At 50.4% G+C, this 235,403-nt stretch overlaps 16 protein-coding genes across 27 annotated transcripts; 7 read left to right on the top strand and 9 right to left on the bottom strand.

The window, feature by feature from the left end:
• The first annotated feature begins 9,051 nt into the window (after window positions 1-9,051).
• SYVN1 (synoviolin 1) lies at window positions 9,052-37,570 on the top strand. 2 transcript variants are annotated; one of them, XM_006136580.5, is made up of 17 exons: window positions 9,069-9,195; window positions 9,767-9,908; window positions 17,812-17,960; window positions 20,294-20,386; window positions 21,074-21,226; window positions 22,205-22,253; window positions 24,417-24,520; window positions 25,140-25,266; window positions 26,909-27,008; window positions 27,105-27,170; window positions 27,808-27,924; window positions 28,417-28,583; window positions 29,336-29,494; window positions 30,170-30,289; window positions 30,547-30,733; window positions 32,606-32,760; window positions 33,198-37,570. In XM_006136580.5, the coding sequence occupies exons 2-17, from the start codon at window positions 9,851-9,853 to the stop codon at window positions 33,350-33,352; spliced, it is 1,959 nt and encodes a 652-aa protein (XP_006136642.3). In that variant the 5' UTR covers window positions 9,069-9,195; window positions 9,767-9,850; the 3' UTR covers window positions 33,353-37,570. The 2 variants fall into 2 exon arrangements, with proteins under 2 accessions (XP_014435796.3, XP_006136642.3); XM_014580310.4 differs by lacking the exon at window positions 9,767-9,908 and having other exon boundaries at window positions 9,052-9,195.
• A 1,228-nt stretch (window positions 37,571-38,798) lies between these two features.
• LOC102457330 (pre-mRNA-processing factor 39-like) lies at window positions 38,799-73,106 on the top strand. The gene is made up of 14 exons (XM_006136579.5): window positions 38,799-38,966; window positions 48,052-48,371; window positions 51,538-51,663; window positions 52,961-53,079; window positions 53,444-53,611; window positions 55,762-55,951; window positions 56,853-56,960; window positions 57,761-57,925; window positions 58,923-59,049; window positions 60,423-60,691; window positions 63,051-63,235; window positions 65,238-65,312; window positions 67,178-67,331; window positions 72,524-73,106. Exons 1-14 carry the CDS (start codon window positions 38,855-38,857, stop codon window positions 72,584-72,586), a joined length of 2,181 nt encoding a protein of 726 aa, XP_006136641.3. The 5' UTR covers window positions 38,799-38,854; the 3' UTR covers window positions 72,587-73,106.
• A 246-nt stretch (window positions 73,107-73,352) lies between these two features.
• On the bottom strand, window positions 73,353-77,306 carry MRPL49 (mitochondrial ribosomal protein L49). The gene is made up of 4 exons (XM_075939143.1): window positions 77,174-77,306; window positions 76,826-76,991; window positions 74,518-74,642; window positions 73,353-73,520 (listed from the first exon to the last, which is right to left on the bottom strand). Exons 1-4 carry the CDS (start codon window positions 77,267-77,269, stop codon window positions 73,374-73,376), a joined length of 534 nt encoding a protein of 177 aa, XP_075795258.1. The 5' UTR covers window positions 77,270-77,306; the 3' UTR covers window positions 73,353-73,373.
• Window positions 77,307-77,325: 19 nt separating this feature from the next.
• On the top strand, window positions 77,326-81,718 carry FAU (FAU ubiquitin like and ribosomal protein S30 fusion). The gene is made up of 5 exons (XM_006136577.5): window positions 77,326-77,460; window positions 78,587-78,674; window positions 79,717-79,861; window positions 80,513-80,568; window positions 81,556-81,718. Exons 2-5 carry the CDS (start codon window positions 78,600-78,602, stop codon window positions 81,679-81,681), a joined length of 402 nt encoding a protein of 133 aa, XP_006136639.3. The 5' UTR covers window positions 77,326-77,460; window positions 78,587-78,599; the 3' UTR covers window positions 81,682-81,718.
• Window positions 81,719-83,532: 1,814 nt separating this feature from the next.
• ZNHIT2 (zinc finger HIT-type containing 2) lies at window positions 83,533-85,119 on the top strand. The gene has a single exon (XM_006136576.5). It carries the CDS (start codon window positions 83,653-83,655, stop codon window positions 84,892-84,894), a length of 1,242 nt encoding a protein of 413 aa, XP_006136638.2. The 5' UTR covers window positions 83,533-83,652; the 3' UTR covers window positions 84,895-85,119.
• Window positions 85,120-92,166: 7,047 nt separating this feature from the next.
• Window positions 92,167-106,752, bottom strand: TM7SF2 (transmembrane 7 superfamily member 2). The gene is made up of 11 exons (XM_075939142.2): window positions 106,457-106,752; window positions 103,367-103,541; window positions 102,906-103,102; window positions 102,549-102,603; window positions 102,008-102,202; window positions 100,419-100,522; window positions 99,707-99,826; window positions 97,757-97,925; window positions 97,234-97,314; window positions 96,958-97,080; window positions 92,167-96,270 (listed from the first exon to the last, which is right to left on the bottom strand). The coding sequence occupies exons 2-11, from the start codon at window positions 103,422-103,424 to the stop codon at window positions 96,110-96,112; spliced, it is 1,263 nt and encodes a 420-aa protein (XP_075795257.1). The 5' UTR covers window positions 103,425-103,541; window positions 106,457-106,752; the 3' UTR covers window positions 92,167-96,109.
• A 1,711-nt stretch (window positions 106,753-108,463) lies between these two features.
• On the bottom strand, window positions 108,464-114,426 carry LOC102463208 (toll-like receptor 5). Its single transcript, XM_014580301.4, has 2 exons — window positions 114,276-114,426; window positions 108,464-111,895 (listed from the first exon to the last, which is right to left on the bottom strand). The coding sequence occupies exon 2, from the start codon at window positions 111,885-111,887 to the stop codon at window positions 109,923-109,925; it is 1,965 nt and encodes a 654-aa protein (XP_014435787.3). The 5' UTR covers window positions 111,888-111,895; window positions 114,276-114,426; the 3' UTR covers window positions 108,464-109,922.
• Window positions 114,427-122,171: 7,745 nt separating this feature from the next.
• On the bottom strand, window positions 122,172-131,649 carry VPS51 (VPS51 subunit of GARP complex). Its single transcript, XM_075939145.2, has 10 exons — window positions 131,347-131,649; window positions 130,442-130,571; window positions 130,183-130,329; window positions 129,347-129,566; window positions 128,179-128,923; window positions 124,841-125,056; window positions 123,810-124,028; window positions 123,604-123,725; window positions 123,166-123,253; window positions 122,172-122,698 (listed from the first exon to the last, which is right to left on the bottom strand). The coding sequence occupies exons 1-10, from the start codon at window positions 131,560-131,562 to the stop codon at window positions 122,438-122,440; spliced, it is 2,364 nt and encodes a 787-aa protein (XP_075795260.2). The 5' UTR covers window positions 131,563-131,649; the 3' UTR covers window positions 122,172-122,437.
• Window positions 131,650-133,438: 1,789 nt separating this feature from the next.
• Window positions 133,439-134,909, top strand: CATSPERH (catsper channel auxiliary subunit eta). Its single transcript, XM_089781153.1, has 3 exons — window positions 133,439-133,740; window positions 134,152-134,251; window positions 134,669-134,909. Exons 1-3 carry the CDS (start codon window positions 133,507-133,509, stop codon window positions 134,743-134,745), a joined length of 411 nt encoding a protein of 136 aa, XP_089637279.1. The 5' UTR covers window positions 133,439-133,506; the 3' UTR covers window positions 134,746-134,909.
• ZFPL1 (zinc finger protein like 1) lies at window positions 134,860-142,536 on the bottom strand. 3 transcript variants are annotated; one of them, XM_006136569.4, is made up of 8 exons: window positions 142,394-142,536; window positions 142,017-142,127; window positions 140,347-140,458; window positions 139,689-139,882; window positions 139,329-139,404; window positions 138,582-138,767; window positions 137,981-138,113; window positions 134,860-137,754 (listed from the first exon to the last, which is right to left on the bottom strand). In XM_006136569.4, the coding sequence occupies exons 2-8, from the start codon at window positions 142,116-142,118 to the stop codon at window positions 137,565-137,567; spliced, it is 993 nt and encodes a 330-aa protein (XP_006136631.2). In that variant the 5' UTR covers window positions 142,119-142,127; window positions 142,394-142,536; the 3' UTR covers window positions 134,860-137,564. The 3 variants fall into 3 exon arrangements, with proteins under 3 accessions (XP_006136631.2, XP_006136632.2, XP_006136633.2); XM_006136570.4 differs by having other exon boundaries at window positions 137,981-138,110; window positions 142,394-142,534; XM_006136571.4 differs by having other exon boundaries at window positions 138,582-138,758; window positions 142,394-142,533.
• On the top strand, window positions 142,504-157,189 carry CDCA5 (cell division cycle associated 5). Of its 2 annotated transcripts, XM_075939146.2 has the most exons (6): window positions 142,511-142,704; window positions 143,963-144,072; window positions 147,537-147,599; window positions 154,805-154,843; window positions 155,295-155,828; window positions 156,012-157,189. In XM_075939146.2, the coding sequence occupies exons 1-6, from the start codon at window positions 142,635-142,637 to the stop codon at window positions 156,090-156,092; spliced, it is 897 nt and encodes a 298-aa protein (XP_075795261.2). In that variant the 5' UTR covers window positions 142,511-142,634; the 3' UTR covers window positions 156,093-157,189. The 2 variants fall into 2 exon arrangements, with proteins under 2 accessions (XP_089637278.1, XP_075795261.2); XM_089781152.1 differs by lacking the exon at window positions 147,537-147,599 and having other exon boundaries at window positions 142,504-142,704.
• A 15,635-nt stretch (window positions 157,190-172,824) lies between these two features.
• Window positions 172,825-187,811, top strand: NAALADL1 (N-acetylated alpha-linked acidic dipeptidase like 1). Its single transcript, XM_089781151.1, has 19 exons — window positions 172,825-173,085; window positions 173,487-173,659; window positions 174,520-174,632; window positions 175,411-175,533; window positions 176,752-176,941; window positions 177,513-177,606; window positions 179,791-179,895; window positions 180,633-180,718; window positions 181,049-181,168; window positions 181,377-181,462; window positions 181,743-181,806; window positions 182,438-182,505; window positions 182,584-182,675; window positions 182,960-183,050; window positions 185,452-185,533; window positions 185,621-185,797; window positions 186,329-186,419; window positions 186,859-186,951; window positions 187,388-187,811. The coding sequence occupies exons 1-19, from the start codon at window positions 172,862-172,864 to the stop codon at window positions 187,554-187,556; spliced, it is 2,241 nt and encodes a 746-aa protein (XP_089637277.1). The 5' UTR covers window positions 172,825-172,861; the 3' UTR covers window positions 187,557-187,811.
• A 7,646-nt stretch (window positions 187,812-195,457) lies between these two features.
• Window positions 195,458-209,634, bottom strand: LOC102454192 (prospero homeobox protein 1-like). Of its 2 annotated transcripts, none has more exons than XM_089781148.1 (5): window positions 203,289-209,634; window positions 200,503-201,513; window positions 198,690-198,798; window positions 198,103-198,297; window positions 195,458-197,826 (listed from the first exon to the last, which is right to left on the bottom strand). In XM_089781148.1, exons 1-5 carry the CDS (start codon window positions 203,372-203,374, stop codon window positions 197,641-197,643), a joined length of 1,587 nt encoding a protein of 528 aa, XP_089637274.1. In that variant the 5' UTR covers window positions 203,375-209,634; the 3' UTR covers window positions 195,458-197,640. The 2 variants fall into 2 exon arrangements, with proteins under 2 accessions (XP_089637274.1, XP_089637275.1); XM_089781149.1 differs by having other exon boundaries at window positions 203,271-203,353.
• A 154-nt stretch (window positions 209,635-209,788) lies between these two features.
• Window positions 209,789-212,882, bottom strand: SAC3D1 (SAC3 domain containing 1). 4 transcript variants are annotated; one of them, XM_006136602.5, is made up of 3 exons: window positions 212,755-212,882; window positions 211,650-212,216; window positions 209,789-210,919 (listed from the first exon to the last, which is right to left on the bottom strand). In XM_006136602.5, the coding sequence occupies exons 2-3, from the start codon at window positions 212,203-212,205 to the stop codon at window positions 210,456-210,458; spliced, it is 1,020 nt and encodes a 339-aa protein (XP_006136664.3). In that variant the 5' UTR covers window positions 212,206-212,216; window positions 212,755-212,882; the 3' UTR covers window positions 209,789-210,455. The 4 variants fall into 4 exon arrangements, with proteins under 4 accessions (XP_006136664.3, XP_014435812.3, XP_089637276.1 ...); XM_014580326.4 differs by having other exon boundaries at window positions 212,719-212,825; XM_089781150.1 differs by lacking the exon at window positions 212,755-212,882 and adding an exon at window positions 212,571-212,634.
• A 1,484-nt stretch (window positions 212,883-214,366) lies between these two features.
• On the bottom strand, window positions 214,367-226,346 carry SNX15 (sorting nexin 15). 4 transcript variants are annotated; one of them, XM_075939156.2, is made up of 8 exons: window positions 226,159-226,346; window positions 225,540-225,575; window positions 224,939-225,059; window positions 224,011-224,126; window positions 223,197-223,476; window positions 220,329-220,472; window positions 219,761-219,932; window positions 214,367-217,313 (listed from the first exon to the last, which is right to left on the bottom strand). In XM_075939156.2, the coding sequence occupies exons 1-8, from the start codon at window positions 226,255-226,257 to the stop codon at window positions 217,304-217,306; spliced, it is 978 nt and encodes a 325-aa protein (XP_075795271.2). In that variant the 5' UTR covers window positions 226,258-226,346; the 3' UTR covers window positions 214,367-217,303. The 4 variants fall into 4 exon arrangements, with proteins under 4 accessions (XP_075795271.2, XP_075795270.2, XP_075795272.2 ...); XM_075939155.2 differs by having other exon boundaries at window positions 219,761-220,039; window positions 226,159-226,343; XM_075939157.2 differs by lacking the exon at window positions 226,159-226,346 and adding an exon at window positions 225,946-226,063 and having other exon boundaries at window positions 219,761-220,039.
• A 2,132-nt stretch (window positions 226,347-228,478) lies between these two features.
• Window positions 228,479-232,295, bottom strand: ARL2 (ARF like GTPase 2). Its single transcript, XM_006136561.5, has 5 exons — window positions 232,113-232,295; window positions 231,390-231,500; window positions 230,148-230,310; window positions 229,621-229,701; window positions 228,479-229,075 (listed from the first exon to the last, which is right to left on the bottom strand). Exons 1-5 carry the CDS (start codon window positions 232,238-232,240, stop codon window positions 228,941-228,943), a joined length of 618 nt encoding a protein of 205 aa, XP_006136623.1. The 5' UTR covers window positions 232,241-232,295; the 3' UTR covers window positions 228,479-228,940.
• Between the last annotated feature and the right edge of the window lie 3,108 nt (window positions 232,296-235,403).

Below are 235,403 nucleotides of genomic sequence, written 5' to 3'. Positions count from 1 at the left end.
TGCATTGGATGCCCATGAAAGCTTTGGTCTTTGCCCACAAAAACTGATGCAGTGTTTGCTCCTCAGCTCTTGCTTCCCTAGACCCTGCTCCTCTTGCCCAGCCCCGGCTTCTGGCCAAATGTCCATGCCCAGGGTAGTGCCTGTTTCACCCCCCTCCCTGCAGGGTTTCACACACACTCCTCTGCTAGCAAATGGAAGCTGTCTTTGGGTCTGGAGCTGCAATTCTACATCCCAACCACTGCTCTGCACCATGTTCACCATGGGCAGGCAGATTAATAGCCTCCCCCTCTGTTCCAAGGCAGGATGGCCTCTCTCCCTGCTCCCTTAGGGTATGTCTACACTACAGAGTTAGTTCGAACTAACGTCTGTTAGTTCGAACTAACTTTAATAGGCGCTACACTAGCGCTCCGCTAGTTCGAATTTAATTCGAACTAGCGGAGCGCTTAGTTCGAACTAGGTAAACCTCATTTTACGAGGATTAAGCCTAGTTCGAACTAGCTAGTTCGAATTAAGGGCTGTATAGACCCTTAATTCGAACTAGTGGGAGGCTAAGGCTTCCCAGGTTTCCCTGGTGGCCAATCTGGCCAACACCAGGGAAACTCTATGCCCCCCTCCCGGCCCGGGACCCCTTAAAGGGGCACGGGCTGGCTATAGTGCCCGTGCCAGGTGCAAGTCTGCCAGCACCCAGCCAGCAGACCCTGCACCTGGCACGGATCGAGCCAGACACCCGATGCCCCCCAGCCCTCCCCCTCTTCCCGGGACCAGGCTGGTGGCTCCCGGGAGCTTGTCCGGGACCGCAAGAGGTGGGCACCCACCTGGCTAGTGCGGACATCGTGGACCTCATCCACGATCTCCGCACTAGGCACAGGAAGGTGGCCGTCTAGGGCAGGAGAGCTGCCAGCCTGGCCACCCAGGAGCAGGAGTGCATGAAAATCAAGGTGGTCCACTGAGACCCCCGACCCTGAGCCCTGAGCTTACAATGGCCGTCCTGAGTCAGACCAAAGGTCCATCTAGCCCAGTAGCCTGTCTGCCGACAGCAGCCAACCCTAGGGACTCTGGAGGGGATGGACCGGAGACAGTGACCAAGCCATTTGTCTCGTGCCATCCCTCTCCAGCCTTCCACAAACTTTGGGCAGGGACACCACTCCTACCCCCTGGCTAATACCACTCCATGGACCCAACCTCCATCACTTGATCTCACTTCCCTTTAAACTCTATTCTAGTTGTAGCCTTCACAGCCTCCTGCAGCAAGGAGTTCCACAGGTTGACTCTTTGCTTTGTGAAGAACAACTTTCTGTTACTAGTTTGAAGCCTGCTACCCATTCCTTTCCTTTGGTGTCCTCTAGTCCTTCTTTATGGGAACTAATGAAGAACTTTTCTGTATGCACCCTCTCCACCCAACTCCTGCTTTTAGAGACCTCTATCCTGTCCCCCCTCTGTCTCCTCTTTTCTAAGCTGAGAAGTCCCAGTCTCTTTAGCCTCTCTTCATATGGGACCTGTTCCCAACCCCTGATCATTTTAGTTGCCCTCCCCTCTCCCAGCCTCTCTCTTCCCCTCTCCCACCTCCTTTTCCCAGTCTCCCCCAGTTTTGTTCAATAAAGACAGATTCCATTTTTGAACACAATTGTCCTTTATTTTGTACATCAAGAAGAGGGGCTAGGGAAGGGTAAGTGGAAGGAGGTGAGGGAGGAATGGGGCATGAGCCCCCGATGGGGAGGACTGGGCAGGCTCTGTGGGCTTCTGGGGGTGGAAGCTCTCCTGCAGCCCCCCAATTGCCCCCTCTCCCCAGATGGCAGCCTGCGGCAAGTGCAGCCGGGCTGATGGCCGAGTGGTGTGATGTGCCCAGTGTGGGCACTCCGGGCACTCCAAGCCAGGACTGGTTTTCAAGCGGGGCACCCCTGAGAACTGTCTGTCCGGGGTGGGGGTCGGGACCCTTTAAGCACAGCCCTCGGCTAGCCTGAGACAGCATCTCCACGCTCTAAGTCCTCCTCTGATGCCCTGCCGGCACTGCTTCCGGCCATCCTTAAGCCCTGTTCAGGGTCCACTTAATGTGGACATGCTAGTTCGAATTAGCAAAACGCTAATTCGAACTAGTTTTTAGTTCTAGACGCGTTAGTTCGAATTAGCTTAGTTCGAATTAACTAATTCGAACTAAGTTAGTTCGAATTAGCACTGTAGTGTAGACATACCCCCAGGTAGTTGGAGCTGCTGAACTGGACTGGGTTGCAAAGCATGAGGACAGCCTCCAAGGTCAATCCTTTCTTTCTGCTTGCTGGGCTTTGGATCCTGGCCTCTGCCTAGGAACACAGCTCCCATCCCTGGCAGCATGGATGTGCCACAGGCTGCTGTGTGCAAAACTGCCCTGCCTCTCTTTGCTTGGGCCTTGTGCTGTGTGCTTGTCCTGGCCCTTCCTGCCTGGTCCCTGAGCTTTCACAGACTTCCTGCCCTACCCCAGCCTGCTGCTGAAGGTCTCTTTCCTGGCTGAGGACAGGTTGTTCTGAGACCTCGCAGCAGGCCTGATTCCTAGTCACATGCTGCCCCTTGTTCCTTGGTCCCTGCACCTGTTCCCTTCCTGTGAGAAGCTGCCTAACTTAGGCTATGGCTAGTTGAGCTCCAGTTCTTGGAATGGCCCCTGACCCTAGGACAAACTGCAGCTGGAACCCTTGGGGAGCATGGACTGTTTGCTGGGATAGGGTCTGGAGATACAAGGGAAGGGGAACCCTTTGGGCTGGATTGAAATGATTGCCGGGGCAGTGACTGAGGGAAAATAGTCCCTGAGTTCTCTTCCTAGCTGCAGAACAGAATTACGGTCAGAAAGGGTCTAGTCAGAAGTGCCATATAGCGCGGGCCCTGGGATGTCCCTGGGGGGTTCCTTCAACCAGCCTGGAACATGGGACTGTGCAGAGTATGTCTCTTGGACAGACATCCACATGGATTAGAGCCAGCTGGCCGACAGAAAGTCTCTTCTGGAGAAGAAAATCTCTGCTCAGGCTGTAAGTGAAGTTAAAGCAGGGAGACCAGGAGAACCAGGGCAGCAGACCTGCCCTTTCCTATTCCTGGCTTTTGCACCATGAGGGAATCTCTCTGTCTCTGCATGCCTCGGTTTCTCCAGTAACCAAATAGAGCTGATAATGCTTTCCTTTATTATTCCCATTTTACATGGTGGGATACTGAGACCCAGCTAGCACCTGTCAACACTCTGTGTCTGTCTTCCATTTGTGAGCTCCTAACTCTCATGTTGTTCAGAGTCTGTGGTCTCCTAAGCATGTGTTTGTTCTGTGCTTAGCCCCTGTATAACAGTAGGGCAGATTTAAAACATTAAAAAAAAGAACTTTGCACAGAGTCAAATGCAAGGGCCTATGTCAGTGGTCACCAACCCGTCAATCGTGATCGACTGGTCGATTGGGGGGGCTCAACTAGTTGATCGTGAGGCGTTTGGGGGTCCCCCATTTCTCCTAACCCCCAAGAAGAAGCCCAACTGATGCTACCTCCAGCAACAATGGAGGTAGCACAGGCTTCCTGTGAAGTGTGGGGGGGAAGTCCTGCAACTGTGCGCTGTGTCCAGGGTTCAGTAAGTGCATGAGCTGCTCTCCCCTCCCCCAAACAGCTGGTGTTCTCCCTGAAACACCAGGTCCTTGTGCGCCGGGGCTTCCTTCCCCCTGCTGCCTTCTTGAGCAGGGCAGGAGAGGAGGAGGAGTCCCAGGACCGCACACTAGCTCCATCTGCTCAGGAAACGGGCGGCTGCAGGGTGCATGCTGCCTGACAAGTTGGAGCTGGCGCAGTCCTGGGACTCCTACTTCCACCCACCCCTGCACAGGGAAGCAGCAGGGGGAAGGAAGTCACCAACACATGAGGACCTGGCGTTTCAGGAAGTGTGCCGGCTGTTTGAGGAGGGGAGAGCAGCACATGTGCTTCCTGAGACCCAGACCTGGTGCACAGCTGCAGGATCCTCAGGTACTGGCCCAAGCTGTCCCTGTCCCCTCCCCCTGGCCAGACTCCCCCACGAGTACCCAGCCCACACCAGCACCCTGCCCCAGCACCCTCCAGCACCACAGTATCCTGTTCCCTGCTCCAGCACCCTGTCTGCTGCCCCAGAACTCTATCCACTGCCACAGCACCCACCAGCACCCTGCCCCAGCATCTTGTCCCCAGCCTCCACCAGCAAAGTTGGGGCCACATTAGTGAGGCTTGGGTTTTTTTTGGAGGGGTTGTTTTTTTGCATCTCTCTTGTGTGGCCCCGACTGACTTTTCTGTGAGTCAGTGACTTCTGACTCAAAACAGGTTCCCTGCCCCTCTTATAAATAAAGACAATGCTGAAACCTTTTGTGTTTGACGTAATATTTTATTTAAAAATTAAGCCTGGCCAACAAGCCCCCAATTGGGGCCAAGCCCCCATCTAGACACTTCATCATAATGCTGCACGTCCACCCCAGACCTCAAATATGAGCCTATCATACTCTGGTACTCCCTGTCCTGAGCCTCTTACATCCCCAGATGCCTGCACCCCCACGTCCACAGTCTTCTGCCACAACACTCCTGCACCATCCACATGCCACAAATCTGTTTCCTGAGCCCTTCATACTCCCAACCTCCCTGCCCTGAGCCCCTCAAACACCCCAACCCAAACTCCTGCACTCCCACATCCACAAACCTGTGGCTTGCTCAGCACCCCAACCCTCCCGTTGACCCCAACACTTCCCAGCCTGGAGCCCCCACCCTGAGCCAGCATCCTCTTCTCCACCTCCTCCTGCATCCAAATGTCCTCCCAGAGCTTGTTCCTCTCACCCCTTCCCACACCCAAATCCCTCATTCCCACCCCAGAGCCTGCAGGCTCCTGAAGGTGTTTGAGAGGAAGGCTCTACATGTGGTCCCAGAGCCTGAGAGAAGCAGCCACCAGCTTCCCCAGGAGCAGAGTGTGGCTCCTCCACCCCCACGGGAGGGGAAGCAGCTCCCAGCCAGGCCAGGAGGTGGAAAAGCCTAGACTTCTGGCCAAGGAAGCCCATTCCCGGCACAAGTGCTGAGGTGGGAGAGGCATCAACCAGGCCCAGATGGACCTGGTCCAGAGGGGAACTGGACAGGATGCCTCTGGGGCCTCCTGTGCAGAGGGAAACACCTGCCTCAAGAGCCCAGCCTCCATTTCCATCAGGAGGCATGGTCCCTGAAGACCTTCTGGCTTCCCCAGGCCCAGGAGCTGGAGGGTCCCTGTCCCAGCTCCAGCAGCTAGTTCTGCTCCCCCTGGGAGAGCAGCAGTGCCTGGGACTCTGGCAGCAGCTAGGCTGGTACCTCCAGCTGCTTTATTGCAGTTGAGGAGCTGGGTAGGGTTGAGAGAGGAGAGGGGAGGGGAAAGGGCTGTGAACAACCTGGGCCCCGGGGGCCTCTCAGTGTTCTGGGGGGTGGGTCCCCAGCCCCAGTGTTTGGCCAGAGCTTCGCGAACCTCACTGACACCTGCTGTCATCACACAGCTGACCTGCAGCCAGTGGAAATAACGGGATGGGGTGGGAGGGTAGTGGGAGCTGCTGCTACTTCACTTCCTTTTGCTCTGGGGAAGCCAGCATCTCCCAGGGAGTCCCTGATGGGGCGGGAGGGGGGAGGTTCTCTGCTAGGGGCCGTTGAAGTTGTTGAGGGCTGAAGATGCATCTCTGAGAACGGGAGCGTGGGGCCCGATCTGCCCTGGGTCCCTGAGGTGGGAAGTGGGGACATTAACCCTGCTGGCAGCTAGAGTCATCCTGTCTCCTTCCTTCCCCAGCACAGAGTCTCTCAGGGACTTTCAGGAACGGGACAAGTGGGTGGACGAGGACACCGAGGAGGCTATTCTGCAGGATATCCAAGAGCAGCTCCATGACAGAGAAATGGTACGTTCTTCTGCTGGGTGGGAACTGAGATTGTCCAGCCCCTTCCCAGCATCCCATTCCCTGCTGAGAGTCTTGTCCCTGAGGATACCCAGCCATAGGGATCTTTCTCCTCCATTATCTCGCCCCCCCCCAAGATATTTGTCACACACCAGCTAGGGTCTCCACCCCCCACAGGCCTGTCTCAGGCCTGCTGGTGTAGTAGTGTGTGTGTCGGGAGGCGGGGACTTGGACTGTGGGCGGTTCCCCACTACCATCCATGGAGGCCTGAGCCCTGCAGCACGTGTGGGTGGGGCAGGCAGGTCCCTGGCTGAACATGAAGGTGGCTGGCAGCTGTAGGGAGGACAAGTAGTTTGGGAGTCAGGAGAGGAGAGTTGAGTGAGAACAGGTGCCCAGCACTGCTTAGACATTTGAACCACTGGAAAATGGATGTAGTTTGATACTGAATTAGAAAAGCAGCATTTTACACATCCACTTTTGCACTCACTTTGATTCATAGAACCGTAGAATCCTAGGGCTGGAAGAGACCTCAGGAGGTCATCTAGTCCACCCCCCTGCCCAAAGCTAGACCAATCCCAACTAAATCATCCCAGCCAGGGCTTTGTCAAGCTGGGACTTACAAATCTCTACGGACGGAGATTCCACCACCTCCCGAGTTGACCCATTCCAGTACTTCAATACCCTCCTAGTGAAATAGTTTTTCCTAATATCCAACCTAGACCTCCCCCACTGTAACTATAGACCATTGATCCTTGTTCTGCCATCTGTCACTACTGAGAACAGCCTCTCTCCATCCTCGTTGGAACCTCCCTTCAGGAAGTTGAAGGCTGCTATCAAATCCCCCCTCACTCTTCTCTTCTGCAGACTAAACAAACCCAAATCCCTACGTCTCTTTTCATAGCTCATGTGCTCCAACCCCTTAATCATTTTGGTTGCCCTCCGCTGGATCCTCTCCAGTGCATCCACATCCTTTCTGTAGTGGGGGTCCAGAACTGGATGCAATACTCCAGATGTGGCCTCACCAGTGCCGCATAAAGGGAAATAATAACTTCTCTAGAGCTGTTGAAAATTCTCCTCCTAATGCACCCTAATATGCCATTAGCCTTCTTGGCTATAAGGGCACACTGTTGACTCATATCCAGCTTCTCATCCACTGTAATCCCCAGGTCCTTTTCTGCTCAACTGCTACTTAGCCAGTCGGACCCCAACCTGTAACAACGCTTGGGATTCTTCTGTCCCAAGTGCAGGACTCTGCACTTGTCCTTGTTGAACCTCATCAGATCTTTTGGCCCAATCTTCTAATTTGTCTAGGTCACTCTGGACCCCTATCCCTGCCCTCCAACGTATCTACCTCTCCCCCTAGCTTAGTGTCATCCGTAAACTTGCTGAGGGTACAATCCATCCCCTCATCCAGGTCATTAATAAAGATCTTCAGAGCGATAGCCAAATTAGTCTGTACAGGATGAACAAAAAACAACAAATAGTCTGGTAGCACTTTAAAGACTAAAAAAACATGTAGATGGTGTCATGAGCTTTTGTGGGTACTTAAGAAGTGGGCTGTGCCCATGAAAGCTCATGATACCATCTACATGTTTTGTTAATCTTTAAAGTGCTATCAGACTATTGTTGTGTAATAAAGATGTTGAACAAAATCAGCCCTAGAACTGATCCCTGGGGCACTCCACTTGAAACCGACCGCCAACCAGACATTGAGCCATTGATCAATACCTGTTGGGCTCAACAATTTAGCCAGCTTTCTGTCCACCTTACAGTCCATTTATCCAATCCATACTTCCTTAACTTTCTGGCAAGAATATTGTGGGAGACCATATCACTGCTGGTATAAATGCACTCTATAAATTGCACTGGTATAGATGACTGTGCAAGGTGGAGGGCAGTGCAAGAACAAATCCCCATACTAGAAGAGCAGCACCTGTTGAACCATCTTGAGAGGCACTGGTTTGGCAGAGGTATGTGGTAAATATGAAGGATATTGCAGGTCAGAAGAAATTAACTGTATAAGATGAGTTTCCAGGAACTCCCCATATATGCATTACTTTCTTGAGCATTAAATTGAGTCGCAAATAAAATAAGTCTGAAGGTTGTTTGTTCTGCAATAATGTTATGTAGTAATAGTCACATAACTGAATGTAAACTCATTCACACAAAATTTGGTTTACTTAACCACATTTCCATCCCAAAGGATTTTACTCTCAGGAAAGCACATTTCACATACAGAAGTATTCCCTTTCTGATGCAAGTGATCAGTAAGACAGAGTCATATGTGTTACCATAGCGGCAGGGAGATGACAAATGTGGAACAGAGAGGATCCTTATTCACTCTGATCCCTCTCTTAATGCTCTCAGTACTACAGCATATACTGCCTGCATGCAGCATATTTTTTACTTGGATGAAATTTTACAAACTTACCAATGATATCTGAGGGTCTCACAGCATTATATAATGGCTACTCACTACCCTTATTCCTGTTTACATGTGGAAAACGTAAGGCACAAGAAACTCACTTGCCCAAAGTCACATGGCAAGTCAGTGCCAGAGCTAACAATGGAACCCAAGAATCCTAACTTCCAGCCCCACCCTGATCTAAGGCACTCGGCCCCAGACCTCCCTTCCAGCTGGGAAAAGAAGCCACCACTCCTGGCTCCTACACCTGTGCCCTGTCCATTGTGCTGCAATGACACCCTCACCCTGGATCTGAGGGACCTTCTTCTCCCCTCTGGGCAGGGCTGGTGGGAGGTGCCGAGAGGGGAACCTGGGAAATTCTGAGAACATACCCAACTCATTGCACACAGGCGAAGGCCCCGGTCGGCGTTCTAATCTGCCCCACCGACCCTAGCAACAACTGCTCCTTCCTGATTAGCCAGCGCTAGGGATTTTTCTGATTGGAGTACACTCATGACGCTAAGCCAATCAGCAGGAGCCACGGGACCCTCTTCACCCCTCAGCGGTGGAAGGTGGCCGGTACCAAGTGGGCACTGGGACCCGTCCATGCCGTCTCTGAAGCAGGGGGGTGGGCTGTAGGGAGTTGAGAATTGGATTCCTTCCAGCTGCGTCCTCCCAAAGGGGGCTCTGGTTGGGTTCGAATTGAACCGCTCGCTGCTCTAAATAAGGGAAGCTCTAAGACGAGACCACAGAGCGTGACGGGGGGAGGGGTGTAGTTCCCATAGAGGCGAATGAGGGTGGGGTTACTAGGATGGGTGCGGATGGTATATCCCAAACGGAAGTGAGGTGTCTCTTGGTTTCAGGACTTCCGGCGAAGTGTGGGGGGGAGGAACGGCTGGTGTTGGTGGTGGGTGCAGCAGCCCGAGGGGCTCTCGGATCTTGGTGAGTCCGAGCGCTTGGGGTGCATGGGAGCCGGGGAGCGAGGGGCTGTGGGAGGAGCTGACCCTGAGGGACATAGGGAGCGGGGGGTGCTGGAAGGGGAGACCGGACCTGGGTCGGTGGCGTGTGAGAAGGGGGCTCGATACTGGGCCTGAATAAAGTGTTTTTGGGGGGTGATGAGTAGAGTGGGCAGGGTAGCGCCTGTGTAGAGGGAAGTATCTGAGGAGCTGGGAGGGGGCACTGGGGCTTAAGTACTTGTTGGGGGATCTGAGCTGTTCAGGTTGGGAAAAGGGGGACAAAGGTGATGTGAGGCGTAGCAGAGCCCACATGGATGAAAAGTGCCTTTTTATGGCTTCCCCAAAAGTGCCTGAGGTGGGAGGGGTGGTTTTGTGTGTGTTTTGGTGTTATTCGTGGACTGTGGGAGAAGGGACCCTTAAGGAAATTGAGGTCTTCTCTTTCCTTCAGTATTGAAAATGATGAGAGAGCACTTATGAGATAGCTCAGGTAGAAATGAACATCTCTTCCCCTTTCCAATTCATGTAATGTCTTCCCTTTCCTCTATCTCAAATTGCAGTGAAGCTTAAAACCCAACTTGTGGGAGGACATAAGTTAAAGGAGAAGCAAGCATTAAAAATGGGTGCGGTGGGAGAAAGTATGAATGCTGGAGTTGTCCTATCTGCCCGCAAGATTGAAATGTATCCCAAGCACTTTATATAGTAAGTCTTGCTTAGTGGGAGAGGAAGGCTCAGTTCTGCCTTCCAGTATGGAAGGTTGTCAGGATTCCCTGGAACCAGAATTTGAAGCCCAGTGGAGATAACATTGCCACATGGAAGGCTGATAAATAAGATTCTGCAGTATATAAATGAGGTCTTTTTCAGGGTAGAAACTATAGATACCACCTAAGCACTCTTAGTACTTTCTGATGCAAAGGGAACACGTGAGCGTGTCTTGAATAAAAAATTCACCTGTCCAGTCCCTTCTTAACACACTGTCAGTTATGATTTCACTCCTTCATTTCAGAATGAACTGGTTTCAAAGATGCTCAAGGTCTGTCTCTCATATGTGCTCCCCTTTCCATCCTCTTCATCTATCCTGTTTGAGTATTATCCATGAAAAAGTATGCCCTAATACAATTGTTAGTCTTTAAGAAGGCACCACAAGACCTGTTGTTTTTGCAGATACAGACAGAGTAACACAGCTACCCCTCTGGGCCTGTTTAGACTGTAAGCTGTTTGAGGCAAGGTCCCTCAACTATGCTGGGGTAGGCAATAGTTTTTGATGGGGGATCACTCCCAAGATTTTAGTAAGTGATCAAGGGCTGCACTTTTTTATGGAGGGTCAGGGATAGATGCAGAAGGGAGCTCAGAGTAGGAGACTGGGATGCAAGAGAGGATGTGTGGTCTGCTGAGTTTGGGTAAAGGAGGGGGTTGTGACCTGGGGCATGGGATTGGGGTGTAGGGTCTGGCATGGAGTATGAGTGCAGGAAAGGATTCTACCTGGGGGGAGGGATGTAGGATGAAGTTCAGGGTCTGAGGGAGAGTTGTGACTTGGGGTGGGGGAGAGGTGCAGAGAGGGAGGGGCAGGTCACCACTAAACTTTCCATACCTCCCCCTCACTTCAGGTCACAGTTCCCTCCCAAGCACTGCGCACACACCCACGTCACTCACCTAGGTCAGAGTTCTCTCTTACACCCATACCCCCTCTACCTCCCAGGGCAGAGAGGCACATAGAACAGATAGCAGCTTTGGGTGGCCTGGAGCTGAGGCAGGCAGGAATCCTGCCTGAGGGTCCTACTGGTCTGGTGGCTGGATTATAAAGGCTTGGAGTGCTAGATCCAGCCCAAGGGTTGTATCATACCTGCTCTAGGACTATACTGTACAGTGCCCTGTGTAATGAAGCTCCTTTCTTGGCTGGCCCGTAGATACTACTGTAGTAAAAAGGGTTAAGAATATATAGGCAGTGAAGCACTTCCAGAGCCTTTGGTGTGAAATACATTAATGAAATGTAAAATATATTAATGAGCTAGAAAACTCTAGAAATGCTTAAAGTACTACATTATTTTAATGCTAAGTGGACTGACTGAAACTTTTTGTGTGGGACATGGAAATGATATCCTTATGAGCACCTCCAAATGGTAAACCCTGATGTGTGGATACAGGCTGTTAGCATTCCTGTTATTAGCTACTTGCAATGGCTATGGTACGTGTAGCTCCTCTGTTTGAGTAACTTATGTAGCTAGTCACGTGCAGGCTCAGAAACTATCATCTAACATTTTAACCACAACTCTGCTAGCTGTTTTATATAGTTTAAAATACCTTAATCTAAACATGATTATAATTCACAGGTTTAGGGGACAATGAGTTTTATTTAAAATGAAGCAATGAGAAAGATGTGGTCTCAAAAAGTCATCTATAAATAACTTCCTGAAAGAACCAGGACATGGCCAAAGAAGCAATCTGAATGGCTAACTATAATACTACTTGTGATATGGGAAATGTATGACAGTCCTAGTGTCTGGAACTACTTTGTTTTACATGTCAGTGTTTTGCTTTTTACAATGTGATGCTTTAATGTTCTCTCTCAGGAGTGCTGCTAATCAGTCTTCAATATTTAAACATTTGGAAAATACACATGTCTCTCTCTCTGCTCTTGTAGCTGGAGAATTATGAGACCAATGATCATGGGTTCTATGCCTGGCTCTGGAAGAGAGTGCTCTTTAGTTGGTAAAGCAGATAATTCTGGGAGTTATAAGACCTAATTCTGTTCCCTTGCCTGTTACTGGCATATTTTATTATTTGTCATTATGTTAGTGCCTTGAGGCCCCACTCTGCTAGTTGCCTTCAATACACTTGCCCTGAAAAGCACATAGTCTACTTTTAAAAAGGCAGAGGATGGGAGAGAAAAGGAATGATTGTTGTTCCTGTTTTGTGACTTAGGTACAAAATGATAGTGATGTACCCAAGGACACGGAGCAATTCAGTGACAGAACTGGGAACGGTATCTAGATTTGAGTCTCAATCTGGCACTTCATCACTACAGAACCATCCTTCTCCTGCCTTGCTTTGTGCTCATAGGCCATGTGCTCCTCTCCTCTCCCCCCTCAATAAGATGTGAATAATGTCCCTATTTTCATACACCAAGAATCTTGACTGAAAGGTGCTATTCAGCATGGTTTTGTGGATAGAACACTGGGTTGGGGCTCAGGATACTTAAGTTCTATTCCTGGCTCTACCACTGGTCTGCTGGGTACCTGTGGGTAAATCACTTTTATTTTCCTGTAACTCGATTTTCACATCTGGAAAATGGGGATAATGATTAGACCACACTGAGATCTACTGTTGAAAAGTGCAATAGGAGCTAGGTGCTTAATTTATAAATGTATTAATCAAGATATTGAATGTTGTTTTTATGGCATATATCAATGAGCATTTGACCAAAGAAGTTCACATAGTAGCTAAATGCACAGTGTATAGAAGTCATAGATTCCAGGGCCAGAGTGGGCCATTGTGGTCATCTAATCTGGCCTTCTGTGTGACACAGGCCATAGAACTTCCCCAAAATAATTCTTAGAAGGGATCTTTCAGAAAAGATCCTATCCTGATTTAAAAATTTTCAATCTACCATATTTGGTAAATTGTTCCTTGGGCCTAATGTCTTCACTGTTAAAATATATGCCTTATTTTCAGTCTAAATTTATATAGCTTCATATTCCAGCCATTGGATCATGTTTGACCTTTTGTTAGATTGAAGAGCCCATTCTCAAATATTTATTCCCATATAGGTAATTACAAACTCTTAATCTTCTCTTTGTAAAGTTAAATAAAGTGAGCTCTTTAAGCCTATTATATAAGGTATGTTTTCAGATCCTTGAACCATTCACATGGCTCTATGCTTAAACCTCTCCAATTTTATCAAAATTCTTGCTGAACTGTAGACACCAGAACTGGACACAGTGTTCCAGCAGTGGTCATACCAGTGCCAAATTCAGAGGCAAAATAATCTTTCTACTCTTATTCAAGAATCTGCTGTTTATGCTTCCAAGAATTATTAGCCTTGTTGGCCTCAGTGTCATAGGGCAAGCACCAATCCCTGTAGGACTGCACTAAAAATATACCCTAGTGATGGTGATTCTCCCTTTACAGTCACCTTTTGAGACCTATCAGTTAAGCAGATTTTAAAATACTTAATGTGCATTCTGTTAATTTTATTCTATTTTTAATGAAAATGTAGTCCAGTATCAAATCAAACACTTTACAGAAGTCTAAGCATATTTGTCAATCATTCTTAAAAATCTCATCAGTAAATGATACCATGTTAGCATGACAATGTCTATTTTCCATAAACCGATGTTGAGTGACATTAATTATATTTCCCTTTTAGAATTCTTTATTAACCAACTCCCGTTAATATTCCATTCCATTACCTTGCCTGGCATCTGTCAGACTGGCAGGCCTGTGTTTGTCTAGGTCATCCTTTTTACTCTTTTTAAATATTAGCACAACATTAACTTTCTTCCTCTCTTGTGTAACTTCCCCAGTGTTCCAAACTTACTGAAAATCAACATTAACTTTTTTAGCAGCTTTTTTAAAACTTGTGGATGCAAGTATCTGTGTTTTCATATAATCATAGGACTTGAAGGGACCTCAAGAGGTCTAGTCCAGTCCCCTTCACTCATGGCAGGACCAAGCACCATGTAGACCGGTGGTACACAACCTGTAGGTTGGTCGCAGATGTCTTCCCAGGGGGTTGTGGCACTTAGAGCCGGCCAGGTGGCAGCCATGCAGCGCAGTGTTTAGATCCTGCCAGCTGGGGGCTGGGTGCGGCTGCGCACAGCACTTAGATCTGGTTGGCCGGTGGCTGGTCCCAGCACTTTGCAGCCCCTGCAGAGCGGGGGTCGCAGATCAAAAAACTTTGCACACCACTGATATAGACCATCCCTGACAGGTTTTTGTCTAACCTGCTCTTAAAAATCTCCAATGATGGAGATCCCACAACCTCCCTAGGTAATTTATTCCAGTGCTTAATCATCCTGACAGCTAAGAAGTTTTTCCTGATGACCACACTAACTCTCCCTTGCTCCAGTTTAAGTCCATTACTGCTTGTCCTATTCTCAGAAGTTAAGAATTTTTCTTCCTCCTTCCTTGTACCAACCTTTTACCTACTCGAAAACAGTTACCATGTCCCCTCTCAGTCTTTTCTTTTCCAGATTAAACAAACCCAGTTTTTTTTCAATCTCATAGGCTAAGTTCCTGGTAAGCTGTTGGTCCATGAGGCTGTGCAGCTTCCCGTTAAGCCCTGCACAGGGCCTTGGGGCTGCATTAGGGAGAGATGCTTCTCCTTGAGCCCCAAAGTTGATGTGGCCAGCAGGAGGGGAGGTGCCCCTTGCTGGCCTTGGCAGGGAGTTGTTGCAGCTGAGGAGTAGATTCTCTTGCATACCTCCAGCTTCCTCATGGCTAAGGCAGCTCTGTGCTGGGGCCAAATACAGCAGAACCTTTTAGGCAGGGGGACCATAAGACTCCCTGCACTGCCTCTACCCTGTCAGTGAAAGCAGCAGGTGCAGTGTGCCATGGAATCTCATGCTCCACCTCTAGGATACCTGCTGGTCACATTCGGGGTGCAACCTGCCTTAGAACCGCTGTCCATGAGCTGCCCAGGTAAGCCCAAGTCCCTGTCCCACCATGAGACCTCCTCAACCTGGAGCCACCTCCTTTACCTCAAAGCCCTCATCCCAGACTCACCTTGAAGCCCACACCCCCAGCTCAGTGTCTGTACTCCCTCTTGCACCCCAATCCTCAGCCTTGAGCCACTCCCCAAACCTGGAGCCCTCCTCCTGTCCCACAAATCTCTCATCTCCACATCTCTCATCTCCACCAGGGAACCTGCATCCCCAGCTGATACCTTTATATCCTAATCTTCAATCCCAGCCCTGATCCCCTCAACCCCAGCCCCCACTCTGGAGCCTACACCCACAGTTGAAGCCCTCACAGTCCAGCCTTCTGACCCAGGCCTGAGCCCCCTTCCACACTTAGAACTCCTCGGCCCCACTCCCACCACCTGAATTTTGCTATGTGCACCAATTTAAAGGTGATGTGTTGCACTTCACCTCCACATTGGTGCACTTAAAATTAATTTTGCTTGGGGCAGGAAAAACTAGAGGGATTTCTGTTCATTGGTCATGTTTTCCAGACCTTTCATAATTTTTGTTGCTCTTCTCTATACTTTCTCTGATTTATCCACATCTTTCCTGCAGTGTGTGGTGCTCAGAACTGGACACAGTACTCCTATTGAGGCCTAATCAGAGCAGAGCAGAATTACTTCTTGCATCTTGCTTATGACACTCCTACTAATACATCCCATAACAATGTTTGCTTTTTTTTGCAACAAGTGTCACACTGTTGACTCATTTTCTTGTGGTTCACTATAATTCCCAGATTCCTTCCACAGTACTCCTTCCTATGCAGTCATTTCCCATTTTGTATGTGTGAAATAGATAGTTCCTTGCTAAGTGGAGTACTTTGCATATGTATCTATTGAATTTCATGCTATTTAGTTCACACCCTTTCTCCAGTTTATCCAGAGCATTCTGAATTTTAATCCTGTCCTCCAAAGCACTTGCAACCCCTCCCAGCTTGGTACTGTTTTCAAACTTTGTAAGTGTGCTTCCTGTGCCATTGTTTAAATCACTGATAAAGATATTGAACAGAATTGGGCCCCAAACTGATTTCTGCAGGACCCCATTTGTTATGCCCTTCCAGCATGATTGAACCAGTGATAACTACTCTCTGTGAACAATTTTCCAATCATTTTTGCACTCATCTAGGTTGCATTTCCCTAGTTTGTTTATGAGCGGGTCATGGAAGACGGTATCAAAAGCTTTACTAAAGTCAGGATATACCTTCCCACCCCTCCCCTCCCCCCATCCACAAGACTCATTACCCTGTAAAAGAAAGGTATTGGGTTGGTTTGACATGATTTGTTCTTGACAAATCCATGCTGACTGTTACTTATCTTATTCTCTTCCAGATGTTTGCAGATGGATTCTTAAATTATTTGCTCCATTATCTTTCTGGGTACAGAAATAAAACTGGTCTGTAATTCAGTGGGCTCTCCTTATTTCCCTTTTTATGGATGGGCAATATATTTGTCCTTTTCCAGTCTTCTAGAATCTCACCCATATTTCAGGACTTCTCTGTATTTTTCCCAAATGCAGAACAAAAATAGCTATTGACTCCTCTGCCTTTTCTGCATTCTTGATAATTCTACCATTTACAACTAGTAATAAACCAAACAGTTGTTTTTGTTCTTAATGTATTTTTAAATACTCATTTTGTCTTTAATTCTGCTAGTCATAGATTTCTTCTTGTGTCCCTTTGATTCCCTTATTCATTTTCTATTTTTCCTGGATTCTGACTTGTATTCAATAGTTAACTTTGTCTTTCTTCCATTTATTATAGTTTATCTTTTGATAGCTGGAATGTGCTACTTCACTTCCCCTCTAAATGAGGTCAGTCTGGCCTATAAAATGTAATGGAGAATCCTTGAAGGAGCAGGGTAAAAACTGTCTAGCTTGGAGAAAGCTCAAGTTTTCATTAATTTTTCTGCTCAGAGCCTGGACAGTGCAGGAAAACTGTTTTCATGGTTAGGTTTATAGGCAATACAATGGCAGTATTCACTTTCTTGACTGAACTATATGGATTGCATAATCACCACTGAATAAATTGAATTTTTGATGCTAGCGAAAGGCTGAACTTGGATTATGGCCTCTCTGAAGTTTTGATCTGTTTTCAGCAGGCATTTGTTTTAATATATCAGTTGGCCTTCCTGATTGTCTAGGTTCAGCCTCCTGCATAACAGAGGCCAGACAATGTCACCTAGGGATTCCTGGATCAAGTTAATCAATTCTGTTTTGAGTTAGATCATGTCAGATATTTCAGCATTCATTATACACCTCCAGGGTTGGAGGAAAATACTTCCTCTCCTGCATATGCCTCTGGTATAATGTTGGTATTAAAAACTAATCTTAGTTGTGGGCATTAAAATACCCGTGATTTCACAAAGATGTGATGCTATAGAACCTATGATGTCATGGCCAAATTCCAGCTTGGAGATTTGCTTTCTTCTTAGCTAAAATTCTCCTCAAAGTTCCATCTTGATGGATGTGTTTTTTGCTCCCAGTTATAAATTGTTTATCGGTGCTGCTGTGTAGCTGTTTAAGAGCTTCTCTCTCCTACCCTGAAGGTGGCTGCATCAAATGATTCTTTTGTTTGTAATGTGCTTTGGTATCCTTAGATAACTATTTACATCCAGGTTAAAGGAAATTCGCTATGTGATCACCTAGGGTGTGCTAGGCATTTTACAGACGAATATTAGAAGACAGGTTCTATTGCCTGGTGGGAACTTACATAATGGTTGGCCAATCTAAAGGAGATAGAGAGGGGGAATGTATTGAAAACTTTAAGCCAAGAAGCAGCAAACCAAATACAACAATGATCCACAGATCCCTTACTATGCACATTTGGTGTCTCCCCCCCTCCCCCCCCCCGAGATGATCTAAAGGCAGCTGTGGATTTATTTCATACCTACATACCCATATGCTCATGTCTGTCTTCTCTCACGCAGGTCGTTGGGCTGGGGAGATGTTCCGATCAGCAATCATGATGGCTGCCAGCCTGGCTCTGACATCAGCAGTAGTGGCTCATGCCTATTACTTGAAGCATCAGTTCTACCCAACAGTGGTATACCTGACCAAATCCAGCCCCAGCATGGCAGTGAGTATACAATTCATGGGCTGTACAGGTTGCTCTGATAATGGCTCAGGCTGTCAAATACTGGTATTTAACTTGCTCTGCTACAGTGGCCATCCACAGCCCTGTGGAACTGGCTTGTCTCCAGGGGATTGGTAATGAGAGCTAGTCTTTGAACTCCCAATTTGGTAGTGACTGAAAATCATTCCTGTTTTGTGCTGATCAGAATATGGGGGCCTTGTCCGCTTTGAGAATCAAAGCTGCAATTAACTCAACAAAGTTGGCACAAATTTTCCCCCTTACTGTCAGTATCAGCAGAGAGAATGTAAATTAAGTTTGCCATGGAATTGAAGCTTTCATCTTACAGTTGAGATGTGGTATAAAAACAGAAGGAGGATTAATGCAAACTCCTGTCAATGCAGTCCTTCTAATCAGTGCTGTACAGGCTGTCCTTACTTATGTTCCAAAACACTTGGACTTATAGCGAAACAACTTAAAGCAGGGAATTTTTTTTCCCTGTGGCTGACTTCCATTTGCACAAATTGGAAGGTTTTTTTGCACAACTTAAGAACAGGGAATGGAAGGACTTACAACACATCAGTTCCTACAAGCGTCAGTGACTTTAGTGTGGAACAGATGTATATCAGAGTGACTTATAGTGGGGATGCCCTGTATTCCAGTCCCTGAAAATAATTTGTCATGGAGTGCCTCAGCATTTACATAGGGGCTGTGTCTACACTGGGCCACTTATTCCGGAAAATCAGCTGCTTTTCTGGAATAAGCTGTGAGCTGTCTACACTGGCCCTTGAATTTCCGGAAAAGCAACGACGCTCTACTGTACAAAATCAGCCGCTATTCCGGAAAAACTATTCTGCTCCCGCTCGGGCATAAGTCCTTATTCCGGAACACTGTTCTGGAAAAGGGCCAGTGTAGACAGCCCAGTAGTCTTTTCTGGAAAAAAGCCCCGATCGCGAAAATGGCGATTGGGGCTCTTTTCCGGAAAAGCGCGTCTACATTGGCCACAGACGCTTTTCCGGAAAAAGGGCTTTTCCGGAAAAGCAGCCTGCCAATGTAGACGCTCCTTTTCTGGAAAAACTGAAAACGGAATAGTATTCCGTTTTAAGCATTTCCGGAAATTCATGCCAGTGTAGACACAGCCAGGGAGAGAGGGACATCAGTGTTTTCAAAAGAGCTGAAATCAGGGTTATTTGTTGCAGAGCAGAGCCAAGTCCTGCACAGTCTTTGGCTCTGTCATTTGCTTGGATTGATTAACTCTTAAATTGGAGGCTTAGCAGTTGAGGTCCCCAGTGAATCTTGCTAGCCAGTGAAGATATTGGCTTCCATGTTCATTGTGCTTTCATTTAATTGAGTACATGTAGTGTCATTGAAAGATGATGGATTGACAGCTCTGGAGTCTCTCACTCTGCTTATCGCAAGCATAGGTAAAGCATTGCCAGCAGCAGGGTAAGTATTCCATACTGATCCTCCACTAATAGGCTTTAGCTCTGGCCTGAAGAGAATTCTGTCTCCATGGTCTGTTGTGTATTTAACCACTGAGGATGCTAATAAATGCAAACTGTGATGGTGACTGTATCCATCTGTTAAGGAATGGACAGAATCCTGTCCTTCTCCTCCCATAGTTTACTTCAGGGATCACTGGACAGCATTCAGATGAGTCGTTTCTCTTTATCAATATAATTCAGTGGCTCTTTTTTCAGTTCACTTCTGCTTTCTATTCCCCCAGGGTATATTGACCAAAACAAACACTTTCACGCTACAGCAGTTGCTGAGCAAGTAGTACTCGGAACAAGCTACTGCTTTAGTGTGGGAAGTATTAATAAGCATGTGTGCATGCAACTGATTCCACAGCTGGCTTGCAAAATTCTAGCTAAATTTGGAAAGTCTCATTAATCTGTTTTCAGTTGGGCTTTTTTAACTTCGACAGTAATGTGCAGGTGCACGTGGGGGTAGAAATCTGTTCATCTCACCAGCACCACGCAGTAACCAAAACACTTTCACAATAAAAATTCCAGACCCAGCGGTACACAGATTTCACGCATCCTGAAGCACATAAGGATGTTCTGAAAGCGTTAACTGAAAACTAGTTGGTATGTTGCTTTGGGGATGGGAAATAAGATGAGAGTGTTATGTGCCTTGAAAGTGGACAGAGGAAGTCATAGCTGGTTAAAGTAGATCCCTGGGGTATTGTAAATCTTAGATTTTAAGCATTGGAAGATCTGATCTAGGTCAGGAGTGCTGCAGGATTGTTCTCGCCAGCCTTTTCTTGTGATCCGGTTTGGTTCATTAGCTCCGATGTGTTTCTTTTGGTTCAATCTCTCCCTTTTCCTTCCCTGCAGGTTCTCTACATTCAGGCTTTCGTTTTGGTTTTCCTCCTGGGCAAATTCATGGGCAAAGTGTTTTTTGGCCAGCTCCGAGCAGCAGAAATGGAGGTGAGTGAGATCTCTGGCAGTTGTAGCAAACTACTTGCAGCAGAGTCTTACATTGGTGATGAAGTTACGTAGTAGTAGAGGGCTGCTCCGAGAGCTGCATTGATTGTAAATTAATGGGGTTTTGGCACTGAGCATAAAATTATGCATCTGTCTTTGGTACTTGCGTGACCTCCATTTTGGGTGTCTGAGCATTTTGGTCTCAAATGTATTTATCCTCCCAACTTTGGTCTGAGGCAAGGCACTGCTGTTACCTCATTATAAATCTATGGTACAGTGGCTGAGTAACTTGCCCAAAGTCACTGTGGTGAAGCAGGGACTTGAACCCCATTTTTCAAAACCACAGGACTATCCTTCTTTTCACATACCTAACTTGTCTTGTTGTTGAAGCAGATGAAGGACCTGGGTTCTGTTCCTTGCTCTCCCCCCACTGATGCATCATGTGGCAATGGATACAAAGCTCTTGTTCGTGTATAATAGAGTTAATACGTAGTTCACAGTGACATTGTGAAGTTTGACTATCCAAGAGCTTAGAGGTCCTCAGAGGAAAGGTGGTAGAGTGTAAAAGAAAATGATTTCCCTTAGAAATCAGAGTATATAAGTTCCTTCAAATCCTCCCATCCCATCCTTCAGCACTGATTGCTAAGACAAGTAATATGTGGGGCTGCTAACACTTTGTCTCTGACTCAGCACCTACTTGAGAGATCATGGTATGCAGTCACGGAAACTTGTTTGGCCTTCACTGTCTTCAGAGATGACTTCAGTCCCCGTTTTGTGGCCCTTTTCACCCTCCTTCTCTTCCTCAAGTGCTTCCACTGGCTCGCTGAGGATCGGGTGGACTTTGTAAGTGTGATATATTACTGAACAAGATGCCAGATTGGGGTTGACTGTTGTCTATCTGGGGAGTCATTCAATAATCTTGGTAATGAACAGGAACCTATCTAAGGCAGTGTTTCTCAATCTTTTTTTATAAAGTACCCCCTTAAAAGAAAAAAAAAAGGTACCCCTAGTACCTACAGTTTTCAGACACACCCATTTTTTTCTATCATTGCAACGTATTTGTTTAAACAACTTAATCGTAGCCGGGTGGGCAATTAAATTTTTGAGTGTAAAAAGTACAAAAATAATAAAGCACTGTAAAACTTAAAACAAAAATTCAGTTTTCTCCAAATTTCAGTTGTTGACGTATCCCCACCTTCTCTCGAGTACCCCTAAGTGTACTCGTACCACTGGTTGAGAAACGCCGATCTAAGGTACTTCTGTGGCCTTCAGAGGGATGGAAATGCTTGTCACTGTGCCTGGATTGTCACACTGCATGATGTGTCCTGTGTGTAGAAAGCATGGGAAACAGACTCTTTTGTGTCCTCTGCTAGTCCTACATTCATTTTTTCTCATTAGTGCTTCTGTAAGCACTGGATGGTTGTACTCTTCTCATGTTTTATAAGATTCCTGAGATAGGGACCATTTTTTGTTCTGTTTGTACAGTGCCTAGTACAAGGGAGGGCCAGTTCATGACTGTGGAGCCTAAGTCCTAAAGTAACACAGATAGTAAAAACACTGACTCCATAGGAGCTAAAAGGGCTCAGTACTTCAGAGTGCTCATCTCTTTGGAGGATCAGCACAACACTGCGATGCCAGCAGAAAAGGAACCAGCAAGACACAGTGATACTTGTGGTGTAGATACTAAAATGGATAGAAAATAAGATTGTTCCTAAGTCAGTAACTCTGCAATTCCTGGGTATTTCATGCAGTGAGAGTGCAGAGAATGGAGTTTAGAAAAACTAGGCGGAGAACCCTAAAAGTTCATTCATTTCTTTCCAGATGGAGAGGAGTCCAAACATCTCCTGGCTCTTTCATTTCCGCATTGCCTGTAAGTTCCATTATTTTATCCCCTTTCCCTGTCTTTAGCCTGCAATACAGTGCAATTGCCATACTTTCTCAGATATGAGGCCCATCTAGGATAGTGTCCTACCTCTGAGAGAGCCCAACACCAGGTGTTTCAGAGGTATGAAAGAATCTACTTGCAAGGGAAGTCTTTAGCCATGTAGGGAGCAGGATTGGTTCACTATGTTAACATATGTGGCTTGTGGTGTGAGAGTAATTGCTTGAAATTCTCTTCTGGTCATATGTGGAATCTCATTTTCCCTGCCTAGTTTCTGGTTCTTGAGATCCTGTTTTGATAGGATCGAATAGGGTTCTCTTGTCCGAGATTCATGGATTTCGAAGGCACGCTTTGTCCCCATTTTCCCAAAACAGCTATACAATTCATCCTCGGCAATCTGTGTTGGGAGTTTAGGACTCAAATAGCAAGAGATGCAGCTGGTCAGGACTGAGAGTATTGGCAGATTTATCTGCTAGAGAGATTCCAAAGCAGGGTTGGTAAGGTTGGGGAGTGCAGCTGCAGGTCAGGATTGAGTAGCATTGGTAGAGTTGTGCATGTGGGTGGAGCTTAGTGCTGGAATAGCAAAAGAACTGCACCTCAGGATCCAGGGGCATCAGCAGAGTGCTGTAGACTCAGGGAGAACACAGGATTGGAATAGCAGACAGCTGTGGGTCATTGAGGGACTTTGACACAGTTGTGAGTTAGGAGCTCAGAAGTAGTATAAAAGGGAGCACAGAAAGTCAGCATTTAGAGGCAGTGACTGAACTGTGTGTTGGGAGAAAGTCCAGGACTAGACTAGCTGGGAGGGCTTTGGATTAGAACTGAAAGCTCAGAGAATGCAGGACTGGAGTAGCAGGGGATGCAGAAGTTCAGGGTTGTGGACACTGGCAGCAGTAAGGGAAGATCCAGTACGGGAATGTGGGGGCTGCAAGATGGGATTGAGGGGCACTGGCTGAGGTGTGCCTGTGGGAACAGGTCAGCTGTGGGTGAGAAGCTTGTTGTCCTCTAACTGTACTGGTAGGACAGGCTCCAGGCAAGACAGAGGTGGTTGACAAAAGGAAGGTGACAGCAGGGGGCTTGGGGAAGTGGGAGATAGTGGGCATTGGGGTGACAAGCTTGGCAAGGCAGACTTGTGTAATAATGAAAATGACTAAGTGTTACCCACGTAGAGAGAAGGGTTTGGAGAAATCATTAAAGTAACAAAGTTTAATGCAGGCATGACTTAGCTTGATTATGTGACACAAATCTCCTGGGGGGGGGGGGAAGTTTCTGTACTCTGAATGTTTCTTCTCCAGGACTTGACAAGCAACAACAGCTGGCCAGGAAAGATAATTTCAGATAATAATTTGCATGTGAAGGCTAAATACGCTAATGTAAAACCCCTTCTCATTTGTGTAGCTGAGTGTGAGACTATTCAGAGTTACAAACTTTTTGACAAAGATATTAATGTCTTCCAGAAAGCTGTTTATGGCTTAGATTGCTTTGTTCACCTTTAGGTTGGAGCAGAACAGCTGTTTAACAGCTCACAGCAACTTAGTTGAGGACAGGACATCAGGGAGACTCCTGTAGCTAGTTGAAACTTCAGGAAGGAAGAATGAACCTATGCAACACACTGGGGTTAACAATGGGAAGCTGAGGTTTTCAGAAGACTCTAAGGGACCCATTGACATTTGTTTGTGCTATGTGCTGGAGTCAGCTCTTGGCTGAGACTGTCATAATATAAATATCAGTGTCTGACACATCTGAATGGCTTTCAACCCATGCAGTTAAATGTTCTGTGTATGGGAAACAGCAGTTCTGTAACTTGTACATGGCACTTGCTTAGTGCTTCCCAACCCTCTGTGAGAAGGGTGTTGGTACTGTTTTACAGATGAGGAAACTGAGACATGAAATGAGTTGCCCAATGTCACATGGTGAATCCGCGGAAAAGTTAAGAGCATAATCCAGGAATACTGGCTCTCAAACCTATACTCTGGCTACTAGATCACACTTCATTTCCAGGGATGGGACTAGATTGTGGGAGGCCTAGCTCCTAGTCTTATGCTTAAGTCATCCATTTATTTAGTTCTGTCAAGCCTGCTTCATGTGGGCCTTAAATCACAGTTCAGTAATTTAATTTCTGTGTCTAACCTCCCTTCTTTCTGTGTCCAGCTCTGATGCTCTTGTTGGGCGTCCTGGATTTCCTATTTGTCAGCCATGCCTATCACAGCATCCTCACCCGGGGAGCCTCTGTCCAGCTGGTCTTTGGGTTTGAGGTATGGAATGGTTCTGCCTCTGTGGGAGGAATGGAGGGAGAAAGGAATATTTGCCTTGCTGACTGCAAATCAAAGCACTGTGATGCATTGTAAGACACTGGGGCTGACTAAGCAGCCAGCGCATCAGAGTTCTCTCGGTAACTTCTGGATTTTGGTCTCTCATCTTCGTGGTTGAGTTTTATTTCTTCAAAAATGGTAGATGCAAACAAAATGGTAATTTCTAAGTCCTTTTCCCTGCCCTGAGATTTCTGATGGAGACCATCTGCTCCATGCAGGTCTGGCTCCCCAAGCCCTCTGCCTTTAAGTTAAGGTGAGTCTTTACTGCCTTCTACGTAGGCTTTCCTTCAGCCTGCTTCCTGTAGGATTGCACTCCCAGGCTATTTGCCAGGGAGCTAAGGAGAGCCTCCCTACCTTCTTCTCTCCCTGAACTCAGACTGTCTTTTGGTGTCTCTGAGCTAGGAATGCATAGATACAGTTTCGTACTGTGTGACTTGGTCCCTTCACCTGGAGAGGTGGGCTGAGCTTGGCACAGGGTACAGATGAGTTCCAATGCCTTTAAAAGGTTAACTTGTCCTGTGACGTGTCTTTCTTTTTTTTTTTTTCTTTCCTGCCACCTCAGTATGCCATCCTCATGACTATGGTGCTCACCATCTTCATAAAGTACATTCTACATTCAGTCGACCTGCAGAGTGAGAATCCATGGGACAACAAAGCTGTCTACATGCTGTACACTGAGCTCTTCACAGGTACATGTCTTCTCCACAGCTCTGGAAAATAGCTGGCCCCTTCCATAGCCCATTGGGGGCTTGTATGTTCTCCCATATCAACATCTAACAGCCTGTGGAGCCTGAATTGTGGTGCTATATGGGGCCTTCCTGGAAGCATGGTTGGGAGAGCTGGTTTGTATATGACCTCACCACTTCATCGATCCGTTGAAGGGAAGAAAGTGTGATTGAGTGTGAAAGTAGGAACTGTGTGAAAGTAGGAGCTGTGTAAGAGAAGCCTGTGGAGATCCAAAATGATTTAATGTATAGTTAACACTGAGAACAAGTCTACATTACAAAATTAAATTGACCTAAGTTACGTTGACGTGCAGCCACCACAGTGATTGATTCGGTTTTACGCATTCACACTATGCTTATTGTGTTGGTGGTGCATGTCCTTACACAGATTGAATGGGTATTGTGGGGGGGCACTGTAGGACTGTTTCTGAAAGGCAGCAACAGTCACTTGTAAGCAACATAGTGTTTACATTGGCACTAAAGTGATTTAATTAAGTTGACTTAAGTGTAATACCTTCCTTGGCGATTGTGTTATTAAGTTTGTTGAGTGAGCTGGTGGAAGCTACAGTTTAGACTAGACACTTATGGGGTTAGGTCAGGGCTGGGCAAGATGTGGCCCCAGGGTCGGATCCAGCCCACCTAACACTTCGATCTGGCCCCCAGACTGCATCTGGCCATTTCTATTTACATCCTGCTGCCCGTGCCACCAAATGTCCACGCGGTGGATCAGGCAGCAGGATCCTATTTAAATGGCTCCCGACTCATGGTCACAATGCTACCCTGGCAGGGTCTGGAGCTACAAGCCTTTTAAATAGCTGCAGCAACTTTAAGCAGTTCTCCAGCAACGCAGTAGCGGCAAGGAGGGGAACCATGAGCCCTTACTGTGTTTCTAACTCAAAGCCTCCAGCCCCAGACAACTCTGGGGGATGGCTAGTCCCCAGTCCTGCCCCTTCTGCCCAGACTCTGCCCCTTCTGGGGGTGTGGAGCTGGCCCATGACCATGTTGCAAAATTTATTAAGTGGCCCCCCTGCAAAAATTATTATAACCATTATTGGTTATTATTATAACCATCCCGGGTTAGGTTGACATAAGCTGCCTTATGCCGATCTAACTCTGTAGTGTAGACTAGGCCTAAAATGCTGATGGTTTGGCTCACTAAGAGTAGAATAAAAAAGCAGGTTGGGTGGATTTCTGGAGGCTGCAGTGGGTTAGTTTATGCAGGCGTTGTGGTCTGGTGGGTAGAGCAAGGAGGATGGGGAGTCAAGATCCCTGGGTTTTATCCTTAGCTTCGGGAGGGGAGTGTGGTCCAGTGGCTAGAGCAGGGAAGAACTGGGAGCCAAAACTCCAAGTTCTGTTTTTAGCTCTGGAGGGAGTGTGATTGAGCTACTAGAGCCTCCTGGGTCTCCTCTTAGCTGGATCACTGACTCACTGTGTGACATGGGAGAGCAAGTTACTTCTCTTCTGTGCCCCTTTCCCCACTTGTAAAATCAAGTCTTGTCCCTTCCTCCCAGGTTGGCTATGGGAGTTCACTTGTATTTAAGGGCAATGATATCCTCCTAGCAGAGGCACATGAGAGAGCGCACTAATCTTTCTCCTTCCTCCTCAGGCTTCATTAAAGTGCTGCTGTACATGGCGTTCATGACCATCATGATCAAAGTACACACGTTCCCTCTGTTTGCCATCAGACCCATGTATCTGGCCATGAGGTAAGATATCTCTGGGGTATCAAGCGAGCGCATGCTGAGTGTCTGATACTATTTGTGTGTGTCAGTGTCACTCCAGCAACTTGTGTGTCATTTCAGGCAGTTCAAGAGAGCTGTGACTGATGCCATCATGTCACGCCGTGCCATTCGCAATATGAACACTCTGTAAGTATCCAGCTGAGACTTCTTGAGGCTGCAGGGGCATTGTACAAATTGAGATTGGGGTGGGGAGGAGCCCACTGGGCCATGTACTACACAGACACAGAGGGAGATGGCACTTGTCCCAAAGAGTTTACATTTGAAAGAGGCAAGGGGGGGGGAGCAGGAAATGGACACAGAGAATAGAAGGAACGTGCTCAAGGTCAATGGCAGAGCTGGGGATACAATCCAGATTTCCTGACTCGCAGTTCAGTCCTCCGTCAACAAGGCTACACAACCATGTTTGCACTGAATCTCCCTGGACCTTTTAAGTTTCATGAATAGAGGGGAAATCTGTATTAGAGCAGTCTGTCTTAGGATACTCAGTTCAGTTCATAGCTTGTTAGAGGCCCAGTAGATCCCAGCTAATCCAGCATAACCCCTCAATCCTGTCCCATCCAGTTTGGAATGCCATGGGCAACGTTGGCTTCCCTTGGGAGTAGGTGGACTGTTTCATATAGCTCTCCCTGCTATCCAGCCTAAATTTCCCTTTGCTTAATTATCTTCTGTTATAGCCCCCTGCTCCTTTGTTGGCATCTCTGCCCTTGTAGATCTTCACAGAATATATAAGTTACTGCCTCCTAAAACTCTGCTGCCTCCCCAGATACCCCGATGCCACTCCAGAAGAGCTTCAGGCCATGGATAATGTGTGTATTATCTGTCGGGAAGAGATGGTGACAGGTGCTAAACGCCTGCCGTGCAACCACATATTCCACACCAGGTGAGGAAAGACTTACTGCCCACACAGCAGCTTCCAGATTTCTTTCTATGAAGTATGGAGTTAGCTGCTGAAGGCATGAAAATACAAACCCCATGCTTGTGTAACTGAGAAGCTAGGGCATGGTAATTTCCTCCTTGCTCTGGTGCACATGGAACTAGGGAAGAACCAAACGACTAAAAAGGATTTGTAAAGGAATTCAGTCCTCTCGGCTATAGATCACTGGTTCCAATCCATCTTTTCTCAACTGGGATGTCTGGTCATTGCTGTCTAAAGACCTGGGAGTTGATGGCTCCAAATTAGATTCCTAGCGAACAGGTCCATGTAACAAACATCCTGTGAACTGAACTCTTTGGCTATCTTTGTCAAGATGTCATGGATTGAATGAGCTACACAGGCTGACCCCTCTTTTCCAGCTAATTGTTGGTGGGTGTCTCCAGCTAATTATTACCTGTTTAACAAGCCAATATTAACCAGCCTTTTCCCCCTCCACAGCTGCCTGCGTTCGTGGTTCCAGCGGCAACAAACCTGCCCCACTTGCCGCATGGATGTCCTCCGTGCTTCCCTTCCCACTCAGTCCCAGACGCCGCCCGAGCAGCAAGAGCAGGCACAGCAGCAGCCCCAGCCACACCAAACTCCCCTGATTCCCCAGCCACCTAACTGTAAGTACAGCTTCTCTGGACACCAAGCCAGCAGGGCTGAGCTGTTTCTCAGTAGTCCTGTCTGGTGCCATTCATCCCTGATGGGGATCACTACACCCAGCACAGACACTTAGCCACCTCTGGGATGAGGTGCAGCAGCTGGTGATCCTGGCACTGCTTGCCCTGCACTGAAAAATGGAAATTTATTACCATGTTGTACTAATACTTAATGTGCTTTGTTGGGGTCAAATTCTGCCTTTAGTTGTATGGCACAACCTCATTACAATGAGTTGGGCCATAAGGGACATAACCCAAGAAATTTGTAGAGCCCTCCACATCCACATCTGTATCAGCAAAAATGAGCTGTGGATGCCCATGGATATAAAGCGGATATCTGTACATCTGCAGGGCTCTAGACATTTGGCCCTTGAGCTGCTGTGGCATTAGAAAATAAGAGTTATGTGTAATTGAAAGAAATTGTGTAATCCTTGAAGCAACAGAACTCCTGGCTTCTGTCCCTGCTTCTGGAGGGGGAATATGAGCCAGTGGTTGGAGCTGGGTGTGGGGGTGCTGAGGAAAAAGACTCAACTCTGCCACTCTCTTTGTGTGACTGCCACTCTACCTAAATGTGCCTCTGTAAAACGGGTAGTACACTGACCTACTTCCCTTGAGGCTTTGTTCATGTCACAAGTGGCTGGAAGGTGCTGGAGAAATGTAGTGGCTATCTAATATCTTTTCTCCATGGATGACCCCCTTCTCTCCTTGCTCCACAGTCCCCCAAGGAATCCTGCCCCCATTTCCTCCTGGGATGTTTCCTCTCTGGCCTCCCATAGGCCCATTTCCTCCAGTGCCTGGTGTCCAGCCACCCAACAATGCTGACAATCCTTCTGCTGCTTCCAGTGCACCTTCCACTTCGGGCAGTCAGACAACAGGTGAGAGTCCAGTCTCACCTTATCCTTCATTCCATCACTGGGGCAGACCTCCCTCTCGATGCTCCGCCTGATTTGCTTCTGGTCCTTCATGGCCCAATTGCTTCTAGACCTGTAAGTTGAGACTGTTCAAACCACTGGAGTAACTGGCTTCCTTGCTGGCAATGACTTGCAAGCAAGCCACAGAGGTGCCACAAGATGAAAACAGTTTTGACATTTGATCTGTGGTTGGTGCCCTAAGGGGAAAAGATCCTATATGCCATTCCTTGACCTTTTGAGCCAGCCAATCTTTCCAATCTGGGGCAGGATTGGACTTTTGCCCCTGAGTTTGGAAAGGCCCTGTCTCCAATTCTCTGACCCAGCCAGTCCCCTTAGATGAGGGACTGGATCTGAGCTAGTACTTCAGAGAAAGAAAAGATCAGTATTTCATTCCCTGCTCCTCTGAGATAGCTAATCTCCATCCCTGGAATGCCTAGAGATGAAATGTCCATATTCCCTTACTTTCTTGATGTTATTTTAGAGTGTGGGATTAACTAACCCTGACCCTACAAGGGTATGTATGTTTGAAAACATACTGAAACCTCATTGGCTATGTCTAAATCAGATAGATGGGCATAAATGTACCATGACTGTTTAACCAAGCTATTGTCTCTTCTTTGTCCACTTCACTCATTGCAGCAAATACCTCGAGACCTGGTGGTGATTCAGCCTCTGGAGCGGATACTGCCCCTGTAGGAACAGTGCCTGGCTTTCCCTTCCCTCCCCCATGGATGGGAATGCCATTGCCACCTTTATTTGGTAAGCTAGGGTGGCTTCTTCCATCTAGGGCTGGATGGAGGAAGGAAGTTTCCCTACTGGGAGCATGGGGAGGGAAAAGAAAATATCCAAACTTTGTCTCTAAAAGCCACATAAGCCACTATGCTCCTGACAAGTTGCTAATGTTGTCTTCAGTAAATTGATAGATTTTACCAGAAATGAAAACCTTGCCTATTGGAGGGGTAACCAAGAAGCTTGCCTTGAGTCCTTTCTGACAGATCTGTTTTTCTTCTGAAAAGGTTTCCCTCCTATGCCTGTGCCACCTGCTGGATTTGCTGGGTTGACAGATGAAGAGCTGCGTGCCATGGAAGGCCATGAGCGGCAGCACCTTGAAGCCAGGCTCCAGTGTCTGCAGAACATTCACACACTCCTAGATGCAGCCATGTTGCAGATAAACCAGTATCTCACCATTTTGGCGACTATTGGGTAACTATCCAGCATTGGGGTAGGGTGTGGGATCTTATACTCTGTTGGATACATGGTGCAACCACTGACTTGACTATAATCCATCCAGCTCTGTGTTGTAGCCATATAACATAGTAAAAGCACATTGCAATGCCATGTGATTTCCAGCTGTTGGTTCCCTGTCCTCACAGTGGTAAAAATGGGTGGTCTTCATTGGTGGTAACAGGTGTCCAAAACTTGTACCACTAATGTGTGCAGCCTACAAGATAAAGTGCTGGACTTGAACTCGGGAGATCGTATTCTATTCCCAACTCTGCCACTGGCCTTGAGTTTCTCCATCTTTAAGATGAGAATAATTACAGTGACCATCTTTGAAATTTGCTAATGAAAAGTGCCATGTACAATCTAGAGATTATGTTCTAATGTAAACCCATGATGTAGGTCAGTATGGTGTAAATGTGGGGTGTGGAGCAGAAAGGTGGGTGGCTGTTGCCACAGATAAACTCCTGCTCTGAGAAGCTCAGTTCCTGGCAATATCTCCTTTTCATAGCACTGAGTAGATATTTTAAGATTGGCATGCTTGTATGGTAAATTAGCAGTGAGGTGTGGAAACACCCATATTTCTATCCTTGGGCCAGGAGTAAGCCTGCATTGCAAAATTAGGAAGATAGTTGCACTTGAATTAAGGCCAAGGTTCTGCCACCATCCCTGTGAAAGGAAACGTGAGCTAAGAAAACAGAGTTTGGAAGCCAGAAGTGGGAACTTGTGGCTAAAGCATTGTAATGGGATAAACAGGCTGACCTGCAGACATCCTGTGTGAGTTGGAGCACCGATCTCTCTTTGCCTTAGCTTTTCTGTGTATAAAGGGAAGGACAGCAATTCTTTGTGTGTCTCGTTCACTTAGATTGTAAGTGTTTTGGGGCAGGAGCACTCTTTAAGACACAAGATTCAAGTAGGACTTAATATTGAAAGTTATGACAACAAATTTTGGAAGGGATATTGAACTTCCTATTCATTGCTTAAGCTAATTTTAACTACAGGAGGTCAATGTGGGATCTGTCAAGAAAGAAACCCTTATAAGGGATCTGTCGAAAAAGGCTTTCTTTCTTGACAGATCCCCCTCTAGACTGACACTTTTTGCCAACAGTGCTGAGTTAGCAAAATGCGGTGGGCATTTTTATGCAAATTAGGCACGGGATATTTAAATCTCTGCCTCATTTGCTATGTCGACCTGCCTAATCTGCATCCCTCTGTCGGCAGAGGGATGCAGTCTAGACATACCCTGTGAGAGGTGCAGATTACCCGATATCTGCCTACTGTCAGGTTCTTACACCTGTTTCTGAAGCACTTAGTCCTGACTATTGTTAGAGACAAGATTCTGGACTAGATAGACCGGGGTGGGTAATAAGTGGCCTGTGGGCTGGACACAGTTCACCAGGTTTTGCTGCTGGCGGGCCACTGGATGCTTTATTTACTTGAGTGTCCACAGGTACAGGCACTTGTAGCTCCCATTGGTTATGGTTCGCTGTTCCCAGCCAATGGGAGCTGCAGGAAGTGGTGCATGTTAGGCCACCTCTTCCTGTAGCTCCACTGACCGGGAACAGTAAAGCATGGCCAACAGAAGTTGTAAGGGCCATATCTCTGGATGCTCAGGTAAATAAACGGCTTGCCATCTACAAACCCTGGCAAATTGCATCTGGCCTGTGGGCTGCTTATTGTTCACCCCTGAGATAGACCAATGGTCTGACCCAGTCTGACAATTCTCTTGTAAAGTGCAGCTGTGACCCTTACCGCCTGTGGAGCCTTGAGGTGATAGCATACTACAAAGAATTAATCGTGGTCCTTTTATAGCTCTTCACATTGTAACACTCTTGTGGTTCCCTATCTGGACAGATCACCCCGTCCTACACAGCTGCCAACTACCCTAAACACTTCGACCTCCTCTCAAGAGACACCCACCAGTGAATCCACCACTTTCAATTCACCCAGCAGTACCTCTTCCCCGGGGACATCTGCAACAATGGAACCAGACTCGACAGGTCAAACAGGTAGACAGAAGTCCTCCTTGTAGGACCTTGTAGTGTGAAGCCTTACACTGTTGCTGTTTAGCTACAGGGTCTAGGAACAAGACCTAATCCATTCCCTAGGGAATCTTACAGATTGGCATGCTTGGCCAAAAGTTGTTGCAACAGGCATTAGCAGCTAATGGCAGGGGCCTACACCATGTTCATCCTAGGTGCAAGACGTTTACTATCTGTGCAGGATACAACTGCCTACAGGAGAGGCAGCATCTGTTATGCTGGTGTGTGTCCCAGCTGGGGGTTTGCTGCTGAACGAGACATGCCACGTGGCTGACGCTTTAAGTGCTAATAGGCACATTTGGCTTCCCTGAAGTAGTGGTTCTAAATCTCTTTGAAGCATGTGGAAGCAAAGGAATCTGGTGGATGTCAACCTGAACTGATTTCTTCTCTGCTTGCTGTCTCAGATCTATCTGGATTGGTGGGTGCAGAGGGATACACAGCGCCAGCTGGACATGAGGAAGAAGAGGAGCAGCAGCCTTTACCAGAGGAGCCTGACACAGCAGAGCTTCGCAGGCGCCGGCTTCAGAAACTGGAATCTTCTTCTCCCCCTTCCCATTGACACCCCTCCCACCCCTCTTTCCTAGGTACCTTGTCTTGCCTGGGTTACTGTTTGACACTGACTCTTCCTTTTGAAAAGCAGCGTGTGTGGTGGTGGTTGGGGATGCAACAAGAGAACAGAGTGATGGCAGTCTCGTTTAGGACACTGTAAACTGCATCAAGTGCTGACTTGACATGAGAGTGCTAAGGCCGCTATGCTGGGGCTTAGAATTGACTCTTTAATCTGCCATGGTTTCTCATTTAAAAACAAAAAAAACCCACCACCTAGTCTGCAACTGTCCTCTCTCTGGGCAGATTCAGTCATACCCACCTGTGCACTATCTGTTCTAATCCCAGAGCCTACTCAGCAGCATTCCCTGGAAAGCAGGGTCCTACAAAATATGATGCACAGGGCTGAGGTGATCAGACTCCCAGGGACTTCTGTGGTGTATCACTTCACAACAGTGGGTATATCTGTTGTTTAGGAAGTTGGCCTTTCTCGTCCCATCTACCTAACAGGAGTTGAATGGCGACTTCTCAAAGTAGTTTTCTCCTGCTTTAATCCAGTTCTTTCTACCTCTGACATTCATGTGACTGCTGGACTCCATCCTCAAGCAGTGTCTTCTGGGCTCACCTTAACAATGTTAATGTCTAACTGGGGTAAGTCCAAAAGAAACATGCTCCCATCAGGAAAGGGGAAAGGAGGTGTATTTCCTTAAACTACCCATGGGAGGACACCTGTTAGTGAACATAGTCTCGGCTTTTATACATAGGAACAATGTATGTAGGCGACTCAGCTCAAGGTGAGGAGTTTGTGAACCACGTTCATCCTCTGACAATACTCAGCCAGAACTTGGAAGCCTAAGGACTGCAGGATCCAGACCCTAGGTATTGCTGGTAGACATTACTAGTTTGGATAAGTTTGTGTTGGGGTAAAGTTACAAGTTCAACCATTGCTTCTGCTTTACATATTTTTTTTGAATTTATTTTTGTTGAGTGGGGAGCACTGAATGGCGCAGGCTTGAGGCCTATGGGATGCTGTGAGATAGTTGTTAGATTATTTTACAGTTGATTTTAACTTTTTCATCTCTAGTGTGGGTAGAAATCAACATTCAGAATCATCTGAGGAGGCCAATAGGAGTTCTTGCAATTTAGAATATATCTTAGTGCAAGTGGCTTCAGTATTGATCACAAACTGTGATGCTCAAAGAGTTTTATCCAAATGGCACTGGGATGATTGTAACCATGCAATTGAAACTCCCCCTAGGTTACACTGCTTAGATACTCATCCCAGAAAGAACATTATCTGCTGAATGTAGAATGGAGTCTGCTAGACCTCTGAAACTAGAGTATTGATTTGCTTGAGTGTAGCAATGAATCTGTGCTGATGGCATAGATAGCAAAGAACTTAGAAGATATAGTTAATATTCCTCCTTTCTCTGTGCCTCATCACTAGAGAAGCACTTGTCATGTTTCCAACACTGAAGGATGGAGAAGCTGCAGTAACCATGGCTACTCAATCACCCTCCTGGCCTTTGATATCTCTAATGTTACAGCTTTCACACACTTTGCTCATCATAGTGACACTTTAATTTCTAAGGAGCTGAGAGATGAAATGCCTCTTCACTGCCAGTCTTACTTGGAAGAGAATGGGCCAGCCTCTTCCTTTGTGATTCTGCTTAAATCCATGCTTTTATGCAAGAGATGAAAGTGACTTATTGACCAGGTTCATATTATTCTATCTGTATACAGGCTATGATCCCATAGCCATTTTCTGTGAATTGTTCCCATGGATCTTGTATTTCTCCTGGCACCATGGTCAGGTTCTTTAAGAGCTGCTTTCAAGATACAAAACAGTCACCTCTGCTTTTTTTCCCCCCCAATAGTAGTGCCCTAACAACTTCAGAAGGGCTTTTTAAGGGTTTACTGAGCTCATGTTGATTGACAGTATTAGTGGTGGAACTCCTAAAGGAAAATACCTTTGCTTTGGAAAAACAAGTAAAAATGTCCCATTAGCAGTGAGATCCTGCTCATCCAGTCTGTTTTACGACCCAGACTCCGTCTTAAAGGATGTTAGGCTAATTAGTATAAAAACATATGCCTTTATGGGTTTGTGACTTGTAACACCTTGACATATGTTAGATTTTAGCAATGTCTCCACATTCCATCCAGCCTAGTTCTCTCCCCAGATACTTGCTTACACGCCAACACACCTTAAAAGACTTAACACCAAACTCTAAACTTTCTGGATTGACATAAGCAAACAGAGTTGTCATTGGTTATGGACATTGAGTTTGTTCAGTCTGCTAGCAAGTAGTTGGAAGAGACATTTTGGCTACCGTGGCCACTGTGATAGGCTACTTCTGTCCCTTTTTGAGTGAGCCTATATAATTTAAAAAAACAGGAACAGCAGTTTAAGACACAGATGGGGACATTCACATCCTCAAATATTGTTTCAAAAATGTAATTTGAGAAGACTAATCTGGCTTGAATAATTGTTTGACACATCTCCTGTGTGTAAGTCATGACAAGGAGAACACTTCTGTGACTTAGGAGCATCAATCCTGTTAACTTTCAGTGGGACTGGTGGTCCTAAAGTGATTTGAAAATCCCTCCAGTATAGTTATGTGAACTCACATCCTAATGCATATATTATACAGTATACAAACCCCTGTATCTAAAAGGATATCAGTTTAATGGGGAAGTAAACCATAGGCTGGATTTAGATAGGAGAGAGGTAATGATGGATAAGGTAAGCATTTTTGGTTTAGGGAAGATGCTCTTCAACAAGCAGTAGATGTTGTTACAGAACCAGCATTGAATGAGTCATAAAATTCCTCCCCTCCCCCAAGAAACCCCCAAAATTGTGTGTGTGGTAACCCTAAACCTTTTGTTTGCTATTCAGTCTTTTTTGATTCAGCAATTGGTATAACCCTTCAGTGCTTCTCTTAAAGTGGCTTCTAATCATACCTATCTCAGGGAAACAATCCAGAGGCAGCACTTAAGGGTTGGAAATTAGTTTAATATTTGAGTTCCTTCTGGAGAAGGGCAAAAGTAGTTAAAGATTTATATTTTTAAAACGTAGTGTTTTTGAGGCATATCAGAATTACAGTACTGGCTTGGACTGGAGTCCGAGTCACTGAAAACTAGAACTGAGCATTAAGGATAGGAATGGGTGACTGTGACAAAGGATGGTGATATCTTGCAGACAGCTAGAATCCTGGTGCTCTGGTAGGGAGAGAATGTCAAAAGGCAACCAGGCTGTGCATCACTTTGAAACAAGACAATGGGCTAAATGTGCATTTGGTGTAATAACTATGCATTCTTTATATCCAAATCTTAAGAAAGAAAATCTTAGTTTTAAGGAAAACGTCCTCCCCTCCAAAAATAGCTTCTGTATAATACATACAGAAATGCAGAGTCATCTGTGAGTGTGGATTGAAAACTTCCTTTTCTCTGGTCATGGAACATTGAGGTAATGAGAGACTGCTTTTTTTTCTTAGAGGGCTGCATACTTGGAACATGTGCATTTTCTTTGCTGAGCAGTCTCTCTTCATTCTGTAAAGGGACAATAAGATCAGTCCTCTCAGAATTTGACATGTGTTCCTCATATATCCTCTTTGATTCCAAGCTTAATATATGCTGAGGGTCTCCTCCTTTCTTTTCCTCCCATGCTCCCAAAATAACTTGTTTGGCTCCTTATTAGAAATAACAATGGTAATATCAGGAACTCTGCAATAACAAGCCAGCCTGCATAAATAACTTTATTTCAGTATTGGATGTGCAGAAGAGGCAAAAGCTTGATCTCATTCTTCCAGGGGTTGTGATTAGTTTTTTTTAAAAAAATACTGTATGCCATATGTCCGGTTGAAAAATTAAATTGAGTTTAAAAATGGGAATAGTTTAGGGAAGTGTCCATATTTTGTTTGCAATTTCAAGAAAATGACAATTTAGGAGAGGATGTGCTAAAGTGTGCCACACATTCCATGATATTTGAATTAAGAGTTTATTTGTATACTAAATGAAGAGAGATACAAATGAGAGAGAGCATAAGGAAATGTTCATGGCCTGTGTTCATCCGAATGGCTTCCTTTTAACTTCTCTTTCATTGTTTTTGTGTTGCAGAGATGTATGTTGGAGGTGAAGAGGGTTTGGATAATTATTTAATTTGTAAATATTGTGTACATTTTTAATAGCTTAAATTGTATATACAGCAAAATAAAACTTACTTTAAAAATGGTGTTGTAGTGCTTTGATAGTTTTTGGAGGGAAAATGTTAGGCAGCCTTGCCTACACATGGTGCTCTAGCTCTTCCTATAGTAAGTAAGCACTCCTACTATTTGCTTCCTATTAGCAACTAAAGATGATTTAATGCTGATAGCAGGCATGAAAATGGCAGGTTGCTGGATTTTCCTACATGGTTCTGCCTTTACTTAGGGGAAACGAGGGAGGAGGCCAATACCAAGCTATAACAGTGTATAGGTCTGGAAAATAAGTTACCACCAGGTATGTCCTAGAGCAGGGCTACTTAACTGTGGAAGCCCCAGGGCCCACAATGATACTCACAGCACATGCCAAGGGCTGGTATTTAAGTGTTGTTGCATATATATGCAAATAGCTTTTCACACTGATGGGCATGAATACAAAGATTAAGGCAAGACTACACACAGGCCCCATTTAAGTCAGTTCTGCTGATATTAATAAAATGTAATTTTTAACTGATTTCCACCCATGACAGCACTTGTAATGAGCAATGACAGTCCAGGAATTTAACTACTAAAATGCATATCAACAGAAGACCATTATCGTGACTACTACTTTGTTTTTGCTCCCACCCAGAGGCCATGTTGAGCCCTGCGTAAACCCAAACCGCACTGCAAACAAGCAGCCTACATATTGAGTAATCCTGTCCTAGAGTAACATAAGGCTTAATGTTGCAAATACAAAGTGTAACACTGATCAATATAAATATGCCAAGCTCCTCCCTTTGTTTCTAATTCACAAACACATCGGAGGCAGATGAAGGAATCTCTTGGACTCTCCCTAACCTGTTTTTCACCAAGTCTCCTATCCTCCTTCAGACTACCCAGTAGCGAGGGAAACCACAGGCCTCCTGCTTATCCACTCTAGACCTCCTTTATCCTGGCCTCTATGGTTCCCCTTTTGGGTTTTTTTGCTATAGTGGGTGCTATGGGACTCTGACCCTCGATCTTTCTCCCCTCCCTCCTCTATACAGAGACTCCAGGCTCTGCTAATCTGAAAAGCCTCTTGTCGCTCTAGCTTCTCTTCTACCAACTCTCTATGGTTCCGCCGCATAGCACAGAGCCCTAGAAGTGTCAGCCGCCAGCTCTATGCCCAGTGGGAGTCCAGAATGGGTCATGGGGCCGCTCTAGCCTCTTTCCCGCCACACACTCTGGCTTCCTGTACTACGCCAACCTCATCCGGGTCCTTCTGACCAACGTAGGCGCATGCGCACTGCTGGTTCAGTCCGTGGCGCCGTCAATCGTACTAGCTTCGGGAGAAGATGGCGGCTGAAGGGTTGGAAGCGCCGGGGAGCCCACGCTGTGGCGAAGCCGGCACCGAGAAAGCCCCCGGTGGGGGAAGCGAGGGTGGGGAGACCGGCCTGGACGTGGGCGGTGAGAGCGGGAAAGGGGGGCTGGACGGGTCAGTCGGGCCGGGAGAAGCCCGCGCCAGGCTGCTCCGGAAGGTGGTGAGGGGGAGGGTTCCCGTACATGGCGGTGCCGCGCTGGGAGGAATGACCCGGCTGCGGGTCCTCGCGGCGCGCTGGGAGCCCTGGACGAGAGATGGTCCCCGAGGGTGGGGGCCGGGAAGAGGGAGCCCTTCGGGCAGAGCGAGAGTCCTCTGCGGGTGGCGGAATCGGAAGGCGAGGAGTCCGGCTGGGGGCGGTTCCCCTTGGGCCGGCGGTGGAGGGGCGTCTGTGGGGACGTGCTTCTGGAGGAGAGATTCTTCGGGGATTCCCCTGGGAAGGTACTTACGGCTGAGGACCTTGGGAGAGAGGGGCCTGCCGGAGCTGTGAAATGGCGCCCCGCTATGGCGGGGCCCGTGGTGTTGCTGGTGGAGGGGATAAGGTGAGGGGTGAGGTATTTCCTGGGCTGCGAAGGGCACACCAAAATGGATCCCTGTATCGGAATGATCCCTGATGTGTATGGTCTTCTCTGAGGAGTGGAAGGTTTGGTAGTCAGGCTCTGGACACTTACCCAAGAACATAAGAACAACCTTACTGGGTCAGACCAATGGTCCATCCAGCCTAGTATCCTGTCTGCTGACAGTGGCCAACACCTGATGCCCCAGAGTGAAGGGACACAATAGGTAATTCTCAAGTGATCCCTCCCGTCACCCACCTCCAGAGAAACAGAGGCTAAGGACACTATTCCTACTCATCCTGGCTAATAGCCCTTGATGAACCTAACCTCCGTGAATCTATCTGGCTCTTATTTGAACCCTGTTAAAGTCTGAGCCTTCACCATATCCTCTGGCAAGGAATTCCACAGATTGTGTGCTGAGTGAAGAAAAACTTCTTTCTGTTTGTTTTAAACCTACTGCCTATTAATTTAATTTGGTGACCTTAGTTCTTATATTTTGGGAACTTTTCCTTAGTCACTTTTTCCACACCAGTCATGTGGACTGAAAAGTCCAAGTCTTTTTAATCTTTCTTCATATGGGACCTGTTCCAAACCCCTAATCATTTTTGTTGTCCTTTTCTGAACCTTTACCAATGCCAATGTATATTTTTTAAGATGAGGTGACCACATCTGTACACAATATTCAAGATGTGGTCATACTATGGTATTATATAGAGAGGCAATAAGATATTTTCTATCTTATTCTCTAGCCCTTTTTTAACTCCTAACATTCTATTTGCTTTTTTGATTATTGCTGCACACTTAGTGGATGTTTTCAGAGAACTATCCACAATGACTCCAAGATCTCTCTCTTGAGTTGTTGTAGCTACGTTAGTCCCCATTATATTGTACATATAGTTGGGATAATTTTTTCCAATGTGCATTACTTTACATTTATCAACATTACATTTCATTTGCTGTTTTGTTGCCCAGTCACTTAGTTTGTTGAGATCTTTTTGAAGGTCTTCACAGTCTGCTTTGGTCTTAACTATCTCGAGCAGATTCCTCACTGTTTACCCCTTTCTCTAGATCATTTATAAATAACTTGAATAGGATGGGTCCCAGGACAGACCTTTGGGGGACCCCACTAGTTACCTCTCTCTGCTCGGAAAACTTACCGTTTATTCTACCCTTTGTTTCCTGTCTTTTAACCAGTTATCAGTCTGTGAAAGGAACTTCCCTCTTATCCCATGACAACTTACTTTACTTAAGAGCCTTTGGTGAGGGACCTTGTCAAAGGCTTTCTGGAAATCCAAGTATACGATATCCACTGGATCCCCCTTGTCCACATATTTGTTGAGCCCCTTAAAAAACTCTAGCAAATTAGTAATGCATGATTTCCCTTTACAGAAACCATGTTGACTTTCCCCCAACAAATTATATTTATCCATGGGTCTGACAATTTTATTCTTTACTGTGGTTTCAACTAATTTGCCTGGTACTGACGTTTGACTTACCGGTCTGTAATTGCCAGGATCACCTCTAGAGCCCTTTTTAAATATTGTTGTCACATTAGCTATCTTCTAATCATTAGGTACGGAAGCTGATTTAAAGGATAGGTTACACACCACAGTTAATAGTTCAGCAATTTCTCATTTCAGTTCTTTTAGAACTCTTGGGTGAATGCCATCTGGTCTCGATGACTTGTTACTGTTAAGTTTATCAATTTGTTCCACAGCCTTCTCTAATGACACCTAAATTTGGAACAATTTCTCAGATTTGTCACCTAAAAAGAATCTCCCCAATATCCTCAGCAGTGAAATTAAACAAAAAATTCATTTGGCTTATCCGCAATTACTTTATTATCTTTGAGTGCTCCTTTAGCATCTCAACCATCCAAGGGCCCCACTGGTTGTTTCTGATGTACAGGCAGTCCCTGGGTTACATACAAGATAGAGACTGTAGGTTTATACTTAAGTCGAATTTGTACTTAACTCGGAACTGGCGTCCAGATTCAGCCGCTGCTGAAACTGACCAGCGGCTGACTACAGGAAACCCGAGGCAGAGTTTCTCTGCCCCAGGCTTCCTGGAATCAGCTGCTGATCAGTTTCAACAGCAGCTGAATCTGGACACCTGAGACAGAGCAGCTGGGGCACTGCCAGGTAGGTCTCCGCAGTGCCGGTCTCCTCAGCGCCGCACCTCAGCGCTGCAGGGACCAACCCGGCAGCACCCCAGGTGCTCTACCCCAGGCGTCCCCAAGTCAGCTGCTGCTGAAACTGATCAGCAGCTGATTCCAGGAAGCCCAGGGCAGAGAAACTCTGCCTCGGGCTTTCTGTAGTCAGCCGCTGGTCAGTTTCAGCAGTGGCTGACTTGGGAACGCCTGGGGCAGAGCATCTAGGGCGCTGCTGGGTTGGTCCAGTAGTGCCGAGGAGCGGCGGTACTGGACCAACCCAGCAGCACCCCAGCTGCTCTGCCCCAGGCGTCCTAATTCAGCCGCTGCTGAAACTGATCAGCAGCGGCTGAATCAGGACTCCTGGGGCAGAGCAGCTGAGGTGCTGCCGGGTTGGTCCAGTAGCGCCAAGGAGTGGCGCTGCGGGACCAACCAGCAGAGCCCCAGCTGCTCTACCACAGGCGTCCACGAGAAAAGCCTGGTCTGCTGGGGCGGGAGGAGGCGCACTAGCTGCACGCCCCCCGCCCCCCCCCCCCAGCAGACCATGGAGACGCTGGCAGTGGGACCGAGACGCGCCGCTGTGCCGCCGCCCGGGTCCTCCACGGCTTTGCTCCGCGTCTCCCTGGTCGGCCCCCCCCTCCCCCCCGCCCCAGCAGACCAGGGAGACACGGAGCAGCTTTTCTCGCCCCAGAGGACGCGGGCAGCGGGATCTTGGCGCGTCTGGGTGGTCCCGCCACCCGGGTCCTCCGGGGCGAGAAAAGCCCCGTTCGTAAGTATGGATCCGACATAAGTCGGATCCGCGTAACTCGGGGACTGCCTGTACTTCCTGCTTCTGATGTACAGGCAGTCCCCGAGTTATGCGGATCCCACTTTTGTCGGATCCTCACTTACGAACGGGGCTTTCTCGCCCCGGAGCTCTCAGGCAGCGGGACCACCCAGAGCGCAGCGGTCCCGCCACCTCGACCTCCGGGGCGAGAAAAGCTGCTCCGGGTGCCCCTGGTCTGCTGGAGACGGTCCCCAGCAGACCAGAGGCACCGGGAGCAAAGCGGCAGCGGCGGCCGAGTCCCGCGCCTCTGAGGCTTTGCAGCCTCAGAGGCGCGGCACCCTCAGAGGCGCGGGACTCCGCCGCCGCTGCCGCTTTGCTCCCGGTGCCTCTGGTCTGCTGGGGATTGTCTCCAGCAGACCAAGGACACCTGGAGCAAAGCCGGGGAGGCGAGAGGTCCCGCGCCTCTGAGGCTTTGCTCTGGCAAAGCCAGGGAGGCGTGGGACTCCACCGCCGCTGCGGCTTTGCTCCCCGTGTCCCTGGTCTGCTGGGGGGGGGGGCGCAGCAGTGCCCTCCCCCCCCCCAGCAGACCAGGGAGACGTGGAGCAAAGCCCCGGGTCTGCGGTAGAGCAGGTGGGGCACTGCTGGTTGGTCCCGCAGCACCGCTCCTTGGTGCTACTGGACCAACCCGGCAGCACCCCAGCTGCTCTGCCCCAGGAGTCCTGATTCAGCCGCTGGGGCTTCCTGGAATCAGCCGCTGATCAGTTTCAGCAGCAGCTGACTTGGGGATGCCTGGGGTTCTTAAGTTGAATCTGTATGTAAGTCAGAACTGGCGTCCAGATTCAGCCGCTGTTGAAACTGATCAGTTTCAGCAGCGGCTGAATCTGGAGGCCAGTTCCAACTTACATACAGATTCAACTTAAGAACAAACCTACAGTCCCTATCTTGTATGTAACCCGGGGACTGCCTGTACTTAAAAAACATTTTGCTATTACTTTTTGAGTTTTTGGCTAGCTGCTCTTCAAACTCCTTTTTGGCTTTTCTTATTATATTTTTACACTTAATTTAGCAAAGTTTATGCTCCTTTCTATTTTCTTCACTAGGATTTGACTTCCACTTTTTAAAATATTTTTTTTTTATTGGTCACTGCTTCTTTTACTTGGTTGTTAAGCTACGGTGGCACTCTTTTGATTATCTTACTGTGTTTTTTTTAAATTTGGGGTATACATTTAAGTTGGGCCTCTATTATGGTGTCTTTGAAAAGTTTCCATGCAGCTTGCAGAGATTTTACTTTTGTCACTGTACCTTTTAATTTGTTTAACTATCTTCCTCATTTTTGTGTAGTTCCCCTTTCTGAAATTAAATGCTATAGTGTTGGACTGCTGAGGTATTTTTCCCACCACTGGAATGTTAAATATTGTTACATTATGGTCACTATTTCTAAGCGGTCTAGTTATATTTACCTCTTGAACCAGATCCTGTGCTCCACTTAGCACTAAATCAAGAATAGCCTCTCCCCTTGTGGGTTCCAGAACCAGCTGCTCCAAGAAGCAATCATTTAAGGGATCAAGAAATGCTATCTCTGCATCCTGTCCTGAGGTGACATGTACCTAGTCAATATGGGTATAGTTGAAATGCCCCACTATTATTCAGTTTTTTATTTTGATAGCCCCTCTAATCTCCCTTAGCATTTCATAGTCTCTATCACTGTCCTGATAGGTGGTTGGTAATATATCCCTAATGATTCTTTGGAACATTTAGGGTCATTTAAGATTTTTACTTCATTTTATTCTATATGATTTTTCTTTCACATATACTGCCGCTCCCCTACCAGCACAATCTGTTCTGTCCTTCCGATATATTTTGTACCCTGGTATGACTGTGTCCCATTGATTGTCCTCATTCCACCAAGTTTCCGTGATGCCTATTATATCAATATCCTCTTTTAAATATACCTCTCTGTCAGCTGAATTAGTCTGAATGGTCAACTTGCTTTGGGATAAATCTGTCCACAGGCTGTTTACACAGCAGGAAAACGAGTTTTTCATTTTGGGGTTGCACAGAAATAGTGGACCTGTGTGTGACTTTGTCGAAGGCCAGTGGAACTGATCAGTTCATCTTTTTTGCTTGATACTGTATTATGAAATAGCAGTGAGTAGTGGTTAGATACTCCTGGGTTCTAGCTGGCTGGGGTTTGGGGTGGGATCTAGAGGAGAGAGCAGAGGAGGAGCCAGGATCCCTGAATTCTGTTCTCTGCTCGGGTATGGGGAGTAATGGTCTAAGCTGCATCATAGGTAGGTGCCCTTTGTTGGTATAGTGTACTGGGATAGCTGTACTGGGAATATGCTCTTTGAGTCTTACTCTCCAAAGTTTTCAAGTTAGCATTTTTCACTGGAACTAATTTTGCAACAAAATGTAAGAAAAACTAATAGGAAATATTAGGCTCCTAGGAATTGCCAAGCTGTTACAGATCAGTGACTACCGTATTTTCTGGCGTATAGGGCGACTGGGCGTATAAGACGACCCCCTATCTTTTTAATTAAAAGATAGGGTTTCATCTTATACCCCAGCGCCCCTCTGCCTCCTTTGCTCCCAGTGTCCCTGGTCTGCTGGAGATGGTTCCCAGCAGACCAGAGGCACCGGGAGCAAAGCCGCCAAGAGCGCCTGGGCTGCCCCCCCCTCCCCCGCCGGAGCCCCTCCGCGGCTTTGAAAGCCTCGGGGGAAGCCGGCGGCGGGGCATCCCAGGCGCGCATGGGCTGCCCCCCCGCCGGAGCCCCTCCGCGGCTTTGAAAGCCTCGGGGGAAGCCGGCGGCGGGGCATCCCAGGCGCGCATGGGCTGCCCCCCCGCCGGAGCCCCTCCGCGGCTTTGAAAGCCGCCGCGGAGGGGCTCCGGCGGGGGGGCAGCCCATGCGCGCCTGGGATGCCCCGCCGCCGGCTTCCCCTGAGGCTTTCAAAGCCGCGGAGGGGCTCCGGCGGCGGGGCATCCGGCGTACAAGACGACCCCCGATTTTTGGGGGATGTTTTTTAACATCAGAGGTCGTCTTGTACGCCAGAATATACGGTAGTCCAGTATTATGTCTCTGGTACTGAGCACTGTCAGCTGCTTCAGAGGAAGATGCAAGAAATTTTATAGAAGGCAATTGAAGAATACAACAAAGTAGTTTGGTTTACATCTTTAGCTTGTTATTCAAAATCTTACTCAACCATCCTCCCCTTCTGTATAATACTATAGATATGCATTCCTAGAGTAGGGATATTCTGCTGGTGGGACTCTTGAAACCTGAGTTTAGTTCCCGGTGCAGTAACAGACATTCATGATCTAGAATAAGTCGCTTAGTGGAACCGGTTAGTAAAATGGAGATAATTACTTCTTTACTTCTAATGGGTGTTGTGAAAGATGAAAAGCCCTCATTAATGATTATGAAATGCTTAGATACTATTGAGATGAAGATAATATCAGTACAGAGAGCTCGTGTTTCCACCTCATAATCTTACTAAGGATGTTAAATATAGGTTAATTGAATACTTTATTAACCTAATGAATTTTTATCAGTTAGTCAACTGCACAGCCACCTCAACTTACGACCATTCACACTTATGACCAAAGCAGTCGTAAATGCAGGCTCCAAGTTACGAACGCGATCCGCGCTTACGAACAGCGCGGTCTCAGTGTAACTCAATGGGTTCTGAGATACGACCATTCCGAGTTACAGCCAAGCGTTTGGTCCGTAACACGTTCGTAATTCAGGGACCGGCTGTATTCTGTAGTCCCTGGGGACGAGACAGCAACCTGTGCGCTCCATCCCCGCTCCTGAGGAGCCCCCTGCCACGCCGCGCTGCTGCCTCTCTGTCAGAGGCAGCAGTATGGGGTGCCAGGTGGGAGTTGGTCCACAAGGGGAGCCAGTTTAAAAACCAGCTCCCCTTGCAGACTGGCTGCCTGTCACCCCACGCTGCTGTACAGCACAGGGTGGCAGCAGACCCTTGTCCAGGGAGAGGGGCAGGGCTGAGCTCCCAGACCCTGCGCGAGCCGGAACTGAGCCGGGCCACCTGCCTGCCTGGGTCATAATACACTTTAAATGCAGAGCCACAGCAGGGTAGGTCCTGGATCTAGTACGAGCCAGGACTGAGTCGGACTGCTGGCCAGCCTGCTAAAAAATTGGTGGGTGGAGGAGAAGAGAAATGGGTGTAGTCTATAGCATTAACCTATAAGCTTTTGCTAATCGGTTAATCAACTACACTATTACATCTCTAAATCATACCCACCCATACTTAGTGTTATGTTCTGGGGGACAGATATTTCTTTTTTAACCATATTATTTCCACCTGTATTGGTACAAATAAGAAAGTGAAGTAATTTCCAACACCAAAGAAACATTACATTTCTTCCTAAGTTACTTAAGCTATATTTTGTATCTTAATTTTTGTTCCAAAATATTGCCTGGAAATAAGGTGCGTGTTAATTGCAGAACGACTGTTCTTTCTGTAATCTGTGTTTTGAAGTTAATGATGAAAATATGCCAGGTCGCTTTGGACTCTACCTGCTTATCTCCTTCTTCCTAAATACAGGATTGCTTTCTGAAATATATTCTCAAGGGCTTTGACCATCCAGTTTTCAGTGGCTCAAGCAGATGCTTTTATAGTCTGATATTTATCTTTATTAGGATGTTTCAAGATATTCGGGTATATAGCCTGAAGTTTTTGCTCTGTTCAGTTCTGTCCTGATGCTTGTATTTAATAGGGAAGTATGCGAGTAGTTGAGTCAGCTTCTTGAGTACTCGCACCCCCCCTTCCGCCTCTGTATTGGGAGGGGAGTGGAGGAGCTGGCTTAAAAGTCAGTTCCCCCTAGCACCATCTCTGATAGAGGACCGATCAGATATCATGGCGATGGACATGGTATAGATTAAGGATGTTAAAATGCAGTTAATTGACTAGTCAGCTAGTCAATGGAATTTCCGTCGACTAGTCGATAGGCACTTTCACATTTCTGCTGGGGCTCTTGTACATTTCAAAGGAGGAATGGGGAACTCCGTGTACAGCCTGGGGCCAGCAGGAAGTCCTGCTAACTCCAGGCTACATGCGAGTGCCTTCTTTGAAATGCACAAGAGTCCCCAGCGGGGGCTCTTGTGCATTTCAAAGCCATGGAGCCCGGGGTCAGCGAGGGACTCCAGGGGTCAGCTGAGGAAATGCTGCGGGAGCCCGGGATTAGCTGGGGAGTCCCCAGCTGACCCTGGGCTCCAGGCAGTTGCCCCTTTGAATAACATAGATGCATGGTTTAAAGGGACAGCCTCCACACAGCTGATCCGCGGAAATGTCCCCAGCTGACCCCGGGTTCCTAGCAGCATGCAGCGTAGCATGGAGCCCAGGGTAAGCAGGGGACTCTTAAGTGGGGGCTCTTGTACATTTCAAAGGAGGAAATGCTTATCGGATAGTCGACTAGTTTTTAACTTCGTTAGTATAGATATCTGAACTGAAGCTAGACTGAGGAGGCTTGTGTTGTCTTTCATTTTATTTGCTTCATGATCAAAGCACCTTGACTGCTGTTTTTTACCCGCTATGTTGACACATACTGGATATTGAATGTATATCAAGCAATGTTGACACAACTTTGATAATATTTAACTGTTGCACATGCATAAAAGATGGTAATATCTGGCAGCAAGGCAGAGAAACCCAAGATAGACCTCTCACCTTCTCACTGATCTTAGGTCCCAGCCAAGACTTGCTCCCGAAAGCACCAAATGACTCTACCGATAAGCAGGAAGACACCAAAGCAGTGCAAGGGTGCAATGGAGTTAATGCTGAAGCCAGCGTGATGGTGTCAGGACTCAAAGACCCTGACGCTAGTGAAGGGAACTGTCAATATCCAGCCCCCAAGGAGGGACATGCAGCAGTGGCTACCCCTGTGTCAACAGAAGAACCTTCCCCCTCCTACCCTCTGGAGTTTGAGAAGTTCTGGAAGGCAGCTCAGGAGAATCCTCATGATTTCACGGCATGGACAGAATTGCTGCAGTATGTAGAACAAGAGGTAAGGGAGTGAACTTTCTTGGTGCATGGAGTTATGAAAAAGGCAATGAGGAAATTAACAGTAGTACAGGTGCCACCAGCTTCTGAAGTTAATATTTCTACAAAGTAATAGCAGCTCCTTTAATTTAGAACACAGAAATAAGTTGTCTAATGGTTAGAACTGGATCCTGTACTGAGAGGACTTTTGGGTTCTGTTCAGATCATAGCTGTGGGAGAAGATAGGGATGTAAAGGGTTAACTGGTTACCTGGTAAGCAAGTGCCTTACCAGCATGCTGGGGTAACTGATTATCCAGCGGGGGGCTGGTCTCAGCCAGAGTAGCCCCTGACCTGGCCAGAGCAGCCCATGGTGTGGTGGGCCCAACAGCGGTGCTCTGGCCAGGCCAACTGCACGGTGACTGGAACAGCCCATGCCATGGTGGGCCGGTCTGGAGCAGACCTCCACAGTGGGATCTCAGTTAGCCAGATAAGCATTCTGTTTAACCAGTTAACTTTTTAACTGGGATTTTACATCCCTAGGAGAACAGTAGGGTCCAGTGATTAAAGCAATGTGGAGAAGAGGAGTAAGGATTCTTGTATTCTATTCCTGGCTGTCAGAGGGAATTGAATAGTTAGAGTGGCAGATAAGGGACAGGACTCCTAGGTTCTGTTCCCAACTAGGGATGTAAAATCCTGTTTAATTGGTTAACTGATTAAGAGGGAAGGGGCACCTACCATTAGGGATGTGAATGACTAGTCAAGTAGTCGACTAGTCGTCCTCCCCTCCCCCGTTGTCTCTATCAGAAAGAGGCAGCAAGGGTTGGAAGGAGGGGGGGGTGTCGAAGCGGCACCGCTGTGTTTAGCCGAGGGCTAGCTGGGGAGTCCCCAGGCTGCATGTGGCATTTCAAAGTGGCAGCACCACGTGGAGCCCAGGATCAGCTGAGGACTCCCCCCGCTGACCCTGGGCTCTGTGTGGTGCTGCCGCTTTGAAATGCTGCATGGAGCCTGATGCTGGGCTCTCCTCGGCATTTCAAAGCAGCAGCACTGCACAGAGCCCGGGGTCAGTGGGGGAGCCCCCAGCTGATCCTGGGCTCCATGGGGCGCTGCCACTTTGAAATGCTGTGGTGAGCACAGGGCTGGTGGGGAACTGCCCTGCTGGCTTTGTGCTCCTCGCAGCACTTTCACTTTTGCAGTGTAGCAACAGCTCTGGGGTTGTTTCTTCACTTCGAAGGCTGAGACGCCCTTATCAACTAATGGAATAGTCATTGCAAATTGCATTGACTATTCAATTAGTCAATAAAAATTTAACATCCCTACATTCCCCCACCCCTTCCCCTGCAGACTGGGGCTGCTCCATAATGGCCCCCAGTTAACCATTAACATCCCTATTCCCAACTCTGCCACAGACTTTTGTAGTGTTCACCTGTCTGTCTGTTTCCTCATTTGTAAGATGAGTCACTTTTGTGCAGCACCTTTTGCTTCAAACTAATTACAAACCATCTTAAAGTCTGCTTCATTCAGTCTTGCCACAAACAAATGCAACCTCTTTGAATTCTCTAGTGTTAACTTGCTTTGTCAAGGGCTAGATTTGTTCTAGCCCATTTGATTAATTTTGATGGGATAATTCTTAAATAGGTATCAGTACTAATTAGAGGTTTAATGTACCTCTCCTGCATCCTCAGATGAAAGATAAATTGCCATGTGAAAGGGAACTCAGATAATATGGAATAGCCTAAGACTTTCTTAAAATTGATGGTGTTTCCCTTTAAGAATGTGGTAGAAGTGACTCCCCCAACTTCTTATATTGTAAAATCCAAATTAGGTTTTGTCAAATGCTGAGTAAGAGCAATATGTTCTTGTTCGAAAACTTTCAGTTGAAACTGGTTTTAATGGAACATTGTGTTTTTGGTTAAAATAAACTTTTTGAGAAAAGTGTCTGCTGTCTGTGTGTAAATGTTTGGTGTGTGTGTGTGGGTTTTTTTTTTGTCTTTTGTCAAAAATAAACACCCCCTCTAGTTTGTAGTTGGACAATATTTTCTGAGATACACAAGGTTAATGCAGCTACCATGGTGCACAGTGTCCCCTCACAAATAGGGATGTAAAATTGTAACTGTTTAAATGGTTAACTGAAAAGCATGAACTTGTTGGTTTCTGTTACAGTTATGTGCTGGCTCCCTGGGAGTTGGCTTCACTGCATAATGCAGAGCCTGCAGTGTAGGGATATAAGCGACTAGTCAACTATCCAATAAGCAAAAGCTTATTGGATAGTCGACACATTAGTCGACTAGTCACTTACCCCCCTTACTGTCTCTATCACAGAGGCAGCAAGGGGGGGGGAAAGGAAGGAGTGCTGGGGGGAGCTGGCTTAAAAGCCAGTTCCTTCCTGCTCAGTGGGATGGGGTAGGGGTGCAGTGGCGGTGCTTCCTTTTTGAAATGTACAAGTTTTTGCATTTCAAAGATTGAAACATTGGGTGGAGCCAGGACCAGTGGGGAATCCCCTCCTGACCTCTGGCTCCATGCAGCACTTCCGCTTTGAAATGTACAAGAGCCCCAGGCAGGGCTCTTATGTGTTTCACTTACAATGCCGCATGGAGCCTGTGGTTAATGGGGGACTCCCTGCTGGCCTCGGACTCCACATGGCATTTCAATATTTGAAATGCACAAGAGTCCCCAGTGGGACTTTTGTACATTTCAAAGTCGGAACATGGACTAATCGAATAGTTGATGGAAATCCCATCGACTATTTGATTAATTAATTAATCCCTACTGCAGTGAATCCTCCCTGGGAGTGGGACCAGCAGCACCTGCCAGCCCCACTCCTGGGGAGTCTGCTTCCCTGCAGGCTCTGCAGTATAAACTCTGTGCGTGCGTGCGTATATGCATATATATTTATATATTCTTCTATATAAGCTTTATAGTGCAGTGCCCGAATGACTTCTTACATCCTTACTCACAAAGAGGGAGAGACTGCAATGCATCATGGGAGTTATCTGACTAAGGAAACCCATCCTATGAAAGAGAATTTCAGAACTGAAACACAAATGATACTGTGTGTGTATGTACCCTGCTTCTCCTACAAGCTCTAACTGTAAGGTTGCTTTGGGGCTGGCAGGGTTTGGTTTCCAGCTCTCCCAGTTCCAGGGCACTTCACACGTTCTTATTCCCCTTCTGCTGTCTTCTCTCTGTGCAGAATCACATCTTTGCAGCACGAAAAGCCTTTGATGCGTTTTTTGCTCACTACCCCTATTGCTACGGCTACTGGAAGAAGTATGCAGACATGGAGAGGCGTTTTGACTTCAGCAAGGAGACAGAGGAGGTAGGAGGAAGAATTACTTGGGATTTTTGCACCATGCTACTGCAGCCCTTCCAAGTTTGAATATTCCAGTGGCTAATTCCTTGTTGTATGGACCAAATGTAATAGGGCCAAAAATTCTTCACAAAGCTAGTGCAAAAGATCCTCCTTATCTGTCACAGATATCTTGGTAACTATTTAGCAGGAATGCATTGCTTCATCAGATAAGCAGTTATTGTTGAGAGTTCATGGAGGGTTAGGGAGGTCCCTGAGGCTTGGCAAAGGGCAAATACTCTCTTGAAAAAGGGATAAAAAGAAGACCTGTGGAATTATAGACCATTCAGCCTAACTTTGATACCCTGAAAGATATTGGAACAAATTAAACAATTAATTTATAAGCACCTAGAAAATAACAAGCTGTTAAGTAATAGCCAGCATGGATTTGTCAAGGACAGTTAAATCAAACTACTGTATATTCCAGTGTACAAGACGACCTCTGATGTTAAAAAACATCCCCCAAAAATCGGGGGTTGTCTTGTACGCCGGGTATACATCCCAGGCGCGCCTGGGATGCCCCTGCCACCGGAGCCCCTCCGCGGCTTTGTGGGGAGAAACCCACAATTCTCACTCTCTCCAGTCCAGTTCCTTAGGTGCAGAGCCCTGCAATTTACTGTGATTGACTCAGTAGCTCTGACTTTAGTTACATGCAATTCTCAGGGGTAATGACAGAATTATCTAGTCATCAGCCAGTTTTGTAAAGCAAAGTACCAATTATTCACAACAAGAATTGAGAAAAAAATATAAACAATAAACAGCTTATGTGCACATCTTGTTTACTACATGGTCACCTCTCTTCCATGTGAAGGCCTCGGCAAGACTAAAATATTTTGGGTCTTACTCTGTTTATAAGCCTCTCGTGCCTGTCAGTTACTGAATAATTTGACTGTATCTCAGGTCAGGGTTGTTATTTTATGAAGTTTCAAGTCCTTTGTCTGCTAAGACCTCTGATGCATGTCAGATTAGTCTGTGTGCTTTTTTCCTCATGAGGTTGAATCATCAAAGTTAGTTGCATTGTTTCAGTATTAGAAATATGCATTAGTTACCCTACTTCCTTTAGTTCCTTCAGGAAGCATACTGTATCTTATCATTTTTAGCTAGGAATATAAAAGCTAATGGTCACATATAGATGCATACAACATTTTTAAAGTCAATCTAATAGTCTTTGAATATACTACAGCATTTTTCATGTGGATGAGATGGGCGAGAGCATTATGAAGCTTCTTTTTTGATGCTGTCATTGTTGGAACCCTTTGCTCCACAGGTGTTCGAGCGAGGGCTGCAGTCCATCCCCCTCAGCATGGACCTCTGGATCCATTACATCTCTTACCTGAAGGCTACCTTAAATATGAACCTTCCTGAGTCCATACAGAAGATCCACAGGTACATAGCCAGAGTATTAAAAACACAGGACAACACTGTGCAAGGCATTAGGGGAGCCTGTAATACTGATACGAATCATTAGTGAAATACTAGAAGATTCAGGGATGTGGCTTTCTCTGGGGTGGCTGTTTGTATTGCACTGGTGGCAAGAACTTAACCATAATGCTGTGCTCTGTGCAGATTTATAGGGGGAGAGAGTCTTTGTCCTAAAAATGCAATAGAGTCTAAATAGGCAAGACAAAAGGTGGAGAGGAAAAAGAGGAGAAGCAACTTGCCTATGAAATCAGAATAAAACTCAGGTCTCCTGAGTGCCAGTCCAGTGCTCCACCCATTAGATCATGCTGCCGTTCTTTCTCCTTTACAGTGTGTTTGAGTCAGCCGTAGCTGCTGCAGGAATGGACTTCCGCTCAGACAAATTGTGGGAGATGTACGTGGAGTGGGAAAGAGAACAAGGTGATCTGAAATGCATCACTACTATTTATGACCGAGTGCTCGCCACACCAACCCAGATGTACAGCCACCACTGGGAAAAGTAAGTCTTATTCAGAATGAAACAAATCCCTGGATCTCAGCACTAACTGCCATAGTTTGGCAGTAATTGGTTCCCTCCCTTTGCAGAGAGACTATGTGTTGATTGGGGTAAGCCGTGTAGACTGTCCCTCTTTCTTTTTCCCTAGAAGAGGTGTGTTTGCAAGGTATCATAGGAATAATCTGTCTGGACATAGAAATTAGGTTTAATAAAGGAATGATAACAGCACCATTCTACCTCACTTGGGGGTGGGGGAGGGGAGTGAAAAGGGGATTGTGAGGCACTCAGATGCTGCACAAATGGGAACATCTCTTTACAAAAAATTTCAACTAGCAATTTGGCGTCTTGGGAAGGGGCTGTCTCGGAATATCTGAGATGATTTACATGTTGAAATTCTCTGCTCTGTTATATAAGGAGCTCAGGATAGATGATCTCATGGTCTGTTCTGGTCTTAAACATTGTGAGTTACCTGACTGGACCAGGCCCAAAGTCCATCTAGTTCGGTATCCTGTCTGTAACAGTTGCCCATCCCAGCTGTTTCAAAAGAAGGCATAAAAGCTCTGGATTAGCAGACATGGATTAATATGGTTCCTACATTTAGGTTCCTCCTGATCTCTAATGTTGGAGACTGGCTTTACCTGTGAAGCTTGAGGTTTAATATATCTTCCACAGTATTTATTGTCATTAATTATTCCAACTCTGGATTTTTTTATAGCCATGTAAGAATCCATTTACCCCGTGAGATTCCCGGAGATGTATGGGGCAGTAAGAATAGGACCTCTGTACCCTTCCAAGCATGCCTTAAGAGGCGACTAAGGAGGGTTGGGCATGGAGCTAGCAACCCCATCCTGTAAAAATATGCTACAAAAACATCAACAATTTCAATTTGAATAGCAAGCCAGCCTTCCTTGACTAAAAGAGGCCCTCAAAGAGGGGTTATGATGCGGGGCAGCTAAACCTGAAAGGATAGAAAAATTTGCACTCTTGCTGTCACCAGAGGCATGGGAACCTGCAGGGCCAAGAAGTATCCTTGCAACATTCAGGACCATAAACAGTAAGATCATTGGCCTGAAGTGGTCTGACAGGGTTAAAACATTAGCTTATGGGAAAGAGCAGAGCAATGCCCAGTAGAGCAACAGATTTTGAGAAGAAGATGGCGATGGATTGGCCATACACTGAGGAAGCCACCAGATAGCATTACCAGACAATCCCTATCCTGGAACCCACAGGGGAAAAGGGGAAGAGGAAGGCCAAAGACTAGTTGGAGAAGAGACCTGGATGTGAATGTGAGGAAAACTGGCAAAAGCTGGAGAGAATTAGAAAAGGTGACACATGACAGAGAAGCTTGGAAAGAAATTGTTGATGGCCTATGTTCCCATAGGAGCTAAGAGCAACGAAGAAGAAGTATCCATTTATTCTTTTAATCTGGAAGAGTTTTTAACCTATTCCATAGATTAGATAACCACACTTTCTATGGCTCATTGTGGAACTTAATACTGAGGTTAAATTCACACACAAAATACACAAAAATATATCTTTTGCAACTTGTAAACCATCACAGTTATGCTGGGACAGCCCCCTACACATCGCTTTCCCAAATAGCCAAGTTCCTAGCTGAAATTTTTTGTAAAACAGATATTCCTATTTGTGCAGCATCTGAGTACTTCTCAATCTTTTAATGGCTCCATGATCCCCTTTCTACTCTCCTTTCCCCAAGTGAATGGGAGAATGGTGCTATTATCCCATCTTACAGATGGGGAGCTAAGTGACTTGTCTAGGTTCACAGAATGAGTTTGAAGGAACATAAATTAAATCAGTTTCTCCCCAGTCTCAGGTTGGTCCAGTAGTTAGGATACTATCCTTCTTCTCAACCCACTTGCTGCCATTTTCACAGTTAAACTGTGGAAATCTCTTTGACGGGGCATTGAAGGCAGACATCTTAGTTAGTCTGAGGAAATGATTAAATACTTTAATTTTCCATCTTTAAGTTCCAGAGGGTAGCTGTGTTAGTCTGTTTGCATACAGCAGTTCCTCTGCTTTTGGCTCTTCAGAGCAGTTTGAGTGGCCAGACCTAGAGGTCCTCACTGTGACTTGAGTGGGCTTTGGTGGAGTATATCTGTCGTCATCTATTTTTCCTTCCTCCCATCTTTCAGGTTCAAGGAGCATGTGATGAGCAACTCCCCTAAAGACATCCTGTCTGCAGAGGAGCTGCTCTGGTTGCAATCCAAGATCACCACAGGAACTGTACAGAAGCGTGTGGAGACAGAGGTGGAAGAGGTGCCACCCGGGGAAGACTTGCCTCCAGGGGTGGAAGTCAAGCCAGAAAAAGGAGCTGATGCCCAGGTACCCTGACAGTTGCAGACTGTGACAGTTATACTGAGTTGGCATCTACTGTCGGGGTGGTGGTTGTTGTTGTTTGTGTTACAGTAACACAGAGAGGCCCTGACTAGTGATGGGAATGAGCTCTATTCTGCAGGGTGCTGGGCAAACACTTAGTGAGACAGTCCCTGCTCTGAAGAAGTTAGAATCTAAATAGACAAAAGATGGAAGGTAAAAATGGAAGCGCAGACAGGAAAAGGGACTTTCCCAGGATAAGCGGTGAATGACAGCCAGGAGTAGTAGTCCGGTCTCTCCTGGTTCGCAGTCCAGGGTATGCTTCACTCTCAAATAGACATGAGAGATTGCTGCAGACTTGACTCCTCTTCTCCCACCAAGAACTCACTCTGTACTGCGTCTTGCAGACTCCAATGCAATATGAGATTTCCTCAGTTTTTGCATGTGAAGGCCTACACAGTACTCAAGGTTTCCACTTTGGAGCATTTTCCCAACCTGGAGAACTGCAGGAATTGGTGGTAGTGACCTCATTATGGATCACTTATTACTGTAAGCCATGATACCTCAACATGATAGAAAGGATTAAGATGTGAAACCTAGAATCTTGTTATTGAAGATACCCTGGCAGTTCTTGTCAAAGACAGCCTGTGACCCTCCTTTTTTGGCCACATTACGACGTACTCCAGCTACGTGCTGGCTCCTTGAAATTCTCCTCTTTTAATTTCATTTGAATTAAGAAGCCTGCTTTACCAACTGTTTTAAAGCTTTAGATAGCATGGCTGTGCTCCACATCAGAGGCAGCCATTATATAGTGATCCTTTCACACATGGTTTCTTAAGATCTAAATGAGATGGAAGGTACTATAAAGACGTAGGTTATTACCATCTCTTTTCTCTGGTTCCTCTTCCAGGGAGACCTGGACCAGGACAAGATCCGGGAGCTCGTTATCTCCATCCGACAGCAAGTGTATACCCAGAACGAGACAGAAGTCAGCAAGCGCTGGAACTTTGAGGAAGGGGTAGGTAGCCATGGACTCAGCTGTAGGAAAGACTCCATGGCATGGACGAGGTGCTTAGCAGCATCCACTATCTGAGTTGATACCTCAGTCCCTATGTGCAGAAGCCTTAGGTTCTGTTTGGTGAAGGGAAAAACATGGAAGGTTTTGGCAGGAGTTCGCAGAAGTCTTTGTGTAGTTTCACACAGCCATCTCTAATGGAATGATCTAAAGCCAGAGGGGATGGCTCAGTGCTCTCAGTATTATGTTAGTCCTACCTAGACTTCCCATGGTGGAATCATTACTTCATCCTTCTGATGTAGTTAAGCTGAGCATGGTGTTGTAGTGGGGGGCTGGCAGACGTAGGGCATAACCTGAGCTCCTGTCTTTACATGAACTCAAGATTTCATAGTGCTTTTTGTAAGAGAGATAACTGGCCACATTTTGCTTCCTTTGCTGCTGTGTATTGTGGGTTTCCTCTCATCTCACCTCCAGACATGGCTGCATTTGCTGCCTGGATAGCATTTCACAAACTATATCAGGATAGGTGAGGGGATGTACTATTATGGTGCCCCTTCAACAGCTCCTCCCAGGGCTGAACGCTGCTTTGAATGTCTGCTAATATCTTGTGACATCGAAGAATCCTAGTCAGGGCTGCATTGTACAAGGCACTGTAAAGCTAAATACAGTTTCTGCCCCTGAGAACATTTTCGCTATGTTAACTCTCCCATGCCATCCTGTGACAGAGCTTGCTTTCTCTGCAGCCCTCTCTTACCTGTCTTGAGAACCTCTGTTTATTCCTCCCCACCCAAAACATTTTGCAGATCAAGAGGCCATACTTTCATGTCAAGCCCCTGGAACGAGCACAGTTGAAGAACTGGCGCGACTACCTTGACTTTGAGATCACCAGTGGCTCCCATGAGCGCACCATTGTGCTTTTTGAGCGCTGTGTCATTGCCTGTGCCCTTTACGAGGAGTTCTGGATCAAAGTGAGCACCTTCCTTCTTTCTCCTCCTCCCTAGGGGTTGCCCCGCATGTCTGAATCTTGCTGACTTCACGCTGAAGATGGGCAGTGCTGTGCTCCCCTCTTTCTCACACACCACTCCAGCTCTGCTTCTAAGGCAGTTAAGGGGATGCTATAAAAATCTCCTCATAGCTGTGTGTTGTCTTAGCCCTGGAAGATGTTTACCATATTTTCATATGTCTGAAGACAGACAGGAAATAAGCCAATCCAAAACCTCGCTGCAGTCCCAAATGTTCAAGGATTTGTGTCTATATTCTGCAGCTAAGAGCAAATTTTAACTTGAATACTTCCGGCTGCTTTTTTTTTTTTTTTTAATGGCTGTGGGTAAAGGGGGAAGCATCTGCCAAATCCTTAGGGCACACGGGCCTACTGGGGTTTACAGACCTGGAACAGAATTGTTGGATGGCGTCTCTTGCTGTTTCACAGGTTTGAAGTAAATTGCATTTACCCTCTAGCACTAGGCAGGGTCTAGCAATTCTGCTCCGCTTTAGCATTGGGCAGAGTCCCCTAGCTCTTGGACTAAGCCAGCAGCGTCTTGTGGGGTGGGGGTATAAATGCTCCCTGGGAATCAGAGTTAATTCTGCACCAGGGCCTGTCATCCCTTCCCACCCTGGCTGTTGCCCACATTTACTTGTGCAGTCAGCACGAGTTCAGGTGGTGCTCTCTTACGGATTTCCAAACGTTTCATTTATTTTTTTTTATTCTGCATGTATATTGTGGAGCAAAATTCTAACACCCTTCTTTTAAATTCCGTTGCTGCTTTTTATCTGCCCGTGTTTCCTACCTGCCTAAGAGGGTGCAGGAAATTCTGAAGAGAGGTGTGTTAAGCCCCTTAACGTGAGTGCACCATAACCTTCTCAATACAAGCTGATGTAGCAGACTTTCATACATTCTATGCCACAGAAAGTGGGCAACCTTAACGCATTCTTGTTTTTTTTGTATCCCCACTCCTTCTAATCTAGTACACGAAATACCTTGAGAACCACACTGTGACTGGGGCCAGGAGTGTCTTCCAACGAGCTTGTGGCTACCATCTCCCCAGGAAGCCTAACATCCACCTCCTGTGGGCTGCATTTGAAGAGAAGCAAGGTTAGAGGAAACTTACCCTATCTGCACCCCTCTGCTGATTTGCTGACCTCAGAAACCCTTGGTTAGCTGGAAGTTGACTTTATTAAGCAGTTCAATAGTGGGAGAAGTGGAAGAGTTTCTCATTGACATGTCACTAAGCCCACCCAACCCACTGTTTTGGAGTGTTCGCAACAGCCTGTTCAGTGAATCTTATTGAAAGGTTGAGGCCAGATCTTAAGGGACAGACATGACTGATTTAATTCTGGACTCTAAAATTAGCTCTTCAGGTGCTAGTCTCTCCCAGAATGCTTAGTGGGCAAAAGAATCTGGAAATACTGGGTTAAGATTTTAAAATCAGCTAGTGAGTTTTAGTGCCCAGCTTGACACCTGATGTTTTCTTAGGGGTTGAATGCTTAGTAGTTTGAAAATCCAGGCTCCTTTAAGATATCTCAAGTTGAACAAAATCACTAACCATTTCTCTTGGCTCTGGCCCACTTGCTTATAAACTCACATATAAGTTGGGAAACCGCACTGGGGTGTGTCTTAAAACCCCCAGTAGAGAAGAGCTGCAAAAATTATTTGAGAGTTGGAAAAAAAATTTTGGAGAGGCTTAAGGAGCTCAATCTCTTTAGCTTACAAAAAAAAATCAAGAAGTGACTTGATTATGGTGTACCTTCATGGAGGAGGGGGGAAATATTAGATACTTGAGGGACAGATAGTTAAAGAAAGGCAGAACAAGAACTGATGGCTGGAAGTTAAAGCCAGACCAATTCCCATTAAAACAAGGCATGTTTTAAACAGAATGACCTCCCAAGCAAAGTGGTGGATTCTCTCTCTCGAGGTCTTCAAATGAAGACTGGATGTCTTCCTGGAAGATATTTCCATCAATTACATGGGGGGAAATGGCTGATTTACTAGTTTATATTACACAGGAGATCAGACTAGACAATCTAATGGTCTCTTCTAGCCTTCATCTGTGAACTGCTGCTTAGTAAGGGACACAGAAACTAAGGAGCTTCTGCCCTCAACCGTTTCCTTTAGCTGCATCCATGTGTTTAAAATGTGTTCTTGTCAGATTTATATTGATTTCAATTGCAAATATTGGCCTCTACCATGTTTAAATTGCAAACCCAAGACCATGATGTGTATCCGTGATGGTGCGCTATCCCCTTCAGTCTTTACAGGCTTAAAGCGGAGGTTAGATGATTTGGAAAATGCCGCTAAATCCTTTAAGCCCCCTAGTGTGGTAAGTTTTGCCTTTGAAACGAGTGAGACTCTCGTACACCATAGATTTAAAGCAAAATAAATATAGCCTCTAAATTCACCGAGCACCACATGTGCTTGCCATGCTACCTGTCTTCACTGCCATTGTCACCCCTCCCACATCTGTGCAGGAGATCTGGAGGAGGCACGTCGCATCTTGAAGTCTTTTGAGGAGTCCATCCCTGGGCTAGCCATGGTTCGGCTGCGGAGAGTAAGCTTGGAGCGGCGACATGGCAACCTGGAGGCAGCTGAAGCTCTGCTGCAGGAAGCCATACGGGACAATGAGGGGATGCCCCTGGCCTCATTTTATGCCATTAAGCTGGCCCGACAGGTGCTGAAAGTTCAGAAGAATCTAATAAAGGCTCGGAAGATTCTCATGGAAGCATTAGAGAAAGATCCGGTGAGATTTTGGGAAGGGGAGGGTGATGCTCCCAAGAAGACTGCAGAAGGGTATCTTGGTGAGACAGTGTCTTTATCCATATAGCCCTGGTATCCGCAGATACCATTATTGTAGATATGGATGCTGATAGCTATTTTATATCTAGAACTCTGAAAATTTGAGGATATCCACGTTATATACACAGCTATCCTCAGGGCTCGACAAATAATGCAATCTACTCACCCGTGGCGAGTAGATTGAAACTCAGAAGAGCTGGGTTCAAGCGATCTGCGCATGCGCAGATCGCTGGACAGCGCAACTGGCGAGCAGGGCTTGCCGTGGTTCGGTGAGCCCTGGATATCCTCATTCATGGATGCAAATATCTGTGGCTCATTTTTGCAGATATGGATGAGGATACAATTGTATTTGTGCAGGGCTCTATCTAGGAGGGAGCAGATGCTGTGGAAGACTGTACAGCATAATTGCATATTTTTATTAGTATATTGATTGCCTCTAGGCTCCTGCTAAGATTGATGGGGTTCTAGGTACTGCACACAGACTTTGACCAAAATGGGAAGAGGGCATCCTTTTATGGTGCTGGTCACCACACAGGCACCAAGTGAGACTTCCCTGCTGCCCCAGAGAGCTCACAGTAGTCAAGGTTTGTGAGGGGTGTAAGATTGTCTAATGTGGCTCATGGGTGTGAGTGCCAACCTCACAGAGGACACCCCAAACCGGTGGTGTTTTCTATAATTAGATTTCACTAACCTAGTAACAAATGTGAACTCATGGATCATTATAACAGTCTTATCATGGAGACATAGACAGTGCCCTTAGACTTTCCAGTCTTTATTGCCACTAGACAAACTGGACTTAGTGATTAACAGTCACTTATACCCAAAATCTTGCCACATTCAGATTGCTTCCAGTCCAAAGAGACCACTCACTTAACTACAGATCAGTTAGTACCTTAGATCTTACACCAAAGAGAATGCCTGAAACCAGTCGTTTAATTAAACTATGTAAAGATTTATTAACTAGGCAAAAGAAATAAAAGTTATTTACAGGTTAAAGCAAGCAAACATACACACACACATGAGTTACAGTAACACTCCAGTTGTCCGGCAGCCAGTGGTCCGGCACTCCTGCTAGTCTGGTACCACCTGGAACCCGGACGTGCTCCAGGCAGCCGGACAATTGGAGTTGCTCTGCCCTGGCCTTCCCCGAGTCAGCCGCTGGTCAGTTTCAGCAGCGGCTGACTTGGGGACGCCCGGGGCAGAGCGCTGCTGGGTTGGTCCCGTAGCGCCGCCCCTCGGATTCAATTTAGAATCTAATCTCTCAGAGTTCAAACAGACAGAAAGATGGAAAATTTTCCTGAGACTGTTTTTTTTCCTTCATTCAGCTTCCAAGTCCACAGGACAAGCTTCCTTGCTTATAGCATTTACCAGTTGTGATAGGGCAATTAACCAGTCTGTTGTTTGGTGATTTTCTTTGATGGCATCTGATTTCGAAAGTCCTTCTGGATGGGTGGGAGGCATATGCTCCAGTGTATAATTTCAGAGAAAATGTTTTCAAAATTATAAAGCAAAATGTACATATTTTCTTATGCATGGAAAACAGGCATTGCAAGTGAGATTAATGTATGCAGCAATTTACAAGCATTTCATAGAGTCTGAACACTAAGAATGATACCTATTTTCAGCAAAACAAATATACAGGTGAACTGGTCTAGTCTCCAGGTACAAGTTTATTCACTGTTAGATTATGTCTGCCTCCTGGGCACAAGCTGGTATTTGTGAAAGGCACTGAGAAAGTAAAACTACACTTCAGCCTGATGTTTTGGAGTGGCCCAGTCAATCAACTTTTAATATGAAAGCAGTCAGGTGAAGATTTATGGGAGTGTGGGGTATGGTAAGTAAGGATCAAAGGGCAACAACCACTCATTGGCTGTTTTGGCTTCTTTTGGAATCAAAGTCTTAGTTGAATTCCAGGTTGGACCAGTCCATTCTGCCTCTCACTCACACTTGCAACTGTGTGTGATTATTTTGCTTCTTGTACTAAATCATGGTGCATTATTTTGCTGTGGGTCAGCAGCTATTATGCTCCACTCCAGAGATAGCTACGTTTTGGTAGGGCAGGAGGGATTCCCATAGATAAATGAAGAAGCAATTCACAACAAGAGCAGCTGGGGAATTTTTTGAGTGCTGGAGAGACCACCCCATAATTCCTAGAGCTGAAGGTTATGCATCCTTGGTCCTAAGATATATATTGTCAGCAGGGAGATTTCAGCAAAACTTCTCTGGTGCCTTCTTAACATATCTTTTTACTCCTGGGCCAAGCACCACATCTCTGATATTTAATTCTCCCCCATGTCATGTAGGAAAATGCAAAGCTCTACACCAATCTCCTGGAGATAGAGTTCAGCGCTGATGTCAGGCAAAATGAAGGCAACACCATGAACTGCTTTGAGAGAGCCCTGAACAGTGGCCTCCCTGAGGAGACCAAGATTGTCTTCTCACAGCGGAGAGTGGAGTTCCTTGAGGACTTTGGTTCTAGCATACACAGGTAAGAGAATACCCTATTAGTGTGGGGCTGTTTCTGAGACCCTCACCTCTTGGGTACAAAAAGGCAGATAATAATATCTGACCCGTCTACAGTGCTTGTATTCAGCAGATCCTGAAGTTGGCTGGTACCATTATCCCCCATTTTACAGACGGGGGAAATTGAGGCATAGGAGTTGCCCAGGATCACCCAAAAGGCCAGTGGTAGAGCTAGTAATAGAGCCAAGGCCTCCTGCATCCCATTCCAGGGAGTACTGGGATGCCACACTGCCCCTTGTGCCAGTACCCAGAGAGCAGAGTGTTCTTACAGTTCTCCTTCACTCTGAAAGATACCTGATTGATGGTTCTAGATTCGAGAATTAAGCTTTCTGCTCTTACAGAATCCTCTAGCTCTGGAACTGACTTTGGGTTAAACTGTAATTAATGGAGTAATGCCAGTAATGGAGTAATGCCAGCCCCCTGCCCTTGAATTACCTCTAGGGACAGTAGTTGAGACTTGAGGGCTTAATCTTCCATCTTTCAAGTCTGCCAATAAGGGAGCCAGTCTAAAGTCAGAAGAGACTTGGGCTAGAAAAGTTGAGCCATAGAGATCCTCTTGAGACTGTCACCTGATGGGCTGATCATACCACTGAGCCTGCCTACCTGACCTTTGGGGCACTCCACCACCATGTCTGGCTGAGCCAGAACCTTTGGTCTCCCCCAGCGATGGCACAGAGTTGGGTCATGGCCCACAGCAGAGCAACAAGGACACAGAGTTCCACTCAGCTCTGGGAATGCTCAGTCAAAGGGATTTGACACAGCACCAATGGAACCAGAACCCCAAATTTATCCATCTTTGCATAAAAGTTTTATACAAAGCAAGCTCATAAGTTCACTCCCTTTATCAATGAAAGAGCAAGATGCACAGTTGTTGCCCCCCCATAACAATTATTTACACCTGAGTATATTAATAAACAAAAGTGGTTTTATTAAATATAAAAAGCAGCATTTAAATGATTTCAAGTAACAGCAGACAGATCAAATTAAGTTACTAAGAAAAACAAAACAAAATATGCCAGCTAAGCTTACTACTATAAGAAATTTGTTTCAATTTCTTACCCTAACAGTAGTTCTAAAAAATTTTTCTTGCAAGTTAGGCAGCATCCTAACTTGAGCCTGATCCTTCCTCCTATTCAGTCCTAGATGTTTCCAGCAGTCATCTGGGTGCTAAGCAGAGTGTGTCTTGATGTATGGCAACTGCCTCTATTGTTTGGTTTCCTGCCTATACATAGATTTTACCCAAGGTGGAAAGCATTTGGGTTCAGTTTCAACCCTTTCACACTCCCCATGGAAAAGTACACATCAAATGGGTTCCAGCATCAGGTGACCTGGCCATGTGTCTTGGAAGGACCAATCATAGTTCAGGTGTACAGAAAAGCAAGATCATTCAGACATCATTCACAGGAGCACTGGACCATTAAGTTCCTTGAATACTAGTAATGGCCTTCATTAGCCCATCTAGATATATAAATAGATGTATACTTCATATTTCTAACTTCAAGCACAGGAATGATACATTCACACACACAGGATATGATATATACATTCAGCGGATTACAAGCTTTTCAATGACAGGTTTTGCATAAAACATATTTGAGTTAAGACCTATTCATATTCAAAAACTTATTTCTCTAAAAATATGTGTGCACAATATTACAGGACCACTAGTCTGACCAGCATCTCAACACGCTAGTGGTGAGAATGAGGTCAACAGGAGTAAAATACCCATCTTGTTGCAGGGTAAAGAGTTGGCTCAAATGGTTGGATTTCAGCATGCTACTTCTATTCGCACCCCTGGTAGGAAGCACCAAGAGCTAGTGGAAGCTCGGGGCAAAACAAAGCACTTTCAAAGTTAGAGGTGCAAAAGCTTGCTCTTGTCACCAGTGCAAATGGTAAAATGACTGATATACATGCAGCAAGTTCTCCTGTTCTTGACCATCTGTATTCTTGACCATCTGTATTCCCAGCTTGCTGACAGCGTATGATGAACATCAGAAGTTCCTTAAGCACCAGATGACTAGGAAAAGAGCCCCTGAGAATGGGTAAGGCACAGATGTTACTAATTTTTAAACAGCCTCACATACAGTTGAATAGAGAAGACAGTCAAAATATTATATATGAATTAGATCAGGATGGCCAAACTTACTGATCCTCTGAGCTGCTCATGACAGTCTTCAGAAGTTCAAGAGCCAGGGCGTGCCTGCTGGAGCTTTCTCACAGGAGGTGCCTACCAGGGCTCCAGCCCCACTTCTATTGAAGCACCAAGCCCTGGCAGGCACACCCCACAGGAATGAACCCTGCCCTCCTAGGCAGAAACCGGAGACAACATATGGGGGAGCATGTGGGATCCCTCACAGATTTTTGCCACGATTTGCTGACCCTGCTTGTTACATGGTGTCACCAGGCCCCTCCCAGCATGGAAGCTGATGGAGCCCTCAGGCTGGAAGGTGTGGCTCAAGAGGCCGGGCAGTGCAAACATCTGGGAGCTGCAAGGAATGCTGCTGGTTTTACTTTTGCCTCTCCTTATGGAGCTAAAGCAGCAGCCCCTCCCTGCAGCTCCCATCTGTTTGCTTCCGCCTCTCCATGTGGAGCTAACACCTGGGAGCTGCAAAGAGAGGTCACTGAGCGTAAGGAAGGAATGCCTCGGGTGTGCAATTCAAGCTGTTTGGGGGATAAATCTTTAAATTGTGCCTCCAACTCTCAGCAGGCACCGGTTATCTATAGTGAAAGTCCTTAGCACCACCACCTTGTCGCCCCACAATCCTGCCCCATGCCTAGTAGTTGAAAAATGGGAGAGAGAAGTAGGGGCAATGAACCTCATGCAACTCATGAACTACAGTTTGGCTATCCCTGAACTACTTGATCTCAAGGACTAGAGAAATAGAAATGGGATGAAACTGAATAGCACAAAGTGCAAGTTTGTGCACTTAGAAACTAATAACTTCATCTTTAAATCATGTGCTCGTCAGTTGGAAATGAGGACGAAAAGATGTCAGTGTGTAAGTCAGTTAAGGTATAAGGTTTACTGAGATCCATCAATGTGATGTAGTCATGTAAAGGGCAAATGCAGTCATTTCAGGTGAGAGATTTCCAGTTGAGATAAGGAAGTAATAATGTCATTGGGAAAGGTACTTGTAAGAGCTCATCTGCAGTGCTGTGTGCGAGCCTGGTCATTTGTGTTCAAGAAAGATGAATCCAAAGTGGCATGTTTGCAAGAAGGGCTCCTAGGATGATAGGAGAATGGACAGCCAGTCTGAGTGAAGACTGAAAGAAATGGGTTTGTCTGATCTGGCAAAATGAAGGTTGAGAAGGGATCTGATAGTTCTTTGAGTACACTGGAAGATAAACCTCAAGGAGGGAGAAGAGCTGTCAAACTAAAGAACAATGATGGCACACAAACAAATGGAGATAAATTGGCCAAGAATACAGCTAGACTGAAAATGAGAAGGGTATGAACAATCAGAGGATTGGTATTCTGAAACAGTCTGCCAGTAGAAGTGAATAACCAACAAGTTTGAAGATGGACTTGGATCCCAAGTTTGTAAATAGGATTGTAACATGAGGTTGCCTGTGATAGCATGGATTGGACTCAACACAGGGGATTTCTTCTGATCTGTTTTGTTTTATGGTGCACCAGAGTATGTGCTCAGACAGATCTTGGACTGCTTTCTATCCATATCTGATCTTGAACGTCACCCTACTTGATTAGGACTCTTGCTTGTCAACTGTTGTACACAGACTAAGCAGCATCTTTGATGTTTGACATTTTTAATAAAATAATGCACACGCCAGAGCCCAGACAAAGAGGTGCTGTGTGCCATACTGGATTTCCCCTCTCTGATTCCAGACTCCTCTAGGCCCTGTGCTGTGAACAGAGTTATTGATTGCATTTTAAACTTTTTTCCAGCTGCTCTGATGAACCAGAAGACAAAAAGCTGAGAGCTGAGGATTCTCATGGGATGCTCAATCCTGGGATTACTGCTGCAGGCATGGCACCAGCGATGGGCGGAGACATGAGCACCAATCCAGCAGCCGCTTATAACTACAACACCTGGTATCAGGTCAGCAGTGTTGCACTAATGCAGTTTTCTGAGCCCTGAATGCTAATGCATCTGGTAGGATTGAAATATGTGACATGTTCCCATGTTCTTTCCCTGTTTATAGCAGGATAGCAGCTCTGCTATAATTCAGATTGCAAGTTGATTACTGATTAAGAAGATTGCTATAAAATCAGTATAGTGACTCAGCATAGTGTGATTACTAGCTGTGTCTTACAGGGACGTGGGAATAGTTAGTGGATCAAATTTGGATGTTGAGCAGTGGAAAAGTAGGTTGTGTTACATTGGTGCTGAGAGATTTTTTTTTTCTTTAAAGAGGAAATTAAATGCTTGAAAATGTCAACATTGCCTTAGTGGTGTCTTATGCTCTTTCAGAATTTAGAGAGTAGCTAAGTTTAAACCACAGAACACCAGGAAATTAAGAGTGAAGGTATATTCCCCATTCTTCCCCAAAAAGCAACCTTAACACTGCCTTTTTTAAGCAGTACCCTGCCTACTATGCCAATAATGTCCATACTAAAACTACCACCTTGCAGATGCTACAGAGCACATGAGCACTGTAGGACCCAGTCTAAGTACCTTCTTTTTGCTAAGACAATCCTTGCATTTAGGTCAGGTGTGATGAACAAGGGCTATTTACACTCAAACATAATGTATTTTACACAGACCATCCCAGACCTGCTAAATGTTACCTCCCCTTCACCCTTACCCTGGGAACTCCTTCTAAGTTATTGCCTTCACTTATCCCTCACAAAGCCTTAGACCACAGACTACCAACAAAATCCCTTTGGGTTCTACCATGTGGGCAGGGGACTGGACTCGACCTCTCGAGGTCCCTTCCAGTTCTAGTGTCCTATGATTCTAAGAAGATACCTTTTGTGTACCTCTGTTGACCAAACCTGTAGAACTTGGCAGTTAAAAGAGAAATACTTACTCCTTTAAAGTACATGTGCACCTCCCTTCATATCACAGTAACAGGTCTTCATGATGCTCCTATCAATCCCTTCACCATTCATTCTACCACTGAACATAAGTGGTGTGCATGCAGATTAATACTGGAATTTGGAACTCTGGAAAACAATGGCATTCTCTCTTAGAATTTCCTTGTATCTGCTTATTGTAGATTCATAGCTTTTAAGGCAAGCAATGAAAATTGGATCTTCTAGTCTGATCACCTGTATAGCACAAACCAGAGAATGTCACCCAGTTGCCTCTATATTGAGCCCAATAACTTGTGATTGACTGAAGTATCCAGTCTGGATTTGAAGTCCTCAAGAGATGGAAAATCCACCATTTCTGTTTATAATTTTATTCTTTACAACCACCTTTCCTGATCTATTTCTAGTAGCTATTGCCAGCTGTGGGCAGTAAGTAGGCAGAGTTAAGTTTGCATTGAAGGGGTAATAGTATATGTCTTAGTTCCATATTTTCTGGTTTTAAAAGATTTTTGGTTCATCACTGCACATTCTAGAAGAGCATAAGGTAGGGCTGGGGAGCCTTAACTGTGTGTTAACAAAGTTCTAGGGTCTTTAATAAAGAAGAGTGTGATCTCTGGTGATGGGATCAAAGGGCTGGGCTTTAGGATTCCTGGGTTTTGTTCCTAGCTTAGAGAGTTTTTTCAGATGTTTAGGAGAGGGGTGAGAGTTAGTTGTCTGCATTTTATTCCCAATTTTGGATGGGGAATGAGTTCTTATTGCAAAAATAGAGCATCAGGACTCTTAGGGTATGTCTACATTGTATTCCTCTTTCGAGAGAGGAATGCAAATACAGGTGAATGAAATTGCAAATTAAGCATGGATTTGAATTTCCCGTGCTTCATTTGTATAATGGCGTCTGGGCACTTTTTCAAAATACCCTATTTCAAAAGAACAAACGCCGTCTAGATGGAGTTATTTTTAAAAAAACAACAACCCTTCTTTCGAAATAACCCTTACTCCTTAAAAAATGAGGTTTAAGGGTTATTTTGAAAGAAGGTTTTTTTCTACCCCCCAACCCAATGCCTCATCCCTCCCCCAGAGCCAGGCACATACCCCTTCTAACCCAGTGACTCCCCCAGAGCCAGGCACTCCCAGTCCCCCCCCTCCTACCCCAGCCGAATGCCTGGGTCCTGGAGCTGCCACCACACATTTCTTCCTCTGGTACTGGGGCAGCATGAGCACAGCGGCTGGCTGTGAGCATGTGCTGAAGCACAGAGCGGCCCAGCCGGCTATAATCTGCAGTCAGCCACATGCTCCAAACGGCCAGCAGGCCGCACTTTATTTTTTTATAAAATGTAGTGGCAGGCTGCAAAAAATTTTGATAGGGCTGTATGCAGCCTGCCAGAGGCCTATTTGACATGCCTGGTCTAGAGGAATTGCTCCATAATTTCAAATTATTAACCATCATAAAATGTAAACCTCCTTGCTCGAGACCCAATAATTGATTGGTGTTAGGAAGGACGTTCCACTAAGAGTAGGTTATCCCAGGATAATTTGTACAGCAGGTAGGAATGGCCATACTGGGTCAACCAATAGGTCTCTTCAGCCCAGTATCCTGTCTTCTGACAGTGGCCAATGCCAGGTGCCCCAGAAGAAATGGACTGAACAGGTAAACATCAAGTGATCCATCCCATCCAACATTATCCATCCTTTGCCCTGACAAGAGACTAGGGACATCATCCTTGCCTTCCTGGCTAATAGCCACTGATGGACCTATCCTACATGAATGTATCTACTACTTTTTTTGAACCCTGTTAAAGTCTTGGCCTTTGCAACGTTCTTTGGCAAGGAGTTCCACAGGTTCACTGTGCATCATGTGAAGAAATATTTCCTTTTGTTTAAACCTGTTGTCTGTTAATTTCATTTGGTGGCCTCTAGCTCTCATTTACTTCTCATTACACATTTCCCCCTCTTTGCTTTCTTCAGACCAGTCATGATTTTATAGACTTCTGTCATATTACTTTCCCCTCCCGGGCCTTAGTCTTCTCTTTTCCAAGTTGAAAAGTTCCAGTTCTGTTATTCTCTCCTCATATGTTAGCCATTCCACACCCCTGATCTCTTTTTTGAGATGAGGCAACTGCATCTGCGCACAGTATTTAAGATGTGGACATGGATTTATAAAGCGGCAGTAAGATATTTTCAGTCTTATTATGTATTCCTTTCTTCCCAACATTCTGTTTGTTTTGACTGCTGCTGAACTTTGAGTGGATGTTTTCAGAGAATTATCCACGGTGACTCCAAGATCTTTCTCAAATGGTAATAGCTAATTCAGATACCCAGGTTTTGTATGTATAGTTTGGATTATGTTTTCCAATATTCATTGCTTTGCATTTATCAGCATTGAATTTCATCTGCCATTTTGTTGCCCAGTCACCCAGTTTTGTGCGATTTTGAAGCTCTCCACAGTATGCTGTGGACTTAATTATCTTGAGCAGTTGAGTTTCATTTGCAAATTTTGCCACCTTACTGATTACCCCTTTCTTCAGACCATTTATATGTTCAATTGATGCCAATATAGAACCCTGAAGGACACCACTAGTTTAGTTACCTCTGTCCATTCTGAAAACTGATATTTATTCCTACTCTTTGTTTCCTATCTTTTAATCAGTTACCAATCCATGAGAGTGGACCTTCCCTCTTATCCTGTGACAACTTAACTTTACTTTAGGGTATTTGGTGAGGGATCTCGTCAAAGGCTTTCTGGAAATTGAATATACTATATCTACTGGATCCCCCTTGCCCAGATGTTATTGGCCCCCTTACAGAATTCTAGTAGATTGGTGTGGTGTGACTTCCCCTCACAAATACCATGTTGACTCTTCCGCAAACTGTGTTCATCTATGTATCTGACAATTATGTTTTTTAAAGATAGGCTTACCAGCCTGTAAGTGCAAGGATCACCTTAGGGATGTAAGAGAGCTTAAGCTTATAGGGTAGTTGTCCACTACTTGGATTCTCTCCCCCACCCCTGCTGCTGACTCTATATCAGAGACAGCAAGGGGCAGAAGCACGGTCTCCGCTTCCCTCCCCTGCACTGCCTCTATTAGAGGCAGTCTGAGGGAGGCTTCTCTAGCAGCAGCCCCTGTCCGCAGGGTGTCCCAGCTTCCCGCTGGGACCCTTTGTTGACAGAAGCTGCTACTGGCTGGGCTGGCAGCCCCACTCAGTCCCTGCTTGTGTTGGGTTGGGGACTAAACCCTGTTGTGGCTCTGCAGTTTAAAATTCAATAAGACCTGGGGGGCTGGCTGCCCAACTCCTACTGCCCTTTAAATTGTAGAGCTGCAGCGGGATTTGGACCCAGCGCGAGCCATGACTTAGGCTTCCCCTATTGAGTAGTCAATAAAAATTCTAACAACTATTCAATTACTAAAATAAACCTCAATTTAACATGCCTAGATCACCTCTGGAGCCCTTTTTAAAAATCAGCATCATATTAGTCATTTGGTACAGAGGATGATGTAAAAGGATAGGTTACAAATCATAGTAATTCTGTAATTACCCATTTGAATTCTTTTAGAACTCTTGGATGAGTGCCATCTGGTTTTGGTGACTTGATAACTGTTTAACAATTTGTTCCAAAGCCACCTCTAATGACACCTTGACCTGAGACATTTCCAGAGTTCTGTCACCTAAAAAGAACGTCTCTTTTGGGACTCTTCCTCATGTCCTTAGCTGTGAAGACTGACGTAGAACATTCATTTAGTTTATCAACAATGTTCTGATCATCCTTTAGTGCTGGTGTTTTTTGGTTGGGTTTTTTTTTTTTTTTTGGTTGTTTGGTTTTTTTGCTATTTGACTAGTTCAGATTCTTTTTTGGCCATCTTAATTATGTTTCTTTCATTGCTTCTGTTACTTAGCTTGTTAACCACAGTGACTTTTTGGGTTCTCTTTATTTGGGGTTATACATTTAAAATTGGCAGGAGGGTAGCTACTGTCCACGATCAGACAGGATATGGGACTAGGAAGTGAATCACTGATCTGATCCACTATAGCAAACTTCACTTTCCTAGCCTAGTCCATTGTTACTGTGAGCTGTTTAACAATGGTTATATTGCATTCTAGAAGTGGATGAAATGCTTCCTTTATGTATAGTATTTTAGATCCTTTGGGTTAAGGGTGCTATAGAAATTTAGTTATGGTGGCTTCACTGTCAAAGGGGAAGAAGTTAGTATTGTGCTTTGCCACACTGTAATTATGTCCTCTGTTCTGTTTCAAATGCAGAACTACGGCGTCTACGGGTATCAAAATCCATGGAACTACAACCAGTATTACCCACACAGCTGAAAGTGACAAAGTGTGAGAGATGCAATCAGTTCAAAAGATCAAGGAGCAGCCACTTTACATTTGCTTCCAAGAAAAGACATGAAAGGAAAGTGGCTATTGACTCTCTGTAAGAGAGAGAAACTGAACTGTCTTATTAAAGTCCCATTTCTCCCCTCATTGTGGTGCCCTAACTCCTTCCTTAACCCACATTATGAACTGGGTTAGATCATGTCTGATCTTCATCTCCAATGGTGGCTACTGCCTCTTTGCACTGAATTGATCTCTTTTAGTGGGGAAAGTCTAAGAATCATTTCCTGTCTGTGGTGAATTCAAACTAGCCTCACTGCAGACCAACAGGGATCCAAAAGCTGAAGTCACTTGGCAACAGCAACCCATGAATGATTCCTTACTTGGTGCTCATAGAGCAGAAGTTTTTTTTAAATTAACTTTATTGCAACAATCACCCAGGGAAGGGTCATTTTGTAAACTTTTCCTGTACATTTCATGTGGTGTAAATAAACATACAATTAATCAGACCGTATTCTTCTGTGGAGCAAAAGATGGAGTTTTGTTCATGTGGGTGTCGTAGTACAGTTCTCTCTCGGCAAACAATATTGTGCTAATATGATAACATGAGTTTTCCTGTTTTTGATGGGGTATAATATAGAGGTTACTGGAAACTTGTGCCCCTGTGGTTCCTTGCAGCTGGTTCATCTGGATCTAGATTAGTTATAAGCAAGAACACATCATCCTTAGCAGGGGACAGATAGTATTAATCAGCACAAAGAAAACAGAACTGTTTGTTTATTTAAAACCCCTTGTTCAACAGCCACTCTTTCAGTTCATTGTCAAAATAGCCTTTAATACGGATGCTAGCAGTGACTTCATTGACTTGAATAGGTGGTGGTTTCCCAGCAAGCTGAGTGAGGAACTCCTTAACTTCCTTCTCCAGGGCCTGAAGTTAAAGAAACAGAACAAAAATCATGTCTCTATTTAACTAAATCAAATTGACAACCCAAAATTTGGTTTAGTCCTCAAATACTAGGCCAGGCTCTCAGCTGTTAGGATCATGTTTGACTTGGTTTAAAGCTGGGCATGCATCAGGCATAACACCAAATAGTCCAGACATGTTAACTGTGTTGTAGGAGCTGTACGAACAGCAGTCACTAGTTTTGCTAGTCTGGTATTCTGCTTCCTGTTGTGGTAGATAATTCTTTTACAAATATAACTCAATTTTCTGCACCCATGCATGGGAGGAGGAAACTCCTCAGGAAAAAGAACTTTACTTTTTGTTCTGGACTTGAATAGCATCCCTATTAGCTTTTTTCTAAACTAATGGCTGTTATGGGGAATATGTAATTGTCTCTCCAGCTGCTCAGCTCTGAAGGCAGCACTGCCATCACCAGCAGCGCAGCAGTAAGAGTAGCATTACTGCATTCCCCCTCCCCCTTTTTGGGTCAAGACTCAAATTACCATGAAATTTCAGATTTAAATAGTTGAAATTATGAAATGTACTCTTAAAATCCTATGATTGTGAAATTGTCCAAAATGGACCAAATTTGGTAGATCCCTCACTATAATTCTTTGATTTGCTGTAAGACTTTTGCAGAATACAGCCACTCCCCGAGTTACAACCACCTCTACTTATGACCATCCGCACTTACGACCAAAGCAGTCGTAAATGTGGATCCGTGTTACAAACGGCGATCCGTGCTTATGAACAGCGTGGTTGCCATGTAACTCTATAGGATCCGAGTTACGAACACTTCGAGTTACGGACCAAGTGTTGGTCCATAACTCAGGGAGCGGTTGTACATTCAATACATTTTCTCCTATTAAATTTGCATTCCATTTTGAGGGGTAAGGAGAATCATTGAATGTACACTTTTAGAAGCTGTGTAATTGTGGATCTGCTGTTCGTCCCTAGTGGAATGAGTTGGAATAGCACATACCCAGATATCACCTTCAATTTTCCTGATGACAGTCATCCGCCTGTTGCCACTAGTAATGTCCTTATAGACTGGAACGTTGTGCATCCGGGAACGTCTTACAAAGTAAGGAAGGGCAGGTGGAGTATCTAATCAAAAAAATTGATTTCAACTCTAGGCTAGAACAATGTCTGGTCTGTATGCTCCACTAGTGAGCTGCAATCAGAATAGTGACTCTGATGAAGCTCAAGTCATTTCAGTTTGCAACTCTACTCTCCCTACCACAACCTTTCACTAACATCTAAAAATTCAACTGGGTTGTTCCTGGCTAAGGCAGTCACTGGTAAATATGCAATCGGAATTTAGCAGCCTTATGCATAAAGGCAGAACAGACACCTGTTCATGCCAGTAACTTTACTAGGGAAAAACCCCCAAAAAACAAATTGTCACTTTTCTGATACCAACTACTAACAAGGTTTGTATTTCTCAAGTTTTAGAAACATAGGATAAAGTATTCCAACAGCCAGCCTATGTTGATGGAAGGACTACTACAAGCATTAGTCTCTTTCTGTACCATACTCAAAATCACAAATCTTTCAGGTTACAGGAAACGAGGCCAGCATTAGGGGCCGTCAGGAGAGACTGCTATTGTTTGACTGCCTTCTGGTCCTAGAAAAATGTACCTTTCTATACCTAAAAAATGTAGGTTTCAGAGACAAAAGGGCACCTGTTATTGCATAAAAACTTCCTCATACCAAAATATCTCTGTAGCAGGGATGGGCAATTACAAATAATGGGTGGGCCACATGATTGGCCCTCCTTCACGTCAGTGGGCTGCAGTAACCCATTGCCCTCTGGATATTCACCCCTCGTGCTCTCCCACATGCCTTCCAAACTGAGGCTCCAGAGTCACACACTGCTCCCTCCCTTCCCAGCAGTTTCAGAATGTGTGAATTGCCTGATTTGCACTCAGTGCCCACCTTGCTCCATCACAGCTCTAGGAGGGACAGAGCATGAACCAGGCAATTCATGCATTCCAAAAGTGCTGGAAGGGAGGAGCAGGTTAAGTGAGGGGCTCTGGTGCCTCAGTGTGGGTGGGTGGGGGAGGGGAAAGGTGGGCCTGCAAAGCACAGGATGCCCACTACTGGTTTATATATATCATGACTAAAACCCACCACTTTAAAAATCACATGAAAAAAAACACAATCTAATGGAAAATAACAGTGGTTGACACGCGTTCCCCTTCACTTAAGAGCAGTGGCTGTTCTGAGATACTTACATTCAGACTAAAGATGGGTTCCTTGCAACAAAGGAGTGGGTAAGAGAACCTCTGAAGGCTGGATCAGCTGGTGGATACAGATTACCACTGCCCTGCTGCTTCCCCCATCCCCAGGACAATCAAGACCTGGGGATGGGAGTGTGTGAAGTCTCCTTTCCCCACCCCCCCAAGGGTGCACAGCACCAGAGGGAATCACCTGCTGTTCTCTCTAGCCTCTGCTCCCAGGCCCTGATAAAGTCTCCTCCCACCCAAGGGGCATGGCATCACAGTGAACAGAAGCAGTTCTCTCTAGCCAGCACATGCCCCAGGCAGGGCGGGGGCAGAGGCTGAGGGAATTCACATGCTCCCAGGCTCTGATTGGCCTGGAGAGTGCTCGAAGTCTCCTTCAGTTGCAGTGCCTAGAGGGAACTGCCAGCTGTTTTAAAACTGCTGGCACTTCTCTCTAGCTGCTTGGGGTAAGTGGGGGGAGAGACTTCATGTGTTTCCCCCACCCCCAGGCTAATCAGGATCTGTGGGCAGAGAACTCTTCCTGCCCTGTCCCACCCCTTCCAGGGGAGCCCAGGTCCCCTTTAGAAATCTATGAAGTGGCTCCCTTTTAAAAATTATTGCCCACCCTTGTCACAACATTACAATCTCTGGCTCTCGGTCAATGCTGTGTAGTATTCCAGCTCTGGCATGCTAAATCAGCACAAAATAGTTGCTACCAGTAGGCTGAGTGGAATTTGTTTTGATAGATAATGTTTTAATTTAAATTTCCAGTTGTGCAAAATCGTGGACTAAGTATTTTATTGATTTAAATTTCCCACAATTGTGAAAACTTAAAACATGTTGAAATTCAAAGTTAAACTGTTAACATACAAACTTGTCACATTTAAAATATACAAACTAAATAGTACACCAAATTAAGTTATTAAGCAGTGTTTTTAGGTTGACTAGCTGTGTCAGTTATCAATGAAAATATTTCAGGTTTGTGTGCATGTCGTGAAATGGACTGTTAGTGATGAACTCCTCCCAAGCCTAGCTCCAGGACAGATGCCCTATCTATACGGTTACCTGATGGAGGTCTCCAGCCAGACGGGGTGGGGTACTGGTCGTGTTTGGGGGGAGCAGGAATTCTGGTGGGTGGAATGAGTCTCTCCACAAATTTATATTCTTCAGTGGATTCGACAATCCCGGGGTAGTGAGGATCGCGGGTCTCAGGTTCGTCCCGGGACTGGCTCTGAAACGCACGGGGTGGGGGAGGGAATAACGGTCAGGCCGTCCTGCCTGCAGAAGCCACGCGCAGCCCGGCCCATGGCGGGCGCCTTCTCACGGCTCTAGCCGCGCAGCGCTGTGGGGGGCGGGTCCAAGCTGCAGGCGCCAAGGACGAATCAGCCACCCGCGCGTCCCTCTCCTCGGTACCTGCCGGGCTGTCAGCTGCAGCAGCCGCCGAGCCCCCGCGCCCCACAGGCATCTCGGCCGCCTCCTCAGCCCCGCCAGGGACATGGCCGCTGCCATCTTGCTGCCGCCTGCGGCTGGAAGGTGGGAAGGGCTGTGACGTAAAAATCTGGCGCCTCCGCGGGCGACAGCCGTCGCGTGTGACGTGACGCAGTACGCAGTGCGCGCGCCCCCGCCGTACGTATATGAACGTGCGCGCGACTCGGCTAAATTCTTTTCGGCTCCATCTTGTGAAGCGGCGGCGTCTCGTGGTGAGCGAGGTGCCGGTGTCCCTCCCGCCTGAACCGGGTCTGGAGTGGGGGATGTAGAGGGGCGGGGCACGAAGCGCTTCACCCGTCCCCTGCGAGCTCAGCCGGCGAGCGGCCTGGGCGCGGGGCTGGCAGCTGTAGGGCGGGGTTAGTGAAGGGGGAGCGGAGATGCAGCCTAAGTCCCTACGGCCGGCGCCTGGCTGGGCTGACAGGCCCGCTGGGGCCGACTCCCGTCAGGGACCGTGACCCGCCAGGAGATCCCGGGCTGGTCAGCTCGGCTGGGCACGTTTAACCGCTTCTCCCCAGTGACCCCTCCTGGTTCTGTCCCCGGGTGGAGTCAGCGGGTTTTAGGGCAGGGGCGGGCTGGGAGGCAGAACCTCTGGGTTCTGTTTCAGTGGCTACGGGGGGCTGCGTGTTGCACAGCCCTTCCGACTAATCCCGGCCCAGGCGGTAGCAGCTCTGTCTGTTGCCAGGATGGTAGCGAAGTCCATCTGGGAAGGAGCATCTTTGTGCCTTAGCTGGTCTGCTACCTGTGAAACCTGGGCCATCGTTGGGAAGGTGCAGAGACTGACTTTGGTTAGACAGTGCTTGGTCTAGGCAGTGGAAGCAGAGTTCAGGGGTCTTTTGAAATATCTGCCTTTGCTGGGATTTGGGTATCCTGATTGCATTGTAGGTAATGATTTACTGCTGCAGGCTCAGTCATTTAACTCATGTTTCAATATGGAATTCACATCTAGAGAAGGGAGCTGGCAGTCCAGTCTTCTCAATTCCATCACTTGCTCTTGTGTTGAAGCAAGTGACAGGACTTCAGGGTTTGTCACTGGCTCAGGAAGGGTGGGAGTAGAGTCTAATGGACTACAGCAGAGATGCTGATAGTCAAAATTCCTAACTTTTATTCCTAAGTATTTCACTGACTCAGTGTCTGCTTGTTTTCTGTTTGGATTTTATCTTTAGTGCTCCCAGTAGGTTATTGGGTAGCTGCTGAGAGCTGACAGGAAAGCTGCTTGTGTCTCTCAGGCTGTATAATGCAACGAAGGCACAGAATGCAAGACTTAATATCTTTAGGCTGCTGTGGAAATTGTCTGATTTTGAGTAACTTGCCCTAACCCTGGTTGTACTGTCCATTCAGCGTGACTGGAACCATGCAGCTGTTCATCTGTGCTCAGAACCTGCACACCCTTGAGGTGTCTGGACAGGAAACAGTATCTCACCTTAAGGTAAGGAAGGATTCCCTAGCCACATTCTGTCTTATGCCACGCTTAACTGTTCTGTCAGGCTTTTCAGTGCATCCTTTCGACAGAATGATCCTGTCCAGAGGTGATGGCAGAATTGCTGCTGACTTCTGATCACAAATACTGGCAGAGAACGTATTGGGCACCATATGTCCCTTTCCTCTGCTTCTTCTGTGTTGAAAGTAGCCCTGTGAGAATTAGGGTCATGGCTGCCCAAAGATGGACCACATCAGGCTTTGATCTTGACATTATAAGCTAAGCATGTGCTTTCTAGACCGGAACTTGGATGGAAAACCAAGATGTTCTGGAGTTGAATAATTAAGGAGCACTCTGAGTCTGTACCGATTGGCCTAGCATGGTGTTGGAAAATGCAGTGCTGAAGGAAGTAGGGTGGGATAGAGCTCTGGTGGGATTGTTTTCCCCTCTTGAATTAGTACTGGTGTCAACCAGTACTCCCTAGTGTCTAGTCCTTCAGAAAAAATATTAAACATTCCTGATTGCTTGATATCTCTGGCACTTTCAGTGATCCCAAATTATAATTGGGATAATTGCATTTGGCCTTTTAGTTTGAATGAAGGGCTGTTAGTTCATCCCATAATTTAGTGGTACTATTCCCCAGTGCCACTCTAAACAACTCTATCCAGCTTTTCTATAGCTCGTATGCCTTAGTGCAGGGATTCCTCTCCCCTCCATGGCATTTGCCTCGTTCATGTCCTCAGACACTTTTGGAATGCATTCTCTTTCGTTGCAAAGCCAGATGTGACAGCTCTAACTCTCCTCGTAAATCAGTCCATCTCACTTCTGTTCAATAGTATTGGGATCTGAGCTCGATTCTACCACTCAACCTTTTTAGGATTGTGCTGCCCAGAGAGAAAGTCTTTGATCGGGAATGGTGTGCCCCCTTGGGTCACATCCCTCTGCCTTGTGCCATGGAGGGGAATCTGATACCCACTGACTTGTGGAAGGTGTTTGATTAGCTTTGCTCTCCCAGCCTCCCTAGCTGATTGTATCTTGTGTCTCTTATCAGGCTCACATTGAGTCCCTGGAAGGCATTGCACCGGAAGATCAGGTGGTTCTCTTGGGTGGAACTCCTTTGGAGGATGAAGCTATCATTGGGCAATGTGGCATCAGCGAACTTGCCACTCTGGAGGTGGCTGCTCGCATGTTGGGTGGTAAGTATTAAAAGGCCCTGGTGTACTGAAGTAAAATTCCATGAGGCCCCTGGACAGGTGGAAGAGGCATGCAAAGAATTCCCATCCCATTCTCCTAATTAGCTGTATTTCAGGAGTGGATAGTCAAGCTGTTAACTGCCAGCTACAGCAGGGTCACGCTAGAGTAAGACCACTGTGGCTCTGAATGGTGCCTGGGAAAAGCCAGAGGACATGGAGGATGTCTGTGTAAAACAAGCTTGTTGGGTCTCAGCCCAGTGCACGAGGATCCAATAGCAGAGAGCACTCTGAGGCCCCAGAGTGAATGGAACACTTCAAAGAACAAACTTCTCTCCAGCCTAGGACTGAGCCCATTTGGCTTAGCTTGACCATGGGAACCTTGCCAGCCCTTTGGATGGCCATGTAGACTTCCCTCAAAAATCAAAACAAAACACAACCCACAGCGCACACGGGGGGGAGGAACAACAACCCCACAGCACAGTCTCAGCCTGAGACTGAAAGTACACTGCAGTTCTGTAGCCACGACTAGTGACTAAAACACAGGCCCTGGAATGACAAAGTTGGGATTAATCTGGTCAACTGTCCCATATACACTCTACATAATGCCCAATATCCTGTGTTGCTGAGTGCAGCTCTCTTGACTTCTCTTGCCAGGTAAGGTCCATGGCTCCCTGGCTCGTGCTGGGAAGGTGAGAGGCCAGACTCCCAAGGTAAGTGATTCTTTTGGTTCACAGATATAAAGGGGTGAGAGAGGGAGACAGGGATGACATTCACCCACTGCAGACTTTGAGAGTTTTTTGCACTTTACCTGTAAATGTTTTGAGAGCACCAGAGGTTCCCAAACTAAGGCCCACAGGCCATGGCAAACCTACAAATACATTTTGATTGTCCCACTGAATGCAGTGGCATTACAATTACAGGGTACACATGGCCCATAATCTGATGGGTTGTAAGAGTCTGTTTACATTGAGCATCTGCAGTTCATCATTCCCAGCCAATGGGAGCCATAGGAAGCAATGTGGGCTGCAGGGACGAGCTGACTGCTGCTCCCGTTGGCCAGGAATGGCAAAACAAGGCCATTGGAAGCTGCAGGTGGCCATCCCTGCAGATACTTAAGGACATAGTTCAAGTTCAAAACCTCTACTCACCAGATGTTCCCACGAGGAACTTAATATGTACACATGTCTACAGAAAAGCACACTCCAGGACTACTTAGAAGCCTGTTAGAAGGACTCTTCTTCATCTTTCCCTTTTTCTTATCTTCCCTCTCCATTTCCCTTTCCTACCACCTCTTGCTTTTCCCTGAGCTGCTTCCTAAGATAAAATGACTACCCACACTTACCGACTTTCGTCTGCTGTCTTGTCTGTTAACTTTAAGCTCTTCAGGGTAGGAATAGTCTTACACTGTTTATGGGGATTGCCTTTGTGTAAAAAAAATTGTATCAGGGTAGTCATGTTAGTTTCAGCAAAAATGAGGAATCCTGTGAGATCTTTGAAGTGCAACAGGACTAATTTGTACAAAATATGCATTTTCTACAATGGGCCTGCTCCAGGCCCCCATAAGAGCAATGATGTGGCCCTGACAGCTAAAAGTTTTGGGACCCCATGCTGGTGGTTAGCATGAGGGGAGGCCAGGAGTCGAGTCTAGATGAGTGCTGCCTCTTGGCATGGCGCTAACCATGGGCTCTCCCTCAAAGGTTGCCAAGCAAGAGAAGAAGAAGAAGAAGACTGGCCGTGCCAAGAGACGCATGCAGTACAACCGGCGCTTTGTCAATATTGTGCCAGGCTTTGGCAAGAAGAAGGGCCCCAATGCTAACTCCTAAATCATGCACCTCACCCAATAAATCAGATGTCACTTGAGCTCACTGCCTTGTGCCTGCTTTCATTTTCAGGCCCTGAAATCAGACTCTTCTCTTTTTCCTACCCTTGCATGTGAGCTGTTCAAGATGCCCTTGAGTCCCAGCCACCCCTGCTTGCCTGTGCTTCTGATTTCTTTGGGGCACTTCAAGGAAGGGATCCAGCTGTGAGTGACCCGAGGGAGGGGTTAGGAGGAGCTAGGACAAGGGAGGTGACCTACAGGTTGTCTTACGTGCTGCCTTAACTCAAATGTTTACATAGTGCTGCATGTTCACCGGAGCCTCAGTGCATTCAATGTCCTGCATACAACCAACATTATGGGCTCTCTGAACAGGAAGGGGAATGAGCACTGGATTTGACTGCTCAATGAGCTGAATTCTGAAATCACTTTTCTCTTTAAAACAGTGCAGATTCTGGAGAGACTTTATCCTGGGCACCAAAATGAGTTCTTTCTGGAAGCTGTAGCTACACTGAGCAGGAAACTGTTAATCGGTATAAACAAATAGGGTCATCAGTAGGGGAAAAAACAGATACATCTAGTGACTGATCTGAGCACTGACAATCTGGGTAACTTGGTCCTTCCTAAATTGAGTAGGGAATTTTTGGGGGTTAGGGGCTGCTCTAGAAAAATCAGCCATGGGAGAAGCAGAAATTCCTGTGCACCCCTCTCCCCCAACCAAAAAACCAAAGCCTCACTGACTTGGCCCCTGACTGAAGAGAAACATTCCCCTTGCACACCAGAGCTGGGGGGGCCCTAGGTGAGAACATTTTGGGGAAGGGGGGGCTAGAGTGCCCCAGGGAAAAGCCCTGAGCCTCTGGGGGCCAGATCCAGCCCCCAGGCCTCAGGTTCCCCAGGCCTCTGCTAAACAGTAAGAGCTAGGACCATTTGGTATGCCACTTCCTCTAACAACTTAAACAAGGTGTAAGGTGTTGCTTGTGCCAAGATAATGGGTTGTGTGTGGAATTTGCTTGTTGCTAATAAGGGAAAGGGAAGAGTCTGGCAGGAGGGGGTTATACTGGAGAAAGACTACAGGAAGGCAACAAGGGGCCAGAGAAGGGGATATGGACAGCTATAGCATTGTGCTAGTGGGGTGGAGAAAGCTACAGCTATCTGATACATTTCAGAGTGTTTATGCCTCTGTTTCCTAACTGTGGGACATGCACCTCTTCCCCAGCTGTGCTTACTGGAGCCACAGCACCCATGAATAGGCTCTTCTCACCTGACTCCTAGCTGCTATGCTAATGGAAGGCTGGGGCAATCCTCTCTTCTGGGCAGCCTGTATACTGACCCCCTCATTCCTATCCCTGAGCAATTATTTAAATTAAGAAAAACAAAACTTATTTTGAGTTAAAAGGCCAGAGCAATGAAGTGCTGGGAGCTCCTTGGACAGGACAGCAATGTGTTTACACTCCCTGCCTTTTCAGGAATGGAGGGCTCTGTTTGTTATTACTGCAGCTTTGAGGATGTAATGCTGGATCTGTAGTGTTGAGAGAAGCAAGTCGCTTCTAAGACTAAAGGAAGAGGGTGTTTCATAGGGCTCTGTGTTGCAAGATTCCAAAGCAGTGCTGCTGGGGTTGTGTCTGGGGTGGCACAGGCTCGCTTTTTGGCAGTGGTGACTTTCCTTAAAACTGGGGTAGTGGACAGGAGGGGAAAGTGGTCACAGGGATGCAGGTTTTGCGGGGGGAGGGGCACGCAGACCGTGGAACAGCCTGACTACGCGTGGAACAGCCGAAAGGACGGGGGGAGGGGCGTTCCGAAGCTGAGGCTGAACACGCGAGAGCAGGGGCCGTGCTCCGAGCGTTTCCGAGCAAGGGCGGAATCTCGCGAAGTTCTACGAGCGCTTCCGACCGGGAGACGGAAAGGCCCGAGCCGCGGCGGTGGCGAACGCGCTCGAGCGAGTCCGAAGTGCAGGCGGAAAGACCCGAGCGCTGCCAAGATGGAGGCGGCCGGGCCCTGCGGCCTGTGCCTGAGGGAGCGGGCCCCCTACACCTGCCCCCGCTGTAACGCGCGGTTCTGTTCTGTGCCTTGTTACCGGGGCCACGGGGCCTGCGCCGAGGCCTTCCACCGCCAGCAGCTGCTGCTCCGGCTCCAGGGCCAGCGGGGGGACCCGGACTCCCGAGCCCGCCTGAAAGAGGCCCTGCTCCGGCTGCGGGAGCTGCGCGAGCTCGAGGACGCGGAGCCCCAGCTAGGCCGCAGCCCGGAGGCCCACGATGACGGTCTGTGGGAGCGGCTGAGCCCGGCCCAGAAGGCCGCCTTTCAGCGCCTGCTGAGCAGTGGGGAGATTGGCGCCTTCCTGCCCCCGTGGAGGCCCTGGTGGCGTGGAGGGGGCCGCGGGCTGGTCCAGGAGCTGGGGGCCGCCGAGGATACCCAGCCCCCTGCGGGCAGTCAGCAGCCGGAGGAGCAGACCCAAGGCTCCGCACCCATGCACCAGCCCCGGGTGCCAGGAGGTACTTGCCCCCCCACAGGCACCCAGCAGCCAGAGGAGAGCCCAGGCAAGGCAATCACCCAGCAGCCAGAAGTGCCAAGCCCTGTGCCTGCTGTGCCTGCATCCATTCCACCACTGAGCTCCCTGACCCGCAGCCCAGCTTCACCCCTGGTGTGCTTCCAGCTGCCTAACGTCCTTTATGCCTATGTCTTTGCCCTCACACTCTACAATGGGGACTTGAGTGAAGCTGAACTTCTGCCTGAGTTCTCTGACACAGTCCTGGATGTCTCCGGGGCACTAGGTGCCAGGCAGGTCTTCCATTCTACAGCAGAGGCACTGCAGGCTGCTTTCCAGGCAGTGACAGCCAGCCATTACCCCGAGTGCCCCCTGGGGAATGCAGGTGCTATCATGGCAGTGGCCCTGATTCTGATGGGGGAGAATCAAGCAAAGCAGAAAGGCTACAGCCTGGCAGCCCTCTCCCATCTTGCCATGCTGCTGGGCAAGGCCAAGAAACTGGTGCCAACAGAGGAGCGGCCTCGGGTGTATGGTGCCAAGAAGAAATGTGAATTTCTGCTCTCTTGGGTCAATGAGAACCAGGAATCTTTGACTGTCCTGGCTCTAGAGGTGCAAAGAGAATATAAAACACATTTGGAAGCAGTCAAAGAGATGGATGTAGTTACCAAAGAACTGGAGAAGATGTGGGGTGGGAAACTGCCTCCTGCAAAAAAGCCATTGATTGAGGAGTTGGACTGATGGCTGGAACTCAGTCATTCCTAATACCATCCATACTTAAAACGTTAGGGCATTGGAGTGACGACAGGCCCGTTTAGAGACTGGATTTTTTTAAAGATAGTCTTCATTCACCAAGATAATCTTGGTGAATAGTTATTTTGAATAAATCCACCTCACTAAGTCTTGGCATAAATGTTGATCTGGTTTCAAAGGGGTTGAACTGTAGTAATAAAAACCGCAAAGTAATTGGATGTGTGCATTTTTGTCTTCCATTGGGTGGGATCCTTGGTGTGTTCCATCCACTTGGCTGTTACTTTGATGGTTTCAGAGTTGGTGTGTTCCACTGGTGCTGCGGATGTCTCTAGCTGGTCATAAAGTCCCATGCTGGGTGTTCTATATCCCACCAAGTACAGACTTTTGCAGGAATCAGTTTTAAAAAAAAAAAGGCAGCTAAGCACACCTCAAGAGCTAGAGTTGCTGCAAGTCACAAAGCTAGCATTTCAAGAACAAACTTACTCTGGATCCTTACATCAGTGCTGATACCTGTTATAAATTACTTTCACAATAACAGACCATGAAAAGTCCTTTCTTTCCTGTGCATTAATATGGAAGTATTTCCCCCAAGTGCTACTCTGCATCATTAGCCTGGAGTTTCAGACAGAAATAACTAAAAGACAGCTCCTTTTGAGAGAGATGCTGAACCTGTTCACAGCTCAGGAGTGAGCAAGAGACAGTGGCAGGAGAGAATGAATGAATAACAAGTGTTTTTAAAATCTGGTATTTAAATGTATCTAGTCTTATCTAGCTAATGTTTCTCTAAGCTATTGTAACTGATCACTGTTGTAGGAATGTAAGAATTGCTGGCCTGCATGAGACATGTGGTCCATATTTTTCTGTATTCTACCTCTGATAGTCGTCTGCCACAGATGCTAGAAGGAGGTAGGCAGATGTAGAATAATCTGCCCCTGCTGCTCCGTAGGAGTAAGATTGGCTTTAAAACCTGAATAGCAAGGTTTAATGTTCCTTCTATAATGTTGTGAGTTATGACACCTGGATATTATTGATAGCCATATAAATAGTTCATTCTTTTTTTTTATAGTACTGAATTCTTCATCTCAGTGACTTCCTGTGGCAGTGAGTTCCACAGTGTGTTGTTTGGAAAAGGTCTGTTCTGTTTTCTTTGTGACACAGAATGTACAGCATGGGGATTTGGTTAAAGGCTTGCCAGGATAGTTGTTGGCAAATAGGCCGATATCCAAACTATCATAGGGTATCACAGGTGAATTTCATGTGTCTCAGGGAGGAGGGTGTCATCCCCTAAATGTTTGGAAAACTATTGATGCCCCTAAGTCCCATTGGAGAAGTGTGATTAGTTAGAGTTCTAACACCTTAGTCTTACCCTATAGGGCCCGTGGTGGGTGACAGGCTTCATATAAGGATACTTTAAGGTTCTGGTGTGAGCGCGCTTGAATTTGTAATCTTACAGGACATGCTGTACAACTTATCTGTTCTTTTGCTTGGGCTGAGAGCTAGATATTGAGTGGGGGTTCTGATTTAAGGAGTTGTGGGGAGTTCATAAGGTTATTGTGGGGGGGGGGGCGGAATTGTGGTACTGCTACCCTTCTGCCTTGAGAGCGGAGCAACTGGAGACTGCTGGCTGGAAACCCAGCTTTGAAGGCAGAACCACTGCCAACAGCAATGGTGCAGAAGTAAGGATGGCATGGTGTGTTATTGTCACCCTTATTTCTGTGTTGCTGCTTGCAGAGCAGGACCCTTAGCAGCCACCACTCTCTAACACTCAGCTCTGAAGGCAGCAGTGCAGGGGCATGGTATAATATTACCATCCTTACGTCAGTGCTGCTGTTGGTGAAGCACTGCCTTCAAAGTTGGGCATCCGACCACCAGTTGCCACACTTCATGCGTCATCACTCTCTGGCCACCCAGCTCTGAAGGCAGCACAGATGTAAGGGTGGCCTCCCTAAAATAATTTTGTAAACCCCCTGCAACTCCATTTTGAGTCAGGAACCCCAATTTGAGAAATGCTGGTCTCATGAAAGCTGTATATATACAGCAGGGCTGGGCAACCTTTTTTAGGTCAGGGGCTACTGCCCCACACAAAAATCAGTCAGGGGCTGTGCACAAGTGAGAAGCCCCTGATTGAGAAGCAGAAAGACGTGCCTCACATTCTCCTTGCACACCAGAGCTTAGGGTGCCCCAGGCTAGTAGATTTTGTGTGCTCCAGCCCTGCAGGTGGGTGGCAAGGGGCCTGGAGCACCAGTGCGGGCTCTCCAATGCAGGGGTGGCAGAATCCTTAAGCCTCGGGGTCTCAATCCAAGCGGCCTGAGGTCCTGCACCCCGGTATACAGCAAAGCACACAAAAGACCAGATTTTATAGTGGGAGGCCAGATTTCATAACCCATGACATGTTTTTCACGGCTGTGAATTTGATAGGCCCTTACTTATAATGATATCCAGTGGTCTGCAACCCACCTCAAATTTCTTTGCCCAGCCAAAGAAGAGTTAAGGTGTAAGTTTAGAACTAGCATTCACCTGTCTTGGCTGGAAGGTGGCCTTATGAGTTGAGAACTCTATTTGGTTTGGGCACTAGCCAATGACTTAGGAGACCTGGGTTAAAATCCCTGCTCTGCTGCAGATTTCCCCTATGGCCCTGGGCAAGTCACTTAGCCTTTCTGTGCCTCAGTTTCCTCATGAGCATGGTAGGGATTATAGCACAGCCCTACCACATATTAACACTGTGAAGATAAATACATTACATGTTGTAAGGGCCACAAATAGCACTATGTTTGGGACTGTATCAGTATCCATGGGCACATGTACATTGCTTTGAAAGATCTGTGGCATGGCTGTTGCTGGCACAGGTCACCTGACTTGGGTTGGGGCTCTGAAGCTATAAAATTGCAGCATAGACATTCAAGCTGGGGTTAGAGCCTGGACTCTGAAACCCTTCCTGGGATCTGAGGGCCCAGGCTCTAACCCAAAAGTCTACACTGCAACTTTACTGCCCTGCAGCATATGCCCCATGAATCTGAGTCAGCTAACCAGGGTAGATCCATGGTGGGCAACCAGCAGTCCACGGGCTGCATGTGGCCCATTGAGGTTCAGTGTGCGACCTGCAAGATATTTTGTTTTTCACTGCCCATGCACAAGGTTGCCAGATTTTGTTTCCCAACAGACTGTCTTTGTCATTACAATCTTTCAGCCCACTGAGATGAAGGAAGGTCCCTCATGTGGCCCACTCACTAGCCTAGGTTGCCCATCACTGGTGTAGATTTACTTCAAGATAGAAGCATAAAGTGGGAAATGAGTCACTGAAGATCATCCCAGGGCAGAGCTGGGACTAGAACCCCACTCTGCTGAGTCCCAGTGCTCTATCCTCTATGCCACATGGCATAAACACTTCTGGGCTATGGGCCATTCAAGGAGTCAGAATAACCGGTTCCATGCACATACCATTCTGTATTAGTCTGCAGGGTTTTCCTGACTTCTGCTGGCTTGCAACCTTTCTGAAGCACTTTGCAAAGTTTGAGACTCCGCTGTAGATGTGCCCTTTTATGTTGGTACACAATTGAGCTGTGTGGGCCTCTCATGGACCTAAGTCCTGAAGGGATCATTGTGATCATCCAGTCTGATTTTTCCCCATCCTCCAAAGACACTAGAATTTTCCCCAGATGCTAGATTAAAACTAGGGATGTTAGAATGTAACCAACTGTTTAAGCGATAAGTTGGTGCTTATTGGTTAATGGCATTGGTTACACTCAGCTGGCTCCTGGGGAGAAGGCTTAGTTGCAGCAGGGAAGCTGCCTCCCCAGGAGTGAAACAGGCAGGGGCTAGCATCCTGGTTCCCTGGGAGGCAGCTTCTCTAAGGCAGGGAAGCCTCCTCCCTGGGAGCAGAGCTGGCAGCATGTAACCACTGAGATGTTCAACAGTTCACAAAGATATTTAGTTTTACCTTAAAGACTCCAGGCAGTGGCCAGCCGGCCTGTTGCTCTAGTGTTTACTCACCCTCCTTGCTAGGAAATTGATTTCTTTCAAAATTACATTTATGATTTGTCTAACTTCAACTTCCAGCCTTTGGATCTTGCCATCTCTTCCTCTGCTAGACTGAAAATCCAAATAGCCCCGGGCACAGAAAAGAGTTCCTAGGGCAGTGGTTCTCAAAGTATTAAACAGATCTGACTTTAACTTTCTCATGTTAGTTTTGCAAACTTCATTTTAAATAAAGAAAAATATTAATTTATGTTCAACACAAAAGGGCCCCATGTTTTCTTTATTTATGGCAGAGGTGGGGAACTTTTTTGAGATCCGGGCAACTGACCCACAGAAAAATCAGTTGGGGACCACGTAAGTGAGAAGCGAAAGAAAAAAACCCTCCAAAAGTCCCCAACCCTCATTGGTGTGGCCCCCAACTTCGCTCCACTGGTGCTCCAGCCCTGAGGGGAAGGGAGGATTGAGGTTCAGGACTTCCCATAGGCCAGATTTACTCTTCTGGCATTCCAGAGTTAGTCAGTTTTGTGCCCCCCACCTCCGCGGACTCTGAGGTTGGGACAAAAATGAGGGATTCAGTGTGTGGGACAGGGTTGCTAGCAAGAGGGGTGGAGGTTTAGGATCTGGGCAGGAGGTGAGCTCCAGGAAGGAGTGAGGGTGCGAGATCTGGACGGGAGATAGGGTTCGGGAGCAGGCTTGGGAGTAGGGTGTCTGGTGAGGGGGAACAAAAAACAGGACTATGTAGCACTTTAAAGACTAACAAGTTGGTTTATTAGGTGATGAGCTTTCATGGGCCAGACCCACTTCCTCAGCAGAGTGTGGCCAGGAGGGAAGATACAGGAGCAAGGGAGGGGGCAGGAGTGGACTAGGGATCTAATAGTGTAGTCAGTTAACCAATTCACTGATAATCAAAAGCTTATAGATTAATGCTATAGACTACACACATTTCCCACCCCTCCATCCCCACCCACCAGTAAATTTTTTAGCAGGCTGGGCAGCAGTGCTAGCTAGTGATGGGTCCAGAACCTACCCCCGCTGAGTCTCTGCATTTAAAGTGTATTAGGAGCCGGGTGGGCAGGCAGCTTAGCTCAGTTCTGGTTCATGCTGGGTCTGGGAGCTCAGACCCTCCTCTAAACAAGCTGCTGCCACCCTGCGCTGCTGCCCCTTTATCAGCGGCAGCAGCACAGGGCAACAGGCAGCCGGTTCACGAGGGGAGGTGGTTTTTAAACTGTTTCCCCTCACGACCAGCTCCTACCTGGCACCCTGCACTGCTGCCTCTGATTCAGAGACAGCAGCACTGAGTGGCAGGGCTCCTTGGGAGTGGGGCTCAAACACAGTAGCTGCCGGCCCCATCCCCAGGGACTATAGAATAGTCGACTGCAGTGCTTTTTTTGTTAAAAAAGAAAAAAGTGCCAGTACACCAGAGGAAAAGTTGTTGAAGAGAAAAAAAAAGCCAGGGCGGGCCTAGCATTGCCCTTTTAAGAGACATGGCCCCTTTAAGACACGTGTCCCAGCTGACTGTCACACATTTCTATACAGAGGTGCCCGTATGCTCTGTTCTTTCCAGGTAAGCTCTGACTGGAGGTGCCGGTACCGCGTACCAGGCAGTACTGTCACAAAAAAAACACTGGTTGACTAACCGATAACAATTCATGAGCTTACTTGACTATTCAATTAATTGATATTTAACATCCCTAGAGTGGACTGGGGGTAGAGAGTCTGGCCAGGAGGAAGGGTGCAGAAGTAGGGTGTCTGGCCAAGAGGGAGGGTGCCGGAGCAGGCTGAGAGTAGGGTGTCTGGTCAGAAGCAAGCTGGGGGTGTGGGGTCTTGGCAGAGGGGTAAGTGAGGGGGATTGGGGTGCAGGGTCTGGGCATGGGGGAGGGCGCTTACCTGGGTTTGTGCCCCTGTCATTCCCAAGCACGGCCTCCTGCTGCTCCCATTGGCCAAAACTCCAGTCAACGGGAGCAGCAAGGAAAGCCTGCAGTGTGTCACTGCACTGCTGTTTTCCCAGCGGTGTGGGGATAGGGGGAGAGGAGTGACAGTGCATGGAGCCACTTGCTCTGCCCCTCTCTGTGAGCTGGCTCTGCTGGGGAAGGTTGGAGCTTTCTTTCCCACCACCAACCCCTGTGCCCTCCAAGCAGGAAGTTGGAGCTGGTGCTTCAGCCTCACGGCTGCAAGGCTAGACCACCAGCACAGGCTCCCTGCTGTGGGAGACGGAAGGGGGGCTGAGCTGAAGCCATGGACCACCTGTCAGGTGGCTGCACTTTGAGAGTGTTACCTGTGTGGCTGGTTGTTTCCTGTATTTAAGAGCTGACAGTTTGCTTATCTAGCCCTCAAAAGCATCGCAAACATTTGATTTTGAACTCAGATTGAGACTTGAGTTTAATATATTTTAATAAAATCATCATCACTTCAGTGCACTGTTCAACACTCCAGCTTTCCCCAAAAGGGGAATTTCCCCGATAGTTAAAATTACAGACACAGCAAACAGACACAGCAAACCGAACTGGTATTCCGCTTCCAGCCAAAGCAGACTCCCAGCTGTGACTCGGTCTTTGGGGCTTGTATTCAATCTGGTGTTAGCTCAAGCTCATGTGTAGCTCCTACCCTGACTCCTGCCCAAACAGATCTCTAGCCTGAGTTAAATGGTATTTTGAAATCAAGCTAACTGGCCTGTAAGGGGATGGAGGTTGAAACTGGAGGGCTACTGCCACTCAAGCTAATAATGCTGTAGGGCTACAACAGCTTGAGTGACAGGAGCACATCATTTGCTAATCCCATCACTCTGTACAGCTCCATATTGTTTCATGGTGCAGTTGCTTTCACGCTGCTCTCAGTGTATATCTACACTGCTTTCTGAAGCATGACTGCAGCTTGGGGGGAGAGGAGGTACCTGTACTAGCTTCACTCTTAACTAGCCTGGCTAAAAACAGTAAAGATGCAGCAATATGTGCTGTGCAAGAATCACAGAACTGGAAGGAACCTTGAGAGATCATCAAGTCTAGTCCCCCATCACTCATGGCAGGACCAAGCAGCATCTAGACCAGGGGTCTCCAAACTTTTCAGCCCGAGGGCCGCATTAACTATCAAACAGCAGTTCGGGGGCCGACTACACACTTGAGGTCCAAATAAAAAACAATCAAAACATGGATGTTGTTTTTAATTATTTATTTAATATTATTTTATTCAGTTATTATTTAATAACACATTGATACACTACACATGAACACCTGTATTAGTGTGAATGGTGAAATTGTTTCCTGGATGCCAAAATAGCAGACATTTCTGGCTTTAGATTTGTTGTCCCTAACATCAACAGTGACCTGAGATTATCATCGGACAAGTTTGTTCTCAAATTGTTCTTCACGTATTTCATTCTTGAAAATGTTTGTTCACACAGGTATGTTGTTCCAAAGATTGAAAGGTACCTTGATGCAAAAGTTTTGACATTAGGAAAGTCTTCCTTGGGCAAAAACTGGTAAAAACCCACCAGTCCTATTTTGAACTTGTCCCTAAGGAGGTCATTTGCTTGCAACTCAAGGACTTCCAGCTGCAGTTCATCTGGGCAACTGGCCACATCTGCTTCAAATGGGTTTTGAAACAATCTCACTTCTTCTGCCTTTGAATCCAAAAAGGTCTCCACGGGCCGGATGAGAGGGCCTCGCGGGCCGCATCCGGCCCCCGGGCCGTAGTTTGGAGACCCCTGATCTAGACCATCAACCCTGCACATCTACATTGCTAGTTTTAGCCACACTGGCTAGCTGAAAGGTACTTTGGCTATGCCAGTCTAGGCTGCACATGTCCGATTGCTGGGCAGCCATACTCTCACTTGAATTCAGCTAGAGTAACTCCAGTGTACTCATTTGAGCTAACTGTTGCAGTAAGACAAACCCTTCATCTCATCATAACCTGTGCATCTGTCAGGCTGAACTTTCTGCTGCAGCCTTACACCTCGTTACAGCCGCAGAGGAGACTTCAGATACAGTCCATTCTCAGATAGCCAGGTTGCAGCCAACCATGGTGGTTGTGATATGGTTAGATTCTTTCATTAAAGCGTTACCAAATGAGCAATGAGCTCCTTCGTGGTCCCTCACAGAAGGCAATGCTTTAAGCTTGAGTGAAGCACAGAGAAATGCAGGTCAGACATCTAGTGCTGGTATGAAAACTTTGTGGGTTTTGTTATACATCCAGGTATACCACCTGTGATTAGGATGTTGGCAGGACAGCTTCCAAGATATAGAGTTTGATTTTGTTGACTGTCAAAGGGAAACCTTCCTAGAATACAGGTGATGGTGGCATGTAATCTATGTGTTACAGTAGAACCCAGAAGCTCTAACTGGGATTTGGGCCTCATTGTACTTAGTGCCGTACAAAGGAGATACTGGCGGCTATTCTCTGACTGAGTACTGACCCAAGTGGTCCAGGATGGTTCTAGAAGATTGTGCAGCTTAGTTGACTGTGCTGTCCCCTTGGAGTCCATGGTGATTTCAGTGCCCCAGTCTGGTGTCTAGTGAGGCAGTGTTGCAAGGAGCTAAGTACAGGACACTTTCCCTAGTGCTGATCCCAGTGTCCAGTGAGGTGCTAGGGGGGTGCAATGCTGCAGGAGGTGAGGCAGGGGACTCAGGATGGGGTGTTCCCTGTCATTGCTGTCACCTGGGAGGTGCAGAATCTAAATTGTTGGAGGTGCCACTCTTAAATGAGATATCAAATTGAGCCCATTATTAAATATCCCAGGCCTGTTCCAGGAGTTGGGGGCGAACCTCAGCATCTTGTTCACAATCAAATGTATGCAGTGTTGTCAGATGTACTAGTAACTACATTCTTCTGTCCTAAATAGGCCTAGTTGTTTGAGTTCAATAGGATATTTACATATTGACATACTGTTGTGTGCTGTTAAACAGTTGGGCTGTGTCTACACTGGCCACTTATTCCGGAAAATCAGCCACTTTTCCGGAATAACTTGCCAGCTGTCTACACTGGCCCCTTGAATTTCTGGAAAAGCACTGACGATCTACTGGCAAATTGTTAGTGTTTTTCCGGAAAAACTATGCTGCTCCCGTTCGGGCAGAAGTCCTTTTCCGGAAAACTGTTCCGGAAAAGGGCCAGTGTAGACAGCACCGTAGTGTTTTCCACAAAAAAGCCCCGATCGCGAAAATGACGAGCGGGGCTTTTTTGCGGAAAAGTGCGTCTACATTGGCACGGACGCTTTTCCGGAAAAAGTGCTTTTCCGGAAAAGCATCCCGCCAATGTAGATGCACTTTTTCCGGAAATACTTATAACGGAAAACTGTTCCATTTTAAGCATTTCCGGAAAAGGGTGCTGTAGACGTAGCCCTGCTGTGTTCCACCTCAGAGGCAGTGGCATAAAGTGATTTCTGCATGTGGAGCACTTGAGTAACATACGATTGTATTACTAGTGAGATCCTCCCAGCAATGCTGGTACCAGGTCTCTTTCTGACCCCATATCTGGGTATATCTTACTTAATCAACTCCCTGCCATTGCAGGGACCTTGGTTCACCTTGGTCCCTCCTACTTTGTGTCTATGACACTTAGGGTAAGTCTACACTGCACCATAGCTTGAAATAAGATACGCAATTTGCGTGGCTCAAATTGCGTATCTTATTTTGATCTTATTTCGAAATAGCTTATTTTGTAGTTTGGTGCCAACTTTCGAAATAACCGGCTGTTCCGAAATGCTCCTTACTCCTCGTGGAATGAGGCTTACAGGGATGTTAGAATAGTGAGCCCATTATATTTTGAAATAACGGGCTTGCTGTATCCCAAAATAGCATTGCAGTGTAGATGTAGCCATGATAGCTTAGGCTCCTGTAGGCTGTAGTATCTTGGTCTCATTTCAGTTGTCAGGTTCAGTGTGTTGGTGGCTTGTGATACGCAGGAGTCAGAATAGATGACCTGGTGGTTCCTTCTGGACTTAAATTTGATGACTCTAGGAAAACTCTGGATACTACTTATAGATGAGTCATCTACTGCAGAGGTCCCCAGACTGAGGCACGTGCCTCTAAAGGGGTGTAGGGGAATGTTTAGAGGCACATGGGGGTAGGGAGGGAGTACCACCCAGTTCTGCCCTGGCTGCTGGCCCTGGCTCCCCATGCCTAGGATTCTGGCCACCATCTTCCTGTGCCTGGGGCCCTGGCCACCAGCCAAGGCTCCTGGTCAACACTCTGCTCCTGGCCTGGCTCTCAGCTCTGGCTCCAGCCTCAGCCCTCATACCCTTGTCTACATCCCCCCCTCCTAGAGCCGTGTCCTTGCTCCCAGCCTTAGGTGGGGTGGTAGACAGAGGTAAGGGGGAGTGTGAGGTAAAAAACTTGGGAACCACTGATCTAGTGTGAACTGTGGGGAGCACGGACAACTTCGTGTAGGTCTCTCTAGACTCCAGGATGGGGAGAGAACCATCACCTGCTGATCACACACAGCAGCTTGCAAAGCACTTTGAGTCTGTTCTATTTCTGCACCCACTCTGTGGCACAATGGCTTTCTATTGCAGTACTGGCACAAGGTGGGTTGACTGGCAGCTGCTGAGAGCCTCTTGAAGGTCACAGAGACATAGGAGTTCAGCCTCCGTGAGCCATCCACTTTCTGTGAATTGATGCGGTCCCACAAACAAATCTACAGTTCCAAGTGGGAAACTGCCATGAAGGCAGCATCTTGTCTCCTAGGCACCGCGCCACTTGCCTCGATTTGGTCACAGTTCCTCTTCAGCCTTCACTGGCAAAGCTCGGTGCAGCCCCAAACTGCCTTTGCGCACCAGGGATAAGCAGCCATTAGTGTACAGTAGGGCTGAGGGTGTTTGGGGCACAGCAGATCAAAGCGACTTCAATTGTGGATGTTCAGAAGGTGGAAGTCTCCCCACTTGCCCTGGGGGCTGGATTTATTCCATAACAAAGAAAAAAGCCTCATCACGGGATGATCTTCTCTCCCGCAGGGGCCAGTTGCGAGCAGCATTGTTCAAACCACTTAAAGCTAGACAGTGCATAGCTCCATGGAATAACACACTGGAGGGAAAATTCCTGTATTTCCAGTGGGATGGACTTAATCCTCTTTGGGGACTGGCTCAGCGAGGACGTGTCATAGCACAGATGTGGTAGGGGATGACAGCGTGCTCCAGTGATTAGGACAGAGGCTAGTGTCCCACCAGCCTTTGGGGCAATGTCGGGCAGATGTGAGTTGTCAGGCCTGAGTCTGCATGGAGCATGCAGTGCTGGGCCACATCTCAATAAAGGTAAGGGAAGATCCTGTAGGGAACTCGCCGGCAGTACTCCTGCCAGGCCAGCCCGTACTTCCGCAGGCACTGGTGCTCGTCCCGGGCCTCCCGGTGAATCAGCAGCATGGTGAAGTAGATGACGTAGAAGTAGGGCAGGACATGTGTAAGGCCTGTGGGGAGGGAAAGACATGGTGCATGAGGAAAGGAGTCCAGGAGCCCTCCCTCTAGGGCCTCTAGTGCACTGGTTCTCAACCCACGGGCTGCTGTGGTCTGGTCAACGCACAACTGTGGCCATGTGACATCCTCAGGCCATACAGGGAGGATATATGTTGTATGGCTGCAGCCCCCATACCACACAGAGAGCGGCGTCTGTGGCCCATAATGGTAAGTAGCTTGAGAGTCAGTGTCGTAGTGGATAGTGTCTGAGAGCTGAGCAAGCTTGTCTGTGGTGTAGATTCCTCCCCACTTCCATGCCAATGATATAGTGATGCCAGCACTTTGATGGGGCGACTGGCACCCTCCACCCTGGAACTTCAGGCCAACCAGACCAAGTGTCTTCTACATGGCTGGAGTATGGGGCAGCATATTGGGGCCATCTGCTTAGGACACGACTAGGATGTTGGGCCAGCACAGGCACCTTCTCTGGCTCATGAAAGACACAATGGGTGCCCCACAGTAGACACTATTGCCCTGAAGGCTAGAGAGATGCTCCCCTGCTTTTATTGCAAAGGGCAGTAGGGATATGGCCTGCATGTCCTACAGGCTCAGATTCAATGGGGCCACAATGCTGTGGGCAGAAGGAGACAATCCCCTTGTGAGCCTTTCCCCCAGCCCCCCCATGCAGGATTTATACTCACCACAGGGCAGCGACCAAGCCAGAGCCATGATGAGATCCCCCAAGTAGTTAGGGTGGCGCACAAACCCCCACCAGCCAGACACCAGGAGCCGCCGGCCTGTGGCTGTGGGGATGGTTTTGAGACCTGGGAGGAGAAGGGCATTACCCACACGGCATCCATTCCTCCCACTCTCTTCCATTAGCCAACCCTCCCTTAGCTTTCCCGTCTTCTCCCCTTCTAGGCTCCTTCACTCCAAGTCCCCCTACAACTTCCATCCCAAAGGCAGCTTCAGCTCACCAGCTACTCGGGGATCGTTGGGGTTCCTGCGGAAAGTGTTCTTCTGGGAATTGGCGCTGCGGAAGATGCAGTAGCCCAGACCTGACAAGGAGAGAACCAGAGTGAGGATAGGCTGTGGGAACTCTAGGTAAGGGATACTGGGACTTCTGCCATGGATTGGTAAGGGAACGGACTGCTCTGGAGAAGACAAAGGGATGGATGAGAATGGTGGTGGATGCTAGCCTAGAGCGTGGCATTGAGCAGGATTTTCAATCCTTAGGCTTCAGAGTGTGGCTTGAGGCTGGTCAGGAATGGATTTCACCCCAGTGTACAGCAAGGTGCATTGTAGGCTTGGTGAGGCAGGGAGAGTTTGTGTGCATTGGGGCTGGGGGTAAGATACTGTGTTAGATGAGGTCATGGAGTGAAGTGAGGGGAATATTACACCTATTGGTCATGCCTAAGTGGATCCATTGGTCTGAGGGAGGAGGAGGGGGGATATGGGCCTATTAGTTTGGTACGTGAAAGGGGATCACCCAAGCCTCACCATTCAACAAGAGGATCCCGACAGCCATGGGCAGGCTCAGCTTCTGGGGGTGGTTGACCAGGAAATAGGCCTGGAGGCTGTAGGTGAAGGGCACCCAGGCAAGGTCCCCAAAGGCCAACATGAAGCCAAACCCATCATGCACAATGTCCATGGTGGTGAGGATGGCCTCCTGCAGGACACAGTGAATTCACATCCAGCACGGATAAAAATCAGTAGTAAGAATTAAATTATTTTAAAATCCCTAAATCTCTTCAAAATTAAAATTAAAATTAATCTATGCTAAGGCCTAACCATGCTACAATATATTAAATCATTTAAATTAAAAAAAAAAAACAATATTAAGCAGGATATGTTTGCTGCCAAGTTTAAAGAAAATTAAAACATGGAACTGCTTGACATCACTGGCTAGGCACCAGGAACCAAAGTTTGTTGAATCGCTAAATCTCTTGGCAGCAGTCTCTTCTGCAGGTGCAGAGAGAATATTTTTAGATTCAAAATTTGTATCCACATCTGCATCTGCAAAATTGAGCTGCGGACATTCGCATCCATGTCCACAAGTATGTCCACAAATTTGCAGGGCTCTAAATATTTTCATTTCATCCTATTCAACTAAATCAGTTCAGCAACTGGTTGTTTTGAAGTTAAGAAATCAATTGGGAGCCAAACAGGCAGGAAAGCTAGTTTTTCTCTTCCAATCTATGAAGAAAAACTAGATGTGAGAGGATGAGGTCTATTAGTTCTAAAATCTTGAATGACACGGTGACCAGAAACACAGTTAAATTCACTAACTACAGATACTTTCTTTGTTTGTGTAATCGTTTTTAAAGAGAACATATTTATTTATAAACTTTTTTAATATGTATTAGCAACAAAGCAGTTTTATTATATTAAAAACTCTAACATGTTGTTTATAGGGATTTTTTAATTGAATTTTAATTTCCATCCAAATACAGCTGGACATAAATTGCAAGTAAACATGAATCATCATATTGTGAATAAATACAACATTCACCATCTTCTAACATAATAAAAAGTGTAAAAATTAGAAATCTGAATACATGCACAGGAAGCTGATTAATTGCTCAAATAAATGTATACATAGAGGCTACATCTACATTGGCAAGATTTTGCGCAAATACTTTTAACGCAAGAGTTTTTGCGTTAAAGTATTTGTGCAAGAGAGCGTCTACACTGGCATGTGCTTTTGCACAAGAGATGTACTTTTGCGCAAAAGCATCCGTGCCAGTGTAGACACTCTCTTGCACAAGAGAGCTCCGATGGCCATTTTAGCCATTGGGCTTTCTTGCGCAAGAAATTCATGTTGCCTGTCTACACTGGTCTCTTGCGCAAGAACAGTTGCGCAAGAAGGCTTATTCCTGAGCAGAAGCATCATAGTTCTTGCGCAAGAAGCACTGATTTCACACATTAGAACGTCGGTGTTCTTGCGCAAGAACTCCCCACCAGTGTAGACAGGCAGCATATTTTTGCGCTAAAGCGGGTGCTTTTGCGCAAAATCATGCCAATGTAGACACAGCCATATACTGTGTCCTCCTGGTTTGCAAAAAGAAGTGCTGAATTTGGTATATAGCCAGGGTACACTTGGTTGCAAATTAACATTTTTAATAACTACCAACCAATGAGAATCAACTTTTTGTTAAAAAAAAACCTCTATAAAGTAAAAATGCAAAACTTGATTAATAACAATTATTTAAATTGCTTTGCTTTAAATCAATCCATCCTGAATGCATCTGTGCTTTATATCACCAACTCCCACTCCCTTCTCAGTTGGGTCCTCTCTCTCCCAGCCTCACAGCTTGGACCACTGGACTTTCACTCTCCTCCCAGACATGGGAAGAGAACGCACAAGCCTCCTCTAGAGTTTCCTTTGTATCCCCTAGCCTAGTGCAGGCCCCAAGCCAAGGCTAAGCCAGGGATGTAAGAGCGACTCACCTCATTCCACAGTGCATCCACCACATAGAGCAGCTGGAAGGCATTGACCAAGAGCATGGCCAGCGAGGGGCTGCCTCGCAGCTCAGTTTCTTTCACCAGCATGGCCATGTTCACCAGTGCCTGGCAGGAGGGGAGCAATCAGGCAGAGTTTGGAGAAGATCTGCCTCCTACCCTGCTCCTTTCCTTGCCCCCTACACCCTGTCTGCCCAGAGAAAAAACACCTGATTGCTGAATGGGACCCCAAACATCTCTCTGACATTCTGGAGAAACCAGACTGGTATCCTCCTCTTCCCACTGCCCAGCATTTGACCAAAGGCAAATCTAGCCCCGTGTAAGACCATACTTCCTGGTTTACTCCTACCCCTGCATCAGACCAATGGGCCCATCCATGCTTGGCATCCCACACTCCTGCTGCCCCAGTTCAGACCAATAGGTCTGTCCAGTGTGGTATTCCGCACCCCTCCCCACCATGCTTGATCAGACTAATGGGTCCATCTAGGGCAGGATTTCTGGCTGTGGATAGTATCTGGTACACATGGACATCTGAGTGAGGAAAATTCCTCTGCCAACCCTTCCCACAGGACTAGTGCTCCCCTGCAGCAGGTTCTCCGATTATCCTTTGACTTAGCAAGTGTTACCACACAGGTCACCACAGCCATGGGCCCATGGGGCTTTCTGCAGCAGGGAGCGCACTGAAACCCCACCCACTTACCCAGCCCAGGAGGCCTGGACGCAACTCGCAGAAATACTTCAGGTCGAAGGAGCCGACGCGAGGGTTCAGCTCGTGGCCCATGAAGAAGTCATATATGGGGTTCCCTGTGTGACCAATAGCACGTCAGGCTACTCTTCCTTCCTTTCCCTGCCACCTTGGACCAGACCAATAGGCCCATCCAGCCCAGTATCTCCCCTGCTGCCTCAGATTAGACCAATGGGTCCAACAAGCCTGGTATGCTCCCCTCCCTGCCGCCCTGGATCAATCCATGTGTCCCATCCCGCTGGCCTGGTAGTCCCCCTTCTGTTGTGTTAAATCTGGATGGCTACATCTAGACTGGCATGATTTTCCGCAAATGCTTTTAATGGAAAAGTTTTCCGTTAAAAGCATTTGTGGAACAGAGTGTCTGGATTGGCACGGACGCTTTTCCGCAAAAGCACTTTTTGAAGAAAAGCGTCCGTGCCAATCTAGATGCGCTTTTGCGCAAAAAAGCCCCAATTGCCATTTTTGCGATCAGGGCTTTTTTGTGCAAAACAAATCTGAGCTGTCTACACTGGCCATTTTGCGCAAAAGCTTTGCACAAAAGGACTTTTGCCCTAACAGGAGCAGCATAGTATTTCTGCAAGAAGCACTGATTTCAGACAGTAGGAAGTCAGTGTTCTTGTGGAAATTCAAGCGGCCAGTGTAGACAGCTGGCAAGTTTTTCCGCAAAAGCAGCTGCTTTTGCGGAAAAACTTGCCAGTCTAGACACAGCCGATGTGTCTGGTCTCCAATGGGTGCTGTTGCTGGATGCTTCATTAGAAGGTGGAAGGGTGTGAAGAGAGGAGGGCCTGGTATCACAGGGGTTAAACAAAGCCTTTTAGCCCAGCTAGCCATGCCCTGCTTTACCTGTTGCCGATGCCAGGCCTGGAGGGAAGATAAAAGGAAAGGAGCCTGGCTCAGTTAGGAACTGACCAGCAAGGAGACAGGAGTGTGGTTCTGCTGTCTGCAGGATAGGTACCAAAGCCTGTCAACTTGGCCAGCCACAGGAGCACATAAACTTCCAACCCCACCTCCTAGGACACAGGGGGAAACATGCTAGAACCCTACTAAGGGGAAATCTAGACTCTTGGGGCCACGCCCCAAACTTAAGGACTATACTTATATAGTGGGCTGGAGTTTCCAGGCCAGGGCACCAGCAGCAAGGTCTGCACCCCTTTTCTGCTGGCTAATTTTGGGACCTAACCACTAGGCCATGCTGTTGGCAGGGAGACCTGGCCCCCAAAGTTTAAGCTCCCTATAAGAAAAGTGGTTCCTTCCTGACCCTTATCAGCTGACCAGATACCTCCCTAAACTCCTTGCAGTTTGCACACCACGACTGGCATCACTGTCTGCTTTACCCTGCACTTTCCATTGATACACTAGGTGTGACCTGTGTATCTAAGAGAGTGTCTCTGTGTATCCCTGTGTATGTGTGATGCACAAATGCCAGTGTGAGCATGTCTGTGCGTTCACACATGTACATAGATACATACATCTAAGTATGCGTGTGTGTGTTTGTAGAAGATTATCCCTGTGTCTGCATGCCCCATGGGAGAGGACAGACTCACCTGAGTTCCCACCAGGTGCCAGTGCTGTCTCTGGAGCAAAGAGGGACTTGAAATAGAGGAGGAAGCTGAGGCCAAAGGCCAGCAGCAAGGCCGAGAAAGCCAACTGCAGGAAGTGGTCATAGATGTAGCTGAGGCGGAGTCCGGCTGCCAGTCCAGCCCCCACCACGAGGGCTGTGACGCCCATCGCATGGAAAGCTGCCGTGTGGGAAGAGAGAAAGCAGGATTAGGAGAAAGGAGAAAGCTGATTACATACAGCATCACTTTGTGACTTTTAGTCGAGGATCCTTGTGTCTCAGCCCATTGTGTTGTTCTGGGCAACTGAGGCACAGAGAGGGAAAGGGACTTGCCCAAGGTAACACAGAGAATCTGTGGCAGATCCCAGATCCGAGGAGTCCTGACTCCTTGTTCAGACCCACTATGCAGCACTTTCCCCCAATACTATTACTTGTTACAATGAGGATTCAGTAGGCGATATGCTCGGCCACAAATTCTGGGGCAAGGCACAGTCGATTTCCCCTCCCACACCACACCTGACACCCACCATTGATACGATACTGGAGCCGCCTCTTGTCTCGAAGGACGATCCCTTCTGTGACCTGTGGGAAAACAACACAACCTATTGGCACTGATCTCCCTGCTCTTGACTCCAACCCCTCATGACTCATCCTCCCTGGAACTTCATGCACAGCCATGTAGATTAACTTATTTTGAGCAGGTGTCTGCCTATATGATGCAGCTATCTGGCCATGATCTGGCTCAGCCCATGGCCCATGCAACTTGCATGTGCCCTTGACAGCCCATGGGCAGCCAAGCAGGTACCATTAGGCAGAGGGCACCCAGCAGGGAAGGGGATGTTCTGCCCTCTCCTCTGCCCCAGTGAGGCGAGACCCAGCATTACCTTCCCCATAGGCAGCATGTAGAGGGCAGCCTGCAGCCCGACCCAAGCCAGGAGCAACAGGAAGGTGTGGGGGTTCCAGAGGGTGCTCAGGGGTGGAAGTGGAGGCGGGAAGTTCAGCACACTGGCTTGCTCTGTGCCACATGTCAGCAGGAGATAGAAGACAGTAGCTGGCATGAGAAAGATGAGGATCACGGCTCCTGCAAAGGGAGGAAGGAGGAGTTAGAGGGACAAGGTCCCCAGGGCGATCAGAATTGTGGGTGAGTGATAGGCAGCAGCATCCCTGAGAGATAAGACCATGCAGTGAGTCAGTGGCAGAGCTGGGAACCCAGGATGCTGACTCCCAGCCCCGCCCTGCTCTAACCATGTAGCTGCATGCACAGCCCTGAAGCACAGCTCCAGTTCATCCTGCCTTTCAGGGTACAGGAGCCACTGCCTTCCAACCCCCCTCACCCTGGCCTTACCCAGGGGCCCTCCAAACTCCAGCTCTTTGGTGCGTGGGATCTTATAGCGATCCATCATCCTCCTGATGCCCCAGTCCTCGCTACCCAGGCACAAAGCTCTCCCCACAGGAACAGCAGTGGAGCTTCTCAAACCACAGTCACTTCCTCCTTCAGGAGCGGCTCTTGTGGATCAGACCTATGGGACACAAACAGGTAATTAGCACTCTCAGAGGACAGTGGGAGTCAGCTGAGACAGGTGGGAAGGTTGGAGACACAACCTGCACCGATCTGGGTTGGATGTTTAGCTTACGGCCGTGTCTACACTGCAAAATTATGAGAAGTCCTGTGGCACATTATAGACTTTAAGATGCCACAGGGTTCCTCATTGTTTTTGCTGAAACAGACTAACATGGCCTCTCTGAAACTACAACATTATGTCGACCTAACTTATGCCTGCATGCAACCACAGCAAGGACGACGCCAGGAGGCTTACATTGGCCCAACTGTGCAGCGTAGACCATGCCTACGTTGTCTGGAGTTGTCACATACACGGGGGGTGTGAAGGGTGAGACCTCCTCATGGTCTCCTAAGTAAGTGTGAGGGGGCTCTGTGGCCACCTTCTAGGTGGTCCTCAGCTTGAGTTCAGGCCGCCTCCTCCTCCCTCCCATAGCGGGGAGCCTGCGCTGGTGCTCTAGCCTTGCCCTCCCACCCATGAGGTTGGAGCACCAGTGCTGGCTTCCTGCTGGTGGGGGGAGACAGCCCTGAGCACTGCACAATCTGGCTCGCAGGGAAGAAGCATTGCACCCCCCTCTCCGCTTCCCCCGGCTGAGGAAACAGCAGCATGCAGGTGTACTGCCTGGAGGCTTTCCCTGCTACTGCCATTGGCTGGATTCCAGCCAATGGGAAAAGCAGGAAGCAGTACTTGGGAGTGATGCAGGGTGCAAAGGCAAGTAAGTGCCCCTCACCCCCTTAAAACCAGACTCCCCCAGCCCCTTCACACCTTCCCTCTACTGAGACCCCGCACCATCACCCTGCTCCTGCCCCCTCCCTCCTGGCTAGACACCTACCCCCAGCGTGCTTCTGTCCCCACTGCTCTGGCCAGACACCCTACCCCCAGCCTGCTCCTGCACCCTTCCTCTTGGACACACACTGCACCTTCCCTTGCTCTTGCCTCCTCCCTCTGGCCAGACACCCCAATGCCAGCCTGCTCCTGCAACCCACCTCCCATTCAGACCCCCACCTTCACCCCCTCCTTCACTCCACCTCCAGCCCAGACTTTGCACCCTCACTCCCTCTTGCACCCCACCTCTCACCTTAGATCCTGCACCCACATTCTTCTTTCTGGCAGCCCTGTCACACACACTGAACCCCCCATTTTTGTCCCAACCCCAGAGCCTGGGGAGGTCCACAAAATCCACTAATCCTGGAACCCAAGAAGAGTAAATCTGGCCTATGGGAAGCCTTGAACCTCAGGCCTTCCCTCCCTGTCCCTCCCCCTTCCCCAGTGGGGCTAGAGTGCCAGATGAGCAAAGCATCTCAGTTGGGGGCCACATCAGTGAGGACTGGGGGGTTTTGAAGGAATGTTTTTTGTTTGCTTGCTTGTTTGTTTGCTTCTGACTTGTGTGGTCCTCAATTGATTTTTCTGTGGGTGAGTGGCCACTGACCCAAAAAAATGTTTCCCACCCCTGCCATAAATAAAGAAAAGATGGGAAGCTTTTTACTTTACTTAAAATGAAGTTTGATAAACTAACATGAGAAAGTTAAAGTGCTTAGTCTGTTTAATACCGTAAAATCGCAAATATAATGCGCACTTTTTCCCCGGGTTTTTAGGCTCAAAGCCAGGGTGCACATTATACATAGGAGCAATTTTTTAAAGTTTTAAACTCCCCCTCCCCTTCGCACAAAAACTTTCCCGCTGAAGCACAGTACGAGGGCTGCCACTCCGCCAGGCTCCCGGACAAGGTGAGGAGTCGGCGGTGCCTCCAGGCTGCAGCGCCTTGGCTCGCTGCCTGCCGAGTGCTCCTTCAGGCTGTGCCTGGGGATCCCCGGGGGTCCCTGCGGCAGGCGTGAGCTCGGCGCGGCGCACGGGCAGCTGTCTGCTGCATGCGCGTTTTCCGGGCGAGCCTACAGGTAGGAGCAGCACATCCTTCCCTTCCGGTCTCCTGCTGCCTTTGGGAAGCGGACAAGGCTGGGCTTGGTGCTGGTGGGTAGGCTCCTGGCGTAGCAGGGCAGGCTGTGTTGCCGCCCACAGCCAGAGACCAAGAAATTCTGGACTTCAGAAACAGGTTACCTCCTGTTCTCCTGTACAATGGGGTGCGGATTATACATAGGTGTGCATTATACTCTCGATTTTACAGTAATTTAAATTAATATTTCCTTTCTTACTGGTTAAATTAAACGGTTCTCTCTCGCTGCAGCACTAGCAAAATGGCTCGGGTGTAATTATGTAATCAATGGCGAGTTTCCATTAGCAATTGGTGATCCACAGAAAGGTTTACATGGAGCCTGGTGGTCCACAGGCCAAAAAGTTTGAGAACCACTGGTCTATAGATAAGGGGAAGACGAGGTTACTGGCTCAGAGAAGATCTGGAAACGTTTCCAGCAAGAGTTAGATAATAGCCCTGTCTGCTCTGGAGTTCCTGGGCCACATATTTTGTTGTAAAATATGTTTGTGGAAGGGTCTAGGGCTGGGATGATGGGGGGAGGGGGCTGCACATAAGGCCTGAGAGGGAGGAACCTCTAATGGGACCAGCAGGTGGGGCAGCAGGTCAGGTCTGAGGGCTGGCAGAGCTGGGGTGCAGAGACCAGGAGGCTGCCGGTCAGGGCAGAGGGGCATTGGCTGGCCTGGGGGGGAGGCCAGGAATAGAAGCTGAGGCTGCCGATTGATACTGGGGAGCCCCAGCAGGGCGTGAGGGGGGAGCCCGGGGCTGCAGGGCATCGGTGTCCAACAGGGAAGGCGGGTCCGTGCAGCCCTTGCACTGACAAGAGGGGAAGAATTTCCAGCTCGCCTCTTTCGCACAGCCCCGTCCCGGACCAGGGCGCCTGTCAGCCCCAGCGCCCGCCGCCCCTCACCGCTGCCTCCCTCCCGCTCCCCTTTCAGCGCAGCCCTACCTGAGAGCCCGGCTGCGTCTCTCCAGCCGCGGGGGCGAGCACGGCTCCGGATTCCCCCCGTGCGCACACCCCTCCCCCGGTGACAGCAGCAGCAGCTGTAGGGCCCCCGGTCATCGTAGCTCGTCCCCTCGGTCCAGCCCGTCTCTGCGGCCGCACAGCCAATCCGGGAGCGGGGAGCGTGGCCGAACGAGGGGCGCCGCCGGGGCGTCGGGCCTATGAGCGTGAGGCCGAGCCTCTTCTGAACCGAGGGGGTGGAACAAGCTCCCTCGTCTCTCTCCTCACTGGCCCAGAGCCGTGCTCATGGCAGTGGCTCGTCCCAGGAGCTGCCTGGGATGGGCCATGGGCGGGCCTGGAGTGTGGGAGCGCAGGGTTCACCGTTCCTGCCTTAGCTGGGAGAGGCGCTTGCGAGGGCAAGGAGGCAGCAGAAGGGAGGTGCCGTTCGGGGCTGGTTCTGCACAGGCTCCCTGCAGCTGCCACCGCTTTGGTCCCTGCGGTTTAACTAGTATCTAGGGCAGGGCGACTCAACTTGGGAAGCCACAATGATCCTCACAGCACATACCGTGTGGTTGCAGATACATGCAAATAGCTTATTTCACACAATGCCCCAGTGCTCCCAGCACCTCCTCCCTGGAGCTAGAAACCCCAACACCCTGTGACTGACTGTTCCAGCCGGCCCGACCGGTGCATCTTTCAGTGCTCACCCCGCCTGGGAGAGGCCTCACCGCGGTTGTGGAGCGTGTTCCCAGTGGAGGCTTAAGGGATCATTCGACAATGGCTTTCCCTGTTGATCGATCCACGTCTTGACTGCCACGTTGTGCCGACAATCAGCTGAGCCTGCCATTTTTTTTAATGAAGGGGGGGGATATTTAAATCCCCGCTTCATTGACTATGTCGGTATGTCTAATGTACATGTTTCTGTCAGCAGAGGCATGTAGTCTAGACATACCCTATGTAATTGGGCAACAAAATAGCAAATGAAATTTAATGTTGATAAATGTAAAGTAATGCACATTGGAAAAAAATCCCAGCTATATGTACAATATAATGGGGACTAATTTGGCTACAACTAATCAACAGAAAGATCTTGGAATCATTGTGGATAGTTCTCTGAAAACATCCACTTAGTGTGCAGCAACAGTCAAAAAAGAAAATAGAATGTTAGGAGTCATTAAAAAAGGGATAGAGAATAAGACTGAAAATATCTTATAGCCTCTATATAAAACCATAGTATGACCACATCTTGACTATTGTGTACAGATTTGGTCACCTCATCTTAAAAAAGATATATTGGCATTGGTAAAGGTTCAGAAAAGGACAACAAAAATGATTAGGGATTTGGAATGGGTCCCATATGAAGAGACATTAAAAAGACTTGGACTTTTCAGTTTAGAAAAGAGGAGAATAAGGGGGGATATGATAGAGGTTTATAAAATCATGACTGGTATGGAAAAAGTGAGTAAAGAGAAGTTATTTACTTATTCCCACAATAAAAAAAAATAGGGGTCACCATATGAAATTAATAGGCAGCAGCTTTAAAACAAACAAAAGGAAGTTTTTCTTCACACAGCACACAGTCAACCTGTGGAACTCCTTGTCAGAGGATGTGGTGAAGGCTAGAACTTTAACAGGATTAAAAAAAGAGCTAGATAGATTCATGGAGGTTAGGTCCATCAATGGCTATTAGCCAGGATGGGTAGGAATGGTATCTCTAGCCTCTGTTTCTCTGGAGGTGGGTGACAGGGGAGGGATCACGTGAGGATTACCTGTTGTGTTTCCTCCCTCTGGGGCATATGGTATAGGCCACTATGACAGACAGGATACTGGGCTAGATGGACCTTTGGTCTGATCCAGTATGGCCAATCTTATGTTCAGTCGGTCGACTAACCGATAAGAATTCATGAGGTTACTTGACTATTCAATTAACTGATATTTAACATCCCTACCTTATACTCCCACGTCCTTGCAGCCCCTGGCACATCCCAGTTCTCAATAAATGCTCTTCTAAAATTGCATGAATTAATTTGAAATTTTATTGGCAAAGATAACAACAAAAAAATCAACACAGCTTTTCAGTGAGACCATTTAGGAAACAGCACTCATACAAAAACCCAGCTCCCGGCTGAAAGCCCCAATCACGTCTATAAACACTATCATTAATCTTGTTGTGTATTGTGATGGTTTCTAGAGTCCCAGTCATGGGCCAGGATCCCATTGTGCTAGGTGCTTACACATGCAAAACCAAAAGATGGTCTCTGGCCCAAAGAGCTTGCAATTTCAGGCCACATCTACTCTCAACAGTTTTGACAACAGTATTTTTGCCACCATACAGCTGCAGCTATTCCAATATCAGTAGCACAGTCTTTGCCAGAACCGTACAGTCTCACCATGGAAGGCTGTGTCAGCAAACAGCGCACTGCAATGTGAATAAGTGTAGCAGTGCCCCCTGTGTCTCTATCTGGCATGCTGCCTTGTGGGTCATTTCTGAAGTAGGGGCAGGGGCATTTTGTTCTGCATTTGTAAAGCATGGAGCACCAGAGGACTCTGACTTGGTTCCTACAGTAACACAATATAATAGTAATTACCAGTACCAGCCCTCCCATTGGGTGAACGCTTGCCTAGGTCTAAGTAAGGATAAAAGGTGTGTTTTTAACACATTCAAACCCCAGTATAGACAAAATTATTGTGGGTTTACCTTGGTAAACTAACATGCTAAAATTGCAGCTCACCTGGGCTGCATTATGATTTGAACATGCCAACAGGTTTAAGTAACAGATGTGGGCTCACACGTGTTAAAAATCACACCTTGTTCTCTAGGTAAGGCATGATCCCACTGGAATGTAGCCAGTGACTGAACCTGCATTTGTGCTAAACGGAGCCTGCCTAATGTCCACAGCATACCCATAATGCTCCAGAATTGAGAAAGCATAGCCCCTACTTTGTCAGGAGCTGTACGTTAGTATGGGATTTCAACCTATTCTGCTGGCACTAGAGGAACAGGGCTGATGACTGTGAGTATTTTAATACACCCAAGCTTTAATAAATCTCCAAGTGCCTCTACTGCAAAATGGGCAAAGGAGAATTGCTGTACAGCCGAGGGCAGGACAGAATATCCAGACTCCCAGTGCCCCTGATCTAACCGCTAGATCTCCCTGTCTTCCTGGAGCTGGAAACCAGGGAGCCTGACTCCTAGCTCTCTGCTGAGGCCCCCTCACTCCCAGAACTAGAAATACAACTGAACTCAACTCCCCTCCCCTCCCCCATCCTTCCAACCACTAGACTCTACTCCCAGAGTCAAACCCAGATGCCTTGACTTCTAGTCCAGGCTGTGTTTATGCCTTTGGGAAACTGGTTCACGACTGAAGGGGACTGGGCATCGTTGTCTGTGCCAAGCGCATGGCATATGGTACAGCTTAAAAGCCACACAGGTGGAATCCTGTGCTGGGGAAAGGACGCAGCGCGGGCTATGCTACTTGACACAGCTGCCGTGGATGAAGGAAAGGAGGGGCATTTCTGGGAAGGGAGGGGTGGGCACACGGCAGGTGATCCCTTCCTTCTTACTACTCAGGGTCAGGTTGGTGGAGTGCAGCCAAGCCTCCAGGTCCAGCAAGCTGCAGTGGCAAAGCAGAGAGACCTCCTGGAGATTCAGGAATGCTAGTGCATGGAGCGGCTCAAAAACAGACGGTGACAGAGTCATCAAGTGGTTACCCTGCAGCCCTAACACCTGCAGGGAATGCAGGTCCTGGAACGACCTGTCTGGGAGCAAGGCTATGAGGTTCCCAGAAAGATCCAGAGCCTGGAGAGACACCAGTCCCTGAAATAGACCCTCAGGCAAAGTCTGGAGGTTGTTTCTGCTGAGATTCAAGACCATCAGCCTGTCTAGATGGTGGAAGACATCCACACAGCCCCCTGAATTCCAGACGATATTCAGAGAGTTCTGGGAAAGGTCCACCACCCTGAGCTGGCTTTGCCTGGGTGTGGCTCTGTCCTGGTGCTCAGAGCACGTTGAGAGCAGGTTGTGTGATAGGTTCAGGAACTGCAGGGCAGGGATGCCCCTCAGCTCGTTCCAGATGCCTCTGAGGTCTTGCATGTGGTTGGAAGACAAGTCGAGGAAGGTCAGGTTTGTGGAAAGCTTCCCAATCCCCCAGGCATGCTTGATCCTGTTCTGGCCCAGCAGCAGGCGCTCCAGGGCAGGGAGTCGCCCTGGCGGTATGCGTGAGAGGGCATTGTCCTGCAGATCCAGCATCCTCAGAGTTCTCAGTCCCTCCAGGGCATTGTGCTGGATGGCCCCAATGTGGTTGGACTTGAGGTTGAGGTGCAGCAGTGGGGATTGGCTTAGGCGCTGGAGAACCTCCGTCTTCAGCTCCCCCAGCAGATTGTGAGAGAGATCCAGGGTGCAGAGGTGCTGCAGCCCAGCAAAGGTCTCCCCATGGATCTCGTGGATCTGATTGGATGCCAGGCGCAGCATTCTCAGCTCAGGCAGACCCGAGAAGATCAAAGGGCCCAACTTGGAGAGGAAGCCATGAGACATGTCAAAGGAGAGGACTCTGCTACGGATGAGTCCTGAGAAGGTGGAAGCAGAGAGGCCACGCAGGTTATTGAACCCAAAGCCCCTCCCAATGGCCCCTGAGTGCTGCAACTTCAGATGCCGTATCTGGGCACCCCCCATGGCCTTGAAGAACCGTTCAGCACCACCCACATCCCATGGGTTGGAGGAGACATCCAGGGTTTCCACTGTGATGCTGTGGAAGGGACTGGGGCAGGTGCGGTTGTACCAAGGGTCTCTATAGGACAGCAAGTTTGACGAGAGATCTAGGAGGGACAGGTGTTGTCCCCCAAGGTGGGTCAGATCCTCCCCGCAGATTGCCTTGATCTTGTTCAACCGCAGATGGAGGGATGTCAGCAGCTTCAAGCCCTGGAAAGAGGAATCAGGTCTCAGCCTCTTTATTTGGTTCCCTGTGAGATCCAGCCTTCGGAGGGACACCAAATCCTGGAAATAGCCGCCTTCCAGAACAGCCTCATCAAGGCCATTGACATCCAGCAGGAGCACCTCAAGCTGCCGCAAGCCGGCCAAAGCCATGGGATGGAGGCTCAGCTTCCTGTTGCCCCCAAGGTCCAGAAATGTGACATTGGCCACCTTCTCAAAAGCCTTCTCTCCAATGGAGAGTGTTCCCCCCAGCTGATATCCCAGAGACAGCTTCCTCAGCCTCTCCAACCTGGGGAAGGAGGAGGCTGAGATGTTGGAGAGGAGGTTGAAATTCAGCAGAAGAATCTCGGTGGATGAATCAATTTCTGGCACCGTTTCATGGAGTTGAGCTTGGCAGCTAGAGATCACCAAAGACTGGGCCACGGAAACATGACAGCTCCGAACATCAGCCAGGGCAGGACTAGAGCTCAGCAACCAGAGCGCCAGGAGCCAAAGGAACCGGCGCATGGTGGCACCTGCCAAAGAGTGAGAACAGTGTTACTCCACCATCCCCCCTTTTGTAATGGGACACTTGTATTGTGCCTGCTGGTGGTGCTAGATGCAGGTGCAATTCACCCATTCTGGGTAGTACACTAGCTCCCTCTCATCATGGCTGGTTGATGAGGTTGCTACTGGTATAATAAAACTCTCTGGCTGTGTCTAGACTGGCCAGTTTTTCTGGAAAATCAGCCGCTTCTCCGGAAAAACTTGCCAGCTGTCTACACTGGCCGCTTGAATTTCCGCAAAAGCACTGACTTCCTACTGTAAGAAATCAGTGCTTTTTGCGGAAATACTATGCCGCTCCCGTTCAGGCAAAAGTCCCTTTTGCTCAAAACTTTTGCGTAAAAGGGCCAGTGTAGACAGCCCAGATTTGTTTTGCACAAAAGCGCGTCTAGATTGGTCACAGATGCTTTTCCACAAAAAGTGCTCTTGCGGAAAAGCATCTGTGCCAATCTAGACACTTTTTTCCGAAAATGCTTTTAACGGAAAACTTTTCCGTTATAAGCATTTCCGGAAAATCATGCCAATCTAGAAATGTGCCTCTCTCTTGAGGGAGCCTGCTTGAAATCCCAGGTTTGATTCCCACTACTAGTAACAACCCACCCAAAGGACTAGCGGTATACAGAGACAGCAAGAAATCTAAAAGGGGACTGGTCTATGGCTATTGATTTTAGCTGGCAGGTGCGCAGACACCATTGTGATGGTCTGCAAGATAAATCCCATAGACTGAAGGTGTCTGCCTGTAGCTGGGACAACAAGAAGGGTCTCCATACATGACAGCTGGCAAGATCCTTTGTCAAAACATATTGTTTCCCTGACAAAATGGCTTTTGTCTAAATCTGAGTGTTTTGTTGACATTTTTCATGTCATGGAAAAATTTCCACTTGTCTGATAAAAAAAAAAATCTGGAAACTGAAAAATGTTTAACTAAAATAATGTTGGTTTGGGTAAAATGTATTCATCTTTTTGTTTAAAAAATCAGCTTTTAGTCTTCAATATGTTTTTGGGTAATACATTTTGGCTACGTCTAGACTGGCATGATTTTCCGCAAATGCTTTTAACAGAAAGGTTTTCCGTTAAAAGCATTTGCGGAAAAGAGCATCTAGATTGGCACAGATGCTTTTCCGCAAAAGCACTTTTTGAAGAAAAGCATCCGTGCCAATCTAGATGCACTTTTGCGCAAAAAAGCCCCAATCGCCATTTTTGCGATCAGAGCTTTTTTGTGCAAAACAAATCTGAGCTGTCTACACTGGCCATTTTGCGCAAAAGCTTTTGCGCAAAAAGACTTTTGCCCGAATGGGAGCAGCATAGTATTTCCGCAAGAAGCACTGATTTCTTACATGAGATCGTCAGTGTTCTTGAGGAAATTCAAGCGGCCAGTGTAGACAGCTGGCAAGTTTTTCCGCAAAAGCAGCTGATTTTGCGGAAAAACTTCCCAGTCTAGCCACAGCCTTTGTGTTATGAAAGCAATAAAACAATATTTTAATGGAAAACTGAAACAATGCTCCCAACCACTTTTTGGTTCATTTTTTTCCATCAAAGAAACAAGAACTTTCTATAGGAACATTAAAGCAATAAAATAAAGATAATTTGCATTTTCTGAGCAGCTCTGTCTCTAACAGAACCTGAGCTTGTGTCGAACGTGGAGTGAGAGGGCCATCCTAAGGGCAGTGGAGCTAGTAGCTGATGTTGCATGGGCTGGAAGGGATCTCAAGGAAGGTGTTTGTAAAGCACTGGGCACAAGGGGGCCCTGTGCATGACTGGCGCTCTTAAGTACTACTTGGATGCAAATAATGAAGGTGGAAGGGATCTGTCTGGGATCTCGGCATTGAGCAGGTTGAGGGATGCAAGATCTAGGGGTCCCAAGCAAGTGATTTCTTTCTTTCCCATGGTGCTAGATGAGTGAGTATAGAGGGAGCTGAGAGGACACTTGATTTGCAATTTCTGTTGTGTGCTGGAGCTGTAAGGTGCAGGCACAAGTAAAGCCAGAAGGCTCTCCAGGGTAGCTGTGTGTGCGTTTCCCTCCCTCATATACTTGCTGCCTCAGGAATCGGGTACAGGGCACTGCAGCTGGGGGAATGGGGAACCAAGTAGCTTCCCTCTCCAAGGCAGTGACTTCTGGCAGTACCCAACAACTGCCCAGGAGCCTACGAGAAACGAGTGTGAGGGGGCTCAGCTCAGCTGGCAGTAACTTGCTCCTTCCTCTCAGCAGAAGGCCCCAGGAACAGCTCCCTTGGAGCAGCCATACTCACAAGGCACCCCCAGACCCGCACTGCAGGCACCCTGCTGTATCCTTTCGCTGAGCTGCCCCTTCCACCCAGCATGTCCCCCATCCCTGCCGGAGCCTCTACTCACCCTGACCAAGCGAGGATTCGTGCTGGAGGCACCACAGAGCAATCACGTTCACCACCTGTGCCCTTTGCTGTCCACCCGTCTGCTCCGGCTTTATGTAAGCCTGCACCGCGGAAGAGGACAGCTGTCTCCAGATGCTCTGGCCCCCACCTCGGCGGCTGTTTACTCAGTGGGAGTTCAGGAACTTGCAAAATGGGAAGTTGGGGGAAATTCCCCTCTGGCCCCCTTGCTGCAGTTACTGCTTCCTGAGGCCTTTGCTGTGAATGGTCGCTGGTCTTGCTAGCAAGCTGGGGTTAGTGGCCTTACATCTTCTTGAGGCAACAAACCACAGCCATGCTCTCAGCCTGCCTGTTCTAACTGCTAGACATCACTCCCACCCAGAGCTGGAATAAACCTAGGAGTCCTGACACCCAGTCTCCTACTTATAACAGTACATGTGTGAAAGGCTGATCATTTGGACTGGGACTCTGCTGACCTTAGGATGCTTCAGATCAAAACGTCCTTGTACCATTCTGGTCCCTGGTGACCAGCTTCAACTGAAAAATGAGACTGGAGAATCCCTGAGTTATGGTTGGCTTGGATACCCTGTGGGAATGTGGGCAGATCATGGAACCACTCTGGGCCTCTATGTCCCATCTGTGAAATGGGGGAAATATTTGTGTATCTGCCTTGTTTATTGAAACTATCCTGGCAGGGGCCGACTGTCACTGTGTCTGCAGCAGTCAGCACAACAGGGCCCTGAAATCAGTCAGGGTCTGTGCAGCGCCTGGCACAATGGGGCCCTGATCTCAGCTGGGGCTGTTGGTGCTGCTGCAACGCCAATGATAAATGCTGCTGCAATGTTGAAATAGTGCCTGTGGGCCCCAGCCGGGACCCCACGTTGGCATCGTGTTAGAAGGGAGGAAAAGGAAACAAGGTGGACACCTTGGGCTGTTCTGTGATGGCAAATGACATTTCAGTTGAGCCAGGAGAGAGCCTGGCCAGGAAGAACCAGACTCCCACAATGCTTCCTCCTTGAGCTGGTATTTTCCCAGGTTGTGATTTACCTCTTTGTCAAAGCACGTTCGCTTGCCCAACCCTGGAATGTCCCTGCCTCTGAGCAGCACTGCAGGGCACAAGGGGTTACAACTTCTGCGCACACTCAGCGCCTGGGACATACTGTGCGCAAACTGCACAGTGCACAAGAGTATTACCCAACTGTGGCCCTTTCAACACAGCCTGTGCGAGTGCCAGGTTGTGGGGCACACGCTGTCCTCTGAAGCAAACAGAATCAGTCCAAGTTACGAAACCAGGGGTGTTCTGACTGCAGAGGGGCCTAGGGTCTGAGGAAGTGGGTCTGGCCCACGAAAGCTCCTCATCTAATAAACCATCTTGTTAGTATTTAAAGTGCTACATAGTCCTGCGTTTTGCTAGGGATTGGGATGCAGGAAGAACCACTCAGCCATGAAAGGGCCCTTTTTATGCAACCTCTTGCTGCTGTTTGGGAGGGTAGTAAAGAAAGAGCCAACTGCTAGACTGCTGTGAGCTGGTCACCCCAGCATTAAGTCTGGCCAGGATTTAGATGGGAGACAGGGTAGAGGTTTTGCAAGGGGTGGGTGGCATAGGTTGCAGTGAAAACCTTCTCCTTGCAATCAATACAGATGCCCCCACATGGTGGGAGGGGGTGCTGTGATACAGGGCCTGGGGTGGGGTCTCAGTGTGGGAACCTCTTCTCTCAGAATCAGTGCTGGTGTGGCATTAAGGACTGTTGTGCTGCCTGGAACAGGAGAGGAGGCATGCTCCCCTCAGGAGCAGTGCTGACACTACCGGGATGCAGTGGGGTGGGGTGGCTCCCACTGTCCTGCTGAAGTCATTTGCAGGACACTCAGTGTTGCAGTTCTAACCCCTGGTGCAGATTAAAAACACGTTCCCCAGGCATAGCAGCATTAAACGCACCTTCTCAAATTCCAGTCACCCTGCTAGTCCCAGTTAAATCAGGGCTGGAGGTGTTCCTGTTCTAAACGGTTGCTTTGTACAGTGTTAATGCTAGCCACACTCTACAGCAGCAGCCACCGCATTTCAGCAAGCAGTGAGCAGTCTTTTTGGGAACAGCTGTGTCCCACCCCAGAGGCACCAAGCGTGTGTGTGCACCACAAAGGTGTAAGTGAAGCATGGGTAGATAAATGCATCTAGCTTTAATATCTCGCATGGGTAACAATAGCAAAGAGCGGGTAGTACAGGCAGCAGTATGAATATCCGTAGAAGCCTACCAGGGACCGTGGCTACTTATTTGAGAGGCTAGTCCGTGTTACAGTCCATGATACAACATCTTCACTGCCCTCGTTTCCTGTGCACTCTAGGCTAAAGCTAGCATCAGTATGCCTTCTCCCAGTACAGGCATAGCCTCAGTACTGAGTGAGTGGTTGTTGTGTAAACAGCTGCTGTGCCTCCCCCAAGAAGTAGGTGCTAATGAGGCTTAGGGTATGTCTACATTTAAACTACAATAGCAGCACAGCTGCAGCTGCGCCACTGTAACACTTCAGTGTCTACAGCGCCTGTGCCAACAGGATTCTTCAGTTGGTGTAGTTAATCCTCCTCTCTGAGGCTACGTCTAGACTGGCATGATTTTCCAGAAATGCTTTTAACGGAAAAGTTTTCCGTTAAAAGCATTTTCGGAACACAGCGTCTAGATTGGCACGGACGCTTTTCCGCAAAAGCACTTTTTGCAGAAAAGTGTCCGTGGCCAATGTAGACGCGTTTTTGCGCAAAACAAATCTGGGCTGTCTACACTGGCCCTTTTGCACAAAACTTTTGCGCAAAAGGGACTTTTGCCCAAACGGGAGCAGCATAGTATTTCCGCAAAAAGCACTGATTTCTTACAGTAGGAAGTCAGTGCTTTTGCGGAAATTCAAGTGGCCAGTGTAGACAGCTGGCAAGTTTTTCCAGAAAAGTGGCTGATTTTCCGGAAAAACTGGCCAGTCTAGAGACAGCCTGAGACAGTAGCCCGGTCAATAGAAGAATCCTTCCATCACTGAACTACGCCACAGGCTAGGTCAGCATAACTGCATGTCCCTCCGTGCAGTTATGTAAATATAAGTGCCCAGTGTAGATCAGCCCTCCGTTATCTTTGTGAAAGATTTGACAAACCAATCCCATTTATTGGTATAATCTGCCCTCGGCATTAACCTCTGGCCTGGGTGAAAACACCTTCCTCGCTGCCCAGCCCCACTCTGGAGAATGGGGATGGAGAATCCCACAGAACAGGGCATTTTCACTCATGTGTGGCATCTGTACTGTGGCCAGCACCTCCCTTTCTGCACCTGTTAGAATTAAGAGGGAGACAAAGAATTACTCAGTGAGGAAGGAGAGCAAACAATGAATGATATTGGGAAGGCTGAAGTGGTTAATGCCTGTTTTGCTTCAGTCTTCGCTGGTTCATTGGGACCAGATACTTAATAGGGTTAATACGAAAGAGAGGCAGGAATGCATTCTAGAATAGGAGAAGAACATGTTAAAGAAGTTAGATGTATTCAAGTCAACAGGGGCTATCTAAATGCATGATAAGGTAGTTAAGGAACATGCCAGAGCAATCTGCAAATCAGTAGCTACTATTTTCAGGAATATATGGAGAATGAACAAGGTCTCAGAGGAATGGGAGGAGAACACCTATCTTCAAAAAGGGAGAAATTACCGTAAGGTGGATGCTTAACCAATTGAAACTCTATCCTCCAAGACTTCTTATCAATGATTTGCTGTACTGGGAGTATATATCTAGTGGGGTTCTGCAGGGTCTGTCCTGACTCTAGTGCTATTTAATATTTCCATTCACGACTTGGATGGTGCAGTAAAGACTATGCTTATAAAATATGCAGATGAGACAACGCTGAGGGGAATTGCTAGCACTTTGGAGGACAGGGTTAGAATTCAAAGTGACTTTGGATAAATTGGAGAATTGGTCTGAAATCAACAGGGTGAAAGACAATAAAAACCAAGTGCAAAGCAGTACCTTGGGGAAGAAAAAAAATCAAACACCCAAATTCAAACCCAGGGGCTGTGTCTACACTGGGCCACTTATTCCGGAAAATCAGCCGCTTTTCCGGAATAAGCTGCGAGGTGTCTACACTGGCCCTTGAATTTCCAGAAAAGCAACGATGCTCTACTGTACAAAATCAGCCGCTATTCCAGAAAAACTATTCTGCTCCCACTCGGGCATAAGTCCTTATTCCGGAACACTGTTCTGGAAAAGGGCCAGTGTAGACAGCCCAGTAGTCTTTTCCGGAAAAGTGCGTCTACATTGGCCACAGACGCTTTTCCGGAAAAAGGGCTTTTCTGGAAAAGCAGCCTGCCAATGTAGACGCTCCTTTTCCGGAAAAACTGAAAACAGAATAGTATTCCATTTTAAGCAGTTCCGGAAATTCATGCCAGTGTAGACACAGCCAGGGTATGTCTACACTACGGACGTTAGTTCGAACTAACGGACGTTAGTTCGAACTAACTTTCATAGGCGCTACACTAGCGCTCCGCTAGTTCGAACTTAATTCGAACTAGCGGAGCGCTTAGTTCGAACTAGAAAAACCTCATTTTACGAGGATTAAGCCTAGTTCGAACTAGCTAGTTCGAATTAAGGGGTGTGTAGCCCCTTAATTCGAACTAGTGGGAGGCTAGCCCTCCCCAGGTTTCCCTGGTGGCCACTCAGGCCAACACCAGGGAAACTCTATTGCCCCCCTCCCGGCCCCGGACCCCTTAAAGGGGCACGGGCTGGCTACAGTGCCCGTGCCAGGTGCAAGCCTGCCAGCACCCAGCCAGCAGACCCTGCACCTGGCACGGCTCGAGCCAGCCACCTGATGCCCCCCAGCCCTCCCCCTCTTCCTGGGACCAGGCTGGCAGCTCCCGGGAGATTGCCCGGGACCGCAAGAGGCGGGCACCCGCCTGGGCTAGTGCGGACATCGTGGACCTCGTCCACGATCTCCGCACTAGGCACAGGAAAGTGGCTGTCTAGGGCAGGAGAGCTGCCAGCCTAGCCACCCAGGAGCAGGTGTGCATGAAAATCAAGGGGGTCCACTGAGACCCCCGACCCTGAGCCCTGAGCTTACAATGGCCGTCCTGGGTCAGACCAAAGGTCCGTCTAGCCCAGTAGCCTGTCTGCTGACAGTGGCCAACCCTAGGGACCTTGGAGGGGATGGACCGAAGACAGTGACCAAGCCATTTGTCTAGTGCCATCCCTCTCCAGCCTTCCACAAACCTTGGGCAGGGACACCACTCTTACCCCCTGGCTAATAGCACTCCATGGACCCAACCTCCATCACTTGATCTCACGTCCCTTTAAACTCTGTTCTAGTTCTAGCCTTCACAGCCTCCTGCAGCAAGGAGTTCCACAGGTTGACTCTTTGCTTTGTGAAGAACAACTTTGTTACTAGTTTGAAGCCTGCTACCCATTCCTTTCCTTTGGTGTCCTCTAGTCCTTCTTTATGGGAACTAATGAAGAACTTTTCTGTATGCACCCTCTCCACCCAACTCCTGCTTTTAGAGACCTCTATCCTGTCCCCCTTCCGTCTCCTCTTTTCTAAGCTGAAAAGTCCCAGTCTCTTTAGCTTCTCTTCATATGGGACCTGTTCCCAACCCCTGATCATTGTAGTTGCCCTCCCCTCTCCCACCCTCTCTCTTCCCCTCTCCCACATCCTTTTCCTAGTCTCCCCCAGTTTTGTTCAATAAAGACAGATTCCATTTTTGAACACAATTGTCCTTTATTTTGTACATCAAGAAAAGGGGCTAGGGAAGGGTAAGTGGAAGGAGGTGAGGGAGGAATGGGGCACGAGCCCCCGATGGGGAGGACTGGGCTGGCTCTGCGGGCTTCTGGGGGTGGAAGCTCTCCTACAGCCCCCCAATTGCCCCCTCTCCCCAGATGGCAGCCTGCGGCAAGTGCAGCCGGGCTGATGGCCGAGTGCTGTGATGTGCCCAGTGTGGGCACTCCGGGCACTCCAAGCCAGGACTGGTTTGCAAGCAGGGCACCCCTGAGAACTGTCTGTCCGGGGTGGGGGTCGGGTCCCTTTAAGCGCAGCCCTCGGCTAGCCTGAGACAGCATCTTCACGCTCTAAGTCCTCCTCCGATGCCCTGCCGGCACTGCTTCCGGCCATCCTTAAGCCCGGTTCAGGGTCCACTTAATGTGGACATGCTAGTTTGAATTAGCAAAACGCTAATTCGAACTAGTTTTTAGTTCTAGACGCGTTAGTTCGAATTAGCTTAGTTCGAATTAGCTCTGTAGTGTAGATGTACCCCCAGGGAGTAACTGGCTGGGCAGCAGTACTGCAGAAAAGGAACTGGAGGGCGCCATAGAGGATCTCAAGTTGAATATGATCCAACACTGTGATGCTGTTGCAAAAACAGCAAAGGTCATTCTGGGATGTAGTAACAGGAGTGTGGTATGTTGCATGTCAGACACAGGATCTAATTGTTGGGCTCTACTTGGCATTGCGGAGCCTGAGCAAGCATCCTGTGTTGTTTTGGGCACCAGACTTACATGCAAAAGGTTGCTATAAATATCAGTTGTTCTCCACATCCACACAGAATCGGACAAGAAGTAAATGGATTAGACTGCAGCAAGGGAAACGCACGTTAGTTACCAGAAAAAAAACTTTCTAACGCAAACACTAGGTAAGGACTAGAAGAGGTTACAGAAGGAGCAAGGCAGAATCCCCCTTACTGGAGGTTTTTAGAACACATTAGACAGACACCTAGCAGGGATGGCCAAGCTATACTCGAGCCTGCAAGGATGGACCAGATCAGTGGTCAACAACCAGTTGATTGGGATCTACTGGTAGATCTTGGAGCCTGTGACAGGTGATTCTGTCTGGTTTGACCAAGAGGCTGTCAAGTGCCCCTCCCCCCACTGCTGTGCATCTCCTGCCCTTTGCCTTGGAACTGTCTCCTGCTTGCTGTGCAGGACAGGCGATGGAGAGAAGAGGTGCTGATGTCAAAGTACCTCCCTCCCACTCTGTATCCTGTCTCCACAGAGCAGGGAAGGGGGCACAACAGGACTTGGGATGGAGGGAGTTTGCTGGCTGCATTTGAGAGTGGTGCAGGTCCAGGGCAGGAGTGAGCCTGCCTTAGCCCCACTGCACCACCACCCAGGAGCCACCTGAGATAAGCAGGGCCCAGCTGGAGTCCAAATCCTGAAACCCTACCCCAGTCATGAACCCCTCCTGCACCCCGAGCCCCTGCCCTAGCCCTGAGCACCCCTGCATCCAAACACCCTCACAGAGCCTGCACCTAGAACCCTGCCGGTACCCCAACTGCCTGCCCCGAGCTCAGCTCAGAGCCCCTCTCACACTCCAAACCCTTTAATCCAAGACCAGAGCCTGCACCCAAACTCTCTGCCCCAGCCTGGCAAAAGTGAGGGAGGATGGGGAAGGGAGGGAGGATGGAGTGAGCAGGGGCGGGGCCTCGGAGAAGGGGCACAGAGGAGGCGGGACAAGGGTATTTGGTTTTGAGGTAGATCTTGAATTGCACTTCAATTCAAAGTGATCTTGTACTCAAAAAAGGTTGGAAACCCCTGGACCAGATGATCTCGAGGCCCCTTCCAGCCCTACCCTGCTATGATTCCATAAATCGCACAAAGCGAAACGAGGAGGCAGAGAAGGAACGGGCGAAGAGATGAGTTTTGAGGAATACGAGAGGCCGTTGAAGACGGCAGTTTGAAGAGGCAAAAGCTCTTGCATTTACCTCCGGTAAGGACAGAGGAAAAGGCTAGTGCTGGATGGGAGGGGCCGTTCTGAGAAGGGGGCGGGACATCTTTATCCAGACCTTGCAAGTAACAAGGCACTAGGGAAGCCGTATATAATGGGGGGTGGGGGTGGGGAGTCTTAGAGATTGAGGCCGATGGAGGGGAGCCAACCCCGGAGCTGGCAATGAGCAGCAGAGATGTGATAGACCATGGTATGTTTTATTCAGCACATTCCCCACTCGGCCCAATAAGAGCCAGGCTAGCAGCAATGGGCATGTTCACAGGGCATCCCTCCCTCCTCTGATATGTTCACAGGCCATTCTTTGCCATGCTCCCAGGCACTCCTCCCAGCCAGCTGGTGTGGGAAAGGTCCAGTGGAACAGATGAGTCTTAGGGGTACAAGTGTCCGCTCTCCGGCCAGGAGTAAGCTGGCGTCCGCCTCAAGGCTCGGTGGACTCCCCTGGCATTAGCCCCTCTCGCAGATGACCTCGATGACACTCTGCTCCATGGGCACAGGGTCCAGGCAGCGGTGGGCCGTGCTGCCCACAATTTCATCTAGCAGGAAGTGCACCAGGTTCTCATCGCAGACAAAGCGCCACAGGTAGAGCTGTAGATAGTAGCAGTCCACCTGGATCTGCTGTAGGCCATAGCGCCCGAAAGTCCGCAGCCGCACACACTCCAGGAAGGTCTTCAGGCTGATCTTGATAATGCCGGTCAGGACGGAGACCTATGGGTATAGGGGACAGTGCTTGAATGACCTCCCCTCCCATGCACGTAGAGAACGCGGGGGAAGAATGCTCTCCAGGGCTCCCCACATGGCAGAAATCTCTTGTGGAGGAATGAAGCCAGATCTGGGCTGCATTCCCAGCCAGCAGGCAAGGAAGTCAGTGGCAGCCAGGGAGCAGGGAAGTGAGAGGGAATATGGAGTGGATGTGTGATGGCTCTGGAGGAAGGATTAGGGGAGGTCTGTGGGGAGCTCTGTTCCTCCTCTAATATGTTGGTGGCAGGGTTCCATTGAAGATTAATGGATCCTACGGCCAAAAGAGACCACTGCGATCAGACGGAATGAGTGGTAGGGACTGTGTCCCTGCTCTAATGCCCGGGTGAGAGAGGAACTAGAGGATTGGTTGGCTTTAAATGGGCTCTGATCTGTGGGTGACTCTCCCACCCCCCTGGGGTGGCGGCTCTGCTCACCTTGTTGAACTCCACAGGGCTGAAGATGTCGATGCGCTCAGAGAACAGCTTCTGAATGTTGCTCAGGAGGTTAGTGTCCAGGGGGGCACTGCATGGGGGAAAGCAGAGACAAGGGGTTACACACACAGGCAGCACAGAGAAGAGACTGGATCTGGACAGGCCTCCTCACCTGAGGCTGCGTCTGGAGCCTGGCTCCAAGCCTGCTCCTCTGGCTCAGGCCGCTCACCCTGAGATGTAGCTGGGAAGGCAGGCCCTCCACTTCAGCTCTGCCAGTGCCCCTCAGTTCCCCCCACGGCCCCTTCTATTCCAGCCCTGCCAGTCCCCTCAATCCTAAACCACAGCCCCTTGCTAGTCCAGCCCTGCACTCCCACCTCCTGACCTACTCCACACCCAGGTGCAGCCCTTTCCTCCCCGCCCTGCCAGTCATAGCCCCCTGACCTGGGCGTGTAGCTGGGTGCATAGCGGCTCTGCTGCCGGGAGCTGCTGTACACGGAGAAAGTCCTCTTGCTGGAGTCGCTGCTCTGGGCCTTGCGGATGCCCTCTTCGTACAGTAGCCCCACCTGCCCAGGGGGAGACAAGAAGCCCAGGTGAATGCAGGGTCCCTGGGGTACAGGAAGTCCTGGGTCCCCCTCTCTCCCACTGACCTGCACATCTATGGAGGTGGTGTCCTCCACCACCCTCTTCATGACGGCCCGCACATTGCGCGGCTCAATGGTGTTGACCCAGTCGCGCGTCTCCACGCTTTTGCGCAGCATCTGCGAGATGATCAGCCCCTGCACCTTCACGTAGTGGTTGAGCAGCCTCTGGGCTGTCTCACGGGCCTCCGCACACAGACTAGTAACCGGGGTGATGGGCGTGTGGTCCTAGGGAGGGAGAACAGCGGGTCAGTGGTGCCAGACAGGGCCCTTTCCCCAACACCCACTAGCTCTGCGTGAGGGACACTCAGAAGGGACGGGCTGCCCTGCCCTTCCCCCCATGCCCTGTAGCACCACCAGTTCCATGTGGGTCAGGGTCGCTCCCCATCCCACCTCGCTTCCCTACTGGCTCTGTGTGGGCAGAGGCTTCACCCCCCCACACCCAATTCCTCATCAGCTGCGGGGGACGGGGCAATCAAAATGGCATGGGATGCCCCCATCCTACCCTGCCCAGTGCCGTCCAGCCATCACTTCCCCCCCAGGCTGCCCCAATCCCTAATGCGTTCCAAGTCCCCACTGCCTGTGGGTGAGGATGGAATCTCGCTTGCTGAGGGACAGGTCAGAGCAGCTGGGGCATGCAGCAGAGCTCGCGGGGTGCGTGCCTATTCAGTAGGTCGCCCACTGACGCTCTCGGTCAGCCCATCCACAGATAGCCCATCCCTTCCCCATGGCAGATGATTCCCAGCCCCAGGGAACAATCCCTGAAAATGTGGCTGAGTCACATGTCCCAGCACACTCCTCTTTGGGGCTCACAGCCCTAAGAGGGAGATGGCCTCTCTCACCCTGTCCCGGTCCATCCCACTAGCCCGATGGCAAAGGAGGCCTTGGGGAATGAGGGGCTTTGAACTGAACACAGGGCCCCTGGTGGAGGATACCCAGAGCCAGCCACCAGGAACTCCCCGCCTGCCATACTGCAGGACAGGAGGCTTCTGGGATTGAGGCCAGGATCCTCCTTGCCCCTGGGTCCCAGGGATTGGCACCTGCACTAGGAACTGCTCATCGGTCAGGGTGAGGATGTAGCTGATGGTGGAGGTCTCGTAGTCCAGGCAGAGGCGGGAAAGCAGGAGCAGCAGGGTGGGGGGAGTGGAGCCACCCTTGTCCCCGGTGGTCTCACAGAACTGCCGGGCTGTCTGGCATATGGACTTGATGAAGCCGACGATGAGGCCCTCGCGGACACCCTGGCTGCAGAACTCACCCTGGGGGATGAAGTGGGGGAGGGGACGGTTCAACACTTTCTCTTACTGCTTGATAGAGTGGTTCCACCTGGAACCAGGCAGCAATCCTGACAGCATCTCCCCACTCCACGCCTGCTCCCCCAGAGCACTGCCTGTGGCATACTCCCAGACAACAGGCCTGGCAGGGCTATGAAGGGTAACTCGCAGAACTGTCATAGTGGGGGAGCCATGGGGGACAGTGGGTTGGGAGAAGTTACAGGGCACAGGACTCAAAGGGATCTCCTAGGTTACCGAGTCCACCCCTGCTATCATGAGCAACTAGGCCAATATGACCCAGCCACTAACTCCCTTGGAAAACCAGCTGGGCTGTTTGTCCCCTACTCCTGCTGGGAGGCTGTTCCAGACCCTTTCTTCTCTGGGGGGTAGAAATCGTCTCACTGCCAGCCCCAGCTGATGCCTGAACATTTTATCCCCATCTGCTCTTGTGCCAACATTGTCCTTCAGCTTCACTATCTCTTTGCCTTCCCTGAGGTTTGCCCCTCTGCTGTACACAGTCAAATCCCCTCTTGGCCTTCATCTGACCAGTCTAAACTAGCCCAGCTCTTTTAGTCCCCTCTCCTATGATCAGTTCCCATTTCCCCTCATTAGCCCAGGAACTCTTCTCTGCACGTGAGCCACCCTGAAAATCTACCTGCTACAAGGGGCTTTTCAGTCTAGCAGACGAAGGCACAACAAGATCCAGTGGTTGTAAGTTGAAGTTAGATAAATGTATCCTTGAACTAAAGACATTTCCTAGCAGGGAGGGTGAGTGAACAGTGCAACAGCTCCCCAATGGAGCAGTGGGCTTGCCACTGCCTGGAATTTTTCACTGGTGGGGAACTAAGGCCTGGGGGACAGATGTGGCCCCCCAGCTTCCCTGGATTTGGCCCCTCAAGGCTCAGGACTCCCACCCGGTATCAGGGAGCCTGTGGTGGCGCTCTCAACCCTGCCCCGTTCAGCCCCGCGATGGGGTGGGCATACAACATCTACTAGCCTGGGCCCCCACTAGGCTCCGGAGTGCAAGGGGAATGTGGGAAGGTCTCAGCTGGGGGCTGCATCAAGGAGGGTTTCTGTTGGGGTTTTTTTGCTTCTCCCTTGTGTGTGGCTCCTGACTGATTTTTCTGTGGGTCAGCAGCCCCCGACCCAAAGAAGGTTCCCCAGCCCTGCTTTAAAACAGAACTAGATCTTTCCAAAACACATGCTTTAACCCAGTGACTGAAGACAATTCTACGGCCTGGCTGCATGGGAGAGGACTGGGTGATCACTACAGGGTCCCTTCTGGCTTCAGGCTGCAGGGGACAAAACACACCACTGAATTGGGTGCCAACATAAAGGGTGCATTGCTAGCGGAGTCTCAATTGCATGAAATACTCGCAGGGGGGGTAGGAGTCAGAAAAGCTGAAAGCCAGTTCGGAAGTCAGGGAGGGGCCTGCGGCAGTCAGGAAATCCCTGCAGACTGATACAGAACAATATCTACAAGGCGTGTGCTCCCTAGGGAGGCAGAGAATGCTGGGGGTGAGGGGCACAGCAAGGCCCGGACCAGTCTCCAGAAAGCACCACCTCTCTGCCCCCAGCTCTGCTCCTGTCCTGCCTGCAACTACATCCCCAGCTCCCAACCCTGTGCCTGGCCCTGCCCCAGCCTCAGCACTGTTCTGCTCTTGGCCACAGGCCCAGTTGCCAGCCCCCACAGCAGCCTGACTGTGGCTCCACCCTTGCCCCCAGACCTATCCCCACCTGTGGCCCCAGCCTCAGGCCTCTTATCCCTGTCCATGTTCCCCCTGCACATGGGGGTGGGACACAGATGGGGTAAGGAGGTCACCACAAAGGTGGGGACTATGGTGTTATTCTCACTCCCTGGAAGGTCCATAGCCAAGGATTCGGTGTTTATGGCCATGTGGCTTAGAGGATAGCACACAGAGACTCAGCAGACTGGATTCTGCTCCCACCTCTGCCACTGTCCTGCCGGGGGACCTTTGGCAAATCATTTTCCTCCTTGAGTCAATGTGTATCTTTGGGGCCATATCCAGACCTACCCTGGCATCTGAGTGCCTTACAGTCTTCAACATAGTGATCCTCACAATACCCCATGCAGCAGGCCAGTCCTATAATCCCCCTTATCTAGATGGGGGAAATCGAAGCACAAGGTTACAGAGGAAGTCAGAGCAGAGCAAGAAATTGAACCTGTCTCTGAAGTCACAGGCTAGTGCAGGGGTGGGCTGCCGGCTGGATCCGGCTCGCCAAGCCCTTTAATCCAGCCCATGGCCCACTCCTGTGGCAGGGAACAGGGCTGCTCAAAGCAGCTGGCTGCTGCCTGTGGCTGTCTACGCTATGGGGCGGGGGCAGTCTTCATGCACTGTCCCTGCCCCCCAGCAAAATCTCTGATCTCCTATTGGCTAGAAACTGGTCAATAGGATTGGAGAGATTTTGCTGGGGGCGGGGGCGGGGGCAGGGGCAGCACATGAAGCCTGCCCCCAGCGCAGACAGCCATATGGAATAGAGTGCTGATGACCAGGGGCTGGTTGGGTAAGCGCCTCCCAGCCAGAGCCTTTCTCTAGCACCTCATCCCCTCCCACAACCCAACTCCCTCCCAGAGCCTGCACCCCTCCTACATCCCTACCCCAAGCCAGAATCCTCTCCTGCACCCATACCCTCCCATGCACCCCAATACCTTGCCCCAGGTCACAACTTGTTTCTTCACCTAAACTCCCTCTCAGACACCACAGTTTCTCCTGCACCCCAGTACCCTACCCTGAGAGCTCGTCTCTGTGCCCAACCTCTGTCCCAGACCCCGACCTCCCTCCATGGAAAAATGCAGCCCTTGGCCACTTATCAAAATCTTGGAATGGCCTCCCCCATTAAATATTATTGCCCACCCCTGGACTTGTGCCTGAACCAATGGACCATCCTTTTGGGTTCTTCATCTCTACAAATAGAGCTAATGATAGCAACCTCCATGACACAGAACTTTGAAGCTGTCCTGATGAAAAGGGTGAGAAGAGCTAGGAATTGCTAAGGGGCATCAGAACAGTTGGAGGAGCAACTGAATACACCTGATTCTCAACCTCTAACTTCCAGGGCTCACAGTCCCCTCTTCCTCCCCTCACCTTGAAGTATGGCTTGTTGGAGAAGGTGATGTCCTTTGCTGTGAAGAGATGGACGTAGGCGAGCACTGACTTGATCTGGTTAAGGACGGAGGCCGACATAGTGCCCAGCAGTTCGGCCAGGTTGGGGCTCTCTTTGCCTGCCAGGCGTGGGGCAGCTAGCGACTGGCGCACATCAGTCAGACAGTCCTGATAGAAGTTCTGCAGGGCCAGCAGGTACTGGCGGATGCGCTCCTTGGTAGCCCGCACCACAATTTCTGTGCCCTCAGCTGCCACATTGGAGGCTGGCAGCAGCTTGGCCAGGGCTTGTAGGCGCCGGTGGAAGCGGTCCAGGGCCCGCACCAGCAGTGAGTTGTCCCCGACCCCTTTCTCCAATTGGATGCGCCGCTCCACCAGGGAGAAGTATGTCTCCATGAGGCAGTTGACAAAGGCCACTAGCTTGTCCTGTGCCATGCGGGTGATGTCCTGCACTTTGTCTTCTCGGCTGACAAAGAGCTCCTGATAGGAGGCAATCACCAGGCACATGTTGCTGACAAAGATGTTGCAGCCACGGTCAATGAACTCCAGGATGTCAGTGATAGGAGCACCTCCTGGCTGCCCCAGCTCTGTCTCTAGGGTCTCCAGCTCAGCCTCCAACCGGCAGCGGGCATGAGAAAGGAACTCGTCACACAGCTCCTCTGCTGGTTCATCCAGCTGTAGCAGCAGCTCCACACACTCAGCCAGGTCCTTTGCTCCAGAGCCTCCATCTCTGCCAAGGAGAGAAAAGGGTATTGGAGATGGCAGAGGAGCTGAGATATGGATCTCCACCTCCCCCACTCTCAGTGCATCTACAGTAGGGTTTAAAGGACGGTTATTGGAATTAGCAACAACAGCTAGCTCCTGGACCTGAATCCAGTCCATTTATCACAGCTGGGATGATGATTCTGAAACCTAATCTTAAATCTCAGCCTTACTGATTTCACATTGTCATTAAGTTTCAGAGTTAACAACCTAACTGAAATGAATGGGGGCAGTTGTGTGACTAAGTTAATAGTTAATCTAGTTCACTTTGAATCAGACCATTGCACCCATCTACTCTGGTATCCCTCCCACTCTAGATCAGACCAATGAGACTATCCCACCTCAGTCTTTGTCCACTCCCCCAACACTGAATCAGATCCAAGGTGTATACCTGAATTTCTCCCGCAGCTTCTGTGCCAGGTTGGCCATGATCTTCTGGCAGTCGTCCTGAATGCCCTGGAAGGAGGGCATGTGCTGGTACTGGTGCAGGATAGAACGGGCTTTGCTGTAATAGCGCACTGCCTGTCCATAGGCCTCCAGCTCTACACACTTGGTGAGGCGTGCAGGCAGCTCAAAGAGAAACTGCAGCTTGCGCAGGAGTGTGTGGACCCCTGGGACCCAGAGAGACCCTGTTAGAGGCAGTGCCAGCGTTCCTTAGCACCTCCTCCCTACGCTCTTCTCAGGCGGTTTATAGCCTGGGGCTTTTAATGGACCCACCCACCACCCCGTTTCTAGCCTGATTCTTCTGGTCACTGGGTGGTTTGCTGGGCTGTTCTCTGCTCTTCCCCCTCCATCAGCGGCCATCTTGGCCATAGTTGAGGGAGAGACCATGGAAACACTGCTCTTCTGAGCTGTGGAGAATAGCAACCACTGGCCAAGAACAGGAATGAACAGTGCAGCTTCAGGGCTCTTCCTCTCAGGCTTTTCTCCACACCTCATTTCTAGCCTTGGACATCCCGAGTTCCTGCTGCCTGAGAAGAGACTGGTGACTTGACCCAGCCAATGCAGAGGACAGCACTCTCCCAGAATCCTCTCTACTCTTGAACTTCACGTAAGATTTACTGTGTCAGATACAACCAATGAACTCATCTACCCCGACAGCATCTCCATGCTATCTCTGCTACACTGGATCAAACCAATACACCTAGTCAGCCCGGTATCCCTCCCACCTCAAATCACATCCTTGGACCTTTCTAGCTGGTTCAGAAGATGGCTTGTGGACAGTACCTGAGAGCTTGGTGATCTGCTCATGCTGGTCTTGCAGGGTGCTGCTGATGCGGGCGCTGAACTCTGTGATGACAGCCATGTTGGCAGCCAGGCAATCCATCTCATCCTCCATCTTCTTGAAGTCATTCTTCATCTTGCGGATTGTGTCTGGGGAGTAGAAGAATGAATTCAACAAGGCCCAAAATTCAGTGCTAAGGACACAGGTCTTCCTCATTCCCCACATCTGGAGGATTGGGATCTGAGCAGCCCTGCATGTTACCTGTGGCTGAGATGAACTTGTTGTAGTTCTCATACACCAGGGTTTGCATGTCACTGTCCAGAGAACGGATCTGCTTTACCATGTCAGTCTCACAGTCCATAAGCTGGGCTAGTGAGCACTCCTTCCGCAGCTAGGAAGAGTAACAGTAAATAAAGGGCATGGACAAAGATGCCAGTCCTGCCACTGTTCTTCAAACCCCACCTGCTTCCTTGCTATCCCACCACTGGGCTTTATCCTACAGTTCTACCAATGCCTCTCAATACTGATCTGCAGCCCTATGCAAGCCAGGCCTAGACTATATGCCTTCCCCAGCTCTGCTGGTGCATTTTAAGCCTGATCTTCAGTTCCCTGTTATCCCAGGACTGGGCTTCCTCCCCACCCTGCCAAATTCTGTCAATGCCCCTCAATCCTGACCTGCAGCCACTACAGTCTCATACCTGGGCTCCCCTATTCTCCAGCTCTGCTGGGGCCCTTCAGTCATGACCCACATCCCCCTAATATTGGGGGAGGGAGGTGCATGGGAGGGAGGAGGGTCTCCAAGAGAAGCAGGCCATAGTCCCTAGCAAGGTTGCAATATTGAAAGGGGCTTGACAGGATGGACTTTCTGCAAGAGAGGCCGTAAAGTGGAACCCTTTGGTGGAGCATCCCCGGGTGCAGTCACTGCGGTCACAGGGCTGCGGGGAAGGCAGTGTGTGGAGTGTCCCGCAGGAGTCTGGGTCCCAGCTAGGGGTAGACCAGGCAGTGGAGAGGGGCGAGCCCTGGAAGTCAGCATGGGAGGGCAGGTCCGGCACAGGGGTCAGCGTGGGGGGCTCATAGAGGGATCCTGGGGGAGGGCCTTGATACGCGGGGATCCCGAGGTTCTGTGGGTCCCCGCTGGAGGTGAGCACATCCGGGTCAGCGAGCACCTTAGTGAGGAAGACTTCCGGGTCGAAGTGCGCCCCGTTGATGTCAGTGGGCCCCCCGAAATCCTCTCCTGGGGCCAGGCCGCCCCGAGCCTCCCCCGCCGGGTCCGGCAGCCCGTAGTAGAGCTTCAGCATCCCGTGCGGCCGCCGCTTCCCGCCCGGCGGCTCCGAGCCGCCCTCGGCCGGGCCCGGCAGGGGACCCCCCTGGGCAGCCGACATCTTCCCCCGGCGAGAGCCACAGGCTGGGAAGGGGGGAGCAAAGCCCAGCTCACTTCCGGGATCAGTGACGTCCTGTTGACATTCCCCAACGGCGGTGAGGTCACTTCCGGGATGGGTAGCGACCTGAGCACGCGCCGCTGGTGCAGACCAGCCCCTGTGTCTGCGTCTCTGCGTGAGCCTGGACTGGCCGGAGGCGGGCAGCGCTAACCACAGGCCGGGGCCTTGCAACTGGTGACATCATAGGTTCCGTGTGGTTCCCTGGACCTGTGGCAGTGCCCTGTCATGCTGCGACGTCACCATGTTAATCGTCCAACTCTACGTACATATGAGTGAATCAGCCTCCTGCACAGCTGTGGTTTTATCACATCTCCTGGTCCTTATTTTACCAACACCTTCAAACTGATTTATGATGTCATCCTGTTACTAGAATTTCTCAGTGGTTACATTCGTTTTCCAAATTCAGCACTATCAACATAGGACTGAATAAGGATCTCAACTGCTTAACACTTTACAAAGGCAATTTCCCTTCTCTGAATATACACATCTCCACACCAAATGAATGTGTGAATGACCCACTTCCACTCTCACTTGATTAGATTCATGAACACAAGCAACTTCTTTCTTATTTATACCCACGTTTCTGTAACTTGCACTCCAATACATCTGGAGAAGTGGGCTTTACCCATGAAAGCCTATGCTCTAATAAATCCATTAGTCTCGAAGGCAAAATACAGGCTGTGTGCCGGATCCGGCCCACCAAGCTGCTGGATGTGGCTCTCACGCTGCTCTGCCAGGACTCTCAGGCACAGAGCAGCCAGCCACTTCAGAGCAGCTCCACACTGCTTTAAGCAACTGGCTGCTCCCTGTAGCTCTCTGCTGGGAGTGCTGGGGGAAGACTTCATGGAAACCAACGAAGGGAGCTGAGAGATTTTGCTGATGGCGGGGGCAGCCCGCAAATCCTCCCCTTCGCCCCAGCACCCAGAGAAAAGAGACACAAGGAGCAGTAGTGGGCAGGGAGCCTGCCTCAGGGTCCTTCAGGGCTTCTGACCAGGAGTCATCTAGGTAAGTGTTCCCCTGCCCCAGCCTATCTATGGCACCCCAGCCTCTCCCTCTCCCAGGTCACCACTGCTTTCTGACCAGGTCATCATCCAAACCCTCTGCATCCCTCCTCCCTAAGGTCACAACTCGCTCGGAGATCCTGCACCCCCTTTTACATCCCTCCCCCAGGCCAGAATCTTCTGCACCTCCTCCCAGAACCCTGCCTGCATCCCAAGCCTCTACTCCAGATCTCAACTCCCTTCTTCACCCAAACTCCCGGGTTTCCTTCTGCACTCAATTTCCATCCCAGACTGCCCCATCCCACTTAACATAATCTTGGAGTGACCCCACATCCAAAATTATTGCCCACTCCTGCTCTACGGTGCCACAGGATGATTGTTTTTTCAGTGGTTACAATCTGTTAGTCTAGATCCTAGTTTAATCTGTGGATCCATCCACAAACCTAATCTATTATCTAATCTATCCATCCATCCATCCCTTTACACACCCTTCTATTCTAATGCATCCAATCATCCATGCCCTCTCACACTATTTAATCTGTCCAAACAACCATTCATCCCATTGCTAGCTAATATCCCATATTTGTTCATGTAGCCATCCATAATCTATCATGCATGGGGACAATCTAATTTAACACGGTGGTATCTCAAATTGGGACTAAGCGTTTCTAATGATTCCCCATCCTGTGTTTTCTTTTCCCCTCTCACAGTGTCCCTCCACTCATACTTCTGCAATCTCTCCTCCTAGTCCCTATGGCTTGGCTGCAAACTGTTCTAGAACTCATTTTTTTATGATCTCAGAACCACTCCTAGCCTGCAGTGAGGTCATGCCATCACTACAACCAGCCTCCAGCCTGCCTTCTGGAGCTAGTCACTCCTTCTTGGCATGGTCAGCAGGATAATTACCAAACACTTGGTTCTTACACCTAGCACAGGATGGGGAGGCATGAGTTGGAAGGACCCTTTTGTCACTATTACTTTCCCCAGCAAAATAATCTTCACCATTGCTTCCTTCCTGATGTTGCTAGTGCACATGGGTGTCTTTGGGGGAGACCTGTACCACTTCTTTGTGACCCAGAAATTCAATCTTATGAGCTTTCATGGCACCACCGTACTACTGGTAAGAGGAGTCCCCTTGCTCTTGTGTCTTGCAGCTTGACCTAGAGGTTAAGGCACTAGCCACAGGTACTTTAGACTCCTGCTTTCTACTCCATGTTCTGACCTCAGGCAAATCACTTCATCTCTGAAGTGGAGATAACCCATCCCTAATGGACAGGGACATACAGGTTCTGGCCACTGTCAGACCTGAGGTCCCACTAAGGTTGGCCTTTCCTGTGCCACTAATACATTTGAATACTGAGGTATGACTATAGCATGAGGGGGGCAGTATTAGAACTCCTGGGTTCTATTCCAATCTCTGAACAGGAGCAGGAAGACATTTATGAGGGAAATGGGGTCTAGCAGGTTAGCACTGGGCAGTGACAGAGGAGGGAAGAGTTCTGACCATCTCCTTTTGCACTGGTCTCTGCAGATATCCCATGTGATAAGTTTTTACTGGGCCTTGCTTGGAACATTTTACACCATTGAGGCTCATGACAGAGTTCTCAGGGGGGTTGCCCTGACCTCGTTGGGTAAGTGACTCCAGTTAATGCCTGAACTGATGGGTGTTTTCAGCAAGGGCAACAGGAGAAGCGCCACTTTAAGTGGTGGGGAGAGGAGGGGGGCCTAGAGTCAAGACTACTGTGTTCTATCTTCAGCTTTAGCTGAGGACTGTACTCTAGTGGGAGCACCTTCCACACCCAGCAGACAACCCAACAATTTGCATGGGATATGGCTGCCGTAATTTAGGCTCCCCACCTCAGAATCAGAACCAACTGGGGCACAGCCAGGTGACTCATGTATGTGAGAGCGAATGTGTGGACACTCCGTTGTTTTGGGGGACTCAAGCATTTTCTCCCCCAGCTGTTTAGCTGTCATGTGGGTCCAGCTGCAAAGGGTACTTGTGAACTCCATTCCTTTGACAAGGGCTCTGATTCTATCCCCTTTAGTGATGAACTTCGCCCTCTTTGTGAGCCGCTTCTGCCTGGACTACTTGACTATCGAATACAGGGAAGAGATTCACTGAGACCCAGCCTGACCTTGTCAGCAGCCTTGAAGAGGTGCACACACAGCATTCACCCCTAGCTCTGTTGGAATTAGGAAGCGGGGAGGAAAGGGGGCAGTAACACACTGCTGAGGCTGTAGCCAAAATCAAGTTTAATAACAATACAGGATATTGCTGTAGTGCTAGAGACAGTGTCGTTCATTAGTCACATCATCTTCCTGGGAGGTGGGAGCAAGGAAGTCATGACAGCCAGAATCTTCCCAGATGGCCAACCCTCAGTGGTAGCATTTGGCCACAGGGCTCCTCCCATTCCACAGCAATGGCCCATCACTCAAATCCTACCCCAACAATGATCATAGGGTCATGCTAAGGGGCACAACAGAGGGGGAGAGGTTCTGACATCCCTCTCCCAATAGCCACCCACCTTCCCCCCTCCCCCCGCCGTGGAATCCTAGAGGACTCATGTTCACAGCTCTCCTTTCTACTGGCGGTGGCTTTTGAGGAAGGTGATATTTTTCCTCTATTGCCTTCTAGGTTAAATTCTATACCACCTGCTCTACTCCGGAACTAGCAGATCCAGACAGTCATTGTCAAAGAGGGGCGGGAGCTGGAAAGGTTGCAAAACAGCAGATCTGCACTAAGGCGCAGTCAAAGATCTGGAAGCATGAAAGGAGTGGGATTGGAGGTGACTGGATTGGATTGGTGTGGGGGGCAGGTTTCCTCTCTGGTCACTGAGACTACTTGGTGTATTTCACACCCTGTGGGAAGGATTATTTCCTATCAACCGTTTCAATAAATAGAAGGAAAGAGGCTGTGTTTAAAGCATGAAATCCTTGCCCATCAGAGCTGACAGCCCATAAACCAGGAAGTCTCTTCCTCTTCCACCTCCCTTCTTTAAACTCCAGTACTAACCAGCATGTCCCATCCCCACCCTAAACTCCAGAACAGGGCAATACTTCTCCCCTCACACCCCCCTTCCAGTGGTGGACATCCCACAGCCCTCATGGTGTCAGCTCTGTACAGACCCAGAAGTGACCAGCTTTGGAATTTCACCCACCCACTCCTATAGGATCAGGGGGACACCAACCCCACCCCACTCTTGTTAGTAAAATAATCACACCCAAGAGGCCCAGACTCCTTCCCTTCCCCCTGGTATTATGAGATGGGAAGTGAAGGTTCCCTTTACTAAGATGATGGCAGGAGAAGGGGTTTCAACATCTCATGGCTGTAAATAATGCAGGACATAGAGTGGTGGATCTTAGTTTTCACCCCTCCCATTCTGGTAAAGTTAAGGACCAGGTAGTTACTGGTATGAAAAATCAGAATTGATGAAAGTATGTTACACCTCTCCCATGAGGGGGCAGGGGGGAGGGAGACTAAGGATGTGACAAAGGGCTGGTTCCTGTCATTTGGTTCAATGAGAGTTCTCACCCCCGTTTGCAAAACTAGTTGGGATCCAGCACCCACTTGATTTGAACCCCCAAAGGATGTGTACAAGGGGAGGGGGGGATGATGGGAAATTCTGTACCACTCCCAGCAAAAGAGAAGGGCAGTTTTATGTGGGGTCTATAGAGTGGGATGCCCCATTCCCAAGCAGGAAAGGAGGCTTCTGTTGGAACAGGCTTCCTCCCAAAAGTCTTAGCAGCTGGCTGGATCAAACAGATCCTCTGTCACCCATCTAGTTGAGACCAGTAACATAACTGCACCTTTCTCCCTGGGGCAAAGGGTTTTTCAGGGATAAGGTTGAGGAAAGCACAAGTAGAAGGACTTAAAACCAGAGAGCTCTGCAGTGCTTTGACTACAGGAATGGACCCATCAAACCTGGGATGTTTTTCACAAGGCACCTCTGAGGAAGCAGAGGCTGCCCAGGATTAGAGAATGGAAAAGGGGAACAAAAGGGCCCTGAACCCTTTCAAACACCTGCATTAAGACAATCACGTTCTCACCCGCTGAGACAGATTGGGCTGGTAGGGTCCAAGTTCTGGGCAGTTGAGGGACTTGGGGGATAAGCCAGCTCCTAGGAGAAGGGCATCAAGCCGAGGGTTGAAGGAGCCAGATGCCATTGTCAGGGGAGAAGGGCTGTAATACCAAGTAGTTCACACTTCCAAGAAGGTGCAGGGTATTTGCCCTTCAATGTTGCTAGCACCCAGCTTTCTGCAGACAGGCATGGAAATGCCCCATTTTCCTGAACACTCACCACCAGCAGGAAACTGAGACTTGGGGCAGGGAAGCGACTCGCTTGAGGTTGCACAGCAGGGTCAGCAGTCATTGGGAACAGAACTCAGGATCCTAGCTCCCAATCTCCCTGCTCTGACAAACAGATCACCCATTCACTGTGGGCTGGCAATGGAACCCAAGAGTCCAGGCTTCCATTCTTGTGCTGCCTCTCACTTACCCCAGTCCTTAGCCACACTCGCACCAGCAGCACAAGCCCTCCCCGGTTACTAGTGCTTGAAGCTTTCCTCTTCCCTTGTCCTGAACAGCTCCTGGGGCTGATTCTCAGCTGGAGCAGGAAGCGACTACAGGGCTCATTCCAGCCCACGGTGGGGTCCCCAATCCATAGCTGTACAAGTCTCTCCATCCCTCCCAGTCCTGCTCTGCCCCACCCCACCCCACCTAGAGATTTATTTGAGTCTCATTTTTAAAAGAGGCCAAAGTCACTTCACCCCCCCACCCCCATCAGTTTCATGTTTTGACTCTCAGCTGAGCTGACCCAGCAGTGTCCTGGCTGGGGGCTACCCCTTGTACTCCCCCCAGCACCCCACTTGCAGCTGCCAGTCCCCAGCATCCCTGCCTTGGCAGGCCAATCTCGGAGCCCAGGGAGGCATCACCAGCTCAGTTCATTCCTGGCCCACCCGGATGTGAGGGTTAAACATGGGGTCCAGGTTGGGGTCGTTGTCAGCCGAGGCCCGGCCCAGCTTCGACATGATGATGATCAGGGTAAGAAAGCCAATGCCGCCGATCAGGAGGATGATGACAAACCGTTGCATCAGGGATCGTGGCTGCCGCTTCTTGGATCCAGAGCGACTCCTGCCAGGGGGACTTGTTATTAGCATGAGAATAAGCAGTGCCCAGAGGCCCACAGTGAAAGGCATGTGCATCATTAGCAGTACAGTACCATAGTAGCACCTAGAGACCCCAAACAAGACTGAGGACACATTAGCAGTATTATGATAATACCTACAGATTCCAATTGAGATTGTAGCCCTATCACGGATGTGAAGTGGTTCCTCCCACCCCACCACTGACCACTTACTTCAGAAGCTGTGCAAACCAACTGAGCGCTGGCCGCCGGCGGTACTTGTCCTCATCGCAATCGATCTGGGTACCTGGTGCCCTGCCACCTCCACCTTCTCGAGTGTCATAGACCTTCCGCGGTGTAGAGGCTGCTGGGAGATGGGGCGTGTTAGAGTGTAGCAGAGAGCCAGAGGCACCAGGAATGGAGAATGCAGGCACCCCCAACCCTATTTTGTCCCTCGCTCCTCCAGGCTAGATAACCCATAAACCAGTTCTTCCTCAGCCCTGTTAGCTATGGTGGACCCACAATCTTTTGCCTCAGAGTTATCTTAACCCCTAAATCAGACAGGAGTGAACAAAAAACAGGCATAGATGCTACAACTAAGGGTGCTATTGCACCCTCTGGGCTGAAGTGGTTTCCGTTATATGCAGGGTTTACACTTTGGTTTAATGGCTCTCAGCATGCCCATTGTACAAATTGTTCCAGGACCCGTGGTATCAAGGACATGACACACACAACTGCAAGCCCACTCAGAAGGCAGCCACTGAGTCCTCATTTCTTAGGGGCTGTATCTCACTGAATCCCACCTCCTGCAGGGGAGGACAACTGCGCTGCTCACCTGCATTAATGGTGATGGTCTCATTGCTGACATTCCCCATGTCGATGACTGAGTGCTCCTCCTTCACGGCCCCATTGTTCACACCCTGCTGCTGCGGTGGGGAGGAGAGGCCCGGTGAGGCACTATAGGAATAGGTTGAGAGGGCACTTTGCTGCATGGTCTCCTCTGAGCCAGAGCCTGCAGTTGCTACCAAGAAAAAAGGGAGCAAACTGAATCCAGTGTGGATTGGGGAGCCTAAGATGGGTGGCTTCCATCTACAAATGTGAGACAGCAAACTCACTGGCTCCATGGTTCTCCATGTCAGGGACAAACTATAACTTATGCCCTAGAACTGAAAGGTCTCATATCCCATTCCTTAATCCCTGAAAGCCAGCCAGTCTTCCCCTCCCATCTCTTGAGAAAAGACAATCGACGAAATTGGACCCCTTGGTCTCATCCCAGACAACAGGGAGATGGCGATTCTGAAACAGATGTCTCAGTTGGTCTCAGCCAGTGTGAAAGGAGGGGATATCAGACTAGATGGGCCACTAGCTCTGATCATCTGAAGAAGTGGGTTGTGCCCACGAAAGCTCAGGAAACCATCTATATTTTTTGTTAGTCTTTAAGGTGCTATAGGACCATTCATGTTTTAATTTTTTTTAGATCTGATCTGTGTGGTGAGGGTGGAAGAGGTACATACTGGGCTGTATAGGACATGTTCAAACATCTGTGGAACCATTTTTATACTCATAGCCTGACAGCACTCACCAGAGAAGCTAGACCAGTCAGTGTAATCTGTGGTATCAGGTGACTCTGTTTCTTTGATGTTATCAGCCTCATCAATCTGAACAGAACAAAAGAAAATTGCATCAGCCCTTAGACACCAAAGCAAACTCTTCCCTCATCAACCCAGCCAATCCCAGACTTTGTCTGCTGCTCAAGCTGGAAACTAGACCAAAACTGGTGTCTCTTCTGTGCCATCTCCCAAGAGGACAAAGGCTGAATATCTTGTTCCCCATCTTCTGATGAACAGCTGTATCCATCCAGCTTGGCTGTCCTCCTAGCTCCCATCTTGAAAACTCCAGAGAGCCACAGAACAAGGGGGGAACCTCAAGGGTAATCTCTTACCAGTGGCAGCCCAAGCCCAGCCCGAGCCCAGTTCACAGTCGAAAGTTTCTCTCGCAGTACTGATGCCACTGGACTGACCAGGTTGGCTGGAGGGAAGATAGGACCCTGGCAGCTGGGACACTGGTAGCCAGCTGGGGCTGTGTTCTTTGGGAGCTGGTTTGCCATCTCGTTGAGACATGACCAATGAAACAGATCTGCAAAGGTAAAGAGCATGGAATGTCTTTAAGTGAAGGGTCTAGATCGATTACTCCCCAGATGTCTTCTAGTCAGATTTACTTCACAAACATCCCCCCTTCCATTAGTCTCCAGGGGCAGCACAGTTGCTGGAAGGTGAACTGGAGATCATTCTGCTATAGACACTGTATTCATCCATTCACTTCTCATACTTGTATGGTCTTTACTCCAACACTCAGAGGCCAATTGGCTCTTAAGTAGCACAAGGGGGTGAGGAAATCTGTATTTAGAGATACTCGGTCTGAAAAAGAAGTCACAAAAACAGAGTAAACAGAGTCATGCTGACAATCACTTTTCTGACTCAAGTTTTAAATTTGTTTTAAAAATAACCAGACTTTGGGGGCCCAGTCTGTCACTTGCTAATGAAAAGAAAACCAAGCAAAACTGTTGAAATGCCCCAAACCCATGGCTTAAAGCACCTCACCATAACACACAAGCCGGGCAGTTTCTTTAGCGGACAGGAGGGTGTTGCAAAGACGACAATTGGGGTTGTAATCACTATCCTGAAGCCACTGGAGATAGGACTGAACAATGCACTGGAAAATACAAGAAGTTAGTGAGAGAAAGCCCATGGCTTGGAGGAGGTAGGGGTTGCTATTGGAGAAGCAGCACATAAAAAGACTTACAATTTTTAAGGCCAAAAGGGACCATTACATTTAGTTGAGTTTGAACTCCTACTACAATCCCAGAATCTCCCTCAGTGATTCCTGCATCAAGCCCATAACATGTGTGTGAGCTGAACTATCTATTGAAGAAAGATGTTCACTTATTACTTAAAGACTGCAGAAGACAGAGAATTCATCATATCCCTATGTAGGAAGCATTTGCAGATGGAAACATCCAATGAGGTCCATGCTAACAGGACCAAAATTATATAAGGATCAGACAAACCATGAGGATGGTGTCTACTGCTAGATATTAACAGGATACACCATTCCAGAAGACATGACACAGGATGGGAAAAGCTTGATAACCAAGAACTCAAGTTGATATGTGGCAGGAGAGGACTTTGAGCGCAGAGGACCTTCAATTAGTACCAACCTGGATCAAATACAAGCCACTGTCCAAGAGGGGAAAGCCCCATATCCCATTCCCCACCCTTCTGAGCCAGCCAGTCACCCTCCCTGGGGCCAGATTGGAACTGATGCCCTACAGCAGGGGTGGGGAACCTGCAGCCTGGGGACCAAATTTGGCCCACTACTTAATTTCATTTATCTGGCAGCAAATCTCCATACCACAAGCATTCCCCCTAAGTGCAGGGGAAATCAGGGAAGATGTGTGTGCTGTCCCACCCCCAGCTCTAACGGGAACAGAAGCCAAGAGAAGCTGTAGCAATGGTGCCTGCAGGCATGAGGAGCATGTACCATGCAGAGCTGCCTGAATCCACTGCTTAAGGACTTCTTCTGGGAGCAGCACAGAGCAAGGTCATGCAGGGACTGGAAGCTGCCTCAGGTAAGCAACACCCAGATGGAGCTGACACCAATGTTCCCTCTAATTTTTTCCATCCATGTGCACCCAGGCATATTTTAATATTTACCAATAGAAAAACAAAGCCTAACTGTGGGCATGCTGTCAATCAGCTGGGCAGCATTTTAATTTCTCCTGAGTGGTTGCACAAGTACATAGATTACAGGTAACACTGGACCACACCCTGAACCCCCTCCCGGAACCCAGCTTCTTCCTAGACCCCAGGTCCCCACTGCTCCAGGTCAGAACCCCCTTCCATACCCACAACCCAACTCCCTGCCCTGAGCCCACTCCTGCAATCAAAACTCCTTAACCCCATCCCCACCCCAGAACCTGCGCACCCATCCAGAGCCCTCATCCCTTCCTGTATCTCAATCCTCTGTCTCAACATGGAGTTTCTCCTGCACCCTGAACTCCTCATTTCTGGCTTCACCCAGCACCTGCATGCCAAGAATCATGAGCACCGACTTGTCCGATTGTGGGGGAAAGCTTGAGATTGATTTTTTTCTGTATTCCAGTGGCCCCTGACAGAAAAAGGTTCCTCTCCCCTGCCCTAGAAACTCCCATTCCCTAGCAGTCCTGAGATGCCACAACTCAGCAGCCAGACGGGGGCTGGAATCCAGTTACCTTGGAATGGTTTGCGACGAGGCAGCTCTCACAGACATTCACTCGGTGCTCAAAACAGAAGAGGTTGGTGACTTTCCTTTTGGGGCATTTGCACAGCCCCATGGTGCTTCACTAGTAACACAGCGGGAGAGAAAGGGCACTCAGCAAAATCAAAGCCCAGACCGACCCCACAACCCTCCCAGTGGTAGGGCAGAACCCGGGAGTCCAACACCCCCCTGCTCTGACCACTGGACACCACTTCCCTCTCCGCTCCAGGGAGGAGCCCAGCGATCCCGGCTCCCATCCCCCACTCTGACCAGGGGACAGCAGGCTCCAGGAGTCCTGGCTCCCAGCCCCACTTTGCCCCTCCCCCTCCATAGGGTACCCCCTGGACTCACAGGCTCTACTGGGGCTGAGTGCGCCGCTGCCACGTCTCTTCCGGGTAGGGTGCAGTTTGATGACGTTCCAACCTAACCGACTCCCCGCAACTCGGCGCGTTCCGGGGAGGATCGCGTTCGAAGCCTCGCGAGAAGGGACGAGACGTAGCGGCTGCGTCACTTCCACTGTGGCGGCGGGCGATTCGAACGGGGCTTGGTGGCGGTTTCCCACCCGCTTGGCGCGGAGCGGCCGGGCCCAGGGATGGCGGGCGGGGACCAGAGGCGGACCCGGTCGGCGGGCGCGGCCCCAGCAGGGCGCGGAGCGCGGGGGGGTGAGTGTGGCCCGGGGCTGCCTCTGGGGCGAGGGTCTCCCTGGCGGGGAGCGGCCTGTGTTGCGGAACGGGGTGTCTGGGGGGCGGGGCTCGGGGGCACGCGCGGGCGGGTTCTCTGAGGGGGGGCCTGGGCAGGCGGGGGGCGTGGCCGTTGGGGGCGCTTGCCCGGAGGGGCGTGGTCTCGGGGGCAGCAATGCCCCTTAGGGGGATTGCAGGAGGAGCCGGCTTAGAGCGGATTCCCCTCCCTGAGAGCAGCATGTGGAGGATCATTTGCTGGAGCGCTGTGGGGGGCTGGAGGTGCAGGGTAGGAGGAGGAGGTGTTGCTCCCTGTGGGCCTCTTCCCTGAGGCTGGGCCAGAGTTCTCACTGGAGGAGCAAGGTGTAAGGATGTTAAGAGGCGGGTACTTGAGTAATCGTGTTGTGGATACAATTTGTATCGATTACACCATTAGTCAGTGCGCGAAAGCGCTCAGAAGGAGCCACCCCTGCTGCGGCTCTGCAGTTTAAATGTAGTAGGAGCCAGGTGTGCAGGCAACCTAGCTCCAACTACAATTAAACTGCAGAGCCGCAGTGGGGGTAGCTTCTGAACCTGGCATGAGCCAAGCTTGCTCAGTCCTGGCTCAAGCCAGCATCCCCTGTCCGTGGAGGGTCCCACTGAGGAGCTTGTGTCCTCCCACACCCTGTGTGGGGCACCAGTGGAGGCTGGTCTGGCAGCAGCCTTAGTCCATGGGGGGTTCCAACTCCCCACTGGAGCTCCATGTGGACAAGGGCTGTGCTGGAGCAGCCTCCCTTGGCTCCCACCAGAGGCAGTATTGTGGGAGAGGAGGGGAAGTAGCACCGTGAAAATGGTGCTGGGAGGAATCAGCTTTTAAGCTGGCTTCTCCCAGCTCCTGCTACCCCACCCCTGCTGCCTTTGATATAGAGGCAGCAAGGGGGAGAGGAGAAATGCTAGTAGTTGACTTGACTACCTGACTATGCAATAAGCCTATGCTTATCAGCTAATCAACTACTCTCTTATATCCTCTTATATGCGTAGAAATGTTCTTTTAGTTTGGAGGATTCCTTGGGAGTAGGATGCAGGACTGGAGGGTATTTCACAGTTTCCTAACATTGTATGCCTATAAAAAGGCAAGCACCAGGAGTTAGGAAAGTACTGAGAGGTAGTTAAATGTCCCTATTTTGGTAATTTGTATGAAGAGGCTTCCTCATGCAGTGGGAACAACTAATTTTCAAACATGTTTTCTCTTTGTCACTTTCAGATGCTGTCTCTCTTTGTCCGAGGCGTAGGTCCGAGAGGATTGCAGGGTCTCCTACCAGGCGTGCCTCCCAAAGGAAACCTTTGGTAGAGAAGAAGATAGTGGGGAGCCCAGTGAGTAATAATGTACTCCTGTTAGTCCCGAATGTTCTCAAACCCAGCTGTGGGAGGATTTGGAGTATGCAGTGGAAGCCCTGAAAAGCTAGATTTCCCATTCTGGACAACTCAACAGGCTGTCAGCTTTAAATATTGTCCTGAGTTGTGCCCTCAGTCCAGAAGCATCCCCTGTGCAGAATCCCGTGATGCTCTGATCACTTTTATCTACTCACCCAAGGCACTTTCCAGTTTGTACTGTTTCTTAATTATTTGGATCATAAGCTCTCCAGGGCAAGTGCCTTACTCAAGTGGTTTGTTTTAAGGATGTTAAGGAATGGGTATTTTGCTAATCATGTAGTTGTTAAAGGGATGCTTGCTCTGGGATCACTATGCCTCTGCATTTTAAATGTAGTAAAAGCTGCTGGGCGCTTACTACATTTAAATGCAAAGGAGCAGCAGTCCCAGACCTGAACAAGCCAGGACTGCTTGGTCCCGGCTCACGCTGAGTCCAGTGGTCCCTGTTGGTAGCGGCTTGGCTGGCTGTGGGCAGGGGATGTTCCAGCAGCAGCCCGTGTCTGCGTGGGGGCCCAGTGGCTACTGCTGAAGCAGCCTCCCCTATTCCCTGTCCTTGCTGCCTCTGATAGAGGCAGTGGAGGGGGAAGGCAGAGGGGCAGGTGGCACGGCGGAGACGGTGCTGGGGGGAACCAGCTCTTGTTCTCTCCCCCCTACCCTGTCCTTGTTGCCTCTCATATATCCCTAGTTTGTTGTACAATGGAGAGTACACTCCTTACTATTGCAAGGCAAAGGGTGGGCTGCAAATTTGCTCTTTGCTTTTCAAAGGCGTATCCTTGGTCCTCTAAGGAAAAGCTACAGCTTTCCAAAGGGTATGTCTACAGTGCACGGCAATTTCAGGATACCGGAGGTATCCTGAAATAGCTACCCCATGTGTACACGAGCTGCCCATTATTTTGAAATATTTTTCTAAATAACGGTGCATTATTTTGCCATCCTAGTAAACCTCAAAATAGCGCGTTATTTCAAAATTTGGCACTGTATAGATGCACCAAATTTCAAAATAGTCTTTCGACATAGATTCGAGATAAGATACATAATTTGTGTAGCTCAAATTGTATATCTTATTTCGCATTTAGGGAGTTTTGTAGACGCACCCTAGGAATGGATTGGACAGATGTGCAGACAGTACTGTGCTTGGAAATATGAAAGCTGTCAAGAGTGTAAACTCTTTGCATGTTAAGGGAGCTTTATAAGTAATGCGCCCCGTGGTGGGCTTAGCTGTTGGCACTGTGTACAATAGTTAGGGCTAACTAGAAGTTTTTCCGGTCTGAAATCCACTCAGTGGCCTGCGAGAGTGAATTCAATTTCTTAGTCCAACACCACAAATTACTATGTTGCTTAACTGATTTACTCACTGGGTGTCATCCCTAGCAGAGAATTGAATGGGCTGCAGAGGATAAACCCTTATTTACTAGAGATAATTGGGGAGGGTAGGCATTGCCCCTATTGTACTTGGGCTGTGGATAGGCAGAGCCAAAGATTTTAAGCCCATCACACACCTGCACCCATTCTAGTCAGGTAGGCTTACCTGCATACCATAAACTAGAGAGCCTCAATCATTTTTGACTCAAACCCATTGCTTCTGTTTGAGCTTCACCATGCCTTACTAGGAGTTAGACTTCGAGTATAAATAGTATCATATTTTTTATTTCTAACTTTTCATACAAGAATGATACATGCCCCAAAATAGGATACACAGATCCAGCAGATTGTAACATTGTAAGATTGTAACTGATAGATTGCATGTGGTATTTTATTTAAAGCAACTTCAGGTTATGTATATTTATATTCATAAGCCAAATGTCATGAAGCATGGGGGAGTGGAACTGTCACAATTACTACTCCCTAGCACAGAGTCCAAGTGACTAGGCAGATGACAAGGGTTTTTTGAAGTATTTCATCAGCTTGGCCCTGTGGACTGTGAGAACACTTGCTCTAGATGTGGAAAGAAACCAGGGTCTATGTTGGGATTTTGTGGTACCCAATGATAACCAAATGAATCAGGTGTTTGGCGAAATCAAGTCTCTTCGATGCTTCGTTCAGTTCAACGAATCTTTATTCAATGTGCACAAAGGGAGACCCTGGTACAAAATCAGCCAGAGCCCCTCGAGAGAAGCCCCTCCCCTTGATATTTTGTGACACGTGGCAGTTACATAACAGGAACCTTTGGCGAATCATATCACATTTCCATATATAGACTTGTTTACCACATGTTTGTACGTTTCCACTCCACCTGTTGAGCCTCCCCCTTGGCCTCTTTCTGGAAATTTTTTTATATATATCTAGAGAGATGATGGTCACTGGGCTACTGGCTTTCAGCAGAGAACTCATATACCATCCTTGAGTCTGAACTATTATGCATCTGTCTGATCCAGGAATCCTTGTAAAAAGCCCAAACCCTCTGTCAGTTGGCATCAAGAGATCCCTGAGTCACAGGCTGCTTAGGAGTTTCTGCCATCTGGACCCTCAGGAGAGGCAGAGGAGCAATTTCCACTTTATTTGGCTACATCTAGACTGCAGGCTTCTTTGGGAAGACGCTTTTTCGGAAGAGATCTTCCAGAAAAACTTATTTCGAAAGAGAGCGTCCACACAGAAAAAGCGAAAAGAAAACGCGATCTGCTGTCTCGAAAGATAGTGTCCATATTGGTTGGACGCTGTCTCACATTTAAGTTGTGGTTACTATGAACAGAGTGGCCACTAGGGCATCTGTGCTTTTTCCTGGAGGCCGCCTCTTTCAAGAAAAAACCCTCTTCCCCGTCCACACACGCCTTTTTCTGGAAAAGCTCTTTCAGAAAAAAGGCTTGTTCCTCGTAGAAAGAGGTTTACTACTGTCGGAAAAAACCCCTGCGTTCTTTCGACTTTCTGTCGAAATAATGCAATTGCGGCGTGGACGTAAGTGTAGTTTTTCTGGAAAAACTCTGCAGTGTAGACATACCATCTGTGACCCAGGAATGCTTTTTTTTTTTTTTTTGCCTTTATTGATTCAGTGTTCCTGTGGTTACAAGAAGACTCTCTGCTTTAAGCAAACTATTGTCACTTCCCCAGAAATCAAGGTCACTGTGGGTCCATTTATCAGTAATAAAGTTCATGGGCCTCTAAGCCTTATCATGGTAACTGCATAAGCTAATATGTTACAGGATGCACATGAATAGGTTCCTTGTGTTACTGTTAAATAAAATAAAATGCTAAAGGTAGCTCAGTGTATCATCAAAGATTATTTGTGTTCCAGTGTGATCTTTCTTTCCTTGAGCACATCTGTCTGTTTTGTCTTATGCTTAGATTGGAAGCTTTGTGGAGCAGGGGCCATTTTTAGTTATTTTACATCACCTAGAGCAATGGGGTTCTAGGCTTTACTATAGTACAAGAAATAAATAATAAGTCTTGTTTCATTTATCCTATTTATGCAGCTTCCAGCTCCAGTGGTGAAGCGATCAGTCTTAGTGAAAAAGATCATGCCCCGAAAACAGCAGGTCTGTGAGTCAAATCTTCCTGTAGCTGTCTGTCTGTGTACACACATGAACTGAAATCTGTTTTGATTGTACCGCCCAAGTCCAAACCAGCCCCAGACGACACATCGCTTTTCAGCCTATAGGATATATATACAAATAAAGAATTAAAGTTAGCATAAATTTGATTAAGGACTCTCCCAAATTCACAGCCATGTAAAATGCATCACAAGCCACTATCTTTGTGTGTATGTGTGTCTGTGTGTGCATGTGCACACGTGCGCGCTTTTACCGTATGCCATACAGATTTCACCAGGGCAACCAATGTTTCTCAAACTAGGAGTACTAGCCCCAAAGGACAGTTGCAGAAGCTATTAAGTCAGGTTATTTTAGGGGGTCCATGGTATTGCCTCCCTTATTTCTGTGCTGTCTCCAGAGCTGGAAAGCCAGAAAATGGCAGCTGATGGCTGGAGAGTGGCAGCTGCTCCTTGCCAGGCACCCAGCTCTGAAGGCAGCATCCTTTTAACATACCAACTATGCCATCCTTACTTTTGCACTGCTGCCTTCAGAACTGGGCAGCCAGAGAGCAGCAGCTGCTGACTGAGCATCTAACTCTGCAGGCAGCAGCACAAAAGTAATGGGAATACCATCCCATGCCACCCTTTCTTCTGCACTGCTGGTGGCGGTGGCTCTGCCTTCAGAGCTGGACTCCCGGCCAGCATGTGCACAGAACTTAGGGTAGCAGTACTGCAATCCTCCTTACAATAACCTTGCAACCCACCTACAACTTGTTGGGCGAGGATCCCTACAGTTACAACTCCATAACATTTCAGATTTACAAAAGCAACAAGGAGTCCTGTAGCACCTTATAGACTAACAGATGTATTGGAGCATAAGCTATAATTTGGCTGTTGCATGAATTTGACGAAGTGGGTCTTTGCCCACGAAAGCTTATGCTCCAATACATCTGTTAGTCTATAAGGTGCTATAGGACTCTCTGTCGCTTTTGCAGATGCCGACTAACACGGCTACCCCTCTGATACATTTCAGATTTAAATAGCTGAAATAATGAAATTTATGATTTTTAAAATCCCATGACTGTGAAAATGAGCAAAATGGACCATTAATTTGGTAGGACCCTATTTATATATGTACGTGTTGTAAAGAAGGTCCCAATCAGCAAGTAAAAGAAGGCCATGAGAATTATTAGTATTATGGTTCAAAAAGAGCTGCATTAACAAGATGAAGGAAAACTGCCCAGCTCTCCCCACTCCTTTTCTGCTAGTAAGCAAGGAGTGATAGCGGAAGAGGAGGAGATAAGATTTACAACAGTCTTTCTTCAAGGCCTTTTCTTTCTTATCTGGATTAAGACTCAAAATAAGGGTGAATAGTCTCAATTTGGTTGTTAGTTGAAGCCAATAATTGGCAGTGATTTTGCTTGTTTGATAAAGGGCATAAAAAGTAAACTCTTAAAAAGTTCATTGCTAATATCTTCCTGACCAATATGTAACTAACTAATATGGGTCTAAGCACCTGTGGGTTTAGTTTGTTTGTAAGCATCTTGATCAAAAGCTTATAAATATTTTGTTCCTGTTTGGAAGCAGTAATTTGCTTACTAATTAGACTGTTTAGGCACATTTAGAGCAACTGTATAATTTGGCTGTTGCATTTAATAAAGGAATTTATGGATTAATGTGGTGGTTTTCCATGTCAGTATTAATGATTTCCAATATTATTGATAATTCCACCATAACCCACTGAGAAAGGAAAAGCAAACCTCATTTTGTTTCTGTTTCCAGCTCTGGAATGGAGGGCTGTCTGTTAGAGCAGAGTGGACTGGATGGCAGGACTCAGGCTATTAGTTCTGGCTCTGCAGAAGGTTTTCTGTATCATATGTTATAGGTGAAGCAAAGAGTACTTAAATGAGTTGGGAAGGATTATGCAAGGCTGTTATTAGGACCCAGGAGTCCTGGCTTCCAAATCCTGCTGCTCTAACCCAGTAGTGACTGTTCTTCCAGAGCTGGGATAGAAATACAGGAGTCAGGGCTTGCAGCTGCTTCTCCTTTATGGTAAGTTGGGTGCGATACTGGTAGAAAGACTGTGTCCAGTTTCTGTTTGCAAAGCATAGTTATGAATGGTTCACTGTCAAACTGCAAGAGTGTATAGAGAGGGATCTCTCTTGGGCCCAGTACTACTCAATGCTTTATTAATGACTTGGATAACGGAGTGGAGAGAATACTTAAAATCAGTGCATGACACCAAACTAGGAGGGTCTGTGCTTTGGAGGACTGGATTAGAATTCAGAATGGCCCCTACAAATTGCAGTTCTTTTTACTGAATTTCATTTTGCTGATTGCAGATCAAAATACCACATTTAGCAAGAAAAAAAATCAAATGCACTAGCACAAAATGGGGAATAACTGGTTAGATCAGTGTTTCCCAAATGGTGTTCTGTGGAACCCTGGATTTCCGCGAAGTGAAAATAAGGATTCCGTGAGAAAATTCCGTTACAATAACATTTTATGATTTTAAAAAAAAGTATGTGATTTTTGTTTTTAAATATGTGAAATTAAACTAAATGTTGATCTCATGACTGTTATTAGGGGTTCAGCAAAATTCTTTTGAGTTTAAAAGGGTTCCGTGGCCAAATAAAATTGGGAAACACTGGGTTAGATGATGGTACTATGGAAAAGGTTTGGGGGGGTTTAGTGAACTACAAATTAGATATAGTTCAGCAGTGTAGTGCATTTTCAAAGAGGCTAGTATCATTCTGGGATGTATTAATAGGAGTGTCATATGAAAGAGATGAGAGGCAATTGGTTTATTCTGATTGGAACTGGCGAGGTCCTGAATGTCATGTTCCATCCAATTCTGACCTCTGCACTTTAAAAAAGATGTGGGCAAACTGGAGTGCGTTCAGAGAAGAGGAATAAAAATGGTAAAACCTCACCTATGTGGAAATATGGAAAAAACTGGACATGGTAGTCTTGAGAAAAGAAGCCTGATAGGGACCTGATAGCATTATTCAAATACATTATTCAAATACATTAAATGATGTTATAATGAGGCCAGTGATTAATTGTTCCCCGTGTCCACTGAAAGCAGGACAAGAAGTAATTAGCTTAATGTGCAGTGAGGGAGTTTCAGGTTAGATGATAAGAAAAGCTTTCAAACCTAAGGACAGTTTAGTCTTGGAATAAGTTACCAAGGGAGGTTGTGGATCCCCTATCATTAGACAAACACCTGTCAGGTCCTGCCTCAACACCGGCAGATCACTTCCAGCATACGCAGCTTGCAGTATTTTGTACTGCTACTTGCCTGGAGATGTTATTAATGGCACAGATACTGTGTGAGCACCTGTTTAGACTTACAATATTCCCATTCTGATTGCCACATCCCAGGCTCCTATACTATGGGGAATCCTCAATGAGCCCAAGTCACTGTTAAGAGGTACTGAGATATACTCCCCACTGTTACTTAGCCTCCGTCCATTTCTTCAATAGCGAGTCACTCTCTGGTATCAACACTTTCCTCATGCAATCTTTGGGGGCTCTGAAAAATACTTTTAGTCAGTACTGTTAGAGCATTCTCTGGAACCACCTCACCAGCCTCCCTGTTTAATCTCAATACTGACACAAGTTCAGGTCTCTTCCCAGGGCCTGGAACCACCAGTATCTACACCTCTGGCCACCTCCCAATGGACCACTGCTGGCATGGGGTCCTACTCTTTGGCCTCTTCACCCCATTCTCATCCAAGGTTCTTTACCAAAGTTTTGTCAGCTATAGCAGCCTATCTTTGCCAGATAGGTAGGAAAAGATGATGCCTAGTGACTAGCTCCTGAAAGGCCAATCCTCAAAGTACAAAGAGCAACAAGCAAGACCCTCTCATTTCTCACTGTTTCATTCACTGTTTCTCCATCTCAAAATGGAGATGTTTATCCTAACACCCATACAACATATAGGCTTAATCTGGGACATTCTGGGCCACTCATCCTTCCAGAGCATACTTATCTGAGGGCAGATTCACCCCCATGTCCAACCTTGTTTCAGTAATCTAACAGAGTCCACTAACCCCTGCAAGTGTTCACCTACAACTTCTGGATCATGTGACAGCCTGTATGTTTACCACTCTCATTTCTGATGTGTTCAAGCATGGCTGAGAACCCCCCACAAACACAACCTGTCCAAGCAGGTGTCAGTACCTCAGAAGGGCCTTGATTCTCTGGACTAATAGAAGGACCCACAAAAGAAGTTCTGTTTGTATAGCAACCTTCAGTGAAGAGCATCACCATATGTTGGGGTACAAACCCAAAACTTCACAGTTCAGGGCAAATGGACAGCTCTGGAGGCAATACTCCATCTCAACATATTGGACCACAGAACAGTCAGCTACACTTGCCATCACTTCTTACACTGCTGTGCTGTTATCCTTGATGCATAGTATTACATCAAACAGTATGGAGGAGCAAAATCCCGGTCCTTATGCACCAAAGCCATAAAACGATGGTACTGGTGCCCATCACACTGGATACTGATCTAAGTGCTTTTCTGCAGCCTTCCTCTCGGATTTCTTTTGACCCCAATTCACCTTATCTAGATATCGGGATCAGTCCCATCCCAGTCTCATGGTACTTCACTTCAAAGCATTACTACTCAATGGCTCTCTGATAGAGAACAAATCTGCTCTCCAGCAATTCAGATGGTGCTCCCTAATAGCAGAAAGTGCACAGTTAGAAATACTAATCTGCGAAAGTGGAAATGCTCCAGGTTTGGTCCAGCCATCAAGTTATTCTTCCTGTAAAATGTTCTTTAGCTCACAATCTCAATTACTGCTGAATTTAAAATCACAGGCTTCTTGCTGCGCTCCATCAAAGTTCACTTAGCTGCCATCCCAGCTTGTCATCTTCCCAGAGAAGGCCTCTCAGTCTTTGCTCAATCCGCTGCTGCAAGATTTGCCAAAGGTCTGTTCCACGTCTTCCCTTCGATCAAGGAACTAATCTCACTTTTATTTATTGGTGCTCTGAGGAAACCACACTTTGAACATGTGGGAAGTTGCTGCCTCCTTCATTAGTCCCTCAAAACCTTGTTCCTTTTTGCCATTACTTTGAATGGACAGGAAGATAGTGGAGCACGGAGCCTTGAGAGCAGACCCACCATGCTTATTTTTCTACTGAGATAAGATGACAATGGTCCACATCTTTGCTTATCTCCTCAAGTTTCTTCTGAATTCCACATTAGTCAGAAGATTAACCTACCAGTATTTTACCCCAAGCCTCATACTTCTAGACAAGAAATGAGCTTCCAATACACTGAATGTTAAAAGAGTTCTTGCCTTTTACCTTGACAGAACTAGACCCTTTTCAGGTTTCACTGGGACTCATCTCTGTTGCAAAACAAATGAAGGGACATCCATTCTCCACCTGAAGACTGTCTATGTGGTTTGCAGGTTGCATTCTATCATGCTATGAGTTTTCAGGGGTTCATCCCACTCTCCAAAAGTTATTGCTTGTAGCACCAGAAATCAGTCTATACCTGTAGTCATTTTAAAAAATGCATGCATCTCAGACACCTGCAAAGCAGCCGCCAGGTCTTCGCGGCACACATTTACCAGTACAGACTGAAACGCTCTTAACTGGGATTCTCTGGTCCAGCAACATCCATGGTCTGGCACAGATGTTGCAGGACCAGAGAGTCCCAGTGGAGGGCCAGTGGCAAGGATTCCTGCAGGGCTGTGGGCTGACCACAGTGAGCTGACGGCAGGGCTGCCCTGTGGGGATGGGAGGGCAGCTGAGTGGTGCAGCTGTCTGCCCAGAGGGGTCAGTGGGACCAGCAGGAGGTGGAGAGCCAGCCAGGAGGCTGGTGGCTGGGCCAGGACAGCTTGTGGCAGGGGTCCAAAAATGACCTCCCCTTTTCTGGCAAAATTCCTTATCCGGGACCGGTCAGGTCCTGAGGTGCTGAACCAAGGAAGTCCAACCTGTATTACACTCTCATGCTCCATTCCAGTACTGATGCAGCCTTTGGTGGTGCTATCCTACAAGCCGTACTGAATCCACTTTTTTGGCATCCCTCCTCCATTGTGGAGGGCCTACTTGTGGGTCTGAAGATGTGGAGCGCCAATACAGGCTCTATTGAAGGAGAGGTTATTTACCAAGTACAGTAACTGAGTTCTTCAAGATGTCCCCCTATGGGTGATCCACTTACCTGCTCTCTTTCTCCTCAGCCCTGGAGTATCTTTCTTTTGGGATTTCTGTGGTTGAGAAGGAACTGCATTGGCATCAGGTCTAGCCCTCCCTACATACCTTCATATCTGGGCACAAGGATCTCTGGGATGCTACGATGGAGCTGTGAACGCTGTGGATAAAAATCTGCAGTCAAGAGCATGTATGTCCATGTGGAGCACTCATAGGGCATCTTGAACAATTCAAGTTACTATCCCAGATAAAAAGCTTCAGAGGGGTAGCCGAGTTAGTCTGTAACAGGAAAAACTTAAAAAACATGTGGATGGTATCTGAAGAAGTGGGTTTTGCCCACGACAGCTCATGATACCATTCACGTGTTTTGTTAGTCTTTAAGGTGCTGCTAGACTATCTGTTGTTTAAGTTTATCCCAGATAAGTAATTTCTCTCTTTTTGATAAAGAGCTCAGTCAGCTTAGTTTTTCTCCCACCATGAGGCATCTTCCCCCCAGCCCGCCTGTCCCTAAATCATTTTTTGGCTGATGTTAGTTGCATTAATTTCCTTTTTTGCCTTCCAGTCTGCTGTTGCTTTGTCTGAAGCTAAACAGACCTCCCCCACACAAAAATTATTGTAACCTCTAGGACTTTTGTTTTCATGTTTAATCCTTGATTCCTTATACTGGTGTGGAGTAAATGAAAACCCCACTGAGGGATATGGGATAATTAGATACCTGACATCTTGTGGGGGACAGTTGAGCTACCTTCTCTGTGCATTGCTGAGCACGTTCTCATCCCAGACACCCACTCCTGAGGGATCAGAGTGTTGAGTTCTGAACTGAGACATCTGATGTTTGGGAAAAGATCTGACTTTTATGAGAGTCCTAACAGTTAGCATTGGGGATGGCATCTCTTTCGAAACACACGATAACAATGTCCATGCTCTGTATGTGCATGTCTGGCTCCAATGTTACAGACATGTTTTGTGTCCTTTTGTGACTCTGTGTCCTGCTGCAGCCTTAGCACTAACTGTAATTTATTCATTTGTTCCTCCAAGATGACTGGTACTGCTGTGGCTCCATGGCGCAGCCCCAGGGTGAGTGTCTATGTTCTCCTTTGGGTTTGAGTAGACAGTATATTGAATATGAAGGGAAGGGGATGGTCCCTTGGCAGAACTGGGTTCAAGTTTCTGCTCTGAAAAAATCTGGGTCTTGGTTTCTGTTTCTTAGTTTCTCATCTGTAAAAACGGGGAAGATATTATAGGAGATATGGACTAAGATTCCTGGCTTTTGAGGTGATGGTGTGACCTAAAAGTTGGAACAAGAGGGATTGTAGGTGACAAGTAATTACTAGAGTTGGGTTTGCTCCACACACCTGGGTTAGTCTTTGAACTTGGCTGAGCTGCCTTATATTTCCCATTTCCTTTAGACAGCCCTGAGACTGAAGTGTTGATTGGCCCTGCCAATAAGAAGCAGTTGAACGACTGCATAGTCGATAGGGCAGTCAGAAAGATAAAGCCACTTTTTGAATCTCTTTTTTCCTTGCAGCTATCCCAGAAAGCAGGAAAGGAGAACTTCCCACTGGAGAGCAGCGAGACCAAAGGATATGGAAGCACCGATGCTAATCCAGTCTTGGCATCATCTCTCCCTGCCAACACCTCAGGCCCTGTGGCAGTGGAGAAGCCTGTTCTGTCTACAGTTAGCACCAATGTATGTGACTCCTCTCCTCCCCAGGATGAGAGGGATGTGCTGATGTCGAAGAAAGTGCGCCGGTCCTACAGTCGCCTGGATGCCTCCTTTCATCACAGCTCCCCAAGGCACTATACCTCACCCAGTTCTAACCTGGACATGTCCACACCCACGTTTAGCCATGGCTTGCAGAAGGGTTCGCTCTTTGGCTTTGAGAAGCTCCTCGTGCCTGATGCACTGGCAGACGTGTCTCCAGTGGGTCAGGTTTGCCCTTCCCAGGAGTTGCCCCTGGCGCGCAAGGCACTGGGCTCCAGTAAGGAATGGGACACAGACATTCCTGGCATCTCCTTTCATAAAGAGAAACGGAAGAAAAAGAAGATCCCCCAGATAGATGTGAGTGTTGCCTTTGGGATTGGTGCTTGGACGGGAGGAGAGGGTAGATCTGGTGGGCAAGGACCCCGTGTTCTGTTGGTGGGGGGTGGGGTGGGAAATGGTGCTGCTCTATATCAGCTTGTGCTTGTTACAATTACAGTTTTGTGTTTTTCCCTTTTTTTAACTTCCCTTCCTCTGCTCTAGAAATCTGAATTGGATGAGTGGGCTGCTCAAATGAATGCAGAGTTTGAAGAAGCCGAGCAGTTCGATCTTCTTGTGGAATGAAGCTTCTCCGCAATACTAATCTTTTGTATATAGAGCTGTAGTATTAGGTGTGTAATGGCAGTAGAGTGTTTTCAGTCTAAAAATGAATAAAGTGGCTTTGTCTCTCCTAGCTTTAGAGCACAGCCATACTGGTCATATACCAAAGGGCCTGGTCTCTTATCCACTCAGGGGAAATGTGCAGCTGCCCAGGTGACTAGGAAGGACCCACCCAGGGAAAGATCAGCTCCTGCATAGGCAGCCTCATCATCTATTTCCAGGCACTGCAGCCAATCAGCTCTCTCCATTTCCAGGTCTGGGGCAAACCAGGTGGGCTGCTGAGCAGATTCCTCTCTACCGTGGGAACTCTGCTGAACCTCTCAAGCCAACTGAGTAGCTTGTGCCCCCTCTCATAGTCTAAAGCAAGGAACACCATTTTTACACTTACATTTCATTCTTTGAGTCATGAGTTCTAGGATGACTGACCTGGTCTGGCTGGAGTAAATTTCTACTTTTTGCACATGCCACAATGTATTCCGCACATGAATGGAAAAAGTTAGAGGGGAATATTGCCACATATACAGCCCTCCTCCCCTTTAACTAGTTGCTTAAGCCTGTGATTGCTGGGATCATCTCTGGAACCCTTTTTTAAAAATTAGCATCTTCCAGTCATTTGGTACAGAAACGGATTTTTAAATGATGAGATGCTACTGTCTGTGGTTTGTAACCTAAGTTCCTAATAGTGTAAATACACCACTTTATTACTGTTAATTTGTAAATTAATGTTACATGTAGCAAAACTAGAAGTACTAAAAAATTATGGCATTCCTATAACCCCCACTGGAATGGGTTGAGCTTATGTTGAAAGTCAGTGCTGCTACTTTCCCCTCCGTCTTTCTACCTTGCCCCTCTCCTTCACTCAGGGTGGTGGGAGCAGATGGGAGAGAGAGGAAGGCCCAAACCCCACAGAGCGCCTTGGCTGGGGAAGGATGCCAGCCTGATGGTCTTCTAGGGGCATAGCTGGTCCTGTTCCCAGTCTCTGCACCTCTCTGCCTATGGGGGAAGGACTTGCAAGATTAGTATGAATAATGACACTGGAAATAAAATGTTAATGTTTTTCATATTTGTTTAAACAGTTTCTAAATCCATCCCAATTTCATACAAAAAAATGTAATTAAACCCTGGTAGTTATAAGCAATGTGAAGAATAAGAAAGTGTCATGGTTGCCTTTTAGTGGCTGGTGTTTTGGCCAGCTCTATCTTTTGTAAGGCACGTACCAGGGCTCCCTGCAGCTAGGTCACTTTCCCCACCTGGGCTGTGCTGGTACCCGTTTCTTACACAGGTCAGGCAGGGAAGTTACCTAGATGTGGGAGCCCTTCAGTTGCTCCTTGCTCCCCCCATAAAGATGTGATGCATCCAAGTTAGTTTCCCCATGTGGGTGCAGAAGGACAGGGAATTAGGAGTGCAAGAAGGGGAGCAGGCTTTTGGGGTGGTATTCCCTGTAAGCTGTGCACTTGTGTGGTCATTCAGGAGATCAGCGCAGCACTCACACCTAGATTTTGTGTTTCTACGGGTAGTCCACATTCACCCATGCATTGGTGCATGTAAAAATGTATCCTGCAAAGAGATTGAAAAAGATTAGAGGGAACATTGCTTTGGGGCAGCAGGAGGGTATGAAAGCCAAGGGTCCCAAAATGTAAGTTTGCCCAGAGTGCCATTTTCCCTTAGGCTGCCTATTTCCCAACCCATTACCCAGAAAGCTTGGCTCCTTGACGTTGAGCCAATGAGAGCTATTGTCACAACCACTCTTCAGCCTCCTTGCAGAGGGAATAGGCAAGGTGCTTGAGAGTAGGCACTTAGAGGCCAATTCCAGGTTTGAACAAAGCACCCCCATTGGCTACAGCCATGACCAATAGGAGATTAGCCATGCCCTGTTTTAAGATGCATGTGCTTATGTCCTGAAAGGTCCTGCCAATATTTCCCTCCCTCCCTCTGAGGTGTTTGGTTCAGGGTGGCAGAAACAGTTCAGCAGGGCTGGAGCTGCTCTAATGTGGGCTCTTCCTGCCTTGCCCCCAGGAAGCTATTACACTTGGGCTACGTCTAGACTGGCCCCTTCTCCGGAAGAGGCATGCAAAGCAGGCAAGTCAGAATAGGGAAATCCGCGGGGGATTTAAATAAAGATGGCTGCCACTTTTTTTCGGGCTTGGGGAAAAGCCGGAAAAGAGCGTCTAGACTGGCGCGATCCTCCGGAATAAAGCCCTTTTCCGGAGGATCTCTTATTCCTACTTGCAAGGAAGGAATAAGAGATCCTCCAGAAAAGGGCTTTATTCTGGAGGATCGCGCCAGTCTAGACGCTCTTTTCCGGCTTTTCCCCAAGCCGGAAAAAAAGTGGCGGCCATGTTTATTTAAATCCCGCGGGGGCTATTTAAATCCCCTGCGGATTTCCCTATTCTGACTTGCCTGCTTTGCATGCCTCTTCTGGAGAAGGGGCCAGTCTAGACGTAGCCTTGGGGTGACTTTCAAGAGCCTTGCACACGGCATATCTCAGTGACCAGCTCCCTACCTGAGCATGGGGGAGGCCGCAGGGACCCTGTCTGAGTCACTCCCCACTTCGTGGGCTTTCTAGCACAGGATCATGCAAATCCCCTCAATTAGTCCACCTCTCCCCCCACCTCCTTGCTCTGCTGCTTTTTAACCCTTTGGCTCAGTACAGCCTCATGTGCACAAAGCCTGTGCCACTGACATGCTTTGCACCCACCCCTCTGTGCTGCATTGCCCCATGAAAAGCCCCAGGCAGCACGAGGCCCTGGCGCTATGGAAAGATGGGAGACTGGACCCCTGCCATTGGTAGCAGCACGAGGCCTGTCAATGTTACATGCTCCAGGCACAGGAAGGGAGGCTGAATGCTACATCACTAATGTCGATGAATCTAGGCATCACTGGTGCTTCAGCACAAGGCTCAGGCTGTGACAACGTGAGTTGCAACGCCAGTGCTCCTATGCACCCAGCTGAGATTTCCCCATCCCAGAGCCTACGTCCTGCATGTCCAGAAGCCATGGCTCACCTCTCTGTGCACAAAGCACAACTACCTCTCCTCCCACCCCAAAAAATCCCCCTTCCCCTTTTCGTCAGTCTTTGGCCTCACTCTGGCAGGGGTGAGAGGCTGTTTTTCCCCAGCCCTGGTACTTGTGCAGCTCATCAGTAAATGCTCCCCTCCATTTCCTGCTCCCCTGTAGAACTTTGACTCTGGAACAGCTAATTTTGACTCTACAGAACTTCCAGGGAGGACAAAGGGGGCAGGCAGGATGGACTGTGGGAATGGCAGTCAGCCCTCTGCTGCCCTCTGATACAGTCACTAGTGAGGAGTTTGGGGGGGAGGCTGCTGCTAGCAGTTTTGTCACTGCCCCCTACCTCCAGCCACATTTCCCAACTGCTTGTTTAAGAACTGATTAAATCCATGCTCCATTGATCCCTGCTGGGGATGCCAGTAGGGAGCTGGTTCTAACCTTGCTGTATCTTTGCTGAGGGCAGAGGGATCACATGATATCGATCCAGGAGGGGAGGGGAGGGCTAAATGCTGCTCTCTGGCTATGACAATGGAGGCAGAATCCACGTCTAGTTTGTGCCCAACAAGGTTTGAGGAGGAAGCCAGACTGCGATCAGCCGCTGAGTCCTTGGGCCTTGTTCATCTACAGGTGGGAGTGGGAGCAAGTGAGTCACAGGGAGCAGTGGGGATGAGTCGGGATCCTGGGTATGTGTGCAGCATCCTTATTCCAACACTCATCCCAGGTCAGACTCATGAGCTGGTTTGTTTTGAATGGCTGGGGCTGTAAACTCCCCCCCCCTCCTTCAATAAATCCACCCTTGAGGTGGCTACCAGAGCGAGGGATCCCAGGCAGCCCCAGTTAGCTATGAGCACAGATTGCTGAGCTGCTGGGGCAGTGATGCGGGAGGGAAGCCTAGAGAGGACCTGGCTAACAGCAGAAGGGGACTTAACCCCACCCCCACACGCTGCTGCTCTCCAAACCCTGTGGCTACGTCTACACTGGCATGATTTTCTGAAAAATGCTTTTAACGGAAAAGTTTTCCGTTAAAAGCATTTTCAGACAAACGCGTCTAGATTGGCAGGACACTTTTCCGCAAAAGCACTTTTTGCGGAAAAGTGTCCGTGGCCAATCTAGATGCGCTTTTCCGCAAAAAAGCCCCAAACGCCATTTTCGTGTTTTTTGCGGAAAACACTACTGTGCTGTCTACACTGGCCCTTTTGCGCAAAAGTCTTTCGGAAAAAGACTTTTGCCCGAACGGGAGCAGCATAGTATTTCTGGAAAAGCACTGACAATCTTACATGAGATCATCAGTGCTTTTCTGGAAATTCAAGCGGCCAGTGTAGACAACTGGCAAGTTTTTCCGGAAAATCAGCAGTGGTCTGTGAGCCCTATACACCTGAGTCTTTGACAGCTAGGACAGAGTCCCTTCACAGCAGGCAGCCAGGGAGGCTGATGGGTGCCCCAAGGTGGTGCAGAGAGAGCTCGTTACACCCGAGATGTCGACTGCTGGGACAAAAGTCCCTTCGCAGCGGACAGCCAGGGAGGCTGACGGGTGCCCCAAGAGTCTGCCCCGTGGAGGTGGCATGACTCAACGCTCAGCTCTTACTGCGTTTACCCCTGACAGGCTGTGGTTCTTTTGATTGTGTTTGGTTCTGTTACAGCAACAGGAGGAGTCAGGTTAAAGCTTAAACAGTTACTATTTTATTGTTACAAGGCAAGCTTAGCTGTTAACTGTTACTGCTGTGTTACAGATGACACAGCCACTACAAAGACAAAGACAGAAAATACAATAACAGTCACTTAAAGGTACCATGGAACTCTTTTGGTTCTCTGAGCTCTTATTGAATGTATACAAACAGACACCTAGCAGGTATATTCTCACCCCTGCGATCCTTACTCCGGCGAAGCCAGTGTTTCTCATACGAGACGAAGGTGTCCCTAAAGTCTCAGAGGTCCAAGACTGCCTGACCAGCAGGTATGTGGGTGGATCTTATAAAATCATAGAACTATACAGCTGGAAGAGACCTCAGGAGGTCATCAAGTCCAGCCCCCTGCTCTAGGCAGGACCAATCCCAACTAGATCAACCCAGCCCAGGCTTTGTCAAGCCGAGACTTAAACACCTCTAGGGATGGAGACTCCACTACTTCCCTAGGTAACCCATTCCAGTGCTTCACCACCCTCCTAGTGAAATAGTTTTTCCTAATATCCAACCTGGACCTCTCCCACCATAACTTGAGACCATTGCTCCTTGTTCTGCCATCTGTCACTACTGAGAACAGCCTCTCTCCATCCTCTCCTTGGGAGAGAGAATCCTTGAGAGCGAAATTCTGTCTTCAAAGGCTCCAGGGCCTCCAGAGGTGCTGGAATAACAATGGCCCTGAATGCTAGACAGGAACCAGATAACAGCGGCAATTGGGCCAGTAGGCGATCGGGGCCTCGAGCCGCCCTTGGCTGGTACCAGTATTGACACGTCTACACACCATCTGGGAAGAGGAATCTGCTGCCCCATCAGAAAGAATGTCCGGCCCTAATGATTTAGTTTCCTCCACCTCACAGGTGCAAATTAAGCTTTGGACCCCCTGTGGGAATGGGCGTAACAAAGATGTTCCAACTTAATTGGCATTTTAATGACAAGAGAAGCATCTACGTGACCACAGGGATATAAAGTGGGGCCCTGTGTCCCACTCTAATTGGCCAAAAAGGCTAATGGCATATTAGGTTGCATTAAGAGCAGCATTGCCAGCAGATCCAGAGATGTCATTGTGAATGGCCAGACAGCAATATGATAGTCAAGTATGGTCCTCTTAACACATTACCTGCATCCTGCTTCAAAGGCCTTTTAAGACTACACTTGAAAGAGAATCCTCTGAACTGTCAGTCATGCTTAAATTCGACACTTTACACTCAAGTTTGAATAAAGACTCTAATTATCTTACCCATTACACAGATAGCTTCCCCAATTATCACCTCTAATATCATTAGCTCACAGACATTTGCCTCCCCCCCCATCCGCCTTCTGTTCTGAAATTTTATTTGTCCTTTTCATATGAGTTCATTTTTTAAAATTGTATCCTTTGGTATATATGGTTGTGACAATTTTCTTCCACTATTTGATCTGAGGAAGTGGGACTGGCCCACGAAAGCTTATCACCTAAAAAACCATCTTGTTAGTCTTTAAAGTGCTACATAGTCCTGTTTTTTGTTTCAGCTCTTAACAAGGTGCCTCCTTCATTAAGTGTGCTTGCTTGTAAACCCTGTAACTCCCTCCCTCCCCCATTCAACACAAGCATTAAAGATACTGTTGCTGAGAAATAATGCATTTGTATTCCCTAAATACAAAGAAGCAGGGACAGAGAAGGAGTGCAGGGCGAGAGTGTCAGAGGGGAGAGGGAGGGGCAGAAGAGAGAGTGGTGTATTACAATTCCTCTGTTCAGCAATCACACAGGTGTGAGAATGCCTTTTGTTCTGGGACACATCCCTGGGGGTTGAGTGTTAGGCTGCCCTTGACTCTCCCCAGCACTCCACTCACTTAATTTCACCCTGTCCAAGTGGGTGGATTTCATTTGTGCATTGAACTTGTCATCCCTACTATGTTTTCATCTTCAGCTCTGTGAGCGCCAAACAGCTGGGCTGTGTCTACATCCCTTTCCGGAAAAGGGATGCTAATGAGACACTTCGGAATTGCAAATGCCGCGGGGGATTTAAATATCCCCTGCAGCATTTGCATGAACATGGCTGCCATTTTTTTCCAGCTCGGGGTTTTGTCAGAGAAAAGCGCCAGTCTAGACGGGATCTTGTGGAAAATAAGCTCTTTTCCGCAAGATCCCTTATTCCTCCTTGAAAGTGTAGGAATAAGGGATCTTGTGGAAAAGGGCTTATTTTCTGCAAGATCCTGTCTAGACTGGCGCTTTTCTCCGGCAAAACCCCGAGCTGGAAAAAAGCGGCAGCCATGTTCATGCAAATGCCGCAGGGGATATTTAAATCCCCCGCGGCATTTGCAATTCCGAAGTGTCTCATTAGCATCCCTTTTCCGGAAAGGGGTGCCAATGTAGACACAGCCCTGGAGGAGCTGGACCTGGGGGAGTGTGCAGCAGGCTCGCTGTTGCACCCACTATAATGAAAAGTGAAAGGCAGACTTCATAGGTTGGGGTGGGGAAGCTTTTTTGGGTCGGGCTGCTGACCCACAGAAAAATCAGCTGGGGGCCGCACACAAGTGAGAACAACATCAAAAAACCAAACCTCACTGACATGGCCTCCAGTTGAGAAGGAGAACGACCCTTCCCACATTCCCCTCACACACCAGAGCCTATGGGGGCCCAAGCTAGTAGATTTTGTGTGCTCCCGCCTGGGATCCCAAATGCTGAGGGGAGCTCCAAGCCTCAGGGGCCAGATCCAGGCAAGCCTTAGGTTCTCACCCCTGTTATAGGAGATACATTGTGACATGAATAACTTCATCTCTTCGCATAAAAGTGCCGGGTTGCCAGATTCTGGTTTCCACACTCATAATTTTTTCCTACCAGTATTGCTAACACAATACAAGTGTAAAGCAAGGGCACGTGGTTACACTGTTACATTTTTAAACAACTTTTTACAACCCTAGTCCTGACTTTCAGCCCGGTGCCCTAGCCACTGGCGTTTGAACACAGCAGGAATACAGAGCAGCTTTCCCAATTCCCCAGACCTGAGATGCCAGCCCATGCCCCCGTCCTCACCTAGAGCGGCTGTACTGCTGCAAGGCCATCGGGGGAGCTGTGGGTAGGTAGATGAGGCCAGGGACCATTCCTCCTACCCTCCCTTGTCTGCATCACATGCCCCAGCGCCCATTGTATTGACACTTGCTGCTTCTGCTCCACTAAGCCGCCTGGTCTGGTTAAATAACCATGGCAGGGGTTGGCGTCAGAGCCAGGCAGGGGTTGCCAGTGCTGTGAGCAGCTCTTGGATGGTGCGCCCTGTTCTGAGGATGAACGCCTCAGCCATCCGGAGGAAGTCCTACAAGAAAGCCCAGGGACAGGCAGGGCCCTTCCCTCCAGTGCACTGGGACAAGGCTGATGGGGGCCAGGTCCATGCTGGGAAGCTGCAGGTGATGGAGAAGTTCTTCACCCCGCTGCAGCAGCCCAAGAAGGGGAAGGGCTCAGAACGGGAGCTGAGCCGGTGCCGCCAGCAGTGGATGGAGAGACGGATTGACCACTTCTCGTCCTCCTCCTCCTCAGCTGCCTCTTCCACCACCACAGCCTCCTGGTCCTCAGAAGCCAGCCTGGAGAAGGAGGCCTTCTTGGCAGGCGGCCCCAGGTCCCAGCCCAAACATGCCCAGTCATGTGTGGACATCTCCAGAGAAGCCCGGGCCTTCCACCGGGGTGGGGAGGGGATTGCCAGCTACAAAGCTGAGGAGCCTGTCTCCTTCCCCAGGCTGAAAAAGGGACACAGCCAGAGCGCCGACCGACTGTCCCAGCCACGGTGTCCCCAGGAGGTTCAGTCCCCACCTTCTGCCCATGCGAGCAGGGACAGCTGCCTCTACAAAGCCAGCAGCCTGGAGAGGAGCTTGGTCTTCAATGAGCAGGCCGAGATCTTGGCCCCACGGCTCCAGAGGCAGGCGGAGGCCCCAGCACCCAGCAAGAGCATCCTCAAGAATGGGACTGTTGCCAAGGGTGATGGGCTGCGCAAGGCAAAGTCCATCGAGACCATCCCTGTGCGGACAGGTGGGAGAGACCCCTGGGTCCCACCACCCCCCAGGGCTGAGGAGGAGCTGGAGCTGCAGCCGGAGCTGGGGGCCACCAAGAAGCACCACAGCATGGACCAGATGAAGCTAGTAGAGGAGAAGCTGAAGTTCTCTGCATTCCTCAATGAGATTACCAGGCAGGTCATGAGCCCATCGAGCCTCAGCTCCCTGGGCTGGAAGCCACCAGAGGCCTCTCATGCCAGCAAGAGCTTTGGCACCGACAGCTCTGAGTCCAAGAGCTCTGGTAGCAAAGCCAGCTCACAGGGGTCCCTGGCTGAGAGCCGGGAGGGCCAGCACCAGCAGGAGAGGGGCCCCCATGGCAAGAGGAGGGGAACCCAGAGGGATCACACCAACTCAGCACCCTCCGGGCACACAGACAATGGCAGCAGCTCAGACATAGGCACAGCCCCCCATACCAGGCCAGGCGGCAAGGAGGAGAGGCCTGGGGAGGGCAGGCTGGGCCATGGGGTAGACACTGAGGGCCACGAGCAGCCCCCTGCCACCAGGAAAGTGGAGAAGCAGCAGGCCAGCTCCCTGGATGAGCCCTGGAGCAAGGACCAGCCACTGGAGAGAACACAAAAAGGCGGAACCCACGGCAAGGTAGGTGGCACTAGTCACTTCAGCCCCACCCCAGTCCCTTCCTGACCCTCCACCCATCTGGTGCAGCCAGACCCTGCAGTCCCATAGATTCCCCCTCCCCTGACTTCCTCCAGGTCACCTGGACCCTACAGCCCCACTCCACACTCCACAGCCACCAGCATTTCAGGGTTGTCCAGACAAAGGACCAGATGCAATTCACTCTGCAGCCTGTCATCCAATTCCAGCTTGGGGGCAGGGGCTCTATCTCCTGCTCTGGTGGGGCAAGGGAGGGTCTAGTGGATTAGAGCAAGGGGGCTGAAGCCAGGACTCCTGGGTTCTATTCCCAACACTCTGTATGACCTTGGGATAAGTCCCTGTGTGTTCAAAGGGGCCACATGGACTCCCTCGGGGATCTTGTACTGGGCATTGGTGTTTGCTGAAATTTGTCTCTGTCTCTCCAGGAGCTGGAGCCACAGGCAGCCGAGATGGAGCCAGCAAAGTGAGTATTGAACGTCGCCCCTGCCCCACCCCCGCCCTGCAGCCTCCAGCCTAGAAGCATGTGCCATTTAAGCTGCGTGTAAGAGACACGCTCACTGTCCGGCTCTGCTCAGCGCGAGCCAGGCCTTAGCCGGGGGGTGGGGTGGGGGGGTGTCCAGTCTGGGCCCTGCACTGTAAGGAAGAGGTGGACAAACTGGAGAGAATTTGGAGGGGAGTATCAACAGGATGTGCGCGGCAGAAAGCTGCCCCGAAGGGCATGTTTAGCTGAGGGAAGAGAAGGCTGAGGGGACCTGTGAAGAGTTTCAATATGTGACTGGTTATTACAATGAAGTAGGGATGTTAAATTGCAGGTAATTGACTAATTGAATAGTCTATGCATTTTGCTTTGACCAGCCAATAAGCCGTCTCCGCCTTTGAAGTATAGAAACAGCCCTAGGGCTGTTGCTACACTTTAAAGGTGAACGCGCCACGTGAAGCCCAGGGTCAGCTGGGGACTCCTCGCTGACCCCGGGCTCCATGCAGTGCTGCCGCTTTCAAACGTCACCACAGGAGCCCAGTATCAGGCTCCTTTTAAGCTGGCTCCCCATGAGTACCAGATCCACCTGCTCCCTCGCCCCTGCACTGCTGCCTCTGTTAGAAAGGCAGCAGCGTGGAGGGTGAGGGGGGCAGGCAGGAGCTGGTTTGCATGAGGAGCCAGCTTTCAAGCTGGCTCTCTGCACATGCCAGATCCTGGACCGATCTGCTCCCCCTTGCTGCCTCCTACAGAGGTAGGGAAGGCAGGCAGGAGCCAGGTGCAGGTGCCTCTATTAGAGGCAACAGTGTGTGAGGGTGGAGGGGGTTAGCCACTGAGCAGCCTCTGTCCAGGGCGAGCCTGGGTCCACCACAGACAGAGGCTGCTTCGCAGCAGCAATTCCTGTCCATGGGGGGTCCAAGCGCTGACCCCCCATGGACAGGGGCTGCTGCCGTGGAGCTGTCTCTGTCTGCGGGAAGCTTGGGAGTCCTGCGGACAAGGGCTGCTGCTGCCCCATGCTGCTGCCTCTGTATCAGAGGCTGCAGCACAGGGCGGGAGGCAGCCGGGCTGCGTAGGAAGCTGGTTTTTAAACTGGCTCCCCTTGCAGACCAGCTCCTGTCACCCCTCTGATAGGCAGCAGCGTGGGGGGGAGGGGGGCTTGCTGGAAGTGAGACCAGAGCGCACTGGCTGCTCTGGCCCCTGGGGACTATTGAATCACCATGCAACTGCTAAAACGTCATGCGGTACACAACGATTCCATTGCATGCCATCTAACAGCCCAGCTTCCAGCTCGAGCACAGCAAGCTCTGCCCCCCCCCTCCCGCATCTGCCTCCTGCGACCACAGAGAACTGCCAGGGTGCAGCACACCCTGAGCTCATCTCTGATCCACCTTCCATGGCCTCGGGGCAGAGAACAGCCAGCGCACCGCATGCTCTGGCCACAACCCCACTGCTGAAAACAGGACAAGTGTGGTACCCAATGCCAGCTCTTCCTCCGCTATGGGGGGCAGGGGAACCCCAGGGGCCAGTCTCTATCCCTCAGTGTACAAAGGGGCCGTTCTGCTCCAGAGAATCTGGCCCCAGAAGAGCGAGGGGCACTGCACTTGACTAGATGGGGATGGGGTATTCTAAGAGGACCCTGCATCCATGGAGCGGCTCTACTGGGGGAGGGTCTGTAGTGGTTGATCCCTGGTCTGTGGGAAGGTAGGGGGGTGGGAGGGATGCAGCTGAAAGATCCATTGGGGAGCCAGGCCAGCAGATGGAGCCCAGTCCTAGCTCCAGTCTCTCCAGCCAGGTTCACGTCTCTGGTATGACAAGACCTCTGGGGCGCAGATTCCCCACTACCAGTGCTCTCTGTGACCCCAGGTTGCCCAGAGACCATGGTGCACAGCAGGCAGTTGGAGCAGGTGCAGGGGCCAAGTCTGGCCCTGCTGGGCAGCAGGATCTGCAGCTGACCTGGGAAGAGCTGGAGTTGCTGAAGGAGAAGTTTAGCAGGTGAGGGATCCTAAAGCCTGGCCTTGGGGTGGGGGGCTCTTCGCAGCCACACCTCCAGGAGGTGGAGTCTATTACAGCCCTAACCCCTTGCAGGTTGAGTTGGCTCTCGCAGCCATGCCCAGCAGGGGGTGGAGTCTAGTACAGCCTTTCTCCCCTTGGGGGTGGAGCTTGTCCTCAGTTTCACTCACTTGGAGGTTGAGTCTGGCATAGCCCCATCCTCTTTGGAGGCATCAAGGCTATTCTCACAACCCTACCTCCTGGAAGACAGGATGCTCCCCCATATGCACAACTAACCTGTGGACTCCCTGCTGCAGGAACAAAGAGTCTAGAGCTCTGGTTGGTGGGGTTGGCTTTCCAATTTGCCATTGTACAACTCCGAGTCCCTCCCCCACTTCTCAACCCCCTGGGCCTTTCTGGACATCGTCCCATAGGTGTGGCTTATCTCCCCCTTGGCCTCCTCTGCTCTGCCAGCAACACAGGTGCCTATAAGAGACCGGCCCCCATTAACAATAATCATGTCTGCACTGAGAGAAGGTAGAGGTTGGGAATGTATCCCACTACCTCCACCAAATCACACACTGAGTCACATGGCTTCATGGTCTATATGCTCCACTGTTGGGCACTCAGCAAAACAGCGTCCTGACATTGCTCTCACAAGCTAAGCAGAATTATATTTGGTTAGTATTGGGATGGGAAACCACCTAAGAAAATCCACAGTCCTGCAGAGAGTGGGGTGGGGACTCAGTAGGTGATGCTTTCCCTTCACAATCATCCTCAGCACAGTGTCCCCCAAAGAGCGCTGCATCTTGGTGCTGGTCAAAAGATTACTATATAAACAGCTCCCATGCCCCACCCCAGAGGTGGCTGCATCTTAACACTGGATGTGGGATCCCTGTATAAACAATCCCCACATCCCATGTCAGCATCCCACGTCTAAAGGGAGGTTTTCAAGACAGTTTCATTCTCTTGGCTGTTTCCTTCTAGGCTGCAGGAGGACTATTCCAACACCCAACGCACGAACCAGCTACTGGAGGAGAAACTTCACCTCATTGTAAGGGCAGCTTCATTGTTGGGAGAGGGAAGCCCTGGATATGGGCTGACAGACCCCTCATTGAAAAGGAGCAACCCCATGATCAGATCCACGTGCCTGCAGACTCAGCTGCCCAGACAGGGAACAGCCCACTGCCTCATTCAATGTAGGCTCTTATACTGGACGTATGGCTGTGATAGCTGAGCCTCTAACAGCCGCACTGTCCATATATTGAGTGCACCGTGTAGCAACGCTTGTGAGGGGCCTGATTCTTCCACCCCACAAGCTCCCCCATCGTTCCGATGAGACATGATACCAAGTCTTGCCCCTCAATGGAGCGCACAGCTTCCCTGACAATTGGCACCTAAGTCCAGATATTAACCAGGGTACCACAGCCAATGGTCCCTCTAATCTTTTCAATCATGTGTGGATTTTTTCCATCCATGTGCGGAATAAATGTTGTATATGCACCAAGAACTGTGCAGAAACACAAACCTAGCTGTGGGTGCTCTGCTAAACAGCTGGGCAGCATTTGAATCTCTCCTGAGTGGCGCCCAGCTGACAGGAAACACCCATCCCAGCCAATTCCCAAAGCCTAAATTGCTCCCTGCCTGGTGGTTTCAGTCAGACACAGGTTCACCCTGCATGTCCTATCTCCAAATGCTGTCCAAGATTGTTGTGCAGATGTTAAACGGCCCCCCTGTCCCACCCCAGACATGTCTATATCTCAGCGCTGGGGCACCAGGAGCCCCGGCCCCGCCTGCCCTCCTCCATTCTTCCTCTGAGCCTCTCATCTTGCTGTCTCCCTCCCCACTGCAGGTTCAGAGCATGGCAGCTGAGAGACAGACCCTGAACCAGCGCATCACCGAGCTGCTCGAGAGGCTCATTAGTGCCCAGAACACCATCTGCACACTGGAGAGACTCAATGTGAGCTTGGGGTGGGGGAGGCGGGAGGCAGCCAGAGGTGGGGCTGGGAAGGAGTGGGGGATGCTTCCAGTTGTGCAGTCAGAAGTGCAGCCCCATGGAAACGTTGCAGGATTCCAGACTCAGTGGCGGCCTCTTGTTTTTAGAGCAAAACAGCAGAGGAGCTAGTGCCACGTGCCTTCGGAAAGTCGGGACTCTCAGCTTTCTAACAGCACGGAGAGAGCTGGGCTAATCCCCACGATGTCAGAGATATGGACCCTCAATTGCCCCCAGCCCTGGCACCTTGCAAGCTCTTCAAACACCAGTGGCCCCAGGGAATAAGCTGAAAAGCAATCAGAACAACGCGAGGTGTGTGGGGGGGGTCCAGTAGTTTGACAGCCTGTGGGGCTACCCATAAATGCCACATGTGCCGGAAAGCTGAAAATCCCAACTTTCCATCAGGGCAGGTTTTGCAGTCTCAGTTTGAAGACTTGAGGTAATCCTGCACCTTAAACAGCAACGGCTGCAAGCTCTAGCAGCTTGAGGCTGCTAACCCAATGCTAGCACTCCAGAGCAGGGAAGTCGGCCAGAAAGGAGTCAGGCTGATGGGATTAGTAAATCCAGCAGAGCTACAAATGCCTGACTTGAGGGTACAAATCATTCAGGAGATACCAGGCTTTAAACCCCTGCTGGTCCCTCAATCTCACTGCACTGGGCATGGCCATGCTGGGCTGGTGTGACAGTCGCTCCCCCATCCCCACAGATCTCGGCGCTGCTGTCAGAATCGGCAGGGAAGCACCGTCACATGGAGAAGGCCGATTCCACTGACAGCCTCTACTCCCTGCATATCTCCAACGTAGCGCCCCCTCCCGCCTTCATGGACAGTGCCTCTGAGGCCCACACCACCACCCCCAGCCAGTCTGACTCGGCCACAGAGGCCAACAAGCCCGGCTGCAGCTCTGAGTCGGACACAGCCATGCCCAACGGAGACAGGACTCAGGCACCCAACTACCGCAGTCTCCCGCCTCCGGGGCAGCTGGAGAGCCATAGGAGAACCACGGCCTTCATGCCATGGAAGCAGCAGTGCTCTGGGGAGCTGCTGGAGCATGTCAACTCGACAGAGAGTGAGTGCAGCACAGAGGAAGGGGCCCAGGTCCATGCCCTCCCTATGCCGCGCTTCCTCTACCTGAGGCAGGAGGCGCTGGTGGCTCCCTCAGTTCCCACCCTGCTGTCCACTGAGGCCCTGCGCCCTCCATCCCCACAGGATGTGCTGCTCGGTGGACAGCTGGAGTTAGTGCCAGTGCCGGAGCTCAGCAGCACTGACAGCTCTGATGGGGAAGAGGCTTGTAGCCAGGGCATGGGGGAGAAGGAGCCAGGGGTGACTCTGGATTACCAGTCAGCCCAGAAGATCCTGGACAGCCTGCTGAGGCAACACCACTGCCTGGAGACGGAGCCAGCGAAGGCGAGTGGAGGGGGCTATCAGGACAGAAGCGAGACAGGCCAGGCCAAGGAGCACCAGCGCCAGATCCGCTACTACTGGGACTTCAAGAGCCCAGGCGAGGAGCAGCCCCCACGGCATCCGGCCCAGCATGGAGGGGGCACCCTGCCCCGGGCCAAGGGCAAGAAAGTGTTGCCAAGGGAGCAGATATGTGGGGATGGGGTGATGGACTCCACATTTCTGTAAGAAGGTGGAGGGGGCTGCCCATGGGCAGATGAGACCCCCACTCCACAGCCACGTCATTGACCCCAGCCATTTCTGTCTACCCTTCACCATAGCACAGAGCTCGGGGGATAAGGGTCACCTCACTGAGCATAGGGAACTGTATCTGGGTTTGCTACAGACCACCTGGGGGGGCAGATAGAGGCAGAGAGGAGAGTGGGGGGACTCGCTGACCCAGAGAGATCTGTGGGGAGAGGACAGGCAGGCCAGAGAAATGAACACAGATAGAGCCCCAGAGGGATGGGATGGGGGAAGGACAGACGTAGCCAGAGCTGGTGGGGACAGGCAAACTCAGACAGAAAGGGGGGGGACACAGAGGAAAGTAGGGGGTATCCCACAGCCCCATGTGGGGCCAGAGCATCAATCCAGGGCTGACCCTGGATCCACCCTGCTGCTCTCCTACTGGCCCCCACCTGTATATACTTTGCTGACTTTGACCTGTCCCACCCCTACCTCCCCTGTACACAAGCACTGGGACCAAGCCACCTGCATGAACCGACCGACCCCCTTTCAATTAACATTTCTGAGACCAACGTTAAAGGAATAAACGCCTTAGGCCAATGGGTGTTTAATTTCAGCTGCGGAGCTGGGCTGGTACATGGGGAAGAGTCACCTGCGGTTGAGCTGAAGCATCACCAGGGTGGGTCTTGAGGCTGTTTATAGAGAGATTCCCTCAACAGCTCCTGAGATGCAGGTTCTGTCTCTAGTTCTGGGAGGGGCGTGAGGTCTAGTGGTTAGAGTGAGAGCCTGGCGCAGGACTCCCAGGTTCCTTTTCCCCTCTGAAAGTGGAGGTCTTTCTGGCTGCCAGGCTGTCTTCTCTAACCTTCAAATGTCTCCCTTCCTGGAGTCTAACCCCCACTCTCTGCTCCACCCTACTTAGCCCACCCCCCACAGCCCAGGAGTCCTGACTCAGTGCATGCCCACAAGACCCCACACCCTTCTGAGAGCTGTGTATAGAATCCAGACGTCCTGTCTCCTCTTGGGACGCTCACACCCCACCAATGCCCATCCTAGGGGGTGGGGAATGGAACCACCAAGGTCCCTCCCATCTGTTTCCTCATTGAGCTCAGATGGCAGCTGTTTTATGGGCCTGTCCAAAGGGCACCATTAGGTGCCTTCAATTGGGGGCTATTGTAGGGGAAGGGAGATAAGGCATCTGGGAGGTAATGAGTAACCCCATGGGCCCAGGTAACAAGGACGAGAGGTACAGGCTGATCCAGAGGGCACAGGGACATATCTGCCACTATAAAGGGCTCACCACACTCACCTCCCCAACAGCAAGAGGCTGGCACCCATGGCAGGCTGTGGGATGAGCTGCCTAAAGATCCTGGGGGCTGTGTTTGGGGGGGGCCTGCTGCTAACAATTGGAATTCTGTTGGGCCACTTTGCCATCCCCAAAGGGGAGACTGGCCAAGGAGCACCCAACTGGGTGAAGACCGTGGGCCGGGATCTGGATGAATCCCTGCTGCAGAGCTTTATGGATCAGGTGGAGAGCGGGAAGATCCGGGAGAATCTGAAGTAAGGAGGGGAGGAGAGATGGAAAAGCCCCATTGAATTCGCCCACATTCAGGTGATCCAGGAGCGCTGGGCTCTTCAGGGCAGGATCACCCCCTACCCTCCCTCTCTAGCCCTATCCTCTGGGGGACAGGATTCTTCCATAGAGTCTATTCTCCCATTGGGCCAGCTAGCCTCCTCTCCGCCTATGGCCAGGCTGGAATCAGTGCCCCATAGAGGGAGATGCCCTGTATGCTCTAACTTCTAGCCCCCATTCTGGGAGAGGAGTGGGGTTTAGTGGTTGCAGCAAGGGGGGAGCAGGCAGCAAGGAGCCAGGACTCCTTGGTTCTGTCCCCCACCAGTACCTGCTGAGCTGCTGTCTTGGGGCAGCTGGGATCTTAGGCAGTCCACTGTGCCCTCTCCAGGGCCCTGGCCGCCCGGCCCCACATGGCCACAACTGAGGGGGACGAGGAGCTCGTGAAGCTGATGCTCAGCCGCTGGCAGGACCCACAGACCGGTCTGGACAGCGCCAGCGAGGATGTATACGGCGCATTCCTGTCCTTCCCTGACCCACAGAAACCCAACAGCGTGACCGTGGGTGTGTGGGGGCACAGTGGCAGGACTGGGGTCCGGGAGGGAAGGCTGAGCAGGGGGCTGGAGGGATGGGGTTTGCAAGGAGGGCAGGGGAAGTGGGTGCAAGGGTGAGGGGGACATTAGGGAAGCTGGGCACAGAGGCTTGTGGGGTGCTAGATAGGCCCTAAGGCCGTGGTCCCCAACACGGTGCCCGTGGGGGCATTTGCATGCACCCGCCAGGTGCTTGGGGCTGGCCTGGCCCCAGGCACATTGCGCACGGTGAGCGCCGGCCCCGGGCGCGCGGCGCTTGGCGGGGGGGGGGCGCCGGCTCCGGGCACGCGGCGCTTGAGGGTGGGGGCGCCAGCCCCGGGCGCGCGGCGCTTGAGGGTGGGGGTGCCGGCCCCGGGTGCTTGGCACGCGGCGGGGGAGCACCGGCCCCAGGCGCGCGGCACTTGGCTGGGGGAGCGCCGGCCCCGGGCGCACGGCGCTTGGCGGGGGGGCGCCGGCCCTGGGCGTGCAGCCCTTGGAGGGGGCACCGGCCCCAGGCGCGTGGCTATGGGGGGGCCCCGTCCCCGGGCATGCGGCTATGGGGGGGGCGCCCCCGGGTGCGCAAGTGTCCCCGCCCCCTGGCGCCCGGCGGGCGAACGGCCACGCCCCCTGGCGCCCAACAACCTCAAAAGGTTGGGGACCACTGCCCTAAGGCATCTGGGGATAGAGAAGGGACAGGCAGCAGTGACTGGGGTAGGTCGAAGGGGGAGATTAATGCAGCTGAGGCCATAGAGCTGGAGGGCCAGGACAGGGTAAAGGGGGGCAGGGATAGATGAGGCAGATTGGGGCAAAGGTCGGCATGGGATGTCCCACAGTAGGCACCCTTCAGCTGATGAGATCTGCCTCCGTCCCCAGTGGAGAACAGCAGCGAGAAGAATGTGACAGCGGACCAGGCCCATGCAGATGTGGTTCAGCCCTATGCTGCCTACGCCCCCCCAGGGACTCCCAGGGTATGGAGTGGGGCTGGGTATAACCCCTGGAGGCCTCAGCTCAGCCGCCCTCCACTTGTGCCCAAGGGCTGTCAGCCAGCTATCTTATCTCCTCTCCCAGTCAGGACCATGCACCTTCTTTTATGAGCCCATCAAGGCTGCGGGGATGTCTGTGCCTAGGGTGACATGCCAACCACTGCGTATCTATGGAGACAGACAATCCTATAAACAGCTGTCACCGAGCCATCAGTCATTTATTCCCAGCCAACCACACAGGGTGTTACTCCAATAGCTGCCCTCAGGCTGGGGAGGCAACAGCCGTCTATCCCTTCCATCCCCTTGCTGATGCCCACATGGCCATGGAGCCAGGCAGACATACTTCCATGTGACAGCCACGGAGCCCCTGGGATGAACAGCAAACATCCTGCCAAGGGCCAAATACTCATAGATAAACCACACATGCCCTTTGCCAACAGCTACATGTCCACAGAGACAGTCACGCCAGCTGGCACCACGAGACAGCCACATATTCCCAGAGACACATCGTCATGCCAACTGCCATGTATCCTGAGGGATAAACAGCCGCCCTCAGCCCATTGCTGTGCCAACAGTCAGGGATCCCTGGAGACAAACAGGCCTCCCCTCCCCACGCTGACAGCCATGTACCATGGAGACTAATGGCTGCTCTCACACCAAAGACCTAAGTGGGTCCTGTCCTCTCTACCTTGCCCTCCCTCCCCTGCCCCTCTGATCCTCTCTCTCCCAGTGCCCTGGGGTTGACCCTCTCTTCTCCCCTCAGGGAAAGCTGGTCTATGCCAACCAGGGCAAGCGCAGTGACTACCAGGAGCTGGTCAATATGGGCATCGACTTGAATGGCACTATTGCCATCACCCGCTATGGGGGGGCTGGCCGTGCCGACAAGGTGAGGAATGTTCAGGGCCTACAGGTCTCAGATACCAGGTGGCCCCCTTGCATGGCAGTGGGGGGGGAGCCATTTTCTCTCTTCCTGCCCCCTCATCCAGTTGCTCCCTCTCTGCCCTTCCATCCTAATTACCCCTATCCCTTGTCCCCTGATTTTATCCTATCACCCCTCTCCCCGCCCCATTACACCAATCCCTTTCCCCAACCTCTGACCCAAGGCCCCTTCAAAAGAACATAAGAACGGCCGTACTGGGTCAGACCAAAGGTCCATCTAGCCCAGTATCCTGTTTACCGACAGTGGCCAGCACCAGGTGCCCCGGAGGGGGTGGACCGAAGACAATGATCCAGCGATATGTCTCGTGCCATCCATCTCCAGCCTCTGACAAACAGAGGTCAGGGACACCATTTCTATCCCCTGGCTAATAGCCTTTTATGGACCTAACCTCCATGAAATTATCTAACTTCTCTTTAAACTCTATTATAGTTCTAGCCTTCACAGCCTCCTCTGGCAAGGAGTTCCACAGGTTGACTATGCACTATGTGAAGAAAAACTTTCTTTTATTAGTTTTAACCTGCTACCTATTAATTTCATTTGGTGTCCTCTAGTTCTTCTATTATGGGAACTAATAAATAACTTCTCTTTATTCACCCTCTCCACGCCACTCCTGATTTTATATACCTCTATCATATCCCCCCTCAGTCTCCTCTTTTCTAAACTGAAAAGTCCCAGTCGCTTTAGTCTCTCTTCATATGGGACCCATTCCAAACCCCTAATCATTTTAGTTGCCCTTTTCTGAACCCTTTCTTTGAGGTGAGGAGACCACATCTGTACACAGTATTCAAGATATGAGACATCCAATCATCCCTGTCCCCATTTCCCCCGTTCCACCAGCCCCTGCACTTCCTGCCCAAAGTCTGTCCCCCATCTGGTCACCCCCAAAGTCTGATCAGCCTCAGGGACAGGGGAGGCTGGAAGAGTGACCCTCCCCAGGATGGGGAGCTGGATGGAACAGTCATGGAATGCCACCAGGGTGGGTGGAAGTCCAGCAGGGAGAAACTGAGGCAGGAATAAGAGCACACTCACCATATGTCCTCCAGTCTGGGCCATAGTGTGTGCGTGTGTGCGGGGGGGAGGGGACAATCCATCTCCCCTTTGCACTCCAACCCCGGCAATGGTGGTGATGGTGGAACGGGTAGTCTGACTGATGCGAACCCCCAGGCAGTGAACGGGGCAGAGTTCGGTGTGGCTGGCGTGGTGGTGTATACAGACCCTGCGGACATCAATGATGGGCGGGCGTCTGAGAAGGAGACTTACCCCAACTCCTGGTACTTGCCTCCCTCCGGTGTGGAGCGGGGCTCTTACAACGGCTACTTCGGAGACCTGCTCACGCCCTACTACCCTGCTAAAGGTAACGTGCCCGGGCAGGGCAGGGCGGGACTGGCTTTGACCCACAGTGCCTCTTGCTGCTCCCACCCATGAAGGGATGGGGTGGCTGTCCCAACCCCCTGCCAGTGAGGCCGAAAGCCTCCTTGAATTGAACCCCCGACCCCTGCTCTCATTCATCCAGAAAACACCCCATTCTCTACCCCCAGCTATATCCTGTGGTGGGGAGTTCTGCAGATCAACCAAATCCATGTGGGGAACTGCTGCCCTGGAGTGCCCCCTATTCCCTGGACTACAGAGCCCATCTGTCCTCCTCCAGCCCATTCACCCCACATCCTCTCCTTCCCCCACCAGCTGCACAGAGCCCAAAAGTCTTGTCTCACAGTTCTGTGGTTCTAACCACTCCCCCTCCAGACCCATGAATAGGACCCAGGAGTCATGACTCCCTGGCTTCCTGGTCCTCCTTGTGGTCCCCTTAACACCTCAGATCCCAGTCTGGACTCTGCCCACCTTCTATGGCAGCAAATGAACCCCTCGTCCCTGACAGGGCACTGGGAAATGAGCCCCTTTCTGATCCATCTGCCTCTCCCTCGTAGACTTCACCTACAGGATCAAGGAGTCAGAGATCCAGGGGATCCCGCCGATCCCAACTCAGCCAATTGGCTTTGAAGATGCCTTGATGCTAATCTGGTGGGTGACTAATTCAGTGGGGTTCAGGCAAATGAGAGGTGAAATCTGGCAGATTTCCCTTCCCCCGAGGCTTCTCCCTGCCCTACTCCCCACTAGATTTGCAGTCGTCTCCCCTGGCTCCCCATTTACCTGTAGCAGGACACAGCAGGTGAGAATTGCTAGTGGCTGGAGTACAGGACTTGGGGAATATTCCTGGCTCAGCCCCCAGCCTTCTGGGTGATCTTGGACAAGACACTTCCCCCACGTTGTACCTCAGTTTCCCTATCTCGAGAATGGAGATAATGGCGCTGAGTGAGAAGCAGTGGAACAGGTGGCCGGGGGCGGAGGGGGGGGGGGGCGCAGGTAATACACATGTGCACTGTCAGCTTTAGCCACTAGGTGGCAATAACAACTCAGACTCCAAGTCTCTTTGTTAAAAACACAATCATGACAGGCAGGGAAAGAAGGCCCCAAAAGGAAATGCAGCCAGGCCCCACCCCCTTCCCCTTCCGATTCTAGCAGTGATGCACCACTGAGGTCAGGACATTCACCTGAACTGAATTACCTGGATCATCAGCTCTTTGGGGCAAGAACCCCACTCCAGAGGCGGCTGCATCGCAGGCCCAGGCAAGGGTTCCTGTATAAATGGCCCCCACACTGGACCCAGAAAGAATTGCATCTCAGTAGTGGGGCGGAATAACTGGGGCTCCTGGGACTTCCACCGTAAGATAATACCTAATGCCCAAGGCAATGGGCAATGCCTCATCGTGCAGTCCTGCCTGCCTCATTGTGCACCTGCTCTATTGTACCCACCATCACTCCTCCAGGGCTATGGCTACACTGGCGCGATCTTGCGCCAGAGATATGCAAATGAGGCTAAGCGTGGAATATCGCCATGCCTAATTTGCATATCTAATGAGTCGCCATTTTTGCAGAAGAGGCTCTTGCGCCAGAAGGAGCTGTCTACACTGCCCCCTCTTGCGCAAGAAAAACCCTCTGGCGCAATGCCGTTATTCCTGAAAATAATCAGCGTAGCAGCATTGGGCAAAAGGGTTTTTCTTGCGCAAGAAGGGGCAGTGTAGATGCTCCTTCTGGCGCAAGAGCCTCTTCTGCAAAAATGGTGACTCATTAAATATGCAAATGAGGCTCAGCGATATTCCACGCTGAGCCTCATTTGCATATCTCTGGCGCAAGATCGCGCCAGTGTAGACATAGCGCAGGGCCAGGAGGATTTTATGAGAAGTGGATGGAACAGCCCAATAGCACATATTGCCTTAGCTAAAAACACCAAGCACGAGTGTACAGTGAAATGTATATATGAAGGGAGTGTGGTTCAATGGCTACAGCAGGAGGAGCTGGAAGCCATCCATCGCCTGGGTTCTCTTTCCAGCTCTGGGAGGGGAGTGGGGTCTAGTGGTCTGAACAGCAGATTTGCGAGCCAGGGTTAGACGGTGATAGGGGGAGGCTAGGAGTAAAGACTCCTGGGTCTGTCCCAGATCTGGGAGAGGCACAGGCCCCAGTGGGCTGGGGAAGAGGTAGCTGGGAATCAAGATTCCTGCGTTAATTTCCCAGCTCTGATTCCCTATACACGCCCTGGGACTACTCTCTTCACTTCCTGTGCCTCTGTTTCTCCATTAGGGTTGCCACATGGTTTCACAAAAAATACCGAACCCCACCCAAAAAAAACACGCTGGGAAAAAATTCTGTTGAGCAAAAAGAAAAAGGCGCAGGAAAAGTTGTTGAGCAGAAAACAAAACCAAAAACCAAAACCAAAACCAAAACCAAGAGCCGAAATGCAGTCGCGGCCCCTTTAACTCCCAACCTGAGTGATCTGCGCCACATGTCCCACGCGGCCTTTCATCGGCACCCGCGACGGCTACTTTCTGAATGTTTTTACTGGACGGCAGGCACAAATACCGGTTCAATGCTGGACACTTGGCAACCCTAATCTCCATCTATAACACAAAGACACCCACCCTGCACCTGCTGGAGAGTGTGGAGGTCCCCGGGGTTTGATTGATTCATGGTGTAAAGCACTAGGAGTGTCCCAGGGAAAAATGCCAGAGACTAAACACAGGAATGTTCCTACCAGGGGTGGGAATGCAGCCTTTGTGGCCAGGGAAGATGGACAGAGGATGCTGGGTGCTTTTGGGGAGGGGCAGAGACTCTAATAACCCCATTTATCTCTGGCCCTATGTCTTCTAGCAACTTGGATGGCCCTGAGGCACCCTCAGCCTGGCAGGGCTCTCTGAACTGCACCTACAAAGTAGGGCCAGGATTTCGCACGGGGGGAATGTTTCCCAACACCAGGTATGGACGGGGCCAGGATTGCATCAATCCCACCAAAATCACCTGGGAATCTCTACTCCTCCCCCATGCCCTGTGCAGACTCAGCCCCCCCCCCCCCCCGCACTGCCTAGTGGTGTGTTCCCAGTAGACACAGAGATTAGGTCAAACCATACAGTCTGCTTCCTGGGAGGTAACACTGCTTCAGATCTCATCTGTCAGTACCCAAGCCAGAGAGACCAAGCAGGTGGCTCCTGTGGTCCAGGGCACAGCTCACCCACCTTACTCCAGGCTGGCTTTCTGCAGACTGACTGCTGCTAGGCCCAGATCCATGCTTCAGTGCTGAGCCCCCTGCCTGTAAGCAGGACCAGAAAAGTCCCTGTGAATTTAAAGTGATCCCGAGCTGAACAGGATTCAAGACACCACATCATGACCCTAGCTGACCCCAAATCCCCCACTCCCACTGCACTGACCCCAACTTCCTCCAGCACCAGTTCCCCTCTCCAGACTCCCTCACACAAACCCCTCCCCCAAACACACCAACTCCTCCGATCCTACTGCACCAACATCAGTTTCCCCTCCCTGACCCTCGCTGCAATGATCCAAAGGGCACATTCCCCCAAGCTCCTCTGGGATCCTCCCATCCTGACCCCCATCCCTGTTCCCCTCTCCTTCCCCATCATGTCAACCCCCACTGCACTGACGCTGATGCCCCCCACCCCCTGCTGGGCTGACCCCCGCTGCTCCTGCTCTCCCCACAGTGACGTCCAGGTCAACGTCCACAACCAGCGACGCATCAAGAACTCCTCCAACGTGATGGGGTTCATCCGGGGCAGTGAGGAGCCTGGTGAGTGTCCCCCAGAACCACCACCAAGCACCCCCACTTACCACCACTCCCAACCCCCATTTTCCCAATCCCCCAACCCCAAGACAGGAATGTCCCTCATACTGCCCCTCTTCCCCCCCCACACCCATTCCTCCAAGCTCTCATTTGCTTCTCCTGCCCGTGTCCTGGAGCACCCCTCAGTGGGCTCCCCTTCCCCCACGCCCAGTGACCCTCAGCCCCCCTAGTACGGCTCCTTTACCATCTGGGCTCCCAGACAGCAAGCTCCCCAGACACACTCCCTCCAACACCCCCATCAGCAGCAGGGCTGCAGCTCTCCCCTCCCCTCCACAGACAGGTACGTCCTATACGGCAACCACCGGGACAGCTGGGTGCACGGTGCCATCGACCCCAGCAGTGGCACGGCTGTCATGCTGGAGATCACCCGTGTGCTGGGCAAGATGCTGAAAGAAGGTGAGCATGAGGTTTGGGTCGGGGGTTCACTGGGGTGCAGTTATCCCTAGTGCACAAGTGGGGAAACCGAGGCACAGAGCGGCCTTGCTCTCAACGTTAGCAGCACATCTGTGGCAGACCCCAGTTGACCGGGCTCCCAGAACCGCCCTGCTCGAAGCGTTACGTCTGAATCTCCGGGGTGTGTGTGTGTGTGTGTGTTTCTCCACAGGGAAGTGGCGTCCCAGAAGGTCCATTATCTTTGGCAGTTGGGGGGCTGAGGAGTTTGGTCTGATTGGCTCCACCGAGTACACCGAGGTAAAAACCTACCCAAGCAAGCGGGGGGGGGGGGGGGATGGTGGCTCCTCTTTGGAGGGGATATGGTGGAAGGGGGCTGTGACTGCTGCCTCCTGCTGTGCCCAAGGAGACTGTCCTGGTGTATGTGCTGATTGTGCTGTAGCTGGCCAGGATAGTTGCAGAACTGGCCTGTCACTCTGGGGGACTCTTCTCCCTGCCCCAGAGCCTGGGCCCAGATCGGGGGGCCCATGCCGCTCACCTGATCCCATTGCACTAACCTCTGGGTCCCCCCATTGCTCAGGAATTCTACAGCAAACTGCGGGAGCGGAGCGTGGCCTACATCAACGTGGACATCTCCGTCTTCGGTGAGTGTCCATCTGTCCTGCCTTCCTTCCTCCACTCTTGCGGCACTATCCCCTTCTCTGCGCTGTGCAGAAGGGCCTCGCCACTGGGCCCCGGCGGGCTGGGGTGTTTGTGGGGAGAAGGAGGAAAGCGTGCATGCGAAAGTGCACGTGCAATCAGCTGGGCACAAGTGTGAGAGCCTGTGTGCGACTGAACACGCGTCCAAGAAGGTGCACCTGAGTGGTAGTGCAAGAGCACACATGCCAGAGGGTGGAACTGAGGAGCCATGCAAGGAAGAACATGTGCAAAGCTGACACATGTGCAAGGGAAGCACACGTGCAAGAGCGTGCAGTTGGACATGCGGCCACGAGCATGAAGCTCAGGGCAAGTGCCAGGGCCTGCAAACAGTCGGTGCCAGCATGTCTCAATGAGAGCCGTGAGCAAGCAGTAGCGCAAGTGTGCTCAGGTGCACGCATGTGCAGAAGAGCACATTCCGCCAAACATAAGCAGGTGGCAAAGGGGGCAGAGGATGCTAGCCTGGATGTGCTGTGGTGTGGCTGGGTGGGGAAAACACCCCAGAGACGCAGGGCATGGCAGGTTGCCCTATATGAGCCAGCACAGCTCCTAACATGGCCTCTCCCTTGCCTTCCACAGCCAACGCCACCCTGCGAGCCCAGGGGACGCCACCCGCCCAGAGTGTCATCTTTGCAGCTGCCAAGCAGGTAGTAGGGGGAGGGGTATCCGTGTGTCTCTCCCCTCTCCTCCCACAGGGGAGTGTGACTCACGTGCACCTCTTCTAGGTCCAGTCCCCGGCCAGCTCCTCAGGGTCCGTCTATGACAATTGGAGAAACCACTTCAACCGCAACAGCCCCATCTACGGCAACATCCCCAAGTGAGACCCAGTCAGTGGGAGCCTCCCGCCACCCCTCTCCAAGGGTGGATCACAAGGAGTGGGAGGGACAGGAAGGGGGCCCAAGATCTCCTACTCTCGCCCCTTTCTATGGCTTGCACTCAGGAGAAAGCCTCATTGCTGGGGCAGTAGCAGATTGGGGGGATACTGGACTGGATGGGCCCATGGGTCTGAACCAGATTCTGCTCCACTCAGGGATGTTTCCCCTTCCTGCCCCTCCCCCCTGCCCGGCCTGAGCCATTCACCACTTTCCATTCCCCGCACAGCTTAGGGACCCTGGGTGCCGGGAGCGACTATGCCTCCTTCATCCATTACCTGGGCATCACCTCCATGGACATCGCCTACACCTATGACAGGGTAAGGACACCTGCGGCCTTGGGATCATGGGATCATAGAATCATAGAATCCTAGGGCTGAAAGAGTCCAGCCCCCTGCCCAGGACAGGACCAATCCCAACTAAACCATCCCAGCCATGGCTTTGTCAAGCTGGGACTGAAAAACCTTTAGGGATGGAGTTTCCACCACCTCCCTAGGTAACCCATTCCAGTGCTTCCCCACCCTCCTACTGAAATAGTTTTTCCTAATATCCAACCTAGACCTCCCCCACTGTATCTTGAGACCACTGCTTCTTGTTTTGCCATCCGTCACTTCTGAGAACAGCCTGTCTCCATCTTCTCTGGAACCTCTCTTCAGGAAGTTGGAGGCTGCTATCAAATCCCCCCTCACTCTTCGCTTCTGCAGACTAAATAAGCCCAAATCCCTCAGCCTCTCCTCGTAGGTCGAGTGCTCCAGCCCCTAATCATTTTGGTTGCCCTCCGCTGGCCCCTCTCCAGTGTGTCCACATCCTTTCTGTAGTGGGGGGCCCAGAATTGGATGAAATACTCCAGATGTAGCCTCACCAGTGCCGAATAAAGGGGAATAATCACTTCTCTAGATCTGCTGGAAATGCTCCTCCTAATGCACTCTAATATGCCATTAGCCTTCTTGGCTACAAGGACACACTATTGACTCATATCCAGCTTCTCATCCACTGTAATCCCCAGGTCCTTTTCTGAAGAACTGCTACTTAGCCAATTGGTCCCCAGCCTGTAACAATGCTTGGGATTCTTCTGTCCCAAGTGCAGGACTCTACACTTGTCCTTGTTGAACCTCATCACATTGCTTTTGGCCCAATCCTCCAATTTCTTGGCTCCATTCCTGCCCTCCAACGTATCTACCTCTCCCCCTAGCTTAGTGTCATCTGCAAACTTGCTGAGGGTACAATCCATCCCCTCATCCAGGTCATTAATAAAGATATTGAACAAAACTGGTCCTAGAACCAATCCTTGGGGCACTCCGCTTGACACCGACCACCACCAGACATCGAGCCATTGATCACTACCCATTGGGCCCGACAATCTAGCCAGCTTTCTATCCAATTTACAGACCATTTATCCAATCCATACTCCCTTAACTTGCTGGGAATAATATTGTGGGAGATGGTATCAAAAGCTTAGCTAAAGTCGAGGTATATAACATCCACCAATTTCCCCATGTCCACAGAGCCATCATAGGAGCTAATCAGGTATGACTTGCCCTCGGTGAATCCATGTTGACTATTCCTGATCACATTCCCCTTTTCCAAATGCTTCTAAATGGATTTCTTGAGGATCCCCTCCATGATTTTTCCAGGGACTGAGGTGAGGCTGACTGGTCTGTAGTTCACTGGAATGTCCTTCCCTTTTTTTAAAGGTGGGCACTACATTTGCCTTTTTCCAATCATCCGGGACCTCTCCCAATCTCCATGAGTTTTCAAAGATAATTGCCAAAGGCTCTGCAATGACATTTGCCAACTCCCTCAGTACCCTCGGATGCATTAAATCCAGACCCATGGATTTGTCTGTCTAGCTTTTCTAAGTAGTTCTTAACCTGTTCTTTCTCCACTGGGGGGCTGTCCACCCCCTTCCCATACTGCATCGCCTAGTGCATTTGTCTGGGAGCTGACCTTGTCTGTGAAAACAGAGGCAAAGAAAGCATTGAGTACTTCAGCTTTCCACACATCATCTGTCACTAGGTTACCTCCCTCATCCAGTAAGGGCCCTACTATTATTGCTAATATGCCTGTAGAAACCTTTCTCGTTACCCTTCACATCCTTGGCTAGCTGCAATTCCAATTGCACTTTCGTCTTTCTGATTGCTCCCCTGCATTCTCGAGCAATATATTTATACTCCTCCCTAGTCATCTGTCCAAATTTCCGCTTCTTACAAGCTTCCTTTTTGTGTTTAAGCTCCCCGAAGATTTCTCTGGTAAACCAATCTGGCTGCCTGCCATATTTGCTTTTCTTGCTGCGCATCGGGATGGTTTGTTCCTGTGCCTTCAATAAGGCTTCTTTAAAATACTGCCTGAGCCGCCCTCTCTCCACAGACACGGCCGCAGCCCCAGATCCCTGCCCAGGTTGGCCTTTTATTGGGCGCTGGAAAATAGGCAGGGGACTGTAGCACTGGGCTATTTTGCTGCTACCCCGCAGGGGGCGCTCTCCTCTCACAGTCAGTGCAGACCCCTGTGTTGTGCTAGGGGGCACTGTATTACTGGGAGTGGAGTGGGGGGCTCAGTAGTGGGTGTTCTCCCTCACAGTGCTGACCCAGTGTGGGGCTAGGGAGCAGGGCAGGTAAGTCAGGCAGAGGTTTTGCTGGGGGATCCACCTCGCTAGGGGATGAAGGGGGCCTTGGGAACTGTGCCCCCTTTGTTTTCAGCTGCTTTGCCCTTTCCCTGCCCTAGAACAAGACATCTGCTCGGATCTACCCCGCCTACCACACGGCCTTCGATACCTTCGACTATGCTGACAGGTTCATCGACCCAGGTAAAGGGGCAAGGCGTTCACCTGGAGTGGGCACCGTGGAGGGAGGTTTAGGATACGTCTGATCTCTTTATCCCTGATTGGCCACAGGGTTCACCAGCCACCAGGCTGTGGCCCGGACGGCTGGCAATGTGTTGCTGCGGCTGGCCGACAGCCTCGTCCTCCCTCTCAACGTGAGCGACTATGGAGAGAAGCTGGATGAGCTGTACAATGTGGCTGCTCAAGGGGACTTCCTGGCCAACCTCAGTGCCAGCAATATCTCTCTTGGTATAAGTGCGACTCCTGGGTGGTATCCCCAACAGTCTCTGTCTTGCTGTGCAGCAGGAACTGGGGTGGTATCCCCAACAGTCTCAACAGTCTCTCTCTTGCTGCGCTGCAGGGACCAGGGTGGTATCCCCAACAGTCTCTCTCGTTGCGCGGCAGAGACTGGGGTGGTATTTCCAACAGTCTCTCTCTTGCTGCGCTGCAGGGACTGGGGTGGTATCTCCAACAGTCTCTCTAACTGCACTGCAGGGACCGGGCTCAGTAGGGGGCATTCCCCCCTCTTGGTCAGTCCCAGCTCCAACAGCCAATTGCAATGATGGGTGCACTCCCTACAGTCAGTGCTTAGCTTGATGCACACCTTGGTGCTAGGATTGGGGCTTAGCAAGAGGCACTCTCCCCTTGCAGTCTGTGCTGACCCCAGCACAAGGGGGCACTGGCTGCAAAGAGCAGCGCAAGGAGGTGTGGGAAGGTGCTGATGGCATAGGGAAGGGCTGCAGACCTGTTCTCTTACGCTTGGCCCTGCCCACCTTGCAGACCCTTTGAAGGCTGCGATTGGTCGGTTCAAATTGGCAGCGGCTGATTTCAACCAGCGGATAACAAAGCTGAAGGAAGAGGAATCACCCAGGTGAGACCCACCCCAGACTGCACGTGTATCTGCATACACTGCATGGGTGGATGTGCATGCACATGCCTCTCAGCCTGCCTGCCTCTGTACAACTGCATGCTGCACAGCCAACAGGCACTGTGGAAGGGGTCATGCATGTGTTAGCATGTTCACATACGTGTACACGGCCATGCTTGTGCAAACATCACCTGTGGGGCGGGATGTCTCTCCTGCTCTATGGACAAAGGACGAGTGGTCCTTGGACCCAGAGAAGCAGGGGTCTGAAGTCCTTAGTGAAGACCCATCTGGGAATGAAGCATAGAGTGGAAGGTCTCATCCAGTTTTCTGGAGAGTGAAGGGTTGGGACAAGCTCTGGGGGGCAGTAGGCAAGGCTGGGTGAGCTGATGGTGCCCCCCACAGGGGTCTCTAATTCTACTCTGGTCTCTCCTTCCTACCTCAGTCCTCTCCAGATCCGGATGGTGAATGACCAGATCATGCTGCTGGAAAGGGCCTTCCTCAATCCCCTGGCGTTCCCCAACAAATACTATTACAGGTAATGCCATCTGGGGGCTGGGCAGGACACCCGGGTTCCATTCCTAAGGGCCCATCTTCACCAGCCCCTACTGGATCCCGACGGAAATGTGTTGGTTGGAGGGGCATCAGCAGGACAATGAAGTGGAGGAGGGGCACAGGGCCACGAGGTTAGAGAAGAGGAGTCTGGAGTGGGGATTAGGGTTTACGGCTGGGGGGGGGGGGGTAAGAGTTGGGACTCCTAGTTTTTATCCCCAACCCTGAAAGGGAAGTGTTGCCTAGTGGTATACACATGGGGGCGGGGTACTGATATTCAGGACACCTGGAGTCTATTCCCAACTCTGCTGCTGACTCGCTGCATAACCCTGGGTAAGCCCCTTCTCTGCATGGCTGTTTCCCCATGTGTATCACAGGGCTAAGGTGATTTTGACCTCTCCCGTTCTCTTTCAATCCCTCAGCCATGTGATCTGGGCATCCAAATCCTCTAATCATGCCACCTTCCCAGGCCTGGCCGATGCCTACACCAATGCCGTGAAGACAGGGGACTGGGACCAAGTCCGGAAGCACCTCACTATTGTCGTGCAGGCTGTGGAGAGTGCTGCCTCCACCCTGGAAGCTGTAGCCTAAAATCTTGGGGTCCACCCCATCCCACCCTGTCGCTTAAACCCCAGCAGCTTACACAGCTCAACTAACCCTACACAGGGAGCAGTCTGGGCACCCCATCAACACAGGACACCCCCTCTGTGTCCTGTGCTGAGCTGATGGTGTCCCCTAGTGTGGACATTGGGGGGAAGAGCATGACCCCCTCAAATCCCAGTGAAAGGGGGTAACCTGCTCACCCAAAGGCCTTTTGTGCTTCATTAACCAAGCCTGGACTATTAAAGCAACAGATGATGCAGTGGCTGCTTCTGTTTGTCCATGCGGGTGGTGGGAAGCGCAGGATTGGCCTGGAGTCTCACAGGATCGGCGCCAATCTCCCAGTGACTGCTGGAAGCCTCCCTGGAGATGGAAATAGGCTAGTTCAGGAAAATGACATTAGGTCATGTTGGGAAAAAACCCTCCCGGAATAGCTCCCGTCAGATCTGGCAACCCTAAGGGTGGAAAATGAAACTCATAATGGCGCAGGGAGGCTGTCTTGGCCAGCATGAGCTTTGCTTCCACAGCGAGGTGGCCAGCTTGGACCTAGGCCCTGCTGCCATGGGTAGGGCAGCCATGACGGGACCCCTGGACCTCACGTTCACGGTGTGATCGCCTCCTGAGATAAAAACTGACCGCTCTGACACCAGCCATCCTGGGTCTGGCCCAGACATGAAGGGTTTTTTGTTTTGTTTTGTTTGAAAAGCCTATACTGTAGTTTTCAGTCTGTCTCCCTATTGAAACTCCTCTGGCCCATCCCCAGTGGTGCTGGGGGACAATCTGTGTCACCCAGGCTACCAAATGTAATGGGTACGTGGATTTTGGGGCCTGCTGCCGGAGCTCTCACCTCCACAGCTGCCTGTCTTCTACCTCCCAACCCTTCATCAGTTCAGCTCCCCCCCACCCAGCCTGACCTCTGCTCCTCTGGGGACTTTTCATCTCCCTCTCCCAGGCTTAAAGGGCTGTTGTGGGGTACCTCTCCCTCTTCCAGGTGGAGGGAGCAACTCTCCCTTCCCAAGCTGGGTGAGGATCAGTCCTGGGGGTGGACGGCCTGGAGCTGCTGGGCTCTTTGCTGGCTTCCAGCCGGGCTGAATTTCATGCGGGGAGTTGGGGTTCATCCCCAGATGAGCTCCAGCCCCATGGGAAATCCATCTTATCACACACTAAAATATTGTGAGTTGGGAGCACTGTCCACGGCACATTATAGGCCCCCCCCAACTGCAGAGTGGAGGGGGAGGGGAGTGGGTCAGGACTCCTAGGTTCTATCCCCACCTCTGGGACAGGCACTGGGGTCTTGCAATTCGTCTAGGGTAGAGTGCTGGGAATCAGGGTTCCTGGGTTCTGTTTTCATCTCACCCAATGCCTCAAATCCCAGTCCTGTTCTCTCTCTGCATCTCATTTTCCTCATTTCCAAACAGCAGTAACAACACTCCCCCACCTCTGGGCCTCACAGCCCCTGCTAGCCTGGCATGGCAGCCATGTTGGACCACATGGGTGCTACCTCTGAGGTGCCAACATCCAGGTGTCCAGATGTCACAGTCCAGGGCTACTGCAGTTGTATTTCCCCTAGGTGGCCCAGCAAGGGCTCCCCACCCCCACCCGAGCAGGGATGTAAAATCCCATTTAATTGGTTAACCGGGTAAATGTAGCGTTTAACTGATTAAAGGGAGGTGGGTGGGGAGGCCTGGGCTGGAGCAGGAAGGGCTGCAGTAGACCCCTCACCACAGGCAAGGGCTGCTCCAGCCCAACTGGAACAGCCCCTGCTTGCAGAGGGGGGTTGCACCAGCCCAGCAGGGTGGGCAGTGGGGGGCTCTGCCAGCCCCATGGAGGGCTGCTAACTCTCAGCCTGTGCAGGGCCCTGGCGGGACTGCTCCCAGCACCAATTAACCATTACCCAGTAAGCATCACTCGTTAAGGCACGTGCGGATGTGCACCACCACTAGAAACACATGGTGCTGGCTGTGGGTGCCCTGCTAATCAGCTGGGTGGCATCTGAATCTCTCCTGAGCAAGTGCCCAAGTGCCCAGCTTACAGGAATCCCTGCTGCCCAGCTCTTTGCTCTCCTGCTGGAGCCACAGCTCTCTCCCTTCTGAGCAGAAGACTGGCAAGCTGCCCAAGCCAGACTTGCTTGCTTTCTCTTTAGAGGCAAGCTAACAGCTTGAAGATACCACCTAGCACTTCCTAGGCAGGCCTGCATTATTCTTAAAGCAAAAGGTGCTGCAGAGGAAACAATACACGCACCTGCTCACATGCTCATGTTTACAGGAGCCCCAATCCCAACCTGGATTCTGGCAGGCACAATCTATCCACCCCGTCCCTCTCCATCCAGTGGGTTTCCTTGTGGTTACAACTACACCAAGGCTGTGTCTAGACTGGCAAGTTTTGCCACAAAAGCAGCTGCTTTTGTGGAAAAACTTGCCAGCTGTCTACACTGGCCGCTTGAATTTCAGCAAGAACACTGACTTCCCACTGTCTGAAATCAGTGCTTCTTGCAGAAATAATATGCTGCTCCCGTTCCGGCAAAAGTGCCAATGTAGACAGCTCAGATTTGTTTTGCGCAAAAGCGCGTCTAGATTGGCACGGACGCTTTTATGCAAAAAGTGCTTTTGCGGAAAAGCGTCTATGCCAATCTAGATGCTCTTTTCCGCAAATGCTTTTAACGGAAAAACTTTTCCGTTAAAAGCATTTGCGGAAAATCATGCCAGTCTAGACGTAGCCCAGTAGTGTGGGGACTCAGAAGGCTCCATCCTTCCAAACCCAATGGGCCCTTGCCCCTCTGCACCCTGGTCCTACCAGTTTGCTGGATCAGGAAGGTGTCTGTTTAAAACCAGGCTATTTATCCAAAAACTCCTTTCTTTGTCTCTTGGGCCCTTCAAAATCCAGCCTGATCTCATATCTGCATACCTCTCCAGGGGTGTCGCCTCTGGAAATGTGGCAGCCTGGATGAATTTGCCAAGTCCTGCTGTCTCCTATTGACTCATCCCATGGAAATACATGCAATTCCTCAGTACTGCAGACCCCATCACATTTTCAATACAACAAAGTGCAGAGATGTTAAAAGTAATTCAGGTCGATAACCCTCAGCCCGGATATTGCCAGCCTGTCACAGCAGGATGATCTGAATCCATAAACCAGACAAATGCCAGTGCACTGAGCACCTGGACAGACATCCCAGAGCAGGGACAATCCTGGGAAAACTTGCTGGTTAGCATGGCACAGCAGCCATCTTGGATCACGCAGGTTGGGCCCTGCTATCACGGCATGGTGGCCATCTTGTGCTGCTACCATGGTGCAGTGTCTTCTTGGACCACGTGGGTCAGGCCCTGCTACCACAGCACAGGGGCCATATGATGAGGCCCTGCTCCAGTGGCATGACAGGCACCTTGGACTGCATGTCTTTGACAAGGCTCAATTTGCAAGGAAGCTTGGCTTTTAGGTGCCAAACACAGCAACAGGCAGAAGCACCACGGCGGGGCAAGTGGGACTCCCTCCAGCCCAGCAAGCTGGCACAGACTGCAAGAGCAATTGCACATAACAAGGACCTGTACCAAATGGACAGCTCTCGCTTACCCTGCAATCTCGGTCCCGAAAATACTGGAGCAGCTCCCAGCCCTGATGGAGCATCAGCGGCCCCCCAACAATGGCAGCTCCCAGGGATCTCCCACTCCTTCCTGCAGGGCTCAGGGCTGGGGATGTGAAAGAAAGATGAGTTCGGTCTAGACACTTGGAACTGGGACACTTGGAACTGGGACTCTAGACACTTGGAACTGGGACCCATCCACAGCCACCCTGGATCTAGGCAGGGAGCCTCTTCCCAGCTCCACCCAGCTCCTGGCCCCACCTCCCTGTACTCACTGCAGGAGAGCAGCTATGGGTTGACACCTGCCCTTCAGATGTGTGGCCAGTGGCTCTGGGTATATGTACACTGCAAGGCTATTTTGGGGGACCAGAGGTATCCCGAAAGAGCTACCCCGCATCCAAGGAACATGCCTGTTATCATACATATAGTAGCCCAGTGTCTGAGACTCTGGAACACTGAAACGCTGGCTGTTCCCTCTGGGCGGTGCTGTTGCCTCCCGCCATGGTGCTCGGCTGACTTCTGTGCCACTCAGCAGGGGTCCCGCGTGGCGGCCTGGCTGAGCGGCACAAAAGTCAGCCAAGCGCCATGGTGGGAGGCAACAGTGCTGCCCAGAGGGAACAGCCAGGGGGTGGGGCCTGGATGAGTGTGCATCTCAGGAAAGGGCACCGGATTCAAAAGGAGGAAAGTGGAGCAGACACAGAGGACGTGGAGGAGACAGAGAGGAGAATGGAGGAGGTGGAGGACAGCGAGAGAGAGAGTGAGAGAGATGCAGCAGGCGGAGGAGAAGAGAAACACAGAGTGATAGGCGGGATGGGGAGAAGAGAAAGAGAGACAGATGGAGAGAGAGGCAGGAGGTGGATGAGAGCTGAGAGAGAGAAAGCGAGGCAATAGGAGGAGAAGAGAGAGAGGCTGTTTGCACCACTTGCTCCCCCGCGGAGGCCTGGTTGAGCAGCGCAGAAGTCACCCAAGCACCACGGTGGGAGGCAAAGAGGGGCGGGGAGGTTACATACATGCCCAGGGGGTGGGGCCTAGACGAGCGTGCATCCCCGACGGAGACAGAGGAGAGCGGAGAGAGAGTGAGAGGCAGGAGGGGGAGAAGAGAAAGAGAGAGGCAGGAGGCGGAGGAGAGCTGAGAGAGAGGGGGGGGAGTCAGTAGGAGGAGGAGAGAGAGAGTTGGAGCGAGAGACCAGAGGCTCAGGAGAGAAGACCGACGTGGAGGAGAGACCTGAAAATCCCATCTTATGACGGGCTAATTGGCTAGTTTTGAATATAGTAGCCCAATGTCTGAGACTCTGAAATGCTGAAATGCTGGTTGTTCCCTCTGGGCAGCACTGTTGCCTCCCTGGCTGTTCCCTCTGGGCAGCACTGTTGCCTCCCTGGCTGTTCCCTCTGGGCGGCACTGTTGCCTCCCTGGCTGTTCCCTCTGGGCAGCACTGTTGCCTCCCTGGCCTGAGTCATGTCTTTTGCCTTCAGCCGTGGTGCTCGGCTGACTTAAATGACAGAGGTGCTGCACGGGGAGCGTGGGGCCCAAATGGCCACTTGCACCGCTTGCCCCCCCATGCAGCCCGGCTGAGCGGCGCAGAAGTGAGCCGAGCATCACGGCGGGAGAGGAAGGGAGGGGCGATGACGTGTGGAGCCTGGTCGTGTACTTCACCGCTCCGCCCCCCTTTGCGCCCCCCTTCACCTCCCGCCATGGTGCTCGGCTGACTTCTGCGCTGCTCAGCCGGGCTGCCGCGGGGGAGCCCAAACGGCCGCTTGCTCCACTCACTCGCCTGCGGTGGCCCAGCTGAGCAGCACAGAAGTCAGCCGAGCATGACAGGGGGAGGTGAAGGTCGGCGGGGCGGTGACGTGCAGCATGATAACGGCTCCAGGCCCCGCCCCCTGGCCGTGAACGTCACCGCCCCGCCCCCCTTCGCCTCCCGCCATGGTGCTCAGCTGACTTCTGCGCCGCTCAGCCAGGCCGCCGCGCGGGAGCAAGCGGCACAAGCGACCGTTTGGGCTCCGCGGTCCCCCGAGCAAGAGGCAGGAGGGGGAGGAGAAGAGAAAGAGAGAGACAGAGAGAGGGGCAGGAGGCGGAGGAGAGCTGAGGGGGGGGGAGGCAGTAAGAGGAGGAGAGAGAGAGAGAGAGAGACACGGAGCGAGAGACCGGAGGCTCAGGAGAGAAGACCCACGTGGGCTCAGGAGAGAAGACTTACGACGGGCTAATTGGCTAGTTTCAAAATATTTTTCAAAATAACGGATGTGCTATTTCACCATCCCTGTAAACCTCATTGCAGGAGGCATAAGGGGTGGCTTGAAATAGCACTTTATTTCAAAATTTGGTGCCATGAAGACGCGCCAAATTTCAAAATAGCCTACTTTGAAATAAAACGGAAATAAGCTACGCAATTTGCATAGCCCAATTTGCGTAGCTCATTTCCATTTTAGAGTGCAGCGTAAACACGCCCTCTAGCTGCTGGCTAGGCAGGAGCAGGCTGGGCCAGTGCTGTGCAGGGAGTGGGGCAGGCGCTCAGTAGGGGCTCTTTCCCCTCAGTCGGTGCTCTGGCGAAAGTGCTGTGCAGTGTTGTGCTGCACTGCCAACCTGAAGGCTCACTCATGTCTCCTGGCCACGAAACCTGCCTAGCGCTTTTCCCAAGAGCCTTCAAGTATGACCAGTATGACCCACTCAACTCCTCCTCCCACCGTAGCAGCTGATTACAGGAGTGTGCTGCATCTGCTGCCCCCCAGTGGGTAGCATTTTTGTGCACTCCCCCAACCCCACGAGGCAGCTGAATCCCAGCCCCGAGCAAAGGAGCCCTTATAAATGGCTCTCAGAGGTGGTTGCATCTCAGCATTGCTAAGGGAGGGAGCTGCATATAAACAGCTGCTTCCCCGGGGCCAGGAGAAGGAGCTCTGTATGAACAGCTGCTGTGCCCATCCCAACGGCTGCTACATCTCAACACCAGGATCCCTGTATAAACAGCTGCCACATCTCAGTACTAATGTAGAGACTCCCCCTCCTATAAGCAGCAGCCATCACCCATCCCTCAACTCCCTCGCACCAGGGGTTGGGGATACATCCAAGATCTCACTCACCCTCCTGCCCCATACAGTGGCCACCAATTATTGCATTTTAAGAGTCCTTGGCAAATTCTAGCCCCTCAGAATCAAAACAGGAGATTCCTGGCCCCTGAGCCCCTCTGCTCTACAGCAACAGACCCTGTCCCTCAGGTCACCTCTCCACCCCATCTACTTCACACTCGGCCTCTCCCCAGACTTGTTAGCCACCTAATTCTAGCTAGTGTCTTTAAGCAGAAAGCCTGGGGAAAATCCTTCAGCAACTGTGCAGGCCAAGGTCACCTTTAGCTTCTGCTGAGAATCCTCCCCCACAGGGGATAAGGGACAGGATTCCACAGCACTGGGTGTGTGTGTGTGTGGGGGGGGGTCCAGGCTTGTGGGCTGCCAGCAGAGAGAGAGAGAGAGATCTGCAGCACCTTGGGCTTTGAGGCCATCGAGCTAACATCCCCATGGCTAATCGGGGGTATTAATCTGGCCATTTGCAGCTGGGCCAGGCCGGGGATTTGTGAATTTAAAAGGCACCACCAGCTGTTCAGCCACCAGAGCAGGGCAGCAATTTAATTAATGGGGATCCAGGCGGGGGGCGGGGGGGGGGGTTATCTGCACTCACTCTGTCTCTCTTTCTCCATACTTCCCAGCAGCCCTCAGATAGTTGGCAACATCTCAGACTCATGGGCATCAGCAAATCAGCGCCCCATGGGCCCTCTCAAAGGCTGTGGCAGATCACCTAAGGCTTGTCTCCAGTCTCAGGCCTGGTACTGTTTGTCTACAGTAGCCCCTATAGGCAACCTCCATTAGGGCTCCATTGTGCACTACCAGGCACTGCACAGACCCCAAATGAGACTGGACCCCCTGTCATGCCAGGTGCTGCACAGACCCCCACTAAGATGGGGGGCCCCATTTGACCAGTACTACCCAAACACACAGCAAGAGACAGGCCGTGCCCCAAAGAACATAAGCAGATAAGAGGAATGGTAATTTTCCCTATTGCATGGGGGAAATCAAGGCATGGAAAGGAACCATGATTTAGTCCGAGGTCACATGGAGTTTGGCCGATCCAGGCGTGCTGACTCCCAAGCTAGTGCCACTTGGCACCACGATCTTCAAATTCCTCCAGATTCAGAGGCCCTAGCTCAGGGGAGGTTGAATCACTGATGTTCTGGGCTCTCACACAGGCCTCTGCAGAGGTTGATCTGGCACTTGCACGTGCTGAAATGTAACCTCAGCATCCCAGCCCTGCCCCAGGAGACAGACACAGCAGCTTTTTGATGCGTCTTTATTGGCAGGATCCAGGGGGAGCAGGAAGTCTCAGCAATACATCCATTGGGAAGCACAAGCCCCTCTCCCCAACCCCAACCACCCCTGTCCCATTCCCTCCTCCCATAGGCCTCAGACCCATGGACATGGGCCAGTAACACAAACCAGTGGTGGAAAAAGTACCCAAAAAAGGTACTTGAAAAAGTAAAAGTACTGCTACTTTGAAAAAATGTAATTAAGTAAAAGACGAAGTATCCTTCTAGAAAACTACTTGAGTAAAAGTACAAAAGTATCACATCCTAATTGTACTCAAGTATCCAGAAGTAAGAAGTAGCTGTCCTGTGGAAATCTATAATTAACTACCTGAATTATCTTAGGGCACCATTATTTGGGTTGGGGGCCACTGATTTGCAGAAAAATCAATCATGAGCCACACCAGTGAGGGGCAACACCCCCCAAAAAAACCCAAACCCCTCACTGATGTGGCCTCCAACTGAGACACCCACTCCCCTGGCACTCCAGCCCCACAGTGGGGGAAGGAGGGTAGAGGAGGCAGGGAGGACCTAGCTTCAGGGCTTCCCAATGGCCAGATTAACTCTTTTGGGATCCCAGGGTTAGTAGTTTTTGTGAGCCCCCTCCCCCCAGGCTCTGAGGTGAGGTCAAAATGGGGGGTTCAGTGAGTAGGAGTGGGGTAGAGGTGGGGATGAGGGTGGGGGTCTGGGTGAGAGGTAGGATGCTGGAGTGGGCTGGGAGTGGAGGACTGGCTGGAAGGAAGTGCAGGAGTGGGCTGAGGGTGGGGTGTCTGGAAGGATGGGAGGGTGCAGGAGTGGACTGGGGCTGGGAGAGCTGGGTGGGAGGGAGGTATGGGGGATGGATGGGGTGCAGGGGCTGGCCATGAGGGGAGTAGGGGGTGCTTACCTAGCTCCACACTCCCTGCTGCTCCCCGCTGCTCCCCTTGGCCCAAATCTGGCCAATGGGAGCAGCAAGGAAACCCTTCCATGAGCAGTTTCCAGCACCACATTCCCTCAGCCGGAGGAAGGGGAGCAGCAGAGCACGGTGCTGTGCTTCTTCTCTCCATCATGCTGGATCTGGCCCGTGAGGCTCGGGGCTCCCCACCCCTACACAGATACAGGTTTTGAATGAAAAGGTGTTGATGTGGCTATTAAAAGGCTTCTTCATTGGCAGGGTCATGGTGCCTGTTGATTAATTTGTGTTTTAAATTGTCACTGCATAACATGGGTTGCTTTGCGCATGCGGCTGTGCTTTAGCAAATCAGAATGCCGGCTTGCGCAGCTGTCAATGGGGTGCTGAAAGGAGTGAGTAACTAAGCGCTTCCGGAAACGGGACTGGAGTAGAAAGTACAGTGTCTTCCAAAAAAACCTACTTGAGTAATAGTCGCAGTATCACAAAAATACATTACTTGAGTAAAGTACAAATACCGAAAAAATGTACTTGAGTAGCGTAGTGAAGTATTTCTACTTATTTACTTTCCACCTCTGACACAAGCCGCCCACTGCTCACCATGTGGATGGGCCCCACGTGGGAACTCTTCCTAGCTGCAGATCCCACCCCAAGAAAAAACTTTCACCTGCCCCATGTCTGTTCTCCTTGTGCTGCCTACCCCAACCCCCACTTTTGGGATCCCTGCTCTGGCTCCACCCCCAGGCTGCACACCCCACTCTACCTGTCCCCCCACTGCTGGGAGCTCCCTGCTGGCTCCACCAGCAGCTTGCACTCCACACACCACCTTCCCTTCCCAACCGCTGCAACCCCTCCCCACCCCCTCTGTGTTCCCCACACCACCTGCCTCCCACATCTGGCACTTCCCATGCTGCCCAGCTCCCCCACTGCTGGAAGCTCTCTGTTGTCCCTAAGTGCAGCATGAGCTCCCCACTCCCCATCTGTGCTCCCCCTGCTGCCTGCCTCCTCCATCAAGCAAATCCGATGCTGCCCATCTCCCCCACTGCTGGCGTCCCTCCCTGGCTTGTACACCCCAATGCAACTGTACTCTACCAATGCAACTTCCTCTGCTATGTGGGGGGAGGATCATTTTGAAATGTGGGAGGTGTCAAGGTCATCCCTACCCTAGCCAGCAACTTAGCAACCTTGTGGATCACATCAGCAATAAATTACCAGAGTTCCCACCCCAAGGACCCCGCCTCTGCATCAGCCCTCCCTTGGTCACTCGTGCACAGTGTCCGGCAGGCCATGGGGGGATCTGAAGGCATCAGGAATGTCACACTCCAGTTTGCAGATGACCTTGTAGATGGATTTCTTCCAGGAGGGGTCAGCATCACAGCCCTGGGAGATGGCACTAAAGAACTCCCTCAGGGTGATCTGGGAGACCTCCAGGAACTTGCTGGGGATCTGGGTGGGGGGAAAAATACAAGATACCACCATCACCCATGAGGACTGGTGAAGCCTGGCCCAGGAAAGGTCTTAGCAGGGCTGTTTTATTTCTCTCCTTAGGTCAGTTTTCTTTTGTTGGTTGCTCCCAAGTTCACCCCAGGCCTGCACTCCTCACCTCAGCCGGGATCCCTCCCCAATCCTCACTTCCCCTTGCACCCACTCTCCCCTCCCAGATCCCAACCGATCTGTGTGCGCCATGTTGCCTGCCTCCCTGCTGCCAGAGCCCCTGCGCACCTCGTAGTCATTGGCTTTGTTGTAGTGCTGGTTGAGGACACGTGCCAGCTCCGAGTCCCGGGTGACAGTCAGTGCCTCGGCGCTGGGCACCCCATCGCTCAGTGCCTGGCGCGAGAACTTCTCCATCTGGATGTAGAAAAACTCCCGGAAGTTGCTGAACCACTTGATGAGCTGGGATGTGATGCAGCGATTGAACTGGGGCGGCAGGACAAAGAGAGACATCGCTATCAACACAGCCCTGCCCATAGCAATGATCCCCTCCCCGTCCCCCAGTTCACTGAAAACAGGGGAGTGACCCACTGTCCCTGCCCCAACTCCCAGGGAAAAGGGAGGCCCAATCCCCCCTGTGCTATCTTCACCTCTCTGGGAAAAGAGGAGGCTGATCCATGTTCTGCCCATTCCCTGGCAAGGAGAGGCTGCCAGGGGACCCCACGCCCCAGCTCCTGTTCACCTAAGAGCATTTCTGGCTATGGGGCAGGGGGATGCTGCCAGAGCACCCACACATGCCATACAGAAAGGGGTCTGGATCCAGGAGGAGGGGCCATGGCTAAACTATCCCAGAGTTGGGGAGGTTCTGCAGGACCCACCTTGACATCAGAGAAGTAGGTTTTGAGCGTCCCAGAGCTGGGGTAGCGAGTGTAGAAGAACATCAGTTTGGCCTTCTTCAGGTGCCCAGGGGTGAGGCCCTCCTGGGATTGACGGCGTTAAGGAGCAACCAGGGAAGGGTTATAATGGGGACACCTCGGTGCAAAGCCCTCCAGAGAGCAGCACCCTCCCACTCCCCCCCACCAAGAAAGCTCTGAGCCTGGCCCGAGAGCAGAGAATAGAACCAAGAGTCCTGACTCCCAGCACCTCCTCCCCACACAAGCCTCACCTTTCGGTCTCTTCTCTGTGCCCCAGCTCGGCTCACGTGCGTGTGTCAGAGTTTGGGAAGCAGTGGGGGGGCTTTCAGGGGAGGAGCAGTGTAGGGGAGAGGGCAGCATGGGGGACGCAGTCAACAGAGGGGGCACAGTCAATGGAGCACCGATGTGTAGGGCAGAGCACAGAGGGGAAGGGAAGGGAGTATGTAGGATGGGCTGCAGTCCGGGGAGGGGACGGTGTGTAGGGAGGGAAGCAGTGGGGGAAGGGGGAAGGGGCAGCAGGGGTGTCTTTGCATCCCACCCCCACTAATCCCAAGGATTATTCCCAGAAGGTCCTTTGTGGGTTTCAGGAGGAAGCTCTTTCCGAGCTGGTGCAATCGGCTTAGGGTCCAGCTCAGCCTGGTTAACCATTAAACTTATGCCAGGCCACAGGGGACTAGCAGTGGGTGGGAGTGTGGGAGCAGGTAATGATCACACCTGCCCTGCCAGCACCTCACAGGTGGTAGCCAGGTGTGGTATGGGCAGGGCAGGGCCAGAGGGGAGGGTGGCTGAGCTGATAGCAGGCTCAGTGAGTGTATGGGGTGCATGAGGTGGGAGGCCAGGAGTCTGGGAATGGGTGTGTATGCTACAAGGGTGCAGGGGGGGAGAATGGGGCTGTGCGTGGATGGCTGGGTCAATATATGTATGCGAGATGGGGGCTGGCGTGAGGGAGTTCAGCAGACAGGTGTCTGTGTGGGGATCCATAGGAAACACCACGCAGGCAGCAGTGAATGTGTGGGGGCTAATCTGGGGCAGAGCGCAGAGGCAGTGTGCGTGAGTGGATGGGCTGGGGGAGGGTGTATGTGAGTGAATGTGTGGGGGTTCATTAGGGACAAAGTGTGGGAGTCAGCATGTGTGGGTCAGTGTGCGCATGGAAAGTGAATGGGGGTGGTTAGTTCCAGGTAGTGTGTGGAGGCAGTGCAAGTGTGAGGGTTAGTTTGGTGTGTGTGTGTGTGTGCAAGTGTGTGTGTGTGTGTGTGTACACGCATGGGTGAGGGTCAGAATGTGTGTGTATGTGAGTGAATGTGAGTTAGTTCAGGGAAGAGTGCCAGGGTAGGGTGTGGGGGATCAATGGAGACAGATGGTGTGTGAGGGTGAATGTGTGGGTTAGATGAGGGCAGGGCATGGGGGCAGTGTGTGTTGGTCAGTGGAGGGCTGGGTGTGTATAGGGATGAATGTGTATGGGTTAATTGTGGGCTAGGTGGGTGTGCAGGTCAGGGGGATGTATGGGGAATGTGTGGGGGTGAGATGGCCAGGGTACGAGTGTGGATCTATGGGGGACAGGATCTGTGTGTGAGGGTTAGTTGGGGCAGGGTGTGCATGGGGGGAATGTGCGGAGGTTAGTTGGGGCAGGGTACATGAGTAGATCTGTGGGGGACAGGATTTGTGTGTGGGGTGAATGTGTGGGGGTTAGTTGGGGGCAGAGTGTGTGGGAGAAGTGGGGCGTAGGGACCAGAACTTTCCCTGTTCTCCCCTGTCCTGGCTGCTACAAAAGGATATTGAGGGCCTGTAGAGGGCTGGCTCCAGACCATGGTGCATCTCTGTGGCCTGGCTCTTGGGGAGCTGGCGGTCAGTGGGCCCAGCCAGCTGGAAGAGGGCACAGTGTGGCTGCAGCAGGTGGCGTGAGGACAGCTTGGTGCGCAAGCTCACACCCTCCCAGTAGGCCTCACCCGCCGCTCTGTCCTTGAAGGCAACTGGATATGGGGGTACAGCCACGGGCTGGGGGAAGGTGCCAGCCACCAGCTCAGGGGGGCCACGGGGCAGGCTCTTCCTCACCACTAGAGGCAGTGCCTCTGTCTGGTCACTGGGGTAACTGCGGGGAGGCTCCTCCGGTGGAGGTTGCTGGCGGGCAAACACCTGCACGACTGTGTCCACCACTTGGGTCACGGCTGCCCCAAGCTCCTCCTTCAGGGCCTCGGCCAGGGTGCCAGGGTGCCTACTCCCTTCCCCAGAGTGCTGGATGTTGGCTCTAGCTCTGCCTGGCTCCTGGGACCAGGCTGCCCCCACATTGCTGCCTTCCTCCTGGGCCATCCCGCTGTAGATTTGGCACAGTTTCTCCTGCAGCTGGAACACTTGCTCACGCATCCTCTCCAACTGTTGCTTGAGCTGGCTCCGCTCCTGGGCCCGGTGGGTGCGGCGGTACCCGGCACTCGCTTCCTCCAGGCCCCCATCATGGTATGAGCCGCTGATGCTGCACACAATGTTCTCTACCCGGGCTCGCTTGGCCCAAGCAAACTCTTTGGCACCTTCTGGATCTAGACCCCTCTTTGCTGGGACCTCCCCATCTCCCTGGGAGGACTCGCCAGAGTCACAGGCCTCTGCCAGCTTAGCCTTCACGCTCCTGCGCAGCCATTGTGAAAGGAGATCACCGTCAGGGTGAGGGGCCGGCAAGTCAGCGCAGCCCCTGGCTGGGTTCTGGAGGCTAAGCTGGTAGCTGGGGCCCTCCAGCTGCTGCTCCTCTAGCCGCTCCAGCTTGAGATTGGTGCTGGAGAAGGACATGGCTATCAGGAGTCTGCAAAAAGAGATTGGACGCATGGGAGCTGGGGAGCTTGCCGGGCCCCTTGCCCCTCACGTCGCACTGTGCTCCGGGCATTAGGGGCAACACTGAACATAAGGAGAGAGCCCCCTACTGAGAACCTGCTCTGTTCCCTGCAGCACAGCGCCCCCTAGTGCTACACTAGGGCATTGGGACAATAAGGGTGCTCCCTACTGACTCCCAACAGGCTCCTCCTTTGACCTTTCTCACTGGAACCCACTCTGAATGGGGGGGGGGTCTTTCTGAACCCCACCTTAAACAGTGGGCTGGGGCAGTGAAGGGGTTAATACAGCTGGTGGACCTTGGGCTGGCAGGTTGGGGGAGGGTGCAGGCCATTTAAGGGCTGTAGGCAGATGTGCCACTGGGACAAAGGTTCCCCCCTGCAGCAAACTCTCCCTCCTCCCAGGGTCCCTGGCCAATGCAAACAGGCCTGGCTGCTCCCTGAGAAGGCAGCTGGGTGAGATGTGTGGGGCTGATGCAAACCGGTGGCCCCCTGCTCAGCACCACAACGCACAGTGCCTCCAACCCTCCACTACTCCCCTTGAGATCCTTGCTCCCACATCCCCCCAGGCCTGGGCAAAGGCCGACCTCCCCATTCTCCCTCTGCTGAGAGAGCCCTGTTCCCCAGGCCTAGTCTACAACAGCCCTATCTAGCCCCACCTCTGCTGAGACTCCCTCGCTGCCCTCGGCTGCGGCAACCCCTCCCCCTGCTGAGATTCTCCTCATGTCCAGACTACGACAAGCCCTCTTTCATGGCTCCAACCCTGAGGTCAAAGACCCTCCCCCCCGCCATGTCTAGGCTGTGACTGCCCCATCTTGATCCCTCCAGCAGAGATCCCTGTTCCCCAATGGTCCCGCAGGCTACAGCTAGGCAGCCCTTCCCTCGCACCCCCTCCCAGACTCCTATGTGGCCAGAATGCTGCTTCCCACTTTGTTATCCCGACACAAGAATGCAACCCCCCACCCAGAACAACGACAGAGCAGTCTGTGTCCTGGATAGAAAGCAGTAGGCGGGGGCAAGAGGCGTCTGACAAGCCCCAGGACACTGGCTGGAGGGGGTAGCAGCAGGATTCTGGGCTCTGTGGCTCTCATTCTGGCTAAACTTCATAGTAAACAGACAAGCCCTCTGCCCTCCTCCCTGCCCCCTATATAGCCCAAACCAGACCCTGTCTCTCCTCCATCCATCTCCCCTCAGCCAGCCCCCTGCATCTCCTCCACCTACAGCCTGCTTCCTTTCAGCTCTCCTACATCCTCCACCCAGACCTTCGCTGCTCCCCTACATTTCCCACCCCAGCTCTCTCCTAGCTCCCTGCTGCCAAGCCACTTCACATCCCTCCCCCCCCCAGCCCTCTACCCACACCCACCCAGACCTACATCCCCTTTGGCTCCCCTAATCACCCCACTTCCCCAGCTTCTCTGATATCCTGCTACACCCCCGGCACCCCACTCCCAGACCTTCCCTGGCCCTGAACATCACCTGATCCAGATTCTGCAATCAACTCCCAGCCTTTCCTTGTTCTCTGCATGCTACCCCTTACATTCCAACTCCAGTGTCTCCTCACCCAGACCCTGCCACCCCTCAAGTTCCCCCACCCTGCTCCTAAATCTCCTTGCCCTCTGTTCTCTCTCCCCAGCATCCCTGGGGTGACTGCAAGTCCCCAATTGACTCTGCCCCTTTTGTCCATGCTGCCGCCTGAAGGCAGGTGCCAGAAGCAGATGGTATTCTGACTCACCGCTCTGCAGGTACCTACCCCGGGGAGAGCTCCTGTGCCCCGATCCCTGGTGCCTGCCCGTCTCTGCCACACTGATTGACAGAGCCGGGAAGGACCTGGGTCATTCCTCTGGTGACATCACACCACGGGGACACAGCCCCACGTGGGGAGAGAGGAAATGCCAGTAGCAGGGGAGGAGCTGAACCATGATTGGGCAGAGGGTTATCCCCTTGTCAATCTTGGGCCAGAGTGGGAGGGGGTGGACAAACTGGACCCAGATGCCAAAAGGCAGAGACCAGAAAGGGAAAAGGAAGTGCTAGGAAATAAATGAGCCTGGGAACCCACTCCCCTGCCAGAGCTGGGGATATAACCCAGGTATCCTGACTCTCCATCCCCCCTCTAATCTGTGACACCCCTCTCCTCTCCCAAAGAAGGGGAGGGAACCCAGACTCCTAACTCCAGGTTCTCACCAGAACCCACTGCCCTTCCAGAGCTGGGATAGAAGAACCCAAGAAACCTGACTCCCAGCTGCTCCATCTCCACCCCTGGCTAAGTCAGGTGGCTCTAGCCCTCACCTCCCAGCTGCCACTCTGAGGTGCTGTAAATCACACCATAAAGCCAACGATACTTCCCCCGAGGCAGCTGGCAGCCGGGCAGTCTTGGAGTAGGAAGGGACCTGCCAGAATCCAAGAGACCATTGTGGGGGGAGGGCAAGGTGATCAATGAGACTGCAGTGGGGGGGGTCAGGGAATCAACAGGTCTAGGGGGGTCCTAGATGGTTGGGATCTGTGGAATCCCAGAAGGAGGGAAGGGGCAAGGGGAATTGCAGCCCAAAACTGTGACATTTATGGGGCAGCTGTTCAAACAGACAATCCCCTCCAAACCATGTACCCACTCACATTTAGACACCCACCTCCTGCACCCAGGGCACAGAGCAATTCACACAGGGCCCATTATCCAGCTGTTGCAAGGCTTCTTGGCTCCCAGCCCTGCTGTTCCAACTACAAGACGTCACTCCCATCCCTGTGCTGGGGACAGAACCCAGGAGTCCCACCCTGACTCCTGTATCCCGCATCCTCAGCGCTATACCCTACTCCCCCGCCCACTGGGTCTTAAGGGTCTCTTGCCCCGTCACCCCAGGACTGGTGTAATGAGCTAAGCCTGGGAAGCCTTTAGCCAACCCATCAGGAATGCGGGTGGGATTAGTCCGGGCCTTTGGCCGCCACAATAACCACCCACCCCCATACGGTGGGTGGCAGACTAGGGCTTACGCACAAGTGCTGTGTCTGCTCCTATATTCACGTCTCGATGCATCCAAAGGATTTGTGCCCCCCCTGTGCTGCCTGGCCCATTCACTGCTTCCATTCAGCCCTTAATCTCCAGCCCCCACCCCGGCCACTCTGCGCCTCTTGTTTTCTGCTTGCTGGCATTATCCGGGCCTGTTTTCATGCCCCTTTGACACAGCAGAGTTCCAGGGACCACAGGGTCTTTGCACAGAAATGCACACTGAAGTGCAGGAAGTTGTTCCCCTAGAGGCATGGAGAGAGGGAGGGGGGCAGTCTTGACTCTTCCCACTCCCTCTCCTTCCGTGGATCTGGAAACAGAACCCAGGAGTCCTGACTCCCAGTAGCCTCATTCTAATCACTGAACTTCAACTCTCCTGCCCACAAGGTCTTCAAGGATCTATTCCCCCCCCCCACTCATACATCCTGTATCTGCTCCCCGGGGCAATTCTGGAAGGTGTGCAGACTGGCAACTCCTTTGTGCCCTGGCATGCAGCTCCTCCTGTTCTGTGATCAGTGTCATAGGTGGCCCATGGGACTAGAGATGTGCCACCTGCTTTCACCTGTGGACACCTGGTACCCATTGTGCTAGGCATTGTATAGACTCACAATCGAGATCAGAGCCCTTATGCTGGGTGCCACACAGACCCATGACGAGACCCCTCGATCTGACCACCGCATAGTCTCCAGATGGGACTGGGGTCCCCGTTGGGCCAGGCACTGCACAGACACAGACCCTGCCCTGAAGAGTTTGCAGTCATGGCAAAGGCAGGATTATTCTTCCCATTTGTCAGACAGGCAACCTGAGTCACAGAGGGGACAATCACCCAGGGAATTTGCCAGAACCAGGAGTTGAAATTCAGCTGCCCTGAGTTTCAGGCCAGCAGCTAATCCCTGGAACACCCCCTTACAGGGCAGACATGGCCCATCTGGGTCATTGCAGAACAAAGTTACCTGCTCTGATGACAAAATTCCCCAGCCCAATAAAAATTCCAGATAAGCGGATGCATAAATCTCCCAGGAGAGACAGGCCCCTCATCCATTACCTGAGGATCTGTCACTTATCCTGTCACACACATCACAGGCAGGAATTTCCCAGGGGCTGGAAGGTCCCAGCTTATCAGTCCTAGCTGGGCCCCGTGAGAACGTGGGCCTCCAGTTCCTCTTGAGAGGCTTCTGCGTGTTTGCCTGGGCTGTTTTAAGATTTAATTGGACACCATAAAGGGGAGGGAGGGAGAGGCACCTTGGAGGGAAATAAATACAATCCATATTCTCAGGCTGTCGAATTCTGAGTTATAGACATCCCCCACCCATTCTGGGGATACACGAAGGTGCCTGGGAATGGAACATGGTGTTTTTTCCCCCTATCTAGATGGTGCTAGTTCCGGTCTGGTTCAAGTGGGGTATTGGCTGGCACCGGAGGCCTGGGAATGGGATGCAGCACATTTTGCCTCTAGAAGGTGCTGGCTTTCATCCGGGTCAGGGGGACTGCCTGGCTCAGCAGAGTAGGGAATGGGCTATAGGATCTTTCCTCTATATGGGACACTAGCTCATACCTGGCACTAGGGCAGACAGGCTGAATCAGAGAATGGAGACTGGGACAAAGGCTGTCCTAGTTACACGGTCGGTGGCACCCCTTTTGTGTGTCTCAGTGCACATCCTCCTCAGGTCTCCGAACTTTGCCTTTCCAGGGAAGATTCTCCTGCTCTTGGCCTGGGTGTTGGGGTACAAACTGGGCCCATGCCCCACCTGCCGGGTTCAGGCACAAGCAGATCTTCCCTATGGGTGCCTGTGACTGTGAGTACAGCCACCCCTAAGTTCCCTTATCAAACCCAGGGATTACTGAACCACAGGAACAAAGCACCAAGGAAAAGCTTCTAGCCCAACCAACAACCTAGGCATGGGGGTCTTTTTCCTGGTTTCTAATCATGCTTCTGGTGGGCAGCCTGGCAGGGTGCATTGCCCCCCACAATTCCACACAAGCAGACCTCCAGGCTTCAGTCTCAGAAAACCAGTTCTCTTTAAAACAGTGGTGGGCGACCTGTGGCCCATCGGGGTTCTATGTGGGGCCCACAAGACATTTTATTTACCATTGCTCATGCACAGGGCTGCCAGATTCTGCTGGTTTCTGTCCTCATAGTTTTTCCCCCCTACCAGTATTACTAAAGTGGCACGCACATAAAGCAAGGGCACGGTAAGTGAGGTGCCTGCTGATTGTACACACTGACTGTGAAAGCCCTGCGCTCCCTCTGCAGGCAATCAAAGTGCTGCCACAGTTCAACCAGCACATCCTGCAAATTCTAGGTATGCAAGAGGTTAGCAAAACTATCCTGGGAGCCTGTCTTGGTTACGACAATCTTGTGACCCCACTGAGATGAAGGAGGGCCACTCATGCAGCCCACTCACTAACCTGGGTTGCCATCACTGCTTTCAATCCTCCCAGATTTTAGATTCCTATCCCCAGAGCTGGGAATAAAACCTAGGAGTGCTGGCTCCCAGCCTTGCCCTCCCCTCCCTTCCCCTCATTCTAATCCCTAAGGGTATGTCTACACTAGCCCCCTAGTTCGAACTAGGGTAGCTAATGTAGGCATTTGAACTTGCAAATGAAGCCCAGGGCAGAACAAAGGTCCATCTAGCTCAGTGTCCTGTCTTCTGACAGTGGCCAATGCCAGATACCCCAGAGGGAGTGAACAGAACTGGGATTCATCAAATAATCCCTCTCCTGTCACCCATTCATAGCTTCTGACAGAGGCAAGGGACACCATTCCTACCCACCCTGGCTAACAGCCATTGAAGGACCCAACCTCCATGAGTTTAATTCATTCATGAACCCTGTTAATGTCTTGGTCTTCACAACCTCCTTTGGCAAGGAGTTCCACAGGCTGACCGTGCCCTGTGTGAAGAAAAACTTCCTTTTGTTTGTTTTAAACTTGCTGCCTATTAATTTCATTTGGTGACTGCTAGTTCTTAAGTTATGGGAACAAGTAAATAACTTTTCCTTATTCACTTTTTCCACACCAGTCATGATTTTATAGACCTTTATCATATCCTCCTCTAGTCTCCTCTTTTCTAAGATTAAAAGTCCCGGTCTTTTTAATCTCTCTTCATATGGGACCTGTTCCAAACCCCTAATCATTTTTTTTGCCCTTTTCTGAACCTTTTCCAATGGCAATATATCTTTTTTGAGATGAGGCAATCACATCTGTTGCCCAATCACTTAGTTTGGTGAGATCTTTTTGAAGCTCTTCACAGTCTGCTTTGGTCTTAACTATCTTTAGCAGTTTAGTATCATCTGCAAATTTTGCCACCTCACTGTTTACCCCTTTCTTTGGATCATTTATAAATAGGTTGAATAAGATTGGTCCCATCATGGACCCTGGGGGGACATCACTAGTTACCTCTCTCCATTCTGAAAATTTACCATTTATTTCTACCTTATCTTCTGGCAATGTGCAAGGGATGTGTGCATGTCCCAACCCTCAGACACCACGAACAAACCCCATTCCAAACTCCCAATTTTCTCTCTCACACACACAGAGCCTCACAAAGCCCTCACCAATGGTGGCAATATTTGTAGAATTTTTGGTGGTGCCCAGAACAGGTCCAAGTTCTGCTGTCTCTACCTGCCTAAGGCACTGTGAGGGAGTTTGGCTGCTAGGTGCAGGCAGGAGATTGGGGTGCATGGGGAGTAGGCTATGGAAGGGTGCTAGAGTGCAGGAGGAGTGAAGGCAAAGTTCCCTATAATTTTTTACACTTGTGTGCAGAATAAGTGTTATGTGCACTGAGGCATGTGCACCACCAATAGAGACACAAATATAGATGTGGACGCTCTAATAATCAGTTGGGTGGCAATTTGAACCTCTCCTAGGTAGTCACCCAACCACACAGCTTACAGGGTCTGCTGGTGAGGAGTTAGGCTCTGGAAGGGAGTTCAGGTTTGTGAAGGGGTGCAGGCTCTGGGATGGAGTTTAGGTGCTGGGTGCGGACTCTGGGCTGTGGCAGGGAATTGGGGTGCAGGCTCTGGAAAGGAGTTTGGGTATGGAAGGGAGTGCAGGCTCTGGGCTGGGGCAGGGGACTGGGATACAGGCTTGAGATACCAGAACGGGTGAGGATTGCTGTGTTTACCTGAGGCAGCTCCTTGGACCCTCACCCCTTCTGGCAATAGCTCCTAGATGAGGGGGCCAAGGGATCTCCACAAGCCGCTGCCCACAGGCACTGTCTCCACAGCTCCCATTAGCCACAGAGGCACTTGGGGCAGGGGCAATATGCAGAGACACATCCAGTTCCACCCAGGGGCTGTGCTAGCAACCATTGTCAGATTGGGAAGCAGTGCAGAGTAAGCAGGAAGCCGCATTAGCTCTACTGCGCTGCTAAATTGTCTGGGGGCAACAGGCGAGATCAGGGGGAGCAGCAGGTAAGTTGTGTGGATGTGACAAGCAGGACCACAGAAGAGACCCAGACCCAAACTTTTGTGGAGCTGGGCCCCTGGGGTCTCATATTGGTGGAGCACTAGCACCAGGCCCATACCAAGCATTGTCCCTGCCCTCACCTGTGAAACCTCACATAACTCATCCCCCATTGACACGACTTCCCACATACAATGAACACACACAACCCCTCTAGACAAACACAACCCACCATGAATCCTCAGTGATTTACTCACTTCCCCCCACATTCCATCTCACAGTACCACACACTCACTTCCCCTAGACATTAACACAACACTCCAGCATGGCAGACCCACACCACACAGGTGCATCAAGGTTTCCTGGGGGCACTGGACCAGAGCAAGCAGGGGGCCTGCTCCCCACACCTTCCACCTGCAGCCCCGCCCACAACCTCACACCTTCTGCCCCTGTTGTACCCTTGAACCCACCTCATTCCTCCCTCATAACTGCAGGCCCCATTGCTCCTTTCTGCCCCTCTGCACTGTAGCCCCAAGACCAAGGAAGTGTTGTGTCCCTCCTCCCTCCCCTCAGGACCCTGGGGCCACGGCCAGGAGTGGAAGTCAGAGCTTCTCCGGTGCCGGGGCCCACAGATGGGGTCTGAACACTGGAGCATGGAACAGGGTCAGGGCACAAGGGCTTCTCCTGCCTGCCAAGTGTTGCTGCCAGGGAACAGGGTTGGGGCACAAAGATTTCCCCTCTCCCAGTGCTTGTCTGTTGGGGGCAGGGCTCCTCAATTGGCCAGGGACCCTGAGCATGAGCCTGGTGACCCCACTGGCTAATCTGCCACTTCACAAAGGCCCACAACCTCTTACAAGCCAACATTTATTGAAAAGCTTACTTCTACTCCAGTCCATAATTCTAGGGGGCTCTGGGCTGTGCCCTGCATCCCAGCTAGAGCAGGGCACACTGGCTGCCATTCTTTACAGTTCTCCACCATGTGGATAAGGGACTTCAAATCCTCACACCAAAACACCAGAGCCAAATTAACTCCCATAAACACCAAGATCTGATACAGTTTCCTGAATCACAAACCATGGAGAGGGGACTAAGGCAAATGATTCAGCACAAGGAAGTCCAATGTAGGAAGCTGAGCCCATCAACAGAGAGAGATCATCCAGAACCATCCAGTTGCACTAGACACAAGTAAGTGACTTCCTTTAGCCCCCTTTTATGCAGGGAGAAAATGAGGCAAAGGGAGTGGCTTGGCAGAGGGGACACACAGACACTCACTGACAGTCACTAAGAAAAGAGAATGCAGGCGTCCTGCCTGCATCTCTTACTCTACTTGACTCCTCTTTCCCTGCAAGAAACAGAAGCCAGGAGCCTAGCCCTCCTTCTCAGCCTTTCCCAGAGACAGCAATAAAACCCACAAGTCCTGAATCCCAATCCAGTCCAACCCAGACCCCACACCCCTCCCAAAGCAAGGAACTCAGGAGTCCTGGCTTCCAACGCCCACCCCAAGTCTCTCCAGATCATTAGCTACAGGCATCTTCAATGATCTCTAGCAGGGGGACCTCCCCTCGTTTACTGTCCACTAGCAGCTGTGAGTGGCTGTGGACTAGTACACTGGGGTCCCTGAAATCTGCTTTCTGGAAGACCACGGCTCCATCCAGCATTGTGATCCCATGATCATAGCACAGCTCCTCCATCTCCTCAGGGCTGTCCAGTGCCAGCAGCTGGGCAAGCCAGGCCAAGGGGCAGCGGCAGTTCTTGGCACTGAAGCCATGGCTAAAGGTGAGCAGTGCCAAGCGCCGGGCAGGGCCCAAGTGCCGATGGAGGGCACAGCTTGGCAGGTAAGGCAGAGCCCGCACCAGGCGGAAAAACCTGGCCCAGTCACGCTCCAGGTAAGCCCAGTTGACAGCCAGTGCTGTGCGGAGTTCAGGGGAGGCCCGGACAGGGTCTGGGAGCTGCAGGATCTGGCGCAGCGCTTCTGGGAAGCCTAGGGTTGAAAAAGGGCAAATCAGAGGAGAGCTCCCTGCTGAACCCCCAACAGCTGCTCCCTGCAGCACAGTGCCCCTCCCTGACCACATGCCTCTCCCTGTGTCCGTCTCCCTATACTGAGCCCCCTGCACTGTTTCTGCAGCCCAGCAACCCCTAATGAGCCCTCAATGCCATCTCATGCAGCACTATGCCCTCTACTGAGATCCCATCCTGCTCCCGACACGGCACCCACAACTGAGCCCGTGGCACCCACTGCAGCACAGTTCCTTCTATCGAGCCCTCTGTGTTGCCCTTTGCAGCAGTGCCTCCTACGGAGACCTTGTTCTCCTCCCTGCAGCACAGCACCCACTCCTGGGCTGCAGAGGGACAGGAGCTCAGGATCCCCCACTGATCTATCCACCTTGCTCCCTGGAGCACAGGATCCTCTGGCACTGCACTGGGCTCAGCACTAACTGCCCTCTCCCACGCCAACACTCTACTCCTTGCATCGCAGTACCCCCTGCTGGCCAACATGTCCTACTCTCTGAAGCACAGTGCTCCCTACTGAGCTATGCATAAGAACAGCACGCCCAACTGAGAAATGAACTAGGCCTGAGTACAGCCCCTGTTTCGCAAGGGCCCCCCTTCTGCGTGCAGCACAATGGGCCCCCTCTACTCCTTCCACATTGCTCCCTGAAGCAGTACCCACTTCTGCTCCCTGCAGCACAGGGCCCCCTAGTGCTGCTTACCCAGGTTGTAGAGGAGGAAAAGGGCCTGGAAGGCTGGCTCCCTGTCGTGACAGCTGTCTCGATAGCAGCGCCGCAGCCAGCTGAAGCACTCCTGGAGCTGAGTGCTGTGGAGGTGGGGGTCAAAGTGGGCAGGGGGTTCCTGGCACAGCCGGTAGCCAGCATGGAGCAGGTAGCCCAATGATCTCTCCAGCAGGGCCACACACGGAGCCCCCTGTAGCCGCTGCAGCGTGGCATCCTGGCGCACAGCACGTAACCGGTCAGAGACAAAAGCATAGACCTCAGCTGGGGGCAGGTCAGCTCGCGATGTCACCTGGCCCAGTAGGTAGCGCACAGTGGTCAGCAGCACTGGGGCAGGGCGCAGCTCCTGGGGCCGGGGCAGCTCCTTGCCAGCAGCTGGACGGGAATACTCCTTTACCACACGGTCAGGGTCCCCCTGTCGCGTCCCTTCCTGCAGCTCCAGCCGGTGCAGGCGGCCCTGGCGCTCACGCTGTGTCAGTTCACTCTGTGGGCACATCCTTGGGCACGTGCCCACCAGGAACTCATCTGAACCCCCCATTGGCCAGCCACCTGCACAGAGACAGAGAGAGTATGAGGATCTAAGGGGGGATTGGGGCCCCACAGTGTGTGAGGCAAGATGAGGAGGGATCAGGCCCCCCCTGTGGGGTCTCTGAGGAGTGGCAGGTCCGAGGTATGGGCCCCTCCTTGTGGAGCCTGGTAGGTGGTGGACCTAGGAAAAGACTTGGAGGTCAGGGCTGTTCCTGGGGGAGAATTGGACCAATCCCAGCAGCACCCAAATTATATCTGCCTCCCACAGCCTTACCCAGTGTCAGGAACAGAACCCAGGAGTCACAGCCCCCCTCACCAGCAGCCCCACAGCCCTGCCCAGAGCCAGAACCCAGGAGTCTTGACCCCCCCCCCCGCCAGTAGCCCTGCCCAGAGCCAGAACCCAGGAGTCTTGACCCCCCCCCCGCCAGTAGCCCTGCCCAGAGCCAGAACCCAGGAGTCTTGACCCCCCCCGCCAGTAGCCCTGCCCAGAGCCAGAACCCAGGAGTCTTGACCCCCCCCTCACCAGTAGCCCTGCCCAGGAGTCTTGACCCCCCCTCACCAGTAGCCCTGCCCACTGCCAGAACCCAGTTGCTCCTCCCCACAAGGGGCTTGCATCGGATTCCCCCACAATGCACTGCGCCAGAGGCTGTTTCCGCCTGCCCAGGCAAACCGCCCGTCAGCACGTGATATGACCAACCAATCGCTGCCGTGCAGGGCTGAGGGCGGGATGGGCTGCTGGCTAGTCCGTTGGGGGCGGGGCGTGAGTCCCAACGTCTGCGTTCTGTCCCTGGCGGGGTCCCCGCGAGCCAGGACTCCTGGGTTCTATGTCCCCGCGACGCTGGGAGCCCTGCGCGCTTTGTGCCTCCGTCGCTCTCAGGCTGGCAGCTGGGCGCTTTGTCCCCCTGCTGCTTGCAAAGCGCTTTGCAGTTGGGAGCAGGGAAGGGGGCTCCCTCCCCAGCCTTTAGGGCGAGGGCACCACATCCCCGCTTAGCCCGGTATCCCTGCTCCCAGAGCTGCCAGTCTCAGCTGCTCGAACGGCAGGTGAAGGAGCCTTCAGCAATGGCATAAGCGAGTCGCAGGGGCAGATTCCTCCTGACACCCATTCATCACAAGTGAGCTCCTGCCCTGAAGCACGATTTCTGCCCCTTCCCATAGCCTAGGTGACATTTTAATCTTTGCTCTGGATGTTCTCATTCAGATCAGCCAATCCTGGGCTGAATCTAACTTGGCTTCAGTGAGACCTTGCGGCAATGAGTCCCACAGGCTGTGTGCAGACATTATAGGATCAGACCCATACTCCTTCACATTCTGAGCAAATTTCACCTACAATTTCAAGAAAGCCCTAAATCCAGGCTGCAGCCATACCCCAGGACACTGAATAATCAGAGATTTTTCTCCATTGACCCACACCTCCCCAGCAGTCTCTCAGACACATGATGGGCAGAAAACTTAAAGGCAAAATACATATAACATGATTTGACTCCTGGATTCTACTCCTGGCTTTGGGAGGGGACTGCAGGACTAGTGGGGTAGACTGTGTTGTTCTTCCAGGATACCGGAAGTTCCCAAAATAGCAATGCTGCATCTTTAAAAGCTCCCACTATTTCCCGAAATAGCAGGTGTGTTATTCCGGCGTCCCTGTAACCTTCGTTCCACGAGGGTTAAGGGATTTGTTGGAATAGTGCCTTATTTTGAAATTTGGCGCTGTGTAGACAGTGCCAAATTTCAAAATAAGCTCTTTCAATTTAGACTGAGTAAGCTATGCAAATTGCTTAGTTTATTCTGACAGAAGGGTGCTGTCTAGATGCACACGTGGTTACAGTAACAGGCTCTGAACGCCTGGGTTCTATTCCCAGCATTGGGAGCCAGACTCAGCCAAAGGGTTTGCAGGGCCCAAGGTGGCACACTGTGGTTGGCTGTGCGGCATGGCTGAGTGGCTGCCAGGGCAGTAAGTGGCCAGGCGGGCACACACCAAACAGCATGGGGCCCTGGCAATTGGCTTGCCCTAAGGTCATGCCTGTTGGGAGCAGACAGCAGTATAAATGGGGCAGGAATCTAGGGTTCCTGGACTCTTTTTCCAGGATTGGGAGGAGGCCAGAGAGTCAGGTCTCTTGGGTTCTAGTACCATCTCTGGGAGCGACTCGGGGGTGGGCGGAGGGAGAGGGAAGAGACAGGATTCCTGAGTTTTTTATTTCACGTTAAGAGCATCCAACAAACAGCAGCTCTCCAGAACTGTCAGCTCTCTCCAGCTGCAAGAACCCATCAGAGTAGTTACAAGCCTCAGAAACATTAAAAGATAGACCCTGCTAGCATTCTGCAACTGAGGTAGGGGAATGGTAAGTGACTTGCCCAGTCACGCTTGGAGTCTGACAGCACAGGGATCAAATCTAGGTCTTTGGAGTCCCAGCCATGGGGCCTTAACCACAAAACCTCATGGAAAGGCTCTATCCAGTCCTACTCTATATGGTAGCCACAGTCAGCAGGAGGAGGACTGAATTCAGGCCCTTCAATGCAAGCAGCACAGGCCTCTCCCAGAAAAGCCACAAGAAAAATGTCATTAGCAGGCAGCAGTAGTAGTAAACTCTTAGTCATTGTGTGGACCAGGTGAAACACAGAGAACTTGGGTATTACCCAAGCACGGCAGTGAGACAGCCCAAAAGATTCTCCTAACAGTTAAGATTAAAAACCCTGAAGTAAATAATTTTCCCTCTTCTCTTTCTCTCCCAGAACAAGCACATCCCATTGAACATTTCCCCATCTCTGGGTAAGGCTCACCTGCTTCTCTGAACTGAAAGCTGTGTTTGATGGGTAAACTCAAGAAGGAGGATGGGGTTTTATAGATTAAGTCCCACCCATTGGCAGGCTTTATCTCAGTGGAGGGTGGGGCTAAGAGCCTTATATATAGATGAGCACTGCTAATCCAGCTGTAGAGTGACTGACTGATGAAGGAGAGTGGGGTTAGTCATGGCAATGGGATAAATCTGTAAGACTTTAGTGCAAAGGAAAGGGGGAATGAGGGTGATATGGTGAACCCTGGTATGGGGGGAGGGAGAGGAGAAAGGGGGCACATAGAAACCCTGGATTGTGGGAAATGGAAGGCACACAGAATCCCTGCCATAGGGGAGAGAGGGCAATGGAGGACATGCACATATTCTGGTGTGGGAGAAAAGCAAAAGGGGACACACAGAGCATTAGGCTTGGAGACAGGTGTGAGGGAAGTTACCATGAGTCTTTCAAATAAAGGGTTGTAGCCCAAAGGCCTTTTGCTGCCAACTGGCAGAGAGTAGAGTGGTACACAGGGATACAGGCACCCCAGAGGTCACCAAAAAGGTCATGCAAGGTCTCTAGTAGAAGTGAGACAGATGGAAAATGTGAGGAGTTGTGGCTCTGCTGCAAATTGTGTTCTCTAGGCCTTGCAGTTAAAGGCAGGGCACTCAAAGCAGCATGTTAGGCACTTATCTCCTTGGGGGCCAATGGTGTCTCCCAGGAGAAGGCTGCTAACACACTGAATCAACTGAGGTGCTCCTGGAATCTCCAGGTGGAAACTAACAGGAAGAGGGAAATGCTGGAGCAGGAACAGATGAGATCCCTGTTTTCAGACCAAGCTCCAATGTTTAGTTTGGTATTTCTAAAGGTGCAGCAAAAGGCCCTGGAATCCCTCAGTCTCCAAAGACAGGCTGACAGAGTGCTTGAGCTTATGAAAGGGGATCTCAACCACGCTGGCTGAAAAAGATGGGAGAAGGACATAGGGCAAGCTGTTCTACAGGAAATGGGGTAACATCTTGTAAGTTGTAGGCATATGATAACCTTGTTTTCTATGTAACCACTTGTTTCCAGTGTTCTTCCCGTCCGACATTGGAGCCTCTCTTCTCTGTTTATAAAGTGGTTGGTTTTCCCTCTGGTTAAGTGCTGGGTGTTCAGCGGTGCAGGAAGGTGGAGCTGTCTCTTGGAAATTGACATGTGTGGTTCCTGTGGGCATGATGAAACTGAGCACAGTGGGTCAGAGGCTGGGCACCCCAGGATGACAGGAGGACGACTTGGGATGAGTGTTTGCCTAGGGCTCAGCTGTACAGAGAGAGGGAGGCTAGCAGAGGCTGGGCTTGTGCTGCAGGAGTCAGGGGGATGCTCCAGAAGACCCCCTCAGGCCAAGGGCAGGTGGCAGTGAGATGCCTTGCTGCTCTGGCATCCTTGGGAAACATCCCCTGAGAGAAGTGAGGGCTATGCCCAGGGAGCTGTGGGGGAGAATGGAGGGCAAGGAGCCCCTGATGTGTACAGTGGGCTTGGCCAACAAGCTACACAGCGTCCTCGGTGTTCCAATCCCCTCTTCTCCTTTCCTCCACCCCTCGAGTGGCTGCAACAGAGGATACAGGACTTGCTGCTGTCTGAAGGAAGAGCATTATGTTCCCATGTGCAAGTCCCTGATCTCCTGTATCCTGCTCTAAGAAGAGAGGGGAGCTACGGAGCAGAGTGGGGTCTGGGAGTCAGGACACCTGGCTTCTATTGCCTGCTCTGGGAGGGGAGTGAGGGCTAGAGTCTAGAGAATTAGAACAAGAGGGCGCTAGGTGCCTGGTCTGCTGGGTTCTACTTCCAGCTTTGCCACCAGTTTGGGAGAGGCATGTGTCTCTGTGCCTCCGTTTCTGCAAAGCAGGGGTGCTGACTTCTCCCTCTGTGCTTGCTCCCCTTTGCAAATAGCTAGGAGCTTCCAGACTGTCCCCTTGTCTTGTGTTTTGAATAGTCAGAAGAAGAATCACCCACTGTCTGGAGAGCTGCTGTTGAGACAAACATCTTTAGTAGTGCGGAGAAAGGTTCCCTTCACCATACAGCCCTGTGCTACAGCAAACCAGAGAGGTGTATATGTGGTGTGTTTCTAGCTGAGGGCTGTAGTCTTGCTTCTAAGCCCAGGGGGGACATGAGGGAAGGGCTGCAGGTAAGTCAGTGATGTGTGAATGTGTTGGTCCTAGAGCTCCTTGCAAAGGCAGTTTGAGGTTCAGATCCCAGCCTGGCACGTAGATCATGGCTGGAGATGAGTCAAATGCAGCTGAACGAGCTCTTCTGCCCGGTGTAGATACTCGGCCGTCTTCTTCTTCACTGCTTCCCGGCGGGTGGGATCAGGGTCTCCTGGGCAGGGAGAGAAGAAAGGCACAGATGGGCCCATGACTGCAAGCAACGAGCTGGCTCTCTGCATTGAGCAATGGTGCTAGCCAGCTCCTCCTGCAGTGAAACTTATGACACTGAGGACTTGTCTTCAGCTGCAGAAATAATGCAAGTGGGGAGTGGCTTTAACTCAGGCTGGTGGGCCCCAGATGGGCTCGAGGCGGTGTGAGTGAATCTCATGAACTGCTTGCATAGCAAAATTACAGTGTGACTGCCTGCTAGTGCTGCTTGAAGGCAGCTCATCCTTCAGTGCGTTCCCCTAATGCATCCCCATCCGTGTGCCCCCAAAGCACAGAAAGACTCTTTCCCCAGTTCACTGGAATCAGAGCCACTTAGTTTGTTGCGGCGCTAAGATGCCCCCCAAAATCTCAGCACTTCCCAGCTGTGGGGACAGACATCAGCTGAGGCTAGGCTAACCCAAGAGAATTCACAGGCAGACACAGTTAACTCTGCAGGGAAGACCTGCTCTTGCAGAATGGTGGGCAGAAGTTCATGTCTCAGCATTATGTCAGCCAGTCCCAAAAGACTGGCAGTTGTCTGGGCTGAGGATCAGGGATTTCAGGACCATGACCTACTCCTGCAAACTTGGTGGCTACATCTACACTGGCATGATTTTCCGAAAATGCTTTTAATGGAAAAGTTTTCCGTTAAAAGCATTTTCGGAAAAGCATATCTAGATTGGCAGGATGCTTTTCCACAAAAGCACTTTTTGCAGAAAAGCATCCGTGGCAATCTAGATGCGCTTTTCCGCAAAAAATCCCCAATCGACATTTTCACGATTGGAGCTTTTTTGCGGAAAACACTACTGTGCTGTTTACACTGGCCCTTTTGCGCAAAAGTATTTTGGAAAAAGACTTTTGCCCAAATGGGAGCAGCATAGTATTTCCGGAAAAGCACTGACTATCTTACATGAGATCGTCAGTGCTTTTCCGGAAATTCAAGCGGCCAGTGTAGACAGCTGGCAAGTTTTTCTGCAAAATCATATGATTTTGCGGAAAAACTTGCCAGCCTAGACACAGCCGGTGACATCTCGAGAAAGCATCTGTGGGTCTGTTCTTTACTCTGCTCTATTTGCCACAGTAGCCCAGACTAGACATGGTGAGGATCCAAGAAGCTGTGAAGTACCCTATGTTAATTTGCAAACCCCTGCGGAAATAAAGGGTCCACTAAGGAACGAGGATGGGAAAAGATAGTCAAAAAGCTCCAGCAAAATCTGTGCTTGAGCTAGAGAGGAAAGGGAGCCCTGGCAAAGGGAAAATCTCACACCTTGGGTAACCTGGCTCTTCCTCCCTTCTGGCAGCAAGCTGAGGGCGGCTGGCTCCTTTGCAATATCTGTCCTCAATGGGGAGTTCTTTGGGGCAGGGACTGTCTGTTCTTTGTTTGTGCAGCACCTAATGCACCACGGTCCAGATCCAGGACTGCAGAGGCCAGTGTAGCCTCACTATTCGTTCGGACCAACAGAAGGGAGGCCCAGTTGAACTCTGGGGCCTTTCTATTTGTCTGGCTGGAATGTGGGAACTTATGAAAACTGCCTCTAATCACATCTAGATCTCCAGGGTCAGTCCAGGCAGCAGCCCCCCCTGTGGATATGGGGACAACCCCCATTTCCACTAGCACTCAGGCCCACTTGGTGCTGCAAGCAGAGGCTCTCTGGCGCCATCTGCTGCTGTCTACACACATCACAAGCAGCAGCTTGCTCCTGCAGGCCAGGCTGCTTGTTATGCGTGTATGGAAGAGGAGCTGGTGAGGGGTTCAGCAGCAGGAGGAGAAACAGGCCATTTCTGAGGGGCAGCACGGGTCAAAGGCCTGGCTGGGCAGGCAGCTGGGATATATTTGGCTGGCCAGCAATAGGGAGGGACCCACTGGCTCTACCTATGCCATGAAGGGTAAGAATAGAGCTCACTGAACCAGCCAATGGCTGGATCAGTCTCATTCCTGCGAGCAAGCGCATTGGCTGCTGGTTTCCTGCTGCAATGTGGGGAGGGCTGTGCCACCACAGCTTGGGAGAGTCGCCCTGTGTAGGGTGATTTCTGCGCCCCTGACAGACCGGGCCAATTCAAGCCTGATGGAATCGAGGCCTGTGACTCGCTCTGTGCGGGAAATGGAGGGAGGACCCCGTGACACTGCCCACAGGCCCAGGCACTGAAGGGGCTACTAGCTGCTGTAATAGTCACACCTGTGAAAGCACAGGAGGCAGCTGAGAGTCAGAACTCCTGGGCTGGATGCCAGGCGAGGGGAGAGGAGTCCAATGGTTATAGCAGAGGGCTGGGAGCCAGGATTCCTGCATTCTGCTCTGGCAGCCTCCATATGTCATGTGGGTGATGTCACTAATCATCTCTGTGCCTCACTTTCCCCTCTGTGCTAAGAAGGATACCAGTTTATCAATGAGGTCCCCTACCCTGGCCCCGTACCTTGCACCCCCTTCAGCAGGATGTCCACCCCATTGCGGTAGCCATGGAGGGCCCCTGCGTAGTCTTTGGCTGCTTCTCTCTTCAAGGCCAGTGTGATCTCCTCTGTGGCCATTGCCAGGTATCCTCCAGGGTCCAGTCCCTGTAATGCCTCCTGCTCCGCAGGCTGAGAGATCTGCAGGTCCCACAGGGCATCAGCTGCCAGCTCAATGTCCTGGCTGGGGAGCAGCTCTGATCCCACGGCCAACGTGGCCCCCTGGAAAGGGCTGGTCGAGCATTGCTCTGAAAGCACAGTGTGTGTGTGGGGGGCATGTTAGAAGGGAGCAGGGACCCCATGCCTGCTTCATGAGACCAAAACCCTCCATTTCCTCCCTCCCAGTATGGAAGTACAGGGCCAGCTTCCTACCACCGCACCCGCCAAGTGGCCTGACCCCGCCTAGGCTCTATGCCCCACTTCTGCATCCAGCCAATGGACGCCAGTTCTGATCCAGTCCCAAGTGGGACCACGCTGAGACTAGATCAGAGCTGATGTCCCCTAGCAATGACCTGCATCCCATCTAACCCCTCCTACCTTCCTTGACGAAGGGGTCAAAGAAGGCCAGGTCCTGGACAGACAGAGGGCCATGGAGAGGCGACCCACTTTCCTTCTCCTCTTCCACAGAGGCAAAGAGTAGATCCAGATCCTCCTCTGATTTAGCAGCCGGTGTGGGATTCCCTGTAAATCAGGCACAAAGCATAGGAGAAAGTGCAGATGTCTGGACTGGACCCCCAGATCTCCTACCCGCCCAAGGAGCAGCTCCACCATCAGCTGAGGATCTAGCTCTCAAGGCTTCAGTTTCCCCTGCTGTACAGCCAGGAAAATCACTGTGAGAGAGCTGTTTGGGGCAGGGACTGGCTCACTGGGTTTGTTGGCGCTACTAACACCATGCCCACCCGAGTCATAGCTGGGGCCTCTACATGCTCTGTAGTTGAAGTTTCCGTAGTCCGGCAACATCTGTGTCCGACATCCCCGTGGGCATTCCTGAGCTGGAGCACTCAGGGAGATAAGCTAGGCCCCGTGCTCAGCAACTCCTCCCCTGCCCTCCCAGTGCTGCAGATAGCTCACTTGCAGCATTCAAGCTCAGCGAGGGCCGGGGAGGAGCGGGGCCGGGGGAATGCTTGGAGGAAGAGGCAGGGTGGCTGTGGAGCCCCACAGCCGGAGGGCAAGAGCACAGCCTTGTGGCTGGTGGTGAGGGCAAGGAGTGTAGCCCAGCAGCCACAGGGCTCAGTGCACATCTGCAGGGCTGCCATCCTGAGCTCCACAGCCACCCTGCCTCTTCCCCTGAGCATCCCCCCAGACACCGGCTCTGTTAATGCCGGCCCCTCTGCTGCCACTGGAGCAGAGCCCCGCAGCTGGCAGAAGCAGAGGATCCAGCATTGATCTCCCCATATCCAGCAGATTTCATGGTTCAGGACCAATCAGGTCCTGAGGGTACTGGACCAGGGAGGTACAATCTGAACTATTAATAATAAAGCACATTTCATAATAGGGCCTGTAGGGACTACTAGTAATGAGCATGCTATAATGGGGTGCAAATCTCAGCTGGTTCCAGGTACTACTGTAATACTACAGAGACCCTGATCTCAGCTGGGGCCTCTGATATGACCATACTATTAATGCACACCCAATATTGTATGAATGCACACATACAATGGGGTCCCGACCACAGCTGGGATCTCTAGCTGCTATTGCATTAGCTTACTGCTGCTGCTGTGTACCTCAGTGGAGTCCCAATCTTGGTCAGGGTCTCTGGATCCTGTACACTCCAGTTTTACACCATAATGGAGCCTCTAGGTACCGCCACCACATGAATCATGCTGCTAAGTGCATCTAGGCTGGGCCTGAGACAGGACAGAGCCTGAGATCTGACAATCTTTACAGGCGAGCACTGAAAGTGAGCCTTTCATTAGAGGCTCAGAGCCCCAGCGCTGCCTTTTGTTCATTCCCTCCCTGGTGCTGGGCTGTGACTATGGCTCTTTGTTCCCTTCTCCTGACTCGCCTGCTGTAATGGTAGAATCCTCTCATTCCCCACCACCACCACCACCACCCACATGATGCATCATCACTCATCCCCCCGAATCAGCTGAATGTCATGTGCCTATGGTGCATTGTCCCCTAATCCTGCTCTTTGGTCTGCAGAGGAGGCCCAGAGTTCTGAAGCGCCTGCTGCCCCAATCAGAGCCACGGATAGTCAGTGCTCTTGGAAACCAAGCTCTTGGAAAGGGCAAAATCCTTCATGGAGATCAAGGCTGAATTTGTAAATGGTGTGAAATATCGAAATGCAATGGGAGTTGGGGACCTAATTCCCAATCCCAGCCTCCAGTCCTCCCTGCCAGGAAATGGACCTTAGTAATGCCACTTTAGACAGCTGATCACTGGGCTAGTCAGTTCAACATGATCCAATAACAAGGGTGGGACTTCAAGATTCCTGGGTTCTATTCCCAGCGTGCCACCAACCTACTGGGTGACCTTGGGCAAGTTCCTCCGTCTCTGTTTCCCACCTTTTATCTATTTAGACTGTGAGCTCTTCCAGATTGGGACCATGTAACACAATGAGCCCTGAGCTCACCTGGGGCCTGTAAGTGCCACTGCAATCCTGGTAATAATGGGGTCCTAATACAGGGGAGGGGATCCTTCAGGTAAAACCTAAATTCTCCTACTGTGGTGCACCCTAGACCAGTGAGTCCAGCCACCTTTCAGAGGAGTCTCCGCTGTACACTGGAGAGGTAAGGATCTCCTCAGCCCAAGCTTTTCAAGGAGGATGTAGAGCAACTGAGTGGGCCATTGGTGCTACCATGTGTGTGAGCAGCCCGATGTATCAGCAGTGAGGGCCCTTCATCCTCCCACAATATAAATAAGAATTGCTCAAATCTCTTGCCATCTGAGTTTCAAAGCAGTTTCCCTTCCTGCTCCCCGTGCCATAAGCACAAGGCTGGTGTGTCTGAGTAGCCAAGGTCAGGGTTAAATGATATAAATGTCACAGATGAACAACACAACATTTAACGGAGCAATAATATTTTGCCCCTCTTTTGTACCTTTCCTCTGCGGAAGTCAAGGGCTTTGCCCACAGCAGTTAATTAACCCTTTACAGCCCTGCGGAGAGGCTGATCAGTATAATTGTCCCCATTTTGCAGACTGAGGAAGAGCAGCACACAAAGGGGAAGTCATTTGCCCAAGGTCACACTGGGCGCTCATGGCAGGGCCAGAAACTGAACCCAGAAAACCCAGCTCTTATCACTTGGTCAGGCTCCCCCTCCCACAGCTGGGGATAGAAGCCAGGAGTCCTGATTCCCAGCCCCTGCTCTAACTTCCATGACTCCCCTGCCAGAGATGGGGACAGAACCCTGACTCCTGGTTGCCCTGCTGTAACCTACAAAACCCACAGCAGGATTCTCATACCTGTCTCCTCTCCATCTCCCCTGTTGTGCTCCTCGCATGCTGCCCTTACAGCTCCCAGGGGCGCTGGTTTCTGTGGTTCGACTTGCTCCCCTCTGTGCGGCTCCAGTTCCCCATCCAGCGGCTCCGGCTCCCCATCGGGCTCCAGGCTATGCTGTCCCAGCTCTGCTACAGATCCCTGAGCATCATCCCCAATATCCGTGCCCTCCTGTGGCACTGGGATCAGAGGGGGCGGCAGGATGCATAGGTCACAGGCCTCCAGTGGTCTCTTTATCTCCCCATCCTAGAGGAAGGAAGCAGCATAGTGAAGGAGGAGCGGGGGTTTGGGATGCTAGACTGGTCATGAGGTCAGGGATGGGGTATTGGTCTTGTGCTGCTCCACTGGCAGCAGTCAGGAATGCTCCCACACACACGGCAGGGAGGAAGGCCACACATGGGGGAAGTGACCTGCCCAGGACCACACAGCAGGTCAGTGGCAGAACCGGGAAGAGAACCCAGATGTCCAGATACCAGCCAGCCCCCCTCACTTACTGTAACCCACCAGGTCCTGCATCCCTCCCAGAGCTGAGGGAAGAACCCAGGACTCCCAGCTCCCACTATTCTAACCCATTTAGTCCTGACTGTCACCTTTCAGAGGAGTCTCTGCTGTATGCTGGGGAGGTGAGGATCTCCTCAGCCCAAGCTTTTCAAGGGGTATGTAGAGCAACTGAGTGGGCCTGATGATGCTACCATGTGTGTGAGCAGCCTGATGCATCAGCAGTGGCCCCAGAGCACCTAGGGCCCTCTCAGCCCACCCAGCCCAGCCCTACTCACATACCCTGAAGAACTCCTTGAGTTGGGGGCTGTTGTTCAGTGCAGGGATGTGCACCGTGAATCTCAGCATGGCCTCAGCTGCTTTCCTGCGCTCCTCGATCACCTCGGGCTCAAAGCGGCCTGCGGGACAGAGCTCCTGTTGCACTGTGATGCAGCACCCATCTAGCCTCTCCAGGCAGACCAGCCACTCCCCCTCTAGCCCTATGGTACATTTCAGCCCTGCCACCCTTAAGCCTGGACATCCCACCACAATTCACTTCATGTGGTATGATCCACTATGCATCCCTTGTCCTGTGAATCTGGTGTGAGCCCCCTGCAGCATGTCCAGCAATGACTGCCTTTCCCCTGTGGGGACATCAGCTCTAATCTGTCCCCAGGGCAGGGGATTGGTTCCAGGTGGCAGGAAATGAGATATGGGACCTTTCCCAGCTCTGATCCAGTCCGAGATCCCAATAAATTAGACTCATTCCCATCTGCAGCTCATTTGGTGACCTGGGTGTGAAGCATCTTGAAGGGTGGGTCTAACTGCCCCACACCAGCAGTCTCTGGGGGTGGGTTGGGGACTCAGACTGCTGTGTCTGGGTCAGGGGGAGGGGATGGCATCTGGGTATGTGGTAGGGGCAGTAAGAGAGTTCTGAGTCTGTGTGGGAACCTATGGGAAGTTGCAGGGTGCTGGGGGCATGAAAGGGAGCTGTTGGGGAAAGGGAAGAAGGGGACTGTGCAGAAGGCGCTGGATGTGTGGGTAGACATTATGGGATGCTGTGGAGCACTGTGAAGCAGAAAAGGCTATGCGGTAGGGGGGCTGTACTGTGGGGACGAGGGAGCTGACCATGGGGGAGGAATGAGGGAAGCACTCTCTGCCACTGCTCCTGCTCTGGGAGTAACCAGAAGAGTCTGGCTGTTGAGCCCCCACCTCTCGGGAAGCCACTTACCGAAGACCTGGGCTTTGGGGAAGGCAGGGAACTCCTCCATGCGCCGGAAGAGATTGCGATGGATGTAGGACAAGTCTCCATGCAGCTTCTTGAAGTCACTGTAACGTTTCCAGATTGTGATCTGAAGGACAAGAGCCCCCCAGGTGCCCCAGTTAACTAGCCACAGACATGCGCTGAGCCCACAGCTTCTACAGTCCCAGGGACCCTCCGCTTTTCCCCCAAACTGCAACCCTTCAGCTCAAACCTCCAAATCCAAATCTATGGACCCAGCTCCTTCCAGATAGAACTTCTACTTCAAACTCCTGGATTTCTGCCTTCCAAAGCCCCTGGAATTTCACCCCCAGATTTCAGTCACACGATCCCTGCCCCCACAACCTTTGCCATAGGACTCAAAGCCCCAAAACTGTCCCCAAAACTCAGCTCTATCAGACCTCAAGTTATGGGACTTTTCCCATCACTGCTGAGCAGCTGTGAGTGTGGGCTAGCTGGTAGTGGGGACCCCCCCACACACTCTACACTGAGGGATGGCTATGGATTTCATCCCACCCCTTCTTCGCACCCCTCCCCTGCACGAGCCATCAGACGGGTTTAAAACAGTCACCTCCTTGACATCTTCTGGTTTCGTCTTTGAAACAAACTAAGGAGGGAAGAGAGGAGGAGTCAGCAACTTCTGAGCCGGGAGGTGGCAGTGGGGAGGTTCAGGGCAAAGGAAGGGACCAGCAGGGCATGGGGCTATCAGGCTAGGAGGCGGGAAATGTGATGTCCACAGCGCGTGGGATGGGGAGGCAGGACACCCACCGGGGCCAGCCACGGGCGTGGGGGGCATTTAACGGGACGTGGGCAATGGGGACGTGCCTTTGACCTGGGACATCCACGTGCCTCGGCACCGTCCCACGTGGGTTTCCCGGGACCCAGGGCTCCCCCTGCAGGACGCTTCCGTCTTAAAAGGGCCACACCTACGACGCCCCAAAACGGAGCCTCGGAGGGGACCACTCGCAACTTCCCACCTCTTAAAGCGGCTACGCAGTGTCCCTCACCCTGGAAAGTATCGGGAACAAGTCCCACCCCGCCTGCACGCGCCGTGCGCCCTCCTTAAGGTGGGCGAGCGAGGCGCCCTCCTTCCATGGGGCATCGGCAGCCCCAGCTGCCCAGGAGGGGCCCTTCACCTTAAAGGGGCCGCGCGCAGCTCCCTGGGGAAGGTCCCAGGCGCTGCCCCTCACCTTGGCTGTCACTTTGTACTCAGTGTGGCCCTTGGGGTGGCTCCTCGGCTCCGTGACCGTGTAATAACGCTGGTACTCATCCTTCACCCTGCAGGCCATCTCCCTCCGCACACTGAGGCTGCGGCCCCTTTAAATCTTGAGCCCGCCCCTCCCCAGCCCCTAACAGCCCCAAGCAGCAGTGACCGCCGCCAGGGAGCGTGGGTTTGCCGAACAGCCAGTACGCATGCGTGGCCGGGCCTCCTTGCCCTGTCCCAGCCCAGGGAGCGTGTGTAAAGTACAAAACTGCAGGCGAGCTGAAGAGTGAAGGGCTCCTCTGGAGAGTGAGCCCTTCTTAGAGGCAGGGTAAGCAAGGAGTCAAGCCCAGGTGTACAGGGAGGAAGACTGGAGGGCCAAAGGGTAATTGGGCGGAGGTGAGGTAAAGGGAGCAGGTTACAACTGTGGCTCTCAATCAGTCAAGTCAACCAGTGTTATGCATACCCCTGGGATACACACAGGACTTACAGCGAATACATCAACTCATCTGAATATCTGACAACTTTTACAAGAGGCAGCAGGAAAAACACTAGCTAAGTCAGTACAAGCTAAAATGTCATAAAGCTTGTTTATGCTGCTCTGTATGCTTCACACTGAAATGCAAGTACAGTATTTATAGTCCAGTGGATTTATTTTATGATTATATGGTAAAAATGAAAAGCAAGAAGTTTTTCAGTAATAAATGCAAATGCTGGGACATTTCTGTATTTTATGCCTGATAAAAGATTTACTCAGCGTTGCTTGGGTCCTTAACTCAAATAAGTTTTGTTTTTCTTCTTTTAAATCATTGTTCTGGGGTGGGGCTGGGGATGAGGAATTCAGTATGCAGGCTGCCCTGAGGAGAGTAGACAACCCGAGACCACTCTTACCGTAGCGGTTTGGGGCCAGGTGAGATGCACCTGTCCATGGCTGCTGCAGCTGTAGTGGGCACAGCCATGGTGAGGTGGTGTGCATATCTCCCAGCTGGGGAACAGACAAACACTGAAATATATAAAAGGTGACCCTTTCTCCATCCTTGCTATCTGCTGGCCCAATGCAGTTATAGCTCTCCTAGTCTCCACCTCTGCCCCCCGTCCCCCGTAGTCATTTTGCATTATAACTCCCTCCTGCCAAACCCCACCCTTTCCATTTTATGAGAAAATCAAATCCATGCACACCCCATTATCCTGCCTCAACCCAACCCTGACCTTGCTTTAAGTTATGATAAGAGGAAGCTGCATACCAAATCTGGTGGTTCTAGCACTTACTGTTCAGGAGGAGGTCTTGAACAAACAGATAGACATTACTAAAATATCTAGTAAGATTTTGTAAGTAAGTAGTTTAAGTGAGTTTAAACTTGGGGTAGACAAGACAAATCAGATGTCTGCAAGGGGTCACAAGAGGCTATATGACAACGGAGAAAAATAGAGAATGGGGAGACTGTGCCACCCTTTTACTGCTGATGCACTTCACAAGCAGGCAATAAGGTTTGAAATCCAGATGCTTCCCACAGCCTCAATCTGCATTTCCTGTTCTGACCCCAGGCAGGTGCTCCAGCCCACGCAGGTTGGCACTGAGGGATATCTTAAAGCTGAGGTTCTGCCATCTTTGTATGGACAAAACTGACCAGAGGCCATATTTGCGGCATCCCAAAAGTTCCCACTGCCTCGGGGATCTTGGTCAAAATAGCACCTCTCATGGCTCTGCTATCCCTGCTCCACCCCAAAGGTGCTATGCCAGAAGGAGGCGGTGGGGGGGGGGGGAGGCGGGTACAGAGTTTGCAAAGCAAAAGGAGATTATATGCACTGGAAAGAGGTGAATTATTAAACTATCTCAATCATTAAAATGTGCTGCCTCTGGGGTGGGGTACAAGTGCTGCTACTACAGGGATCCCTCATATAGTGCTGAGATGTAGCTGCCTGTGGTAGGGAGCAGGGGCTGTTTATTCAGTGCTCCTTTGGTTGGCTCTGAGATGCAGACACCAGAGACTGGGACAGAGGGGGCTGTTTAATAGCTCCTAGTAACAGTTAAGAACAGGAAGTGAATCTTTCATTGCTTAAAACAACAGAGAATTCAGGATAGAGTGGGAGGATAAGGGAGAGCCTTGCAGACCCTTTCCCCAACCTCGAGTACTTCTGCCCCCATCAGCAACTAGGCTGAGGCTGCAACTCGTCTGTGAGAAACAGATGCAGTTGCTGGACATGTGGAGCAATCCCTAAAAGAAGTTCATCTCTCTGAGGAACCTGGTGACATAAGCCAAAAGTGCAAGGCAACCCACACAGAGTCAATGAACCCAGACACAGCAGACTACAGGCCACTGATTTTATTAGCGCGAGAAATGAAAAATGTGAATATTTCGTACAGGCAGGGTTATTTGGGGAGAGTTGGGAGGGGGAGGGGGGGGAAGAGGAATTCCTTTCTGCCAGTCCTATCCGTGTACACAGTTCAACAGGCCTTGTGCTTCAATGATGGGGAATTGCCACCACTCCCCACACTGTAAACGATCTGGCTCCTGAGGTTCCCCAGCTTGCCCCATCATTTAGGGCAATTGCCAGCATTAGAGCTCAAACCCTGAAACACATGTGGAAGACCCAGGCCTTTGGGTCAGGGGTACTAAGCTCTGTGCCAATCCAGGGGACATTTGGGATCCAGACTTAGTCCAAGGGGAGTTGCTGTCCCGGTGACTGACTGCTGGAGGAAAGCATGATGGGAGCTGTTCAAAGCTTGGATCCAGCCCTCAAGGAGGAGGGGGGCCATGTCTGAGGCATGATCAGTCTGCCGTGAAGATCCGGCTGGAAATATCATCCAAGAGCCAGTCGATCCCCGTCAGCAGGTTTTCCCCAGTGAAGGCACTGCAGGCCTGGATGCACCAATGGTGGCTTTTGATGCTGTCTAGTTCCAAGGCCTGAAGGGGAGACGAGATGATACTGAGTTACCTGACTGAGCTGAGACCAAACCTGTCCTCAGCCCACATCTCCCAACACTAGCACACACCCCACCCCTGCTCCCTCCCTTACTCGCAACCTGGTACAACTGTGGCACAGAGAGAAGAAAGATCATACAGTGAGTCAATGATGAACTGGAGACAAACCAGGAGCTGAGGCTGCCACTCATCTGGCGTAACTCTTCTACTCCATTCCCCTTCCAGAGCTGGGAAGAGAAGAGCTGACTCCAGTCCCTCCCCACCCTACCCTACAACCAACAAACCCCACTCCCAGTGGTGCTGGAACACATTTTTTTGGGGGGGGAGGGGAGAGGGAGCAGGGGTGCTGAGCAGTGCCCTCACTCTTATCCGTCCATGCCCCTCACTGACCCAGGCTGGGGCCCCTGGGCACAGGACTGGTGCCCTGACATGGGGACAGCAGTGGGGACACTAGGCCCAAAACCCTGTACCTATGTCCATGTCCCTTGACCAAGATCCCTAGTTTGCTTCAGGCCAGTGGCTCTTACCTCACGAATGGCATTGGAAGACAGTGCTCCTGGCAGGTCCTGCTTGTTGGCGAAGATGAGCAAGGTGGCTCCAGCCAGGCGCTGTAGGGAGAGAAGCACAGGCTAAGCTGCATGGCCCAGTTGTCTTGGCCCCACCATTCTCCTGTTAACCCTTCAACCACCCTCCCAGTCAGTTAGCAGTTGGACCACAGTTCTCCTGCTCTGTCCCAGACAGGGATTGTTTTTGAGTCTTGAAAGACCTGAAAACAGGGGGACAAGGATCCTCTCTGCAGCAGAGGCAGGCCCTGCTTCCAGCAGACCTGCACCAAACCAGGCCCCTCTGGCAGCCCAAACCAAAGCCTGGTTCAGCCAGAAGCTGGCCCACCCACCCACAGGATAGTGCCCAAAAAATATACCCCCTCTCCAAGGGACTTCATATAACCTATTGCATATATTCCACCTCCTTTCCCTCACAGGATACATCTGCCCATTCTCCAAGACACTTGGCACACCCTCCTCCCCCTTTCCTCCACAGGTGCAGTTCCCACCTCTTCCACCAGGAGGCTCTGCAACTCCTGCTTGCAGACCTGCAGGCGCTGCTGGTCAGCACTGTCCACCACCCAGATGAGACCATCTGTGCTCTCAAAGTAGTTGCGCCAGTAGGAGCGCAGGGATGTCTGGCCTCCCACATCCCAGATGTTCAGTTTGAAGCTGGGGAACAGAAGAAAAAAGACAGAGTATGGAGGTAAAGGGACAATCAGGCAAGATCCCAGTATGTAATATGGAACAGGCATCCTGGACGAAGGAGGGGATGTTTCTTCTGTATCTGGCTGGCTGTGAGGAGACCAAACCTTCCTGGCTCCAAATTCCTTAAGAACCACAGAAAGTGAGCAAGGGGCTGAGCTGGTGATTTGGAGAACCTCATCTTGCTTTAGGTAAGCCTGTGGGGGCAGAAGAACCACACCCCCATAATCCAAAGGGTTAAGCTCAAGGGGGAGCAGGAACTGTGAGGTATCTCTGTACAGAACTTGGAGTAAAGAATACAGAACTGGCTGGAGACCAGAGTTTATTAGGCAGTGAAATCAAGGGTGTGGTATAGAATCACAGAACTGTAGGGTTGGAAAGGCCCTTGAAAAGTCATCAAGTCCAGCCCCTTGCACTGTTGGTAGGCCCCCAGCAAACCTATACCATTCCAGACAGGTGTTTGGCCAACCTCTTTTTTAAAAAGTTCCATTGGTGGTGATTTCCCAACCTCCCTTGGAAGCCTATTCCACAGTTTAACTACTCTTATAGTTAGAAAAAAATGTTGTAATATCAAACTTAACTCTCCCTTGCTTCAGATTAAGCCTGTTGCTTCTTGTTATCCATGTCCACTGAAGGCAAGACAACTGATGACAGTCCTCTTTAGAGCAGCCCTTAACAGAGCTGGACACAGTATTCCAGAGTACAGTGGAACCATTACCTCTTTTGAATTACATACACCACTCCTGTTAATACACCCCAGAATAATATTAGGCCTTTTACACCTGCATCACATTTTAACTCAATTTGTATTATTCAATTTATTTGATTATTCAATTTGTAATCCACTGAAACCTCAAGATCCTTTTCCACAGTGCTACTGCCAGTGGCTAAGGGGATTTGAAACTAGGTCTGGGCAGAGGTTGAGGGTTTGCAGTCTGGGGAGAGGGCAAGGATCAGACTTAGAAGGGACAATCCTGTTCAAGGGATGGATGGGAGGGGCAGGTTTTGGGCCCATGGATGGATCAGACACTCTGCCCGGCGCTCACTCCCTGTGCTCCAGGGTTTTGATGTTGAAGCCCAGTGTGGGTGAGATGGTGTCGATATCCTCCCCGTTGAACTTCTTCAGGATGGTGGTTTTGCCAGCATTGTCCAGACCACTGTGGAAAATGTGTCAAGGAGAAGGCAGCTCAGTACATGGGGGACGTGGGACATTCGTGTCACAGCTGGATGGTGGCTCAACCCATAAAAAAGAAACTCCTAGTAAACTCCCCCATCCATCACCCTTTGGTACACTCCTCTTTGTATTCACTGAATACAGGACAGCTGGTACATCCCACCCCCCTACCCACAACATAGAGAACCTACCCAGGACACTTGGTAGAGCCCAGATCAGATACATCCCTTCCTCTCAAACCCTTGGTATAGCCCAGGCTCTCCCACCCCTACCCCCAACCCTTGGTACAGCCCAGATCCCAGGCCCACAAGACACCCCCCCAACCTTTTGTGCAGCCTAGCCCCCAGCCCCACAGGTTACACCCCTCCACAATACTTGGTACAGTCCAATCCCACAGGGCACACCCCTCCCCCAGCCCTTGGTACAGCCCAACCCCCCAGCCCCACAGGATACACCTCTCCCCCGACCCTTGGTATAGCCCCATTGGAAACCCGCCTCCCACAAAATCTTGGTACAACCATCGCCGCTCGCACTTAAAAGCCCCTTTTATCCTGCAACGTTTGGTACAGCCCACCCTCCCCTTGCACAAGGATACAGCATGAGAAGCCGCAGTTCCCGCTCCTTCTGTCGCATCTTCTTCAGGATAGTCAGCAGCCCCATCACCAGCAAACCAGCCGCCTCTTCCGCCCCGTCCGGCACCGGCTTCCCACAACCAGCGTCCATTGGGCTACGTCGCCGCCAATCATCATGGATCTGATCACTATTGGGTACACTCACTACAAGTCCCGCCCTTGCCGAAAACCAACGAGAGCAAGCCCTGCCACCAGGAGAAATACTCACTGGGCTAGATTTTCCCACGTCGCCACCTAGGCGTCGGGACTGAAATCACAGATGCTAACCCCAGGAATCACAGAGAGGGCGGACCATCGGCTGGCCCACAGCGTCACCTACGGGCGGAGAGTGGTACTACAACCCCTCAAAGGGGTTCATTTACAAGTCGGTAGGGAAAACTAGCCAAGCTAAAAATGGGACAGTTGGATGGGACCCCTTCGAAGCCAGGTGACCAGCCAAGGGTGAAAGCAAACTGCTGCTGTGGGGGCTGTGAGAGACTGTAGGTGGAAGAATCAGCTAAGCAGCAGTGCACCCCCAACAGCCAGGCTAGCAGCTACTGGCCCTGACCCCACCAGCTGGGTTCCTGCCATCTCTGCAGGCAGCACAGATCCCAGTGCAGGAGAGAAGATGCACTGGGGGCTTGGCCATGTCTGGGCCCAGTTTGTCATAGCACAGGTTTGTGTTTATTTTGATGCAGATTCTGGAGATAGAGCTAAGAGCAAACCGGCCATCCTTATTGAAAGCAAGGCCTCCTGCACACCAGATCCCTTAAGACAGGCAATGGCACCTTTGTTTTCACCGGTGTTAATGTCTCCCATGTTACTGAAGATTGACTTTCCGCAATCACAGCTCAGAGCTTCTGTGCACATTACACTGGGGGTAAGGACTGCTATGGGGTGCTGATTCTGCAAAGCACCCATTACTTGCATAGCTGGTGGATGATATACTATGTTTAGATTAGGGATGTTAAGGAATAGTCGACCAGATAGAGGCAGCAAAGGAGGTACTTCAAAGCAGCAGCACTGCACAGCTGATCCCGGCTCCATGCTGCGCTGCCACTTTGAAATGCACAAGAGCTCCCACTGGGGACTCTTGTACATTTCACAGCTGGCATGCTGCCTGCAGCCCCGGAATTCCACATTCCTCCTTTGAAATGTACAAGAGCCCCAGCGGGGGGCTCTTGTACATTTCAAAGGAAAAACGCAAAAAGTGCCTATTGACTAGTCGATGGAAATTCCATTGATTACTTGACTAGTAAATTAACGGTTACTTAACATCCTTAGTTTAGCTATCTATTACTGAAAGGAGAGGGTGCTGCAACAGCTGCAAAGCACCTAGCTGGTGCTATGCAATGTGTGCAAATGCTTCTGCATCTCTCTACTAGAAGTGCTGCAGCACAACCAGGCAGCTATTGAAGGTGGTGAGCAGAGAAACACAAATTCAGTACAAGTAACCAACAGCAGGGAGATGTGCAGCCATTCTTCACTTCACTGTCACCGCCAAGTCTCCCTTGCCTATAGAACAGACTGAACTATTTGATCAGTGAGAAAACTGGTGTCACCATTCTGGGACTGAATGTCATACTAGCAGGTGATAGTGGAGTATGACCTCTGGAGAGCAAAGTCCCCTTTACCTGAGCAAATGAGCAAACACCCTCTGCCTACCTCCACAGGGTCCAACCCTCAGGAGTAAGAGAGAAACCGGTCCTTCAACCCTGCACAGGAGTGAGCCTGGAGAGAGGGGACACTTTTGCTTTCCTAAGGGGAATGAGGCTACTGGCAACTAAAGTAAACAATGTTGTAGGAAATAGTATCTAGGAGGGCACTGACTTTATTAATCACCAATAAGCTTTTGGGAGAAGTTATTTCTCTATTCAACTCGTCCCAGGTAGCAATGAGATCACATTGCTCTCCTCAAAAGGCGAAGGGCCCAATTGTTGTTTGCTTCAGTTTGTTCCATTACGACTGTCAGCTGGGAGAGGGAAACTGGCAAATATAGGACAACCCCCAGTGATCATAGTGATAGTGGTAAAAAGGCACCCGAGGCTGCTATAGCTTACTCCCCTTCTTGTAGAGCAGCAATGGGCAACCTAGGCTAGTGTGGGGGCCATTCAGGCCCTCCATCTCAATGGGCCACAAGATTGTTGTACCCAGGATGGTCTCCTGGGCTACGGTAGTTTTGCTAACTGTGCTTGTGTACCTCGTGTGCTGATTGAACCGTAACAGCGCTTTGATTATATGCATATCGCTTTAGTAATACCAGTAGGAAAAAAGCTAGGCAGACAGAACTTAGCGGACAACCCCATGAATGAAAAACTGTAAAGAAAAATATCTTGTGGGCCACACACAGAACCCGATGAGCAACATGCGGCCCCAAGGTCACAGGTTATCCACCACTGCTGTAGGGAACAGCTCAGAACTGCATCCAACTGGAGGAGTGCAGCATGGTACTGCTTTAAATAGGCCAAGCCCAGTCCTTTTGTATGTAATTTGTTGAAAGTGGACCCAATCCTGTGTCCCACAAGCTTCTAACCCCCTTGGGTCTGAGAAGAGACTAGTCCCTGTTGCTGGGTCTCTAGGGTGCAGCCTGGCTACTCTCGGCCCCAAAAGCAGTGCAGCAGTCACTAGTTGCTTACACCTCTTCCTCCCACATGCCCATACCCATCTAGCTACAGGGGCTTCTAGCTTAAAGAACAATGTGAAAGGAACACAGGTTTAGTAGAGGGAGTTCTTTGTTGCCCCAGACACACACAACCCACCAGTGGAGTTATATCTCTTTGCAAAGTAACAGGTACCAGATATGCCACCTGTCAGATCTCAATTCTGAGAGTCTGAGGTGAGCACCAAGTTTCAGGCTAGGCCTGTATAAGGCCCCTATCCTCTATGGCATTCAGGTTCCATTACCTTCAATGGAAGTTATGGGCTGAAATACCTTTGAGGATCTGGGCCTAAGGCACCTTTACTCTCTGCTTTAACAATGTAATTTACACCCACTACATGATCCCTTTACTGGAGGGGGCAAAGGAGCTATGGTGTGAGAATCTGGCTGTAGCAGTTTGATGTGAGAACACCCTTTTGCCTGGCTGGTTTCATTCCACCAGAGCTATCCCACTCTTTTCCCCTAATAGCACACACATCTCAGCTCAGTGCTGGGAAGGATTCCTGCTGTCGGGCTCTATTAAGGAGCTGCAAGTACTTTGAAGAGAAAATGAGGAATAGGGAAGGTCATTAGAGGCAGATCCCATTCTAGGACCACACCCATAGCCTGGGAACTG

This window comes from Pelodiscus sinensis, chromosome 11 (genome assembly GCF_052426305.1).
Source record: "Pelodiscus sinensis isolate ZL-2025 chromosome 11, ASM5242630v1, whole genome shotgun sequence".
Classification (NCBI taxonomy): Eukaryota; Metazoa; Chordata; order Testudines; family Trionychidae; genus Pelodiscus; species Pelodiscus sinensis.
The sequence above is the reverse complement of the archived record's forward strand: the minus strand, read 5'-3'. Positions and strand labels throughout refer to the sequence as shown.

Bases quoted from the DNA above. Each gene is read 5' to 3' on its own strand.
- LOC102454192 (XM_089781148.1), bottom strand. From the start codon at position 203,374: ATGACCCAGGTCCTTCCCGGCTCTGTCAATCAGTGTGGCAGAGACGGG. The intron at 201,514-203,288 runs GTAGGTACCTGC...CTCTTTTTGCAG, and splicing joins GCACAGGAGCTCTCCCCGGG to ACTCCTGATAGCCATGTCCT. The intron at 197,827-198,102 runs GTGCGCAGGGGC...CCCCCCACCCAG, and splicing joins ACAAAGCCAATGACTACGAG to ATCCCCAGCAAGTTCCTGGA.
- ARL2 (XM_006136561.5), bottom strand. From the start codon at position 232,240: ATGGACGCTGGTTGTGGGAAGCCGGTGCCGGACGGGGCGGAAGAGGCG. The intron at 231,501-232,112 runs GTATCCTTGTGC...CATTTTCCACAG, and splicing joins GAACTGCGGCTTCTCATGCT to TGGTCTGGACAATGCTGGCA. The intron at 229,076-229,620 runs GTAAGAGCCACT...TCTCCCCTTCAG, and splicing joins CTTCCAATGCCATTCGTGAG to GCCTTGGAACTAGACAGCAT.
- NAALADL1 (XM_089781151.1), top strand. From the start codon at position 172,862: ATGGCAGGCTGTGGGATGAGCTGCCTAAAGATCCTGGGGGCTGTGTTT. The intron at 183,051-185,451 runs GTAAGGACACCT...TCCCTGCCCTAG, and splicing joins TCGCCTACACCTATGACAGG to AACAAGACATCTGCTCGGAT. The intron at 186,420-186,858 runs GTGAGACCCACC...TTCCTACCTCAG, and splicing joins AAGGAAGAGGAATCACCCAG to TCCTCTCCAGATCCGGATGG.
- VPS51 (XM_075939145.2), bottom strand. From the start codon at position 131,562: ATGTCGGCTGCCCAGGGGGGTCCCCTGCCGGGCCCGGCCGAGGGCGGC. The intron at 125,057-128,178 runs GTGAGGGGAGGA...TTCATCCCCCAG, and splicing joins CCAACAAGCCATACTTCAAG to GGTGAGTTCTGCAGCCAGGG. The intron at 123,726-123,809 runs GTCAGTGGGAGA...CCCCCTGGGCAG, and splicing joins CCACCTCCATAGATGTGCAG to GTGGGGCTACTGTACGAAGA.
- SYVN1 (XM_006136580.5), top strand. From the start codon at position 9,851: ATGCTGGAGTTGTCCTATCTGCCCGCAAGATTGAAATGTATCCCAAGC. The intron at 21,227-22,204 runs GTAAGTGTGATA...ATTTCTTTCCAG, and splicing joins CTGAGGATCGGGTGGACTTT to ATGGAGAGGAGTCCAAACAT. The intron at 25,267-26,908 runs GTACATGTCTTC...CTTCCTCCTCAG, and splicing joins GTACACTGAGCTCTTCACAG to GCTTCATTAAAGTGCTGCTG.
- ZFPL1 (XM_006136569.4), bottom strand. From the start codon at position 142,118: ATGGGGCTGTGCAAATGCCCCAAAAGGAAAGTCACCAACCTCTTCTGT. The intron at 138,114-138,581 runs GTGAGCAGCGCA...CCCATCTCCCAG, and splicing joins GACCATCACCATTAATGCAG to CAGCCTCTACACCGCGGAAG. The intron at 137,755-137,980 runs GTAAGTGGTCAG...TCCCCCTGGCAG, and splicing joins TGGTTTGCACAGCTTCTGAA to GAGTCGCTCTGGATCCAAGA.
- SNX15 (XM_075939155.2), bottom strand. From the start codon at position 226,257: ATGGCCTGCAGGGTGAAGGATGAGTACCAGCGTTATTACACGGTCACG. The intron at 225,576-226,158 runs GTGAGGGGCAGC...TTCCCTCCTTAG, and splicing joins AGTACAAAGTGACAGCCAAG to TTTGTTTCAAAGACGAAACC. The intron at 224,127-224,938 runs GTAAGTGGCTTC...TCTGTCCCGCAG, and splicing joins CCCCAAAGCCCAGGTCTTCG to GCCGCTTTGAGCCCGAGGTG.
- FAU (XM_006136577.5), top strand. From the start codon at position 78,600: ATGCAGCTGTTCATCTGTGCTCAGAACCTGCACACCCTTGAGGTGTCT. The intron at 78,675-79,716 runs GTAAGGAAGGAT...GTCTCTTATCAG, and splicing joins AAACAGTATCTCACCTTAAG to GCTCACATTGAGTCCCTGGA. The intron at 79,862-80,512 runs GTAAGTATTAAA...TTCTCTTGCCAG, and splicing joins GGCTGCTCGCATGTTGGGTG to GTAAGGTCCATGGCTCCCTG.
- CATSPERH (XM_089781153.1), top strand. From the start codon at position 133,507: ATGGTCAGCAGGATAATTACCAAACACTTGGTTCTTACACCTAGCACA. The intron at 133,741-134,151 runs GTAAGAGGAGTC...TGGTCTCTGCAG, and splicing joins ATGGCACCACCGTACTACTG to ATATCCCATGTGATAAGTTT. The intron at 134,252-134,668 runs GTAAGTGACTCC...TATCCCCTTTAG, and splicing joins GGTTGCCCTGACCTCGTTGG to TGATGAACTTCGCCCTCTTT.
- LOC102463208 (XM_014580301.4), bottom strand. From the start codon at position 111,887: ATGCGCCGGTTCCTTTGGCTCCTGGCGCTCTGGTTGCTGAGCTCTAGT.
- ZNHIT2 (XM_006136576.5), top strand. From the start codon at position 83,653: ATGGAGGCGGCCGGGCCCTGCGGCCTGTGCCTGAGGGAGCGGGCCCCC.
- SAC3D1 (XM_006136602.5), bottom strand. From the start codon at position 212,205: ATGGGGGGTTCAGATGAGTTCCTGGTGGGCACGTGCCCAAGGATGTGC. The intron at 210,920-211,649 runs GTAAGCAGCACT...TTTCAACCCTAG, and splicing joins TTTCCTCCTCTACAACCTGG to GCTTCCCAGAAGCGCTGCGC.
- CDCA5 (XM_075939146.2), top strand. From the start codon at position 142,635: ATGGCGGGCGGGGACCAGAGGCGGACCCGGTCGGCGGGCGCGGCCCCA. The intron at 142,705-143,962 runs GTGAGTGTGGCC...TGTCACTTTCAG, and splicing joins AGGGCGCGGAGCGCGGGGGG to ATGCTGTCTCTCTTTGTCCG. The intron at 144,073-147,536 runs GTGAGTAATAAT...CTATTTATGCAG, and splicing joins AGAAGATAGTGGGGAGCCCA to CTTCCAGCTCCAGTGGTGAA.
- LOC102457330 (XM_006136579.5), top strand. From the start codon at position 38,855: ATGGCGGCTGAAGGGTTGGAAGCGCCGGGGAGCCCACGCTGTGGCGAA. The intron at 63,236-65,237 runs GTAAGAGAATAC...CTGTATTCCCAG, and splicing joins TTTGGTTCTAGCATACACAG to CTTGCTGACAGCGTATGATG. The intron at 67,332-72,523 runs GTCAGCAGTGTT...TTTCAAATGCAG, and splicing joins ACTACAACACCTGGTATCAG to AACTACGGCGTCTACGGGTA.
- TM7SF2 (XM_075939142.2), bottom strand. From the start codon at position 103,424: ATGATGGATCGCTATAAGATCCCACGCACCAAAGAGCTGGAGTTTGGA. The intron at 103,103-103,366 runs GTAAGGCCAGGG...CTCCCTTTGCAG, and splicing joins GGAGTTTGGAGGGCCCCTGG to GAGCCGTGATCCTCATCTTT. The intron at 99,827-100,418 runs GTAAGTGGGTGG...CCCTCCTGCCAG, and splicing joins GTCCAGGCCTCCTGGGCTGG to GCACTGGTGAACATGGCCAT.
- MRPL49 (XM_075939143.1), bottom strand. From the start codon at position 77,269: ATGGCAGCGGCCATGTCCCTGGCGGGGCTGAGGAGGCGGCCGAGATGC. The intron at 76,992-77,173 runs GTACCGAGGAGA...CGTGCGTTTCAG, and splicing joins TGCAGCTGACAGCCCGGCAG to AGCCAGTCCCGGGACGAACC. The intron at 74,643-76,825 runs GTAACCGTATAG...TTTTTTGATTAG, and splicing joins TGGCTGGAGACCTCCATCAG to ATACTCCACCTGCCCTTCCT.